This window comes from Carassius auratus, unplaced genomic scaffold, assembly GCF_003368295.1.
Source record: "Carassius auratus strain Wakin unplaced genomic scaffold, ASM336829v1 scaf_tig00003633, whole genome shotgun sequence".
NCBI classification, from domain to species: Eukaryota; Metazoa; Chordata; class Actinopteri; order Cypriniformes; family Cyprinidae; genus Carassius; species Carassius auratus.
Genome location: NW_020523535.1, coordinates 810,756 through 1,044,044, shown reverse-complemented (window position 1 = coordinate 1,044,044; position 233,289 = coordinate 810,756). Strand labels below are relative to the sequence as shown.

Sequence of the window (233,289 nt, the reverse complement as noted above, 5' to 3'; positions counted from 1 at the left end):
AAGACGCAAACACTCGCTCATTAGGTCACTCCTCCCCCATCTCTCCATTTCTCAGTTCCTCTATCCATCCCTCCCTTTCTCGCCTGACCAACTCCTCTAATTTAGATTTTCATTTCTTCTCTCACCTCTACTCATCCCCCCTCCTTCCTCTCTCTCCCAAGAACTCCGAGAAACACCCAGGAACGTTCAAAGATGACCTAGTGTACAACAAAAGGGGAGAATTATGCACACTACCAATTTTTTTTATTATTATTCTTTTCGAAAGATGTCAAAATAATGGTTTTCTATTGAAATATATTTAAGATTAAATTATTTCCTGTGATGTAAAGCTGAATTTTCTGCAGTCTTCAGTGTCACATGATCTTCAGAAATCATTCTGATATGATGAATTACTGCTGAAGTTGTGCTGCTATATGTTTGTTTTTGTTTGTTTAGTGGGAAAATTTACTGTTTTGTGTCCTGTGAATTAATTAATAAAAAATAAAAAAAATCAGTTTCTATGATCCTCTTTTTTTAATTTTTATGATCATCCTAATATATATATATATGAAGAAGTTACAAGGAACTGAGAGCAACACTTGAGGAGAAAAGAGAATCTCACCCCATCATATATATATATATATATATATATATATATATATATATATATATATATATATATTTCACAAGGGAGCAAGAAAGTAGAGAAAGAGAAAGAATGCTGAGAGGGAGAAGCAAATAGAAATCCCAATCAATAAAGTCTATGAGCAGTCAGCTCAGACACAGAGAAAGTGGGTCAAACAATGGCAGAAGAACAGGAGAGCGAGGGAGGAACTGAGAGGAAGAGAGGAGGTTGTGACCCTGCTTGACTACCTATCCAAGACCCACAACCCCTGATGGCTTTATCTGAGACTTTTGGGAGATTCCAGGCAATGCATTGTGGGATGCATCCTGCCTCTATTCAGCTCAGTGACTGGAAGACGCAGTGTGTTCATGTCTTAATGGCTTAGGCGAGCACAACTGTTCTAACACACTGCGAAACTGAGTCAAAACTGGATTTCGTGTGAGCAGAAGATGTTTAGCGTAATTTAGTTATGTAAACACAGATTTACCTCCCACTTGGCTAATGTGAGATTGATAATGTTGTGTTTTGCATGCGTGCGTGTGTGTGTGTGTGTGTGCTTTCGATACTGTTTAAGCATCTTTTCCAACAGCAATGCAGAAAATATAATGATGCCATTTTCAGAGGAAAAATGAGTGGTGCGTTCCATTGGCTAAATAAATTGAGGTTTCTTGATAACATTAAAATCATTATTTTTTTGTTTATTTATTATCATATTTTTTATTAATATTTTTTAAATAACAAAACCACCCTAAGGTTGCTCGGGATTCCTCTTTTAGGGTCAGTCCTAATTCGTTTTTTAGAGGGTATCTAGATAAGTCAGAACATTGAGACTTATCTTAAGATTAAAATGATTTAATATGATTCAAGTTTATGACTCTGGGTCCTATTTTGTCCCAAATAATATTTGAAGGTACTTCCAGTCTCATATTTACCTCTGTTTTTGGTTGTAAATATTATTTTCAGCATCACTCCTCCAGTCTTCAGTGTCACATGATCGTTCAGAAATCATCTTGATATTCTGACTCGCTGCACAAAGAACATTTATTATTATTGTATAATGTTGAAAACAGGTATGCTGCTTAATATCTTTGTGGAGACTGCAACATGTTTTTTCATCATTATTTGATTAATATAATGTTCAAAAGAATAGCTTTTAGATTAATTGAAATAACATTATTTGATTATAATTTTTGTAACATTAAAATGTTTTTTACTGTAACATTTGATTAATAAAATGCATCCTTGCTGAATAAAAGTAGTGATTTCTTAAAAAAATATTCCTGACCTCACACTTTTTCAAAAGTATGTGAACATGTCAAGGATTCAATGGTTAAATATTGAATGAAATGACTTCAGATTCAGAGTTTTGTCAATGTAAATCTTGACCAGGAAATGTTACAGTTCATAGAAACAAACAGGCATTCAGAAAAAGTGTTTTTGTTTCTATTCAGATACTGAGAAAGTAAAATTAAATGGGTCTTTTTTTTTTTTTTCTGAGGGCCTTTTAAACCTGCTGTGCCCTAAACACACGCAACAAAAATCAGTTTTACACAAGAGTTGCCTGCATGTATTTGATTCATGAGCACCTCACATTCTGGCTGTTCATGACCGACAGAAACACCTTCTCACACAAAACACTCTTTCTCTCATCAGAGAGAAGGATGTGAAATCAGACAAGGCCTGTCATGAAGAGGCACCCATGACCTAAAAATCCTTTAGAGACGCCTTCTGCATTCATGTGAAAGCGTGCAGAGAGGTAAGATGAAACGAGTTGGTGGAAAGAGCTTCTAAATCAGAGAACAAAAGACTCATTGGCCAGCTCTTCCCCTCGACCTGGGTTTGTGGAGCTCAGAGAAGTGAAGAAAGAGAAGTAGAAATGTTGGTCACTGTTATATACACACAAGCGCGAGAGCAAACATGCATGATCTGTCAAACGTGTCTATCCAGATGGTGTTTAACCTTCCACACACACACACACACACACACATGATCATCTTTCTCTTAAGCCAAAGTATACACTTCAGGAACAGACCTCTTATCCAAATATCTTTTAACCCTAAACACACTGTGATGAGCTGCAAAGACCTAACCTTTCATCAACACACACACACACACACACACACAAACACACACACACACACAGAGAAATATAGACGCTCATGTGGGGCTCTTCCCCCTGAGTATAAAGCCTATTGTTAAACACCGGTGGGATGAACTCAAAGAGGATCTACACATGTTCTTCATATCCTCTACAGTCTGTAGGTCCACCTGACACAATATTATTATTCATGAATAAATAATTGGTTAGATAATTGGCATACCGCATGCACCTTGTCTTAGGTGTCTTATGATTTATTTAAAAGTGAACAACAGTTTTACAGACACAAAAAGGATGTACACCCCAGTCATATCCGACTATTATAAATGATTTGATCACATAACCAAAGTCAAATAAAACTTATTTTATATCTGTGACATTTTCTTCTTTATTTATGCATGCATTAGCATAATGCAGTTGTTCTCTTTTCTGAGGGTCTGACGCCCTGATAAACGCGCCCTTGTAACTCCATTAAGCTAGTAAAAGTCCACACGATCACTTTTGTTAAGCCTTCTGAATTCACTCTATTTCTGATTGTGGAAAATAGAGCTTAACTTCAGTATTCACTTCAAATCTTGTCCTCCACCATTCAACCCTGGCACGGTTAAGGCTAGATACAGCTGTGGCATGCATACATCAATACAGCTAACTTTTTATCAATAACAATTACTTTTACAATTACAAAAACCGGAAACTAACAATAAATAAAAATTAATTAAAAAATGTCAACACCTACCCCCTACGAGAATGAAAACATAGTTATTATTGTTGTACAGTGTGACAAAACATATGCTGCATTGATGTGTGCATGCCCATAAAGCCATAACCTCATGACTGGTCTAGTCTAGTGTTTTATAAAAAGCTAATTAAACTAACCAAAGACTATGTCATAACTCTATTCTAACTTTATTTATTTTATGGTAATTTACTTCATTTAGTATCACCAAATGTCTACAAAAGGACGTTTTGTTCATATTTAGCTTAGCTTAGCACATATGCTACTGTGAATCCCGTGTGGGAGTTTCTGATAAGCTTTTATTGCAACAAAACTGCTGAAAGTGCATGCATTTTCTTAAAAGTTGAATACACCTTTTTTGGGCACATCCTCAAAATAAAGCTGGTTGATGAATGACACATGAATGTGTTGATTCAGAGCGTGTTGACTGGTTAGCAGGAGTTGGTCTCATCACACATGGACGATGGTCCCTCTAGTGGTGCAGACACACACACAGCAGAACAGATGTGCCACATGTGCTCCAAGCTTCTGCTTTCTTTATGTTATCTGCAAACCGTTACCTGAGTTTACAGATTATAAAACCTTCTGAAGACCTAAGCAAACTACTCCGATCAGTGTTACATGCACGATCCCACATAACACGCTCTATACTTAAACTCAACATTCAGATTATTATTTGTCCACTATTTGCATTGACTAGACACTTTCTCTTCCATAATTTTGTCCCATAATCTGTTGCTCTCAGTATCTCTACACATCCATCAGATGTGCAAAACAGCTTAATCTTTGATGCTAATAATGGTTGATACTAGGGGAAATGTGCATAAAACTATAGCATTAAGCATTGTTTTAAACACTCAGAAAGCTCCTTTACTTAAGCTTGTTTAAGGGGACATGTGTGTAGTGGACTGCTGTTTCACCGCTCCGGTCTTTTGTTGAAGGTTGAAATCCTTTGACCCAGTGACCCAGTCTAAGTGACTTTCTCTTTTCTTTATCAGATTGTCACACCGATCGCTGTTAAGACTGTGTGGCATTAAATCACGAATAAGGATTTGAGCAGAAACATTACAGATGAGGGGTATTTGAGATACTTAACACACTGTATCAAATAAATTATGTGAATGTATTTATGGTATAGTATATGTAAGAGCTTATGTCTTATTAACACATTTTAGCCAAGATGTAAGAAAGGGAGACCAGGGTTGGTGGATTAGAAATTTTTTGGTTCGTACATACAAAAACATTAAAAGATCAAAATCTGGCGATGGCAACTATGGAGAACAACAAAAATCAATTCTAGTAAATCAATTAAAAATAGAAAAAAAGTATATAAAGTCATTAAAAATAAATGAACCAGTATAAAAGATGTTTTTTGGTAACAAAATAATTCTAGCAGACTGAGATCATTATTGAAAAAAAAGTGTAAGCGAGGAAAATCGGCACATTGGTTTTGGTGTCGGTTGGCAACTGTATAATAATTGATCATAACACACACACACACACACACACACACACACACACAGGACCACAGCCACTGTAGACATTGAGAGGGAAACGCCAGTATTCAGAATAGCGGTCGACCAATATGTTTTTATTATTAATTTATTTATTTTAAATGGATGATGCTTAAAATATTACATTTGGACCTTCAAAATGATTAAAACGTGAAATTAAAGCAATTCAAATATCAATCACAAAAATGATAGCATCAAACATATGCGTATTTATCTTCAAAAAAAAATCCTTTTAACACTGTGCCGACCAATGCTCAGACATTCACACAACATAACTGTGGTCATAAATCAATACATTTAATAAAGATTTGATGACAGTTCATTCATATCTTTTTCCCCAGTGACCTTCATTTGCACGAAGTTGGGCTTTGAACAGATTTATTTATTCATTGCTTTTTTGAGATCCAAAAATAAACCCATCTCTAAATCAAGTGTAATATATAAGTATCCAACATCTACTGAATTTGTAAAATTGCAGGTTATTATTAAATAGTTTTGATGAAGTCGTAGTATTGAATAGTCTTTTAACTCGATAAATAAATAACATCTGAAGATCTAACACTAACGATAGATGCAAGACAGTGATTTTGCTTTCACTCCGGCTATAATGAGATGCGGCATTCAGGTGGTCTGGAGGACCACTGGTTCCTCCGCGGGGGTTTCTGCGAGACAGTTTTTCATGGGCTGACGAACCTGAGATTGACCAAAACTCAAGCATTCTCAGGTTGGACAGTCCTCGAAAGCACTGCTCATTCAGGATGGTCAGATCATGCTGACCACAGATTACTTGCATCATCTCCATTGGGGGGGAAAAAGAAATAAATAAGGAAAAATTACCAGCAAAATGTAGACCTGCCAAAGAAAAAAAAAAAAAAAATGTGTATCAATTTCATACACAGTAAATGATGGGATGAAACTAATTGCACATTTTCTTTCTCGAATCCCGGAAAAGCATCGTCAACCATATGAAAATATAGAATGCTAAATGAAATAGATGATTTAAAATCAAACTTGTGTAAAGCTATCAAATAACTCCTACAGTTTCCATTTGACCAGTGTGTAAAAATGAACCCAAACCCATGTGGAATACCGAAAGTATAATATTTGAACACTCAACATCAGATTTACAAAAAATCATAATCTCATCACAATAGAAATCACGGTTTACAGTCCTGTTCCTCATGTACATACTATGTACTTATTATAGTAATTACAATAACTATGTAATAACAAGGTACTAACCCTGAACCTACCCCTAAACCTAACATGTATTACCAGAACTCTCTGAGATAAATACACTGTAAGTACACTATAAGTACATGTATGTACACGTACTGTAAAATAAAGTGCAACCGAAATCTCATAGAAATGCCCTACATTAACAAACAAATAGACCCAGTAAATCATTTGACACTCATCATTGACGAGATTTCCCTCTGTGACTACCCTTACAGTATCTCTCACGCTGTACTGTATGCTATATAGTGTCACGATGTGCCAACTTTGGCGCCTTTTCCAGCTGGAAAACCTTTACCTTGCAACATCCATAACATCTAAATAGCTGCATACATAAAATATGAGTTGTTCATTACGCTCAAGCAAAAACAAAGAGTTCGGTCCGATGCAATTATCACATTACAGCCACTTAGAGACAATTAGCTGAGCACCGTCTGACTGTAACGGCCTCGTGGCTTTATAAAACAGCACCGTCCCACGGCTTTAACCCTCATCCCTCAAAGATCTGTCTAAACCAGAAAAAAACACACAAAAAAAAACACAAACAACAAGTAGTCTGATGTGACTGCATTTTTGTACATCAAAATCATGAAAACTTATGAATTAATTCATGGATGCATTGGTTGCCAAATAAAGCATAAACTTAAATATGCATGCACAAACATCTTGTATTTAATCAGATGTCTCCAAAATGTCCTATGCACTGTACATTTAATTAATTTGGCATTCATTGTGGGCTGGTAGCCTACACACGCAGCTATGCAAAACCCTCACCTCTGCCTTACCTACACAGATGTTCAATTGTCTCCTCATCACTCCACACTGAGAACCGCTTTTTGGGCTTTTAGGATATGCGCTGAAGTCTCAGTTGAACCTGTAGAGGCTGATGCTCACACACTCGCTCCCTCCAGCGCTGTGACCTGCACGGCCCTCGCGAGCTGCTGGAGATGCTCTAGAGCTGCCACACACCAGCTAAGCGCCTCCTTCCTGTTTGTCACTATGAACAAGCTTGTGGTAAACTTTCCATGACATCTCAATATTGAGGGCCACTATAGAGCACGTTTCATTCATCTCAACCGCTCCTTTTTAGAAATGTCTTGCGTGACGTGGTGATTGTTTTATGACGGACGAAGAGCAAAATTATTATTTTTCTGAGTTGAACATTTGCAGCTCGTTTTAAACAATGCTTCGTTTTAACTTTTGTCTCCGCTTGTTCATTTGAACCAGATTACTAGAATGAGTCATATTAACCAAAAGCTGATTAGTCACTTACACTGATAGATTAAAATAAGACAGTTTGTAGAAGCAGAACTTCACAGAAGCTCATTTAAACACTGATTACATGCTGCATGTTGATTTGAAAGGCCAGCCGATCTTTTAGTGTAGACTACACGGAGAGGAGTAGATATTTGAGATTATAGTGCTGACTAGCATAGTTATAGAGTTAATTATGGAAACTGATGAAAGATTGCTAGGTTAGTTTCCATATCAAGAGGACAACCACAGCATCCTTCCTGTGTGTTTGAGACATGAATGAGTTTCAATCCCGCTGTCGGTATTACAAAAACGAGGCTAAAATCACACAAAATACAAGAAAACGAGGCTAAATGCACACAAAATACAAGAAAACGAGGCTAAATGCGCACAAAATACAAGAAAAACCAGGCTAAATGCGCACAAAATACAAGAAAACGAGGCTAAAATCACACAAAATACAAGAAAAACGAGGCTAAATGCACACAAAATACAAGAAAACGAGGCTAAATGCACACAAAATACAAGAAAACGAGGCTAAATGCACACAAAATACAAGAAAAACGAGGCTAAATGCACACAAAATACAAGAAAACGAGGCTAAATGCACACAAAAAACAAGAAAACGAGGCTAAATGCACACAAAATACAAGAAAAACGAGGCTAAATGCACACAAAATACAAGAAAAACGAGGCTAAATGCACACAAAATACAAGAAAACGAGGCTAAATGCACACAAAAAACAAGAAAACGAGGCTAAATGCACACAAAATACAAGAAAAACTAGGCTAAATGCACACAAAATACAAGAAAAACTAGGCTAAATGCACACAAAATACAAGAAAAACGAGGCTTAATGCACACAAAATACAAGAAAACGAGGCTAAATGCACACAAAAAACAAGAAAACGAGGCTAAATGCACACAAAATACAAGAAAAACGAGGCTAAATGCACACAAAATACAAGAAAAACGAGGCTAAATGCACACAAAATACAAGAAAAACGAGGCTAAATGCACACAAAATACAAGAAAAACGAGGCTAAATGCATTCAAAACCCAAGAAAAGTGGTATAAAACAGTCTAATTCTAGTGCATTAGTACATCTTTCAAATCTCTGGACAGTTGTTGATTGGAAAATTAACTGATGGTGGAATTCTCAGACATCAGATTTAATTTGTCATTAAAAGACAAACCATGCACACAGAAGATCAGCTGGCTATTGCAGTTAAAGCGGAAAACAAATGCTGCATCACCGTACGAAAGTCTAGGGTCGGTGAGATTTTGAAAGAACGATTATTTGATTGATTTTATGTGATTTTCATTATTCTAACCAGATTCTAATTTATTTTAATTTTTTTTGCGTTCAAATTGAATTCAACTGTCTACTGATCTTACTCACTCCAGACTTTTAAACAAGGGTGTGTGTGTGTAATATAGTTAGTTTACAATATTTTAAAAGGAATATTAAATATTTTATCTGAGCCTCCTGTGTGAACGAAGAACGATTATTTGATTGATTTTAATCTCACTTTGATCATTTTTTCATTGCTGAACAAAAGTACTAATAAAAAAAAAAAAAAAAAAAAACACTATCCCCAAACTTTTAAACAGTACTGTATGTATGTGTACATTTATATTTACACACAACGCTAACAGTGATCATTACATAAAGCTCATCCCATTTATTACACTGCCCATTCAGTTCAATTCAGTTCAATCAGATAGATCAATAAACGAGCATCAAACACTGACTTGAGTTGAAATGAATTTATTATGCGAGGTGAGACAGACTGTGGGTATGAAAGACTGTCATCTAGAACAACAGCCAATTACACAGTGTAGCAGTCATTACACAAAAAATGTCAGACTGACCAATCAGAATGAAGTATTCCAGAATGTGTGCAATGACAAGGCAATAAAATAAATAGCTCGGCCCAAATCACAGACTTTTATTCCTGTTGTGGAGCAAAAGTCACAGCAGGTACATTCACTAGGCCTTGCCTTTATCAACGCAGATCTCAGTGCTCTCACATTAATACAATATTGTTTTTTTTTTATTCTTTCTTTTTTGTTTGTTTAACTATAAATATACATTTAAAGTCAGTAGAAATCAAATAAACGACACACATACCACTATACTTCTAAGATGAACTCATTTGTTTAGGCTAGGTACTTTTCTCAGTGGGGGAAAATGATAAAACAAAGATATCTCAATGCGTCATCCATAATAAGAGCAAGCATAACGCTCATTTGGCTGAATTTCAGGTCAAACACCAACACTTCCTGTGGGCTAGTTTTGTTCTTGTAATGATCTTGATGTGACAGCAAACATCAAGCAGATGTCAGCCATATATGGTGAAGGCAGCTATAGACTCGCTGGACAGATGGAAGACATTGCACTTATGCGTGTCAAAAAAAAAAAAACTGAACAAAACATGTGATCAAACTCATCGCAGAACACAAGCTTTTCACAAAGATCCAAAACAAAACTTGAAATGTCCTTTGATTAGAGATGATCTACAACAGAGAGCATTTTTACATTTAACATGCTGTCAGCTGTGGATTTGAGAAAAATGTTCCAATGTTTAGGCTTCTGTACAGAACGCAGTGCTCTGTTGTGAAAGTGTAATTGTTAAGAGCCTGTGGTTTGGTCAGCAGCCGTCTGCAGGTAAAGCGAGAAAGCAACGCCCACACATATTTTCCGAAGAAGTGGTCCTTCAAAGAAATTCACTTTCTTAGTGCAGCAAGGCGGCACTTTGAGTGCTCGACTGCTGCATGAAACAGAGCACAATAATAAAAGTGACATGTACGCCGAACATACTGTGTTCACATGCCAGAAATACTACTACAGCAGATTACAAAAGTGGTAGCAAACGCATAAGGCAATGAATCAACTGCATGTGATTTAGATGATTAATTAAATAGCTCACAGAATAATTAAATATAAATAAAAACCTTCACAGAAAATTCTTCAGCTTGGGAGTGTCAAAAAGTATAAAAATCTCTAAGAATGTACAAATATGGGGCGTGATTATCGTGAGACGCATCAGCAGCTGGGCTCGTCCATGTCATCATCACTCCAGTCGGGGGGTGCATCCGTGCCAAAATAACGATCCCCAAAATTTCCTGAAAAAAAAATAATAATAAAATAAATAAATAAATAATAATAATCTAAATTTTCAATGAATAGATGTTTAGGTATTTCTAACATTTTTTTGCTTATGATAATTCTTATGAACATTAAAAGTTTGCTGAAAAAGTGCTCAACTACTGTAATGTGTCTGGATGTTTTAGAGTTGTGATTTTCATTATTCTAACCAGATTCTCATTTATTTTAATTTTTTTTTTTGCATTCAAATTGAATTCAAATCTACTGATCTTACTCACTCCAGACTTTTAAACAAGGGTGTGTGTTTGTAATATAATTAGTTTACAATATTTTAAAAGGAATATTAAATATTTTATCTGAGCCTCCTGTGTGAGTTGTTCAAGTTTGCCACACTGCATTGGTAATAACTCTGCTGTATGACTGATGTATCGATTTTATTTCCTTTTTATTAAAAATAATTTACAAACTGGTAAAAGTAATTCAAATTTGAATGCCATATCAGCATCTGATGCTGTTTTCATAGCAAAAACAGAGTTACAAAATACATGAAGTACAGAAATAAAATAAAAAGAAAGATACAATATTTTAAGATGTTGTACATTTACATAATTTTTTTTTAACCAGATTGTAAAATATCTGTTAATCCGTTTCTCAAATACATGTAAGTAACTAAATCCTTTTAAACACATTTGCAGTATTAGTTGATGTTAGTTTAGACTGCATTGCTGAGAATCAGAGTCTGCTGGGTTTAAAACACGTAAACTAACTCAGCTCCCCTCAAGAGTAATCTTCCATAGTATGTTTAGTATTAGTATATTTAAATGCCAAACCTAAAATAAACATCATGTGTATGAAAATACTGAACAGTTGTGATAGACGACAGGCGCTGAGCGAGTCTCTCTCTGGTTCAGTGTCACTCAAAGCGGGAAAGCAGATTTGAATTTCAGTTGATCATGTGACACACTGAACACTGGCGGGACCATCCAGGTCAAAGGGGTTAATATACAACAATGCATGAATTTATAACCATGAAAACAAATGTCACAATGCTAAAAACCTTAACAGGTCCTTCACTTTCCTTTAAGCAATGTATACATTTTTCACATTTAGCTTCTTGTGATTTGGGGTGAAATATGACCCAGACTTGCTCTTGATGGTTTTGTGAGAATGGCCCCTTTGTGTATAACTATTACGACAAAAGGCCGCAGTCAAGCTGTCGATGAAGTAAAGCTGGGGTTCAGAGTCTCACCTATGCCAGGGATGATGTGGAACAGGTCGTTGACCTTCTTGTCGACGGCGGTGGTGATGATTTTGACCTGAGGGAAGGCGTAGGCCACAGAATGGACACCCATCTCAGCCATCAGCAGCGACACCAGCAGAATCTTATCCTCCTGAGCGTCATGATCCTACACACACACACACACACACATACACACCTCATGAAGAGAACAGTCCCGTTCCTCCACTCGTTGTCTGTACTTCCTAGTGCTTCTCCACTTTCCAATCTCAAGCAAAAAGCCAATAAACAAAAAGTTAGTGTACTTGTTTATCAAGAAGGCAACAGTGTGCCATTTACTTCCAAAAATTTGATACATCATTTCAGATGTGGAGTGTTTTTTTTAGATCATGCATGTTCATCATTCGTAGATTAATTCCATTTAAAATAAACTCATGAAAGTAGTGTGTTCTCTACAAGTTTATTTTGTTATGTCCAGCAGTGCAAAAAAATGGCCTTAGAAACGGATAAATACGGCTCAGCCTCAGCACAACTGCAGAATTAATCTGTGAGAATGTGTAAAGTTATGTCATGCTGCATGGCCACTGTCAGCTAGTGAGGTTTCTCTGATACGCCTACACGGACAGACAAACAAACCGGGCCGCTCTACATGTGGTGCCTGAGTGGGCGTGTGTGCCTGTGCCGCTGCACACTATCAGTTCCATTAGACGGCAAAGGTGTTGCAGTTGTGTGCACGAGAAAAGGTTCGAATGCAGACTTACAAGCAAAACTCTGATGGCCATCATGGCTGCCGCTCCGGTGGACACGGTGCAGTCCATCAGAATCACATGATCCTCGCTGATGTCTTTGGGCAGACGCAAATAGTGCAGCTGGACGGGAACATAAAAGACAGCTTCAATGTGCAGCAACAAAGTGTCTAAATTAATTAATCCATCAAATTACAATAAAAATGAGCAAGTGAGTTTATGCCATTATTTAAATATTCAATGCAATTTCTTTAAAAAATGTAATAATTGAATGTGCAAAATGGCTGAAGGCAGAACACCTGCTTTAGTATTTGTCACGGAGATAAGAGAGATACTCAAACACACACACACACACTGACAAGCTGCATCATGTTGTGAAGTACAGTGCACATATTCCACTGCATCAACCACACAAATCTGATTTTGTTTGTTTTTTCCTAGAATAGAAACTGAACATTAACTATTAATAAATTAAGATTAATCATAATTTGAATTTATTGACCGACAATGAAAAATTACACTAAAATAAAAAATGAAATAAAAGAAAATTTGTAAAATAATAATAATTAATTAATTAAAAATTGCACTAATGACACAAAATACCGTAAGACTGAAATGTCTCGCTCAGAAAACATTTTGTATAGATAATGGGATATTAACAAAAATATTTAAAATAAAACCATTTAAATAAATAAACAAAATGGCAACCCTTTAGTTTGGAGACCAACTCTCACTATTAACTTTTACTTTTGCCGCAAACTCCTAATTTGCTGCTTATTAATAGTTAGTAGGGTAGTTGTTAATTTTAGGTATGGGGTGGATTAAGGGATCTAAATATGTTTATACAGAATAAGCTATTAATTTAGCTTTATTACTACTAATAAACAGCCAATATGTAAATAATAGGCATGCTAATAAGCAACTTGTTTATAGTGAGAATTAGTCCATAAACTCAAGTTTTACCAAATAAATGTTATCTGATTATCTGCTGTGTGTAAATTTTAGGGGGTAGTAAGAGCAGAAAGGGGCGTTACCTCCGGCTCTCCTGTGTCCTGATTGGTCTGGATGAGGATTTTGCCGATGCGGACGTCTTTGCACACGGCCCTAAGCGCGGGCTCCATGGTCTCTCCCGCCCTGAGAATCGACACACCCGTAATCTGTTTAAAACGAAGAAGAGGGAGGATCTTCAGATTTCCTTTTTAGGGCCTAAACTTCTCTACAGAACTGAGAACAAAGACAGTTCTACAGTATATGACGGAGAAAACCCTGAAACAAGCAGACTGATCAGGCTGAACTACCAAGAATGTCAGAAAAAATAGTGGCACATTAAATTCTTACCCTCTTCCCATGAAAGGTTCGGCCTTCGTAATCTTCTCCCTGTGGGGTCTGAACAATGTGAACCTGCAGCAGATAACAGACAATTGTAACATCAAGTTGTTTTTGTCCAAGCATATATGTAGCTAACCTGATCTTTCTCTCTGATTAAAAGCCACAGTAAAATGTCAGCAGCAACATCATGAAGCTCACTGCACTTCTCCTGTGAGCATTTTAAGTGTAAAGGTCGCTGTGTTGCTGCTGTGTGTTGCTAAGCCGATTTCTATCACATTGATCTTGTTAGTCTGAGTTTCCACTGCGGTGGACAAGTGAGACAAGTTTCCATGTTCAAGACGAGACCTCCATACCCACACGCTCAAATCTATTTGTGTGCTGTTATTAGGTCGATCTAAAGATTTCCCAGCAATCCCTCCATTTTCTCACCTGTGATGGAAGAAAGGACCGCGCTCTCTCGATGAGGAGCCGCATTAACCTCTTGGAGTAGAAGATGAACTCGTCTCGACTGGTCTCTTTATTTCTGCAACACGAGCATGAATGACAAAACACAGTCCTGTGTTTGTTTGTGTTCAAAACATTCAAATTAACATGGAAGATTGTTTTTTATTACCGTGTAAAATAAGATTTTATAAAATATACATACTTTTACTGGTAAACCTAACATTCATCAGAAATTTCAGACTATAAAACAAATGGACCAACTTCATTTTCCTAACAGCCATTTAGGCAGGAAATATAGTAGTTATTGGCTTTTTTTAGTATGCAATAGCCGTTTGCGTTATAGCCTGGCATAACCGCGCACAGCCTGTGACATGGACGAAAGCAAAGAAAAAAAAAAAAACTTTCAAAATGAGTACATTTCAGCCACTGTGTTCTGCTTCTTGACATTGGTAGTTGGTCACAGGTAGCATGAGGAGGAGGGACTATTTCCACCCAATAATGGGTCACTTATTTGTTCTGAGAGGGTGGGAGAAAGCTAAATTTCAAATAAATAAACCAAAAATAAAAATCTATATTTTTTTAAATATACACAAACAAGCAAAACCAAAACAAAAAATAACTAACATAAAACATAAAAAATAAATAAATAAAAAAAATTCAAAAGCAAAAAACGAACAAATTAAAATCAAAAACAAAACTAAGATTAAAGCTGCAGTCCGTCAGTTTTTCCTCTTTGTCGCCATCTGTTTGAAAACCTGCAATTGCAGCCGTTTGCAGAATTATCTTCCTTGTGTGGGTTGTGCTCCGGTGTGGCTCCAGTGTGGATGAATCTAATGTTTTGAGGAGTATGGTATGGTGGAGTATCCACCGGTGTGAATATTTACTGTACTGTGCTATCACAGATTCTAACCTACGTCTTAGAATATATGACCCAAATATGTATTTTTACTGTATACAGTTGCTTCTCAAAAAATCTGAATGTCGAGGAAAATTTAATTTCAGTAATTCAACTCAAATTGTGAAACTCATGTATTAAATAATTTCAATGAACACAGCCTGAAGGAGTCTAAGTCTTTGGTTCTTTTAATTGTGATGACTTTGGCTCACTTTTAACAAAAAACAACCAATTCACTATCTCAACAAATTAGAATATGATGACAATCAGCTAATCAACTCAAAACACCTGCAAAGGTTTCCTGAGCCTTCAAAATGGTCTCTGACAATCATTGACACAATTCACAAGAAGTGTAAGTCACAAAAATTAATTGCCAATAAGCTGGCTGTTCACAGAGTGCTGTATCCGAGCATGTTAAAAGAAAGTTGAGTGGAACAAACAAAGTGTGGAACAAAAAGATGCACAACCAACCAAGAGAACCACAGCCTTATGAGGATTGTCAGGCAAAGTGGATTCAAGAACTTGAGTGAACTTCACAAGGAATGCACTGAGGCTGGCATCAAGGCATCAAGGGCCACCACACACAGACGTGTCAAGGAATTTGGCTACAGTTGTTATATTCCTCTTGTTAAGCCACTCCTGAACCACAGACAATGTCAGAGGCATCTTACCTGGGCTAAGGAGAAGAAGAACTGGATTGTTGCCCAGTGGTCCAAAGTCTTCTTTTCAGATGAGAGCAAGTTTTGTATTTCATTTGGAAACCAAGCTCCTAGAGTCTGGAGGAAGGCTGGAGAAGCTCATAGCCCAAGTTGCTTTAAGTCCAGTGTTGAGTTTCCACAGTCTGTGATGATTTGGGGTGCAATGTCATCTACTGGTGTTGGTCCATTGTGTTTCTTGAAAACCAAAGTCACTGCACCCGTTTACCAAGGAATTTTGGAGCACTTCATGCTTCCTTCTGCTGACCAGCTTTTTGAAGATGCTGATTTCATTTTCCAGCAGGATTTGGCACCTGCCCACTCTGCCAAAAGCACCAAAAGTTGGTTAAATGTCCATGCTGTTGGTGTGCGTGACTGGACAGCGAACTCACCAGACCTGAACCCCAGAGAGAATCTATGGGTGTATTGAGGGGTGTATTGGGAGTATTGAGTGCATGTACAGTAAATGAACATACTTTCCAGAAGGCCAACGATTGACTATATTTTTTTTTGTTTAATTGGTTTTATGAAGTATTTTTTTTTTTGTTGTGAAGTGTGTCAATGATTGTCAGAGACCATTTTGAAGGCTCAGGAAACCTTTGCAGGTGTTTTCAGTTGATTAGCTGATTGGCATGTCATTTTATTCTAATTTGTTGAGATAGTGAATTGGTGGGTTTTTGTTAAAAGTGAGCCAAAATCATCACAATTAAAAGTACCAAAGATTTAAACTACTTCAGTCTGTGTGCATTTAATTTATTTAATACATGAGTTTCACAATTTGAGTTGAATTACTGAAATAAATGAACTTTTCTTCAACATTCTGATTTATTGAGAAGCAACTGTTTTGTAATCTGAACAAGTAACACGTTTGTTCTGACTTTGGCTTTGAAAAGAAAAGACCTGTAAGCAATTTCTAAGTTTCGGTTAATACAAACGGTTCTGGTGCGACATCTGACCAAGCGGCATGAGCAGCCTGGCATTTCCCATAAAGGAGGTCACAAACCAAATAACATCAACGCCCCCCAGACTCTTTAATTACTCAACACATTGTTTCCTATGATGTGCACTCCACAGACACATCTCGTCTTAACTGACGAACACATTGTTTCCCATGACTGTACACGCACTCGCGCCTTTGATAAACTGTACATGTACCGACAACACACAGCACCAACCATGACTAAATTACATTATATCTGTCCCATACTGTAATTGGACCACTAAATAAACAGATTACTATTGTTAAGTATGAGGGTTAGATTATTTGGTGTACAGGTGGAAACATGTGGAAACCACTCACACCATCTCCTGACTGCATTATTATTTGTAAAATAGGGGCTTTATGGAGTGTGTATACATGGTTATAAGTATAACACTTTATATTTCATTAATTTAGGGAAATTAACAAGTGTCTTAAACCTCAAGGGACTATTTGGCCAACCAGCTTATTCCTGCTTGAAAAGCAAAACATTACTGATTGTGTAAAAAAATTATCTGCTCATTGATGGACTAGCATTACTCAACATTACTTACCACCTTCCAGCAACACTACATTCAGTGAAGGTAAAATAGTAAAAAACATAATAATAGTTCATTTAAATGGAACCAGAATCCGAACCTGAATATATGTATACTGTACTATGTTGAATTTTGACATTGTCATCCTTTAAATTACACTGAACTTACTGCCAAGTTCTCTGAAACGCCTTTGGAGACAGCTTATGGTAGAGAAATGAACATTCAATTCACGGGCAACAGCTCTTGTGGACATTCCTGCAGTCAGGATGCAAATTGCACACCCCCTCAAAACTTGCAACATCTGTGGCATTGTGCTGTGTGATAAAACTGCATGTTTTAGAGTGACCTTTTATTGTGACCAGCCTAAGGCACAGCTGTGCAATAATCATGCTGTCTAATCAGCATCTGGATATGCCACACCTGTGAGGTGGATGGGTTCTCTCGGCGAAGGAGAAGTGCTCACTAACACAGATTTACTCCAGTTGCACATCATAGGATATGATGTCACAGTCTGCTGCTGTTTGCATTCACAAAACTGAATTTTCTCTTTATATATCATGTAAAAAAAAAAAAAAAAAAAAAAAAAAAAGGTATATTGTTAGACTTTTGTCCACTTTTGCACAATACATATTTTAGTACTCTATTGGGCTGGGTGTTAAATATAAATTATGGGTTTTGAAGCGAGACCAGTAGAGAAGTAGCCCTAGCCTACAGATGACATTAAATACAAATATTTAACTAAAAGCATTAAAAGCATCCTTCCATGTTATTTGACAGCTGAACATTCATACGGGATGCTGTATGGTTAGTCTGGATACTTTAAGTGTGTGTGTGTGTGTCTGACCTGATGATGGTGTGCATGCCGCGGACCTGCGGTGTACTCTCCAGAACACTGAGGGTCTGTGGAAGGGGCTGGGCCTGATGGGCAGACGCCAGCGCCGCCCTGTTAGCATCATCACCGGGCGAGAGACAGAAACAGACAGGAAGTCGTCAACGCAGTGGATTAAAACGGTACGTTCATTCCAACACTACATTTGCGGACAGAGACACATGCTCACACAATGACTACTAGTGTCATACAAACACTATCATTCAAAAGTTAGAGCCGTGTGCAAAGCGAGGATTTAGAAGCATAGAGAAATGATTTATATGACCAAAGGATAATCCCCAAATGATAAACTGACCCATTTATGAATTAGTGTTTAGTTATATATATCTATGGTGGCCTCAAAAAGTATGTAGACACTTTTTGCCATTGTATTTGTTTTACATTTTACGTTACTTGTGAAATGTTTTGTACATAAATGTGACCCTGGACCACAAAACCAGTCAAAAGAGTGCATTTTTCGAAATAAATAAGCTTTCCATTGATGTATGGTTTATTAGGATCGGACGATATTTGGTCGAGATGCAACTATTTGAAAATCTAAATATTGAGAAAATCGCCTTTAAAGTTGCCCAAATGCAGTCCTTAGCAATGCATATTATAACCAAAAGTTAACTTTTGATATATTTACAGTAGGAAATTTACAAAACATCTTAAATGGAACATAATCTTTACTTAATATCCTAATGATTTTTGGCATACAAGAAAAATCTATATTTTCTAATATCCTATAATCCCAATGTATTTTTGGCTATTGCTACAAATATACCCATAAGATTTAAGACTGGTTTTGGGGTCCAGACTGTTGATTTTGGTTCGATACACTGCTATTCAAAAGTTTGGGGTCAGTAGTTATTTTTTTTTATTTTTTTTAATTATACATTGATTCAGCAAGCATGCATTAAACTGATCAATTGACAGTAAAGACCTATACATTTCAATAAATATCTCAGTTTTAAATAAACGCTGTTCTTTTTAACTTTATATTCATCAGAGAATCCTGAAACATATGTATAATTTCAAAAAAAAAAAAAAAAAAAAACATTTATAATTAATTTTTATATTTCACAATATTGCCATTTTTACTGTATTTTGATTAAACAAATAATAAGAATTAGATTAAACAAATAAGAGACTTCTTTCAACAATTAAACCGAGCCCAAACACTAATGCATTAAGTGTTCAAATATTTTTGAAGCCACTGTTCACTCCATCTTACAAACTACTGGTTAATCACAGCTTTATGAGCTCTGAGTAGGTCAGGCTTTTTTGGGGAGTATCCCATGATTCAATTTCACAAGAAGTCTGGTCAAAGACTGCATCCTGTCAACAAACAAAACAATGCCTTCAATGTAAACTCTGACAAACTCATCGGATTACTGCTTCATTAAAACCTAGAAATGACAATATGCAGTCTTTGGAAAGCACACCAAGATCCCTGCTGTTCTACTTCTGGCTTGTAATACAACAGCAGAAACAGAAAAACAAAATTAAATCATAAGCAAATCTCCTCACATATCCCAGCGGAGCTTTCTCTGTGGGTGAAGTGACAAACAACAGAAAAACAGACGACGACAACAGAAAGAGAGGGAAAAGAAGAGAGACGTCACACACTATCAGGTGAAGGAGGACGAGGTGGTCACAAGAGTGTGACCGCTGTGAACGGCAAATCATCCAGCACTGATTAGGACTCATTTTAAAGGTGCAGTTCACCCCAAAATGTAGTCATCACGGAATACAAAAGGAGCAAAGTAACCCAGCTGCTTAAATAAAATACAAATAAAAAAACCTAGAAATGTTGCGTGATACAAGCCTTCTGAAGCCTTACGGTATGTGGGGAAATTTCAGTCTTTCATGCATGTTCAAATATGGCGAGTCGTGTTAGTTTAGATGCCAATGATGATTAGTAATGGAACAAATGAAGTCTGATGTCACTGACCTTGTCTTAAAGGGACAGTGCACCCACAAACTTTGGTCATAATTTACTCACCCTCATGCATGTTAATTGAGTTTCCATTCAATATATTTGATATGTCTGTGCAATGATCAATGTTTACAAGAGAATAAAAGCCTAACTTAAATGTGTTCATCATATGAACATATTAAACCGTTTGATTTAAATGAAATGCTTTTAATGTTTATATGAATTTTTTTTAATTATCAACATTTTGGTGGAACAGACTTTTAATTAAGGGACGGATATCTCTTAATTTTCATTAAAAAAAACCTACATTTGTGTTTGAAAGACTAGCCATAGTACAGAAAAAGAAAAGTGAAGGGACTCTCAGTCAAACTCTCAGTTTCAATCACAATTCATGTATCATATTGTCATGCATCACTACACATATCATCTCTTGTGAAGTAGTTATGTGATACCAAGCCCCACAAAAATCAGTCATATGAGTTTAAAACTGCATGAAAGTGAATAAATGACTAATTCATATTTTTGTTTAAGTGTACTATTCCTTTAAGCTGTGACAGTAGCATGCAAATGCATCTTTGGTTGTTGGGTTTCTTGAGAAAATGTCCTGTTGTAGCTGTCATCCTCTCATTCACACTCACTTACACAAAGGTCTGCTACATCCTGTGTCGGGGGCTGTACTTCCTCATGTTTCTCTCTCTCTCTCTCTCTCTTCCTCTCCTTTCTGTCTTTTCTCTCTCTCTCTCTCTCACACACACTCTCATGAGCTGTCGTTTCTAGCCCATCGGAAAAATGAAACTCTTTGTAGTAGACATAGGAAACTTGAGTGCGTGCAAAACGCCGTGTTCAACAATAGCTACAGAGACAACCATGAGAGAGAGAAAACAAGAGGGGAAAGATAGAGAGAGCAAGAGAAAGTAAGAGAAAGAGAGGTCAAGGGGAGGAAGAGTGGAGTATTTTTAGACGCAGCATGCAGGGAGGGTTTCTGAAGGATGGAAAAACAGAAGGTATCTGCCTCCCTCCTGACTGCAGCACTGAGCATCTATCCTCCCGTATTAGATCAGGTCATGAGACGCCCATCCCATGATGCTCTGCTGCTCAAACATCATAGCTGTCAATATATCCGTGTGGGTCTGCATGTAAGAAGAAAGCTTGGCTCTTTTATTGTTTTTTTGACAATGCCATATGTTCTCATGTTAATGAAAAATAAGAAGGATCTTGAAAAATGAGGTCACACTTATGGGTCACATTTTACCCCCAAAACAAATATATATATATATATATATATATATATATATATATATATATATATATATATATATATATATATATATATATATACACACACCATTTAAAAATTACATTAACAATACAATCAAATAATCTAAAAAAATATATAAAAAATAAAAATCAACTAAACTGAGTAAAATAATAAAAAATATCAATATTGTTACGGTTAACTAAACCTAAAGCTAAAACTCATTTTTAGTAATTAAAATAAAGCCGCAATAAATAATAAATATTGCATGAAAAAAACTTGATAAAACTGAAATAAATTTAAGCACTTAAATGACTAGAACTAAAAACAAATAATATCTAAAATAAATAATAAATTAAATTAGATTTATACATTAAATATTTGTATTTGAGATTGAATATTATCCATTTTAAATTAATATTTAAATATTTTAAATTATTATTATTAAATATTGAATATAAACCGATGTACAAAAAGCACTAAAACTACATTTGAAACTGAAATAAAAGTTAATATATACAGAACTACTTTTAAAACAATAATAAACTGACAAATAGGCCTAAAGAAATTGCTAAGACTGAAACTAGAATTACAAAGAAAATTTAAAATATAAAAATAGAAGCGAATTCAAAATATATATATATAAAAAAATACAATATTAGTCTATAAATAATACAGAAATAACACTGGATTAAATTAAAATCAGCTAAAAACAGAATGATGTTGGGGTGAAATATGTCAGATGTGTCTTCATGACATTCAAATGTAAAGAACTGAACCAGACCGATGCTGAACGCTTATAAGGAGCCGTCAACATAAAGAGACGCTGCCCTCGTTTGTTCAGGACAGGAAGTGCAGCAGGGCTCAGGAGGAGGAAGATTCCTTCAGAGGATGGTAGAAGTTACCCCGTGGACTGATCTGAGGCCAGTCTTCTCTCTCCTGCATTTGAGACTGCTGTGAATATCATTCTCAGTTCTGAGCCCAGATCAGTGCTGAGGGGACACTTCTGTGAAGCGCGGCTGTGCAGCCAGTGACAGGAAGTGAGGAGATGATGAGCAGTGCTACTCTACCTGACGCTGAGTTCACGCTGTGCCACCGCGAGGGGAGGAAGAGAAGATGAGAAAACAATCCAGTGCGGTGAGGAAGCACGGCCAAACAAAACCAGTCACCAGTATTACAGAAAATGAACAGGCCCACACTGAATCTGCTTCAAAGGGACTCTTCTGAGCTGATTTTAGGAGGAAATCTCTGATGTCAGGGAGCTGAGAGTATTACATTCGTACTAATAACTGGAAATATCATCAAACGGATCCAAATATTCAACACACACACACACAAAGGCCAAAGGCCAGGAACATAAAGATTTCTGAAGGACGGGTGTTTGGATTTTGATGAAATATGTACGTGCAGATTCCCTGTGGGCCTGGAAATGAGTATTATCATTTGCTTTTCAATATTACGGTCAGTGATACAAACCACCACATGACAAATATTAGTCCACTGCAAAGCATTCCCAATCCAGAACCATAAGCATTATTAAAACTACTTCTCATGAGCTGCACACTGATTACTGCTCGAATAAACCACAGGAAAACAACAATCGAGATGAATGTAAGATTCATAATCAGCAGAACTGTGAAAGAATGTGATCTTCTGAAAAGGATGATTTCCCCTTGAAATTGATTGCAATATTGCCAACTTGACTTAAATTAATATATTTTGATATAATATTATTATAAACACATTAAAATCTAAATTAATTAAAATCATAAATAATTTTTCTTTATTTCCTCAATTTGTTAATTTACCTATGTAGACACTTCAAAAAAAATAAAAATAAAATAATAATAATAATTAATTAATTATATATATATATATATATATATATATATATATATATATATATATATATATAAAACTGTTAATTATTTGTAATTTGTAAATTTTATACCAATTTGTTTACAAATGTCGATACTTTTTTTGTTTTATAAATTTCATAATAATGGCATTTACAATTAATTATCATAGTCAATTATATATATGTTATAGTTAAAATGATATTAAATAGGCATCCTAGAATATTGTGTTGCCAGTGTGGAGCTTGATTTAGTAAAAGTTGAGAAGCACTGCTTTACAGTGAGTTTGTAAGTAAAATATTTGACCCAGAAGGGGGCGATGTTACACACATGAAGTTCTTCATGACGAAGTGATGAAGTGATGCATTAGAAAGGGAAGCTCATATAAATGTTCTCAGCATGTCTGTGGATCTTACCTCCTCCAGCTGACTGTGTACATGCTGCACTATAAGATCAATGGCCACCATGTTACCGCCACCTACAGGAAATGAAGAACAGGAATTCAAGCTAAGCATTCCTAAATCCTACTAGCACTACTGCTACAGTATGCAATACGTGCACTGTGAAACCGCACAAAAGTGCAGTAGAGATCAGGAGACTGTCTCCTATAATGCAATGTGCTTGACATGTGTCAGAGCGAACTGACCCCGAGGCACCACGATATCTGCCAGTCTCATGGTGGGCTCGATGTACTGCTCGAAGGCTGGCTTCACAAACTTGTTGTACTGTTTGATCACTCCCTCGATGTCCCGGCCGCGCTCGGTGATGTCCCTCCTGAGCCTCCGTACCAGCCGGATGTCGGAATCGGTGTCCACGAAGATCTTCATGTCCAGCAGCTGAAACACAGACACAGACGGCGCTCCAGATCAGCTCCAGCTGGAGAAATGACCACATCATGACAGATCTGATCAGCTTTACCTTCAGCAGCTCTTTATCTGCAAAGGACATGATGCCCTCAAATATGATGACGCTCGCCCCATACACCGTTTTCTGCAAGCAGATAAACATGCATTAAAAACGGCTCGAAAAATAGTTATTCTTTATAGAATTGTTTTGTGTGCTTGAAATTTTTTTAGCAGAGAAAGCAAACTTTATTTCAACACAGGCTTTACATAAATATTGATGAAGGCTTGTGTGCTGACATGATAAGATTAAATCATGTAATATTATAGTTCATGGAAAAGCTAATGCAGTGTTCATTAGCTTATGATAGCTAAGTTCGTTTTTTTTTTTTTTTGCTTTTATATAACAGGGCTTACTGAAGTTTTTTGACCTTTGACCTAAAATATTTACTTCAAGTACTCCTGATTTTAATAAATGAACAACATTTGCATGTTCATGGCTGTCTGGTTTTGGTTAATGGTCACATGACATGCAAGTAAACTGCAGGTAAGGCATGCCGTTTTTTAAAGCAAGCTTTTTTTTAGATTTCTTTTAGTTTTTAAAATGGTTTATTTTATTTTTATGTTTATGATTTAGTTATATTTAGGTATTATTTAAAATAATTTATTTTCAGTTAAATTTTTTTTAAATGTATTTTAATATTTATTTTAATTTAACAATTTAATGATTTTATTCCGTTTAACAATTATTTTACATTTTAAATTTTTGTGATTTATTTTTCTTTTTTTATGTAATTATATTTAACATGTTTTATTTAATAAAAAAATATTTTTTTTATTTTTATGATTTAAATATATATTTTGAATTATTTTAATTTTATATTTTGTGATTTAATTATACTTATTAAAAAAAAATATATATATATATATATATATATATATGATTTCTTTTTAGTTATTAGCTTTTTCATGAACCCATAGCCCAGTTTGGGAATCTCTCCGTGTGTGTGTGTGTTTCACTCACTCACCCATTCTTTCTGCCGTCCGTGTGTGTTGAAGTCGTACACCGGGATCTTCACGCTCTTGCCCTGCTTGAGTTTGCGGAGAGTGTGCACCAGCAGACTGAAATCAAAGGCGTCTGGATGGTCAAAGTTGTAATCGTTATTAGCAGCGAGCAGCTGCTGTTCGGCCGTCAGAACCTGCAGGAAACACGTCACAGCAGACGCACCGAGGTTACACCGAGGACTTCAGATCAAATATCTGCCAGCGGTGTGGCCTGCTGCTTAGAGATCAAGGCTGGCAACAAAGGATGTAGGTTCAAAACAGACAAGGGCTGACCTATGAACTCCCTAACCCTAACTGTCCTTGAGCAACACACACAACACCAGTTTCCTCCACACAGTTGCCATTGCAAATCATGCAGTTAGTAAACGTCATCAGCCAGGAGGGTGATGGTGATGCAAAGGGGTGAACTATGATAAAAATCACTGTAACACACAGCCATGAGATGTTAAATACCTCAATAAAAACAACAGCAAAAGCAATCTGATAAGAAATGGGGAAAATAAAAGTTAATTATTATTATTATTATTATTATTGCACATATATCATTATCTACCATGCAAAAGTTTGGTGTCAGACAGCAGGACTTTTCTTAGGTTTAAATTAATGCTTTAATTAATACTCATTAATATTCAAGGCTAAATTTACTGATCAAAAGTGACAAAAGATTTCTATTTCAAATAAATGCTGTTCTTTTGAACTTCCTATCATTTAAAGAATCTTGAGAAGAAAAAAAACACTTTATGTAAGAAATATGAAGCAGCACAACGGTTTTCAATATAAATAACTACAAGAAATGTTAATCGAGCAGTAAATAGATATTAAGCAGCATATTATAATGGTTTCTGAAGGATCTGAAGACTTGAGTCAAATTTAGCTTTGAATCACAGGAATAAATTGCATTTAAAAATATATCCAAAAAGAAAGCAGTTATTTTTTGTTTTAATAATACTTGACACTATGACTTTTTTTACTGTTAGGGTTAGGGATATTTTATCAAATAAATGTAGTTTAAAAGCATTAAAGCATAAAAGACAAAACACACAATTTTTTTAAATCATTATAAATAAATAAATAAATAAACCATACAACCCCAAATTTTTGAGTGCTTGTGCGTTGTATTAGAGATAATTCAGATGTGCAGATATGTTGGGCAAACAGAGACACAGACTGCTCTCACACCTTTTGTTTTTTAAACTTAAGCATTTTTAGAGGTGTATTAGTTTACACAATTAAAAAAACATTATACATACACACACACACACACACACACACAAAGGAGAACATCTTATAACATAGAGGGATATGTTTTGGGTCTTTACAGTAGGTTGAAGGTTTTTGCCACTCTGTATGCAGACACAGTGCCAGTCCACTGAGCAGATGACGTGTGTGTGTGGTATTATTACCCCCTGTCCTCCTGCTGGGCACATGGCTTAGGTCAGCTGAACTAAATTTAGGAGGAACATTAACACACAGGTACATGTACACAAACACACTCATGGATTTACTTCTTTGGCTGTGTGATTCTGCCATTTCCACCTCATACAAATGTAATGATTCCTCTTCAGCTATGCACCAACAGCTGGTGAACTGTTTAAACCAATGCCTAACTAGTCTAGAATATCTGCCTCAAGGATTTAATGCATTATATAACTCGAAGTACACTAATGGCTCCTGTTCACACACACTCTCTCTCTCTCTCTCTCTCTCTCTCATACATGAACAGATGCATTAATGTTTTTATATTCTCACATCTGGATTTCCACACTGATTTACACAAATTGCGAAAATATATGACACCCTGCCAAATTTTTAGACCTACCTTTCTGAAACTGTGAAGAAGCTCAGATATACTGTAAGATAGTTTTGATTCAATCCAAGTAAACAAGTCAAATAAGATTTCAAAACAACAAGTACCTAAGTATTTTTTTCTTCTTCTTAATTTCTACCTTAGAATATTTTGTATTCCCCAAAACTTTACCTGGAAACAAAGCCATCATGTTTACAACTGTGACACTGATTGCTGATCAGGATCGACTAAACTCATAGACTCGGTGTCCTTGTTGTAGTAAACCTGCACAAAGTTCTTGACTGAATTATTGTGTGGTTGTATGCTGTTCTGTTATTGCAGGGACCTCGTCCTCACATTTACATTCCCCCAAACATGACGCTGAACAAAAGCCTCTCGGGCGACCATTGACCAATGACAGCTGTGATGGTGTTCAGGCTCGATTAGTTCCTGTATCGAATGAAGGCCCGCCTTCTGTATTATGAGAAGTGCTGTGATTGGCTAGCTGGGCCAGTGTGTGATTGACAGCACTCGGCACCTGGTCGGGAAATGTCATGCCCCTTACCATAGTCACCAGCTGTGAGCTTCAGTGTAAATACTGAGTCAAAATCAAATCAATTTGAGCGCGGTTTAAACCCAAATGATTGTAAGCAGTCTAAGCTCGTCTGTCTTGGGAACACTAGCGTGTCTCTGCCATAGGGATAACACTCATTGTCTTCTCTAGTGCAGCAACATTACAGACTAACTAAAGTTGAAAAAGTGGAAAAACCACTTGTACTACTTCAAATTATCTAAATTTTGTGAATGCGGCCACTGGAACCTAACAAACCACAAGGTTTTGGGTCAGTTTTTCATGTACCGTATAACTTCAGTCTTGCCAAGGAATTGTAACAGAAGAACAAATTCATCTATCTGAACCATTATGCTCTTTTCAGCCGTTTCGCTTACTTCAAAACCACAAGCCCTGTCTCCAAAACTGTGTCTCACAAAAGACAAACAGATGCAAAATAACGAGTGGTTTCCAATGAGATTTTACAATGTTACCTTGTAAAATGAATCCATTGACAGAAGAACGACCCAAGGAACATCCAAGGCCTCGATGATTTTACGAGCAACTGTAGTTTTGCCTGAGGCACTGCCTCCACAGAGCCCTGTGGGTAAAAACAGACATGAGACGATGGTCAACAAAGATTGTGGTGGTGTATGATCCAGCACTGATTTTTTAATACACTGACCGATAACAAAAGCTTCCTTGGACTGGGTGCCGTGTTCATTGTACCAGGGTGGGCGTCCGGCGGTGTAGATGGTCCTCTTACTGGTGCGCAGCAGCGGAGGCTCTGATTTGCACTGGCTGGTGGTCCGCTTGCGTGGAGACAGGCTGGTGCTGATGGATGGGAGCAGCCTGTCCAGAGAGCCTTCCCCACCGCCACTATATATAAACAAATAAAAGAGGATATGAGATACAGTGAACAAGACAAGTCATGTCCGGCTATTTCCCGTGTCAATTCTGACTTCCTGTTCACAAACTGTACAAAGTTATCAAGTGACTCAGCGACTGTCATGGCAAAGTCTCCATGCAGCTATAAGTACCTTTAACCATGTAGATAACAGACAGTTCAGCTTCATCTATCTCAATGAGGAAAGATCTGATAGCAGTGGTATTATAACTGTTGTAGTATATTGTAGCCTCTGGCACAAACAACAGCTGCCCCATACTACACTGAACCTGTAAATGTGGTACAACATGTTCAGTGCAACAGAGACAATTGAAATATCGGTGTTGTCATGTCGGTTATAAATTGTTAATGACAGTTCTGCTTGAGCAAAGCAACTGACTTCAGTTTGAACTACTGTTTTAGCTCTAAACAAGCAATTCATCCCTTGTTATTAATAATGAAAACATACGTATGGCCAGTGGAAGCATAGCATGATAAAGATAACTCTCAGGCCCTGAGGTTCGTTCTCATGTGCAAAGCAAGTATAGTTGAGCTTTCATTTATCATATTGTTGTTCTCTATGCACGTCTGGTGATCAACGTTTGTATGCAAATAAAAGCCAAAATAAATCGGTTCCTCATAAGTAAGTGACCATGTCTCTTCAGAGCCTTGGATTTCAATGGAGGGACTTGACACCCTCAAGTGGGGAGTAGGTGATTACAGAATTTTCATTTTTGGGTGAACTATCCCTTTAATTCATTTAAAAATAAAGCATGCATCTTTAATCATATCACAACTAGAAATAATTCCACTTTTGGGACCAAATATAGACATAAAAGGTACTAGCAAGAAATCTGGAGAATAACTGTCTACTTAAAGCCCAATATTAATCCCAAACTTTACATTGTCCATATATATATATATATATATATATATATATATATATATATATATATGTAAATACTCAAATAATAAGTATATATTTACAGTACGTGTATATGCTGATAAGTTTTATTATCTGTTACATACATGTGTAAATAGACTGTGAAGTGACCACTTACACGTGTGATTAATATTTACCTGTAGTAATATGAACTAATGGTGCATTTGGTTGTTGAAAACAAGCTCTGGTTTCTGATTGCTGGAATGGTTTCTAAGTGCATTTCTGGACTAATTTTGTTGTGGATCAATGAAAGAGATCCAAGACAAACCTGGTGGATGCCTCAGAGACACTCATTGCAGTGTGCGTCGAACCTTAGGAACTTAGCAGAGTTCAGAAGCAGCAAGAAACTGAAAGCTTTCAAGAGAAATACTTACTGAAGCACACGGGAAAGCCAAATGTCCACAGAAGATGCATGTATGTACCGGTCCATTAAGTAGAAGAAATAAAACACGCAGCCTTCTCTCAACTAATCATCTATAGGTTTAAAAACCAGTCAGATCGTGTGATGCATGACTGCGTAATCCCTAAACATGATTACATACCTGACCCACGATGCCCCGACCTTGAACCTGTACAAACTAAGGTACAACTAAAACTAGAATAAAGCAAGTTTATCAGGCAGAAAATATGTCTTGTGTGGCAAGTGTGCCTTTGAATTTCTGTTTGTGTGAACAGAGATCACCTTGGCTTTCTAGTTTATCTGCGTGATACCAGATAAGATGACAAACGATGGACCCTGCCCTAACATCTTCAGAAAAAAAGAAACAGAAAAAAAAAACTTGTAAAGTACAATTCATAAAAGTCTCTCTTAAAGGAACAGTTCCACCAAAATGACAGTCTGTCTTCATTTACTGTGTCTGTCTTTCTTCTGTGGAAATCAAAAGGAGAATTTACAGCAGATTATCCAAGCTGCGCTACACACTTAAATATCTACAGAATGAAGATGTATGGTGACCACAACTTTAAAAGGCAGGATTTTCAGTAAATAATGTAACAATACTCTGTTCCTCACATAGAGCTATCGTACGACTTGGAGACTTTGAATATAGTGCACCAGCCAAATAGATTCATTTGATCAGGGTTTCTGGGCAGTTTTTATTGGTAAATTTAAGACCAAGTAGCCTAAAGAGAATTTAAGGAATATACCAAAAAGGGAACACAACGCATCAATATGGTCTCTTGGTGTAAATGTCTTGAAAATTCAATTTCCTTCAGATCTCCATTACTTTTTCATTTCTTTCATAAACAAAATAGCTTAAGCTTGAATAGCTCTTAAAATTGGTTTTACGGTGAAAATCTTAAATGACAGGTAAACTATATATATACTTTATCACCAACAGTAACATCGAATGATGCAAACTAAAAAAAACTTGTCAAATTTAACCATTTTGAGTTGACAATATAGGCTATAATTTACAAGATTCATATAATTTTTAACAGATTGCAATGAGGCAAGAAATTAAAAGGTATTTTCAGCTTCACGTGATGTTTTTATCAGCTGTTTGGACACTCATTCTGACGGCACCCATTCACTGCAGAGGATCCACTGGTGAACAAGTGATGATGAAGAAACAAACTCATCTACATCTTGAATGGCCTGAGGTTGAGTAAATGTTCAGAAAATTGTAATTTTTGGGTGAGCAATTTAACTTCTTGAATTTCAGATTGGTCAGTATTTTCAGGTTTCCATTCAGATGTTTGTATTTGATATGTATTCGCTTACACCAAATATTCAAAGATGTCATAGCCTATTTTTGTTTCACAGTGTTTACACTAAAACATGCCAACCCTGAAACTATACCTAGACATTGGTTGAATATGTTCTGATTCTTTATTACTGTTGTCTTATAGCTGTGCTCTTTTGTACTTTAATCTGTTTGAAAAATATAGGTTTACTTGCTGCGTCTTGTTTTATTATTTAACTTTTAGCAATGCTTGTAAATCAAAATCAACCTGATTTTGTAGAGTAATTCAATGCTGTTACAATACCAGCAAATAAAGGTTTAAAAAATTACCAAGAATTTCATAATGGAAAAGAACAGTATGAGCATTCTTCAAAACCTCTCCTTTCATGTTTCACAGAAGTCAGTCATGCATATGGGTCTAGAACAACACGAGGATGAATAACGTGACAGATTTTTCTTTTTTGGGTGGACTATCACTTAAATACTTAAACGTAAGCACATTAGCAACTTCTGGTTTGCATCATGAGTTCACTCAAGGACAGTATGAGAAAACACCATTGTGCAGATGTGCCAATCATAAACTCAGGATCTCTGCAAATACATAAATCAGATGCAAATGAGCTAAGCAAGCAAACATAGAAAGCAGAGTCCTGTTTACCATACAAGTATGTGCGCAGACTGCTCAACAAAACAACTCAATAGCATCCAACACACCTGAGGATAAACACAAAGATGCTCCGCAAATGACTTCAAGTTACCAGACTTACCTTCCATCTGCCCGAAGAGCCCAGCAGCCTGAGATCCTGGCTCCCGAGTACGCTGGGAGTGTGTTCATGATGGACGTGCAGACAGACAGACGAGAGCTCCAGAGAAAGATCAGCGCTAATATAACCGCTGGGACGCACGCATGCACAGACACTCAGAGAGCCTGCCCTCTGGCAAGCCGAGGAGAGCGACAGAACAGGAAGAAAACGAAAGTCAAGCAGAGGGGAGGAAAACAAAACTGTGCTTTCTACGTCGGATTGGTTTTGATTTCACTGTCTCAAGAGTTTAGTGAGCTGGGACCATTCAAAACAAACTGTTCGGTCTTTCTTTCTCCCTTACGTGCTACTATAGACCCTGCCAACAAACGTAAGAGGATAACCTATCCTGCAGATTATGTTTGGGGGGTGGTATTAATAGCAGCAGGTTGGAAACACGCAGAGCACACGCCCCCTCCGCTGGCCTCTTACGGGGCAGCTGGTCTGTCTGAGACACTGTGACTGGAGAGATCGAGAGGAGAGGAACATAAACAAATCAGGCTGTGACTCTGTGACGCTGGGTGTGTCATGAGCTCGGTGCGCTCTCTACATTACACCCAAGGGCTCTGCCATCACCTTATCAACCAGCCTGTCCTGTGGGGCGTGTATCTCCACCTGCCCTCCTCACGGGACACCCCTCACAAACACCATGATGAAACTCCGTCTCCCAGCCAGTACTGAATGTAATGTCACAGCACATGCACATCCACAAACATATATAAAACTCTGAGTCATAGATGTTTTACTATTGTAGTAATACTAGTATAGCTATTAAATAATAGTTAATAATTAATAATAGTATTAAGAACTGATTATGATAACATTATTTGTACACAAAACTTACTAAGAGAATCAGCCAAAAAAAAATGACAATAATATAGTTGTCATACACAAATAATGGTAGCAAATTCATAGAAAATATGAATTTTTTATTTATATTTTATCAAGGTTTCCACAAAATTAACAAGTTAACTCTAAAAATAAGCAGATAAACTGTATATATATATTCAGTTCTCCCAAAAAACCTTATACTACTGGTTCATCTATTAAAATAGTTCAGTTTTGTATGTAATGGAAAAGTGAGAGTGGAAGCTAAAGTGCGTTCTGCAGAACATGGAGACGCAAGCGTGATCACTTGCATTTTTTTCTAACAGTGGAAGCAACCTATATCAATATCAACTTATAACCAATATCAACAAAATGTTGTGCTTTTATAAAATAAAGCACTTTCTGCAGTCTTGAGCAGGAGTGCGTCACAATAATGAATCTAAACTCAGTGAATTGCCTCACAAGCAAGATAAAATGTATAGAAAGCTACTTTAAAATGAAATAATTCAAATCGAAAATAGAAACTATTTCATTATGTAATCTGTAAAGATGCATTTCTCTGTAAAGGCACGTTCAATGAGGAGAGTATACAGGCCAGACTATAATTTGGGTTTTATAATTCTCCACAATTCAAAAAATAAATCACTAATTACAATGGCATATATGTAAAACTTTGTCCTATAACTGTATAGTTGTTTATATTTTCTGAATTGTATGCAGCTCTGTTCTAAATACCTTAATATTAAAAGGGATTTGATGCAAGGCAATTTTGTCTGATATGTAAATTATTTATTATCCTATTTTTTTAATCCATGAAGCAATGCTTTAAAAAGGCTTTAAAAAATTACTTTATTGCATTACAGATGCTTTTAAAGTACTTTTCACTATACATTTCCCGGGTAGCTTGAATGTAAACAATTGTGATGAATAAGTTGTATTACCAATTATAAAACCTACAAGAGCCTACAAATTAATTGTTGTTGACTATCCCAATCTCATGAAAGAGCATATAACCCGATTTTCAGCTTTTTGGCATAACATTTATATGTCATGATCCTGCCCTCGTGTCCTTGATTTTTCCTAGTCTTGAGGCAGGATCATGACAGACCCTTGTTTTGTGTACAAGCGCATGGCCTTGTCTTTGGGCCATGTGCTTGTGTTGTCTCGTTCCCTTGCCCCGCCCCCCTTGTTAACCTAGTCGTGTCTTGATTGTCCTATCTGTAACACCTGTCGTGTCTTGATTGTTCCCCCTATTTAGATCTCCTAGTGTGCTCTGTCTTGCGTCGGTTCATTGTCATTGTGATTGTACCTCAACTGTGTCCTACAATTGTGATTGTGTGTGAGATTGTGCTGTACCCGCTGAAGTCCTTGTATTACCGTGAGTGTTTATAGTTAGTATTTAGAGTCCTTGTTTATCTTGTCAGTCCAGTCCTGTTTTAGTTATTTAGTCTTTACCTTGCTCCGTGTTTTCCCCCTCGTGGGTTTTGTTTTCCCCTTTTTGTAATAAACCCTTTGTTTGAGTTCCTCCCTTACCAATACCTGACAGAATATGCAGAAATTGACTTGGGCATGATAAAGTAAAGTTAATAATAAAGTTTTACAAGGGCCAAATAGTGATATGGCTAGATGACTGGGTCAAAACATCTCCAAATCTGCAGCTCTTGTGGGGTGTTCACAGTCTCTGCAGTGTTCAGTATCTATCAAAAGTGCTCCAAGGAAGGAACAGTGGTGACCCAGCGAAAGGGTCATGGGCGGCCAAGGCTCACTGATGCACGTGGGTCAGATTCAACAGAAAACACACAGTGCATCACAGTTTCTTGTGTATGGGGCTGCAGAGCCGCCTCATACCAGTCAGGGTGCCCACGCTGACCCCTGTCCAACGCCGAAAGCACCAAGCACGTGAGCATCAGAACTGGAAAACTGAGCAATGGAAGAAGGTGGCCTGGTCTAATGAATCACGTTTTATTTTACATCACACGGATGGCCGGGAGCGTGTGCATTGCTTACCTGCGGAACACATGGCACCGGGATGCACTATGGGAAGAAGGCAAGCTGGCGGAGGCTGTGTGATGTTTTGGGAGACATGTACTACATACCTAAGCATTGTAGCAGACCATGTACACCTTTTCATGGAAACGGTATTCCCTGGTGCCTATGGCCTCTTTCAGTCGGATAATGCACCCTGCCGCAAAGCACAAATGGTTCAGAAATGTGTTGAGGAGCACAGCAACAAGTTTGAGGTGTTAACTTGGCCTCCAAATTCCCCAGATCTCAATCCAATCGAACATCTGTGTGATGTCCAATCCATGGAGGCCTTAAAGGTCTGCTGCTAGCATCTTGGTGCCAGAAACCACGGCACACCTTCAGTGGTCTAGTGGAGTCCATGTCTGGACAGGTCAGAGCTGTTTTGGCAGCAAAAGGGGGACCAACAATATTAGGAAGGTGGTCATAATGTTATGCCTGATCGGTGTATATTTATGCATTCATATATAGAATACAATTCAAAAGTACGAATATTTTTTAATTTAAAAGAACTGTTTTCTATGTTAATATACTTTTTGTAATTTGTTCCCATGATCAAAGCTGAATTTTCAGCATCATTACTGCAGTCTTCTGTGTCACATGATCCTTCAGAAATCATTCTTGTATGCTGATTTGATCATTTCTAGTTTGCTGCTCAAGAAAAATCTCTGATTATTATACTCAATGTTTTAAACATTTGTGTTACTTAATTATTTTTTTTGGACTGTTCAATTCATTTTTTTTTTCAGAATTTGTTTGATGAATAGAATGTTTCAAATAACATAATTCATCATTCAAACAGAAATCTTTTGTAACATCATAAATACCCTTAATATGAGTTTAGATCAATACAGTAATATAATAATAAATTAAAGTAATAATTTATTTTTAAAAAGCTTACGGAGCCCAATTTTGAACAGTACAGTACAGTATATATAGCAACCTAAAAGAAGTAGATCAAAAAGCCCAGAAGAGCTGATCCAAAATCATATAGATGCAATGCTATATGTGCCGTATAATTCTTAGTGTGATAAAAAATAACCAAGATGTCCTCTTTCCACCCTTAATCTCATGCATGTCAGCTCACACACATGGAGATCATCACCAACAGCAGCTGGCTCTGCGTGACTGTGTACAGCACCAGGAGCCCTGCTCGTCATAAGTCACATGAGCGCGCCCTCTGGCGGCGGACCGCGGCGCCGCGCATCGACGCAAACACACAGGACAGGACGAGAAATATGAACTATACTCTAGAATCTATTTATAGCAAACTATTCTGTAGTTTAATAACTTATTCTATGTCTTAGTTCAAAACACCAGACTATACATGACCAACCGAACATGTGTAATGAAAAAATAATTAGGTGAAATAACGGTGATGATATTGCATATAAGTCATAACAGACACTACATAGTGCCAGATCATGGCACCATGTGCTTCATGTCATATACCACTATGCTTCTCAAGAAAATACATTTTAAACATATTTAAAGACCGTAGTTTTGTGGACTGATCCACAACATAATACTAATAGACTAAAAAAGACAAATAAACATGGCCATGCATTTATAATAATGTCTAAACAAGTATCTACACTTGTTGTTATTTTAGAAGACGCTTATGAATATAACTAGATGCCTATGATTAACGTATGCATCTGTAAAGTCTTTTAGACACGCGCGAGACAGGTCACGCTTCATTATCATCATGATAAAATGCTAACTATGTATAGAGACAAATAAACAGGAGTCCTGATAACTGCCGCTAAGGAACTTGAAGCGTACCTCGAGCGAAGCACAGATGATTTCTCTCCGCACTCCATCGCTGAGAGCCTTCCGTCTGCGCACACAGCTGACATTGTTAGTTTCCTATTTGACAATCAGCTGTTACGACGTAGACTCAACGGATGCTGCTGGGAAATGTAGTTCCATAATCCATAAGGTCGTGCGTGTCTTCAGTCAAAGGGAACTACAAATCCCAGAATGTAAAGTGTTAAGAATATTGTATGTACAGGTTTAGGGATACCTCATGGTAGAGTTTTCTGTTCTGAATTAAACTTGAGCTAATTTACTAAAAATAATATCCCAATGAGAAAAAATCTTGTAGCCTACACTTACTATTCCTATATATGTATATAACAATTAATACGTTATGTATATGCATTTTGATATGATTTTTAAATTATTTTAGACAAACTACCGTTATATAGTATATAAAAACGCATTATTAAAAAAACAACAACAATATAGTTTATACACATTAAGTTACAAATCTTAAAAAAACAACAACTCAGCAATAAGGTATGTATTGTATTTATATAGGCCTACTTTTTTATTTATTTATATATATATATATGAATTGATATATAGGCTATTTCATAAATACTGTTCAAAAGTTTGGGCCAGTATAATTTGAAAGAAATTAATACTTTTAAATTAAATAAACATTAATATTATATATTATTAATGTTTATTTAATTTTATGAATTAGATTCTAAAATATTTATATTTGTCCTCTACTGATTTTGAGGTGATATTTGACATTTAATACATACAAACACAAGAAAACAAGTCAGTCAGTCAAATCTTTGTCAACATTTTATTAATTATTTGAGGGGTATTAATGCACAGTTAATACACCAGGGTAAAAAGAGACAGAATAATAGTTTAGATTCAGAACTCTTGCCAACCTATGTAAAAACTTTAAAGGAATAAAAAATCATTTTGTCCACTACTGACATAATTATATAAGTATTCATAGATTTAACCGTTTCTAGAGCATCTGAATAAAATCTATGTTTTTGGATCATCCTGTTGTACCTCAGACCAGGGCCTGCTGAGATTCAATTCAAATCAAACACAAGGACTTCTATTTGTAAACTTCTTTGAGGATGTTCTCCGTCAGAATTCTGATGGGTCAAATTGTAACATCAGAAATCCTAATTTCACACAAAAGCTGAAGTAATGAAAAGAATGATTTTTAAAAACTGGTAGGCGGTTCCACTTTCTACAGACCCCCTTAAGTACAAAATTCCACAGCACACAATCAAATTCACCAAAATCTCTAGCAACACTCCATATTCAAGCCTATTTCATGGGATTACAAGTGCACTAAATACAGAAATACACACCTACACAAATCCATGCTCGCATACACTCACACACACCAACACGCACACACTGCGTATAGCTTTTTGGACAAAATGACATTTTCAACATGTACTTTGACCTGTATAGAAAAGCGCACGATCATATTCAAATAGTTTAAAGCAACTATATCACAAAGAAAGAAGCAAAGAAGCAAAAGTACGCGAATACAGTTCGCACCAAGCTTTGGAAACCGTTGCAGTAGTGCGTTTGACTGCAAGCTATTGCTGTAATTTTGAAATAAATCTGTTGCAGTGTCATGATCGTACAACGTCTGCATGTGTACACCACATAATCTAGGAAGACGGGTAATTGAAGCCACGCACTATATTCCTAGCGTAAACTACACGCCACCTTTCGTGTCATGAGATGGCAAATCAACACAGTGTGACAACTAAACTTCCATTGAGAAAGATACATTCTACTGGGACAAACTCACAGCAGATTGCTTGTGACCCGAGAAGAATATGTGCCTTTGAAGGGTGAGTCTCACAAACCTTTGAAGAACATGTTAATGTTGCATTTTACTACAAAATCAAATGACGGCGTAAAAAAGTGTAATGAAGTAAATTTTGATTTTAATTTACTATACTATATATTTCCGTGAGGGGGTGAGGATGAAATATGATGTAAGAAATGTGGAGAACATGTAAGGGTTGTATTATAAAACAAAATATTTTTCTTAAAGAAAATTAGACTTTTAGAGAAATTCAATACATTGAAACATGATATATTCAATTAATATATTCATTATTAAAAGTAAATAATAATTAATTATTTAATTATAAATTAATGCATTATTTCACTGCAACACATCAATTTCTTTAAGTGACACGCACACTACATTTTGCTTAAAGAAAATGATGCTTATGCATCTAGACATTTAGCAATTCAGTAACATTTAGTATAAAATTTCATGTTCAAAAATGGTTAATTATTCATTTTTGTTTTTGCATTGATAATTTGTACTTTTAAATATTTCTTTCAATGACAATTCACATTTTTTGCCAGATTTTGGGATGAAATAAGATACATGTTCTTAAAGGTTTTTGTGAGATTCACCATTAATGTTTTATCAGACTAAGTACAGTGCAATGGGGTGGGGGTTTCAGTGTGACCGAAGCCACAGAAGATTTTTATTTGCCATTTAATGCTTGATGCTTTAAATAATATCTGCTACAGTATTTCATGTCAGAAACGTGGGACTCGATGGCAAGGTAGACAAACTGCTTCACAATTTTATGCGCAACATTCTATAAGATAGATAAGCTACTAGCACCTTTAGTCTAAACCCACGACATAGCGACCCTAGATTTCTTAAGCAACTATGAGATTAAAATCACATCAGTATTAGTATAAAATAAACGTATGCAACTTTGAATTTATTCTTTTTTTTTCATTAGATAAATATATATATTTTTATAATTTATCCTTTTTTTTAAACCTTGCTAATAATCTTATGGCAATTATTCATGATTTCAAGTACCTCAGTTAGAATTATTAGGGTTTTGGAATACATAACTAATTTATTTTTTTCAATCTTTTATACAAACTGAGGAAGAATAAACAGACACACTGGTTCCATAAGTCACCTTTAAGGGGACTGTTATGGCTTGAAACATAATTTCCATTTCCTATTTGACATAGATTTGCTTTCTTAATTCCCTTGCACGTATCACAGTGATCACATGGCAGGCGTTCGAGGTGGCCCGTCTGTGATCATCTTCTCTCGTGTGGTGGATTTACAGTATGTAAAGGAAACTGATCTTAGATCTCACAACACAGAGCCACTCATTTAAGGTTGGAGAATGGAAGCCTAACAGTGCCTGCAAAGTGCAAGATAAGGAGGGAGGGGGAGGAGGGGTTAAAGTGCAATACCAACGTTTTTCTCAAACAGGCTTTAATCAGAAGCATGGGAATCATTATGTGCAGGACCATTCAGACGTCACGTTTGTTTTTGGACAGATGCACTCTCATTCAGAAACGTTAGCATAAAGCCTGCAGTGACCATTCTGATTGTGCTCTTCAATGCTTCACACCACGTGCTTGTGCACCCAAAACACTCTCACTATTGCATACAGTAACTGAGGTCTTTAAGTGCATTCCACACACATTGCTTGTACCCCTATCAAAAGTAGACTAAATGGGTGAATCTCGCAAAAACATGGACAAATTTCACCCTAAAATAAAAAAAAAAAATACAAATAATAATAATAATAATATTTTTGCATAAACAAAAGTAATAATAAACATCGTTAAAATCGCAGTGTAACATTATCTTCCTGACTATAAAGCACATTTGCCTACCAATTTCTTTTCACCAAAAGCGAAAAAAAAGAAAAAAAAAATCATTACCGCAATACATCTTTGTGTACTGCTTAAATAAATAATGAAAATTATATATATATATATATATATATTTATATATATTTATATATATATATATATATATATATATATATATATATATATATATATATATATATATAATTTTCATTATTTATTTAAGCAGTACACAAAAATACTACCATAATGTACAAAAACTAAACATTTCAAATAATATTAAATATTATTATTATTTATTTATTTTTACAAAACAAAAATCCTGTTTCCACCATGGAATTTGTTTTGGGGAAAAGTGATTGAGACTCTCTATCTCAAAATTCTGACCTTTTTATCTTACTTCAGAGTTTATATCTCATAGTCTCACAGTTCTTGGGGAAAAGAATCGCAAGATATAAAAACACAGAAATGCAAGACATTAACTTGCTATTCTGGAAAAAAATTAGGTCAGAATTTGCAAGATATAAACATTTTTCTTTTTGTGAGTTTATATCTCATAATTCTGACTTTTCACAATTGTGAGAAAAAAGTCAGAATTGCGACATAAAACATTTTTTTATTTTTTATTCTGTGGCAGAAACAGGCACCCATAGAACTGGGAAGAAAAACGTGATTAACTGTCATAAAAATGGTGTTTCACAGCACATAAAAATTTGTAATCCTAAAAGGGCTTTATTTACGTTTAGAAAAAAATATTTTTTATTTGCTATTATTTTGATGTGAAATTATTCAGATTTTTGTGAGATTCACCCTAATTTCCTTTTTTTTTCAGTTTGAGTCTTCAAACAGGACACATTTTTGCGTTTGCACTGGTTTCTATGTAAACATGCTCTAGATGGACATGTGTGTCATGCTTCTTGAACGACATAGTAATTAAAAGTTCAACTAAAAAAAAAAGAAAAAAATCTCTAAAACTTGTTTTTCATTCCTCTGCCTCTTGTCTTGCATTTTTTAACACAAAAACTTTTTTTTGTGAATGACCCCTTAAGTTTAAGCAAGGCCTGATGACATCACATAAGTCAAAGGGCATTACTATGCTTTGAAGGATTAGATTTTTCCTGCCAACACACTTGTAGTCATTTATTATCATTGATTTGAATTTATCTAATCGTCTGCACTGTATACTCCTTCTACGTTAAGCACTACAAGCTCTTATTCCAATAAAAAACAACCAGACAAAATGAAAGCACATTGCACAACCAAATTTCAAAGCAGTTAAAGGTTTTAACAAAGAACTCCGGGTGAACTGCAGCAAACTACAAACTACTGCTAACAGCCCATTGGGATGTAGGATAGGGAATTACGCAAGGCTACGGGCTAAGACCTCTGACGATTCTGAGCAAGAGACAGAAACCACAAAAAAAAACACAAAAGCAAACTATTGCACAGTAGCACACTGTTACAACAGCCGTCAATCTAAATCCATCCCTCTGTTCAGCTGCCACTGACAAAACAATCCCAAACACCTAAACGATGACCAACATTTTTTGATGCACCTTGTTTGGAACTGATGGACGAAAGTGAATTGCTTTGAATATATTGATACATGGATATAGATATTATATGTACACAGCAGAGTATAACCTTGATAAAATGTTAGCAGTAAATTAGCTCACATGCTAATTGAATGAGTTCAATATTCTTTAAGAAAAAAAAAATCATTCAAACACATCATGAAATCACTCGACATATTGATACTACCCCAAAATAATTCTGCTCTAAAAAAAGCCTCCATAAAGTCCTATGTGTGTGCGTGTGTGTGTGTGTGTTTATATATATATATATATATATATATATATACATATACATATACATACATACATACATACACACTATATAGCAACTGGGAGCTTAAATATTATTGACCCCTTTAGAGTGAACAACTCATTAAAATTAACTATAAAAATGGAATGAAAAACAACAGGAGTAATATATATATATATATATCAGTATACACAAGAACCCACATCATGTATATACTCAGCTTAAAAAACACAAAGATCAGTGTGAAATCAATACAAGAGCAAATCATTGTTTTCTGCTGTTTTTCATCCCCTTGTTCTGCCGTTCATGTTTCTGAGCTTGTTCTTCTGTGCTGTTCATCATTTCCATGACCGAATTGACTAAAGTTTTATCCGGAGAACTTCGGAAAGCATCCCTTCTGGTGTTGACAAAGTAAAAGCCATGTTACTCTGTGACTGACGCTTTCTTAGTTTTGCTTCTTTTCTTTCTAGGGGGCTGTGTGTCTCTGGCTTGGGCTGGATTCCCACTGTCCACTGGGGCAGGGGGTGTGGTTGTGGTGTTGGTAATGGGGTTAGGCGTGGGGGTTTGGCTTTCTGGGGCGGGGCTTACAGTCCGTGGTGGAAACGGAGCTGGAGCTGGGCTGAAGCTCTGAGTCTCTGCTGGAAAGGGGGTTGTCACCAGGTGGTGCTCTTTGGGCTTTCGTCCCCTCCTCTTCCCAGGCACTTTGTTTTTCATGTCCTTCTGTAAGCCATTGCTCTCTGGCTCTTTTTTCTTGTTGTTAGTCACCTCGTTGGTAGATGCCCGAAACCAGTTCTGTGCACATAAGGCCACATCAAGTTCAAAGAGGAACCGATAACAAGGACTATTAGTGAATTTGCATGAATTTTCAGCCTTAGAACATTTTAGAAGGAAATTATTCATCTAGAAACCCCTCAAAACAAAAATTCAAGTAAGCAAGGTTTTTGTGATGATACAAACTTGTGTAGAGTGCAGGATTTATATTGTCAATATAGCTGTAATAAAATAATTTCTATATGCTGGCAGAGATGTTGTGACCTTTGTTAAAACAATAAATCAAACCTGCACATGCAGATTTATAAGTGGGTTAACCTAAGTATTCAAATGATTTTTTTTTTTGTGCAAAATATTTAATATATTTAATATCTATTCAAAAATATAAAAGTTAATTTCAAATGTCTTGGTTATTTTAGATCATTATAAATTCAGAAAATAAATTCTGAAAATGTTGTGAAAATCAGATTACAAGCCTATAATAACGTCTCGGTTACATATGGTAACCCTTGTTCCCTGAAGGAGGGAACGGAGACACCCCTTCCAGTGCCCTGTGCGAGCCGCCTGCGCCCCTATTAGGTGTAGGCCGGGGCTCAGAACAAGTAGTTCCACTCACCATTGTCAAAGCACTACCTCACTGGGTGAGATTGAATAACACTGGGAAAACGTACCCGGTCCGCTTGGAGCCGGGACGCTGTGGAAGCCCCATCCTTCCCGAAGGAGGTCTCGGAGGCAAATACACATATAGCATCCGTTTAGGTGTATATGGAGAAATACTTGCGAAGGTCACGCGGCCAGCTGTGTGTCAGTGCGTCCGTGCAGAAAGTTCCCTCGGTCAGGGAGTAGAAAACCTGGCAGTGAGAGGTCTCTGGAGCAGCAAACAGGTCTACCTGAGCGGCTCTGAACCGCCTCCAAATCAGCTGGACCGTCAGGGGATGTAGTCACCATTCTCCCGGGAGCATTGCTTGAGACAGCTCGTCGGCTGTATGACTGAGCAGGCCTGGAATGTGAATGGCACGAAGTGACCACAGAACCTTCTGACTCCAAAGGAGGAGGTGGCGGGTGAGTTGCGACGAGAGCACAGACCACCCTGTCGGTTGATGTACGCAACAGTCACAGTGTTGTCCACTCGGACCAGCACATGCTTGCCTTGTAAGAGACCTTTGAGACGGTTCAAGGCAAGGTGCGTTGCTAACAACTCTAGGCAATTGATGTGCCACTGCAGCTGCGGGCCTGTCCAAACCCCTGAGACTGCATGCCCGTTGTACGTGGCCCCCCAGCCGGTGGTGGAGGCATCCGTGTAAACCACAGCATGCCTGGATATCTGCTCTAGGGGCACCCCTGCCAAGAGAAATGCAAGATCTGACCACGGAGTGAGGGTTTGGCGACAGGCCGGTGTAACTTGGACCCGGTGAATGCCGCGCTTCCACGCCCACCTCGGGACTCGGCCATAAAGCCAGTGCTGGAGCGGTCTCATATGTAATAGGCCGAGCGGTGTAAGTGCCGCTGTGGCCGCCATATGCCCCAGGAGCCTCTGAAAGAGTTTCAGTGGGACTGCTGTACTGCTCTTGAACGTATTCAAGCAGGCTAGCACCGACCGCGCACGTTCCTCTGTGAGGCATGCTGTCTGTTTGACCGAATCCAACTCCATACCGAGAAAAGAGATCCTCTGCCACGGCGAGAGTTTGCTCTTTTCCCAGCTGACCTGAAGGCCCAACAGGCTCAGGTGCCCGGAGCACCACATCCCTGTGCTCGCACAACTGATCTTGAGACTGTGCTAGTATCAGCCAATCGTCTAAGTAGTTGAGAATGCGAACATTCTGCTCTCTGAGAGGAACAAGAGCTGCCTCCATGGGACGGAGAGGTGCCTACACCATCCCCCAGAAAGCAGCTACCTTTCTCTGGGTCACCCATCCCGGGGCCTCTTGCTCTTCTGCTCACCGCCAGGTTTGACGGGGGCCAGGACGGGAGGGGCAGCCTGCCTGCGCCCAGCTCCACGGCACCACTTGGAGGCTGTTGCAGATGCGATGCGTGAGCGGGGGCGGATTCAGGGGGCTGCCCTCGGCGACGAGCAGGCTGGGGCACTGCGGCCGGCGGGTGGGTGGAGGCAGCAGCTGCCCGCCGGGGCAGGATGTGTCGGATTGCCTCAGTCTGCTTCTGGGCAGCCGAGACTTGCTGGGCAAAGTTCTCGACTGCGTCGCCGAATAGGCCGGTCTGGGACACAGGGGCATTGAGGAACCGGACCTTGTCGGAGTCCCTCATGTCTGCCAGACACAGCCAGATATGGCCTTAGCACTGAAGGAAGCACCGGGTCTCCACGCCAGGAGGAGGCGGACTTAGGACACAATTGCATCGCTACCGCCCGCTCTACTGATGGGATTCCCGAATACCCCTTCGCTGCACTGCCATCAAGGGTGGTGAGGGAGGAGGAGCCCACCGGCCGGTTTCTGGCAGTAAAAGGTGCCGTCCACGACTTGGTGAGCTAATCATGCACTTCCAGGAAGAAAGGTACTGGGGTGGGGCACTGACAACCAGCGCGCGCCAGCCCGAGAAACCAATCATCCAGCCGGGAGGGTTCGGGATGCGGTGGGGGAATCCACTCGAGCCCTACCCTCTCGGCGGCCCGGTGAAAGCATAGCTGCCACTTTGGGATCTGACTCAGGCTTTGTCACCGTCCCAGAGGGCGGTAGCGCAGCCGAATCGTCGTCTAGCCAACACACAAAGCTTCCGAGAGTGTGCTGAACTCGTAGTTCACAGCAGACACAGTTGAGCAGAGCGATACTAACGCTCGGCTCCGAAGCAAAAAGCTGGTATGCATTGCACCTGCTGCCCTCTTATACTCAGTGATCAGCGGCAGCTGGATGCAATAATTGCATGACAATGTGCATTGGCTTGATTAGTTTACACTCGAAGTAGATTGGTCTATCGAAGATAGATTGGTCTATCTATATTCGTCGGTCACCGACGTGGCGTCGAGAGTGACCGACTGAAAGGGAACTAAAACTACAATATATAAAAATCAAAACAGTGTCTATAAAATAAAAACTAAGCTAAAATGTAATGTAAACTGTAAACATATGTACACTTATGAACTAATGAAAATATTATTCAAACAAATTAAGAGGATTCTGAAGATAATAAAATTTTACATTATAGTGTTTTTTGTTTTGCTTTTTGTTCAAACTTGTCTTGTTCATTCATATTGAACTTGTTGTGAACAGAAGTGTGTATTGAACTATTGTGTTCAACAGAAGAAAACAGGGTAATAATTTTCCTTATGGGTGGACTATTCCTTTAACAGTCAGCATTTCTTGATTAGTGGTTGACCAATATATCGCTAATATATATCGGTCGATATTAGTTATTTCATTAAATATCGGCATCGGCAAATAAGTTTTTCTGCTTGGCATGTTTTCAAGGCGGGACTTTTATTTTGATGTCGCTGAGAGTGTACAGCTCTGTCTTGTTTACTGTCTTCGTTAACAGTTCTGTCTAATATGGATAGACGTCTGTCTAATAATCGGTTCAACAAAGGAATTAATTTATACAAAAATAATTATAACGATTGCTTTTATATTATTAGTAATGGAATGGCAAACATTATAATACTTTCTTGTTTGCCATCAGCATTAAGCAAAGATGCATTTATCTCATTTAAATAAATCTTTGGATGGCTAATGAACATTTAATTTCACAAACCTAGCAAACTTAGTCGAATCCAGCTGTATGATCTTGTGAAGTGTGTATCCTGCATGATCGTGTATTCTCTGTGTGATGGTCAGTCCGTGTAAATGTTTTCAATTTTAAACTTGTGATTTCAAATTATGCTGCATTTTATGCATTTGCCCACTGTCATATTCATGTCGTTTTCACTGTGTGCTGTATGTAATATGAGTGTTACCATTGCTTTATTTGAAAAATATGATTCCCAATACATACAAACTTCCCAGAATACTGAGTGCCCTGTTGGTTACAGTGTTCACTCCCCTTTTAATTATATATTATTAAATATTTATGTATTTGTGAAAAATATATAAGTGAAAATATAATTATAAATAAAATGGGCAGTATATTGTATGACCAAAAATTATTGAGGTCAAGAACACACATTGCGCGACAAGTTGATATATTGATTATTGCGACAGGCCTATATGAAGGGCAAATGTTCCGCTTATTTTGTTAAGCATTCAGAATACAGGTTTTGTGAGTGTTTGTTTTACCTGAGAGTGTGTCTTGCTGATATGGTACTTCACGCCGCTCTCAGAGTTAAACTCCTTCTTACAGAGCAAACAAGTGTACTTCCCTACGTCGCCCCCTCCCTGTGTGGAGAACAATAACGACAGTGAAGCTGATACAGTATCAGCAATATCTAAGATCAAACGTACACTGTATACAGCTCATACAGTTGTTTACATTATTTATAATTAATTAACAACTACAGCAAAGCACACAGGGGACTTGTTATACTGTACCTTGTTACAGCTTGCCAAGTGTGCTTTAAGTCCAGATACACTTGAGTAGATAGCCTCACAGGTCTGTTATGAAATAAAGAGAATAATTTTCAAGAGCGTTTCAGTTTCTCCAGCAAATCTAAATTATTTCAGTAATGAAGTTGATTTGAAAGGTGTATCTTGTCGTGTTTGCTCTTGAATGAACTGATCATTAAAAGTACTAAATTGAAGGAAGATAACAATGCTGTGTTTCAGTGATTGATTGTTCTCAGTATATATTATGATTATCTTATGTTTTAAAACAATGATTTTGTGGATGAAATTTGTGTAATTGTGATGAAAGCATGAGATGAGGTTTTGAAAGAATGACTAGTGATGCTACAAGTGTGGATCAGTATGAATTTTTGTGCTAAGAGTTTTGAAAATATACACCTTGCTTGTGAAAATAAAACCAAAGCAGTAAAAAAACTGTAAGGTCAGAATCTGTCTTTGAGCACTAGAAGCTGTTAAAGTCAGTGTTCAGTCAGAAAAACAAGACGAATTCTTACACAATTGGGGCAGCAGATAAATCCTTTTTCCTTCACCTCATTCTTCCAGCTGTTCACAGTTTCTGGGCTAAAGTTGGGAAGGCCTGGTCGTGTATAGTTGAGCTATAAAAAAGAAAGTGTGTACACAGCTATTAATTTTTTTTTTTAATGTGCATACGAGTAGTAACTACTTAAAATTCAGAAAGAAACTAGATTTTTAAGCAGCATGATAATAGTTTGGCAAAAAGTAGCAGAACGATAATGTAATTATTTAAAATTACATTCTTCTGTTTATCAATATAATTTTTCTAGGACTGTCAAATTAGTAAAATTCGAAGCACATCTATTTTAATCATTATTGTGTTAGAAAGAGTAAAGCATTAAATAGACAAAAAAATGTTTTATGAATACTGAAACTTGAAATTATGTTTTTAATTAAATGAGTCATAAGCATTATTCGGACGGGACTAGTTTTCTAAACTACATTTGAGTTTCGATTCTTACCAACTGACGTCTGTGATTTTCATGTACCAATTCGGACGGGACTAGTATCTCCGTGTTTATTACAGAGGTGGGAGGGTCTGATTTGTGCATCTGGGCGTCACAGAGATGACGCGCTCTGTATGTGTGCATTGCATTCATTCAGAATGACTGCTTTAGTATTATTACACAATAAATACTAAATGGCTAGTATAGTAAAACCATGGTTCCTTTAGTTTAACTTGTTTTCTTTTTTTTAGTTAAATGTAACCGAGTACATAAATGAACGTGAGTAATCTTACCTGATGCTGATATTACAATAGACTACTAGAGAAAACTAGAAACTAGGGACATAGAAACTAGTCCCGTCCGAATAGGGCTATAGTTTCACTGAGTGAGTCATTCATTCATTCAAACGATTCATTTTTTTTCCATAATTAATCACATTAAATTGACACATTAAATCAACAGCCCTAATATTTTCATATAGTCCTATAAATACTGCTAAAAACAAATATCACATATTTTGATAATTATATAATTTTCACAAATGTATAGTTTTAGCTTCAACACTGCTGTACCCTCTTGATGTCTGGTACAAGGTCATCTTTGATGCGTCGTTTGGTGCCCCAGTCTTTGGCCAGCTCGTCCTCTGCGATCTCCTGCAGGTGGAACACTGCCACCTGAGCAGAGCGCCGGCGCACCCTGCCACTGGGCGTCCTCTCCAAATCGAGCAGTTCCTCCATCTCTGTTTTCTCCTCCTTCCTCTCCTCCATCTTCTCCACTGGCTCGTCTACTCTCTCCTTTGACTTCTCTATGCCCTTCTTCTGCACAGGGTCTTCCTGTTCCTCTTTTTCCTCCTCCTCCTCCTCGTCCTCCTCCAGCACATCCTCCTCATCTTTACTGTCTTCCTGTTTCCAGTACTCAGCTGTGAGCTAAATGGGGTGATAAAACAGACATTTAAATACATCTGGATTAATTACTTATCAATAACATGACACTGCTTTTGACATTTTCCACATGACATCAGATCACTAGACATGTAGTGTGGCTGTGTAAACTCACTGAGTGTGTGGACAGGGCAGTTACTCGGTGCTCGGTGCGCAGGTGGTAGTCACGGCCAGCTTTTGAGCGATAGGTCTTACCACAGTGCTGGCACAGGAAGACAGGCTTATGTCTGTCTGGCAGCTCTCTGCCACAGCGTTTCCGATGATACTGATAACTCATCAGACTGGAAAAATGAGCTGAACAGCCCTGTTTGACAGAGAATCAAACATACTTCATTAATTCACTCATTGATCTGTGGGCTGACAGTCTGTGTACAGTGTTCATTTGAAGGGGCCTGTTTGTTAACACGAACTACATTTACATACTTGGTGACAAATATGTTTCTATACACATAGTAATTGGAACCAAGACACAAAGAAAGACAGACAGACAGAGTCAGACAGACAGATAGATACCGTCAGATAGATACAGACAAACAAATACAGATAGACACATACATATAGACATAGATAGATAGATAGATAGATAGACAGACAGACAGACAGACAGACAGACAGACAGACAGACAGACAGACAGACAGACAGACAGACAGACAGACAGACAGACAGACAGACAGATAGATAGATAGATAGATAGATAGATAGATAGATAGATAGATAGATAGATAGATAGATAGATAGTAGGGTTGTAACGATATGCTTATTCATATTGAACCGTTCGGTACGAGGCTTTTGGTTTGGTACGCGGTACGCATTACGTACCGAATGGTTCGTTGGACTAATTAATTATATATATAAAAAAAAAAGAAAAGAAATATAATGATATGCATTCAACAAGGTAGCCCAATAACCCAAACAACGTAACAGGCAACCACCCTGACAACCCCGAAGAAGAAAAAAGCACCAACTTATATGTTTATGTTAGGCTACTCAGTCAGGCGCTCGCTCACTCAGTACGCGAGTGGCAAATGCGTTTAACAGACCAGAAATAGAAGATCCTCCAATAACCAACAGGTCTGGTGTTTGGGTGCACTTTGGATTCCCTGTAAGCCATGGTGATGGCAAGAGAGTGGTGGATAAAAAAACAACGGTATGTCACATCTACATGACAATACGGTACACCAGCGGGAATAATAAAAATAAAAAAAACACCAGCGGGAATACTTGAAACATGTCAACTCATTTACGCCGACATCACCTTAGTGCGTCAGTATCTGAGAAAAGACGAAAAAAAGGAGAAACATACACGCAACAAACTATCCCCGCAGCATTTAGGCAAACATTTCCAACGGATTCAAACAGGGCAAAAGACATCACCACAGCGATTGGTAGGCTACATTTACGTTACATTTACATTATAGCCGCGGATATGAGACCTTACTATATACCATTCATTCTATCATGACCATTATAGCTTACAGGGAATCCAAAGTGCACCCAAACACCAGACCTGTTGGTTACTGGAGGATCTTCTTCTTCTGGTCTGTTAAACACATTAGCCATTTTGCAACGAGCCTTCAACGCGTACTGAGTGAGCGAGTGCCTATAGTGGAGAACGCAGGTTTTAAGAACATGCTTAATGTAATTGAGCCCCGTTACAATATTCCTTCACGAGCCCATTTCAGCCAGACCGTAATTCCCGCTTTGTTCCAAAAAACATAAGCCCTATAGAGAACCAATTGAGCAAAAACACCCTCAATATAAAGAGTTATAGAGTTCCATGTAAAAAGTTACATCTTTGTATTTGTTCATAACTACTACAACAATATAACATTTTCATTTTTTTTTTATAAGGAGCTGTTTTTGTTTTATACAATATCCTGCTAAGAAAACACCATAGAAGATGGGTAAAGAATAGCTCCATCATTGATCAATGTAAAAAAAAAAAAAAAAAAACATACTTTGTTAGTTTTAATAAATAAAAAAAAATTTAAACATCAAAGAAATTTATCTGCCAATTTTTTTCATTTTGCTGTATCTAAAACGTACCGAACCGTACCGAACCGAACCGTGACACCAGTGCATCGTATCGAACCGAACCGTTAATTTTGTGAATCGTTACACCCCTAATAGATAGATAGATAGATAGAAAAACAGAATGAGAGATAGCCCAAGATAGACAGACAGACAGGCAGACAGACAGATACATACATACACACACACACAGATAGACAGACAGATACATACAGACAGACAGACAGATACTTACAGACAGATACATAAAAGACAGACAAAGACAGACAGATACAGACTGACAGATACAGACAGATACATACAGACAGACAGATACAGACAGATACATACAGACAGACAGATACTTACAGACAGATACATACAGACAGACAGATACAGACTGACAGATACAGACAGACAGATACAGACAGATACATACAGACAGACAGATACAGACTGACAGATACAGACAGACAGATACAGACAGATACATACAGACAGACAAAGACAGACAGATACAGACAGACAGACAGATACAGACAGTCAGACAGACAGACATACAAATAGATACAGACAGACAGATACATACATACACACACACAGATAGACAGACATATACATACACAGACAGATACAGACAGACAGATACATACAGACAGATACAGACTGACAGATACAGACAGACAGATACATTCAGACAGATACATACAGACAGACAGACAGATACAGACAGACAGATACAGACTGACAGATACAGACAGACAGATACAGACAGATACATACAGACAGACAGATACAGACAGATACATACAGACAGACAGATACAGACAGACAGATACTTACAGACAGATACGTACAGACAGACAAAGACAGACAGATACAGACAGACAGACAGATACAGACAGATACAGACAGTCAGACATACAAATAGATACTGTCAGACAGATAGATACAGACAGACAGATAGATACAGTCAGACAGACAGATACAGATAGACAGATACTGTCAGACAGATAGATACAGACAGACAGATAGATACAGTCAGACAGACAGATACAGATAGACAGATACAGACAGACAGATAGATACAGTCAGACAGACAGATACAGATAGACAGATACAGACAGACAGATAGATACAGTCAGACAGATACATACAGAGATTCAGACAGACAGACAGACAGACAGACAGACAGACAAATAGATACAGACAGACAGATAGACAGATAGACAGATAGATAGATAGATAGATAGATAGATAGATAGATAGATAGATAGATAGATAGATAGATAGATAGATAGATAGATAGATAGATACAGACAGCCAGTGTCATCTAGGGATACAGACAGACGGTAGGCAGGCACCAGTGACAAATTCCTACCTCACTGGTACATTTGATTTGGCCCATCTGTTTGAGGATGCAGCGTAGCCTCTCTCTCTCCTCCTGCTCCTCCTCAGACACATTTTCACTCACCGATGGCTTACAAATGGGAAACAAATACAATGCAACACATTAGTGTCTTTTCAGAAACTCTTCCTCATGCCTTTACAACAGTGCATTTCCAATCACTGCTTTCTGAAAGCCAGATCCCTGGCACTCTTCAAAATCTTTATAGAGGAGCATTTCCTCAAGGCGTCTTAGCAGCATATTTTACAACACTGTATTTGGCCTGTTAAAGACATCAGCAGGGAAAATGAGACATAAGAGACCAAATTAAACAGGATGCTAGACACCTCAACACAACATCTGGGGGAGAACGCTAAGACTGTTAAACCAAAATATGTCAGTGCTAACAACCAGAGGCACTTAAAACACAGATTTACTAAGGGGGCGTTATTGGCCTACTTGTAATCAAATTAAAGTTAAATACACAAATACTTGTTTTTCTGAATAAATCAAGCAGTATAGATAAAATCATAAAAATCATAAAATCATGTGTATGTTTTGATTCAAAAGTCAGAATCTGTAGCTTACATGAATAAAAATCACAAACATGACACTTGTAAATTAAATGATTTAACATATAACGATTTATTCATTAATATATACTTTTTTTTTTCAAATGGATTATGAAAACTTAAATACAAGTAATTATTTTTTTTGCTTTAGACCATCTTTTAATGTTAAATCCACAAATAAAATGTTTCTTTGAGTCTGAAAAAACAACAACAAAAGAGAGATTGATTTTATCATAGTTATTTTCAAGGCTTTCAAGTACTAACCAAAACGAAAAAAAAAAAAAAAAAAAAAAAAAAAAAATATTTATATATATATATATATATATATATATATATTATTTTGGCACAGGAGAGACTTGGTGTTGTTTGAAGACAAATATATACCGGTATCGGCTATCAGCCAAAATGATTTGAAAAACACTGGCATATCCGATTATGCCAAAAATCTTATGCCGTGCATCTCTATTGTTTTGTTTCTATTTTCAGGCCAAGTGTACTCTAACTTTTACTTCAGTCAAGAATGTTCATTTTGGCGAATCACAATTTTTTTGGAGTATTTTCTTTTCAACTACCTCAAAAAACCTGTATCACATTATACACTTGTCATTCTCTTCCTGACAAAGTGGGCGGATCTTGGCAAGATTAAGCTGCAATGTGGCCCAGACCTTATGCTGATTCTCAAATGTTTGGCTCAGTGACACTCAGCACCTGGCTCAAATACCAAATCACAAACCTAAATGCACATCTTCATTAATGTTTTATACTGTTTCTGAGACATTTGGTCGTGCATAATTTAACACATTTCATTGGAAATATTGTTTGCAGCTAATGCTTGAGCCTGGCAGATGGAGCTTACATCCTCATGGCCCTCTTTAACCACCATTTCTCTCTCATGTTTTTACACTAAACCTCAAAAGGGTCACAAGGGACACCATCATCATTATGGGATGTGCCATTCCTATTTAGACATTGGCTGAATTGGACTGAAAAAAAAAAAAAAACTGATGAAATTTACTCCTAATGCAGATTACCATGATTTACCATGGAGAAGATTACTGGACGGAAAAATGTTAATAGTTTAGGAATATTGAGGAAATTATTACTGTACAGAAATAAGGCTGGGTGAACGATAGGCAATCATTACAGTTGAAAGACTGATTGAAGACTGTTTTAAAAGGCATTACTAGACACGAGCTAGACCTTTTCCCATATGTGCAGTTAATGGTTAGAACCTGATGGATGCTTTAGGTCTTAAAGTGATGCTGGAGTATAGAGATGGTGTCAGATATAATAGAGATTAGAGGCCGATGTGGATGCAGGGCAGCTGCTGGTCCCAGAAGAGGACACTGTATGTAACATTAAACACTCTTCTGCTGCATATACTGTACACATACAACTCCACTAGTTTATTAATGATATTAAAGTGCTATAGTTACAGTTTTGTTTTTCAACCAGGTGCCTTTTTTTCTCCTGTGGAGTCACCTGGTAAGATGAAGTGATCTTAATTTGATTAAATGTACTCCCACACAACTTAAAAGTATATTTTAAAATATGTACTGGCTGGTAACATCATTTTAATTAAATAAAAGGCCACTTAAGTGAGTTTTGATGTTTTGACTAAAATACTAAGGCACAATTTTTACTGTAGTGTGTTTTTTCATTAAAAACAAACAAACTACAATTTCAACATGCAATTACAAAAATATTTTAATAAATGACATACAAGTTTAGAAATAAATTACATAAAAGTTTACTTTAGTTTACCACAAATGCTTGTCAGAAAATTTGGCAGTACACTGTAACCATATTTCAAAGACAAGTACACAATTTAATATGAAATTTCATGTGAAGACGTACTTAAAAAGAGATAATTGCATTTAATATAAATTTAAATAATGTACATTTTAATTGAATTGTAAATAAAATGCAATTAGGTTTATTAAAACATAACATTTGGTCCACACGTTCCCTTAAAATATATTTTTTTCCACAATAATTAGTACTCTTTATGCTAAAGTGTAATGGCTCAGATTGAAGAGAAAGAACAACACTTTTTAAGACTCTGAACTTTTAATTTATATTCAGAAAAGCTGGTCTTAAAGGTTATGCAATTTTAATTGTTTAAATGATTTATACATTGTATTTCAAATCATATTTTCATCATTTTTGACATCTAGGAGATCAGCCCTGCTATAGATCTGCAGTTAATTTGTATTTTAAAAAAATAAGTAAATGTGTCCTGGCTCCGCCGCTCACCTTAATGTGGTCAGCCATGCTGTGGTAATTGAGTCCAGCTTTTGATCGGAACTGTTTCTGACACTGCTGACATTTGAGAGCGTCCCGCAGCTACAAGAAAAAGACCAGACTTTATGAGATCCACCTCAAATATCATGAGAACATGCTTATAAATGTGACATTTTATATTCGATATACCAGTTACAATGATGTAAACGGTTTCCTAATAATGTACAAATAAAGCATTTGTAGGATTATTCCACTGAAAAGCATACAAACACTCCCTAGCAGCTCCACATAACAACTGTGAGAGCTTACAATAGGGTGAATGTAAATGATTTGAACAAATTCAAGGCCTATTCACAAAATTTTACCACAAAGCAACTGTCTTCATTCAGCAACAAAGAAACCTTTTTTTTCTTCTTTTTTTTTGTGAAAATTAACTTGCTGATCGTCTATGAGGCCCAAAGAATGGTCTGAAGCATGAGTGATCAATAAGATACAAGATCTGGGTTTTCAGGCAGACGTGAAGCATGCAGTCCTATCGACCTATTGGCAGAGACAAAATTCATTTGACGACAATTATTGGCACTGAAGCGAGTGAATATATGATGCAGGATTCACTTTCCAGGTATGTGAAAATTGTACAGTGTCAAGTAAAAATTAGCTTTTGTTCCATGAACACTTTGGGGCAAAAATCAGAGGACAATTTCTGTCCACAATTATCTTTTTTGAGTTTTTGAAAAAAAAAAAAAAAAAAAGTATCTTAAGCTCACAAATCTGCATTTATTAAATACAGAAACTGATATTTTTTTTAAAATTTAAAATAATAGTTTTCTATTTGAATATATTTTAAAATGTGACTTATTCCTGTGATGACATGATCTTTCAAAAATCATTCTTATATGATGATATGCAGCTCAAGAAACCTTTCTTATTATTATCAATGTTGAAAAGAGTTATGCTGCTTCTTTTGTAAAATTATAAATGTTATTACTGGCACTTGATCAATTTAATGCATCCTTGCAGAATAAAATGATTTATTTCTGCATTGACATTAACAAAAACACAAATGAGAAAATAAGGTCAATAATTATAATTTTAATGAATTTTTTCCTTTGCCATAAAATGCCTTCTCTCTTAATGGCCATCACAGCCATCATTGATTTCCCACAGGGCCGAGGAAGAGGCCTAGGAATCTACAACTACTTGTGACCCCACCATAATGCAGCTGATCGATTTCCCCTTTAATAGACATGTCATCATTTTTATAGAGTTATGCTATACACTTGGCTGGCAGTATAATACTCAACTCCAAATGCACACAAAGCAGGGCCACTCACAGACGCCCAATCAATAAAGTGGCCTTAATGGCTCCCTCTGGCCCCATGCACCAGGTCCTAAGAGAGAGGTGTCTAATTGCACGCCTGAAACATTCTCCTCTCCGCTTTCACTGCCATTTGGTTGTATAAATAACAGAGAGAGAGTTTGATTCCCTCGCTTTCATTCTGTCATTCTTTGGGCCTCATTCACAAAATGCAAGCAGAACAAATTTCTGTGAATATCACTCATAAATCCGTTCTTACATAAACCACCCCCAATGAACTTTGTATGACAATTTATGTATGAATGTTTTTACATATGATTTACAGCGCTGTTGTAAGAAGAGTCCTAATGGGACGTTTGGGTTATCCTACAAGACCTTAGAATGAGGGAATTGCGGTCAACATCCTAAGAAAGGTAAACAAGTTTCTCAAACAGGGACCGATGTGTTTGATTAAAGAATAAAGTAAGTAATTCTGTGTCACTGGCACCTACAAAATAATGACTGTTTTCAAATAGGTTTCCTGAACACTTTGCTTGTTTGCTAACTGATAAACAAACAGATCTCAATGTAAACTCCATTGGCTGGGCTTGTTATTGGTATGCCCAAAACAACCTTATCTTCAACCTTATCTTCACAAATCTGTCCATTGAGAATGCTGAGAGTAATTTATAAAATAACGTGTTACTCTAAGACTACGCTAGTGCTGTGATAATGACAATAGTGCATTTCAGGGTGACTTCTGACCTTCTGACAGATCTCCATGTGCTTCTTGAGTCCATGGACAGTCTTGCGAGTGACGACAGAGCAGGTGGGACAGACCACTTCCCCTCTCTCAGAGATAGTGTTCTGCCACTGGGCTTCAGCAGGGGGAACTGAGACAGAAAGATTAAGACAATACACATTGAATGAAAATTACATTAAAGGAAGTTACACCAATGTTTAAAAGTTTGGGGTCGACAAGGTTTTTTAAAGGGGTCATATGATGCGATTTCTCTTTGGAGTGTTACAAGCTCTTGGTGCATGAAGAAGATCTGTAAAGTTGCAAAGACTAAAGTTTCAAATCCAGAGAGATATTCTTCATCAAAGTTAAGACTCAGCCACACCCCCCTAAAACACCTCGTTTAAACACGCCCCCACATGTCTACGTCACTATGTGGAAATATTTGCGTAATGTCGCCCAAATGTTCACGCAAAGAAAGAAGGCGTGGTTTCAGTAACCGCAGTTAGTGTTGAAACTGTCATGTCAGGGAGATGCTGTGTGTATCTAGGAGAAAGCAAAAGCACTTTATTTGTTCTTCTGAAAGTAGATGCGTTTAGACATCTTTAAGATTACTTTCAACAGAACAGCAACGCATTTTATGGACACACGACTCTGTTCCTCTTTCAGGCTTGTACTGATGGTTAAACTAAGGACATTTATTAACTGTCTTAACATTTATTTTGAAAGATGAAGCTCGCGATTATGAAAAAGGGGTGTTACATTTCATACGAGTGCTTGCGGTGTTTGGCCAATCACAATGCACTGGGTCAGTTGGCCAATCAGAGAAGATTGCACTTGTCAGAAGGAGGGACTTTGCAGAAAACAACGATTTTAGGAGAGACAGGACATAAAGGACCTACAATAATGCACAGTATTTGAAAAATAATTTGTTTTTTTAACATTAAAGCATGTCAACATATTCTGTTACACCAAATACACAAAATAATGATCTTTTAAAAAAGCATCATATAATCCCTTTAATGTTTTTTAAAGACGTCTCTTATGCTCACATAACTACACTTATTCTATAAAAAAACTTTTCACTTTCAAATGAATAATACAAATCGTTATATTGTTACTACTGTTTTCATGAATGTATTTTAAAATGCTATTTATTGTTTATTCTATAATTTTCAGCATCATTACTCCAGTCATCAGAGTCGCATGATCCTGTTATTATCAATACTGAAAACAGTTTTTTGCTGCTTAATATTTTTGTGGAAACCATGATAAAAAAAATAATAAAATATCAGGATTTTCTGATCAATAGAAAGTTAGGGGGGGGGGAAATAGAAAGAAAAGCATATTTTGTAATTTTACAATTGAATTTACTGACAATTTTAATTAATTTACATATTTTTTACTTTAACATTACTAGAGTGCCATTAGGTTGAATATCATATGCATTAGTGCTATTTAATTGACTTGTACTTTTATTATACTATTTTGTACCATTTTGCTTTATTTGAGCTATTTTGCACTGCTTTATCATGCACACATGCAGGCAGAGCCGAGAGAGAGACCTGAACTGATAGCAGCAGTTTCTTTTCTGGAGGGAGCTTGACCTGACTGTTTCTTCTGGGACTCCTCAGTGAACAGAGCCCCTTCCGCCCTCTTCATCCGACCTGCTTTCAACTTCTCCTCCACCTTATTCATTCCTGTACAACACATAACAAATTACATTCAGGGAAAGCAGAGACCTCACAAGTCACAAAAATAAAAGTATGACAAAAAACAACAACAACAACAAACAAAAGAGAAATGAAGAAATGAGACTCTCAAACTCTCTTGGTGGTCAAAGGAGCTTGTTGTGGTGCAGTGTTTCTTGAACGTGTCTTCAACAGGAAATGAAACACTTCTATAATAGACCTCATAGATCCCCTATTAACACCAAGAAGGGTAATTACCATTAGAGTATACGGTTGCTAATTATAAACATACTGGGGCAGAAATACCACTGAAATCTCAAGAAGTGTTTATTGAAAGGAGGCCAGGACTAAATTCTGAAAGTCAAAGTCACTTCTGATATAACACCGACAACAAACCACTGTAAGGCAGTCAGTCATGAAAAGAAACGGTCATGGCAATGACTGTAATAAAAATGCCACTGAAAGTGATAAAAATTAAAGAGAAATTTAAATGATATGAGTAAAGAATGTCTCTGAAATAAATTCTGCTGTCATTTAAATTCTCAGAATTTGTAATGCTGGTAACACTTTACAATAAGGCTCCGTTTGTTAATATTATTTAACTACATTAATTAACATTAACTAACAATGAACAATATCTTCTAAGGTGTCAAACTCTTGTCAAATTCCTGGAGGGCCGGAGCCCTGCAGAGTTTTATTCAACCCTGCTCCAACACACATACCGTCTAGTTTTCAAATAAGCCTTTACTAATACAGTCTTAAAAACAAGTTGTATCTTTTGATATTAGTTAATGGACCTAAGCTAACATAACAATGAACAACTGTATTTTTATTACGATTACGATACATTTATTACGATATTGTTGATTTTGTAACAAATGTTTTACTCATTGTTAATTGCATTAACTAATGTTCACTAACAGAACATTTTTGAGATGCAAGATGAACTGGTGTAATACCAAAAACCTTAAATATTGAGAAATTTTGAAGACTCTCTTTAAGGCATGTCATAAAGCATGAAGCAAGGTCTGATGTAAACATTTAGTTTGTGATAGTTCCGTCCCATTGGGACATTTGGTGCAGCTGCGCTTCTGGGCTTAGCTTCTGGGACCAGAAACGCACCCACGTTAAATCTTCTACATGAGGTAGACAGAACCCATTTATTTTCTCATGTAGAAACACAGTCCAACATGTCAAAAATAATAATAAAAAGAATCCTTGTATAAAAATATAAAACTATTGCATATATCATGTGAACAATCTATTTGGAACAAATTGTGGATACCAGTGGCATATCTACGAGAGGACCTAGGGGGTCTAGGGCCCCTCATTTACATGCAACCCCCCCCCCCAGGATTTCTGATTGCTTTAAGTGAAAAAATGAAGGAATTGCTGATTTATAACTCTGAGAGACTGACGAATTAAAATGCTGCATGGTAAATGCAGTGGCTGTTTTTAAACTAATTGTTGTGATAATGTCACGTGCTGTTCATAACCTAAACTCTTGTCATCTTTTTGCGTGTGAGTTCAACAGTCACACAAAGTTCAATATTACAATTTATCAAGAAATCACGCGAAGCGAGAAAGAGTAAGTTTGCCATCTACGTCTGTACCATCACAAACATTTTATCAGTGAAGAGTTTGCCAGAATTTTTTTTTGCTTTTCTCCAAAATGGTACAATGAATTCACATGGCTTGAACATAGTTTGACAAATATTGCTATGTGGAGGACACACAATATAGCCTGCACGTATCAAACGGATAACATAATCTGAGAATATTTGTTTTCTGTTTGAACTGGTTCATTATTAAAGCATTTCTATAGAGATATTTCTCATGTCTGTGAAGCACGTCGGTTCATTTCTGACGCGCTCAAGTTCACAGGGATCGAGACAGCAGAAATAGTATCCTGTTTGGTTTCATTATTTTACAGCGCACAACATTTTGTTGTTATTGTGAGTGTACACGAACAAATGTAGACCCTTAACAGTTTCGAATGATGTAATTATTCTTGTCTGTTTGACCAAAAAGTATTTTCCCCCCGGCGCCTCCAAGTTAACTGTCATGCGGTACAAGCACACAGCCATCCAGCCTCCACGCTCTGCACAAACACTTGAAAATGCACACATTTAATATAAAGCGGTTCCCTCATTTTCTGATGGGCACCCCCTAAAATTCAAATTCTGTGCCTGTCACCAAATTCGACCCGCTCCCAAATATTAGTGGCTCACCCGTCAGGTACCCATCTGCATGCAGGACTCTGCTTTGTGGTACAACTCCAGCTCAAGGCTCAGTGGGTTGCATTTCTGTGCTCTGTGTGTCCCAGCAGTATGTGTACTATTTAGTCATTTACCAATGCTGTTATTAAATATTTACAGATTTTTCTATTTGATGTTGATTGATGTGCCATACAACTTCACTGTCTGATTCAGTTTTATACATGTGGACGGCACACTGTGTTTATTTTTATGGCTACAAATATATAAATCCCCCTCAAAATTAAATCCAGAGGGCAAATATTGGCCCTTAATAAAAAATGCTGTTTACTGGCTGGAAGAACAGATGAGAGGATAGGAAGAGTGATTTTACCAACTCACTGTCTGGATTAAAATTATAACAGCTTTAAAAAGGAACATAATAATCCATCTCACATAAAAATGCAAAAAGTAAAGGTTCGAAATAAGTCTTTAGCAATAATAATTCCCTTAATTACTAATTAAAATGAATTCAGACTTTGAGAACAACAGAAGTCATGATAAGTCTCCATCATTTTATAAAACGGTGTATGAGCGTGTGTGTTTGGGGTACCTTTCAAACCGAATGTTCCTGAAATAGACGGCTGCTCCCCGGTGAACTTCTTTGGAGTTTTCTGCTTCCTCCCTGGCTCAAATGAGAAGAACAACATCAAGAGGTCAAACATCTCAATAACACGGCAAAGAGCTGCATTCACGGTTGCTCTATGACAACATGAAGTCCTAAACATCAACGCTCATGAGCTTCAGCTCTAATGAAGCTCAAACTTCAGCACAGCGGAGGTGAATAAGCACCTGCTGCGGTTCCTCCGGTGGAGAAACTGACACAGCTTCATGAACCAGTCACGGGAGCAGAGAGCAGATATGTAACGTGTCTCTGTTTGCATGTGTATATGTGTTTGCATGGTCTTTGATTGTCAGCTTATGTCACACAAACACAGCTGCTCTAGCGCATTTTTCCTGATATTTCAGACATGGACACACACACACACACACTGTCCTCAGCCCTGGATCTGGCGTGGAACAACAAACGATGGGATCGTGTACACAAACAAAGACATTAAATAGTGGACTCACAGCATGAGCCACGCCGACATCTCGACAGACTGCGTCTCTGCCAGGCACAGACAGAGACAGCAGCCACCACCAGCTACCAGAGAGAGTTAATGAGCAGCAGCCTTCAGACGGATCTAACACAGAGAACTTACAGACTGCTGCTTAAAGAGCCAGGCCACCATTTCCTACTAAAATCAATGAGGGCATTCTGGGACGTCTTAATGAGAACTGTTATAGCAATTTTGAGACCGAACCCTGGAAATTATATTACAGAAAGTATAGAGTACTGTGCACTTCATCTTTTTGAGGTGGAATTACTTTTCTCTGTTTATGCATTATTTACATGATAGTTTGCAGAATGTTTCATCACTTAGAGTGAAAATGTGAAACATTCTATTTTTCTAACATTCAATTCAATCAAACAAACTATTTGAGATTCGACCAGCAGTTCATATTTCTCCCATTGTCCCACAAATTATCTGACTTTATTTTGACTATATGACTATATTTTCAGTGCAAACAACACCAAAATAAAAATAAATGAATAAATAAATAGCATTTAATTGCAAATGTTTTATTTTTAAATTAATTATTTGAAATAAATTATAAAAAAAAACATTCATTATTTATTATACATTTTTACACAGTAAAGTATGTTAAATTACTATTTACTATTTAACTGAATTAAAATTTATAATTTTATTTTTACATGTTAAATGTTAAAAGTGTTATTTTTATATTTATCATTTAATTCCAAAAGATTAAAAAATATGATTTTATTATAATTGTTTTGTAAGAGATAAAATAAAACTATAGGATGCAGGTTTTTGCCCACATTTTCAATGGAAACAACACAAATAGAAATAAAAAAAAGAATTTAAATTGTAAATGTATTTTAAATCTAAATCATATATTTTAATGCATCACGTATTAATTCTGCTATGTATTAATTATTATTTTAAAATATTTATTATACATTTTAACATGTGCACAGTATATACAGTAGTTACTTTTTGTAAAGAAATTTAAAGAACATACATTTTGATGAACAAAAAAATATTTAAACTTTACAAAGATTTCTAATAATAGTTATAAATTATAGATTATATAGGAAAATTCAAGGCAACAGTAAAATTGTAAACACCTGGTGGAAAATGATGGCGTACATAGACCTAAAACATTGGCGATCTTCTATCACTTGTTTTTAAATATGCTATCACAAGTCATCCTGTCTATAACTGTCACTTTATGTAGCTGAAAAGTAAAAAAAAAAACTAAAACTGACAAGCAGAATTCACATTCCAATGTCACAGAAAACCAAATGTTATAAAAATGCTTGTACTTGATGTTACTGGCCACAAAGTCTCCCACACTGGCCCCTGGCCAGTGGGCCAAACTTATTGTACTGTAGTAGTACCATGGTACTGATTGATTAGAATATCCATGCATTACGGTATTACATATGGTACTATTGTAATATTATGGTATTACCATGGCCACGTGTTTCAGAGCTGATATGCGCAGCATCAATCTCAGTGTGTAGCATTCTTACTGTGCTTCATTCTCTCAGGGTCCTCCTCAGGGAAGGGTGGGGGTAAACTGCCCCCCTCGCTCTCACTGCCCCCAGTGTCTACAGACGTCCCCTGCTGCTGTCTCCTGTCCAGCCTCAGGGGGGCGCACTCCCCATTCTGTGAGGGCCGAGACACCTCCTGGGTCTTCTTCACCTTGAAAATGGTGGGTGATGGAGGGCTGTTCTCCATGGGCCTGAGAGGGAGCACAGGGAACACAGGCTATTTAATTCAATCCACAGAGGACTGGTGCTATAGTAACACAAGAGGACTTCATCTGGAATCTGATGATGGCAGTGTGGAAAACAAGTCATGTCCTGAAGCGATTTTTGTTGTGTGTGACTAAAGTCAAAACTGCCGCAGAAATTCATCATGCTAAAAAAGATTCCAATAAGTGACAAGGCGGTCAGTGAAAGGACACTGAGCTTTCACACCTTTTTTTGGCATTTCCCTTCGCAGGGCTTTTCTGTTGTTTGGGTTCGGAATTGGGATCAGATTTGGTGTCCGAGGTGACCCCGGACTTGTTCTCCATGGGGACCCTTTCTGGGTGGTTCCACAGCTTGTGCTTCTGAAGACGCACCTTGGTGGCAAACACAGCCTCACAGTACGGGCATCTGTGACTCAGCTTCTCTGCGATGGTCGCCTGAACGCCACACACACACACACACACACACACACACACAAATCCAGGTCAGGTTCCACATTATATTATGTTATGTTATGTTATATCGTATCGTATCATATTATATTATATTTTTCTTCAGTGGTAATTGGAATGGTAATATTAGAAACATTTTAGAATGATTTCTGAAGGATCACGTGATACTGAAGACTGCAGTAATGATGCTGAAAATTCAGTTTTGACATCACTGAAAATAATTACATTTTAAAATATATTTAAATAGAAAAAAGTTATATTCAATTGTAATAAAATTTCACAATATCAATTTTTTTTACTGTATTTTTTTAACCAAATACATGCAGCCTTGGACATAAGAGACATTCCTTTAAAAACATTATTTATGATAAACAATATATTTATAAAAAATATATATTTATAATATATTTGTAAAAGGGAATCATTTAGGATAGACTTTTTAAATTGTTGTGCTTTGCACAGAAGTTGTCTATAAATCAATTCTCTGTAATAGACACCAAAAACAAAAAACAACTTACATTTCCTGTCAAAAAAATAAATCAACTGTTAGACCTCAATTTATCTGGCAGACGTGATCCTAAACCAGGCTTAATTTTATAGGGCTGCTCAAGACTCATATAACCCACAGACTATCTGATTTTAAATTAATGTAGTTCTGTACATCCATATCAATAAATGAGTGTTGGTTGCATTCATGATTGTGTATTGAAAGACTGTGGAGTTTTTACCCCTTGGCATCGCTGATAGTGATATTTAAGTCCGTAAATACTGGGGAATTCCAACCAGCAGCCTGAGCATGGACATTTCACCCTGGAACGACTCTTAAATTCCTCTTTCCACTGAACCATCATATGTGCCTAGGGCAAAGAAACACACACACACACACACACAAACAAACACAAGAGCTATTAGAAACTATTACAATCAATTCACTTATACACAGGCCTCTGTGAGATGTTCTTTCTCCAAATACAACAGTTGAAAGTAGTTTGGAAAGTCCCTTTACTCCTTTCACAACTGGCATAAAAAATCACCCAAAATCCCAATCTGGTGTAGCCCTCCATCACGGTCCAAAATGGATATTTAAAGCTTTACTCACGGGAATAATGCGCAGCTCCTGCACCTCCACGCGAGGGCGTCCTTTCTTCTTACCCTCGGATTTCTCATTATAGGAGGAACCTGATGAACATGAACATTTCCAACCCATGTTAATAATGTAAATAATTAATAATGTGATGTTTTCCATTACATATCGTACACTTTTATTTTTATAAATAAATTGTAGTAAAGCAAAATAATAATTAAAAAAACACAACATAATTTCATTCATACCCATTTTTCTAACATTTATTATTATTTGCTGTTGACTTTATTACATTAACATTGCCCATCATTGAATTACTTTTGGCAAGATTTTTGAAATACTGCATTATCTACAACAGTTATCTAATACAATTCTTATATACAGTATAATATAAACATGTCTTGGCAGTTTACAACAAAAAGGTAAAAGCAGGTGACATTTATTTGAAAGAAATATTGCACAGGCACTTTTAAAGCAAGATGTTTCACAAAATAAAAAATTTATATATATATATATTTCATATATATAATATGTGATTACTTTGCTAGGGAACCTGTTTTCTGAGTTGTGACTTTAGTGTCCAGAAGTGTCCAAAAACCATAGGTTATAATGGAAAGAAAACTTTTGTTTTGAAAAGAGTTTTTTACATTTTGAAAATCATAAACCTGTTATTCATTGAAAAAAATGGGGCCATTCTGATTTCATGGTGGCTTTTGTGGAATTCCAATCTAATCCTGACCTCTTTAATACACATTGATTCTATCAAAGACGAACCATTAACCTTATTTTTGATTAATGATTTGCTAAGAAACTCCCCTTAACACCTCACATCACCTCATATGTTCAAGACATACCCGTGGTGACTTTAGTGGGGCTGAAAGAACATTTAGAGACACAGTCAATTGCAGATGCTTTCTGCGTACAAATTCTGCATAGTGGTGTAGTGGTATTGCTTATTTCATGCAAGTCCCAGAAGAATGAAAAATGATAGCATGTGATGGTTTTCTGGTTAGCGGAGGTCACGGAAGGTTGCTGCAAATCTATACAAATGCTGGCAAGGTCAAAACATTGAGCAAATGGCAGATAATTACACACTAATACTCCACAGAGGCCCGCTGGCTTATGGCTGCTAAGCAACTACATAACAAGGACACTTACAAAGTGGCTTCAGACAAATTGTCGGCAGTGTGTGTATGTGTGTGCGTGTAAATGAGAGTGATAAAGGCCGTTTACAGACTAGAGTAAATGAACCATTAATCAGCATGTCTTTGACGTTAACACTAGGAAGATACACTCCTTGAGTTAAAGGAATAGAGTAGTGCATGAGTCAAGACTCCATATTCCATGTGTTCTGAAGACATAGGCTTGTGTGATGAATATACTGAAATTTAATAATCATCTTAAATCATATATATAGCTGTTTTAATTGAATTAGCTACACCCCACAAGATGTTGCAATGGAATTTAAATTGGAATGACGGGAAGACTGAATTGCAACTCAAAAATGTTTTTTTCAAAAAACATTTGGTCTCCTCAGCTAACCCATATTGTTATTCATTATACAGTGTCTCAAATGTTTCCCCTCTTACTCTTCTTCCTTTTTTTACCTTGTCATTTGAACTAGAACTTTCCCATCTTATTTACAAATCAAATTCTTCTACGTTTACCTGATCCCATACCAACTCATCTGGCAAAAGCCTGTCTTCATTCTCTTTCTCCTCTTATAATAAACCATATTATTCACACCTCCCTTAGCTCCAGCATTGTTCCATCACCTTTTAAAGTAGCTGCTATAACCCCAATTCTTAAGAAACCTGATGCATACCCTAACAATCTAAATAACTTCTGTCCCATTTCAAATGTTCCCTTTTATTTCCAAAATTCTCAAAAATAGTTGTAGCACAGGTCCATGCTCACCTTAGAAATAATAATTTGAGTGTTTTCAGTTAGGATTTCAATCTAAGCATGGCACGGAAACCACCCATGTGAGGGTAACTAATGATCTGTTAATGGCTGCTGATGGTGGGTCCTTTTCTATTCCTGTTCTGCTTGATTTGAGTGCAGCTTTTGATACCATCTCACACAATATTTTGTTGAACTGTTTATCCGCTATTGGTATCTGTGGTATTTCTCTTGCCTGTTTCACTTCATATTTTTCCAAATACACAGCTTGTACAACTAAAAACTTTTCAATCCCAACATTTTTATGTTAGCTGTGGTGTCCCCCAAGGTTCTGTCCTTGGTCCTCTATTGTTCCTAATTTATCTTTTCCCACTTGGTACTAGCTTTTCTAAATTTGGTATTAAATTCCACTGTTATGCTGATGATGCACAACTTTATGTATCTACAAAGCCTGGCTCAACTCTTCCACCTGTAAGTCTTACTGTCTTTATGAAATAAAATAAAAGTCTTTGCCAATTTTCTTCAAATTAATGGCAGTAAGACTGAAGTACTCGTTATAGGCACTAACTCTATTCTTTATAGAACTTTCAGCTTTTTATTATCCATTGACGGTTCCCTTCGTTTTTCTTTCCCGCCAGGTTAGGAACTTGGGGGTCATCTTAGACAGAACTCTTTCATTTGAAGTCTACATCAATAGTGGTCTTGATACTTTCATCTTCGTAATATTGCTCGCCTCTTTACCAAACGAGCTTCTCCATAAACTCCAGGTGATTCAGAATACAGCTGCTCGTATCAGCTGTCTCGTAGTCCAGCTATACAATACATTACCCTATCTCTTCAACAGCTTCACTGGCTTTCCATCAAATTCTGTACTGAATTAAAAATTCTTCTCCTTGTTTATAAAACTTCATAACTTTGCTCCACCTTATCTTTCAGATCTCATACAGCCTCACACCCCTTCTCGAACTCTCTGGTCTTCTTTTTTGGGTCTCCTTCTTACACCACCAGCTCGTTTAAACATCATGTTATAGAGCCTTTAGCCGCGCTGCCCCTCGCCTTTGGAATTTTCTCCTAGCTAAAATCTGTAATTCAGACTCATCATCTCAAATAAAAAAATTTAACTCAAAACTCACTTATTCAGAATAGCTTATACAACATGATTACTACCTGTTCTCAGGTCTAGCATTTTTTATTTCATTTTAATTTTATTGTCAGGTTTGTAACTACTGCTTCTCTTTTTCATGGTCCATTGACATTTTTATTTACTGTTATTGATTGTCATTTTATTTATTTCTCCTGATATATGATAACCTTGAGTAATCTGAAAGGCACCTTAAACAAAAAAGGAAATGGAGTGTAGCAATAGATCTGGAAGATCACGTTAGTCAAGCTAGCATCAGCTGACACTCATACACTGATTACACTCTGTATTTCTGTATTTGTATTTGTGGTAAATACTCTCTCTCTCTGGGTATGGACGGGCAGACTCCTTCACTGGAACACTACTCTTGTTCACAATTAATCAGGTCCTCCATCTCAGCAGCCCTGGGACTCTCCACAGAAGTATGTGGGAGGGGGATAAAATGCTGCAAAGTGAAGAGGAGGGGGAGGAAGGGCGGGTCTGAGACCAGACAATGTGCTAATTACATGTCACCAGGTCCTGCAATCAGCCCTTATTCACACCCGAGCTGCAGTAGCGCCTACCTTTGCGTTTTTCTCTTCTTCCCACCGATGACCTCATTAAACAGAATGCCTACAGAGGGGCTGAGGATGCTGACCGAGGCCAGACCCTTTTTTGCATTAAGAGCTAAATGAAATAAAATTTGACCTACTGTTAATAAATGTCCCTGATCTTGCATTAAAATTATCAAATGTGACAGTAAAGACATTTACATTATTACAAAAGATTTCTGTTTCTAAATGCAGTTCTTTTAAACTTTCTAAGAATCTTGAGAATTAAAAGTATAAAGGTTTTCCACATAAAAATATTAAGCAGCACAACCATTTTCAACACTGATAATAATAATGAATGTTTCTTGAGCAGTAAATCAGCATATTAGAATGATTTCTGAAGGATCATGTGAAAATACAGCTTTGATCACAGGAATAAATTACATTTTAAAATATACTAAAACTGAAAACAGTCGTTTTAAACTCTAATTATATTTTACAATATTGCTGTATTTTTGATTAAATAAATGCAGCAGAAAAGAGTTCTTTATAAAACATCTTATAGACCATAAACTATATATACTATTTCATTTTAAATTTCAAACCAATGTTATGTAATAGCTTATTTAAAAAAAAGGTAACAATTTATTTTAAAGTGTCCTTGTTACGTTACATGTACTAATTATAGAAATAACAATAAATTCTGCATAATTACATGCAACTAACTAAACAAACCATCATCCTAACCCCTAAAAATATAAGTGCATGCAATAAATAAACATTACTCAGTACTTAAATGTATAATCAGATGTTCACATATGTGGTCCGCAGGTCCGCATGCGCGACCAAAATAAAAAATGCGTAATATAAATATGTTCTGACAGCGCATTTCCATACCAACATGGTTGACAGCTGTTAATGCACAATTACAATTTTAGATCACAAACTGTACTATATAAGTTTTATTTTCAACCTGAAACCATAAATGTAGGCTATGCCATGCCCTTTTCAAAGTACAATACAAAACTGTGACATTCATCCACTGACAATCTTTAATCAGCAGTGCTAAATCCGGAAGCGCGTATACTTGCCGGCAACCCGCCAAAATAAAAGCTTGCTGATTTTAAGTTTGAATAAGATGAAAAAGCTTTTGTTTATTTATTTTCAGATGCTTTTTTCCAAAGCGACTTAAAATTGGGGAACACATAAAGCGATTCTTCTTAAAGAAGCAAACAAACAAAGTAGTAGTAAATATTAGCATTTTATTTTTAAGTTCATTTACTATAAAATAAATGCATTTGTATTTAAGACTGCTTTTTATCACGCACTTTTATTTAGTTTATTTACTGTTATTTAATTAAATAAATAAAGTGTAATAATATTATAACTATGTAATAATATTATCTCCATATACATCGGGAAGGAGGAGGCGGGAACCGGCGCACAATCAAAACATCATTTTAATATTCAAAATAAACACAAAACAGCGCACCAGCCCCTCGCAGACGACTGGTGCACGCAAATAAAAACCAAAACATAAAATAATGGCCCAGGCCTGGTCCTCTCTCATCCTTCACTATCGGCGCTCCAGTTTTATATCCTTCCATCTCCTACGTGGGACTCGAGACCGGCGCTGGGGCGCAGGTGTAGCTCATCTCCAATCACTACACCTGGCCTCACTCCTCGTTCCCACGCCTCTCGGCCCTGCCCCACTCGCCACAAACTATTATTAATACATTTTTTATAGTTGCATTTAATTGGTCACGCTATACACAGTGTGAGGACCAAACCAAATCTCCAGGTTCTCTTATGAGAACCAGGCTAAAAAAATGATGTGCACCCCTGTGTATAATAACACTATGAGTCAAGTCAAGTCGTCACCTTTATTTATATAACACTTTAAACAAAACGATTTCCTCAAAGCAACTGAACAACATTCATTAGGAAAACAGCGTCAATAATGCAGATTGAAAGTTAAAGGCAGTTCATCATTGAATTCAGTTATGTCATCTCTGTTCAGTTGAAATAGTGTCTGTGCATTTATTTGCAATCAAGTCAACGATATCACTGTAGATGAAGTGACCCCAACTAAGCAAGCCAGAGGCGACAGCGGCAAGGAACCGAAAATCCATCGGTGACAGAATGTAGAAAAAAATATAATAAGTAATAATAAGTATAAGTGATAAAATAAAGTATATCAAAGCACTAATACCCTTAAATAATTAAACTGGGTAATAATGTTAAAGTGTTAAACTGTTTGGTGAAGTCATCATCTCTTTCTTTTGTTTACGTTTGGTTCTGAAAAGACTGAAGGTGTTTTAAAGAGATTAAGTAAATTAGATTCTTACTATTATTTGACCCAGAAAGCTCATGTTTGTGGAGGGATCTTTTCTTCATCAATACAAAAACATTCCTGGGGCTTTTTTGTGGAGGTATCCCTGTTGGTTTTGTGGTTTTAGTCCTGTTGGATAAGGGATTAAACATAATCTTTGATCTCAGCTGAAGGAGGGCCAAAAAAGTCCATAACAAAAATATATGCTGTTTAAAGGAATGTTTGGGAAGCTTAAAGGAAGAGCCACGCTCGGGCTAGAGGCTATTGTGGGTGGATTTGAAAGCACACTATTTATGATAATGAGATTTACAGAGATCTGTTTGGGGCTAAATTAGGCTAAAGCACAGAAAGTTGCCTTCTTAATAGACATTGTATCAAGTGTGTGTATATATATGTGTGTGTGTGTGTGTGTGTGTGTGTGAGTGAACATTACAGTACTTAAGACATTTCAATGCAAACTTTTTTATTACTGGTGTTTCCTAAGGCAGGCGCAAAATCCAGAACTCTTAATACTTCCTCCTGCACGGTTTGGCGCTATGGACATGAATGATATTTGTGTAGCTTGTTGAAATATTACTTTTCTAAGTGAATATACTTACAAATTTCACCTGGTGAAAGGTAATGAAAAAAAAAAAAAGATATGAAAACCGTCCTTAGACTTGCATTGAAGGAGGATAGTGAATAGAGTGGATAGAGTGATGACTTATTTTTGTAGGCCAACCCATAAGTTAGCATTACTCCGATTCCCTTGGGAAAAAGCCAAATGGGTTTTTCCACTGCTTTTGGATTACTGCAGAAGAAAAGCTCTGTGACCAGCACAAGTTTATGATTCTCATGATTTATTCATCATGGTCATTTTCACAAATGAACACATACTTTATGATTTTTAAAGACTAGATACAATTGCAAGAAGTAAAAACCTAAAAGTATGCTATAAATGAACTTACACAACTTCAACATCATCACTAAAGTTTAGACAACTCTTTAGTCTTTATTTATAATCTAAAACTTGGGAAGTTTGAGTTAGAATAGCAATTATAAACATAATGAGGCAGTGAAAGTGGACTAGTGAGTAGATAAGTTTATCTGTTTGGTGTGATGAATCTCTATAGGTCGACCAATAAACAATAATTCACCAATAAACGTATTTGCTTTGGGACACTGGAAGCAGAAGTGCAAAGAACTCAATTGTTTCAGAGTTTTATGACTGCAGTGCCACATTTCAAAGACTTTCAAGTGGGCTCATTTGAATCCAACCATCAAGTAAAATAAACTAGCAACTATCTAGTGCCCTGGTAACAATCCAGAACACCATAGTAATCTCATAGTTATGTATACACAGATTTTAAATTTGACTGCTCCAGACGCATCTTGGAACGGTCAATGCGTCGTCACTCACAGCAAAAAGCAATGAGTTTTCCAAGATGCTACACCATTGCACAACCTCTGGTTGTCACAACCACCAAGATTTAATTTCTGAAGAAATGGGATAAAACAAAACAACAACCCCCATCCCCACATTTCATTGTCAATTGTGATGTTTCACTTTAGCCATGGCAATTTGGTAGACATCGCACAACCCTAGCGGAGGGCTGTCCATGAGGGACAAACTCCTTTGAACTTCATCCAACACAGAAATGGCCTCATATGAAGCTGCCACAAGGGCAGCACAGAAGGCCTGAGGCCAATCCTTCAACCTGAGCCCAAGAGATCAAAGGTGAAGAAGTCGTCTCTTTAACGACTCACCAACTCCCTGGAATGATAGTTATTCTGAATGGATCCATGTACTGTCGTAGATACATAGTACATATAGTTAATATAATATCAGATATAAGTATTAGCCGATATGAGCTTATTGCATTTAAATCGGCATGAAACATGAGAAACAGAGTCTCATGCTTCACTCATGTTATGAGTGTTGCATAGTTTGCCCACCAGAGGTTGCTCCGCATTTGCAGAGAGCCTGCAACTCCACTATAGAAGAAAGCGATCAGCCAAGCCACGGAGATGTACTGTTTTGACGCTTTTTTCTTTTTTTTTTTTTTTTTTTTTTTTTTTACAGATTGTTTCAAAGCAGCTTTACAGACATAACAGGAGAATGTTGAAATAATATGGTTAAATATAAGTAGGTAATAGGTCATACCTATTGCTTGACAAATACAATATATATATATATATATATATATATATATATTTCTCATTTTTGCCTACGTAGGAGATCCCTGTTTATTATAATTCTAATTCTAATGATGACATGAGTAATGATACATGGTGATATTATTAATACACATGCTTATTCTTTCTCTGTCTCTCTTTCTGCCCTACAGATACCTGAAAAAGGTGAATGCTGTAGCAGTAAAGTGTGGGACTACTTCTGCAAATACTTTAACTTTAGTATTATAATTTATTTACAGTACACACACAGACTGTTAAAACCAGTTTCAACTGGAAGAAAGTTAAAGTGTTAAATGTTTAAAATCAGACTGTTTTTTGATCATTAAAAAATATATACTTTTGATGTTCAATTGTTTAGTCATTGAGACCGTAATCTAAGACTTTTTTTAAAAACATAAATCCCTTTTGGAAAATGATTTATACAGCCCACATACATAGAACAGGCAGATATTTTGCTATTGAATGTTGTGTAAGTGCAGTTTATAGGAAATGGGTCTAATATCCAGTTTTTTTTTTCAAAATCAAAATATCGGCTTATAAATCGGCTCTTTTCGAGTTAATATCGGCATTGGCCCCCAAAAATCCATATCGGTCGGGCTCTAATAAATATATATTTTTCTTTCTTTCATATGTGCTTATATGGGCTTCTTATATCATTTGGTGCTTTGGCGTCCTTTTTTGTAAATATATCTACATTTATCTTGAAAAAAAAGCTTGCAGAATATACAGATTGAGAAAAACCCTTCAATCTTTTTCAGAAAAAGGGTGTAATCCGATAAATAATTTTAATCTATTGACAGCCCTAATTTTTATATATATGCATTTATATACCCCTAGAAATGTAAGATGTTGGGGCAAAAAAAAAATCGCCCTCTACAAGATTTTTCTAATAATGTCATAAGATAAGCAATATCAATATCAAATCAGACGAGTGTTGTTTTTGTCCTTAATAGCTTGAGTGCAAATGTGATTTTATATAAAAGTTCAGTAAGGTATTTTGAAGATTTTGGTTAACAGTGACTTTCACTGTATGAACAAAAATACTCATTTCTATCTATTATATAATTATCTTTATCTTCCATAATTTATGTTAGGCTATTTTAGCCTAAACTATTAGGTGTAATACATTTTATGTTTAGTCAAATAAAATATTTCTTTCAAAAGCTACTTTTGGGGGGTGTTTAATTAATTGGAGTAATTAATCGCCACATCATGTAATTAAAACAATTAAAATTTTTATCATCTGACAGCCCTAACATATATAGATACATGTTAGAAAGATAAATAACAACCACCCAGAACACCCTACTTACTACACAGCTATTGTGTAAAGACAACCCACAACACCCTGGCATCTTGTCCAATTATTAATAACTGTTCCAAATCACTTTCAGAGTGTTTTTTTTTCCAGCTAATGAACGATAAAAACATTTACAGCCAATGAGAATCTAACGACTTTAAAGAGCTCAAGTATTTAAAGGGACAGGCGACAAAACTGCAGCGCATGCTTATTACAAACAGAACATAATTGTTTTGCTCAAATAAACCACTCTATGTTCTCCAGCAACACCCGCTTAAAAAAGCCTAACACACACACATTCCCCAAGATACAAGAACAACTATTGCGCAAAGACGTCGTACATAATTATAAAATGGTAAAATATGCTCATGACCGCACACACCACACACACAGATGGGTATGCTGTCATTTTTGAGAGAGTGAGACCCTCCCAGCTGTCTTTGGCTGCAGCTGCACACTGCTTGATTTCATCCTCACTGGAGCAGGAGAGAGAGAGACAGAGACAGAAGAGAAACTCAGAGAGAAAGAGAGAGAGAGAGAGAGGGAGGCAGAGTAGAGTCAGTAGAGTGCTGCCAACTGCATAATGATCTCAAATAACCTGGCCACTCTTTGCTTTGCCTACAACTACTTCCTCACACACACACACACACACACACACACACACACATTGTTAGGGCTCCTTTCACGGGTCTTTCTGTGTACAATAATTAATCTGTATATAAAAAGCATCAATATTTACAAATCAAAGCCATCTCTGGAGCTAGTTGCCGTTATCATGTATTAAACACATAAGTGATATGATCACAGGGAATGCTGTAAAAGGCTAGATTTCTGCAGCTGTATTTAGTTCAAACACTGTTCTTTGAACAGACTCTAAACACACTTTCTGCACTTCATTGATTGTTCATTTGGATTTATCAAATGAAATTTTGGTATTGTGACAACTGTGTTACGTACATAAATACTTTTACATTTACTTTGTAAAAAAGAGCTAATGCAATGCACTACTTTTCTGTGACAAATTAATTCCATTATGTTCAATCTACTTGAATATGTAAAAGTTACCTTAATTATTTAAATTGACCTCATTAACTGGGCAGTGGATCTGAAGTTAATAGCATGCATTATGAGAGTAAATACTACAATTCAGAGTTTTTACACGTTTTGATAAAAACTAGTATTATAAAACTATAAACCTTCACATTTAATTTTTTAAGAAAGGTGATGAGGCAAAATTATAAATGATTATAAAACACTTATTTTACTCTTGTTGCACCGACCTAGCCTTTACAAACACATTAGAAAGTTTTCATTAATTTAATTAAGTTCATTGAACAAACAATTTTCTGAGTTTAGAAACATAATTTACCTCAGAATTGTGTTGCTTTTTGTGTTCAGTATGGCATGTGGCTCTAATTAGCAATTAGCTTAAAGCCGTCCTGACACCTTTGTCCAGACTGTGGCTTGGCAGTAGCACTGCAAAACTGTGAAGAAGATGGAGGAAAATCAATTTCCCTGAACAACTGAAGACAACACCCTTCTATGTGAATGTTTCTCTGACAGCTACTCAGCCAAGACATCGTATTTCCACTCCAGAATCAACGCTTAAAACCCACAGGAACTGTTCTCCAGCTTCTCGTCAGTTCTCCATCTTTATTCTCCACTTTGTTCTTCACCTCCTTCACTATCCACATTCAACACACGACTCCTCAAGATATCTTCTCTGTTCTCCTGGCTCATTTTCTGCAACCTTTTCGAGTGGTTTTGTTCCATCAGAATCCATCAGCAATTTTTTGGCCAAAATATTAAGTATTTTCTAAACATATCTTGGATACAGCGATATAAAAAATCGTTGTATCCAAGACTATAACAATAGAAGACCTGAAATATTTCAGTTGGTGTGCAATGAATCTAAAATATATGAAAGTTTAATTTTTATCATTACATTATGGAAAATAATGAACATTTATCACAATATGCTAATTTTTTGAGAAGGGCCTGTATAACAAAAGATTTCTATTTCAAATACCGTATTTGTCGCACCTGAGTAGAAGTCGCATCAGTCCAAAAATACGTCATGATAGGGAAAAAACATATATAAGTCGCACTGGACTATAAGTCGCATTTATTTAGAACCAAGAGAAAACATTACCGTGTACAGCCGCGAGAGGGCGCTCTATGTCTTCAGTGTAGACTACAGGAGCCCTGAGCAGCATAGAGAGCCCTCTCGTGGCTGGAGACAGTAATGTTTTCTCTTGGTTCACTCTCTTAGTTCATTTCTCTCGGTTCGTCAAATTAATTTTGATAAATAAGTCGCAGGACCAGCCAAACTATGAAAAAAAGTGTGACTTATAGTCCGGAAAATACGGACGTGCTTTTCTTCTGAACTTCACTTTCATCAGAGAATCCTGGTTACACTTCAGATTAGGTAACATTAGTGGTCGACGATATTGGTTTTTTGAGAGCCGATACCGATATCTTAGGGAGCAGAGTGGCTGATGACCGAAATAGATATACAGTACCATGGTCTGTCAGGTATGTATTAAAACCACTTAATGCACAGGTAGATCCAAGTCAGTTTAATCACCGTTCCATATTAATGAACTGCTTTAATTGATTCACACTAGTGTTGTCAAAAAGATCGATATTTCAATAGATATCGATACTAAAATATCTGAATGGTACCAATACTAATTTCTCTAAGTATTGATCCACCGTTGACAAACACCACACGTGACCGCAGTGCCTGTCTCATCTCATTCACTCTGGTTAAACAGCTAAAGTGAATAGAAATGCGGCACCCCAGTGACCAGTTTTGGTTGATAAAGGACAAAGCAGTTCTCAATGAACGTGCAGTTCACCTGTGTTTAACGTACCGTGAGCTCTGGTGTAAAGGCGCACGACCCACCGTCGCTTTCTCTCAAACGCGCAAAGTGTGTGAGAGAGAGAGAGCGAGCGAGCGAGTCTTACATACATGCAGAACTGACGCGCTACATGTACGTGCTAAATAATATTCTGTGTTGTATTTTCCTGTTTGTTGTATTTTGATTTTGAGCAGCAATAGGCATACAAGAATGATTAAAGAAAATAGAAAAAAGTTATTATAAACTGTAATAATATTTCACAATATAACTGTTTTACTGTATTTTGAGTAAAAATAAATCAATCCTGCTCCTGAAGGGCCTCTGTCCTGACAATTCTTTTTGTGCATATCTGATTGGAATCTGATCATATTTAGCATGCCTGAACAGAAAAAAATCTATATCATGAAATATGATTTTTACAAACCCATTTTAATATGCAATGAAATTGCATTTCTTGAAATGCGTTTCAGTTTGACCTCTCAGATCGGATTTTGCATAGCTTTTTTTGTCTATGTTCCTTTCTCGTGTCACGTAAAACATAAACACGTCAGATATTGATTGTTCATAGAAGACATGTTGCATGTCTTTGCAGAAACAAGCTTGTGTTGTTTTGAAGTTCTTTGAAGTTGTTTAGACACAGCAACAATCTGAAGTGTGTGATGGACCAAACTCATGTGACTGAGAACCCCGTTCCAGAGAGCAGCGCTGTGGAACAGAAAATCACTGAGGACACCAAATCCTTTGTTTTAATCCCAAACGAGAAGTTAGACTCAAAAACCACACACTAATACAGTACAGTGTTTGAGCACATGTGTGTTGGTGCACACAGAAATCAGAAGCTATAGAGGGTCTGCTAAAGCCATCAAGTCTGTGCAGTATTATTATCAACAGCTGAACTCACTGACCCCCCTCTCCATTTCCCACTTTCTCTCATTGTTCAACACTCATTGTTCATTTCCTCATGCTTTTTCCAGATGAGAGCATGGGTCAGAGCAGCATAAAAACATAACCCCCTTTTACTCTCAGAGAAATACATTTCACATTTCTCAGAATTTGTTTTCCATCGAGAGCTGGGTAAATGTACAGTAATAATTACTCTCTGAATCATTAGTAATTTCTCCACACATATACAGTAAATATATATACGGTCATGTGGTGGAAAAGATTACAGTGTCTTATTACATATAATAAATAATGTGGAAACACAGGAAAAAGCAATGCTGTATGAATTGACATGATTGTAGAAAGCCAGTAAATCTACTGTTTATAGCTCATGTCTAAATGTCTAAAGTGGACGTAAACTAATGGGAAAAACAGCAGAAAACTTCTCAGAGGGACATTGTTTACAGTTACATAATGATTTATGAACTTCTAAGCATATTTGTTTCAAGCATGCTCTTTCAGATGTTACAACAAAATAAAATATACATAAACCTGATCATACATTTTAGGAGTTACCAATGATAGATATCACATGAAAATTGATTTTGTATTGCTCTTTTATGCATTACAGTTCTTAGAATTAAATTAGTTCAAGTTCAAGTTCAATTTATTTGTATAGCGCATTTACAACAGCCTCCTGGCTGACCAAAGTGCTTTACATAAGAGCAAGAATATTACACATACATAAAAAAAATAGACCAGACAAAAATTTAAAACCACCCATTTCAAAATGTAGCATAACACAGTAGTCAGTACACTAAGGAAAATAAAAAAGTTTTTAGCAAGGATTTAAAAATAGACAAGGAAGGGGCCAGTCTGATCTCTAAAGGCAGGGTATTCCAGAGTCGTGGCCCAGCCACTGCAAATGCACGCTCCCCTCTACGCTTTAGCCTAACGCGAGGGACCACCAACAGAGCCTGGTCATAGGAACGTAGGTTTCTTGATGGAGTATAAGGTTGAAGTAGTTCAGATAAATAGACAGGAGCTTTGTTATGAAGGGATTTATAAATGAAGAGGAGAATTTTAAAGTCTATTCTATGAGAAATAGGTAACCAGTGAAGGGATCTGAGAATTGGGGTTATGTGTTCATGTTTACGACAGTTTAAAAGAAGTCTGGCTGCAGCATTTTGGACAAGCTGAAGTCGTGCAATTTGAGATTTAGATATAGCGCAATATAAAGAATTGCAGTAATCTAGACGCGATGAAACAAATGCATGAACAGCCATTTCTAGAGTTTTTGGAGTGAGAAAGTTTTTAATTTTAGACAGTAAACGAAGCTGATAGAAACTGGATACAATAACAGAAGAGATATGTCTATATCAATATTTTAAGTGTTGGTCAATAGCAGTGTTGGGTATAGTTACTTTGGAAAGTAGTTAGTTAGGTTACAACGTTACCGTCAATTAAAAGTAATCAGTTATGATACAGCGTTACCTATTCATAAAAGTAACGCGTTAGAGTACTCATGCGTTACCAAAAATTAAAAGCCGTTTGCAGCGGCTCACACATGACAGACACAGCCCCCGGCCCCTTTAAATGCACCTAGAAGTCGTGACTCCCGACAATGAATAACGTCAGCCATCCGACTAAATTAACACTGCAGGATAACAATAACAGGAAAGACAGTCAGCAATCGGCTATTCCACATGGCGTTTTATTTATTTATTATCACAGAACATATTATTAATCAAAATTTGCACCTACCCAGCCCGGGTAGCCTAGGCTACTGTATATTATGAGCACCCCAAGATAACTCCTGATTTTTCTTTAACTTTAAATAATGCAGTTATCAAAGTACAATTAATACTTACTTGTAAACACAACCATAAACAGGCTTGCAGATTTAAATCCATTTAGAAATTATGAACAATCAGCCAGCCAACGATCTAACAGAAATTAACAGCTGCCTGTCAAACAAAAATGATAACAAACCGAATTAAATCCTTCACTGCCACACAGGCAAATGACAAATCGCTTAATAGCCGAACTAATTATTATTAAAGTGTCACTCACAGTCACAAGCCTAAATTCGCTTTAACACAGTTCTCTTACATTTACTCTTCAAAGCAGTGATTAAAACGTAGCGTTAAATTTGAGGTAGAATTTTTGGCGGTCGACAGAAGCTTTTCACCAACGCAGAGTGTGCATTTTACCGTTATGTTCTTTTCTTTTTCGTTGACAAATTGAAAATAATGTGCGTACTTCCATAAACCAAACGCTGTCCTCTCTGCTATCTTGCCGGGAGTTCGAAAAAAAAAAAAAAAACACACACACACAGGGTCAGGCGCAGGGAACAGACGTATCACAGCCATTGACTTTACGATCACAGAGCTTCGGCTCCGCTGATACATCCGCAGGTGGCACAGTAGACCTAGGACTACTGTCTGACAAAAAGCAGGCTGCAGTCGGGATTTTCCTTTCCTTAAAATAATGGATTACTTTTTTTAAAAAATAACGAAGTTACTGATTACTTACGCACGAAACTAACGCGTTAAGTTACACATTTCAGGAAAAAAGTAATTAGAGTACTCTAACGCGTTACTTTGTAACGCGTTACCCACAACACTGGTCAATAGTAATACCTAGGTTCTTCACCCGTGAGGATCTAAAAACGGATAAACTTTCTAGCTCAGGGCTTATACACTGAGAGTTCTCATTAGGACCGAAAACAATTACCTCGGTCTTGTCCTTGTTTAAGAAGAGGAAATTTTGGGCAAGCCATAATTTCACCTCCTCTAAACATTGGAGAAGAGAAGTGATCGCAGTGGAGTTATTTTTCTTAACTGGAAGATAGATTTGAGTGTCATCTGCGTAGAAATGAAAAGACACACCATGTTTTCTTAGAATAGAACCCAGAGGCAGCATGTACAGAGAGAATAGAGAGGGAGCTAAAATAGAGCCTTGAGGAATGCCACAGGTCAGAGGAGCAGGGGAAGAGAAAAAAATTCCCAGTTTCACTAAAAACTTTCTGTCAGATAGGTATGACTGAAACCATTTCAGAGCGTTTGCTTTTAGACCTACCCAAGACTCTAATCTAGATAATAGTATGGAGTGGTCTATGGTATCAAAAGCGGCTGATAAATCTAAAAGAATAAGAACCACAGAGTCCCCGGAATCAGTGGAGAGGTAAATATCATTTAACACCCTCAAAAGGGCGGACTCAGTGCTGTGAGCAGATTTAAAACCAGATTGAAAAACCTCATAAATAGAATTACTGGTCAAAAAGTGTTGAAGTTGATTCAGCACAATTTTCTCTAAAACTTTTGAAATAAAAGGCAAAACAGAAATTGGCCGAAATTTTTTTAGAACAGTGTGGTCCAGTGAAGGCTTCTTGAGAAGAGGAGTGACTGTAGCAACTTTAAAGTCGGCAGGAACGGAGCCAGTTTGGAGACACTTATTAATAAGAGACAGCAGACCTGGCCCAATCGAATCAATAATTAATTTTAAAAATTTGGGGTGAATGATATCGCTAGAACAGAATGAGGGCTTAAGATTGTCAATCACCTCCTTCAATTCCTGGAGACTGATGGGTTCAAAAGCATCCAAAAATGCAGATGAAGATGACATGATAGGAGAGATGGTTAAAGTTAGAGTGGGGCAGACACCAAGTCTTAAGTTAGTAATTTTTGCCGTGTTTCCACCGAAATTACCCGGAACATTTTTACCAGGAACTTTTTTCCCCAGGAACTTTTTTCCCCCCAGACCTGTTGCTTTATGTGTTTCCACCGCGTTGTAAAGTACCGGGAAGATTAGGCAAATGACTGGTGACGTAGGTCCGCGCGCGTTTCTCAATACAAAGTACGCTGATTTAAAAAAAATTAAAAAAAGTACGCAGATTTTGGACGTGCATCATCGGTAGTTAGTTCAGACTTTGTGCATTCGACTGGGGAGTGTGATGTCCGCAACGACGCAAGTCCGGTAAATCTATAAACAGCAGCGTATAACTTCAGTCAGCTTGTCTTGACTACTGCAATTTTCTTTACTGTGTATTTACAATAAAACGAAATAGGATATCAAATACCACCACCTCCTTTGGTTTTCATTTAAGCATAATAACAGCTGCAGAAATGTACTTAGTTCAGGGATATGCAGCCATTACAATGAAACGAAATATTATATAAATTTGCCTTTTTTATTTTCATTTTAACATATGGATAAATTGAATACAGACCAAAGAAAACCTGTTAGATTTACCCCGCAGCTGAATTATGTTATGTTTAACCACTAAAGAGTCATCAGATCCAGCGGCACATATCAGAAGATCTATCCGAGATGAGGCTGCTCTCTGTGGATACATGAGGACTGAGCTCCCGCTGATCGAGTGGAGCTACCGTCTCAGAGATCGGCGAAACACATTTTTAAATAGGCGCTGTCTTTATAAATAAACATCAGACTTGAGTTTTAAACAACTACATTCTCGCCTGGAATACTTTTAAAATTAAATTTCATGACACAATAACAGTAATATTTTGAAAATGTTGATCCAAATAAATGGTGGTTGAACTCAACCAATGCTGCGTGAACTCAACCAATCAGAATGTTTAGCGCCAAAGTCCCGCCCCCGAAAGTTCCGGAACTTTGAAAAAGTACCACCTCGCCAGCAGGGACTTTCTGAGGGGCATTTTTTTACCCGGAACTTTATTTAGTTCCTGGTTCCTGCCAAGTACCAGGCCAAAGTCCCTAGTTCCTGGGTAAAGTTCCTGTGGTGGAAACGCGGCTTTTGTCACTAAAATATCTCAAGAAGCTTTCACAGAGAGCATCAGAGGCAACAGGCAAGGTGTTAACAGAAGGATTGGTAACAGATTGAAAAATTGAAAACAAAACCTTAGGTTTAGAGTGATTAGTTTCAATTATGTTGGAAAAGTATGCAGCTTTTGCAGACTTAGCTGCAGACTGGTATGAAGTAAGAGAGTCTCTGAACATTTGAAGAGAGATATGCAGCCTGTCTTTTTTCCATTTACGTTCTGCCTTTCTACAGTTTTGTCTTAGGAGATGGGTATCAGAGTTTTGCCACAATATAGATTTTGTTTTTTGCTTGTGAGGCTTAAGGGGGGCAGTTGCATTTGCTGCCTTAAGCCAGGCAGAGTTCAAGAGGCTAAGATGTTGATCAGCATCCAAGTCAGATAACGGTTGATCTAAGTGCAACTGTGAGCAACAATCAGCAAAACACAAGTTGAAATGTGTGCTAAACTGTGGAAAGTAGAAGCGAGAAAGATTTACAGTAGTATTTGAAAAGTAAGAGAGCTCTGGAAGAGACAGTGTGAATAATATAGGCTTATGGTCAGAGATCATAAAATCAGAGAGCACAACATCAGTCACATCAAGCCCATATGAGAGTACAAGATCCAACGTATGACCCTGAATATGAGTAGCGTCACTGATCCACTGGAATAGATTAAAAGCATCGATAATATTAAGAAACTCATGTGATAAGGGGTTAGACGGACAGCAGACATGGATATTAAAGTCGCCCACCAATAGAAAGCGATCGTAATTTGTGGCAATATTGCCGATCAGTTCAGTGAAATTCTGTATAAAATCCTTAGTGCAGTGCGGAGGACGGTAAATCACCACTAGACATACAGGACCATTCCAGTCCAAGTGAAGAAACTGAGCTTCAAAGCTGGAAAAGGCCGTTCCAGGGACCAATCGACAGCGTGCAGAGAGAGAGTTCTTTCAAATTGTTACTATGCCACCCCCGCGTCCACTCGGACGAGGAGAGTTAAAAAATGTGCAGTCATCAGGGATCAGATCAGAAAACGGAGTTAGATCACCAACCTTTATCCAGGATTCCGTGATAAACATAAAATCCAAGTTGTGAGCTGAGTAAAAGTCGTTTAGTAAGAAGGTCTTATTCACCAAGGAACGGGCATTTAATAATGCCATCTTTGGTGGAGAGATAATAACAGGAGATGAGGACGCTCTTTCCAGCGCGCGTAGATTTATGTGAGTTACTCCCCGACGTCGGGAGCCGAGGCCGATTCGGTGGAGACAGGAACGAGAAACAGGGCTCGGGTGCAGGGGAGAACATGCCGAAGCCACCGGTATGCCACGTCCAGTGGGCGCCAGGTAGTAGAGCCACCGTAAAATGATTCGTGAGAAGGATCCGAGAGAAAGCCAGCCCGCAGATGAGCTTTCAGCTTCACGAAGTATCCTCCTCGGTTTCCTCGTTTCCTTTTTCCGCGGGATGTTGAGGGGCCACCGGCGGATATGTCCCGGGATAGCCGATGTGAACGGCTCATCGGTTTTATTAAAGGAGCAGTGCACATCTAAAGTGTTTGTGAAAGAGGTCGCAACCGAGTTGTACGAATATCCAAAAGTGCTTGAAGGTCGTAGATTAAGAGCGTGTACCAGTTTAAAATAGAGCAGACAACCAGACAAGCAACCACAAGAGCGACAGGCGGCTGGCCCAGTACACAGGCGCCATCTTGTTCCTCATATTTAAATTAGTGAATTTGGTGAATTTATGTGGTGGGAAAAGACAAAGTTCTAAAGCACATAATTTAGGGATAAGGAAATTAAGAAATTTTTTACTAATAAAGTATCAAAACATGATCATCGCTCACCTTTAATGTGGAATGCAGCTCATTAGTGTCAACAGGACAACAGATTGTTGCCCATAAATATAAACACATTTTCTACAAATAATGCCACATAAATGCTTAAAGGGGACATCGGATGCCCATTTTCCACAAGTTGGTATAACTCTTTAGGGTCTTCGTGAAATGTCTGTAACACACTCTGAAAAAAATATTAAATTGCGGGTGATATTTTTGCTGAGATTACCACTGGAGACTATCAATGTACGGTACGACATAAAAATTGCATGCAATGCCTTTATCCTGCTTGTTTTGCGATCACAACTTTTGTTATGCTGACATTATAAACAGAGACAATGTGCATCAATGTTTTAGTTGAAAAATATGTTCAAACAGTCCTCTCTGTCTGTGCGGACCTATAAGAAACTATCAGTTTTAAATATCTGGCAAATTCCTAATGAAATTGAAACAATAAATACAGTTTTAACGCAGCATGAGCGATCGCTTTAGCACCTCAGTTCAAGCAGCATGTGAACCCATCTTATCTTTCTCTTTACTGTAGTATGAAATAAACATGAATGGACATCAAAAGGTATATTTTAAGATACAGTACAGCTTTTTTTCTATATAATATAAACGTTGCTGGTCCGCACAGACAGAGAGGACTGTTTGAACATATTTTTCAACTAAAACATTGATGCACAATGTCTCTGTTTATTATGTCAGCATAACAAAAATTGTGATCGCAAAACGAGCAGGAAAAAGGAGCCTTTTTTCTAGAGCCTTTTAATAATGTCTACACGTAGAAAGGGATCACACACACTGCTATTGTCCTGTTATTTGACATTACAGACGTCTAGAGTAATAATAATTTTACTAACATGCTCTGAACATTAATCTGTCCGAACTGATCTTAAAGGAATAGTTCACCCTTCTAATGAGAACAGAATTTTCATTTTTTGGGTGAACTATTCTTTTAATATAACTAATGTAAACTCAGGTTTACTATATATTATTCTCCCGCTCTTTTGCTCACAGATGGCATCACAGCTTACAGCTAATTTTAGACAAATCCAAAATAGAAAAGAGCATTCATCTACAAGCCACTGTTTTCCACCTGATGAACAGATCACACAGCACAATGTCTGTTCAAACATTAAACTTGCACAATTCATCCTTATTTACAATCCTGAAGGCCAAAAATTAACCAACAATCAACATTAACATTCACCAACTGCCAAATGCAAGAGTAGATATTGGCTTTAGTGAGTACATACATATGATTAATAACATTGTTTGAACAATTTACAGAATTTTAACAATAGTTCAAATCTTAACCAAAAAGATCAAAAGTTTTCAAATGATTTAAAGGAAATGAATGTAATATAATGTCTAATATAATGTTTTGTAAAATCTGCACTACAGGAAATTATATTATTGAAGTAGAACCCTAAAGTTCAAATTCATATTCTAGTCTTACTCTGATTCAGTACAGTGTGTCTACCATATGATTTATGGTTTAGCCTTTCTGGTCAGAATTCTTATTAAATAGCAGGGTTACATTATTCCTGTGTGTGTGAGTGTGTGTGTGTGTGTTATGTGATGTCTGTAAATATAAAGACAAGGTCTGGCTACTTCTAAACAGCAACCTTTGGTAACTTCCAGGGAATCATCCATTGTCGAAACAAAGAAACAAAGAACTACAGAGAGTCAGCAATGGAAAGTAAGAGTTTATGCCAAAACAAAATTCAAAACACAAAGGCAGATATGACACTACGGAGCCCCATGCATGACATACTGAAAAAATATAGACATATTGTGGCCATGACCACTACATAAATGTATTCCCTCGTTTTAGTTAAATCATGGTCATAAATTAAGAATTTGTTTTTATTTTAGCAAATCATGGCCAAGTTGTTCTAATTCATTCACTCGTTTGTGGCCTTATTTTCAATAAAACAAAGCTAAGTAACAAATTAATGCAATGTGGCTATGATTTACTAATAAATTATTAAGTCATTGGAATGAATTCTTAACTTGTTGCTATAATTTAACTAAAATCAATTAATGAATTAATAAAATGTGGGAACATAATTCTTAATTCAGTGCCAACATAATATCATGTACAGGGCACTGTATGATACTTGCCTGCTGATTTTTTTTTCACTTTGTGGAAAACTCGTATTATTATCCTGAAGAAAAACTGACATAGAGCCACTCTGCAAATAGTTTGTAATTTTACTTTTAACTACAGATTCAGATTAAAGGGCCATATATATATATATATATATATATATATATATATATATATATATATATATATATATATATATATATATATATTGAATTAAAACTGACCAAAATTAAGGAATTATGGCATTATGAGTGCATGTTTAGTCTTTGTTTCAGTTTAATTTCCTTGGACTTTTAATTTGTTTTCCAGTGTCTTATTTCTGTTTACTTCTGTTTTAGTTACTAGTTTATTTCCATAGTTATTCATTGGTTTTTACGGATTATGTTTGCCTCCCCCTTGTTTAGTTTCTCATCCACTTGTGTGACTATATGCTCTCAGTAATACGTACAAGTATCGCCGATTGTTGGTCATCTTTGTTTTTGGTTGTAAATAAAGGTGTGATTGCTTCCTCACTATCACAGATGCAATATTAACAACATCTGATAAAATTTTTTATTGCAAGTGGTCTTTAAAGGGGATGTAACACACACAGTTTCGCCAATCTCATGTTAATCTTGAGTACCTATAGAGTAATACTGCATCCTTCATATCTCTGAAAAGTCTTAGTTTGATCAGATTTATAAAAGAAAGATTCAGCTTTAGGATTCTCTCTGAAAACAGCAGAGCTCCTGGAGGCATGCCATGGGCGGAGCTAAAGAGTACGTTCGTGTTGTTTTCTTTATATGTACTGTATTACCAAACAACCAAAAACCAAAAATACACTTCTTTGAAGACATTCTTCTGGAGCAAGTCCTGTGCAGTGCTGCCGACGACTTCCATAAGCCGAAATGAAGCACGCTGATGGGCTGCTCTTTCCTTCGATCTGGTTGATATGTGCACGCTCTACTGGGACAAGGAATCCCACCTTTCATGATGTCATACAGCTCGAAAAAAATAACTTTCAGAAAATTATACGAGCCCTGAAGGATTGTTTTTGGCGCAGAAATAATCTGTCATACATCCAAATACTTTTTTACAATTTTGGCCATGTTAAGCATGAGAATCCAAACTTTAACAGTGTAAATAACTGAGAATGCATGACATAGCATTAGACCCCCCCCCCCCATTTATTTCTGGGCAAACAAAATCAAAACCTATTATTTAACCACACTAACTTCCCTGTGGGACATTTGTTTTGCTTCATAAAACAGCTATTTCTTTTTTTTTTTATCAAAAAATATTCATTGTGAGTAAACATCTGTTATATAATTTATTAAGTATAACATTGCTGTTAAATGAATTATAAAAGAGCCCAGCAGGTGGTATTTTACAAAGCTGCAAGCCAAACCCAAATGACTCACATCATATTGAGCCAGTGTAAAAAAGCAGAGCGAACTGAATTTCTGAATGGATTCAGATTTCTGCAGCGATAGTGAGACTGGCTGAGTGGAGATGAGTGAAGTGTGTGTGTGTGTGTTTGTGTGTGTGCAAATTTTTAACTACTCTCCATAAAGCTATGGCACATCATTGGCCTTGCAGAGCTTGTACTAGGCCTAATCTCCAGCTATCATCTGCTGACACCGGGCCAAGAGTCTGCAGTAGTCCCAACATCCCATAATTCACTGCTGCTGATAATGCTCCAGGAAAACGTTGCCCTTGTACACTAATCTAAGAGCAGACTGAATCATCAGCCTCAGCAGCTGCTAAAACTATTTCAGAACGGCCTTTTCAACTGATAACATACAAATTTAGGTTCCTCTTTAAATTAAAAATTAAATCTGCCAAACATTTCTTTCATCAAGTAGGCTGTTGATCAGGGATGATGGGTTATCAGTAAAAAAAGAAATAAAAGAAAGAGGACTATCAAATCTGTCATCAAGATACAATGTCAACAGTCTGACACTGACTCAATACTGGACAAACGGGACTATTCATTTTAATGGCAAAAAAGAAAAGGGAAAACATAAATATCTACACTTACTGCGTGCACTTGTACAATACATAGGGCTAACATCTTATGAACCTCAGATATGAGCCATTTTTATCCCTCGATGAAGCAACACTTGACACTAGTACGTTTGAAATTGGTGCAGCACCAATTTTGTGCCATTAACCCTAAAATGCAATACCAAGGTATACTGTGCTATAAGCCTACTTGTTAAGCTTAAATAAGAGAGAGCATGGACAGATGCCAGGCTGAAAATGACACACTCAAACTTTGTTTCTGCATGTGATGTGGTTTGTGTTCACACCTAGCAGCTCTCTTCAGTGACGGTGTGGAAGGGGCGGCGCTCAAGCAGTGAACAGATGGACACAATGCAGTGGGTCAGAAATTAGCTGTGTTGTCTCCGGCAACCTGCCACCTGACAGCATCAGCACCACAGCAACACCGCCGTCCAATAAAAGAACGGCCGCTGAATTTCTGAATTAGGCGACGAGAGTCTAATATACAAAATATATGGACGTTATCCAATGCCGTTCGACAACTATATATATATATATATATATATATATATATATACACACACACACACACACATGCATACATACATATATAAATTGTGAATTTTAGATCCTGAAAATTGCATTATGGTTTAAATAAAATTATTAAGCAGCACAACTGGTTTCATCATTGATAATAATAACAAATGTTTCTTGAGCAATAAATCAACATTTGAGAATGGTTTCTGAAGGATCATGTGACACTGAAGACTGGAGTAATGATGCTGAAAATACAGCTTTACATCACTGGAAAAAAATATATTTTACAATATATTCAAATAGCAAACAATTCTTTTAAATTGTACAAATATTTCACAGTATTACTGTTTTACTGTGTTTTTTGCTCAAATAATTGCAGCCTTGGTGAGGATAAAATAATTATTTTAAAAACATTAAAAAATATTACTGACCCCAAACTGTTCAATGGTACTGTATAAGCTAGACTTATTTCTAAGTTGTTAAAATGCTTGAAAAGAGTGCTTTTGCATCTTTACAAAGTGTAGTTTGGGATATTTTAATGTAATTGATACATCTTATGTCTGAAATACTTCTTGTGGCTGCTGTGAAATGAAAATATCTGAAAGTTTCAAGACTTCTGTAACTATTTGAATGTAAGCTAACTATTATATATTAAGCATTGTATAAAGTAGTCATAGTGTTACCAAAGGAATTTCAGACGGATATGTTTTCAATTTGCCTTTTCATGCTAAATAAACACAGTCATATTTAACTGTGACTTAACCTTGAGCCAAAAAACCAAACTATACTTTCGTACGCTGTTTGTAATAGTTTTCCAGACTCTCTGACAGGAAAGAGGCCAATTATAAAGAGGCATATGTTACACTCGCACAAAAAGGTCTTGAGACACACAGTCAAAAAGTGTGTTTGCTCCGCACTGACTACAATTACAGCAGTCAGTAAGAATGACCTTATTTGTTCCTACTGCCTCTTTCAGCTGCACTGGCCAACTGCACACAGCTGTTGACAAAGGCTTTCCAAGCAAGCACTGCGATCATTCAGCTTCCCACAGTAGAGAGAGAGACGGATAAATAGTTTCAGAGATAGAGAAGAAGAAAGGGAGGGAAACTCTGACAGGGATTTTATTAATGGGCAGTACAGTTCACACATACTGCAAAAAGTGAACACACTGTAAAACATATTTTCATAAAAAAAAATTACCACATCAGTTTTTTTTCTTCTCGTTTTAAGCATGAATCTAATCATAAATGCTAGCTAAGATAAAAAGCTATTTTTTATCTTAAGAATGTTTAAATATTTATTTTTTTGGAAAAGACAAAAATACTGATTAAGAATTTTTGAATCTTAAAACTAGTTCTTTTTGTTTGACTCTTTTTGTGTTTTTCTTTTATCTAGTTTCTATTTCCAGTTGAAGCTCAGTGTTTTATTTTTTCCCAAGTATTATGGGATCACTCTAAATGAGAGCCAAGTATATAATGAAAAGAAGACAGCATATTTTCAGTGTTCTCTACAATCCCCATCTGTTTGCTTTAACTGACAGTTTGCTACAATTGATACAGTATCTCACACTGTCAACAAAACAGAATGGTTGGAATTACCCAAAATGTTTTTACGCCTACCTGTGATATCAAGAACTCCAACAGTGAATGTAGAAAAAGAATAATCGCTCCAATTTCCCCAAAAATAAGAATAACTTAGATAATAAAATGTTGATGAAGAAGTATATAAGCAACTAACATGACTAAACCCCTCTTACATTTTTTTTTTTATTAAAATTAATCCAATATAAACCATCAGATCTTTTCCACCTTTAATGCAATACTGAAACCAACTAAATTCAAGAAACAAACTAATTATTATTATAAACTTTCCATTTTAACAGGAGTGTGTAGACAGTCATATCACTAATAACACAGCTTTTCACCGCATAAATCATGAAGACATAACATGTTATTTGAGAAGAAAGGGTTTCAAAATCATACTTGTTTATTATCTTACATCCATTACAGTGTACAAAACAGTCATTCTGGCAAAAAGACAAACACTTCATATTACCACAGGTCTACTTTTATTACAGAAATTTACAGTAAATACTGCCAAAATCAATTGTCAGTTCACCTTTTAGTGCTTAATCCAGTCCTGCACACACACAGTCATTTACAGGAGTGATAACTTTATTCTACAACTGAATTAACACCCAAAAAAACACAGGTAATGACAACCACATTTTACAAAAATTAAATGCAATGTGTGCAAAACTGAATTGAACAACTTCAAGAAGTTACAGGGTAGATTAGATTAGATTCCACACACAAAACACACAAAATGAAAACTTAGAGGGTTCACTCCAGCATTAAAATGTGGCTGAGACTCAGTACAGCCAATAACTGAGATGATATTAGTTGTATTTGAATGAAACTAGAGAAAGCGTGGCAGTGTATTATGAGAGATGTGAAAGAAATCCCGACCTCAAAAAACGTTGCTAATGACAAAGTTTATTATTGGAGAATAACAAACCTCTGAATGTTGCGACTGACCAATCAGAGTCAAGTGTTCCAGTAATAAAAGACTGGGAATCTTTCTGACCAACATTGTTTACATATAATCAAACTTTTCCATTGATTATCAGTTAATAAATATCGGGTTTACAGATAAATGGCTCCAACTGGATGTTCTCTAACCAGCAACACTATTAGCTATTAAACCGTTGCAATTTCAACAGTGTCACAGGTAAAGTGACTTAACAATTGACTTTTATCTTTCTATTAATATTCAATGCAATCAGGCTCATACTGTATTACACATACTCATACTTAGCCTAAACTAATATTGGTTCCTCCATAATTACAAATGGACTTCAGGGGGATAAAAAATTAAATGCTACAAAACTTGTTGAACACATCCCTTTTAAAGTAAGATAAAGCCATTCCAGATATTACAAACTAAACAGCTGCAACTGTGCAATTCAGCTGCCTACATCAAACTAAGACAAGACAAGTGTCTCGCAACCTTGGCAGAAGAAACCATGCACTGTCACAAACACACACACACACACACACTTTCACACACAAATGACAATTTGTGTAAACCCACATCCCAGAGAGGCTGGCCGGCATGCTTTGTGTCCGGCTGACGGTGGCAGTGTGACATCACAACCGCAGCTAGGAAACATAATTCTTCATGTCTGAATTCCTTCCAGACACATTGTTACAAGTCAAAAGCAGTAGCCACAACCACAGGCCACATAGGAACCCAAAAAGAATATGTAAATACACAGAAAATCTCCTTCTTTTACCATTATGTAAATCATTCTGCTAAATCTCAATGCACAGAAAAAAAACACACACACTCTCTTTGGTTTTCCCATTAATAAAAACATAAGATAAGAATATAACGTGTTCCTAAGCCACTTCATCAATTCCCTGTGTCACTTACGCTCAGGCGCATGTAGGGGCTACAAACTCAGTGAAATATATTCTCCAGCAGAGAAAGTCTGTCTGACGCTGTGAAAGCAATGAAATGCTCTTCACAATCTGCAGTAAAATTCAAACAGCACGGCCCGGCACAAATATCATTCTCCCAGCTCATTTGGGAGTCAGCGCCAAGTTTGTTTTCCACCGGACCTCTGCCAGGCTGCTTTTTCACTTCAACTCTGAGCAAAGAATTATGGGATTTTTAGGTTCAAAGCAGTAGCTACATCAATTTTAGCTCAGATTTTGCTTAGCAACCAAAACTGTGCTACAGTTGGCACATTTTATGTTTACGAGATCACAAAATGAATGAAACAGCTGAATTACATAATTGTAGTACAACAAGCCTCTCCATTTAGCAAAAAAAAAAATCCATTATCATTAAATCCTATCAAATTATGGGTACCAGAGAGATGCCATGAAAACCCAATAGTGACAAGAAAAAAATCATGAATATGGAACTTCCTCTTGTTCCCTTTCAAAGCATTTGATTGCTAAAAAACGCAAACGAGCAGTGGCAGAGGAATGAATGCACCAGTACACAAACGAGCGGACTGAACGCTGAACACTGAAACATTGCTCAGTTTCTCACTTGAGCTTGTTAAACAGCAATATATACACATACTCAATCATGACATTTCTGTTCATCAGATTGCTGGTCTGGATGTGAGTTAGAGTTGCTTCATATCAGAATATCTCTCGCTATAGAACTGGGGTGTAACACTTGTTACAACTGGGTGAAATGAATAGTCAACATTGAAACTTTGCAGACGCAGCTCCAGACACACTCTTAAGAACATGTTAGAGCCAATAATGGTGCATTTTAAGTCTGGCTTAATGCAAAATAATGATATTTCACCCTGTTAACGTATTTGCAAAATTTGTTATGATACTTACATTGCATTACAAGCCATTAAAATAATCACATTTGGAAGTTTTTTTTATTTTTTATGAAAAGCTAAAAGGTTAAAAATTAACAAGAAACAATTATTGAGTACAATGATTAATAAAAATAATCTGAATTTTAAAACTGTCCTTGCCTTACCCTGATTTGCAATGGAAAGCTTATAATAATGATTTATAATTTGATGGGAAAGTTTTACATTATTTGTCTTTGTATGTCATGCAATGCTGTTACATAAACTTTTACATGCGATGTATTTAGGTGAAATCTAAACAAACTTTACAACACACACATTAAGGCTAGATAAGTGCTGTTTACAAAAAAAAAAAAATCAACATACATGAATGAATTGTTCAGGATCTATAACATGTATTTAGAAAACAGAGGAATTAGAATTTGTAGATTTTTTATTTAATTTCCGATTTGTTGTATGTAGCATGTACGTTTCCAGAAACTGGTGTAAAAATAGAAATAGAAATAGAGAGTGAGTCAGTTCTGTATGGTAAGAGTAGCCAGTCATTTCGATGCCATGAAATGGCTCTGTAGTTTCAGAATGACAGAGCAATTTGTTTCAGTCTTTCCTGAAGCACATCTTTTTTCAGTAAATGTGTTCCCATCAAGGTTCATGCAGCTTAAGTGTTTCTGTATAGTTTTTATGCATATTTTGAGAATCTGAAATGAATGATGATGTTTCTATCCAGCATTTTTATGCAATATCCTCAAATCTACATAAAAATACGTTGATAGAAACTTAGCTAATAATATATTTAGCTTAACTTTAGCTTCCTAGATTCAGGTTGGGCTGCAGTCAAATAATATTATATTTCGGTTAATTGTATATTTGAATTTTATGTTTTAAGAAAATTTGGTGAGATCCAAAAATTAGCTGCCACCAAACACCTAGCAGTTAAAAACCACTTTTCTAACTCTAATGTTAAGCTGAATAATCAATCAGCAGAAACTGATTGATTTCTGCTTTTTTGGATGCATTTTGCATTTCATTTTTTAATAATCATTCAAATAATTGTTGATTTAGACATAGTTTGTTGCAGCCCTACTAACACTGATCCAGATTGATGTCTATCTTATCAATTACAATGAGACTGTAGCAACTGTTATCAGTGCAAAGCTGCTTAATTTCTCCCTTTAACTACTTCTTTCCATTCCACTTGTCCATTTACACAGTTTTGTTCAGTGCTCTGCTTTAGGAATGTAGAGAAAATGACACAAAGTTCAGTTTTACTCCAGCACTGAGCGTTTTGTATAGGACTAAATTTCATCCATGCAGGGAGATGGTACATATTTCACTGACATTAAAAACAACCGTACTGTCAGTAGAAGGACTTCATCTGTCAAAACACCTTTCACCATAATAAGGCAGCCATCATTTCCTCTCTTAAGCACACAAGTGTGAAAACGCTTGTCAAAACCTCAGAGACGCCAAACAGGTTGAAACAAGTGTGCAGTTGAAAATAAAAAGTGTAAATGTATTCCACAGGCTTGAATAAAGTTGTTCATTCATTTTTATTATGCCTGCCATGAAAAACAACAATGTTTGGTAAATGCCACCTGCATAAACCAATGATTTGTCAACATTTGACATGCCCTGTGCAGATCTTGACTGTATTTTTAAAACCCCGAGCAGCTTGCGTTCTTACCGTGATTGTTGTTTTCAGTGCTGCACATTCGGGCCGTCTCTGCGGGGTGGGCCTGTTTGGCAGTGCGCCCCTTTGACAAGCCCGAGGAAGGCTTCACCACCCGGGCACCGCTGGAGGTGTCCATGCCTGTTTAGGACACAAATAGATCATGCCACAGGAAATTGCATTATCTGCAAGGAAACAACATAAACACAAAGAGGCTCTATCTATCTGCCTTTGTATCTATCTGTCTATCCATACATCCATTCCTCATGATTACTTGTATTTATTTATATATTTCAATATGCATCTGAAAAAAGGAATTAATCAAGTTAAAACTCTGCTGAATGCATCAATCCAGAAGGGGAACGGGTGGATTATTGCAATGAATGCAGCCTGATAATGACTAATTAAAATAAACAGCGCTGATTAGAATGTGATCATACTTTCTTATTAACTCCAAATCAATGTCATTTCAGTTCTTCATCAGGTTTGGCCTAATGGGTCACTAATCTGTGTCTTTTTATACCGCCATTAATTCACTGTTCTATTATTTGCTGAAAAGTGGCCGGGCATACGGCTAATGTATGATTTATCACGTGTCAAAGGAGATTTTATGAACTCCACTGATAAATGTTTCATCTAATGCACACCGTGGGAATGTCTCGCTGTCAGAGGCGCTATAGTACATTTCCGGTGAGTGCTAATTGAGAGGGTTCACTTCAGGCAATAAAGCGTGATGATGACAAACATTCATAAGACTAAGAGTTGAAAAGCTACTGTACATCTACGGACACACACACATACAGCACGTCTGAAAGAGATGTGAAATCAAGCTGTTACCCCTTTAACCATCACAGCATACTGCATGTGACAGGACGTGACAACCATTCCCTTTTAAAATGGCAACCAAAACAACAGGTACTGCTCACAGCTGTGCTATTAAACCACAAAACAGGCCCGCGGTATGCATCAGCAGATCACAGAATGGCCCTCACATCACCTGACACACAGAGAAGAGCCATAGAGCTTCAAGTGCTGAAGATCATTACACCAAAATGATTTATGGCCCATAGACTGAAGCTCATTTGTGAGCCAAAAGTTTATTTCAAAAAGGAAAAGAGCAATAAGGTAATAGTAAAAGCAGCTGGTAGGACTAAGTGCTATGGTATGTGGGGAATTTATCACACACACTTTAGAAAGGCCTTCAATGGAAGTGTGCCTACACAATCAGAGAATCACACAAGGCTCATTCCTGCTATGCAGCACCTATCAAACTGTAACTTCTGCAGAATAAATGTGCTCGAGTTGTAATTTAAGCAAGTACTTCTATTTAAAGAAAGAAAAAACATATTATTGCAGACTTTCAGAATCAAGAACTTCAACATTATGAATTATAATGTCATTCTTTACACAATAAACGCAAAAGAAACAGAATGGTTACTTAAAAGGATGACAATCAAGAGCTGACAATCAAGAGCTTGCAATATGATGCCAAATTGAAGTTCACTTTTATACACTCACCTAAAGGATTATTAGGAACACCTGTTCAATTTCTCATTAATGCAATTGTCTAATCAACCAATCACATGGCAGATGCTTCAATGCATTAAGGGGTGTGGTCCTGGTCAAGACAATATCCTGAACTCCAAACTGAATGTCAGAATGGGAAAGAAAGATGATTTAAGCAACTTTGAGCGTGGCATGGTTGTTGGTGCCAGATGGGCCGATCTGAGTATTTCACAATCTGCTCAGTTACTGGGATTTTCACGCACAACTATTTCTAGGGTTTACAAAAAATGGTGTGAAAAGGGAAATACATCCAGTATATGGCAGTCCTGTGGGAGAAAATGTCTTGTTGATGCTAGAGGTCAGAGGAGAATGGGCGACTGATTCAAGCTGATCGAAGAGCAACTTTGACTGAAATAACCACTCGTTACAACTGAGGTATGCAGCAAAAGCATTTGTGAAGCCACAACACGCACAACCTTGAGGTGGATGGGCTACAACAGCAGAAGACCCCAACGTGTACTACTCCTCTCCACTACAAATAGGAAAAAGAGGCTACAATTTGCTCACCAAACTTGGACCGTTGAAGACTAGAAAAATGTTGCCTGGTCTGAAGAGTCTGGATTTCTGTTGAGACCTTCAGATGGTAGAGTCAGAATTTGGCGTGAACAGAATGAGAACATGGATCCATCATGCCTTGTTACCACTGTGCAGGGTGCTGGTGGTGGTGTAATGGTGTGGGGGATGTTTTCTTGACACACTTTAGGGCCCTTAGTGCCAACTGGGCATCGTTTAAATGCCACGGCCTACCTTTGCATTGTTTCTGAGCATATACATCCCTTTATGACCACCATGTGCCCATCCTCTGATGGCTACTTCCAGCAGGATAATGCACCATATCACAAAGCTCAAATCATTTCAAATTGGTTTCTTGAACATGACAATGAGTTCACTGTACTAAAATAGCCCCACACTCACCAGATCTCAACCCAATAGAGCATCTTTGGGATGTGGTGGAATTGATTTTTATTTATTTTTTCAGACAGCGTTGCATGTTTTAGAGTGGCACAAACCAGTTAATGCCACAGAACTTTACGAAGTTCACTGCTAGTATTTTTTAAATGTTAGTTTTGGGGGGGGGGTTTTCCCCCATAAAAAAAAATAATAATGATGTCACTTCCTAGAAGATGATGTCATAAGGACACAGCTTTTTTAAGTTTAAGATTTTGCCAGAGACTAACATGATGGAAAGTCACAATGATGGTACATGAAGAATCTATATTGATGGTTAATCAGAACATTATTCCCAAGATTGCAACAACACAAAAATTAAGATGAAACTCCTGTAATGTTTCTTAAATTGCCATTTGTTCATCTTCATCCCACAACAACATTCAAAATTTCAACAAACTTTTAATAACCCAATATACTAATACATGACAGGGACATGCAAATGTAGGCCTATACTGCATTGTAAGGATGACCCACATAAGACTTTGTAAGTGCTCCCAACATTGTGTGAGTGTTTGTATGATATCTGACAGTTTACCCATAAACACCACAACACACCACATCCTCCTATACTTGATTACCAAAAAAGCTTTAACACCTCGTAACGCGTTAAACCAAGCTTGTTGCCTTTATTGGCAGTATTGACAGATAATGGACTTCTCGAAGACCACACCTACCTGGAAAGCCACCCAACACTGACGGGTGAGCGGGTGAGCGGGTCACCCACGTGGGGTCAGGCTGTAGCCTTTGCTCTCGCGTCGCGCCGCTTGACTTTACATGGCAAACGCACCTGACGCGCGGGGGGTCGCGGACAGACGGGCGTCACGGTCGGTAGCCACACTCACGGCCCCCGCTGCGCGTGTCCGCGGAGGAGGATGATGAAGAAGAAGGAGGAGGAAGAAAGACAGAGCAAGCTGATGCAAATGCCCTCAAGCCGAGCACTTTCACCGTGTTTCCAGACTGCACCCGGAGCCCCTCTTCATTAATAGCTATGTAATCCACGAGCTCTCGCATTAAAAATCCAACTCAAAAGCACGCGCACAAATACGCAGAAACGACGCCAAAAATATGAAAATACAAGAAGCTTTCATAGGCAGTGAAGCAAAATGGCGACTTTAATACGAAGGAGGAGTAAAAAAAAAAAAAAAAAAAAAAAAAACCCTTCTCGCTGTTGCTAAAGGAGGCACGGGGATATGTTTAGTGCAGTAATCGAGGCTGGAAGACGTGAACGCGACGGAAAGCGGAGGGGAAGGCACAGCGTCGCGCGATTCCGGTCCTTACCTCGGGATTATGCCGTGTATTTGTATGATAGGGATATTATCTCCGCGAGCGTGTACAGTAACAGTATGGGTGCTGGGTCGCGCGCGTATATCCGCCGCTGCCTTTGACAGTTGTGACTACAGTCGGCAGGCAACTTGCAAACTCTCGCGTTATTATTTATGATCGCTCATTTTGTTATCAGGCCAATCATTTAGGTATTTCTGCATAATAAAGCTCCTGCCTGAATGGAAGCGTTTGATGCGGCTCCACGTCATGCCGCTCGCTTATGACGAAAAGGCTTCGGCCACAATGTATCTTTCTAGCGGACACATAATATTACACAGCATTATTGTGAGTCTGTGCGATTCTAGTTTTGTAGAAAGGATGACTTAGTTTTTAGGGCAAGTTAATAATCTTAATATATATTCACGTTATTATGACGTCGTCTACTTTTTGATAATATATAAATATATTATTTCATATGGATTTGCACATAAAATGTATTATTGTAAACAGTAATTGATGGATTTTTGCTGTCCAGAATAAGTCTTATCGCTGTATAATATTCAGTTTTGTTTTTGTTTGTTTCTGTATTCTACTTGCCAAAGTTATACATATCTTTCGTTTCTGTATACACAGTGATTAAATTAAACTTTTAATATACAATAAACTAAATATTATAATTCGATTTATCACCGTCCTATGCAGTAACATAAAACGATTTTTCCCCCTCAAATTCTGTCTCACATCTCCGCCAAAAATGCAACTGCAGTGCAAATTATTCATATTTATATTTTCTAAATAATTGTGAACAGGTGCCACTGTTTCCACACCTACGTCATGGGGCTTAATAGAGACTTTGACCCATTATTATTATTTTCCCCCTTCAAATTATGACGTAATGTAAGCACCATCACTGCGTTCACCATGAGGGGGAGGCAAATGACCGCTTTTCTGAGGATGTGGAAAAAGTGAAACCCCGAAACGAATTTGATTTTTACACTGGCTAGATGGCATATTTGTTAAAAAACAGCCTAAAGAAAGAAAAGAAAATCAGGATTCATCACACGAACGCCCTACTTTTAGAAGACAAGCTCTTGAATGATCATGATTTGTTTACTTATCCCATCTGTTTTAGAGCATTAGTTTATTAATTCTAGTAATCATTCACTATCTAATTTACCAAAAGGGTTTCTCCATCATAAAGCTTTCTTCTCTCATAAAAGTGTCCACTAGTCAGCAGTATAGTGTGAGATTATTTGACAGTAGGATGAGTTTATGTCGGATGGTAACAGGTGATGAGCACTTGCCTGTCCCACAAACCATCGTTCACATGACTTTAATAATGCACATGAAATCTAAATCCTTTGGGCTTTTTCCTGTTATGTTATTAAAGTGTCAGTCATTTCCAGCACTATTCTCCACAGCAGTCTTGGGACAGTCAGCACATGAACCTGGGACAGAGTTATGAAGTACTCTTTACATAATGGGTAGTTCATGTCATCTGGACACATTCCCATAGCCCTGTAGTAACAGGTTAATGCTCCAGCTGTATTTAAGGCCATGAAATGAAGTAAAACAAGCTGTGTGAAGAACTGCTGCAGCTCTGAGTGAGTCCTCGCTGTTGAAATCCAAGAATAACTGAAGACATGGAGAGAAATGTGTTTTTGCTGCTGCGATTGGCAGTGTGTGTGTTATTTTTGTTTGATCAAGAGCTGCTAGTTCAGATGGAGAGCAGTTTCCTTTATGATCCATTTTGCATTTAGAGAGAATGTGATTTATCTATCAATACACTTTCCAGCGGTCCATTATTTGTGGTTTGATCACAAGCTACTTTTTGAGGAAAAGAAAATGTAAGTATGCAGTAAACAAAAAATACAATATTAAGCTCAGGTTACCATTAGCCTAAATTTGATCAAGGCCAAAATCCTTCCCACATTAAAAAGCATCTATGTATTAAAATGTAAATGCACAGCAACTAATATTATGATCATATTTGAAACCTTTTATTTATTTTTATCAATGATAAAAATAAATAAATGGTTTCAAATATTACTTTTTACAGGAATGATGATTGTTTTAATGACAAATATAATGAAATATAATAATTATTATGCAAATGCTTTAATATGGTTCTCCAAGCATGTTATAGGCCAGAGTTAAAGTAAAGCATTCAATTTTATACAGCACAATGTGATTAACTAGTAACTGATTTAGACAATTTAGCTATTTTCCTCATATTAATTTATAGAATTATTGTTAATTTGATTTAATTTAATATTAATTTCAATATTATATTGATTATTTTATTCAAATAATATTCTAAATAAATTGTATACATCATATTAATACTTGAAATACTCTTAGTAGTCTTTAATATTTTGAATACAATTTTATTTTTATACTTTAATTTTATTTGAAGTTTTAGTAATTCCGCTGTTTTTTGTCATAATATATATATATAGAGAGAGAGAGAGAGAGAGAGAGATAGATATAGATAGATATTATTATTATTATTTCGTATAGTTTTTTTTAAGTTTAGTTTATTTTAGTTTTAGTTTTTTTAGTACTGTCTCTTTCTCTTTATTTCCATTTTTCCATCATATAATGCTGCTGAAATGAATGGTTATGGTTGAATACGCATAAGCAGAGCATAAATCTGCCTCCAGCGTTGCTGATAAAGCAGAATGGTGTGATAGATCTTGAACACCATTAAGCCGATTTCTCAGCACTTGCTGGTCAGTTTCATCAGGTGTTCACTTACCTCGAGTCACGGCCCAGTGCCTGCAGCGGAGAGAACAAATCAACGAGAAGAGTTGAATTATAAATTAGATGACATGAGAGAATAGGCCATACATGGGTTTGTGTCTGTTACAGTGATGATCAATCACACAGATCTTTCATCTTCAATAGATGGAGTGTGTAACATGTGTTTTGTGGAGCACAACATGAACAGAACCCAGAGGGAAAGTGCAGTCATATATCACAATAGAAGAGCAGTTCAGGGATCTCAAATAAATGCTGCTGTCACCAGCTCACTGACAGAGATGCATGCATCCACGCTGCGCCTGACTAGTCCTGTATTTGCCCCGTCACAGACAGTGTTGTGAATAATGAAAGACAACATACCAGGAAAGCCTTGCTATAATAGCACTGAACGTTTGTACATAGACCCTACTGGGGGAAAATTCAGCTTGTTTGTTAGTTTTATAGAGGTATTGACCAGCTAATCCAGATTAAATCTGACTTGGCCAGTTTGGGGGACCATTGATTTTTTTTCTTTTTTTTTTCACTTTCTGATGAAAAACAGGAATTTTTAGAACTTCAGTTGTTGCTTTATTTAATTATTTATTATTATTTAATTTTTGATTTAATCATTCTTGTGTTCCCACAAAGAATGATATGAAAAGTAGTTACAAATGACCGAAAACTATAAGCTTCTGCCATCATTTTCTCAGAAAACAAAAGGCTCAAAGGAAAGTGGGCATGGCATGGCACAAATATAAATTATGAATTTAAATTTAAATGTAAATTATAAATTTACATTTAATTTAAAATTTAAATGTAAATGTAAATTATTAATTTACATTTTTTTTCAAATGTAAATTATGAATGTACTCAAAAATACACTGAAAATGCAATTTGTTATACAACTGACCTGAAATCAAAATATAAAGAATATAAGACAAATAAAATAAAGGAAAGCCCTTAATAATTTTTATTTATGTCACTATCATTTTTTTTTAAAGTGCTATTTTAACAAAACTGTTTCGTTTAATAAAAATCACTGATTATTAATATTTGACAATATTTGATATTTTTCGCCAAAGAAATCATCTTTTACAGTAATTTATCATTTCAAAGCAACTTCATGTCAATCATGCTTTAGTGCTTTACCATAGAGCAAGAGTTTGACATGGGGGTAATGACATAAAATGATGACAGAAGGGATCCTCTTGATCTTAGATTAGATTAGATTGACACTTTTCTTGAAAATGGAAAAAAGTTCAGCATGAAAACAAAGAGTACATGGTACACAGGTTTTAATTAAACTATGTTCACGCACACTCACGTGCAATCATTGAGACATGAAACGAATATTTCTGGATTTCTGATGCTGGATGTTTTCAGGTGGCAGATTTGCTGCTGATTCCAGGAAAAAGACAAACTAGTCTCTGGACTGTGTCCCACAGCTCTGACTGCCCTCCGCACTGCCAGCTTCTGATTGGTTAAGCCATGTGGCGGCCAATGAGGCATAACCCCTGAGCTCCAGCGCTGTCAGATACTGTCACGTAACGTCACGGGCTGCTTATAATGCACGCATTTGTGTGTGTCTGTGTTCAAACACACAGATCATTATGCGGCTGCAATCCTCCGTGTCGTGTGGTAATTGCCTCTCAAGGTGGTGGTGGAGATCGACCGCTCTTTAATGATCTGTTTGTGTGACAGCTGCTTCCACAAGTGACACTCAGAGACACAAAAGTGTGGTTCACGCCAGACGCACGGCTCTGATCTCTGTGCACAGTCACTCAGGACTCTGGGCCGACAGTCTTCCCTGCAGGGAATAAAGGAACAGGTGGTGAAAGAGAGTTAAAGAGCCTGTTTGTGTTGATGGTGTTTGTGTTCATTTGTTGAGAAATGACCTAAAGAGGGGTTTATATTAGAGTATGAAAGAAAATGAAGGCAAACCTGAGAATTCAATGTCCTCTGATACCATAAAACAGCTTTCCAGTTTAGCTCATTCAATTCTGATGTTTATGATTCACACAAGAAGTTCTTTGGATTCATAGACCTCTAGGGGGAGAAGAAATCCATCTTTGCACCAAGTATGTAGGTTTGAAGTGAAGACTGAAAGCTATCTGGCTGTAAAATGAGCAGATAGATGAACAGTTATAGCTATAATGAATGACGACTTCAGAAATCACTTGAGTGCATTGGGCAGGCTGTAATATAAAGTAATAATGAATAAGTATATGCCCTAAGAAAAGAATCTGTAGAACAATGGGTAATATACTGGCAGAAAATAATACAGGGCAACAAGCCGAATCAGTTACTGCTTCTGATTTCATGAATGAAACGGTCATTCGGAATCAAGAAATTTTACTTTTAAAATACTTTTTACAACAAAAATTTTACTTAAAAATTACTTTTTACAACAAAATATTAATCTTGAACATTTAATATTTGATTTTGTGCATTCATATGAATATAAAATGGAATTTACCAAAACATTTATTGAAAGGAAAAATATGCAAATAATATGCAATATGCAAAAAGTCTGAATTTGTGAGAAGTTAACTTAGAATTTCAAGAAAAATATCAGAATTGTGAGATATAAATTTGCAATTTTTAGAAAACGTTAGACTCAGAATTCTGAAAAAAGTTACACTTGTGTGATATAAACTCACAATTTATAGAAAAAGATTCAGAATTGTTTTATGAATTAAGTCTAAACTGTAAGATATAAACTTGGAAAATGTGAAATTGTGAGATATATCATCTAAACAGCTTTTTTCTTTGTGGCAGAAATGGTGTTCCATACAACATGGAAGGCTAATTCTGTAAAAGGATTAAAAACTGCAAACAAATTGCTACATAAGGATTACAACGACTGTCCAATTCATCGAGCACATAAACTCCTGTTCTTACGTCAGCAACAAAACTCACGTTTGAAATATGAATATGTCTCATTTATTCTAAAACCCACTGAAAACTCAGGAGAGAATCCATGGCTCGTAAATGCTAATTCGGTCATGGGTTTTAGGATACAAAGCATACAGCACTATTGAGAACTGAATGCTTTCGAGAGGCTTTAGAAGCAATTTCAAATCCTGAAAATGAGAAGGAGAGAAATAATGGATGCGGGGCAGATGCACACAGCGGGAAATGAACGGGTGATTACAGGAATGTGGAGGAGTTTGAGAAAAATCATAAAGATTGGCTTTCTTTTAAATCCTAACTGAACAGTGTTTTTGACATCTTAACTATGCATCAGTCCTGTCTGAAAATTTTAAGCTAGTAAGCTAAGCAGTCATATGCATAAAGCCATACATAATTAAAAATACAAGGGAAAGGAAGGGATTTTCATATGTTTGTAACCCACTGTATTCAGTCAGGATAAATAATACACTTGAGTTGGTTAAACCCAACAGGTAATTTAACCAATTACATACGTTTTACCTGATAACACATTTTGTAGGCACTTGTTTTTGAAAAGGTGAAAAAGGCTGGCATCAGGAGAAGCTTGAGGTGTCCAGATACACGGGTCCTTCATGAAAAAAACAGCACGGTGTGTGTGTGTGTGTTAGAGAACGAGAGAGACAATGGTGCTCTGGACGGATAGATTCTCTGATGGTGGAAGAACTCAAATATTTTCTGTTCTGGTGTATCACACAGTATGAGAGCAGGCTGCTTTAAAGCGTTAATCTAAACAGCCAATAACATTATATGGAGCATAGTGTTTCATCTGTTTACGAATCAGTGTTTTTGAACACAATGATTTGATCAAATTACTTTCACTTGCACGCACTGAATATTTATCATTCGTTGCAACAACTCCATTTTGAAGCAGATGATGAATGAACAAACCAAAGAAATTAACAAAAAACTGACGTTTTGTTCCTGAAAAAGGACTTGGGTGAATAATTCAATGACTAACATAAAACAAGGGAATCACCTGCTGGAGTAACATTGTAACCTGAAAAACAGTCACTGAGCAAATCTTTAAACAATTACCAAAATCTGTTTGGAAAACAAATTCAAACGATTTGAGTTAGAAGACATTATATCTGAATATAAGTTAAAGCATAACAAGCACGTTACAGTATATGTACATTACCATTCAAAGGTTTGGGGTCAGTGAGATCATTTTAAAGAAATGAGTCATTTTATTCAGCAAAGGATTCAAAAGGATTCATAACCTTACAAAAGATTTTCTATTTCAAAATAAATGCTACTCTTTTGAACTTTATATTCATAAGAGAATCTTGATAGTCAAATTTATGACAATTTCCACAAAAATATTAAGCAGTTTTCAACATTGATAATAATAGTAAATGTTTCTTGAGCATTAAATCGGCATATTATTATGATTTCTGAAGGATCATGTGACACTGAAGAATGATGCTGAAAAGGAATAACAGGAATACAATATGTTACAATAAAACAGTTATTAATATTTCACTGTTTTCACTGTATTTTAAGAAAAAGCAGCATAAGAGACTTCTTTTCTAAAACATTAAAATATCTCAATTGCCCTTAAAATTTATACAATTATCATTGACATATTTAAGAATTATGTTTAGATTAACATTTAGATGTATATTTAATATATTTGTTTAATCTACAAAACACAGTAAAAGATTAGTTTTTCCAGAATGCTTGTTTACTGTAGGTCAATCATTTGCTTTTACTGTAGGTCACATTTTTAATAAATGTTCTTTACTTTGCATTTATTACAATAGTGAAAGAGAAACTTCACATATGAGAAATCTGTATTTTTTAAACTTTATTCCAAAACACACGCATACAGCTGTTTTTGCCACACCGTGTCTTGTATAATCACGTTGGTAGCAGGTCATTACATAACCAATGTTCATTTCCCTCACTTTTTTGCATAACAAGATTTAAAAGAAGCCCATTGCATGTCAGGAGAAAAAAAAAAATGCTAGTGTGTCAAAATACATGACGCAGCAAAACGCTCTGGAAATGCACCAATCATTACGTCACATGAAGTTCAGTCTCATATAAACCCTTTCAACCTGGATGGACTGAACTGGTATGTGTCATGGGGCCAGATGTCCATCAGCTTAGACTACACTGTGTAAAAGCCTTGAACAATAACTGGTGTCATGAGCATCCGACAATCACGCTGAGACTTAACGAGATTTCACAGTAACTCAGAATACAAACAAACATTTAAGCTTCCTTAAACATGCCACTGCATCACAGTGTAGTTGTAGTTGTTAGAGCATTCAAGATTCATCAGCACTAATAAAGACAAAATCTCAAAACGGAAAGAATTAAATTATCTCTGCAAGATCTCCTTAATCATACTAGAGGAAATAAACTGTCTCTCTGAAGTACACACTTAACATGCCGTCTTGTGTTCTTGGAGATAACAAACCTCATTACTCAAAAGCCTCGTTGACACAGCCAGCAACATTTCAAACATTCATAGTTAGCTTTTGAATTTATGATGTTGGGAAACACAATTGCCATGTTCAGACGGAGCCAACACGGTTAAACACACTGATCCAATGAAACCCAACTATCTACGTAGTATTCTCTCAATCTCCAGCTCAAAATAGCTGACCTAAAAGAGAAAACTGACGGTGCTTGAGGGTCTAGATCTAGAATCTAGAAGCGTTTGCTTGCATGGAGTATGTTGCAGACCTAAAATTTGTGATTGTAACGTAACCGATTTAAAAACATTCTCTAACAGGTCTAGCCATGCAGACATGTGGCACCGCTTTACATTATTGCTTTGTACTTCTACGAGTGACAGTGATCTAGACACATACTCTAGAGTAAAGGTATATTTATACTCTGATATATTCTTTGTGTATTAGGAGAAAACCTGCTATATCTGTGCAAGATTTCAAAATGACAATGAAATCAAGAATATATATCTTAAAAGTGTTTATGAAGGTAACAGCAGGAACATTATACGAAGCTCTTGAACGTCCTGAGAAGAAAAGCAAAATGATGGTTGGTTTTTCCATGTGCACGTCTGATATTGCCAACATTCAGTGTTCGTTTTCAAACAAATTGTCCATAATATCCAGTTTCAGATCATGTAGTCTTGGTTTTTATCATTGTGAACATCCCTTTAACGTGAAGTCAGGAGTGGAAAGATACTGGATAATCAAACATCATGCCCTATTCTATATCTAATCCTCAGCAAATTAAATGATGTAATCTATCATGAGAGGTAGGAGGAGGAACTGTCTGCTTCCACACTTGTAGAAACAGGATTTCTTCAGCATTGCATTGATGTCCATGTTAAGTGAGTGATACTGGGTTAAAAAGCGGGTCTGTCAATGTCCAAACACTTGGGGAATCAAGGCTGCTGATATGAATCACCTTTTAACATGATCTGAGATCAATGATCATCTTTCGATTTGGATCTGAGACAACATTTCCATCAACGTCTTGAAAATCAGCATCTTGATCCAATCTGTATCCTCATTATTGTCTGACAGAGCACTGGTTGGTCTCTAGGTTTTGAGACTTGAATCTTATCGCTATATTAGGGTTTAGAGTTTGACTTTGTCCATTTGAGTCTTTGAAACCCCATTCAAATGCAGATGTATATGATTCTTTCTATACGGATCCAGATCTGCATAAAAAGACGGTCCAGTCTGTAAATTTGGTGTTGAGTTAACAGTCCACAGCTCCACCTCCAGGCAGATTCTCTCGCTCTCTTTCTGTCTGTAGCAGTTTGGAACAAGGCCTCCCGTGTCTGCCAGGAAGTCGAGAGAGCTGCCAAAAGGATAGACGAGCTAAGAAATGTTGCCGAAGGAAGCTGTAAAGAGAGAAAAGAGACAAGAGAATGAAAAAAGGCATAAATTATTCATGTGATTGCAGGAAATACATGTGGAGAAGGGATGTGCATCACAGAACCTCTCTGGTTTCGACATTTACTCACTATCCATGGATTTGGCTTCTTATCTATTAGATCTCTTTGTACCGTCATGTTCTCCCCTCTAATGTTTGCCATATGAGAGAGAAATTCAGAGCTTTAAAAACACTCAGAAATGTGTATCATGTGCACACTTCAGATGCAAATTCTGTTCCCAAAGGAAGCAGCAACATTACAGATTAACATTATAGTTACATCTTTACAGAGGCCTTTCTTTACACCAAAGTCCCTTTAAGGCAATTCATGTCATTCGGCAGCCATCTTTGAAACGACTCTTGGGCAAGTGAGTGCAGCTCCAATTTCTTTGAATGAGAAACAATAAATTCTCCAAAACTGTTAGCCAAGCTTATGATTACGCTTCATAAATGTTTGCTCCAATAGCATAAAAAAAGCTTATTTTCCTGACTAGACCAGCCAGTGCGCACGCTGATGGTTTTATAGCAATTGGGACAATATAACGACAGCTGCAGTGACGTGCCGACTTTACCAATTAGCAATTGGCTCTTATATATATATATATATATATATATATATATATATATATATATATATATATATATATATATATATATATATATATATATATATATATATATTGAAATATTATGTAAAATAAATATAATTAACATGACCTAAATGCGTTATTTACTATCGGCCACCCTGCTCTCTGGCATCGGCCATCAAAAAACACTTTATCAGACTGGCAAAGTCACATGATTGAGGAAATATCCGGTATATCAGGCTTGACAGCATATTGGTTGACCACTGGTTGACAAATATAAATTCTACCTTTGGGGGTACAACAGCTTGTCAGGGGGCAGTACCCTTAAAATGTTGTACCTTATCTACTCCTAAAAGGTTCATATTGGCACCTTTGAGTAGTAATATGCACCCTTAAGTTACTATTATGCAAGTTTTAGGGATAAATAAGGTACAAAAGGGTACATTTGAGGGAACTGCCCCACTGACAAGCTGTCAAAACCTTAAAATAAAATGTGCATTTTTAGCTGATTTTTTCCTTCAGCAATACCTTGCCTGTTACACATAGCAGTTTCTTCTATTCATAATTTTAGAACTAATGCATTTTGTTATCGCTGTCTATGGGATTTCAAAACAGTCAGTCGATTAGCATGCTACATTAGAAGACAGATAGGCATTAATTTCAGTAGGTTATGAAAAATAGTCAAAAACTGGTTTGGATTTGCACAAATATTGTTCAAATTTAATTTGACTAGGGTATACTGAGAAAAATCCTTTAGAAACAAGTAATTCTTAAGATTCATATGTGCAGCAGCCATCATTCATATGGGAAGTGCTGTGGCGACAGACCGCCCAGATGTTGTTTGAGAGTTTGTGTGGAGCTTGTCTTGCGGTAGCAATTAACATAACTCTCCAGAACATCATGGTGAGCTATATTTCTTATCCGTCACCACCAGCAGAGATTGATATCAGAGAAAAATTCAGGAAGGATCTTTTCATCAAGGGCAGAAACAAAAAGGACTAAACAAATGTGATCATACCAGAATACATCAAACTGTAGAAGCTGACTGTCTACTAGAAACACTGCATGATTTCTTTTTTTTTTTTACGCAATCAGTTTGTAGAGATTGTAAAAAAAAAAATGTTGATTGCAATTTAGAGACATGTTTCTTCTGGCCTGGGGAATCAGTGATAGTAGAAAGAACATATATGAAAATGAAAGTAAAAAAAGATAAGCGTATAATGGAAAGAACAATTCAAATCGCTGGATAATGGACAATCAGAGACAAACGCATTTTAGCAAAGGAACAGGTGCTGCCATGACATCAAATGACAAAGTGCCAAAGCTGGTGAAAGTCAGAATGATTGGTGAATGGTTCATCTGCTGCACAGCTTCTGATGAAGACACCTGATGAAGGTGAAGGTAAAGATGTCCATTTATGAAAAAAAAAAACAGGACCGTTTCAAAAATACCAGTAAAATAGTTCTGGTAATTTACCAGTTTGAGAAACTTTAATATTACCAGTAAATTGTGCTCTGTGTAAATGTAAAACAAGATTGAGATATGAGTTCAGAACTTGCTGAAGTAAGACTCCGGGCCAGTCATAACATTCTGACGCAGATGACACGTTTACTCCACGCTGTTTACGAAAATCAAAGAAATGTCCAAATCTGTCTAATACGATGTCTTTACGCAAAAAAAAAAAAAACAGCTACATAAATGTCAACATTTGACACAAAAATCAAAACATCAACAAGAACACAGATTGCATTTACTCCTCCATGTTTACAAACACAACACTGAACGTGCAACTGTTTAGAGGTCATTTCAGGATAATGATATCACAGAACCGGTATATCACTGATATCACTTACCAGTATTTTGAAACTGATGTGTTAACGGTGCTTTACTGGAAAAAAGACGGAAAGTCGTTGCCTGTGTGAACAGTGCATTTTTGTATTTATCAGTAAAGTCGTTCCGACAATTTCACAGCAATATACTGGTATTACTGTGTGAAAGGGATATGAATCCCCAGAGATGAGGAACCATCCTAATTCCAAACAACCCAATTTCAGTAGAGAACAGTGTTCAAAATATACTAAAGCTTCAATTAAGGTCCACTATTAGGAAGACAAAAGGTCTCAAAAGGTGTTTCCCAATGTAACCCTTGTGCTGTGCTGAAAATCATTTACCTAATTTGGTGTTCTCGATCAAAAATGACCGGCCTTTTAAAAAATAGCTTACATAATTCTATATTATCACAAAAACTTGGATTCACTCTTTTTTTTTCAGTTAGCACAGGATTTTCTTCTCTTTTTGGAACTGATTGATTGTATGCTTCATTGATCTGAGCTTATGCACCTCAGTTTTTGAAAAAAAAAAAAAAGTGTTTGTGGATCATTTTGACAGTTCACTCAAAAACTGAGGTGCATAAGCTCAGATCAATGAAGCCTGCAATCAATCACTTCCCACAAGAAATAAAAAACCTGTGCTAGTTTAAAGAAAAGAAGCTGACAAAAAGATTTAATCCAATATTTTGTAATAATATAGTATAATGAGAAATTTATAAGCAGTGATGCAATGACGTTACCATTTTGGGGGAAAAGAACATTCTCTCTGGGTTAAAATGACTGTAACTATAAATTCAATTTACCAGCACAACATTCTAAAATGATGTTGGAGTATTATTTTTGTGTGAACATTTCCTTTATATATAAAAAGAAAGAAAAAATAAGGGAGAAAGAAACATGATGAAAAACATGCATTGAGTAGCTTGTTGTGGCAGATGTTTGGAAGAGCCTCAGGATGCTCTACTGATGGAAACAGGCATATGGAGGAGACGAGCTGATTACGCTAGCGGATGTCTGAGGGAGTCTGTGTGGCTCCGTCGGGTTCACAGCGTTAGCTACATTAACATTTCATTGGTTTGTTGAAGACTTACCATTTCTCAGAGTATTACAAATCTGTCTCATTTAACAAAAAATAATTTTACATTTGATATTTGGTTGGATATGTGATCATAGTAGTGATGACTTTTCCCAGATCTTCATATTGTGGAATCAAACATTGAAGCCTTTCAATTTTACAACACTTCTAAATACCGCACAAGCAAAGTGCATTACAAAACACGTAAAAAATTCATGGAAACATCATGCATTCATTTGTACGAATCCTTTTCATGAAAAACATCTATGCAACGTTAGTGTTTAAATACACACGAGGAGACTGAATGACGAGCTACTGACGTCCAAAACAAGACAATAAGACTAAAAAAAAGATGTTTTCCTGCAACTGACTCGTTTTGTTAACTGTGCTATGATGAAGCAGTGGATCACAGGTTTTTCTTTTCTATTTGTGTGAGATGTTTAAGTCTATTACAGTCAGACGATTGGGTGGTCATTTGGAGAGAAGGCAGGTTAGGCGTTTCAATAGAAACAGCAATTATAGTGTTGGTAGAGTCTGCCTTGCTCTTGGGTAAATTGCTTCGGTGTGAGGAAGGAGGAGGGTTCGGCGAGGGATGAAGAGGGCAGAATTACTTAGCCTTACTGGGAACCAAAAGAACAAAGCAATTTGGAAGAGTACAGAGGAAACATTACAGTGGATAAATACCAGATAGCAATTGGACTTAAAGGTCAATCTACACCTCCGAATCACTCATGTGAGCGTTATGAGCTTTAACAGAGACCGGCAAAAGAGCAGAAGTGCAGTCCAGTAATCCTCTGATGGGTATCAAGCTGATTGTTAATAGACAATGCTAAATTATTGGGAAGGGGTCAGAAAGCTATTACCATATATATATGTACAGTACAGACCAAAAGCTTGGACACACCTTCTCATTCAAAGAGTTTTCTTTATTTTCATGACTTTGAAAATTGTAGATTCACACTGAAGGCATCAAAACTATGAATTAACACATGTGGAATTATATATGGAATTATATACATAACAAAAAAGTGTGAAACAACTGTAAATATGTCATATTCTAGGTTCTTCAAAGTAGCCACCTTTTGCTTTGATTACTGCTTTGCACACTCTTGACATTCTCTTGATGAGCTTCAAGAGCTAGTCACCTGAAATGGTCTTCAACAGTCTTGAAGGAGTTCTCCGAGAGATGCTTAGCACTTGTTGGTCCTTTTGCCTTCTGTCTGCGGTCCAGCTCACCCCTAAACCATCTGGATTGGGTTCAGGTCCGGTGACTGTGGCGCAGCACCCCATCACTCTCCTTCTTGCTCAAATAGCCCTTGATGCCTTCAGTGTGAATCTACAATTTACATAGTCATGAAAATAAAGAAAACTCTTTGAATGAGAAGGTGTTTCCAAACCTTTGGTCTGTACTGTATATACACTTTGTACTGACGAATGAAACCACATATGTTGGAGCACTAGTACGTGAGTTGCACTAAACATTAAAGGAGCTGTTCTGCTAACACAGACATGGATTCATCCGGTGAAAACAGCAGGGTTTTGTCCTGAACCCATTCCCCCATCTCTCGCTCCATCTCTCCCTCCACTTTCCTTTTAAATCTCCATTGTACTGGTAAAGGAAAAAGGCTCCTAAATAAATAAAAAATGATTAATAGATAATTTAAGAGTATATGATGTCATACACCATTCATGTTTTAAGGACAGTAAGATTTTTTTTTTTGTAAGAAATTAATAAATTTTTATTAGTAACGCAAGGATGCATTACATTGTCAAAAGTAATAGTAAAGACAGTAAAAAATTATTTATATGAAAAAAAAACCAAATTGAACTATTTTCAATTGATAATAATATGAATGTTTCTTGAGCATTAAATCTGCATATTAAAATGATTTCTGAAGGATCATGTGACACTGAAGACTGGAGTAATGATGCTGAAAATTCAGCTTTGCATCACAGGAATAAATTATATTTTTACATGGAAAAAATGCAAAAATGGTAATGATTTTTAAATATTTTACTGATTTACTGCATTTTGATCTAACAAAGATAGGCTTGGTGAGCATAAGAGACTTCTTAAAAAATAAAAAAAATAAAAAAAACATTTCCTGCAATTGAATGCAATAGTCACAAAAAGTTTATTTTTCTGTTTAACAACCAAACTTTAGCCAAAATTCTGATCAAGACCCTTTCTTGGTCAGTCTGGTTTTCTCATTTTTCATTCAATCAATATTTCATATTTTTATTCACACCAACTGAATCAAATATGACAGGTGGCTAAAGATGGCCTCTGTTTGGATGTCTAATGGAGACCCTGCTGGCTGAGAGACGCAGCTAAGAATAAACTCAGATAAGCTGTGTCCTCCAGCCGTGCCTAACGGTCCCCAGGAGCCAGACTTAACACGCTCTGACAGGTGATGACAACTATCACAATCAAACTAATCAGCACTGACAGCACTTTTATTTGACCGTCCTTCGCTCTCTCGAACACCCTTCACCTGTTTGAACCCTAAACCTGATCCTCTGCTTGAACCTCAGGTGAGAATTTTTCCACTGGGTGGTTCAATTAGATTCCTTTATCATAGCACAGAGACCAGGACTTGGTGAACTGTTAAATTAAATTTGTCCCCTAGGCTGTTGGTAGAATTCCCTGACACAGCATTTAAGTGGTCTCTAATTCCCTTTACTTGTTAATATGGGGTACTGTACATTGGGCTTCGACACTTGCTGAGGCGGGAGTTCAGAGGACATGTCTGCTCCGAGAAAGATCCTCACACTTTGTGTCTCCAGGCTGCCCTTTGAAACTTTGAAAGTTGTATTTAAAGGCACAATCTGTCGTTTTATATTATATTATTCTGACACACATAGCTGGACAAAACAATTCACTGAAATACAATTATATACAAATGTATAGAATTATATTACATTACATGATTACATGAAAATACCAAAAACATTGTTCAGTCCACCTGATAATATCTGCACAGAATAAAATATGGATCTGTTTTATCATACAATAGTGATTTATTGTCCTCAAATTCAATTGACTGATATTATATTATATTATTATATTATTGTCACAGATCTGCCAGGCTCTCTCATTTCCACTACCCAGAGTTTTAACCTCCTATATCTGAAAGCTTGGATTTGTGCCCAGTGACCTGTTTCGGTGTTGTTTTTAAGGTTTGTTTTTGGATTACTGTCCTGTTGGAAGATCCAAACATGGCCCATTATAAGATTTCTAACAGTGTCAGTCACTTTTTGATTTTTTTATCTGTTGGTTTTTGATTGAATCAATGATGCCATGTGTCTAAACAAGATGTCCAAGACCTCCAGCACAAATCTAGGCCCACAAAATTAAAAATACAGCAATATATTTTATTTTGCACATGGAGTACTTTTTATCCCTGTTTTCACCGAACCCATTTTGAGCATTTGCCACTAAATAGCAACATTTTTAGTTACATCTGACCATAGAAGCCAGTCCCATTTGAAGTTCCAGTCGTGTCTGACAACTGAATATGCTGGAGATTGTTTTTTGGTGAAATATTTTTCTTTTCTTGATTTCTTTTCTTGAGGCCCTCCCAAACAACATGTGGTTGATAATTTGTTTTAAGGTTTTCTGGCCTTTTCCTTGAAGAGTCTTTGGCCACTCAAACTCTCCTTCTCACCGTGCATTAAGATGATATAGACACGTCCTCTTCCAGGCATATTCATTACATTTTCTGTTGATTGAAACTTCTTAATTATTGCCCTGATGGTGGAAATGGGAATTTTCACTGCTTCAGCTCGTTATTAAAGCCACTTTCTAATTTGTGAAGCTCAATTGTATTTTGCTGCACATCAGAAATATATATTTTTTGTTTTTTCTCATTGAGATGGGTGATTAATTTGGAATTTGGCCTTTGTTTCCCTCCTATTTAAATTTCTGTGAAACAAGAAGTCATGTCTGGATATTTTCATGTTCATAATCACCTTGCTGTGCTCAAAATTGTGATTATGAATGGAAATATATTTCATATATATTTTATTTTACTTATAAGAATATCTAGGGGTACAGTTATTGTGTTCAACATGTATTTGAGAAAAAAACATTTCATAACAATATTTCCCCCCATTTTAAATTCTTATTCTCCAATGAATCGTTCGATATTTGTGATTGTTTTAAATAAAAGATCAAAAGGATTAACAATGCAGATTTATTTTCAAAGTCTTCTTTGATTATATTTACCTAGGGTACCAACAATTCTGACCATGTGTATAACATCAACCTGAATTATTCTGGGCTACAGGATATGTTCTGTGATAGGGACCAACCTGTTACCCTGCCTGTTTCCCATGGCTTCTGTAACCATCATACAATTCACCATTGATTATTCCTGTGAACACAACTTCCACTGGGAGTTCAGTGGATAAGCAATACATGGATATCCCTGCCTGTTATGCCCCATACACAGGTGCCCAAAATAAGCATCCAAGTTACCACCACACCAACAATGGGACTGTGCCATCAATCTGACATCGAAGGTCAGTCAGTACCCCTTGGATGTGTATCCATACCTGAAAAGAAGGCCATGGAGGAGTTCATAGTCGAGGCTCTCAAGCAAGGTTACATCCATCCCTTCACTTCTTGTGCTGCTTCCAGTTTCTTCTTTGTGGCAAAAAAGGATGACGGCTTGCAGCCTTGCATTGACTTTTTTTTGGCACTCAATAAAATAATCGTCCCAGCTTTGGAGCAACTTTGCCAAGCCTCCATCTTCACCAGGTTGGACCTCTGAAGCACCTACAACCTCATCCACATATGTGAGGGGGACAAATGGAGGACCTTCTTCATTATCCCATCTGGACATTATGTTTACCTTGTTATGCCGTGTGTCCTGGTAAATGCCCCCTATGTATTTCATGGTTTCATGAATGAGGTGCTCCGGGGCTTCCTGGACCATTTTGTGATCCGGTAAATAGCCAACATCATTATCTATTCCCAGAGCCTGATTGAACATCACCAGCATGTTTCGAAGGTCCTCCAGAGGCTCTGCAAGTACAACCTATTTCTTAAGGCAGAGAAATGCAGCTTTTAAAAGAGTACCATTAACTTCCTCGACTTCATCATAAGCAAGAACACTGTCAATATGTGTCACTTATACCACAGTGAAAGAGCTTCAGAGATTCATCAGAGAACAGATCTCTGAGATCTCCAACAGTGAATCTGCTCTGATGGGGTGCCGTCCAGATCTCAGCTACATTCCAAGAAATCACTGAATTCCTCTCATTGAGTGGGCTCATTCATCTGTGGGGACTGGCCAACCAGGAACCAAACAAACCCTCTTGCTCCTATGACATTTTTACTGGTGGCCTGGCAAGACTAATGACAACAAGTGTTTTTTCCAAGGATGTCAACAATATGCAATCTCCAACGTTCCACGCCATCTACCATCTGGCAAACTTCTTCCTCTGCCCATCCCTCGAGCCAGTGGTCACAGCTAGGGCTGGATTTCATCACCAACTTACCTGCTTCTGAAGGAAATACCTGCATCCTGGTTATCATTGAAATAAGCCAATTCTCAAATAACTACTATGATGACTCCTTTTCTACCTGCTTAAATGATAAGTTTCTGTTCTCTGTCTCTGTTCCCCAAATAGTGGGGTCAAAATATAAATTGAATTTAGGATCTAGAAAAAAATCTTATGATTAATCCAGAAAAAATTAAAATAAATGAACAAAAAACATTTTGTAAGTTTGGGCTCATAAACATTAGATCACTCACACAAAAGCAGTTATTGTAAATGAAATGATCACAGCCACCAAAGACAGATTTGCAAATAATATGCCTGATTTATTGCTATGTGTACCCAAAAATACACATGAACTAGACGAAATAGGCAACATGGGCACTATTTTCTCTAATGTATTAGAAGCTGTTGCCCCCATGTTAGAGAAAAATGTACTGAAAGAAACTCGTAGTCCTGAGCGCAAATGGAGAAAAATTAACTTGGAAGTTTTTAGAATTGCATGGAAAACTGTATGTCCAGCTATAGACAGGCTCTAAAACTGACAGGGCCGAGCATATTCACAAACTCATTGAAAATAACCAAAACAATCCAAAGTTTTTATTTAGCACAGTGGCTAGATTAACAAATAACCAGACGCAACTCGATTCAAATATTCCATCAATGTTTAATAGTAATGACTTTATGAATTTCTTCACTGATAAAATAGATAACATCAGATATACAATAACAAATGTACATTCTACAGCATCTAACACTTCAGTTTCATCTATAGGACAGGAAGAGCTAAATAAACTTATCACTGTATTTAAAGGGTTAAACCAACAACATGTTTATTAGACCCTGTACCCACTAAATTACTGAAATAGTTGTTACCTGTAGCCAAAGAACCGATTCTCAATATTATTAACTCATCGTTATCTTTAGGTCACGTCCCAAAACTATTCAAGCTGGTGGTTATTAAGCCTCTTATTAAGAAACCACAACTAGATCCTAGTGAACTGGCAAATTATAGGCTCATTTCAAATCTTCCATTTATCTCTAAAATTTTAAACAAAGTTGTGTCTGCTCAATTGTGCTCTGCTCAAAAATGATCTGTATGAAGAATTCATGAAAGTTTCAGGCCCCACAATAGCACAGAAACTGCACTTGTTAACATTACAAATGACTTGCTTCTTGCATCAGATCAAGGCTGCATCTCATTGCTAGTTTTACTTATTCTTAGTGCTGCATTCGACACCATAGATCATGACAAACTCATAGATGGATTACAAAACTATACAGGTGTTCAAGGGCAGGCTTTAATATGGTTTAGATCCTACCTGTCCAATTGCCAACATTTTGTTTATTTAAATGGGGAGTCATCTCTTTTATCACCAGTAAAATATGGAGTGCCACAAGGACCTGTCCTAGGTACTCTGCTATTTTCAATATAAATGTTGCCCCTCGGTAATATTATTAGAAAAATATGGGAATAGTTTCCACTGGTATGCTGATGAAGTGAAGTGAAGTGACATTCAGCCAAGTATGGTGACCCATACTCAGAATTTGTGCTCTGCATTTAACCCATCCGAAATGCACACACACAGAGCAGTGAATACACACACACACACACTGTGAGCACACACCCGGAGCAGTGGGCAGCCATTTATGCTGCGGCGCCCGGGGAGCAGTTGGGGGTTCGATGCCTTGCTCAAGGGCACCTAAGTCGTGGTATTGAAGGTGGAGAGAGAACTGTTGATACTCAACTATATTTCTAAAAGAGACCAGATGAAACTTCTAAATTGCCTAAGCTAACAGAGTGTGTTAAAAATGTAAAAGTTTGGATGACCAATAATTTTCTCCTTTTAAATTTGGATAAGACAGAGATATTACTTATTGGGCCAGTACACAGAATCTCATAGATTACAATCTGCAACTAGACGGAAGTACTGCTATTTCCTCTACAGTCAAAAATCTGGGTGTTATATTAGATGGCAAACTGTCTTTTGAAAACCATATTTCCCATGTTACAAAAACAGCATTCTTCCATATAAGAAAAAATGCCAAGCTATGAAACGTTACCTCTTTCTGATGCAGAAAAGCTAGATCACGCATTCATGACCTCTAGACTGGACTATTGGAATGCACTGTTAGCTGATAGCCCTGCATCTTCAATAAACACTCACCACACACACCAAAATTCAGTCCAAAAATCAAAAATTCCAAAATTCAGTTGCTAGAGTCCTTACCAGGTCAAGAAAATATGATCATATTACCCCAATTTTACAGTCTCTGCACTGGCAACTTATTAAGTACTGTATCATTTACAAATTATCATTACTTACATATGGCCCTAAACGGTTTAGCTCCTTCATACCTAACTAGCCTTATACCCCACTACAATCCATAATGCTCCCTAAGGTCACAAAATGCTGGACTTTTGGTAGTTCCTACAACTTCCTAGGATGGCAAATTCCACTAAAGGAGGTAGAGCTTTTTCACATTTGGCTCCCTAATTCTGGAATTGCCTTCCTGATAATGTTTGAGGTTCAGACACACTCTCTATATTTAAATCTAGATTAAAAACGCATCTCTTTCATCAAGCATTCAAAAAAATGCATCTCACAATTTGTGACTGCAGTTGTATCTGATCTAATGCGTATTATTATTCTTTAGCTTGGGTTAAACCTATTAATTTTACTAGGTTGGAACAGCAGCTACACTATGTCTCTATTTGTTTCTCTGTTTTACCATGGGATTTAAATCCCGTGGTACCTAGGATTTACACAAGCTCCAGTCTGGATCCAGAACACCTGAGAAGAGATGATGCTGACCCTCAGAGGACCTCAGATGATGCTAACCCTGAAACAACATACAGAACTGCCAAATATTGCTACAAGTGTGATGGCACCAGATAATAATTGCTGGTAATAGTTTTCATTGTCTGGCTGACAACGTCTTGTATTAATTTTTTCTGAAAATTTCCACTTATAAGCTACTACTAAATATTGTAGAAACAAAATTTTCTGTTAAGTTGCTTTGCAGTGATTTGTATCGTAAAAAGCGATATACAGATAAACTTGAATTGAATATTCTCCAAACCATGCATATCGATTCCTCTGAAAGGACTCCCTATAGCCATAGAGACTGCCAAGGCCCTGTTTAATTTCACAATTTTGGAATTCCTCAGGACATTGTTTCCGACCATGGTCCGTAGTTTATTTCACATGTGTGGAAAGCTTTCTTCTCTTCTCTGTGACTTTCAGCCTGACATCCGAGTACCACAATCCAATGGACAGATTGAGAGAAAAGTGCAAGAGATCGGCTGCTTCCTTAGAACCTTCTGCCAGCACCACCAGAACTCCTGCAACTGGTTCCTCACCTGGGCTGGGCCCAAAATGACCTGCAACAACCATCAATGGGCCTCACCCCATTCTACAATAGTGCATACTCGGCTTTCAGCCACCACTATTGCCCTGGTCAGACGAGCCCTCAGAGGTATTCCATCCATCAACCACTGATTCCACAAGAGCGGGAGGGTGTGGGATGAGGCTCATCACCATCTTTGCCTGCTCAGTGCACAAACAAAAAATCTTTGCTGATACTCTGAGAAGGAATGCCCCAGTATACCAATCGGGACAACTTGTGTGGCCTTCCCTGAGAGGTATCCATCTGTGCAGCCCTGACGTAAACTAAGGCCCAAATACATCAGTCCATTCCCGGTCATAAGACAGTTACACCCAGTCACACATGAGCTCAAGCTCCCCACACAGTACAGAATTCTTCTTCTGTGTTTGTTCCTTCCACAGAGCCTGGCACCAGTGATGAGCGCCTTGTACCTCAGATCATTGATGACCCCATTTACTCATCAAGGAAATATTGGTTATATCCGGAAGACTGGCAAGATCACAGCCCAGAGGAAAGATCCTGGGTACTTTGAGATGATAGACCCTGCTGTTTTCAGTAAGTTACATCAATAATATCCACATTGTGCTCCTTAAGCCTGTGGTAGGCCACTGCAACATTGGGGTCCTCAGTCCACAGAACCAGACCATGGAGAGGAGGGTAATGTCACAGATCTGCCAGGCTATCTCACTTCCAGAACCCAGTGCTTCCAGTCAACCAAGTATTAACCATCTGCACCCGTCGGTAATTACTCTGTCATCAACACATGGAGCAATATTGAATAACTTCACAGCAGATGAGGTTGTGTGTGCTTCAGGTGTTGACCTCTCACCTCTGCTGAGCAGCTGTAGGTTACGCACTTCCTCTCTGACCTGTAGCTGTAGGACCTGCTGCAGGACTTCCTGTCTCAGAGTCTCTTGGATTATACCCATCCTCTCCAGCTTCTCTCCGTTCAACCGCAACAGGGCACGACCTGAAAAAGTGCGTGAGGGACAGGATGAATGACAGTTTAAAATGTCAATGCCAGCTTTGTAAAATAAAAATAAAAAAAGAGACAGAACAGAAAAGGAATTTATCCAGAAAAAGAATGTGATCAGTAGTGTGGAACTGGTTTACATTTGTTTATATCCCCACAGTAGTCATTAAATTAATGTCACAAGTATTGCCAACAGGTCAAGCCTACCCAAGAAAAAGTCTTGCAGATGTCCTGTTACTTTCTGAATATGAAACCAGTAACCAGAGATGTAATAAGACTTCCCCTTTTTACAGTACAATTTTAGCTTTGCTGCTTTCCAAGACACCTTGTTTTGGTCAGTATATCCTTTGTTAGGTAATACATTGTCAAAAGTTCAGTAAAAAAAAAAAAAAAAAAAGGTGTATCCCCCAAGGTTGCATACACGAAAAAAGAGAATGTCGACTATATAAAAAAATTAACAAATTATAAACAAAATAATATATTATACAATTTATAATAATTTATTGTGCAATTTATAACAAATAAAAAGTTATAAAAGTGTATCGCAGGTAAGAATAATACTAAAAAAAATACAGGAAATTAACAAAATACATAAGACAAAGAACAACAGCAAAAAGTAATAAAAGGGAAAAAAGAATAAAATAAAATTATATTTACAAAACAATATTGTAAAAATAAAAAATAAAAAAAATAAAAAAATAATAAACAAAAAAAGGATATACACTGGCCAAAATAACAAACTGTTAATAAAAAATAAAAAAATGTTCAAATCTAAAAGCATAACTGTACAGTATGTATATTTTCTGGATACGACAATTCCAAAATAGATTATTGTAAGCTTTATGGAGAAAAAAGTCGGCAGATGTACTGGAGAGAAATGTCAAGAATACAAAAATAAACAAATATAAATAAAATGTAAATAATACAATTTATTTTTTATGTTGCTTTTCAAACATAAAGTGTCACAGGTCAGAATAATTTACCCTAGTAGCCTAAATAAGCACAAACTAGTTTTAAAACAAACTAGTTTATCAGTTTATTTACCTCATCAGTCAGATAGACAGACGGCACAAAGCCTACACCTGTACCCCTGTCCTTCAAAAAACATCACAAAACAGGGTAATTTACTGTCATTTGCCCCGTATGCGCTCACTCTAATTAGAAGCATAAATCATCTCATTCTCTCTTACAATATGATCATCCATCCTCATTCTCACCTGGCTGAATACAATGAAAACACAGACACCCCCCTCACAAGAACGCCACACATACAGTTACATAACAGAGTCTATTTTAGGCCATATTAATAAATGTGTTCAATTTCTGCACATATTGCTTTGTGTAATGATTACTAATGAAGTCGGGTTATGTAAGGCCCATTGTGTGACCTTGGATGAGTGTATTGATTTGTGTGGTGTGTGTCCAGAAACATCAGAGCTGGACAGCTATTCCCCTCCGTAAATGAAACATAATGACCTTAATAACAGCTGGCTGTGGCTATTTCTCTGATGATGTAGTGGAATTGGAGAGATGAGTGCAATGTGGTTTGGGGTTTCAGGGATTGGATGGTGATGATTACAGTTTTACAGATCATTTACAGAACTTCATGAGCTGTCCCCTGACAGAAACCACTACCTGGCATTTAATTACTTTCTCATAAGTGAGATTTGGTTACAGAAACTTCTATATGTTCAGACATGGTGAACAAAATGACTCATCTCAGTTAGTGTTTAGAGGCAAAAAAAAAGTAAGACTGCTAGAAATAGAATGACATCCAGTTATATTTTCATTGTTGACATTTTCAATACTGTATATATGTGGCCAACCTAAATATTTGCACACAAAAAATACAATACAATAAATACAATTCACTGCAGTTTTCATCTGCAATGAACACTAGTGGCAGTAAAACACCAACAACTTATTCCTTTTCTCACAAATTATGATTACAGGGTCAGATTATCAATTAATAAATGGTTATTTTCATGCAGTTCCTTGCACAGTACTATGCCATGACCTCAAAACACCTTCATGATAAAAGAGCTTGAAAACATGTAAAAGCAAGCTAAAATGCAATGGAAGCTTCTGCAAGTGTGATTTAATCTCACATTTCCTTTTATCAACACTGTAGGTTAGGTTTAGGGTTGAGTTTAGTGTAGATGCTGTTATTTTCAAACACATTTTTAAATAGTAGACATTTAACTTCTGAACTGCTGAGATACATATAACTACAAGCATAATAAAACATTTTCAGATTCTGTTTCATCTCTCTTTAAATAGAACAGAACATACTTTTAGCATCAGTACCTGGACAATTTACTTTGGTAGAGTTGAGAAATGAACTATCATTTTTCAGATATGTCATCACAGGCATATTTTTCCAATGAGTTATGGTTATATTCAGGTCTGCCAGGCTCCAGACCAGCAGGGGGTGGTGATGAGCTGCAGAAACAATGCATATTAGCTTGGACTGTTGCCATAATAATCAAGGATGATTATCTACACAGCAAGTGCACAATGACGCAACAATTGCGAGGCAGAGAGACTTGTTGATTATACCATTATAATGTCCTCGTGTGGGGTTCCTTCACAACACACAGCACACTTCTGGTGTACAGATGGTGTGAAACATCTGTGTCCAGGTGCTCAGGGCAAGCAAATGTCATTATCCGTCCTTGGTCGGGACATAATGAATAGCTGGTCCCTTTCACGTCACAGATACAAGATGAATAGAATAGGTGAAGTCTGTGTGCGTGCACCATGACTTGCTACTTGCTACTGCTGATGGTATTAATAATTTAGAAGGGCAAATTCTCATTCTACACTGCATTTTACTAGACAAATAAAAATTGACATACCCCTGAGTGTAAGATCAGTCATTCATATTTTGGTTTGTTTTCCCAAAACTTTATTTGACTCCTAACTTTTATGAGAACACTTACATACAGATGACCTCAAAGCTAACAGACACAGGCTAAAAGCTTTCTTGACTAAAAGCAATTCAAATTTTATGTGCTCTTCAATGTGCTTTGCTGTACAGCGGAAGAGATCAGCTGCAAAACTGAAGCTATTTTACAAAAATATCTATGGCTAAAGAGATAAAGGAGCACGCTGAATGAGACGACAACTGTGTATGGATGTGTTCGTGTGTGTGTGTTTGAGAAATAAAGAATAAAGCCCTTAATTGGGATTACAAGATTAATCCCAAATAGAGAGAGAGAACAAAAAGAGGCCTGAAGTACCACACTGAAAGGGCCCATCCTCAGCATATTACAGTAAATCATAGCAATTCACCAGGCAACAGTTTATTAAGCCATGTCTCTTGTTTTTTTATTTATAATATACAGTAAGAATCCCTGCTGTATCACATCTAGAGAAGTTCAATGGGAAGTGCCTTTTTCATTTTTGAAGGGTGAATTATTTCTGTAAGATTGTTAAACATATTTGCATACTATTATATTGCATTGGCTGTGAATGAATGTGTTGGGATATTCTGAACTTGTGACTGCAGCAGTGCTGCTTTCCTCCTTTATGTTAAATATACAGATGTTTAATGCTTGAAGAATCGTGTAACACATGAAGAAACAACTAATTATAAATGTTAAATGAGAGAAGCATTTGTCAAATTGGCTCAAAAATCAATGTTACAACTTTTGGAAGGCATCAAACTGTTTTTATTAGAATGTGATTATTCTAGGGTTGGGACCACTAATACATAGTTTTAGTTTTGTCACCATAACCTAACATAACATAACATAACATAACATAAATGTTAAGAAATATTTAAGAAATAATTAATATAACTATATTTTTATATTTATCTATTTATTCATAGTAAATAGATATTGTCAAACAAAAAACTTTGCAGTAAAAACTGTAAATTGGTTAACTGTAAGTTACCTCAAAAGTTCAGTGCATTATCATATTCATTATATGATTCTGTTGTTCTTGTTTGCCAAAATCAAATCATTTAATTCTGAACAAATTTAGGACAAATTCATATTCTTCTAGCTAATGTAACAATCTTTCCGAACCGCACTCTCCATAAATCCATCTTCATGCTAAAAAGCATCAGTCACTGAAGTATTTCCTTTTAAGTCTGATGTATAGGTTGTTAAATAGTATAGTATAGTATAGTAGTATAGTTCACCCAAAAATCAAATTATGTCATTAATAAATCACCCTCATGTCGTTCCAAACCAGTAAGACCTCCATTTATCTTCGGAACACAGTTTAAGATATTTTAGATTTAGTCCGAGAGCTCTCAGTCCCTCCATTGAAGCTGTGTGTACGGTCTACTGTCCATGTCCAGAAAGGTAAGAAAAACATCATCAAAGTAGTCCATGTGACATCAGAGGGTCAGTTAAGGCTGGTTGACACGGCAGGATAATCAGGCCGATTTTAGCCCCGATTCACCCCTTCCGACAATCTTAGGATGCTCCGATTATCGTAAAATAATCTGATCAAATATTCCTGCCTTGTGTGGTGTGTTAAGACTACTCTCCTCTGCTCAGAAGAATGTCGGGACCACTCCGATCTCAAATCGGGGATATCCAACATGTTGGATTTATTTGGCCCGATTTCTTCTCGTGTGTGGTGTCCCCCGAGGACAAAGCCAATCAGAAAGCGAGGTGACGAGGTGGTGAGGAAGTGCCGGGAAACAAAATCAAAACAGCCGGTGTATATAATATAACAAATACAAATAAAGTCGATGGGCATAACTACATCCACAACTGCAGTCCACCAGAGTACATGGAAACGAATATATGAAAGTTTATTTCAACGGTTATTAATCTGTGTAGTACGTAACAACATTTCTATGAGATAAAACAACAACTTATCTCCATATTATGATATAGCAAGTATAGTCCATGCTCGCGTTGTCTCCGCCTCTCTGAACATCGCCTTTTCTTGTTTTTCTTATGTTTTTTTTCCGTTAAAAACAAAGCACAAACTATGGCCACTGCATCTTCTTCGTCCACCATGATTGTTTACTCTAAAGTCACGTTTGATCTCGAGGGATTTCGCGAGATTTCCCGTCTGACCTGGGAATGCTCGGGAGTCAAATCGGTTCGTGTGTGATGTGTTGATATTGCCGTGTGGCTGCACACCACACACGGAACGACCAAAACTGTTAGACCCCTGATTTTTTTTATCGCCGTGTGTGGGGTCTCTCAGGTTTGGAAAATCGGTCGACAATTTTAAAATCGTCCCGTGTGAACCAGGCCTTAGAGTTTTTTGAAGCATCGAAAATACATTTTGGTCCAAAAATAGCAAAAACTACAACTTTATTCAGCATTGTCTTCAATTCTTTGTCTGTTGTGTGATAGTTTAAAACAAAGCAGTTTGTCTTATCTGGTTCACAAACAAATCATTCGATGTAACCGGATCCTTTAGAACCAGTTCATCAAATCAAACTGAATTGTTTTATCCGGTTCGCGTCTCCAATACGCATTAATCCACAAATGACTTACGCTGTTAACTTTTTTAATGTGGCTGAAACTCCCTCTGAGTTCAAACAAACCAATATCCCGGAAATTTTTTTTTTTAGATTTTTGGGTGAACTATCCCTTTAAACCAGTTGCTAGTGTATTTAACTACTAGGGGCTCATGGGGGATTATTGGACAGAGATGCTCCACTGACCCAGTGTGTTTTGATGGAGCAACCTCCAGTTGCCCCTGGGGCTTTAGAGGACAGTCATGGGCCAACACTGACCCACTTTCTAGCTCCAGGAATTCACACATAGCTGTGGAGATTGCATTCGCTTCCCAGTCACTCACAACAGGCTGGGATGAACAATTAGAGCATTAGAGCAATGATAACAACACTTCTGTTTTCTCAGAAGAGACTGTGTTTATCTAATAAAAGTTTTATAATGCTTTTATCTGTTTACATTTATTTTGGAACTAATATTGCTGTTTTTAGGCTTATATACATAGATACATAAATGACCTTGACGCTGACTAGAAGCTACAAAATCGTATGACCTCTTTAAAATGTAATTTTAAGGTGCTGCACTTACTAGCAATTCACATGAACGCAGTCCAAATCAATTCACACTTGCAGCTGTTAGCTGACTTTAAAAAACAAAACCTATGTTACAGCAGAATCAGTCCCTGAAGCAAGCAACGGTCTTGTGTGACATGAGTCAGTGTCTTACACTGTTTTACAGCAGTGTGTGTAACAGTGCTTCAAGCCACAGTGCCAATGACCCAGGAAAAATGACTCACTCAGACACCCACTCACACACCATCTGAGAATAAGGCTTGATAAAAGAACCAATAAATAATAGCGCAGATAATAGAATAAAGCCTCTAGCCAGTGTTGGCTCCTGGATGAATTACTTAAAGGAGCATTTGGAAGAGGCAGACATTTATCACTCCACCTTAAATAAATGTAATGATGCTAAAATGAGTGCTTGTGTTCAACCATCACTGTCTGAAGGACAGAAGGATCCATGGCATGCATACAGTACACATAACCCTAAAATATAAGAATGTTCGAAGTAAAGAACTGGAACTGCACCAAAAAACAAAAAAACAAAACAAAAAAAAACCTACATAACGATTGATTTCTGTTGTTAGAACAGAAAAGGGGCAGAACTCTGATTATTTGTTTGAGCTGCTCCTGTAAACACTTATTATTCATATACACATATAGCGAGTATTCTTGAATTTTGAATGCTTAAAATCAAGAAATGTCAATGGGTCAAAAAAAAAATGCATTAAAATAAAATGTATACATGCTGTGACTTTGACTGATTTTTTTTTTTTACTTTTTTTTTGTATGCCAAACACTTATAAATATAAGCTTGATCCAGCTGTACATTTGTTCCATATAATGAAGAAAAAGTCTAACAACCAACATGTGCAACCAGCATGCAAAAACATGTAAAAGATTATCTGAAATGAATTCTGCAGAACCTTATGACTGTCAAGTTCAGTAAGTCTCTTAAAAAAAGATTTTTAATAACTAGTCAATGTTAGTTAGGGTTGTAAAATGGCAAACATCAATTAATAATTCATGGCATTTGAAAAAAGTGTGTGTGTGTGTGGTGAACAGCAGCCGAGATGGCATTCCAGTGACCGTTGTAATAATAATATCAATTCCTTACATTTATATAGCGCTTTTCTAGCCACTCAAAGCGCTTTACATTTGTCAGGGTGTAGCTCCTCGTCCACCACCAGTAGGTAGCATCCACCTGGATGATGCGACAGCAGCCATAGTGCGCCAGATCGTCCCCCTCACTACACTGGGGCACTAGGACCCACACAGACCACGGGGTGAGCACCCCCTGCTAGCCTCACTAGCATCTCTTCCAGCAGCAACCTAGTTTTCCCAGGAGGTCTCCTGACCAGGTACTGACCAGGCTCAGCCCTGCTTTGCTTCAGTGGGCAACTGGTCTTGGGCTCCAGGGTGATATGGCTGCCGGCGAGGGAGATGTGCCACACTGTGACAAATGCTCAGAAACATCAGATAAGATTCAAAGACAACTCCCAGACACTTCTAGACGGACAAGAAGGGAGACCTCCAGGACCCACCACCACCTAAGAGAGAACGACTTACTGGACTACAGGTTGGCTCTAACCACCAAACTGGATCCTAAGGTTTAGGAAAGAAGTGCCATGAAAATTCCCTAGGATTTCTGGATGAAGCAGCAGTGGCCAAAACAAAGAAAGGCCACAAAGATTAATCAAAATCCATTCTTACCTATGTTTGGAATCCTTAAATGGATGTTAACTGCAACACATTCACTTCACCCCCAGAAAAAGGAGCAGGCACATATTATAGAATGAATAAACAAGAGCTCAATCATGTTTGGACTCTATTTGCTCCCCATGATGATGGCAATAATTTGAAAGAGGTTTGGTAGGTTGTACGTTCAGTGAGACACTCATATACTCAAAAAGGTTCTGTTTCCCAAAATCGACGAGGAAGGAGACATTATCAGACACCCCTGTCTAAGTTTCAAACCTAATGAGAAATCAAGACAGTTAAGATTCAGATCAGCTCTTGAGTAAACCTTCTATATTGCATTCGGCTGCCCTTCATTTCAATTCAATTCAATTCATGACTCTTGCAGCTCTGAAAGCGACAGAATCCGCCAAGGACCTCCGCACTGGTAGACACTGCCTGAAACACACAGCTCCTCAGCAACACAGCCAGACTACAAAAGGACTCTATGAAGACCCATCTGACCCAGTCCATGCTCTAAGGACCCATTTGGCACAACAGAAGGTCAGCATCGTCCAGGCCAGCATACAGGAACAAAACTCTGTGCCCTTCCCACTGCACGCAATCTGCATGACCAGTGAAAGACGACCTAACTGCCAGACTGATCACCTGACAGTGTGGAACATAAATATAAACTTACCAAACCTTTTCCCTGGACACCTTGGCTTAGTTTAAACCTGCAGCCTATGTTTAGATTACATTCACCTGGGGTCAGTGTTATAAATAATAACTGCATTATTCGTTAAAAAATAAGATAAGCAATTATTTATCATCAGTTTTACCAGAGCCATTAAGCGGTTTTCCATAAGAAGGATTACCATTCTCTTCTATTGCTACATTCAGCTCAACAGAATTGCATTTATCCATCTGTGCTAATTCCATTGATTTTTTTTCTACCATCTTATTCATTCTTATTCATTCTTATGCATTCTCATATTGCCAAATTATCAGTCCTTGACTGGTGCTCTGACTGAGAGAGGCGGGAATTGGTGGGAACATCTCCCTTAAGCCTCATCTCTTTCCTGACTGGCTAAGAGATGTCATATGACTAACATGGCTTGACACTCATATGACATTGAATGGGGCATCTTTGATTCAAACACTATAAAATTATATTTAAAAAAGCAACTTACAGTGCATTCAGGCTATCAATTTTTGCCTATCATGTGTTCCCGGGGAATCGAGCCCCCAACCTTGAACTTGATAGGGAAATGCTCTACCAATTGAGCTACAGGAACACTATACTCATAACATTACCATCCTCTGTCTGCCAGATATTGTGGTTAAAGCGTTTGACTCCTAACCTTAAGGTTGTGGGTTCCAGTCTTGGGCCGGCAATACCACAACTGAGGTGCCCTTGAATGGGTTAAATGCAGAGCACAAATTTTGAGTATGGGTCACCAAACTTGGCTTTATGTCATGTCTTTTAAAAAAAAAAAATTCCAGGAACAAAAGCACAAATGGCTGTGTAAAATGATTTTATTACTTGGAAGCGCCACTCCAGTGACCCCTAGAATGCAAGGCCTTGTGGAAATGACTGTGATGTGACAAATGGCTCAACATTAGGGTGTATAATTGTCCATTAGTAAGAGAACTCTGGGAGTTGAATGAGAGTATGTTAGTCAGGGGATGTGATCTGCCAAAGCTATTCCTCTGACAGACCACAGTAAGGCTTGGCGGATCTATATGATTATCCTAAACAACTGCATAATCACATTTAAAAATCATTTTGGTGCATATAAAACTAAACCCATAAAAATCACACATTTACATTACCAATAATATAGACATATAAAGAAAGAATAAAAATGGCAACACTCACACCAAAATTAATAAAACAAACTAAAATGAACATGAAAGTAGAAAATAAAAAAATTCAATCCAATTCAAAATATCAACAAAAACTCTCAGTGATACTAAAATTCAATGGTACTGAAACTTTATGTATCAATAATAACAAAATAACACTGATTTTGATTCACTAATGAATCATTCAGGCAGATTTGTAAACTGGCACGAGCATTTGAAGGAAAAAAAAACTGACTGAAAAAAATGATTGTCTTAAAAATTAGGCATGAAGTTTTACTCATCACATGAACAATTTCAAGTCTAGACCAGTTTTATTGACGTTTCAAAGCCTGTAAAACACAATTCTGTATTTCCAGTGTGCTGTGTGATAGAGAGACCTGTGCTGTACCTGTGATGGCGTGGTGAGAGAAGGCCTCCACGTATGTCAGGTAGTTGTGAGGACAGTTTTTCTTCAGCCACTTGCACACATCCTGCTGGGTCCAAAGCACCACTGGTTTGCATAAGCTGGAGAGCGTGGGGCTGGTGTGGTACACAGTGAATGCCTCTCCTGGCTGGATCTGTGGAGCAGGAAACATCCATATTGTCACCATCTCAACAGAAACCAGTCTAACACCAGGGTTAATTTCATTAACGAAGACGATGTCGAAAGATATTCATTACTGACTAAAACGAATTAAAAATAATATCTGATGACGAAATTGATGTAATTTATTCCGCGTCTTCGTTAACTAGACGAGAGGACTGGTATTTGAGGAATACCAGACATTCAAAATGCTCCCTATAGGCAATTGTTCTTCAAAATCTGCGTCCCTGTCATTGGATTGCGATTGGATAAGGGCCATTTGCATATGTAGTCAGTATGGCAGCCACAGTGGATGGATAGACTAATAAAACGTGAACTAGCGATCTGAAACAATAGCCTCAGCACCCGAAGGGGTAGGGATAAGGTGACCAGATGTCCCGTTTTTCCCGGGAGTCACAATTCGTTGTCGATTAACTTAAAGTTAGTGAAGGCAGGATGGCAAGCGCGATTTCACCAAGAACAACATGTTCCTGGATCAACATCCTTGTTGATCCTGGAACAGTATTCCAAACAACCAATCAGAATTGAGGGATAACTTTTCAGAAAATATCTGTTTTAGGCTTACAACTAGAGTTAGGTGCTTCTACACCCTTGTTAATCAGCTATCATTTCCCACTGATTTTAGGAATAAATTATGGGTAGGGTCAGATTTAGGGTTAGGGATTGGGTTACGTGTATATTTTTGGACAATAATGTTTATCCAGGATCAACAAAAGATGTTGATCCAGGAACATGTCTTACTTGGCAAAATCACGGCGACAAATGCGGGATAGGTGGAATCACACTGATAGAAGTGTTCTCTCCACTTTCTCAGTTCTCATATAGGCAAGGCAAGGCAAGTTTATTTATATAGCACATTTCATACACAATGGTAATTCAAAGTGCTTTACATAAAATAAAGTAAAATAATCATGAAGAAAAATAATAACAAAAATAAAACAAGCAATTTTAAAACTTTTAAAATGATTAAAACATTTAAAAACAGTTAGAAAATGATTTTACATAAAAAAAATAAAATAAAATAAAACAGTGAAAATATAGTGCAATCAGTTCGGACATTGCACAGTGTTCATTCAATAAATGCACAGCTAAAAAGATGCGTTTTGAGTCTAGATTTAAATGTGACTAGTGTTTTGGCACATCTGATCTCTTCTGGAAGCTGATTCCAACTACGGGCGGCATAGTAACTAAAGGCTTGCCCATCACCTCTGCTCCCCTAACCAACATATCCATTAAAATTTGCTCCTATTACCACTCTCTCACCCGTGGCCAAACTCTCCATCACCTCATCGAATTCATTCCAGAATCTCTCTTTCTCCTTAACAACATTCAATCTAACAACATTCAACATCACCCCTTCAATCTCTAACTTCAGACTCATCACTCTGTCTGACACTCTCTTCACCTCCAGGACATTCCTCACAGACTCCTCCTTCAGGACCACACCTACCCCATTTCTCTTACTATCCACACCATAATAAAACAGCTTGAATCCTGCTCCTATACTACGAGCCATGCTACCCTTCCACCTGGTCTCCTGTACACACAGTATATCCACCTTCCTTCTCTCCATCATATCAGCCAGCTCTGTACCTTTCCCTTTCATAATACCAACATTCAGAGTTCCTATTCTCAGTCCTACACTTTTACCTTTCCTCTTAAAGAGAGAAGAATGAATGATTATTTAAATTTGAAAACTACATATAAAATAGCTACCAAAATAAATTTTGGTAACTACAGTTTGGCTAAAACTATTGTCTAAAAGTTGACAAAAATGCAATGACTTTTTGTCGACTAAAATTAGACTAAAACTTTGAAAAACTCAAATGACTAAAATGTGACTAAGACTATTAATCATTTTTGTCTCAAGACTAAAGCACCTTTCCCCATGCGATTCCGGAAAATCCCGGCAATTGTTCCCGGGTCGCTAGATTTTGCACTTTATCCGTATGTTTGTCCGTAAAGAGACGTGACATCAGGGTGTGACGTGTAATTTACGAGTCAAAAACGCTGGGCACGTTAATTTTCACCTAAGCTGGCGAAATAGTGAGGAACTAACTGTTCTCTGCTTCATTACAACTTGCACATATTTTTCATTGCTTTCATTCGTTGATCTTCCTTCAAAACACCTGGTAATTAGTTCTGGCTTTTGTTCACATAGCGCTCATTCTGGGACTGAACCTGGCAATGTTACTAGGTCCCCGACCCGGGATCAATCCCGGAATCAATCCCGGGACGTGTTTGCTTTAACATAAAAGGCGACCCAGCAATGTTCCGGCAATTTTACGGGTCCAACATGCAGTGTGAAAGGGGCTTAAGACTAAATCAAAATGCCTTCCAAAATTAACAGTTTTACACTGAAGCAAAAATATACAGTTTGTGGCCCATATGTTCACCAGACAACATTCCCACCAGGTTTAAAATTGAAAAAATGTAAATCTATCATACTAAAAAACACAACAGATGGATTGGATATGAAAAAACTGTGTGCTTTCATATCTTCAGGGTGCTCTTACAGGGTACTTTTTTCTTTGAAAGTGCTAGCGCTGCATGCTTCTGTGTAAACAATGCTCTTCTAATTACTCGCACACTTTGTTCTGACTGCCGCAACGAGCAGAAAGATTCATCAAAACACACTTTTATTGCTCTCTGCTGCAGAGAACTGTAATAAAACCCTTTACTAGGGTATATTATGCTTGTGTGAGAGCATGATGAAATGCAAAGCTAGCTTGTGTAAACTATGAGAGTAAACACTCACATGCCTGATTTATTTAATCGTGACTACTAGACACCTTAAAAATGTACACTGTGAGACAAATCTTGGAATACATGTGCAAACAAAACATCTTTATGTCTTATTTCTAAAAGCTTCTACCGTCTTAATTAATCTAGAAATTAATATTTATAAATCAGGAAACAAAGATGGTAGACATGTATCCAAGTGCAGGAGTTAAAAAAAAATACCAAAACCCAAAATATATATAGTTCTCACACACACACACACACAAATACAATAACATTTAATTTTGTCATCATTAAGACCATCATGTTATGTATAGCTGCTGCATCTCTAGAACATGAATACCAAAATACCAAAGTCTACTGTTTATGGAAGGTCGTGGAAATGAGAATAAGGAAAGCAAAGAGGATCTGGTGTGTGCTGCTTGTCGCCCTCATCGTCACCATCAGCGCCTCCTCCTCCCTCTCCTCCATCCTCTGCTCTCTCTTTCCTAGTCATCTATCAGCCTCTATCTCTCCCAAGCCAGCTTCTGGGCATTAAACAGCCACCCTTGAACCCATGAGACCTGATTCTGTCCATCCTGAAACATACAGTCATTAATAATACACAGGGGATTGAACCTGTAAGGAGAGGGGAGGCCCGATGCGGACGGCTATTTTGTAAGATGCATCAATGGGATGTCTGAATACATCCCATTGATGCATGTTTAGAGGAACAGCCATGTCCTCCTCAGCTACTGGAGGTGTGAGCTCATTATACACACTACCGTTCAAAAGTTTGGGCTGAGTATGATTTTAATACAGAAAATAATCTCTCTCTCTCTCTCTCTTCCGTTATTGTCTATTTCCTTCTGCCTCACTCTTTGTGTCTGTCTGTGTGTCTCTGGTGATATATCTCTGAACTTTAAGGCACAGGCGGGTGACATACATCTCTTTAATATTCTGCCTGCTCCCTCTGAGATCGTTTTGCTCTTACAGCCTCAGATACAATCAGAGATCAAAATGAGTTAGTGAACTCAATCTGAAGCACACAGCAAGTAAACCATGTAAATAGGTGATGTCACACTGACCTTGTTGTGCTGATCATTTCTCACGCACTTAAACACCAGATTCTGCTTGTGTTTTCAAGTAAATCCGCTGATTTCTGCCTAATGCTCTCCTGCCTGTCTCCAGTTCAATTCAGTTTTGTTCAGTTTATTTTAGTTCACTATATGTTTCATTTAGTTCAGTTCAGTTTTGGTTAGCTCAGTTTGTTTCTTTTAAAGGCACAATTTAACTTAATTCAATTTAGTTCAATTAATCTCTATTCAGGTGAGTAGAGGTCAGGTCAGATCATAAGTAAGTTCAGTTTATTTTAGTTCCATTCAGTACAATTTAGTTTACTGTACTTCAGTGCAGTTAAACTAATTTCTACTCAGCTGAGTTCAAAATAATTTAGTTCAGTTCAATTCATTTTAATTCAGGTCTTGTCATTCTATTCTATTCTATTCTATTCAGTTCAGTTCAAATCAATTCAGTTAAATAGTTAATTCAAAGCAACTAGTTCAATTAGTTCTTTTAATTTCTGTTCATTTCAGTCCAGTGTAATTAAGCTTAAAGGTACAGGTTATAGGACCTGCCACTAGAGGGCGCACTACCAAAACAGTAACAATCGCGTGGTTTGATGACGCTAAGAAGGAGCGTGGAATGATGGGATTTGTTTTCTTCTACCCAACCGCTGACTTCATCAATCAGATGATATGAAAACGATTACCACTTGTTCCACAAATATATACAGTACAGACCAAAAGTTTGGACACACCTTCTCATTCAGTTTGGAGAAAGCCTCACCAAACCTGACCAGCCAGCGTTTGCGATCACGAGAACTTGTGTAAATGCTGATGGGTAACATGAATGCAGATGACTCCAGATCGGCGATGTGGTATTTGCTTTCCCAACAAGATCCATCGCCCAACACTAAATTAATTTGCTGAATGCATAAACTGTATTTTCCTGCGCTCAAATCTGCCAATCTAAAGGAAATGCTGTGTTTGGGGTAATTTGTTAATTAGCATAGACTTTTATTACACTTTTTTAACTACAGTTATTACACTTAAAATACAAAACTTTGTTTTATGCTTGCTATAGAGTTTGTGACGTCACGTGCACTACCGCCGGTGGCAGTAGGTAACTGCAGTAGCAACTGACCACTGTGGCGACACGGTTGTGACGGCAACCATCACAACCCTAGACGAAATGCCCCACGTTTGCCGTGTATGCCCCATAATACTAATCTTGTTGATCGTTATAATAGCATACGTTTTCTGTAAAGATATGAATCAAAACAACTCACCCGTCGAGAAAAACACAAGCGAGATCGGCATCTCTTTCTAGTTGAAGTTTGTCGCGAAGCTCTCTCTATCTAGAAAATGCAACACCGATATTGATCCTCGCTCTTTCTCTCCTCTTGTCCCTTCTTGGGTCGGTTGGTTGGCCCATACGCTTACGTTTACGGGAGCTGTCCTTGTCGACAGAACCAGCGGCAGACAGTAAACAGTAATTATGTTCCTTAAATAAGTAACACAATCCACCATAAAACGTGCAAGAAGAAGTAAATAAGGAACAAGCTAGTGGTTTACTGGACGCTAGACACTACTTCCGCATTTGTCCACGACACTGTTGTCATGTGGTTTCTACATCAGTACAGGCGGTAACCAAGGGTAACTAATATCATTGACACTGCCCCGTGTCACTATTTAGAATGGAAATATTCTCATGATTTACAAGTAGTTGAAAACCTTAGAGGTATTGTTAGTAAAGCTGGACAAAATATATAACACTAGCCTAGTAGTTTTTGGATATTTTACTGCAAATATCTTCCAAATTGTACCTTTAATGCAGTTAAGTTCAATTTATTTCTATTCAAGCCAAGTCAGTTCAGTATAATTTATTTCAATTTATTTCACTTCAGTTCATTTATATTCAGCTCAGTACAGTTCAGGCTATAAGTAAGTTCAGTTAATTTCAATATAGTTTAGTATAATTTAGTTGTGTATAGTAGTTCAGTGAAGTTAAGTTAATTTCTATTCTGCCGTGTTTCGAATAATTTAGCAAAGTTTATTTCTATTGAGGCCTATTCAGTTAAATTTAATCTAGTTATAAATAAGTATACTTCAGTTCAATTAGTTCTGTTCATTTCAGTTTGGTTCATTTTAGTTTAGTTCAATGTAATTTAATTTAATTTACTGTAGTTCAGTTTTGTTTAGTTTAATCAAATGAATAAATTAATTCCTAATCAGGTCAAGTAAGGTCTGTTCAGTTCAGTTTTTTTGACTGAATTGAATTGATCAGTTCAATGCAAATCAATTCAGTTAAGTAGTCAATAAAGTAGTAGATTTATTTATTACCCTTTCAAACCATTAAAACAGTGGTTTACATTAAATACTTCAAATGAATCATCTAATTGAAATAAATTTGGGAAATGATGGTTGTTAATTATATATTAATTAGTCTAATGACTATTTAATAGCTGTATTTAATAGCTATTATAAACTATAATGTATCCTATATAATAGCTGTAAATAATACAGCTACAGGTTACTACAGTCTCTAGCGCAGACACACTAAACCCATATCTAGGTGTATATTGGAGAATTTACAGTATAAATAATTATAATTATAAGAAATACATTTAAAATAAAAGATCAAAACATTTACTATTTACATTTTATTTTGACCCTGCATTGTACACATTTGGACAGTTCATTTTTGCTCCAAACTCCAGATAATATCTGACCCTAATGTAAGCTTTCAGCAAGTAAACTATCACTCTAGTCAAAATTTTATATACTGTTTATATATTTTTTACATCTTTTCAATCAGTGCTGTTCTTCTGTTCATCCTTCTGTCTGGTCATCTCATTCTTCAACACAAGCACGAGCATTCATACAGTGAACAGGTGTAGTCCTCCTGCTTGTCTCACCATCTCTAATTTATTTTGCAGACTGCCTCCAATCCCACAGTTCTTTGCGCCAGGACATTTTACATGCTTAAGAACTCAATGATCCCTCTCAGACTGGTGACAACTGACTGATATGAGACTTCAGACACGGGTCTGCATTCATTATGAGGTTCCAAACTGTCACCACAACATCTGTTCAGAAACACAGGGCAAGAAAAGCAACTCACAATAATCTTTTTCAATTTTACTGGAATTTGTTTCATCCGAGATTAACTGAGAACTGTATGCTGATGTGAAAAAGATTGAGCCATTCGGTCTAATTAAGATAGGCTGGCTAAGTTCACTGACTTTTGGTAATCCGTGTTCTTTTCTAAATTGTTCTGTGCTGCTGATGGGGTCGGTAACCTTCGCCGTAATGAGGGAACTAAACAAATCTGGAGGCCAATCTCCTCTGGCTGTCAACCTCAGGTAGCCTCATCACAGCTCTGTTTTAATGGACTGAACCCACTGCATGCTAAACAACATTTGTATGTGCACTGTTCCCGTGAAGGAATCAGAAAGTTTACTTGTTTTCCTCTGTCCATTAACCCCGTATTTAGTCTTCCTCATTGTATTGTCCTTTTCTTTAGTAATTTTATGTGCAAATAAGACTTTACACAGAAAGTCAACTGTGCTGCAAAGTCACATATTCAACCAGCAACAGCAGACAGTGTGTATGGATACGATGTGATAAGTTTGGGCGATTGATGTATCCATGCAATTTTCCTCTAAATCCATCCAGATGGCTCTAAAAAAACCAAATCATTACTATATATATATATTAGGGGTGTAACGATACACGTATTCGTATTGAACCGTACGGTACGAGGCTTTCGGTTTGGTACGCGGTACTCATTATGTACCGAACGGTTCATTGGACTAATTAATTATATTTGGAAAATAAAAAAAGTGTGTGAAATTGAAATATAATGTTATGCGTTCAACAAGGTAGCGCAATAACCCACACGATGTAACAGGCAATGCCCCTGACACCCCCGAAGAAAAAAAACAACTTATATGTTTATGTTAGGCTACTCAGCAGGCGCTCGCTCACTCAGTACGCGCTGAAGGCTCGTTGCAAAATAGCCAATGCGTTTAACAGACTAGAAATGAGAAGATCCTCCAATAACCAACAGGTCTGGTGTTTGGGTACACTTTGGATTCCCTGTAAACTATAATGGTGATGGCAAGAGAGTGGTGGATAAAAAAACAACGGTCGCATCTGCTACATGACAATAAGGTCAATACAAAAAAACAAAACAAAAAACACCAGCGGGAATACTTGAAACATGTCAACTCATTTACGCCTACATCACCTTAGTGTGTCAGTATCTGGGAAAAGACGAAAAAAAGGAGAAACATACATGCAACAAACTATCCCCGCAGCATTTAGGCAAACATTTCCAATGGATTCAAACAGGGCAAAAGACATCACCGTGGCGATTGGTACATTTACGTTACATTTACGTTATAGCCGCAGATATGAGACCTTACTATTTACCATTCATTCTATCATCACCATTATAGCTTACAGGGAATCCAAAGTGCACCCAAACACCAGACCTGTTGGTTATTGGAGGATCTTCTATTTCTGGTCTGTTAAACGCATTAGCCATTTTGCAACGAGCCTTCAGCGAATACTGAGTGAGCGAGCGCATTACTCTGTAGTGGAAAACGCAGGTTTTAAGAACATGCAATTGAGCCCCGTTACAATATTTCTTCACGAGCCCATTTCAGCCAGACCGTAATTCCTGCTTTGTTCCAAAAAACATAAGCCCTATAGAGAACCAATTGAGTAAAAACACAATCAATATAAAGAGTTATAGAGTTCCATATAAAAAGTTACATCTTTGTATTTGTTCATAACTACTACAACAATATAACATTTTCATTTATTTATTTTTTTTAATAAGGAGCTGTTTTTGTTTTATACAGTATGCTGCTAAGAAAACACCATAGAAGATGGGTAAAGAATAGCTCCATCAGTTCAAAGTAAAAAAAAAAAAAAAAAACATAGTAAGTTTTAATAAATAAAACATTTAAAAAAAACAAGGAAATTTACCGAAATTTACCGAACCGTACCGAACCGAACCTTGACACCAGTGTATCGTATTGAACCGAACCGTGAATTTTGTGAACCGTTACACCCCTAATATATATATATGTGACCAATCACGGAAAATAGGGACACAAGTCGGTTCTGGGGCATTTTGAGTTATTGAAAGTGTAGTCTCCAAGCTTTCCAACGATGTGTAACACATGGAAATCTGATAATATTTGGAGAAGTTGTGGCCATTTGAAGGTAGGCACTCAAAAAAGCTCAAAAAGCAGAAAATAGCCTTTAAAGATTGTGCAGTTCTCACTGCTGCGAGTGACAATGGGGCTCATTTACATCTCATTTAGATTAGCCATACCCCCTGCATAGCAATGATAGACACAACGGGAAAAATCAGACCGCATACTATTAATAATACTATTAATAATCAAGGAGAATGTGCATTGTAAATGTCAGTAATTTATCTTTTTTGACTTTTATAAAAATGATTTTTTTTTATAAAAATCATTTATAAAAATGATTTTCAATCATCTAATTGAAATAAATTTGGGAAATGATGGTTGTTAATTATATATTAATTAGTCTAATGACTATTTAATAGCTGTATTTAATAGCTATTATAAACTATAATGTATCCTATATAATAGCTGTAAATAATACAGCTACAGGTTACTACAGTCTCTAGCGCAGACACACTAAACCCATATCTAGGTGTATATTGGAGAATTTACAGTATAAATAATTATAATTATAAGAAATACATTTAAAATAAAAGATCAAAACATTTACTATTTACATTTTATTTTGACCCTGCATTGTACACATTTGGACAGTTCATTTTTGCTCCAAACTCCAGATAATATCTGACCCTAATGTAAGCTTTCAGCAAGTAAACTATCACTCTAGTCAAAATTTTATATACTGTTTATATATTTTTTACATCTTTTCAATCAGTGCTGTTCTTCTGTTCATCCTTCTGTCTGGTCATCTCATTCTTCAACACAAGCACGAGCATTCATACAGTGAACAGGTGTAGTCCTCCTGCTTGTCTCACCATCTCTAATTTATTTTGCAGACTGCCTCCAATCCCACAGTTCTTTGCGCCAGGACATTTTACATGCTTAAGAACTCAATGATCCCTCTCAGACTGGTGACAACTGACTGATATGAGACTTCAGACACGGGTCTGCATTCATTATGAGGTTCCAAACTGTCACCACAACATCTGTTCAGAAACACAGGGCAAGAAAAGCAACTCACAATAATCTTTTTCAATTTTACTGGAATTTGTTTCATCCGAGATTAACTGAGAACTGTATGCTGATGTGAAAAAGATTGAGCCATTCGGTCTAATTAAGATAGGCTGGCTAAGTTCACTGACTTTTGGTAATCCGTGTTCTTTTCTAAATTGTTCTGTGCTGCTGATGGGGTCGGTAACCTTCGCCGTAATGAGGGAACTAAACAAATCTGGAGGCCAATCTCCTCTGGCTGTCAACCTCAGGTAGCCTCATCACAGCTCTGTTTTAATGGACTGAACCCACTGCATGCTAAACAACATTTGTATGTGCACTGTTCCCGTGAAGGAATCAGAAAGTTTACTTGTTTTCCTCTGTCCATTAACCCCGTATTTAGTCTTCCTCATTGTATTGTCCTTTTCTTTAGTAATTTTATGTGCAAATAAGACTTTACACAGAAAGTCAACTGTGCTGCAAAGTCACATATTCAACCAGCAACAGCAGACAGTGTGTATGGATACGATGTGATAAGTTTGGGCGATTGATGTATCCATGCAATTTTCCTCTAAATCCATCCAGATGGCTCTAAAAAAACCAAATCATTACTATATATATATATTAGGGGTGTAACGATACACGTATTCGTATTGAACCGTACGGTACGAGGCTTTCGGTTTGGTACGCGGTACTCATTATGTACCGAACGGTTCATTGGACTAATTAATTATATTTGGAAAATAAAAAAAGTGTGTGAAATTGAAATATAATGTTATGCGTTCAACAAGGTAGCGCAATAACCCACACGATGTAACAGGCAATGCCCCTGACACCCCCGAAGAAAAAAAACAACTTATATGTTTATGTTAGGCTACTCAGCAGGCGCTCGCTCACTCAGTACGCGCTGAAGGCTCGTTGCAAAATAGCCAATGCGTTTAACAGACTAGAAATGAGAAGATCCTCCAATAACCAACAGGTCTGGTGTTTGGGTACACTTTGGATTCCCTGTAAACTATAATGGTGATGGCAAGAGAGTGGTGGATAAAAAAACAACGGTCGCATCTGCTACATGACAATAAGGTCAATACAAAAAAACAAAACAAAAAACACCAGCGGGAATACTTGAAACATGTCAACTCATTTACGCCTACATCACCTTAGTGTGTCAGTATCTGGGAAAAGACGAAAAAAAGGAGAAACATACATGCAACAAACTATCCCCGCAGCATTTAGGCAAACATTTCCAATGGATTCAAACAGGGCAAAAGACATCACCGTGGCGATTGGTACATTTACGTTACATTTACGTTATAGCCGCAGATATGAGACCTTACTATTTACCATTCATTCTATCATCACCATTATAGCTTACAGGGAATCCAAAGTGCACCCAAACACCAGACCTGTTGGTTATTGGAGGATCTTCTATTTCTGGTCTGTTAAACGCATTAGCCATTTTGCAACGAGCCTTCAGCGAATACTGAGTGAGCGAGCGCATTACTCTGTAGTGGAAAACGCAGGTTTTAAGAACATGCAATTGAGCCCCGTTACAATATTTCTTCACGAGCCCATTTCAGCCAGACCGTAATTCCTGCTTTGTTCCAAAAAACATAAGCCCTATAGAGAACCAATTGAGTAAAAACACAATCAATATAAAGAGTTATAGAGTTCCATATAAAAAGTTACATCTTTGTATTTGTTCATAACTACTACAACAATATAACATTTTCATTTATTTATTTTTTTTAATAAGGAGCTGTTTTTGTTTTATACAGTATGCTGCTAAGAAAACACCATAGAAGATGGGTAAAGAATAGCTCCATCAGTTCAAAGTAAAAAAAAAAAAAAAAAAACATAGTAAGTTTTAATAAATAAAACATTTAAAAAAAACAAGGAAATTTACCGAAATTTACCGAACCGTACCGAACCGAACCTTGACACCAGTGTATCGTATTGAACCGAACCGTGAATTTTGTGAACCGTTACACCCCTAATATATATATATGTGACCAATCACGGAAAATAGGGACACAAGTCGGTTCTGGGGCATTTTGAGTTATTGAAAGTGTAGTCTCCAAGCTTTCCAACGATGTGTAACACATGGAAATCTGATAATATTTGGAGAAGTTGTGGCCATTTGAAGGTAGGCACTCAAAAAAGCTCAAAAAGCAGAAAATAGCCTTTAAAGATTGTGCAGTTCTCACTGCTGCGAGTGACAATGGGGCTCATTTACATCTCATTTAGATTAGCCATACCCCCTGCATAGCAATGATAGACACAACGGGAAAAATCAGACCGCATACTATTAATAATACTATTAATAATCAAGGAGAATGTGCATTGTAAATGTCAGTAATTTATCTTTTTTGACTTTTATAAAAATGATTTAGAGGCTGAAATATGTGAGTTTTATCTTTTTATAAAAAATCTTTAATCTTTAAAATGTGGCCATTATTTTTAATGTTATTATTTTAATGTTTATGTAAACAAAAAGTACATATTGATGCTAATTTTATTTGTTATTTGCTGGTGTTATTTGCTGGTTTTCTACATAAACTTGGTGAATTGATTTCATTGTGTAGCATTAGGACTTTTTTAACAGGGTTCTGTGATAACCGATGAGCTAGCTAATAACAATAGGTAGATATGGGAAGGTCTAAACATCGACTAAACATTAGATAACGTGTACATGTTCTTAGGATGAACACAAAATGAAAAACTTTGATGTTTATGAAAACTCACCCTATAAGAAACAGAAAAGTATTCTTGCAGATCCGAAGTTTGCACGGTGCGTCTGTTTGTCTCTAAATGTTACAGATTTTCCCCATTTCTCTGTCTTTATCCCCATCAAATGTTACTATCGATATAGCCTCTGATATCTTACGGTCCAACTCGTCTGACGCCAGTCCAATACATTCTTCCTCGTCGTCATCTTCGCTCAGTTGTTGATTAGGGATATTATACAGTCTTATTATGCCGCTTTCATCGTCACTCAGATCGTCTTCAGAATCAGTGAGCGCTTGTTCATTAACAACACAAATGATTTATCTGAATTTACAATCAACTTTTCCAAACGTGTACATTGCATTAAGACTTTTTCTAATACTGCCAGTTACGAGTTGCGAGGGAGAGCACTCATTGTCTAAAATGTCTTGAGTTGAAAAATAAACTGAGAACAAGAATGTGCCAAGAACATTTAACCTCTGTCGCTAATGGCCATTCAATCCAAACTCAGGGGGCCTACAGATATGAAAATGTTCAATTTAAAACAATTTTCATACGCCTCAATTTGAAGCATTGATAGGCTATTCGTTGTAGCTTAGACGAGAGAAAAATATCTGAAAAGTTTATAACTCCTACACTGTAAACCCTATTGATTCTGTAAACCCTGTACAATGTGCTTTTTTAGCACAGGGGTATTGCATGCATTTGACGTGGAGTGATAACGGTTTGAATATTCATGATTTTAACTTCCACTTTCAATTACTGTGAATGCGTAGCTAAGGGAAAGAAAGGTAAAAAAAATGGTATGGTGTCATGGGGGGCCTTGGAGATAAATGGCCCCGGGGCCTTTCCAAGACATAATCCATCCCTGAGGATAAGGTGTGTGATTAAAGATAGATTGTAATAATATAAAATATAATACAAAACAGTTCATTTTGTTCTTTGTTATAAACACAGTTTACAAAATATCAATAGGAACTCCATCTACTGTAGCTTAAGTTTTTACTGCGATCACACAGGTGTTTTGTCTTCAGTGAAAATTAACCACATACAGTATAAATGCATACTCTATAAAATGATCGTGTTGCCATATTCATTTGATCAAATTTTCCAGTGCATGTGGCAAAGAGGTTTGCATACTTGAGCTAAGGAAAGAGGTCTAAAAATACAAATAGTAGCGTGTACAATAAACAGGTGTGTACACTGTTAAAAATCGCTGTAAAAAAACGGCCAAATTTCGACAGTAAAATACTGTTTTTCATTTAAACAGTGCATTCTGGGTAATATTCATCGTTTTCGAGAAGTAGCCTGCTGCTATATATCGTAAAATAACAACGTTCAAATTCGACACTCAGCGGCTGTGTTTCAAATCACACCCTACACCCTCATTCACTATTCCCTACATGAGTTTACTAATATAGTCCACCTGACAGAGAGAATGAACACTAATGAGTGAATTCAGACAATAATCAACAGCTGCTGTTAATGAGTAGAATCACTGAAGAAAAAAAAACATAACAAGACAAACACATGAAATACAACTGACTTCAGCCACAGCCTTAGATGAAATCAACTGAAGATTTAAACGATCAACAAACAGCTTCACCAACTTCACACATTACTAACCAGACTGACTTTATTTCTGTCAGATCAGAGAACAGAGATCAAAAGATCTTATTGAGAATTAAAGAGATTTAGATGATAATGTTACTGTTTCGTTTAGCGTCACCATTGTGGAGATTAGTGTTTGCTTTAGTTGGGCTCCTGACCATTGACTTTTACACTTTACATTTTGTTTTATTGCTGTATTTGTATCTTTATGATGCATCTGTTACAGCAGTATTAATTTTGATAGTCAAGTGATTATGGTTGTTTCTAACAGGCATGATCTACTAGACTGACTTAAAGTGTTGCTATAATAATCAAATATTAATTTGGTGTTGAAATATTTGAGTGAATGACACTTCAATTTAGTAAGATTGAAAAGTAGTGTGATAACCAGTATTTATGGATTTAACGACTAGTTTTAGTTAAAAAGTATTTCGGGCAGCAGTCCCCACAACACTCAAAGAGAGAAATCAACAATCAGCATATGAATCTCAACAATGGTGACAATCAAAAGGTTCATGATGCAATGCATGCTGGGTACCAGCACAGGATAAAACTCATCCATGATTCCCAGCATGCATTGCGGCATGAATAAATTATGCCCCTGAATTGTTCACTTATTTTCTTGAATTCTTATGTGCTTATAATTTTGCATTTGTTTTAAGTTTTAGTAGCATGTGTTGTGATGTTCAGAACTGATCTGTTCATTTATTTTGTGGATTGTCACCATTGTTGTGATTCATAGGCTGATTCTTGATATTTCTGTCTAAATTTCAGCAAAGGTTTTTTTTTTTATTTATTATGAGTGACATTTTCTTAACAGTCTTTCATAACTTATGGCTCAGCAGTGTTCCTTCTCATGCTGTAGTATCAATATTCAATAAGAGAAGAGATACGGGATTAGATCAGAAATAATAGTATTTGTTCTTGTCAATCTATAAACAACAATATCAGATTTTTTTTCTTCTGTGTACTTTTGTTTTGCTATAACAGGTTCCAAAGGCGCATTGTTACAGCATGAAAAAAAAAAACCTTAGTTGTTGAAAAGTCACGTTCAAGAGCCCAACTAAAGTAAACACTGATCTCAATCATGGTAGTGAAAAAAACACCTAAACCTATTTAACTCTCCATAAGTTCTTCTGTAGACATCTGACAGAAATAAAGTCAGTCTGGTTAGTAATGTGAATCTGGTGAAGCCGTTTTAGTAGTTGTTTAATCAGATCTTGAGAGATTTGATGTATTCTTTTATTCAGTTGATTTCATCTAAGGCTGTGGCTGAAGTCATTTGTAGTTCTCGTGTTTCTCTTTCCTTCAGTGATTCTGCAGGTGTTTATCACTAATGCTCAATCATCAATTAATTACGGAATTATCTCATTAACTTCACTGATTCAGTGTTACTCTAACACTCTGTAGTGTGCACACATTATAAGTGTTCATTTAAAACTGAGGATTTTCTTGTGGGGTTTAAAGGGTTAAAGATTTAAGATGAAGAAAAAACAGAATGAAACATAATTTAACAGTAATAAACTGTAATTAATTTACAGGAAACAAACTGTAGAAAAACAGTTATTTACTGGCACCCCTGCTGCCAGTAAATAACTGTTTTTCTACTGTTTCTTGCCGTAAATTAATGGTTGCCAGCAAAAAAAAGTGTTTTTCTACAGTTTTTTGCCGTCAAGTCAAGGAAAAACAGTAATATACTGTAAAATGTAAACGTCAGATTTACCAAATGAAAAATAAGTTAATTTAACTAAAATATTTGTGAACATCCATAGAAAAAAAATTAGGCAAAGTCATACACTGATAATGAGAGTAAATACTGAACTCGACTGTATTAATGTGTGTTTGCACAAGAGAGATCGTTTAGTTTAATGTAGTTTTGTTGTTCACCATTGTGCTGGAGAGTAGAGCCTGTGCTTCACTCAATGATGAGCCACAAATTCTGATCTTCTGCTGCTTTATATAAAGGCAGTAAATGTGGAGTCGCTGATACAGTGGTGATCTCTGTGTTAAGTACTTCAGCACATACATGTGTAATACAGCTGACAATGAGCTGCAGTGATTTGAGTAAAAGTCATGTATTTAGTTACTTTATTACTGCACATTAAGTGTAAGAAATATTCCTTCTCAGTGGACTCAAATGAAATAAGTTCATAGTACTAACATCGTAGGAATGCTAGTTTAAAAACTCGAACTGTTTGAAGCAGTGGGAGTGGAGTTAATTTCCATGGTAGAATTTACGGTAAAATACTGTTAAAAAATAAGAGTGGTAAATTAATGGTTAAGAGCTGTAAATTAACAGTACTTTACTGGCGCCCCTGCTGCCAGAAAATTACTGTTATTTAACAGCAATTTTTTTTACAGTGTATGTGTGTGTGTGTGTGTGTGTGTGTGTGTGTGAGAGAGAGAGAGAGATCATGAAGACTTGTATTTGGCATATATGTTAATCCTATCTATGCAATACAGTGGAATATTGGACTTTTTGGTATATACATTTAGCTATACAGGTTCATCTCAATAAATTAGAATGTTGTGGAAAAGTTTATTAAATTAAATTCAGTGCACACAGACTGAAGTAGTTTAAGTCTTTGGTTCTTTTAATTGTGATGATTTTGGCTCACTTTTAACAGTAACCCACCAATTCAAATCTCAACAAATTAGAATATGGTGACATGCCAATAGCTAATCAACTCAAAACACCTGCAAAGGTATCCTGAGCCTTCAAAATGATCCTTCATTTTGGTTCACTGGGCTACACAATCATGGGGAAGAATGCTGATCTGACAGTTGTCCAGAAGACAATCATTGACACTCTTCACATGGAGGGTAAGCCACAAACATTCATTGCCAAAGAAGCTGGCTGTTCACAGAGTGCTGTATCCAAGCATGTTAACAGAAAGTTGAGTGGAAGGGAAAAGTGTGGTTGCACAACCAACCAAGAGAACTGCAGCCTTATGAGGCTTGTCAAGCAAGGCTGTGATCAAGGTATACAGACTTGTCTACAGTTGGCTACAGTTGTTATATTCCTCTTGTTAAGCCGCTCCTGAACAACAAACAATGTCAGAGGCATCTTTCCTGGGCTAAGGAGAAGAAGAACTGGATTGTTGCCCAGTGGTCCAAAGTCTTCTTTTCAGATGAGAGCAAGTTTTGTATTTCATTTGGAAACCAAGCTCCTAGAGTCTGGAGGAAGGGTGGAGAAGCTCATAGCCCAAGTTGCTTGAGGTCCAGTGTTGAGTTTCCACAGTCTGTGATGATTTGGGGTGCAATGTCATCTGCTGGTGTTGGTCCATGGTGTTTCTTGAAAACCAAAGTCACTGCACCCATTTACCAAGAAATCTTGGAGCACTTCATGCTTCCTTCTGCTGACCAGCTTTTTGAAGATGCTGATTTAATTTTCCAGCAGGATTTGGCACCTGCCCACACTGCCAAAAGCACCAAAAGTTGGTTAAATGACCATGGTGTTGGTGTGCGTGACTGGCCAGCAAACTCACCAGACCTGAACCCCATGGAGAATCTATAAGGTATTGTCAAGAGGAAGATTAGAAACAACAGACCAAACAGGCCACAGTCAAAGAAACCTGGGCATCCAGCCCACCTCAGCAGTGCCACAAAATGATCACCTCCATGCCACACCGAATTGAGGCAGTAATTAAAGCATAACGAGTCCCTACCAAGTATTGAGTACATGTACAGTAAATGAAAATACTTTCCAGAAGGCCAACAAATCACTAAAAAGGTTTTTTTTTTTTTTTTTTTTTTTTTTTGTATTGGTCTTATGAAGTATTCTAATTTGTTGAGATAATGAATTGGTGGGGTTTTAATAAATGTGAGCCAAAATCATCTCAATTAAAAGAACCAAATACTAAAACTACTTCAGTCCGTGTGCATTTTATTTAATACACAAGTTTTAAAATTTTAGATGAATTACTGAAATAAATTAACTTTTCCACGACATTCTAATTTATTGAGATACACCTGTATATATTATACCCTCATTGGGAGCTAAATCCCCCTAAAATGAAAATCCTAGAATCGCCCCTGGGATAGCCGATATAGATCAGCTTTTGACAAAAAAAGCTAGGTTATTTCAACCCAACTTTGGGTCAAATATAGACTAACTCAACTGTTGGGTTAAATGTTTTAATTACATTTTTAACCCAAAGGTTGAGTTAGTCTATATTTTACACAAAGCTGACACAGCATTTTTTAGAGCGTTGTTAAGATACAGTACTCTTTTTACTAAATCCTCAGTCTTCTTCTTACAAGCCACCCTGCAATACATTTTGGAATAACTTTTGAAGAATGTGTTGTACACCTTAATGAAATGCAAAATGAATAAACATAAACATATTGTGGGTAAATGAATAAACTGCTTGTGAAACCATTCTCGTACATAGTTCATTAGTCATGGTCATGGTCGTCCTAATTATTTCCATCCTTGACAATCTTGCCAAAAGCAATCTGACACTTTTGCTCACCTTGAAATGACAAACGTTTATCTCTAATCATACCCTCGCCAATCTCCAGCCAAAAGCAGTAAATTAATGTTATCTTTAACACAAATCCCATCGGCAAAACAAATTTTCATGCCAGGACTGGCCCCATAAGATAACCCTTGTTAGAATAAGCCACAACATGACATCTCGCAAAGGACATCGTTTTGTCGCTCTAACTGGACTCTACCCACAACCTCTGCCAAGTGCAATCATGTGTAATGGAAGTTTAATCTCAAAATATGATCTAGTAATGATAGATTCATAACCACCTAATCATTTATTCGACTGTGTTGTGATTTCATTCACCTTTAACCATTCTGTGAAGACACAATCTGAAAGACTCCCACAATTTGTAATTCAAGCGCTGAGAACCCAGTTTAAAGTTTGCTCTTTATTCTAGTTGCCATAACCTTGAATTTCAACAGCTGGCTATGACCTTGTGTGTTTGAATACACTCCAGTGATCTTCTTCCATTCACACACACACACATATTCAGCATCCCTCATGCAATACCAAGCTCATCTGAGCCAATCCTGAGAAAGGCTTAAAATCTGTTCTATTTAAAGTGATCCTCACAAAACCATAGCGGCTGCATTTACATACGCGAACATCTCCTTCAGTTCACTGTCAAGCAGAACAAAGATGTTCAACATATAAAAATAAATAAATCACACGCTACTGACAGCCACTCTGCTAAACCTTTGTTTTAGGGTGACACATTACAAAAGGATATTTTTTCAATTCAAACCATTGAAATCAATTATTCAGAACAAAACAGATAGAGTGTAAAGAACACGCTAATTAAACCTGGTAGTTAAATATTTTATTATAAAGTAATTATGGCCTTCAAGGTTGATGCATACAAAGAGGGAATAATTAATTTGATCTACGCCTCTCATTTGAGTCTACTAACAGAAAAAAACATGCGTATTATGAGAGACTTCAGCTTGAGCTTAGCCTGAGTCTGGTAATAGCTCAAATAATGGGACGCTGTAACATCCAGACATCAGAGGGGCTTTTTCCTCATCACGACAGGTGGATTATGAGCCTGTTATGACAGTTTGAGTGTGCAGTGATAAAGGAAGACAAAGGTAGCACTGACGGATAGCTCAGAGGAGAAGTTTACCAAGTGCTGCTGAACACATGAAATATCACAGAGCCAATGTTGTAAACAAGTAAACCTCTACATGACCTTCAGAGCTGGGAAGGAAAGGCATAAATATTTTATGATGGATGAAAAAGAAATCCTGGATAATATTAAACACATGTGCTTATGAAAATCAAGGTCTGCTCACACCAGTCAAACTGCAAAAACAATTTTGCGCAGTGACTATTAACACTCTCGCAGCTCTCACATAACCATTCATTTCCTGAATGGTTGTCATTTTATAATTGTATAATTTAGAAAATTATTTTAATTTTATATTATATAATAATAATAATGAATTCACACTTTGGCAAACAAAGACCTCAACAAAACAACATTTTTAGCAATTTTCTAAATCAGTTCGGTTACTGAATAATAATAACAATTATTATTATTATTATAACTACACTACTACTAATAATAATAATCATAAAAATAATAAATTTTACAGAATTATTGTTGTTTTAATTATATAAATGTTGTTATTGTAATCTTCTATTATATACAGTAATAATAATTAATTCATACTTTGGCAAAAAGAGTCCACTGGTAAATGTTAGCAATTTTCTGAATGGTTGTCAGTTTAGTTACTGAATAACAATAATGATAATAACAATAATATTATTATTGAGTAATAATGTATTATTATTGAGTATAATGTCTTCTTTTGTGATCTGAAAAAAATAAGTCTAATGTGGCTTTAGAACAGCAACTGGCTTATTGTGGGGAAGTCTTGGCCTAGTGGTTAAAGAGTTTGACTCCTAACCCTAAGGTTGTGGGTTCGAGTCTCGGGCTGACAATACCACGACTGAGGTGCCCTTGAGCAAGGCACTGAACCCCCAACTGCTCCCTGGGCTCCGCAGAATAAATATCTGCCCACTGCTCCTTGTGTGTGTTCACTGCTGTGTGTGTGCACTGCTGTGTGTGTGCACTTTGGATGGGTTAAATGCAGAGCATGAATTCTGAGTATGGGTCACCGTACTTAGCTGAATGTCATGTCACTATTAACTGTGAGTGAGCAAAATTAGGATTATGCATCATGCTTAGTTATTGTTTTGGGGCCCCATACCTGAAATATGGTCAGGGCCCACATATCACCAAGTCCGCCCCTGCCTATGGTTATTGTGATTGTGTACCTGTATATCTTCTGTGCCGGGCTGCTGCAGCAGTTTGACGGTCCTCCTCGTCACCCTCTGGCCGCGTCCTTCATGCCAGGTCAGGTTGCCCCCGGCCCTGCGTGGCAGCTGATAGTTGAGCTCCTCTGCTGAGACCGTGTGCTCCAGCGCAGCCCGACAGAAGCTGAAGCTGGACGCAGCTGTGGAGGACAGACAAACAGAGATGTTGAGACTATAGTGTCTACATCACAGCATGTTACACAGGATCATTGTCATTGTTTCAATTTTTTTTTTTTTTTTTTTTTTTTTGCATTCTATAATTTAAGGTTTAATATCAAATAATGACACTGGAAATAGAAGGTCAAATATACTGCTTATATTAGCAAATATAGCAATGTATAAGCAAAAAGTGTAAAAATATGTTCAAAATTGTAAATTAAACAGATTCAAAATTTCATGTTTATTTCAATGTGTAACTTTGTAATTATTTGTGAAATTTACTTGCAATTTGTGAGTAAAAATGGAATCTAAAACCCTTTTTTTTTTTTTTTAATAAACATTATTTTATAAACCGCTTATGAAAGCTGCTTTTCAAAGTGCCAAACACTTTGCACACTATTTTATTTACTAAGCCAATTTAATTTATTGTAAAACAAATAAAAATGCATTGTGAAAAAATGTGCTTTCTTGTCATCAAAATAATGTGACAATGCAAAAATTGTAAATTTGTGATGAAGAATAAGTAGTGATGGGTATTGTTTTCCATATTGTGACACTTTGATTAAATATTGAGCTAAAAAGAAAAATACTGAACACATATACATAGATGAATAATTAACTATAAGATCTATTATGCCTACATGTATTTACAAAATAAATAGTGTGAATGGTCATTTCATGCTGACTTTAATGGTCCTAAACATAATCTTTAATTACTTAACAGAAATGTTATTCTATTATAAAGCTTAAATCTCGAACATAGTCCAATCTCTCACTCTTACCTTTCTACCGTTTGCAGTCCTCCGCTGCTTTAACTAAACACCCAAATGCAAATAAAAAAAACTACAGATGTGCTTATAAAAGGACATTGGTCTTTCTTTTCCTTTCTCTAACCTTCTCCTACCCCTGGCTATCCCTCTCTTTCTGTGTATCTACCTCTCCCAGCTGGCTTTCTTATGTAAGGCCTTTTTCCAGCATGACTAATGTGATTAGTGCTACGGAGAGCACTCGGCAACTACAAAATATTTAATGAAGGGTAAAAGATGATACCAGCACATATCAGAATGCAAGAGATTAAAAAAACAAGACTGCAAGTCAGTGAGAAAGAGAAAGAGGGATTGAGAGTGAGAGATCAAAAGTAAGGAAAGACTGTAAATAATGCATTAATGGGCATTCAAAAAAAAAAAAAAAAGCACTGAGATAGCCCTACATGGCTTGAAAAAAGTTTTGTTAGACTGGTTAAGCGGGTCTCAAAGCTCTTTGTATAGAGTCTCATTGTGTGAAGAGCTAGAATCCATTGTGTTCCAAACTGTTCTGCAGTCGCCGCTAGCTTTATGTTAACTGAAGTATTATGAAAGCGACTGTGGGAAAATGGAAACTGTGGGAAAACCGGCTTGGAGATGCTGACTGCTAAAACAAAAGTGTTTCCACCTATCAAAACTATTCCAAAGGGCAGGTCAAGTTCATAGTGTAATCATGGGGTGATGGGAAAAGTGTGGATCATGGAGCAGTTTGTCAGGGTTCAGTGATGCGTTTCCTGTGTCTGGTTTCCTGACTGTTCTTTCTCTTCTGGGCGGACAGGAAACGAAAGCTGCAGGCTTATTACTGCCAATCAAATCCATGGGGAGGCAAAAATTAGAGCTCTCGACACACTGAGATGGATACGAAACACATCCCATCACTCAAAGAAAGGGGTGTGGTTAAAGTCTGTACAGCAATCTGTCAGTCATCCACAGGGGGATGCGGCTCAGAATGATATTTTCTCTGGATATCCTGCTGGATCTACCCATCTGTCCAAATTACTATGTGTCAGCATTTCAGTCAGATTCAGAGAACACACATTTCCACTTCACATCAAGGAGACATTGGCTGTGTCTGTATATGCCTACTTCCCTACTAGCATGCCAAAAACCAATGACCTACTATTTCTGACTAATTATATTTCCAAATTGATGCATCGAATACAAATGAATGAATTCGTTAAAATAATGATTCAATGACTCAATCATGAACAAACACTGGATAATGTGGATATCTAACCCCTCTATATCCTTGATCAATATCCCTTACTTTAGTCCACTAAAACAGTCCACTGAACAAGTAAATGAAAATGAGTGAATGAATTCAGAAACTGAGGGCAAGACATGGAAATTCAATTGGTGCATCATTCACAGTGTATGTTTTCTTTAGTGGCTAGTTGTTGAGTTGACTCTGAGGTGCATTATGGGATAGATTGAGTGCACTTTATAATGTACACTATGGTTTCAGGCACCACTACAAACAGCTGAAACAGCAATTAAATAGTGCACAGGGGGTGATTTCAGACACAAGCGCTAAAATTCTGAAATATTTAATAGCATACTCCTCTTACCATTTTTAATATTTCTTTCTATGGTGGAAATAGTAATAACGTGCTAGTGTGCCATTCAGAATTTAGTTTCAACCCCAAATGATGATACATTCCTGTTTTTGAATGTACTGCTTTCAGTGATTGATTCACTGACTCATACCGACTCACTTGTCGCCACCTACTGGCATACTGATGTCACTGAAAAATCCTAAACAATAATAAACTCTTCACCATTCACATTTGATGACCAGAATAATAAACGTAAATTAGGGCTGTCATTTTACCATGTTAATTTAGCAAATAAATCATGGAAAAATAGCAAATGGAAAATATTTTAACACAATTAACGTCCAGCCTTAGACCTGTATGTCATCTTACATTTCATAGAGTTGACTGTTGACAAACATGATGCAGGGCAACCACTCACTGCATAATGTAACATATAAAATGCTGTTATTTACCCTTAAAATGTAAGATATTGGTGCAAAAACTGCCCCTGTCTGACTTTTTGTCTCATATTTATATCATATGATAAGCGACATCACAAAAGCAGCACTATCACACAAGTGTTGTTTTTATCCCAAATAGCATGAGCGTAAATTTGATCTTATACAACTGTTCTGTAAATAAGAAGCTAATATTGTGCTATATTTACTATATATACAGCAGAAACATTTACCGCCACCTACTGTCAGTTTTAGTTTCTTCTTTAAAGTTTAATATCATAAAAATAAAAATAAATAAATAAATAATAATAATAATTAAATTAGGTAATCATTCACCCAAAAGGAATAATTCTGTCATCATTTACTCACTCTGATGTCATTTCTAACCTGTATCATTTTCTTCCTTTTATGGAACATGAAAGAAAATAAAGAAGAATGTTAGTAACTAGAAGAAAGAAGAATGTTGCTAAACAAGCTAAAATTCGGAGATGTTTTCCAAAATACTTCTTCAATGTACCATAATTTATGTTAGGCTGTTATAGCTTAAAGGTTTATGTGTAATACATTTTATGTTGAATCAAATATTATTATTTTTTTCTAAAGCATCTAAAGCTTGATATTTTTCTCATTTAACAGAATAATTGCTTTAAATTATCTTTTGGGGGTATTTTCACAGCCAATTTTAATTTGCGATGAATTAATCGCCACATCATGTAAGTGGATAAAAAAATTTAATCAACTGACAGCCCTAAAGTAAATATATTATAAATATATAAATATCAGAACATTTTGGCTCGATACAAAGACTATATTGTTGATTTTGGCAAATGGTGATCAAAAAAAGAAAGTCAGATGAGGCACTCTCTGAGCAACTGTTGATTTTAATACCATAATGCTGTGCCTTTTTGTCTTTAAATGACAGTTTAGATAATGGTACACTGGTGAAGACAGTCAGGTGTAATATTGGCTAGTGAGATGACTTCTGACCCTCACTGGGCTTCAGAATGTGACCTTGGCCAGAATTATCTTCAGTCCCTCGTTGTGAAGACAAAGGGCAGTCTCAACACCACCATCAGGAGAGGGGAGGAGGCAGACAGCAGAGGTCAAATGTGGACAAAAGTCTGAATATTTCCATTACATATTCTGGGATAGAGATGTACAAAGCTCTTTGAGTGCTGATGCAAGCAATAAACTGCTTAGATACATGTAACAGAAGACAAAGAGAGGGAAAGGCAAGGGCAGCTAAGTTAATGCAAAGAGAGAGAGATCCAATGACAAATGCTATCAACCCTGAAGAAAGAGTCACTCTCCTGCCTGATGTGATTGATGGAATGGCTTAGATCTTCTCCTGCCACAGCAGAAAAAGATTAATCATGAAAGTTTCCAAACTTCTTTGACATTTTCTTGTTTTTTGTTAACAGTCATTAGCAAGTATTTACCCTGCGGTTTGATATGGCTTGTGGGAAGGTCATACCAAGTTAAAGCCCATGGTAGATTACTGCAGCACTTTTGGAAAAACTCATTCCTTCCTAAAGAAAGTACTACACTACTAAACTTTCCCAGAGGCTCCAAGACTCATTCACCTGTCAACCAAGTTGGCATCTAAAGCACTTGCACTACCTTCCCCATTTGTAAATGCCACTTACTTCCTGAAGTACCAAGCAGAAAACTAAAACAAACACATGCGTGGAATAAAAATATATGAAAACATTATAAATCACACAAGCATAATCATATTTTCTGCATAAACACTACCAGTTAAAAGCCTGTACACACCTACTCTTTCTATTACTATTTTACATGATCATTGGGAGTATAAATTAATACTTTATTATTACTATTTAACATTTTATAATAATAATACAGTCATTAAAGCTATGAAATATACAAGTGGTATGAAAAAAAACCTAGGAATTATGAAATTTGGAAGAAAAAAAAATTAGTACTGCTTGTTATATTACAAATACATAAAACGTACACTACCTTTTAGAAGTTTGGGGTGTGTAGTATTTGTAAATGTTTGAATATACATTTATTAAAAATATATGGAATAATGTTTGAATATTTTGTCATTTATTTTTATAATGTGTATATATATATATATATATATATATATATATATATATATATATATATATATATATACATATATATATAATTAAAAATGTTTCACTGTCACGAGTAGGTTGTGCATAACATAGTGCATGAAGGAGTATAATCAAAGACATAGACACAATCAAACACAAATCCAAATGATAGCAGACAAAGGAACATAAGGGAACACAGACTTAAGTAATATAAACTTAATTGGGAGAACTGAAACAGGTGTGGAGCTAATTAAATAAATAAAAAAACATGGAAACAAACAAGGCAGGAGAACAGTAACACAGAAAACTAAACCAAAACAGATCATACATGTGACAGATCACCCACTCCCGGAACAGACAAAAAATTGTCCAACAGAGGAGGGAGGGTGGGGGTTCAGGAGGCAAGGGGCAGGCAATGTGAAATTGTTCATAGTTCATAGGGCGGAGTAGATGGAGGGAGGAACCAGGAGCAGTAGGAAATCCATAGGCCAGCCAGGTTGGCAGCCCATTGTCGAGTCGATGGCTGGAGGAAACATGGTGGAGATGGGCCTAATAATAGCAGGGGATCGACTGACGGAGATGACTCTGGTGAAGTAGGAGCTGATGGGGAGCCGTGAGGATGGAGCAGACGTAAAGCCAGGGTGACACCGAGGATCCGGAGGGCCAAGGCGGAGCAGTAGGCAGGGGCGACCAAAGCAGCGGCGGGGCTCCAGAAGACTGTGGCGGTGCCGGAGTGACTGAGGATGGAGGTGGAGCCGGAGGGTAGGAGGAGCCAGACAGAGTCAGAGGGATGGAGTGACAAGGTGAAGCCAGAGGAGTGGAGTCCCGAAGCAGCAGATGGTCAACGACTGACCTAGGCAGAGCCAAAGGGACAGGGACAGAATCAGCGGAGACACAGGAGATTCAGAGCTGGACGGAATCAGCTGAGACACAGGAGATTCAGAGCTGGACGGAATCAGCGGAGACACAGGAGATTCAGAGCTGGACGGAATCAGCGGAGACACAGGAGATTCAGAGCTGGGCGGAATCAGCGGAGACACAGGAGATTCAGAGCTGGGCGGAATCAGCGGAGACACATGAGATTCAGGGCTGGACGAAACCAGCAGAGACACATGAGATTCAGGGCTGGACGGAATCAGCGGAGACACATGAGATTCAGAGCTGGATGGAATCAGCGGAGACACAGGAAATTCAGGGCTAGACAGAACCAGTGGAGACACAGGAGATTCAGAGCTGGACGGAATCAGTGGACACACATGAGATTCAGGGCTGGACGAAACCAGCAGAGACACATGAGATACAGGGCTGAACTGAATCACAGGAGACACAGGAGATTCAGAGCTGGACGGAATCAGCGGAGACACAGGAGATTCAGAGCTGGACGGAATCAGCTGAGACACAGGAGATTCAGAGCTGGACGGAATCAGCGGAGACACAGGAGATTCAGAGCTGGACGGAATCAGTGGAGACACAGGAGATTCAGAGCTGGGCGGAATCAGCGGAGACACAGGAGATTCAGAGCTGGGCGGAATCAGCGGAGACACAGGAGATTCAGAGCCGGGCGGAATCAGCGGAGACACAGGAGATTCAGAGCTGGACGGAATCAGCGGAGACACAGGAGATTCAGAGCTGGACCGAATCAGCGGAGACACAGGAGATTCAGAGCTGGGCGGAATCTGCTGAGACACAGGAGATTCAGAGATGGACGGAATCAGCGGACACACATGAGATTCAGGGCTGGACGAAACCAGCAGAGACACATGAGATTCAGGGCTGGACGGAATCAGCGGAGACACATGAGATTCAGAGCTGGATGGAATCAGCGGAGACACAGGAAATTCAGGGCTAGACAGAACCAGTGGAGACACAGGAGATTCAGAGCTGGACGGAATCAGTGGACACACATGAGATTCAGGGCTGGACGAAACCAGCAGAGACACATGAGATTCAGGGCTGAACTGAATCACAGGAGACACAGGAGATTCAGAGCTGGACGGAATCAGCGGAGACACAGGAGATTCAGAGCTGGGCGGAATCTGCTGAGACACAGGAGATTCAGAGCTGGACGGAATCAGCGGAGACACATGAGATTCAGAGCTGGACGGAATCAGTGGAGACACATGAGATTCAGAGCTGGACGGAATCAGCGGAGACACTGGAGATTCAGAGCTGGAGGGAACCAGCGGAGACACAGGAGATTCAGAGCTGGACAGAATCAGCGGAGACACAAGAGATTCAGAGCTGGACAGAATCAGCGGAGACACATGAGATTCAGAGCTGGACAGAATCAGCGGAGACACTGGAGATTCAGAGCTGGAGGGAACCAGCGGAGACACAGGAGATTCAGGGCTGGACGGAATCAGCGGAGACACAAGAGATTCAGAGCTGGACGGAATCAGCGGAGACACAGGAGATTCAGAGCTGGACGGAATCAGCGGAGACACAGGAGATTCAGAGCTGGGCGGAATCAGCGGAGACACAGGAGATTCAGAGCTGGGCGGAATCAGCGGAGACACAGGAGATTCAGAGCTGGACCGAATCAGCGGAGACACAGGAGATTCAGAGCTGGGCGGAATCTGCTGAGACACAGGAGATTCAGAGATGGACGGAATCAGCGGACACACATGAGATTCAGGGCTGGACGAAACAAGCAGAGACACATGAGATTCAGGGCTGGACGGAATCAGCGGAGACACATGAGATTCAGAGCTGGATGGAATCAGCGGAGACACAGGAAATTCAGGGCTAGACAGAACCAGTGGAGACACAGGAGATTCAGAGCTGGACGGAATCAGTGGACACACATGAGATTCAGGGCTGGACGAAACCAGCAGAGACACATGAGATACAGGGCTGAACTGAATCACAGGAGACACAGGAGATTCAGAGCTGGACGGAATCAGCGGAGACACAGGAGATTCAGAGCTGGGCGGAATCTGCTGAGACACAGGAGATTCAGAGCTGGACGGAATCAGTGGAGACACATGAGATTCAGAGCTGGACGGAATCAGCGGAGACACTGGAGATTCAGAGCTGGAGGGAACCAGCGGAGACACAGGAGATTCAGGGCTGGACGGAATCAGCGGAGACACAAGAGATTCAGAGCTGGACAGAATCAGCGGAGACACAAGAGATTCAGAGCTGGATAGAATCAGCGGAGACACAAGATATTCAGAGCTGGACCGAATCAGCGGAGACACAAGAGATTCAGAGCTGGATAGAATCAGCGGAGACACATGAGATTCAGAGCTGGACGGAATCAGCAGAGACACTGGAGATTCAGAGCTGGAGGGAACCAGCGGAGACACAGGAGATTCAGGGCTGGACGGAATCAGCGGAGACACAAGAGATTCAGAGCTGGACGGAATCAGCGGAGACACAGGAGATTCAGAGCTGGACGGAACCAGCGGAGACACAGGAGATTCAGAGCTGGACGGAATCAGCGGAGACACAAGAGATTCAGAGCTGGACGGAATCAGCGGAGACACAAGAGATTCAGAGCTGGACGGAACCAGCGGAGACACAGGAGATTCAGAGCTGGACGGAATCAGCGGAGACACATGAGATACAGGGCTCATGTTCATATTTCAGTAGGGCAGACAGTAAATTGTGATCTGTTAATCTCCAGCACCCACTACGCAAAAGCGGCAAAATCCTCCTTGGGGCCGTTCGTTGGCAGGTGGGCCTTACACTGCTCGCTCAGGCTGGTGATGAAGAATATGCTTAGCCAGCGGTCCGGGAAGTGTGTAAGGCACACCAAATCTATAAAGTCCCTGGTATGGTCCTTCAGCGAATGGTCCCGTTGCTCTAGGCAAATGGCTGGGATATCCGAGGATGAGAGGAAAAAGAATAAAAAACTAAAAGATAAATGCAGCCAACAATTTACACACTTTGAGGGTCTGCTATTCTGTCACGACTAGGTTGTTCAAAACAAAGAGCACGATGAATGAGTATAATCAAAGAGTTCTTTTAATAATCCTACATTTGAAGTTAAACCGAAGTGCTAGAAGAATTATACATTAAAGTTCAACTCAAACCACACACAGGCCAAACATGACACATACAGTCCACTTGAGGGTTGTTCAGTTTGTCACATTCATGACCGGCATGGCTAAAAAAAGCCACAGATGTCTATTTAGATTTATGAATCTGTCAGATCTATGAAACAGTCAGTCTGCTGCAGATCAGATCGCTTCGACAGCCAGCAAATAAACCCGGAATGGAGGAAGACTGACAGAGGAGAGGCATTGAGAATAACAGATCTCCTGCTGGAAAGACAAGTCTGAGACGGTCTCCGTCAAACAGAAAGAAACCTCGTTAAACGAGGAAAACAAACAACACAGGAAAGGATTATTCACTGCGACATTGATTATCTGACCAAAAACAACATTCCTACAGAAGCTGGTTAATAGCAAGGAAAATAAATATTCCATGCTGAGAAACAGATATTTATTCAGCTAGATGTTAAGGCAAAGAAAAGACATAAAGATATCAGTCTCAACTACATTAATCACAATTAAGGTGAATACACAACTAACTAGAATAATCACTAATTTATATAACTTGACATTATAGTTAAAGTCTTATATTAATGAGCTAAACATTAAAAAGACCCAAAATGTGAATCTTTTTAAAATGTTAATTTACAACAATCATCTGCTGACTCAATGCTACATATGAGAAACAGCACCATTTAAGATGAACCGGTTCACTAGAATGAATCTGAGTTTTCAAAGCTATAAGAAGGGGTAGGGCTGCTCGATTATAGCAAAAATTTTAATCACAATTATTTTGGTCAAAACTGTAATCATGATTATTTAACACGATTATGAGGGGACCATCTGACCAATACTTTATACGAGTGATTTATTTAAAGAAGAAAGTAATGCATTACAATATTGCGTTACTCCCTAAAAAAGTAACTAATTACATTACTTTGTTACTTTTTTATGGAAAGTAATGCGTTACGTTACTTTTGAGTTACTTTTTAAATATGAGAAGGGGTTGATTGTTTTTAATATAAGGAGTTCTAATTATAGCAATTGTAAAAGCCCTTTCACACCAAAAAGTGTAATAAATAAACCTCAGGCTAAAGGGAAAGTAAATTCACGTCTGTACAGCAGAACGCAGGAGAAGAAGGTTCAACACACTTCAGCAATAAAAAATAAAAGTGAAGCAGAACAGTTTTTATTATTATTGCAGGTTTGCATCATAGAGTTTGCATTTCACTGTTTTAATTCATTTCGATGAATACTAAATCTGTTTTTTTTTTTTGCAAGTGGGATGAATTAATGCCTCTATTTCATTTAAACAAATCTTTGAATGACTAATGAACATTTTATATAACAAACCTTGCAAACTTAATAGAATCCAGCTGTGAGATCTTGTGAAGTGTGCATGTGACCTGCATGTTTTCTGTGTGACAGTCGATCCGTGTGAATTAAATGCTTTAAACTCGTGATTTCCAATTATTTTTTTTGATATAATTAACTGTGATTAGATAGGATTAACTGTGTGGATCAGAAGTTTGGACTCTGATTCTGACGGCACCCATTCACTGCAGAGGAGCCACTGGTGAACAAGTGATGCAACGCTACATTTATACAAATCTGTTCTGATGAACAAACTCATAATATATTCTGGATGGCCTGAGAGTGAATACATTTAGAGCAGTATTTTTCCCTTTAATATTAGCTACATTACTAAGTAACAGATGCAGTTGCTCCAAAATAAATTGGACACACAAACACAAGATCCCAACATTGAGAGAGATATGGCATAAATGTCTGTAATCCAAAGTCAAAGAAAGTTTACCCATCAAAGTCTTTAAAGACCCAGTTATCTGAGCTTTACCCAAATTATTTTTATAACTGTCTTACTCTCATTCATATCTATTTTTATTACTCCCTAAAGGAATTCTAGGAGAAATATTTGATATGAAGGACACATGTGAAAAGTACAGTATTATGAAATACAGTACAGACCAAAAGCTTGGACACACCTTCTCATTCAAAGAGTTTGCTTTATTTTCATGACTATGAAAATTGTAGAGTAACACTGAAGGCATCAAAACTATGAATTAACACATGTGGAATTATATATGGAATTATATACATAACAAAAAAGAGTGAAACAACTGAAAATTGTAGGTTCTTCAAAGTAGCCACTTTTGCTTTGATTACTGCTTTGCACACTCTTGGCATTCTCTTGATGAGCTTCAAGAGGTAGTCACCTGAAATGGTCTTCCAACAGTCTTGAAGGAGTTCCCCGAGAGATGCTTAGCACTTGTTGGCCCTTTTACCTTCTGTCTGCGGTCCAGCTCACCCCTAAACCATCTCGATTGGGTTCAGGTCCGGTGACTGTAGAGGCCAGGTCATCTGGCGCAGCACTCCATCACTCTTCTTCTTGCTCAAATAGCCCTTGATGCCTTCAGTGTGACTCTACAATTTACATAGTCATGAAAATAAAGAAAACTCTTTGAATGAGAAGTGTGTCCAAACTTTTGGTCTGTACTGTAATTGACAGCTAAATTAGGACTACTGAGAGAAATAAAATGTTCCTCTGGGACAAACACTACAAAATTCATTATCGTAAACCATCCAACCAATAGTTATTAAGAAAAAGCAGATTTACCCACATATTTGAAAAAAATGCCATTATTATATGTATGCATTAGAGCAGTCAAAGCTATCATGCTAATGTATGTGATTATTTAAATGTTTAATTCTGTTATTTATCTTTCATGTTTAACATATTTATCCAATATGTGACATTGTAACTGTAAAACTGATTATTCAGAGCAGAGAGAGACTGACAACCTTCAGTACATGAATGAACAAAAGGAAGGATGGGAGCACCAAAAAAACTAATGAAGAAAGGATGGAAAGAATGAACCAATAAATGGAAAGAAAGTAAGTAGAATTGAACAAAATGGAGGAATAAAACTAATCAATGATGAAACAAAGACATTAATGAATGTAAGAAAGAAAGAAACAGGGAACCAAAAAAAAACTAAAATAGAAAGAAAGGATAGAATGAACCAATGAAAAGAAAGGAATTAGAGATGAAACAGTATGAACATTTCTTATAATGATTAGTGACCTATGATCACGGTAATCAGTATTATCTCACGGTATATTGTTAAATGTGCTGGAAAGGTTCAAAAAGTACTGACACTTAAATCATTTCACTCATTTTTATATTTAAAATCAATAAAGAACAAATAAAATTAATTACTTTTTTTGTTTGCTTAAACACTAAAGCAGTAACATTCCTACCGATGACTGTTTATCTAATAACGTGTTTGAAATGTTCAAATAAAGCTTTGAAAAGGTTTCATGGTAAACCTCACCTTTCAGCCTTTAAATAAAGGTAAAAATAATAGTTAAGTCAAAATAATAATTGATTAATAAATGATTATATGTATATTATCTGCTCCATAAATACTTGTAGATAACTTATCTGAATTGTTTAAATGTGTAGAATCCACATAAGCTTGTTTTTCACCATCCGGTCAAATTTACAGCAGGATGAATGTAAATGTAACTCTCTGTAAATCCACTCTCTGACACTTGGTGGCGCTGATGGAACAGCAGAATTGGAGCTGTGTCCCGTAACCTCCATGGACAAAGCAGCATTGCTATAAGAACACTACTTTATTAGGTATTACATTGAGTGAAGATGAAAACAAAATGGCCATCAAATGTTTCGAAAACTGTCAGAGGTACATTTATATAATTAATCAATTCATATATTAATAGTCCCTATATATAGTCTTTGGTATAACCCCCTTAGCTTTCTTTTAAAACCTCCCACCCTTCACACTAAACTGCTCTGCTCTCTCTGCACACGTGAGACTAAAACTCTGCTTTATGCTGGACAGTGTTTATTAATCCTCAATTGTTCAAATCATGGTAATCGAATACATTTTTAATGATAATTAAAATGTAAAACGGTGAACAATCAATAATAAAAACTGTGAGGAATTTATTTATTATTGATTGTTTCATCCAGGATTAATGGAAAGAAAGAGAAATGGAATTTAAAGAATGAAGAAAGTAAGAAATGTAGGAAGGATGAAGTAATCAATGATGAACCAAGCAAACAAATGGTTGAATGAAACAAGGGAACAAAAAATGGAAGGGGAAAGGGAAGAAAGAAACATACAGTATGAAGGAAATGCAAGGAAGGAAGGAAGGTTAAAAGAAAGAAAGGATGGGATGGACCAGATAGAGAATGAAGGAAAGAACAGACTGAAGGGAACAGAGGGAAACAAGGAAGAAATGAACAAAAGAAAGAAGTAACAAAAACTTAAAGAAGAAAGAAAGAAAGAAACAATGAAAAAACCAACAAACAACTGAGAGGAGGAGAGAGTCACCTCTGTTCACCAGAGAGAGAGAGAATAGTAATAATGGACAAACAGAAGTGAGGACAGAGAGTGCGAGTAATGAACAGCAGAGTGCAGCGGATCACACACACACTCTGACACAGACAGTGGGGCGTCTCAGTGTATGTTTCCAGCTCAAGTCACAGCTGTGTGTGTGTGTGTGTGTGTTTACTGAACTGCAATCTGCTTACTGATCAGACATCTAGGTGCAAACAGTCCGCCTCAGTTGAGATACTCACAGTAGGTGCTGCTGCACAAATCAGTGTGAGTTTAACTTGTGCACGTGCACACAAACACACACACACACACACACACACGTTTGCAAATACGTACAAAATGCAAACTTTTTCTGTACAGTGGGAGAATTTTTTTCCACCATATTTTCATTATTTATTTTACATATTCAAAGTCATTACCTTGTATAATCAATGATCACAAACCTGACTTGCCTTTAAAAATATTTTCAAATGTAATTTAAACTGCACAAAGTTTGTACACTGTCTAATATCAGTTGGTAAACTATTCCAATTGTTAACAGCTTTTACAGAAAAAGCTGATAGTCCAAAATCAGTTTTTCTAAAATGCGCTTCACAGTCACCTCTTAACGAGGCTCTTGTCTGTCTTATGCTGTCATTGCACAATTAAACAAACATCTTTAAAGGTGGAGGTGCAAGATCATCCACAATTTTACACAATAAACTACAATTGTGAAATATTACAAAGTTTTTAAGAGTTAAGAGATTATGTTTTTGAATTATAAGACGATGATGTCTGTCAGGTTTCTCAAACACTTTTATAGCACGTTTGTATAAACTATGTAAACGTCTGAGAGTAGATTTTCCTGCTTGGGACCATGAAGTGATACAGTAAGAGAAGTGATACATTACAGATACGATACGATACATTACAGACACATTACAGACACAAGCCAAGCCGCGGTTCTCACATTCATTCCTCTCTCTCTTTTAGCTTCTCCTCTCTCCTGCTTTCTTTTCATCTCCTCAAATGTCTCTTAAAATGTGTCTGATGGTTAATATAGGGTTAATATACAATTGCTAATTGGTTATTAGGGCATTGTAAAAGGTTAGTTCACCCAAAAAGAAAATTTGATGTTTTTCTGCTTACCCCCAGGGCATCCAAGATTTAGGTGACTTTGTTTCTTCAGTAGAACACAAACTGAGATTTTTAACTCAAACCATTGCAGTCTATCAGTCTTATAATGTAAGTAGATGGGAATCACGGCTAAAACCAATTAAACCCAGTGGATTACGACGAGACACTGATGTGTAAAGACCCAAAACAATCAGTCTGTGGTGAACAGTATTTATATAGTTTTTTTACCTCTGATTTACACAATGTCCGAACTGTTAGAACTCTCCTGAGCATGTTTTCAGCAGCAGGCACGTGCGGCGTCTTCTTCTTCTTCTTGCTTTACGGCGGAAGAAGACAATGTTTTTAAAGGTTTTTTTTTTTTTTTTTTTATATAGATTTATATAGTCTACAGGCCCCAATTTTTTTTTCAAAATAATGTATCGTCTTTTATGATACACTGATGAAAGTAAGTCATACAGGATTGGAACAACGTGAGAACTAGTAAATGGTGTGAACTCACTCAAGTCCTCAAAGGCGCAAGTGTAATCTCTCTCTCTCTCTGTCTTTCTGATTGTTGCTTTATTCTTCAATCACTGGATTCTCTTGCTTTAATTGCCATGTTATCAGACTCTCCCCAGCTCCCCCCCCCCCCCTCTCTCTCTCCGCATGAAAGCTATGCCATTTACCTGTCTGTGTTTTGTTCTGTCTGGGCATGGGGAACCAACACTGGCCATTTAGACACAGAACAGAAAAGAGAATAAAAGCTGCCGCTCTTTAATGCATTCACATTCTCTCCACAGACTCTTGTGCTGAATGAACACTCTCTCCATCTGTCTGCCAATGCTATTTTTCAAGAAAGGAATCAAAGCTACCACTGGCAAATGTTGTAAACAGATACTATATTTAATCAAAATATTGTGGTATATGCAAAGTAGTCCAATATTTTTAGCATTTATTCCACACTACAGCCAGGCTAGTACCTACATTTTGACTATTAACTATAATACCAGATACTAGTATACGTCTCTGCCAAGGTTTGCCTTTAATGTTTGCTTTTTAGTGTACTTAGGGTAGTTAGGGTTAGGGTTAGGGTTAGGGTTTAGCCCGATTTTACCCTCCTGAGAATCTGAGAAAAAAAAAATATTGTTGAGGACCTCGATCTTTTCCAATGTTCGGCACAGATTATCTGGTAGTGTGAGGTGTTTACAGATCAAATCCCACACCTCCCGATCTGCTTGCACACAAATTGGGGAGTCCCCGATCATATCAAACATGTTTGATATTTAGGATTTTATACAACAATGATTACATCAGCACTTTTAAAAATAGCCAATGTGCAAAACAACTCGTCATACAGGCCGATTTGATAGTGGACATGGAGGAAACTGCTTGTGGAAGTTTTGCACGATAATCTGTGTAACGTGTAACTGTGTAAACGTACCACAACAGTAAGGACAAAGAGAAGCTCTGGGGTAAAACCGCTTCAGTTTTGAGCGTACCGAGTGAGTGTGGAAAGTTGCTATCATGTTAGCTAACAAATGGTAAAATTATGCTGCATCCCAATTTGCAATTTACTTATACTACACTCTTCATGTATTTGTTTAAAGGGGGGTATATAGGTGTTTCATGTATTCAGAGTTGTTCACAGTGTTAAATAGATGGATTCTCATGCTAAACATGGCCAAAGTTATAAAAAGTAATTTAGAAAAATGACAGAAAATTCCTGTGCCGAAAATCTTCCGGGTTGGTACAAGTTTCGGCTGGTTTTTATTGATTGTGGATCTAATGACGTAGACGAGAACGGAATTCCTTTTATATAAGCATTTCTTTCGCTATTCACACATCATTTGCTATTAAAACATGGAGCCGTCCCTGTGATAAAAGACCCCATTCATGTAAGTACAATTGCATCATATTTCTGTATTTTGTCTTGGGTGAAGGGATGGGGGGCTTATTATATTAGACCTCCTAGCCTATAATAAAAGATAATGAATTTCAAACCTTAACTAAACACATTTTTATTCAAATATCAACAGTCTGTCATTTGTCTTTAGTCTGCCACAAAAAACAACATCATTAAAATCATGAACTCAAATGTCATAAAAAAACTAAAAAAACAATGACTGTTGTAACAGTGGGTAAATCAGACCTTTCTGTAATGCTAACGATAATGAGCTTAAACGAAAATAACCAAATAATTGTGTAGCTGAGTATTTTTTATACACAGTGCCACAAACTGTCAATCACTCGTGTACGCGTGCATCACTGTCCTTCTTGCAACTGCAGCAACTTGTGCTATCTTCATCAAGCTTTAAAACTAAAAGGGGACAAAAAGGTTGTATTGAATTTGTGTATATAGATTAATTAGATAAATGAATATCTAAATTCGTGCCTAGCCACCTAGGGTATTTTTTTAGAACTTAGAAAAAAGATGCAGTAGCCAATGAGCAGCCGGCGGGGGCTGGTTGCAGGACGACTCAACCTCCGCAGACAGTTTTTAATGTTTATCAGACAATAACTACTCAAGAATTTGCTTTAGTAAAATTTTCAGGACAATTAGGTCCAGATTCGGGATTCGGGAAAACATTTAGATTTCGGGACTGTCCCAAATTTTTCTGGATGTCTGGTCATCCTGACTGTAGGCAATATTAGCATTAAATTGTGTATGGATCCACAATTCAAAAACATACCTGAAATAGTAGACCATCCGTGGACTTTTGGCATATTCTTATCAACATACTACGTATGCTTTGGGACACTTTTATTTATACATTGGGAAGCAGGGTGAGCTGCTGAAACATCAATTGATGATCTGCTTTGTGAGATCACGTGAAGGGCTCTCTCTGGCATGATAATCTTAATAATATCTTAAAGTGTGTGTAATGCACCACGATTTTCAAATCTTGTGGTGTGTGTATGTTTAGGATTTGAGGGAAGAAAATCTGTGAAGATTCTCCTTATGTGTGTGCTGCAACCAGATTTCATAATCAGTTAGGATTTTAAAAACCTCCTGTAGTCTGAGCCAGGCTTGAGTGCAAAATAAGCATTAATGTGTTATCAGTAATTAATCAGTAATTAATCTTAATTGTATAATTGTAAGTAACTTTATTGTCAGGTCAGTAAATACATGTAAATTCACTTAACGTAGTAATTGCTATTGGCGTGTGAAAAGACTTAAAACCAGCATAACAATTTTTTTTTAAACCAAATCAGATAACGTGCCTTAGAGAAGTTCGTGCCTTAGAGAAAGAGTTTTGCATGTTTACTAATCAATAACCTGATGAAAAACATCTATTTAATCTGCGACAACTTTGTAAACTTTTAAAAAGACGTTATCAATGTTTAAATGCATCATTATGCAAAAGCATGAGGAGAGTTGTCAGCATGAAAGACACCTGACTGGCAGATTAGTGTGCTACTTTTTACTCTTCAATATGATAGGAAGTATTGTTAAGTAAGCATCAAATGTGTAGTTTGTATGTGAGGACATTAACAGTGACAAAAATGATTGACAGGCCACTTTACAATGACAAAGTAGAAGAGTAGACAAACTTGCCAAAACATATTTATGTACTTTTTCTTCACAAAAGATTACATACTTTTAGGGGATATATGTATGTGAAACTGGGATCCAGAAACTGTCTTTATGAATGAGTCATTGAATAATTACTCAGCTGATTCATTCAAACACATGGATTCAATCGGGATCAAAATGAATGGCTGTGTTTCTTAGTGAGTCATTGAATCATTTACTCAGTCAATTTATTCAAACAGAAACAGAAACAAGTGACTCTTTATGAGGGAGACATTTTAATGATTCACTCAACTGATTCATTCAAACACACTAGGAACAAAGAAGTGTATGTATTTACGAGTGAGTGACTGAATCATTTACTCAACGGATTTGTTCAAAAACACTGATTTATTCAGGAACCAAACACCACAACCATGTGTTGCTTGGAGAAGGTTCTAAAGTTGGTTCTGGAACATATTCTATAGAAAAAGATCTAAAAACTAAATATCAAAACATAGTCACATACTTTTTCATTCTTAAAGTAATTTGCATAGTCTGTCAAATTGAATTATAAGGTATATGGACAGATATCTCAAAATGTCAAACAACTCTCCACTGGCCAAAAAAAAAGAAGAAAAAAAACACTGTGCCAGTGCCAGATTCATTTCATGTGATTTTTTCCATTCAAATTTATAAAGGAAGCCACAGATGTTCCCCACAGTTAATATTTCCACATCATATTTCACACAAGAAATATGTATGATAGACTGATTTTGACTGACACACACACTGGAAATTCAAGATGTAATGGTTCAGAGGGTTCAAACCTTTTTGGTTTGCCATCTCAGAAGGAGCCCTGGTTTTTATGTCTTTAATGCATTTAATATTTAACAGTCCTTATTTTAGGTCTGGGAATTATGTAATTCAATAACAGTCTCGAGCCAGCGAGGGGTAAATCCTGAGGGTGACTTTGAAGCTTCAGCTTGAGTTCAAAAACTAAGAGGACTGTTCCTGCTGAGAAGGCCTGCCAGAGTGTATTACCCACTTTCCTCCCTCACTCTCTCTCTCACACACATGCCAGTATACATCAAATCCTTTCTGATCACAGATAAGTTGGTCTGGACTCTTTCAGAGTGGATTACTAGAACAAGACATGTTAAAAGGTCAGTGATACACTAGTACCTCACAAACACACACACACTCAGTTAAGCAGCAGAGAGCATCAGTGTGTCACAGCATAGATATTAGAGTCACAGAGATAATGTGTGACCTCTAGGAAACATTATTGATGCCCAGTGATTATGGGAGTGTACTTTAAGGAGTGGTAGTTTGTCTTATTTAAATATAACTAAAAAAAAATAGAAAGTAAAACTCAGGTAAGAAAGATGGAACCTTATTTTTGTCATAAATAGACATTCATGACATTTTGAAACTCACCCAATATTAAAATGAGTGATAGAGCGATATTTTAGTCAGGCTGATTAACTTGCTAATATATGGTCATTCGGGGTTGACTGAAATATATGTAGTTCACATTTTCAGTTTTCAAAACTTTTAGTTAACTTAAATATATTTTAAAAATGAATTCTGGAATTTTGTGTATGTCTTTATTGCCATTAATAAATTGTATTTTTAAACAGTCACCATGTTCTACAGATATCGACATTGGCACTGACTGGTTGATCACTAGTTAAAATATTTTCTCTGGTTCTTGGTATAATTTCTGTGTGTATGAATGTCCTACCATTTCTCGAACTCTTTGTCAAATCCTGGGATCTCGATTATTTTATTCAGATTTCATTAAATACAATTATTTTCACTATATCTTTGCATATTCACTTGGAAAATACTTATTTTCCTTATTCTTATTGTATTTTAATGACGCTTTTATTTTTTATTTGCACTTTTTTATTTATGCCAGATATTTCGCATTTATTATTTATTGGCTGATAAGTTTTCTTCTGCTTGGCTGATGTGTCAGAATATGACTTTTATTTTGACAACCAAGCGAATCCCAGTGCCTGAGTGCACAGCGCATCCATCATCCATTTTTAATAGTTTATAGCAGAGGCGTAGGTACGGGTGTTAACTTTCAGTAAGGCCCATTCCGAGGTCACCGTAGCCACCAGATCCAGTCTGTATCCAGACCAGAGGGTCTCTGCAGTCCCCCGGATCCAGTACGTATCCAGATCAGATGGTGGATCAGCACCTAGAAAGGACCTCTACTGCCCTGAAAGACAGCGGAGACCAGGACAACTAGAGCCCCAGATACAGATCCCCTGTAAAGACCTTGTCTCAGAGGACCACCAGGACAAGACCACTGGAAACAGATAATTCTTCTGCACAATCTGTCTTTGCTGCAGCCGGGAATTGAACTACTGGTTTCGTCTGGTCAGTACGGAAGTTCTAAGCGGCTATGCATTATATTTTTTTTTTTCCTCTTTGTTTTCTCGTTATAACGACTTAATTTTCTCGTTATCTCGACATAACGAAGTTCGTTTTCTCGTTATAACGACTTATTTTTCTCCTTATCTCGACATAACGAAAGTTTGTTTTCTCATTATAAGGACATGACAGTTTTACTGTTGCTATAGTAATGAACTCAACTTTGACAGGCCTCTGATGGACAGCCATGCAGGCGCTCTTACTGTAGCCTATATTTGAGCAAATTTAGCTTCGCCTAGGTAATAACGTCTACAATACTGTATATAAATAAAGGCTGATCAATCACTGTTGATTTTTCCAGAGACAGTACAAGAACCCTTTGTTTTTGTAATTAACTTTAAATGGCAACACCGTGAAATTAGAGCTGCTTGGATTAAACTCACTTTTCATTTTCCCTTTATTTGAAATAAAATTATATATAATTTGTAATTTGTAGTAGTCATTATATGATGTGGCAGATATCATGTGTGTTACAAGCTTCTGTTTGAAAAGAGCGTCCATGTGTAGGACTACGTGTAGTGTGTGTGTGTGTGTGTGTAGAAAAAAAACGATTACAACATTATAGAACAAAACTGAATTAAATTAGCCTATGGATTTTACATATACATCACATTTCTCCTCAATATGGTTAACAATAAAGATTAGTAATAAGGAAAAGAAGCACATCAGCCTAGATCGTTAAATCCCGTCCTACTGTAGATAAACAGAATACAGTGATGTCAACCTTGGTTTTGATAAGCAGTTATTTTATGACACAGAACGCGTTGGTGAAACTCATGCATCTAGCAGGAACTTAATACACAAAATATTCATATTGATTCAAGCATTTAACATTTATGAATTAATTAAATGTCAGTAATGAAGACTGCACAAATTATAGCGATCACGAGGAAGGTCCGCGTACAGTAAAGTGGATGGTGTACAACACCCCTTCAGTTATATTCAGATCTATAGTGCCACCTGCTGGCGCAGTTTTGTAACTTCTTAGAGAAAATTAATTCGTTATAACGAGAAATCGAACTTCGTTATGTCGAGAAAACGAACTTCGTTATGTCGAGAAAACGAGAAAATGAAGTCGTTATAACGAGAAAACGAACTTCGTTATGTCGAGATAACGAGAAAATTAAGTCGTTATAACGAGAAAACAAGAAGAAAAAATATTATAATGTATGGCCGCTTAGAACTTCCGTAGGTCAGAGGAGAACTGACCCCCAACTGAGTCTGGTTTCTCCCAAGGTTTTTTTCTCCATTCCGTCACCGATGGAGTTTCGGTTCCTTGGTTTTCCTTAGTTGGGGACCATTAAGATCAAGCAATATCATTGACTTGATTGCACAGAGGGACGATACATCACTGAATCAATGATGAACTGACTTTAACTGAAAACTGAGTGTTTACTGTTATCCCTTCGCATTATTACACACTATTTTCCTATTTAATACTGTAAAGATGCTATGATGCAGTATTTGATCAATATGACAGGCTTATTAATCATAATACATGGAAAATACAGCTGCAAACGGACTTTGCTTTTCCATTTGAAATTTGGCAGTCCCTGTGCATTCATGAAAACGGAAACAGTAATTTTTGTTCAGGGTTTTTGAAACAGTGTTTTTGTTCAAGATTTGCAATTGTGTTTGGATTTTGTCACAATTTGTCACATGTGGAAAACGCAATTGAAATTATAATTGCAATTCCTTTTGAAAATTGTCCTTCCATAGACAGGCTCTATAACGGAGTACACTGCTCTCAGGTGTAGATCTTTGCTTCAGAGCTTAAGTGTTTGACAATAATACACCCAAAAATGAAAATTGTCGCTTTTTATTCACCCTGGTCTGAAAGCTCTCGAATATCATCGAAAATATCTTAACTTGTGTTCTGAAGATGAAGGAAGGTCTTACGGGTTTGTAACGACATGAAGTTGAGTAATAAATGACAGAATTTTCATTTTTGAGTGAACTATATGTTGAACTACCCTAAGCAGTGCACATCTACTACCTACATTGGAGTCTTTATATACTTGATATAAATTTAAGGACATCTTTAAATGATTTTACATTTAAATTTAAAGAATGTTAATTGTCAATGTCATTTCACTGTGTATTTAAATAGCTAAAAATGTCAAAATGTAATAGTTAAACAGCTAGACACAGGTCATTCAGAAATAATTTTCTTATTAATTGCAACTGTATTTCTGTGATTTTTATTTTATTTATTTATTTAGCATTTGCTGGAAACAAAAAAAGGGAAAATTCCATGTTGTTTGTCATTGGTACAAATTTTTGAATGTCAGATGGCATTAAAAATATTTTTAACAGTCTAAATAACCTTAATTCTTCATTGTTTATTAATCCATGATTGCTTTGCTAAGCAAAAGTGAAATTATGAGAATAACCCAGCAAGAATTACCCAGAATCATAAAGAAAATCACAAATTTCTCTATAATAAAAACAAAGCCTTTCAAAGTAACAAAGAATGGCAGACATTTAGGCCAAAATGAGCGAAGATGAAACTCTTTGTCATTATTTTATCTGTTATTAAAAACTAAGAACAAAGATACACATTACAAATAAACATAATACGAATAAAACAAACAGTGCTTTATTTTTCAGGCACAGTAGGTGTATCTAGCAGTATTTAATATACAAATATAAAAAGTGAAAACTATATATACATTACATACATCAGTTGTACATTGATTCTTATGAAAGCAACTGTATTAAAGTTCTTCAGTAAAGAGCAGTGAGTGATTTTTCTCTTTGTGTTTTGTTGTTTTATTAATATTAAAATAACAGCACAACCAAAAATGGAAATTCTGTCACCTGTCTGTCAATTCTGTCTAAGTCTTTTATTTTTATACCATCATTTACATTATTATACCATTGTTATATTATTAAATTCAATGAAAACCAGCTACTGTTTGCTTAATCAAAATATCTTATTTTGTGTTTAGGACAATAAATAAAGTACTACAGGTTTGGGACAATGTGTAAGTGAGAAAATAATGACATAATTATAATTTTTGGGTGAACTATCCCTTTAATGACAAGTGGCAGCATGTTTAGTACTGTCCCTTTTACTGTCACTTTAGACATTAGCAACTGTGTTTTTATTTAAACCATGTGTGTTTTTGACAGTATTTGCGCAATCAGATGCAATACATACAGTAACTTAGTTTAGTAATTAGCTATTTGACACGCTTTTAGTGTGTGAGCACTGAGACGTCAGAACCGCAACTACTAATAGCACAATATTACAATAATTCTCCAAAAGCAGTTCGTAGAGACATTTTTATTTTCAAAAATCATCATATCCCACACCCCTAGACCCACCCAATTTTCTCTATTGCTACGCCACTGGTTTAATGGTCTCTGTTTAACAGTTCTGAATCACTTAACTGCATGTTAATTGCAATTAAATTAAAATGTATTATGGTTTGATTCATATTAAATGCAATTATCTGAAGTTGACTTGACCCACTGATGTTTAATTATAATCAAGTATGTTTGGCAACACATCAAAATAAGTGTACTTCTTTAAATCACCGAAAAAGATTTCCTCTATAGAGCAATATTTCCTCTAGAGGCAACAAGACCAGGATTTTCTGTCCTTTATTGCAGTATATATTAAAGAACCATGCTGGTAAAATCGGTGCACAGTACAACAATAAAGGCAAAGCAGAAGATAAAATCGAATAAACTGTGGGGTAAACCTCCAACTTTTTAACTTTTTTTCCACACCTACACCCCTCCCAACTGAGGTCTGTGTTTGTGTGGATGACCAGATGGTCAAAGCAGGTCAGAAAGAGGAAGCTGATGTGAGAGAAAGGAGAAGAGACAGACTTCGAGTCAGAGATATGACCCATGTGTGCTATTTTGAGAGAAAGGGTAAAATGTGTAGAGCTGTTCATCACGCACAGAAGCACACACAAGAATTAAAAAAAGATGCTGCGGTCCACTGAGCCCTCGATTCATAATGCATCCATTAGCTGGAGTAGAGCTGGGCGAGACTGATAATACAGATGTTAAAAATAAGTGTAATTGTGTAATTGCTTTTTGCCAGCAGGAGCTGCATGCTATCTGCATAGTGCCTTCTGCAAGACCACTGACCAATCAGAAAGCTCCATCACACATAATGAATGGTGGCGAACAGTTCACGATTAAAGAATAATCCTCTGAACTCTAGCATCAACAAGGCATTTTCACCCACAGGACTGACGCATGCTGGATGTGTTTTCCTTTTCACACCATTCTTTGTAAACCCTAGAAATGGTTGTGCATGAATATCCCAGTAACTGAGCAGATTGTGAAATACTCAGACCGGCCCGTCTGGCACCAACAACCATGCCACGCCAATTTCATTATTAGAATAGTTCCATGGTTTAATAGCTGGATGATGTAAACATTTTTGTAACCCCCCTTATTTTGTGAAAATGATTTATGATTTGCATTTTCTGCAAGGGGTACGTAAACTTATGATTGTATATATAATTATCTTTAGAGACATCTTTAATTTTAAATATTACTAATATTGGTGTTATTATTTTATAATAAAATTAAGATTTTCTTCACACATTGAAGGGTCCCTAAGAATGAAATCATATTTGACATCAAAAAGTAAAAAAAATAAATAAATAAATAAAATATATTTTCAATTAGCATTTTGATTATATGGTTTTCTTTTTAGCATTTTAAATTAATTTCACGTTTGATTATCTTAACACATTAATATTAATTTATTAATTTAAATATAGGATTAAGTATCCTGCGGCCGCCTGTTTGTGAACCACTGCTTTAACCAAAGCAATTACTAACTAGCATACACGTGACCAACAATTTCCATCAAATTCAAACCAAATGCATTATCGCTAATTAACAAAACCCTCTCAGCACTTTCTAATATCTCTTCTCCATTTCTCTCTCTCTCTGTATCTTTCTTTAACATCCTTCACCTCTTTCGTCCTTTATCTTTCCCAATCATGCATTTCTTTTCTTCGTGGAGCACTAATTAACGGCGAGATATTGGACACGGCCTGTGCTTTTGCTAATACAACAGAATGAGAGGAGCTGACAGACTGGCCGTTTAAAAAAAAGAAAGAAGAGTGACCACAGTACTGAAGAAATTAGATAACGCTGGGGGGAGAACGAATATGAGAACGCTCGGGATGTTGAGGGTGTAAAGCTCTGTCCTCCACAAGAGAAATTATCCGTAGCTCACGGGTCGGCCCTGCCATCAGTCCTCCCAACAAATTAAATGGACCTTTCTTCTCAATTCTTCAGCCATCTCTCTGCCTCTTTCCTACTCTCAGTCCATTTTCACAAAGATGCTTGTTGATTTAAGCCAAATTGATTCCCTCCCGGGTTTCAACGCATGATCAATCTGTTTAAAGTCCACAGGGATTGATGAGTGAGTGTTTATTTGACACATCTAATAAACCCCATCCCCCTCAATCCCACTTTTATTCATAGGGAATCTCAGAAGTGTAGCGCTGACCCATAACGAGGCAGCATGTGGATGAAGCATGTGATATTGTAGGATCTATACAGTCTTACTGATTAGAATGAGAAAGGCATCAGCAAGCTGTAAACTGGATCTTGAGGTTTCACCATAACTGTATCATTTTAAAAAGATCCAACAGAGGTTTCGGCACAGTTAATTTATATTTATAATTGCTGTCTGTTAATGATTATTTATTACATTAGGGATTGGAACAAATTTCCAACTTAAAAGTATTAAATTCGACCTGTTCTGATTGTGCTACTAACATATTTTTGCTTTTTTAAGCAACCAGACTTACAATTTGAGAATGGCAGGAGATGTTTAAAAAACACATTTACATAGAAGATAGAAACGCACTTTAATTTAATAGAGACGTGAAAGGCTCCTTTAACTTGAACCAGTAAGCAACCTCCCATCCCAGCAACTTCCTGCCTGCAATCCCCTAACAACCACTGAACATAGCACCTAAAAACACCCTAGAGCACCACAAGGCAACTCCCAAACAATCACCCAGAACACCCTATCAGCCACGTGGCACTGCATACATTTTTCATATAGTCATTCCTAAAAGATTCCTATTTGACTCCATGAGATTCTGGTTCCAAATTGTTATAGATATTCTGTCAATCCTGTACGCATTCCTTTGTTATTTTTGACTAGAATGGGTGTGAATGCACCTGATGGTGAACTGTCTAACCAGATCAAAGTCAGACACAAAAATATCCATCTACACTGATGCGTGGACAGAACGTCTTTTCATTTAAGAACAGAATCACAACAAGAAAAAAAGCAGGCAAATCTTATTTACTTTCTCTTCCCCTGATGTCAGCACAGATGCTGTGTGAACCACAGTGACAACGTTAGAGGATATTAAGACCAACAACAGGCCAACGGAACGAGACTTGAAATCCAAACATGCATACAACAGCACAAAAACATAATGAAAACTCACACACACAGATCAAAAATCCACAGAAATCCAAACACACACAAAATTCATTTTAGCAAAAACCTTTGTCTGCTTCTAAAAGATAGGATACCAAAGGATTGGGGGATAAAGGGATGGATGGTTTAAGGTGGTTACAAAGCCTGTGAGGACACAAGTGACACAAACCCCCACACTCCACACCATTTGAGGCAGGATCCCATTTCAAAAGCTCTCCAAAGCCAACTTTAGGGCAGGACACCAAATAGCTGTTAAGAGCCCATCCTAAACAAACATGAGAAAAGGCCTTTTCTTCTTTTATTGTTAATGTTAGAATCAGTTCAAAGGGACATAACTTCGGTCATGTGCTCACTGAGTACAAACAAGATCAAAAGGCTTTAGGACAAAAGCCCTTAAAGGAACAGATTTAGGAGCACTGTTAAAGGAATGTTCTGGGTTCAGTTCTAGTTAAGCTCTTTCATCAAGCAACTGTGACATACTGTCGATTAACACAGACAATAATTAGACTTACTTAAACAGAAATTGTGCATTTCACTTACAAGTAAAGTATGGAGCAGGGCCATAATAACTTGACTTAATTCTGAATAAAGAAAAAAAGAAAAAGAAGGAGAGGTAGTTAAATAAAATTTTGGTAACTGTGTAACTGCAATTTTTTAAATTGTGAGATATAAAATCTGAATTAAAAACAAAAATTCTTGTAATTCTGAGTTTATGTCTCACAATTCTGAGTTTCCATTTCGCAGTTCTGGTTCTGTGTGTTTTTTTTTTTTTGTCTCCACTGAGTAAAAAAAAATCAAAAGGTAATTGCAACTTTTTATCTCAAAATTCTCCTAAGAAAAAATATTACATATTACAATTCTGACTTTATATTCTGCAACTCTTTTTTTTTAATTAAAATAAATTTCAAGAAAAAAGTTTAAAAACTGTATAGTAAAAGATTTTGTGAAATGAAAACGTCTAAGGTTACGCATGTAACCCTGGTTCCTCCAAGGAATGAGAGGCTGCGTCGATGATGCTTTGGGAACGCCTCCAGCGTGACATCTCTGAATAACGTGTGTAATCAGTCCAATGGATGGGCGAGATGTCATAGGCAGGTGACATCAGAGACCAGGAAGCATAAAAGCACGAGCGGCATAGCCGGCAGCCAGCCTCAAAGGATGAAGCAAGCGCCAGCCAGAGATGCCGGAAGTTTGGCACTGCAATGCAGCGTCTCATTCCTTCGAGGAACCAGGGTTACATACTTAACCTTAGACGTTCCTCTTCAGGAACTTGAGCTGCGTCGATGACGCTTTGGGGAACGAGAATGCCTACGCCGCCAGACTTTCAAATCTTTGCCTAGTGTGGAAGAGCACAGCTAAAGCAAGAGAACGAGACAGGAGCCTGAGAGTAATCGGGGACAACCCGTCCAATGGCCAACTTCAGAAGGAGTGGGTCTTGACCCGAAGAGAGGGGAGATCAGAGGACTCGAGGCTTAGGATAGCATCCTGATCTACGCTTAGCATAAGCTACTTTTGGCTGGAGGCCTCAGCCTCAGTGCACCATGGAGGAAACATGTAATCAGAAGGTTTCTGCCCACTGACTGCCCAATGAGAGGGGCGCGGTAGGCCACCATGGTCACCATGAAGACCTTCAAGGTGGAGTGGGTCAACCCTGCAGAGAGCCTGCAAGAACTCCAGCACTGTACCAACCGGGCAGCTAACTGGGTCGAGTTGACGGTCTCCACACCAAGAAGTGTCTAGCTTCCACTTCAAGGCATACAGTTTCCTCATTGAGGGAGTTCTGGATTGGAGAATGATCTCAACAACTTCTGTTGAAAGACCGGAAGCTAAGAGTTGTGCCTCCTCAGAGACCACACCTACAGCGTCTAAGCTCCATGCGGGGGGCACCCTCTGCCTGCGAGAGGAGATCTATCCTGAAAGGAACCTACCATGGAGTGCCATCAAAAAGAGAAATCAGGCCCAGGAACCATACCCGGCTCGGCCATAACGGGCTACTAACAGCAGCCGCACTTCGTCCCAACGCACCCTCTCCCAGGAGCAGAGCAATTGGGGGAAAAACGTACGGATGAAGCCTTGGCCATATCTGTACTATGACGTCCAGCCCCAGTGGAGCTGGATGAGTCACAGGAAGCCAGAGGGGACAGTGCAATGTCTCTCCAGTCGCAAACAGATCCACCCGAGTCTGGCCAACATCTCCAACTCTGCTTCATCACCTCAGTGTGAAGCCGCCATTTCCCGGGCCTTGGCCCCTGCCTCAACAGGATGTCTGCTCCCTTATTAAGATGCCCAGGAATGTGGCCTGCTCTCCACGAGAGGAGTTTACCCTGGGACCACATAAGGCTCTGGTACGCTAGTTTGTATAGATGGCGTGAGCGCAGAACTCCTTGGGGGTTGATGTAAGAGACCACTGCTGTGTTGTCGGTGCGCAGCAACACATGGTGACCTCTTAGGTCTGGGAGAAAGTAATGTAGCGCTCAAAGCCAGCCAGGATCCTAGGGCAGATGATATGCCATGTCGCATGGCGGCCACTCCCCAGAGCGCGGGTAGGGTGGCCACTCATGACTGCACCCCAGCCGGTGAGGGATGCATCTGTTTTTAGAATACCTGGGGACAAGGAGCTCCCAGCACCGGGCCCTGAGACAAGAACCAAGGTTTTCTCCACGTTTAAGGCATATAGGCACCGGCGCATGACCTTTAGCATGCGGAGTGGGTTTCCCCTTGGGGAGAACCCCTTGGTCTTGAGCCACCACCGTAGGGGTCTCATGTACAGCAGGCCAATAGCATTCCCGTTGGATGCAGCTGCCATCAGACCCAGCAATTTCCGAGACTGCTTGACAGTGAGTGACCGGCCTTCTCTCACTCTCATGACTGCAGTGAGAATCGACTCTATCCAAGCAGGTGCATTCAGCTAATATCAAACAATCATCAATGTGGTTGAGTCGTGAAAGTGTGGGGTGAGAGTGCAAGGCCAGAGGAAGATCCGTATTGGTAGGCTTTTGCCCCCAAAAGCAAATCTCAGGAACTTCCGATGAAGAAGGATGGAGATAAGTGCATCCTTTTGATAGATCGTGTCACACCAGTCCTCAGACTTGGCCTGTGCAAGTGTGCTGAACTTCAGTCCCCTGACTGAGCAGTTCAAAAAGCACAGATCTTAAAAAGGACACAACACCTCATCCTTCCTCGGAACAGTGAAGTACCGGCTGTAGGAACTGATGCTTGTGCAACTGGCGAACTCATCGACACCTTCCACATCAAACTCCTCAGAGAAAGAAAGGCAGTGCGTCGTGCCCTCTCACCGTGGAGAAAGTACCGCAAACGTACGCTTCCGAACCCGCGAGAGCGGGCGCCGGATCTGGTGGTTAAGGAAGAAGATAGAGACTGCTACATTCTAAATTCCTTCCAGCGGATCTGAAAGCGAAACCCGCGAGCACAACCACCACTCCGCCTTGGCGAAAGCGGGGCTGGCACCACAAGAAACACCAATGAAGGCTCCCTCCTCAAAGAGAGCCTTACGAGAGTGAACCAAAACGCTCGCATCGCAGCTGTCAACTCCCTCAAGAGCTGACACTGCACGCTTCACTCTCAAGCAGACAACACTTTTTTTTCTTTTTTCTTTTTGCTGGCAGGGAAAACACATAGCCTGAACACTGCCTGCTCAAACCCAGAACCTCTCTTGATTGAAGCTATGACAATGGAGTTTATCAGTGGACAAACGACACTAAATAAGACTCACAAACAGATAGCGACTGACACACACACAGAGAGCTTGCTGAAAACATAAGGCTGGCTTATATCATTGCTCTTTTTGTTGTTTTTGATTGCTTCCACTGTCTTCATCTGTAGGTCGCTTTGGATAAAAGCATCTGCTAAATGAATAAATGTAAATGTAAGGTAAATATATATATTTTTGAGCCTTTTCTCACAAACCTTCCATTATATATGCATTCAGATGAAGGACCAAGTCAAAAGTATAATAAACCAAATGGGAAAGCTGTTCATCTATCAGCAGTTGAGTTAAAAGAAGAATATAAATGTGAAAGTTATGCTTGCTTTGTTTATTTATTTATTTATTTATTTATTCTTTATTTTTATGGAGTAAAATATACGGCACAATATTTTTTTCCAATAAAAAAGAAGCAAAAATTTCTGCTAAGATGACTGAAGCGAAATGGCCAAATTAATGAAATTCATTTTTGTTAAGACGTGTGTGGTTAGAATCTGTGAGTTGAGCTTATGAGTGTAGCATTTCTAATCCAACTATATGCATGAATGAATGAGTGACACACATGCGTCCATGCACTTAATGCACTGGTGGTCCCTTAGGTACCAAGAAAACAACCCAGTCTTGCTGCTGCATGCTGGGATTGGTTCAGGGTTGTCGGGTGTTAAACAGGGCAAGAGAGGGTTAACCCAACATCTGTGCCTCTCCAGATCTGATAAAGCTTTATATGAGCAGTAGCACAAACATGCTCTATGTGAATCAGGAACCAGTGCTATTCAGTGCTAACCTTGCCAAGGGAATGATATGGCAATATTTGTGCAATAGGACAAATATGTGCAAAGCAAACAATCTTTTCCATCTAAGATGTAGATGAGTTAGAGAAACTTGTTCATCATTGGATGCTCTGCAGTTAAAGGGTGCCATCAGAATGAGAGTCCAAACAGCTGATGAAAACATCACAATAATCCACAACTAATTCACACCACTCCAGTCCATCAAATAAAGATGTGAGAAGCCAATAAATTATTATATAACATAAAAACATTGCTTCTGGTTAAAATACAAATATGCCATCCATAACATTGCCTCCTCCAGTCTCACGTGAATCAGGAAAGAAATATGTTTACAAACGAAAACAGTTCAAAACAAATATGTCAGTGGACTTTTTCACTGGAGGAAGCATTATTATGGATTATGGACTCATTTCTTACAAATACTTACTTCTCAAGACATTAACTGATGGACTGGAGTGGTGTGGGTTACTTGTGGATTATTGTGATGTTTTTATCAGCTGTTTGGACTCTCATTCTGACGGCACCCATTCACTGCAGAAGATCCACTGGTGAACAAGTGATGCAAAGCTTTTTCTCCAAATCTGTTCTGATGAAGAAACGTGTACATCTTGAATGGCCTGAGAATGAGTACATTTTCAGCAAATGTTTGTTTTTATGTCAAATATTCTTTGAAGTTACTGAATCTACACTATCAGACATGATAAATGAGAAAGAATTAGGAAAAGGACAAAAGAAGAAGTCAGGATAAAGTGAGACAAGATGTTGCTGTCCGTTTCAGAACCACACGGAGCACTGCAGATATACTATGATTACATATTATTGCCTGGGCCGCAGGGAAAACATATATTTCTTACGATTACATAAAAGCCCTTGAGATCACTGTAAACATGTGTGTGTGTGTGTTTTCATTTATCATGTAGGATGTCAGGTAGACTTTATGTTTATGTCGAGCTACAAACCCATGAACTCTAGCTGGTGTTCCCTTCAGCAGGTTGAGCACAAAGTCAACATGATGTGCAAAAATATAAATATAAATAGCATCACAGGATACAGCAAAAAAAAAAAAAAAAAAAAAAAAAAAAAATTATAGTAAAATAATGTTCTTATAGAAGTACTGCATAGTATAGGCTATTAGTAAACACTACAGTAAAATAATAGTTTAAAGAATAGTAGCTACACTTTTTAAAATTGTGAACCATTTGTAATATAATTAACGATAAAGAAAAGTTAAAATTCTGGCAAATGGGATAAAATATCCTCAAATTATAAATGTTACTGTATATATTGTACTGTAAATATTGTGTAAACGATGTAATGTAAAGAGTAAATTCATAGTAGAGACAAGTAGGTATTAGTACACCAAAAAAAAAAAAAAACAGCACAGTAAACAGCACAAATCATAAGTATTGTCTGTCTACTGTAACTCATGTCACCGTGGAAATAAACGCGAAATAGTTCGCATGTGGCTGCACTATGAATCACATAATAACTGGTTTAACACGGAGAGCTTACCGTCTACAGCCATAGTCGGTACAAACGCGTATCTCTCCGTGATGGCTTTAGTAGATGTCTACCATTGTCACGGGTGTCCGGTCCGGTAGAAGAGAGAGCCGGTGCTCCTGAAAGACACCTCCGAGCGCACAGATCTGCCGTGGAGCAGGAGAAATCAGCGCACGCGTCCACATATGAACCCGAGAGAGGTATGACAGTCACTCGGCTCTCAAACCCTCGGGCAAGTTTTAACTCCTCCTCCCTCTGCTTTCTCTCCAGTGCTCAACGCTCTCGCTCAGCGCGAGATGAACTGATTACACAAGTGGCCCTGGTGATGAATGACAGTGCTATAAAACACTCCTGTCAATTAAACTACATCTAAACCAGCGTGTGCACGAGGGGAGAGTGGAACATATGGGGCAAACGCAGAAGAGCGCGTGGCAACATAAGAGTTTGTTGACAAACACACCTTTAAGAAGCTGTATTTTGTATTTTAGTACACAAAAAAAAATCCATCTTCCAAACCATCTTAATGCAAATACACTAAATAATATACTTTAAAAAAAAAACGTGTACGTCATTCAACAGCGTGTACAGAAAATACAGAGAAAAGTAGCTCCGGCTCTGAGTAGCGAAGCTTTCAAGGAGAAAAAAGAACAAATTATCTAGATTATAAATGAACAACTTATCCATTAAATATCATGTTTATATCTTAATATAATATTGTAGTTTACTCAAAAATGCAAATTGTCCTAATTTACTCACCTTTGTGTTGTTCTAATGCTATAGATTTCTTTTGTGGAACACAACAAAAAGAATATCATTCTGTACATTTCCTTGTATACTTCAGTTAACATGTTATTAACAACCAATAATGTTTTTTTTTTTTAATTCAACCTCTATTCACAACACATTTTTCTATTAATTGTAATTTATTTTAAATATATCAATTTGAACTGTATTTTTTTAATGTCATATTTTCATTTATGGTTGAGGTTTAAGGGAAACAATACAGGAAAAAAAGTCATTTAAACAGTTTAAAACAATAAGAAGTGCTGACTACACTTAAAGCTTTACAACGGGTCCACGATGAGACTTTCTTCATGGGTCACGGCACACTCTTATGCACTCTGACTCCCCCATTCTTGCAGCTGCACTAGGATAAGAGTCTTTGGGAAAGGAAGAAAAAGCCTGTTAAGTGCTGCTGTCACGCTTCAGGGCAATACTCAGTTGTCATGAAGCTGTGGAGGAGGGAGTATCTGAGGTGAGCGTGTAGTGAAGAACATCAGCACATCAGAGAGCTCTTCAGTGGCCCGTTCTACAAAGACAAGCTCTTGTGTTTCCCTCCTGTTCTGACGATCAACAGAACGATGTCCTAGAGATGCTACTGCACCAAATCCCACAGAACACGTCTGCTTAAATGAGCTGTATTCAGCTGCTGTCATAATTAACATTGATTGCCTTTGAGGTATGCGCAGTACCAGAAGAGAGGAGAAGGTGTTTAGTGAAGTGGGTTTCTGAAGTTTAAAGAGGTGTGGGAGAGAGTCTCTGTAGAGTTAACAACACGCAAATGCGCAGCAATAACAAAGCAGCAGCTCAGCAGTAGAACTGCAGATTCTGTTCACTTCAAAAGACTGCTGTTGATGTTGCACAGACTAACATGAAAAGAAAAAAAGAATTTTCGCAGATTTTACCAAGATCCATTTCTTTTTCAGATGCAAAGCATCTGTGTTGAATTGTTGCAAAACCAAGTTTTTGAATTGTTTTTAGTTGTAGAGTATAGCAAAAAATCACTTTCACTGCTTTATACTTTAACATTAGCCTGTGGATTTTAGAAAAATAACCCTAAATATGACATCATGTGTCTTGGTGTAATATTTTGTAAATTATTACATAAAATGTGTGTGTGTGTTGGAGGGGGAGCAGATTCAATAGGCCTGCACTGAACAGACCAGAATAATGAAAATGTAACTTTATATGTGTAGCAATATCATGATATATAGCTTTCAAATGCTTTATCCCAAAGCTTGTAAATCTGAAGAGATGGTTTGTTGTTCTTCTTTTTTTCATGTGATGGCCTCAAGACCCAAATAGCAATCGTGTCCACTGACCCCTGGCAGAGAGGCTGTGTTTCCAGTGTGCCATTAGTACGTCCATTACTGCGTTTCAGACAGGCTGCAAGCTGAGAGAGAGAAGTTTCCAGATCCTGCCGATCTGATTGAATGTCCATGTTTAGACACATATGGAACGACCTGCAGATGGTGGTTTTGTGTCCAAACAGTGATGGACAGTGCTGGTGTAATTAAACGACTGTAGACCAATGACCCCCTTGTATAGCCACCAGTTTCTCTGAAGCAAGCTGTCAGCGGGCACGGTTCCCGACAAAGCCCAGCCTCAGACAGGAAAACAGAATCGGTCACGGATCTGGTGGTCGGACAGACACACCACAGAGCTCCTTGTCTATTTAACAGAAGAACAGAGTGTGATCAGACTAGCTGCCAATCCCTGTTCAATATCAGGCTGTGGACTGCATCCCATATGAGACAACTAATTAAAGATGTATTCTGCCATGCTCTCTCATATGGTCTTGGTTAGTGTCAGGGCCAGGCGTTGCCTGGGAAATAGGGTACCACAAAAGAATAAAGTTTGTGGGTTGAACATATGGGGCTCTTGATTTTCATAATATAAATGGTGTCATGGTGTTGGCATTTTGAATGGCTGGCATGGAAATGCAATGACACTCCAGGGATGCTCCAAATCCTGAGCTTGTGGCCAAACTCCAAAAGTGCAGAACCTGAAAACATCTTTGCAAAAAGGGCTTGAAACACACGCTGTTGTCTGGCTGCTACACTGGGATTCAATTGGTTTTCTAATGCAAAATGAAGAAAGAAAACATGAAAGACTGTACGTTATAGTGGTTTTAACTGTTAGGAAAAAAATCTGTAATTTTGTAAAATCAATGTAATGTACATAATAAAGTTAATTATTATGAAATTAATGCTGCAAACTGTTGCCAAGCACCATAACAACTTCAGTTTGACTGACAGCTAATAACATGGCTCATTCAGTTTGGGGCCTTATGCAGATCAACACCTACCAGTAAGTTTTACAATGAATAGTTTTTCAGTAAAACATTTACTTGTCTCATAAATTGCAATTTGAATTTGCAAATAAGGAAGTAGATTTAAAATAAAATAAAATTCTAAGTAAAGCAAAGTTGTCTGTCTCATGTAAACCAGACACCGTTGAAGCAGACTTGTGCATTCAGACTAGATTCTCTGTTTATCTGACATGACCATTTTAGAGAAAACTGCAGTCGCAGTTTGGGAAAGTCTCTTATTCTGTCTCTCCCTCCCCCTCTTTTTCCACTCATCTCTCTCTCTGATAATCTCTGTACAGTTGCTCTTTATCTCCTCCGGTCTCTGGGGCACAGATCAAGTGATAAAGGATTCATTCATTTTTACCATAAGGCCACCCTGCCTTTGTTTCCCCCAGGCAAGCTGAAAATACACCCTATGTACTCTCATGACGATTACAGCTCCACAAGAACAGACATCTTGTTGATGGATATCCCCACGCTCCCAGCCGGAGAGAGTGTTGACTCACTTGGAATTATACTTCGTGAGAGGTTGGATTCTAATCTGGAATGCAAACAGAAATAATGCATTTGCCCATGCACTTTCAAACAAGCTTCAAGATATGCAGTGTTTGTCTTTATGAAGTTATTGGGCAGAGTAACTAACACTTAATTAACTTTTTAGAATATATTTGTTTTTATATTATTGTAAAAAAAAACAATAGAGACTGTAAAAAGACTGATTGCATCAAGATGCTGCGACACATTTTTAAATATACATTTTAAATATTATTAACTGAAGCATGTTAAAGGGATAGTTCACTCATTCTGACATCATTTACTCACCTTAATGTAGTTTCACACCTGTATGACTTGCTTCTGTGGAACATAAAAGAAGATAATTTGTGAAATGTGTCAGTATTTCAATTGTCCATACAATGGAAGTCGATGGCAACCAATACAGTTTGAACATTCAGCAATTTATTTATGTTCTGCAAATGAAAGCAGTCAGTCAAACAGGTTTGAAATGACATGACATGAGTGATGACAAGTGATGCCATATTTCATTTCTATGCCTTTAAGGTCTGCCTTTAAAGTGAAAGTGAAAAAGTGATGTGACATACAGCCAAGTACGGTGACCCATACTCAGAATTCGTGCTCTGCATTTAACCCATCCAAAGTGCACACACACAGCAGTGAACACAAACACACCGTTAACACCAAAAAAAAAAAAAAAAATCAGCTGTAAGTAAGCTAAGTTGCAAGTTTCTTCTATTTCAAAGTTACATGGAGAAATACCTTGCTACATTTACAGTTGTGTCATATATCAAAATAACATTATACACAAGGCCACAAAAGATAGTAATATGTACAATTTAGGTATTAAAGGCACAATATGTAATTTTTGCAGCTAGAGTGTGCTTATTCAAAATAAATAAACACCAGGTAGCGTAGTTTGATGACTCCGTGACTGAGTGTAGAATCATGGGAGTTGTAGTATCCACAGCCAATCCATTCCGACAGGACTCAGGCAGAAATCATGTTAATGGATGAGCTGATGATTTATTAACATAGTAGAATGAAGCAGGGTGAGTCTGAAAGATGTCAAAGCAAAACGAGGCCACTGAACAAGAATGACACATGGCTCAAAATCAGCAGAGCTTTAATTATGCCACAGTCGACTGCTTCCGCTCCTTCCAGTTGTGCGTATTTGGGAGAAACAGCAAAAGGTTTTATAATACTAGATAGGCTACGTTTAAATGTTCTGTTAAAATGCTACTCTGTGCGGCCGTCACCAATCTATTAAAATGCACAAAATATTAAAGTGTCTTTGGTATTTCCATGTTTACAACAAAACAAAACAATAGGTTACTTGCGTAACCCTGGTTCTCTGATAGCATTAAGTGAGGTGTCTCACTATGGCATACGCCCCTTCCCCGTATTCCTCAGAAGCCCAATTGGCTGGCAGACATGACATTGCGTCAGGGAGTGTCTCCCTCCTCTCGGTATAAAACGAGCAATGCAACGTCATTACGACATTCAAAACAAGCACACCTCTTCCTCGTTTCCCACAGCAAGGAGGGTGTTCTGGTGAGACACCTCACTTAATGCTATTACGAAAGATCCAACACTCAAAATGGCATGTGTAAACGTTTGAGCTGTAACATTTTCCTGTGACACAAACAGATCCACTGTCGCTCTGCCGAATACACTTCAATTGACCAACCTCTTCTGTATTCTGCTTCCACCCTCCATAAAGGGGATTACCCCTGGACAGCAGATCTGCATCCCGGTTCATGATGCCTTGTACGTGTGTCGCTCTCAGGGACAAAAGACTGGCATTGCTCCACAAAATCAGTTTGCGTGCTAACATGTGTAAAGGGAGTGATCTGAGACTTCCCTGTCTGTTTATGTATGCCACAACTGTAGTGTTGTCCATTCTCACTTGAACATGATATCCTTTCAGAAAAGGAAGAAAATGCTTTAACGTTAGAAAGACTGGCAGCATTTCCAAATAGTTTATGTGACAGTGGCTCAGATGAGGACCCCATCTCCTGTTCACTGTCCTGCCCTCGTGAAGGCCTCCCCGATGCAGAAAGGTCGTTATGACACATATGGACAATGCCCATTGGTTCCCCTTGTACCAGAAAGCATGGGCGCCGCCAGTGACGCACTTTCAATCTAGATGTTTTAGGAGCATGGCTGTGTGATGTCTTCATTTTTGCTCTGATTGAGCTGTCACCAGCCAGTTGTCTATGTAAGCAGCGAGACGAATGCCTTGCTCCCTGAGCGGAGCTAGGGGTGCTTCTGTACATTTCACAAATACTCTCGGACTGAGAGATAGGCTGAAGGGAAGGACTAAATATTCGTACACCATGCCAAGGAATGTAAACCTCAGAAATTTCCTGTGGGGTGCATATATTCGTATGTTAAAATATGCATCCTTCAGGTCGATTGATGTAAACCAATCGCCTGGGTACACCAGTTTCAGAATTGTAGAATGGGTGAGCATTCTGAACTTGTACTTCTGTAGGTATTTGTTCAGTGCGCAAAGATCTAATATGGGGCTGAGAGCTTGAGTCCTTTTTTTCGGGATTAGGAAGCATCTCGAGTAAAAAACAGTGTGACTTTCCATGGATGGAACCACTCGTATAGTCTTTTTGTTCAACAGGTAGGTAATCTTGTACTGAAGAACATGTACTAATGCTCCCCGCACCTGAGAATAAATTATTACTTTGAACTGTAGTAATTTTTTCTGTGCCAGGCGGGTTTCTGCTCTGGTGCACCGCTCTGAACTGTTGTTGCATTCACACATGGTCTCTGTCACCTAGGAGTGCGAAAGCTGGTGGGTGGGCGAGCTGTAGCCTGTGCTAAAGTCTGCCGAGGAGGTGGCGGGGTCGCAGTCTGCGTCTTTCTTGGCAAGCAGAGTCAAGTCAAGTCAAGTCACCTTTATTTATATAGTGCTTTAAACAAAATATATTGCGTCAAATATATTGCATCAACCAACATCCTCTTTAGCCTATGTGCATTTCAAACCCAAAGTCATTAGAAACATTCTTCGCAACCTTGACCCAGCAAAGGCAATGGGACCTGATGAAATACCAAAAAAAAAAGTCCTTAGAGAATGTGCAGCAGAATTGGCCAGCCCCCTTAGTCGTCTCTTTCAACTTCTCTTCTTATATGGCGTGTTCCCCAAACAGTGATACCAATACATAAAAGAGACTCAAAATCAGACCCAACAAATTATTGTCCCATATCCCTCCTTTCAGTCCTAAGCAAAGTGATGGAATCCTCAGTTCATAAACAGCTCCAGGGCTACCTCTTCCGTCATAAACTAATTTCTAATAAACAGTATGGATTTAAACCGAACCACAGCACAGCAGACCTCCTTACAGTTTTGTCGCAGACATGGATCAACATCTTAGACAAAGGAGGTGAGGTGTAAATTTTTGCACTGGACATTAAAGGAGCGTTATGCTAAAGGCATAACTGGGCCATTACATTTTTGGCTACATAACTACCTGGAAGGAAGGTCCATCCAGGTAGTGCTCTCTGGTCAGTCCTCATCACCTTAACCAATCAATGCCTCGGTGCCCCAGGGATCCATTCTCGGCCCGCTATTATTCTCCATCTTCATAGACGATGTTGTAGAACAGTGCGATAATAGCATTTTTCTATATGCGGATGATTACACCATTTACGCCCCAGTACCATCACTTAATGGTCCCAATGTGGCAGCATCCCTAAATAAAGACCTGGAGAATATTCGCAGGTGGGCTGATACCTGGATGGTCCCGTTCGAGCCTAGCAAATGCAAGGCTACGGTTCTGTCGAGAAAGAGGCTTCCATCCTGCCTGGACCTATTTTTGGGGGCAACCAGAATTGACCTTTGTGCGCAGTTGAATATTCTGGGACTATGTATCGATAAGAAGTTGCTATGGACTAATCATCTGTCAAACATCTGCAAGCATGCTGGACAGTGTCTTGGAGCTCTGCATAGGTTGGCCAACAAGCTTGATGTTAAAGGTAGGGCCAATGTCTATAAGGCACAAGTCAGGACTACCATGGAGTACTCATGCCTTGCCTGGATGAACGCATCACAGACCACCCTTGGGCAGCTTGACAACATCCAGAAAAAGGCACTGAAAATCATTGGGGAGGATGAGGACACTGCCCTAAGGAAATATGCAATCAGCCAGCTCAGCCAACGTAAAACTGTTGCAGCAACAACTGTGCTTTTTAAAATGCACACTGAAAACTGTCCAGAGGATCTCAAAGCTCTGCTACCCACACCTGATCTCCTTTGCTGAACCACTCGGAGAGCACGACCAAGTCACGCCCTAAAACTCCCCAAGTCCAACACCAAATGCTTGGGGAGGAGTTTTCTTCATTTGGCTGTAACAACCTGGAACTGCCTCCCCTGTACTGTGGTAGGTGAAATCACCTCAAAGAATGTTGAGCCATTCAAGAAGAGACTAAACAAACGCCTACTCAGCTAAAAAACTGTAATCTCCTAATGCTTAATGTCACTTATCCTATATATCTAGTCCTGAGCAGCTGCAGATCACAATTAGGCTCTCGGAACATGAACTGTTAATGCCTGTATCTGCATAAGCTTAAATAAAAAAATTAAATAAAATAAAAAAAGCAACTGAACAACATTCATTAGGTAAACAGTGTATCAATAATGCAAAATGACAGTTAAAAGCAGTTCATCACTGAATTCAGTAATGTCATCTCTGTTCAGTTTAAATAGTTTCTGTGCATTAATTTGCAATCAAGTCAACGATATCGCTGTAGCTGAAGTGCCCCCAACTAACCAAGCCAGAGGCGACAGCCGCAAGGAACCGAAACTCCATCTGTGACAGAATAGAGAAAAAAAAACTTGGGAGAAACCAGGCTCAGTTGGGGGGGCAGTTCTTCTCTGACCAGACGTAATCAGCAGGTCAATTCCTTTGCTGAAGCAAAGTCAGATTGTGCAGAAGATACATCTGTTTCCTGTGGTCTTGTCCTGGTGGTCAACTGAAACAAGGTCTTTAAAGGGGATCTGTATCTGTATCTGGGGCTCTAGTTGTCCTCGTCTCCGCTGTCTTTCAGTGCTGTAGAGGTCCTTTCTAGGTGCCGATCCACCATCTGGTCTGGATACGTACTGGATCCGGGTGACTGCAGTGACCCTTTCATCTGGATACAGACTGGATCTGGTGGCTACGGTGACCTCGGAATAAGAGATAAACAGACTAATATTAGCGTAGATGCCATTCATCTAATGATGTAGCAAGTACATCGGGTGTTCCCAGTTCCGGTTTACCTTATTACTTATTAATGCTGCCTAAAAATCCTTAACGGATTTGGATATTAGAAGCATATTAGTATGTTATATGTAAGCCAGGTTAAAGAGATGGGTCTTTAATCTAGATTTAAACTGCAAAAGTGTTTCTGCCTCCCGAACAATGTTAGGTAGGTTATTCAAGAGTTTAGGAGCCAAATAGGAAAAGGATCTGTCACCCGCAGTTGATTTTGATATTCTAGGTATTATCAAATTGCCTGAGTTTTGAGAACATAGTGGACGTGGAGGATTGTAATGTAACAGGAGCTCATTCAAATACTGAGGTGCTAAACCATTCATGGCTTTATAAGTAATAAGCAATATTTAAAAATCTATACGATGTTTGATAGGGAGCCAGAGCATTGTTGACAGGACCGGGCTAATATGGTCATACTTCCTGGTTCTAGTAAGAACTCTTGCTGCTGCATTTTGGACTAGCTGTAGTTTGTTTACTAAGCGTGTATAACAACCACCCAATAAAGCATTACAATAATCTAACCTTGAGGTCATAAATGCATGGATTAACATTTCTTCATTTGACTTGAGAGCATAGGCCATAATTTAGATATATTTTTTGAGATGGAAAAATTCAGTTTTACAAATGCTAGAAACGTGGCTTTCTAAGGAAATATTCCTATCAAATAGCACACCTAGGTTCCTAACTGATGACAAAGAATTGACAGAGCAGCCATCGAATATGCATTCCATCGACTATGCATTCCACACCAATTTCAAATTGGTGTGTTTCACCGGGCCGCAAAGAAATATAGAGCTGAGTATCATCAGCATAACAGTGAAAGCTAACACCATGTTTCCTGATGATATCTCCCAAGGGTAACATATAAAGCATGAAGAGTAGCGGCCCTAGTATTGAGCCTTGAGGTACTCCATACTGCACATACATACAGTGTTGTGCTAGTTACTAAGAAATAATAACTAGTTACAGTTACTAGTTACTTAATTCAAAAAGTAACTCAATTACTTTGTTGATTACTTACACCAAAAAGTAATGCATTACTGTTAAAAGTAACTTTTTAGTAACTTTTTTAAAGAACGTTCTTTAATGTTCCCATTAATGCCCTTTTATGGTCTATACAAACACAAAACTGACCTAAACAGAAAGTAATTTTTAAACACTATTTTGATTAAGGCAGACCAGCACAAACTGAATATTGTATATCAAAAGGATTTCTGAAATAAATAACTAAACACCTGAATACTATATTCAGAATCAAAAACTAAAGTTGCTTCTGCATCATAAAAGCTGTTGTGTTGAGCCCCTAAAAATGTTCCTTTCACAGCTTAAGTATGAAAACTATCAACAATGTACAACATAATACAAAACATTTTGAAATAAATGAATGAAAGCAATCTGAACTATTCAGAATCAATTTAGAGAAACTCAGCACCAAAAAAATTATATTATTGACAACCTAGCCAGACAATCTAACTTGGAGTTGTATCCTGCGACCGAGGCTCTTCAAGGTGAAATGCGTGCAGTTCTCACAGAGGTTTTTGAATGTCGAAATGACATTGCATCGCTGGTTTTATACAGAGAGGCGGGAGAAACTCCCTGATGCAACGTCATGTCTGCCAGCCGTAACCCATAGTTAGACACTGAAACGTATGCTTTAAAGAGAATCGGAAAGCGAGGGGTTATGATGTCACTGGCAGGCGACACAATGACACCATGGATGCATCCGAAAACTGAAAAATGCTGCCTTCGGAGGACATATTCCAAGGTAGGAAGGCATCAAGGGCAAGGCACGTCAAAATTCACTGTTAGCTTCAGTTATTGTCTCTTGGCATGCCTTCATTTGGATAATTTTTGAAGGCAGCATGGATGTATCCCACGCTGCCTTTGACATCCCTGTGTTCCATTCTGTGGTAAAAAATAAAGATGGCCTCTGAAAGTTGTGGTTGGTGGTCAGTTTGTGTGTAAATGTATGTTATTGATCAATGTTTTCCACTTTTGATGTCATTTCTAGGGATAACTTAATGTTGCAGTAATTAAATATTCACTTAATTATCACCAAAGGTCTCTATATTTTGCTGTAGATTATTAAACCGTTACACAGCCTCAGAAGCCTGTCCAAAAAGTTTAATGTGGTGCCTCTCTGAATACCATAAAAAATGCAAACAAATAAAAAGATACAGCTTAAACAGAGCGTGACAGATATTTGTAAAATTAGTTTAAACGAGTACAAAGACATTTCATTGCTCACAATAATTTGAGAAAAATAGCGCAGACAGATGAAACTGCTGTGTCTGTGTTCACATGCTGTCAAATTGTTTGAAAAATAGACAACGGCCACATAAACAAGAAAGTTGCACCCACTCAATAGCATCATGCTTTGATTTATTCACAAGATGAACGCAGTGAATCGTTTTCTTCCCGCGAGCTGTTTAAAAGACGCGACTCTCATTTAGCCAATCAACATTGCGAGAGATTTTTTAATATTAATGAGTTCTAAATTTATCTTTGACATCACGCACAGAACTCCATCTCACTTTTATTTAGCTTCTCCTTTTCACAGCACACTCCCAGAGGATTATTAATAAAGAAATCATTAATACATACAATTTGATTATTATGAAGCCCCCCGTCCCCCATCCCCCTACTGGAAGACAACAAGAAGATTTGGAGGAGGTTTTTTTCTTTTGGCACAAGACAAAACTCAGAGAGAGGAAGACTGGAACTGTATTCATCACAAATTTGACCCCTGGGCATTTATATTGATGTATTCTTTTTTTTTCATGTATTATCATGCTCGTTTATTGCTGAGCTTGTGTTAATTTCATCATAACTCATATTCTGTTTAGTTTAATTTGTTACTCTCTGCTGTATTTTTCCTTTTGTCTTTTCTGTGTTTCTCAAGTCATGTTGCAGGTGACTGAGGCTCCATGCAGATTCACTGAAGAAGTGTCATGAAACCTTGAGGAAAGATGAGACCTGTTTCTTCTCTCGAACTGTCTTTTCAGCTCCAGAAATTGTTTATTTGGTTTCCCATAGCTAGTCAACCTCTACAGAAAGGGATTTAATCGCTGTCAGTGCAGTGAGGACCGATGGGCCTCTGGGTTCAGATTGTTTGAAGGAAGTCAAACCCTCCTATCATTTGGTGAGTAGGAAAGGAGAAACAACAATAATATAGATGAATAACTATAGTTATGGAATTTATCATATAAAATTAGAAAAAAACTAAATTAATAAAACAAAATAATACAAATCTGTAATATAAAATAATAAAACAATAATCTAAAATAGCAAACAATGATAATAAAATTAAATATAGTGTAATATAGAGTAAAAATGAATTATAATAGAATATATAAGTTAATGTCAAAAAACTAAAATGATATCTAAAATGATATCAAAAATGATATCAAAAAATCTAAAATATCAAAAACAGTAATAAGAAGACAAACAATTATAATGGAATATAAAATTGTAACGAAGAGGCTGAGGCAGAATGTGAATCCATTTGCATGAGTTTATTAAAGGAAGATCGTACAATCAGAGTCGTGTTACCAGGCAATGTGTCAGTACTGTAAGGGCAGTCCGATCTTTCAACATACACAGGGGTTATCCAATAGGCAGAGACGAGTAGGCAGGCGAACAGGTCAAACACAAACATCAGTCCAATCAAGCAATATGTCCAAAGGGGCAACCCAAGAGACATGAACGAGATAACAGGCAGAATCGTGATCAAACAGGCAGTCAGAATACTCACAAGGAAAACGCTCGGTAAGGCAGGTTAATAGGCAATACTTCACAGTGAAGTGACATGCTAGCACATGTTAAATAGTCCCAAACAGGAAATGACTGTAGAAGCAGATGGAGTGGTGAACCGTCAATACTCCGCTGAGGGCTCCCTCTGCTGGCATGGCGTTACAGAATCCCCCTCCCTAGGAGTGCCTCCTGGCACTCGGCGCGGACGTCCCCGTGGTGGAAGTCCTTCATGAGAGATGGATCCAGAATGTCGCTGGCGGCTACCCGTGACCTCTCCTCAGGTCCATAGCCCTCCCAGTCCACAAAATATTGGAGCTCCTTCTCAAGTCCAGTAATTCCTTGACCATGTAGGCCGGTGCTCCATCATTGTCCAGTGGCGGTGGTGGCTCTTGAGCCTCATGATTGGGATCAGCATCCACGTGGACCGGTTTCAGCAGTGAGACATGGAAGGAGGGAGAGATACGGTAATTAGTAGGAAGCTCTAATTGGTACGTGACTTCATTGATTTTTCTTAGAATTTTAAATGTGCCAACGTACCTTAGGCTGAGCTTCCTGCTTGGTAACCACAACTTGAGATCCAGTGTTGAGAGCCAGACCCGTTGTCCTGGTTGGTAGGATGGATGTGGTCGACGTCGCTTGTTAGACTGAAGTTCCTGTACTCTGACAGCTCGTTGTAGGCGGACGTGAGCACTGTCCCACACCCTCTCACTCTGACGAATCCAGTCATCCACAGCGGGGACTGATGATGGTTCACCAGACCACGGGAACATAGGGGGTTGGTATCCGAGGACACACTGGAAAGGGTTTAGGCCTGTTGATGAATGAATTAGTGAGTTCTGTGTATACTCTGCCCATGGGAGGAATTCTGACCATAGATGCTGTTCTCTGCTACAATAGGACCGTAGGTATCTGCCTAGTTCCTAATTCAAGCGTTCCACCTGACCATTGCCTTAGGGATGATAACCAGAACTGAGAATGACGTTGATATCCAGCTGTTTGCAGAATGCTCTCCATACTTGGGATGTAAACTGGGTACCTCTGTCACTGACTATATCATCCGGGATTCCATAGTTCCTGAACACGTGGTGGAACATAGCCTGTGACGTCTCCATGGTGGTGGGGAGTCCTTTCAAGGGGACTAACCGGCAGGACTTGGAGAATCTGTCAATAATAACAAGGATTGTCGTAAAACCATGGAACAGCGGTAAGTCGGTAAAACAAAGTCTACTGAGAGATGAGACCAGGAACATTGTGGAATGGGCAGAGTTTGCAAGAGTCCAGAGGGTAATTCCTTGGGTGTCTTAAATTGAGCACAAACATGACAAGCTTTGACATGATTAGTGACTTCCTTGGACATTGAAGGCCACCAGAATGAGTTACGTACCAGGTGTAGAGTGCGGGAGATACCTGGGTGGCCAGAGCTGACCGAAAAGTGGACCCACCAAATGACTCTGGGGCACAGACTTTGTGGAACGTAATGGAGGTTAGGAGGGCAGTTGGTAGGAGCTGGATCTTGGATCTGTTCCCGTTGGATCTCCTTCATAATATCCCAAGTAATTGGGGCAATGATCACTGATGGAGGAAGAATGTATTCTGTGGTTTTGTTGTCCATGAAGAGATCATACTGCCTGGATAGAGCATCTGCCTTACTGTTTTTGATTCCTGGGCGATAAGTTACTGAGAATTGGAAGCGTGTGAAGAAGAGGGACCATTGAGCTTGGCAAGGGTTGAGTCGTTTTGCACTTTTAATGTACTCTAGGTTTTTATGATCTGTACACCTGTCACCTGGAAGGTGTCCATGGCGCTGGGGGAGTACGGCTCTAATGCCTGAGTCCGAGGCATCTACTTCCAATATGAATGGTAAGTTGGGGTCAGGGTGCTTGAGGATAGGAGCCGCGGTGAATTTATCTTTTAAGAGGTTGAATGCTTGGGTAGCCTCCTCACTCCACCTGAGTTTGGAAGGTTTACCCTTGAGGAGTGATGTCAGTGGTGCTGCAACCATGCTGTAATTTCTAATGAACCTTCTGTAAAAGTTAGCAAATCCCAGGAATCTCTGAAGTTCCTAGATAGAGGAAGGTTGGGGCCATTCCGTTACTGCCTTGACCTTGGCTTTGTCCATCTTAACACCCTGATGACTAATGTGATAACCCAGGAATAATGTCTGCTTGATGTGAAACTCACATTTCTCTGCCTTGACATACGGGTGATTCTTCAGAAGCCGAGTGAGGACAGTCTTGACGTGGTCAACGTGTTCTGCCTCAGACTTGGAGTATATGAGAATGTCATCAATGTAAGCAATTACGTACTGGTTAAGCAGGTCCCGGAAGATCTCGTTTATGAAGAACTGGAAGACAGCGGGTGCATTGGCAAGTCCATAGGGCATGACCTGATACTCATAGTGCCCTCTAGTAGTGAGGAAGGCAGTCTTCCACTCATCGCCCTCCTTGATGCGAATGAGGTTGTATGCACTTCGTAAGTCTAATATGGTGTAAATCCTTGCTTCACGGAGCTGTTCCAGAGCTGAAGGGTCCAATGGTAAAGGGTAGCGGAATTTTATCATGACGTTGTTTAATCCCCGATAATCAATAAAAGATAATCACAAAGAAGAACCCTGCTGCAGCTGGAGAAGTGGAAGGTCGGATGAGTCCTGAACTCAGGGCCTCCTCAATATAATCCTCCATGGCTTGGGATTCTGTACGAGACAAGGGATAAACAGGACTCTTGGGAGGCATGGCATTGTGGAGTAAATCAATACTACAGTCCCAAGGACGATGAGGTGGTAGCTGTGTTGCCTTAGTTTTGCTAAAGACCTCTGCCAGGTCATCATAACAGGGGGAATTATTTACAGTCTTGGTACTAGAGGGAATTTCAACACTGGTGATACAGCCATGTCAGGGAACTGACAAGAAGCAATGACTTTCACAAAAGGCTGACAACTTGGTCAACTCACCCTGATGCCAGGACAGGACGGGGTCGTGAATGGACAGCCATGGGAATCCTAGGATGACTTCATGCTTAGGTAAATTAACGACATAGAAGGATATGGACTCCTGATAACCCCAATGCAAGGTAAGTGTTTTAGTTTGTTGAGTTATTCCAGTTCCGATTGCTATGTCGTTGATGGCTTTGATCTTGATGGGTGGGTTACATGGTTGGACGGTTAAGTTATACTTCGTGTTGATATCTTAATGAATGAGATTTAATGCAGCTCCGGAATCGATCATTGCTGTTACTGAGATGGACAGCTCTTCAGTTTTCAAGGTAAAGGGAAGTTTGAAGGATTGATTATTAGGTATAGACAAGTGTTCCATATTTACCAGAAAGGGTTTCAGGGCCTTGTGTGGACAACTCTGACAACGATGGCCTGGTTCAATGCAGTAGAAACAGAGACGGCGATGGCATTGCTGTGCCCGTTCACTTTCAGAAAGTTTGGTATAGTTGACTTGCATGGGTTCTTCAGGCGTTATAGTTTTATTTACAGTCGTGGTAACAGGCGGCATTTCCTTCATATACTTTCCTCACGGAGTCTCATCAAATTATTCATCCTAATTGCAAGCGTGACGAATTCAGTAAATGATGAATTTTCTCCTTTACATACAATATCTGCCTGGAGATCTGTGTTGAGGCTTCTCTGGAATACAGCCTACAGGGAAACGTCATTCCACCCACTCTGAGCAGCGAGGGTGCGAAACAAGATGGTGTTCTGTTTCCTTGCGACATTTGCAGAAGTTGTGTTGATATATCCTTGCCCCCTGCGGGATATTCAAACACTTCTTAAAGCTGTTGCAGGAAATAGTCAAAGGATCGTCTGAATCTCATGTCAGTATCCCAAACAGCTGCAGCCCAGTCAATCGCCTCCCCAGACAACAAGGACATCATGACAGCACATTTCTTTCCGTCAGAATTAAACTTGTCCTCCTGATTGCCGAAATAAATCTTTACTTGACGAACAAAGCCTCGACATCGACAACATTATTGGGAGTGACCGCTGATTTTTATATGCAGTTTATGCAAGTTGTCTGTTATACTGTTAAAATCTTTGGTCCTACTTTATATTAGGTGGCCTTAACTACTATGTACTTACATAAAGAAATAAGTACAATGTACTTATTGTGTTCATATTGTATTGTAAAACACTTTTGCTGCTATTGAGGTGAGATAGGGGTAAGGTTAGGGAGGGGGTTGGGGATATGGGTAAGTTTAAGGGTGGGTTAAGGTGTAAAGTATGGGTCAACAGTGTAATTATAAATGTAATTACAGAAATTAAATACAGATATAATTAAATGTAGTTTTTTTAAAATATAAGTACAATGTAAAAACATGTATGTACAGAATAAGTACATTGTACTAAATTATTAATTAAAATGTAAGTACATAGCAGTTAAGGCCACTTAATATAAAGTGGGTCAAAATCTTTAAATATGATACAAGCTATCAGAATTTAAGAATACTTTTTGTCCATATAAAAAGATTTGCAGCATCTGCATGATGCTATCATGTGAATATATAACAAAATTAAAGAATTAAGGCAGTTCTGGAGGCAAAAGGAAGTATATTACCTAATAAACAGAATGATGAGTGCATATGCTAAAATGACAGGCTCTATACATATTATAGTCAGACGTGCTTTCCATGAATTTATCTCTTTGCAATCTTTCTCTTTTCTTTTTTCCTGTTGTCCAGTTGTCTTTAATCTCTGTGTCATTTCCTAGGCCTGGTTACAGCCACTGTTTTAACACATCTGTCAGACACTCCCTGATGAAAGCACAGAACCTCATGGGCTCCATGCATGGCTGAGAAGATCTGTCACTTCAGAAATTACATTCAGAGGCTCCTCAAGGCATTACTCCCTGACAAATGCATTAGTCAATAGACTCATTTGATAGCCTCAGTGTTTCTCACCCATCAAAATTAGACAACAACTTGATAGAAGACACGAAAGGGATCAGAAAAAAAATCAGTTTCAAAAGTTTCAATATTATTCCGAAGTCTGTTACTAGAAATGAAAGAAGCCATTAATCTTTGAATTGATGCATTATGTAACCTATCATTCATTCATTTAGTGAATGCTCAGTGGAAAATGAGTCTAGTGTCACGTCACATTCAAACAATATCTCACCCACACACAAACCTGCAGGGCATGTTTTATTTATTTATTTTATTTTTTTTACCTGTTTTACTCGTACTCTTACTGTCAACCCATCTTTATGATGAACTGTGCTTCCGTACTATTCTGTCATCAGTCTTTTTAGTTTTTGTCTGTGTGCACAAGCGGTTTCAGGATCAGTGCTTGCTCTTGCCCTCTTAAATGTCTCCAGACAATATTATTTTCCCAGGAGTTCGTGCCAGTGATAAAGACAGCTTGTCATTCGGCTGGCACGGTTGTTGGTTGCCCAAGGCCTTGCCATTATTAGAACAATGTCACCAGTATTTACTGTTGCCTTCAGTGCAATCAGCTTTGCCAGACTGACCTCAACACTGTCTTCATAAAATAAAATGTTATTTATAAGCCTTAAAGACGTTATGACCTTTTCCCCATTTGATTTGAAATGATTTGTCTAACTACTTGTGAGAGGCGGTTAACATGAGATTCTTAAAAATGTTGAATTAAAAATTATTTTTTAATGTGTAAAAAAAAATGTAATGTGTAATGTTTAATGTGTGTGTGTGTGTGTGTGTGTGTGTGTGTAGAACTGGAGAAGCCACAATACCAAAAATGCCCTTAAAGAGATCAACCAATCAGAAAAGTTCACTGCCCAACCATGAAGCCATGCAAAAAACAATCATATTATAAATAAAAAAAATGTGTTTCAATATTTTGCAATAAACTTTCATGAAACATTTCATACTTACAATGAATGTTATGAATGTTATGAATAACAGCATTATATATAATATAATTTTTATAGTTTGTATAGCTAAATATTTGCATATTTCTTGAAGCTGGTTGGTTCAAGACAATGAACAGGACATATTTTCAGAGATCAAGGTTGCTGAAAAATGGGCAGTCACTGTTGCAATCTATTGCACTATATCCGGTCTTGGGGAAAAGAAGAAAATAAGAACTTGTCTAGCCAAAGATTTACTCCATGCTAAACTTGCACCCAGCACTAAAATATGGGCCGCTCACAGCAGTGCTACAAGGCTGTCTGCAAGCGTGACATAAGAACACTGTAAATGAAGAAGAGCTGGGAAGATGGCTGCTCCAGATGGAGAAATGTCCTGCAGCTACACATGAAGAGTGGAGGGGAATACTCATTAACCAGACAGAGGACAAAAAGTCCTGCCATATGGAGTGCTGCCACACTGGCGACTGCACAGGTACAGGACCGCCATTCACAGTCATATCAGTCTGATTATTCATGGATGACATCATTTCATAGAGCGCCCAAGTTTCTGTACATCATTTACCACAATGTTTTAATGCAACAAGTATAATGGGATTTACACAAAACTGTAAATGAATGTGTCCGGATACAGTAAAAATATACAGGGGTGGTGGTAAAGTAAAAGTAGATGTATCTAAATAAAAAATGACTCCAGTAAAAGTAGAAAGTCCTCCATTCAAACATCACTTGAGTAAAAGTACAAAAGTATCCGATTTAAAATATACTTAAGTACCGGAAGTAAAAAGTAAATATTCAAATTAACTGTAAATATCAATAATTAAGCTGATCAGTTGTTTTGAGAGTGATATGCAGTGTTTTAATTGAACAAATGATGAGATTAGATACTTAAGAATTTGTTAGATTTACAATCAAAAGAGACAATGAAGAACCTTATCGCAGTATAGGGATTGAACTTTCAATAGACATGTTCCATAACATCATAGCTGCATCAAACAGAAGATGTGCAAGATACAGGGTAAGACTGTTTCAGAATCCATCAACGAGGAATAACCACCTCTTTATATAGTTAGTTAGTTCTCCCAAAAATGAAAATTCTGTCATTCGCATTTTAGGGGCTAAATATCATGTTATTGGTATTGTTGCTTCGACCTGCAGACATGAAAAACAACCACAGACTTTCACTTCGACCCGCGGACATGAAAAACAACCACAGACTTGGCAACACTGGTTGGCATATACTACACAGAGCCGTAATTAAAGTACAGTAAAGTAAAGTACAGATCCCCGAAAAAAATACTTAAAGAGCCAGTAAGATGAAAATTCTAAGCTTCCTATCACTGTTTATAAGTCCTGTACATTAGGTTTAAATCCATCCAAGGTTAAAAAAATATTGTCATTTAGTCAAAATATAATTTTAAAATTACCTCAATTCTCAGAGATCCCCAAACGGTTCGCGCGAAGCTGTTCAAAAGATTCAGTTTCCTTAAACCCCCACCTACTGTGTTCTGATTGGTCAACTAACATAAGTAGTTTGGATTGGTTGTTCCGCACACACCTCCACGGTAAACTATGCGTTAGCATCTGTTTGGGGTGAATTATGTCTTATTCCTCTCACCGCGAAGCAAACACTAAAATAAAAAACTTGAACAGTCTCGCTGCTTTTTCTACTGTGTGGGTGTATTCAAGCCGCGCGCTTCAGTTTGAATCTGAATAGCGCGTTCAGCGCGGGGGCGTGGTCACATTAGAAGGGAGACATGAAAAACAGACATTGCATTGTTTTCATATGGATTACTTTATCACAGAATATCTGTTTTCGGCAGCACTTGTTTAGTTTTAAACGTGTAGTATGGAATTTTTGGCCACCAGGGGTCACTCAATCAAAAGAATTAAAATAAGACGTACTTTGATGACGTCAGGAAAGAGCGTAAGGCTCATGGGAGTTGTTGTTCATTGGAACACGCGCCATGTCGCTCCCGAATAGAAAGCGACAGAAATAGAGGTTTCCTCAGTAACAGCTGTAAACGAAGCAGAGCTGGTACGCTCATACGCTGCTATCAGGCATATAACATGCAAGTCTTCCTTCAGAAATACAGCGATATAAAAACACCTGTGCCTCGCTTTGATATTTAAACATAAATGTAAGGAATCATTATTATTATTAAACGTGCGGTATGCAACGTTACTCAATGAAGTCTTTTTGAAAAAAGATCAGTTTTAAAAGTGTGGCGAGTCTCAAAAAATAAATAAATGTATGGGAAACACATCCTGCAGCACATCCACCAGAGCCCAACTTCAGTCTACTCATCACCTTAACTTTAACTGCGTTTGTAGAAGGCACCGCAGCCAGACCGATATACACGACCGTGCGCCCGATGAAACCGTCTATATGAATTATGAGACCCCTATCAAATCAATATTCCATCTAGCTAGTAGTAATATATGTTAAAAAACACGGCTGCCTTTCATTAATAATTATAATTACGTTATACTATGATATCGAACAAGTTAGAGAACTGCATTTGAAGCTACTTCATTCAGCTAGATATAGAACAAATGTAGATTTACATGAGAGCTAGTCCGTTTGCGTTTTACACAAGACATCATCGTTTCACAAAATATACGGATAGATACAGTTAGCTGAATGGATGCATACCTGTTTATCAGAATGCAAGCGAGTTCGGCATCTCTCTGTAGTTTCAGCTTGTCACGAAGCTCTCTCTATCTTGGAAATGCAACTCCAATATTTACCCGTGTCTTGTTGCTTCTCTTGTCCCAAAACCATCTCGGGTCATTTATTTCACCCGTGCGTTTGCGCTTCACAGAACGTGCAAGGCAAAGCATAATCATGATCCATAACTAAGTTATTGATTGAGGTTTAAATACGAATATAAACAATATAAATATATAATATAATAGTCTCGATAAAGGCTACTACTTTTTCTTCTTCGTCTCGTATTTGTTTCTGTTCACCTTTGTATTTGGCGGTTCCGCAGGAAGTTAGATAAACTAGAGGGGTCAAAGTTTATATGACGTCATAGACGGGCGACAAAACGGAAATAAAGAAACGTGCCGTGTCTTCAGTTAAACTATAATTTTCTCCGGATTTGAAAGTTCGTGGAAACTGTCGGGATGATGTAAGTACACAACTAAAAAATATATATAACATACATATAGTGATTTCTGCTATTTTTAAAGCAGAAAAATTACATATTGCGCCTTTAAAGTAGACATGTCAAGCTTTCTATAGATATCTCTCTCATGTCTCTTCGTTGAGTATTCACGGAGTTATACTTCATTTTAATGACGTGTTTGTACATGACGATCAGCGCAAACAGGCTGCAGACAGCACACATACTAATAAGACGCTCGGGAGAAAACAGACACATAACTTCATAATCATGCTTTGCGTTGTGATTCGATGCTCGTTGTTCTAAATAAAGTTGGTAATGAAGCATCTTTTATGGCCAAATGCTTTGAAAATCCAGCTGTACTCACCGAGATTAGAAAAGCAGTCATCAGTGAAATGTTGTGAACACAACAAAAGGGATTTGTTGTACTGCTCTGGTATTGTGGTGAAAATGAATTTTAGCCATTGGTTCTTCTGATTATCATTCTTTGGCAGTGAAAATCAAACAAACTTGCCTTTACAATTAAAAACACACTGTCTCCTCGACATGATGCTCTCACACCAACCAGAGCGTCTGTGTGGGGGGTGGGTGGGGCAGGTCAGAGTTCCGTTTCTCCCAAGACGGTAGGCGGAGATTATTATGCAAAGTGTTCTAGTGACGTACATAGAGATGGGCAAAAGATTTGAAATCTATAACGACTCGTTTCAGCGATTCAGAGTCGACTCCTTACTTTAGAAGCCAATAACTTTATAAATCGTGTACTTTTTGGTTTAATTACTTTGCACATTGTTTACACAGATGGACAGCTACATCATATACTGTATGTAATACAGGTAATTTTTGATTTCCCATCTGTGTGGCTCTTTAAGTAAAGTAGTAAAGTATTTTTACTTCGTAACTTACCACCAATGAAAAATAATATGGGGGGAAATGTTCTAAAGAAGACCCAAAAATGACAATTTGCTTAAAAACATACCCCCAAGCCATCCAAGATGGAGATGTTTCTTCATCAGAACAGATTTGGACCGATTTAGCATTACTTCAATTATTCACCAGTGGCTCCTCTGTAGTAAATGGGTGCCATCAGAATGAGAGTCCAAACAGCTGATAAAAACATCACAATAATCCACAAGTAACCCACACCACTCCAGTCCATCAATTAATGTCTTGTGAAGTGAAAGCTGCATGTTTGTACAGAAAATGCATTTTTTAACTTTAAACCATCTCTGTTGGCCAAAATATGAGGCTATAATATACAATAAGTGGATTGAAAAAAATCCATCTTTTGTTTTCCTCTCACAAAATATCAAAATATACTACTATAGAAATGTTTTGGACTGTTTTTGTTTGTGAATGGTGCTTGAAATGCATATTTCTCTCCTGATTCAGATGAAACGACTTTTTCAAAATGCAAATATTAATATTATCATTCAATTAATGATTAAAAACTTTATTTTATTTTATTCCCACATCCCCAGGTCTGGTTTGCTCACTACTTCATTCAACTACCTCTTCAGTCGGTTTAAATAAAGAACTGCTCTCTGAGCTTTTTGTTACTTTAAATCAGACTTAATAAGCTCTTTTGCTCTTCAGTCATTTTATCTGCACTGCTGGTTTACTTCACTGGTTTGCACTCTATCTGCCATGTGCCTTGTGCTGCTTTATTTAAAGGGGGGGTGAAATGCTCGTTTTCACTCAATATCCTGTTAATCTTGAGTACATATAGAGTAGTACTGCATCCTTCATAAATCCAAAAAGTCTTTAGTTTTATTATATTCATAAGAGAAAGATAGTCTGTTCCGATTTTTCCCGGAAAAACACGACCGGCTGGAGGCGTGACGTGTGGGCGGAGCTAAAGAATCACGAGAGCCAGTAGGCTTTTGCGTTGAGAGGATGTGGAAGCTGTGACATTACCATGAGGGAAAACCCATCATCCAAAACAAACCATGGCTAACAGTCAGATTCAGCTGTTTATTTATGATCCAGAATCAGATCCTGAGGCTGAAACTGAAGGAGAGCAACAGCAGCAACGACTCGCTCCGAGCGGGGCTCGAACCCGGGTCTCTGGCATGGGAGGGGACGCACTAACAAGGAGGCAGAGATATTTGAAGCAGTTTTACTCACCGCCTGGGGTTCCAACACACGATCGTGACCTTTTTTCCTTGGGATTGCATCATCCTTAAGAAATAAACGATACGCAAATGCGTCGTCAAACTGGGCCTTGTGAACAAGCATCTTCGAAATGCAGAGAACAAACAAAAACACTTGCACAACTCCGTTGATGCTCTGTAAAAATAAACTCCATCCACTGGTCCCTTAATGCTGTTTTTTTTTTTTTGTAATCTGTGCAGGGTTGTCTTGCCCTGGCAACCAAAAACACACTTCTTTTGTGACTTTTCGCGACGCTCTCGCTCTGATCAGTGAATCGCTCTGATCAGTGAATGCCTGTGCTCTCTCAGTGCTCTGCTATACGGGAGCGCGCGCTCTTCCAGCAGAAGTGCCTCAGGACCCATATAAGGAAATTCAGCTCCATCTAACGTCACACAGAGCCATACTCGAAAAAAAACTTTCCGAAACTTGTGACAAACCGGAAAGAGTATTTTGGGAACAAAAATACTCCTTCAAACGTACAACTTAATTTTTGAAACTTTGTCCATGTTTAGCATGGGAATCCAACTCTTTAACAGTGTAAAAAACTCAGTATGCATGAAATAGCATTTCACCCCCCCCCCCCTTAACTTTTTTTTACATGCCCTTATTTGTATAGTTGTATTTTATATTTAATATGTACTTATCTGTATTTTTATGCTCTACTGTTTGTTTTATCTGTATGCACCAAGTGTCTGAGAGTAACACAATTTCTATTCTCTGTATGTATGTACTGTACTGAAAAATTGACAATAAAGCAGGCTTTGAATTGACTTTTTTTTTTTTACTTTGATGTATAAATCTGTCCCTGTTATATTCATAAACAGATAAAGCACATTCCAGCAAACAGGAAACAATTTCCATGATGGTCTTATTGATCGAGTCTTTTTATTTTTAATCAGCTTCCCTTTCTTCTTTGTTCTTATCTGTCATAACAAAGGATTCTCTATCGATTACACTTTCTTCACCTCTCTGATGCACTTCTCAGGTCATCTGGGTCAACTAATTGCTAGTCTGTCCTTATTTGAACCTCTGGATATCAGCCAACATTTTGTAAATCAATGAAACTTCAATTGGCTGTTTGTTACCTGGGAAAGATCTCTGCAGCTGTTTTAATGGAGAAGCTGTAATGGCATTGGCCGCCGTCCCCTGAAAGGACAAAACAAATTTTCTGAGAGTACAACTGCAAATCATTTTGGAAATAACTTTTATGTATTTTTTTTTAATCTAAACTATAATGCATGGTTAAATTTCAATGTCAGTTTGAAGTACAATGTCCTGGCATGTTTCCTGCTCTTTGCATTCTGGTCATGTCAACAGTAAATGGATATCCAAGTAAAGACAATGAACTTTGAGTGAATCGGGAGGCAAATTACAAGGGTCCACATAAGCTTTGAACAAAAGGTTAGGGGTCTAAAAATACATACATTAGGTTTGGGTAACATTAGCTGACTTCCTTTCAATGCATGAGCTGGAATTTAAATTGGAACACACCAAAACTCATCAAAACCAATACTCAAGATCTCCCACTTATGGTTTTATCATACCATGGAAATGTGGATTTCACACAATAAAACTCTCTCAGGTATAATCTGCCTTTGACCCTCGTTCACCCATGTTTTTCCATTGCTGTCCTCCCCTTCTTCCTCCCAGGCGTTCTTTCTCTTTCTCTTCCTGTTTCATTGTTCAAGGTTATGTGTGGAGGAAAACCAAAGCCAAATGCTCCATGGGAACAGATCAAAGAGAATAATTCCATTTCTGTTCCTCTCCCCTTTATCTCCTCCAGAGGTTCAATCCTTGGGCTCTGCACACGTCATAATAGTTTACCAAAAGCCTAAACTGAAAATGAAATGCAATTTGTATCCCAAAGAAATAGTTCGCCCAAAAATTAAGATTTGATGAAAATTTACTTAACTTCAGGCCTTCAAAGATTTAGCTGAAAATGCTTTTTCATCAGAACAGTTTTGATGCATCACCTGCTCAACAATGGCTCCCACCCAGCCTCCCTCTCTCAGATTCAGCCCCTTCCATGGCCCTGCTTCCACTGGCTCCTGTCAGTCCCTCAGCTCATCAACAGTATGCTCCATCCTGTTGTGCAGCTCTGCCTCGGGTCTTCAAGTCCCCAGCTCCACCTGGGCATGAGGATCTCCTGACTCGGCCTCCAGCCTTCAAGTCCCAGACTCCACCTTGGCCCTCTTGCCCATCAGCTCTACCTTGGCTCCTAAAGGCTGATTTATAATTCTCCATCAAACCTACGCCGTAGCCTACGCATAGACGCACATCCTAAACCGTAGCCCACGCCATAGCCTGACGCCATGGCACTCCTCATAAGTGCTGTGATTGGTCTGAAAGAACCCCTCCCTCCTGTATGTACTTGAGTTTTGTGTGTGTTTATGTGCACTTTGATATATTTTTATGTTACACCTTCTTATATAAAATAAAACAAAGCAAAGAACAAGTGTCTTATCATTTATTATACTGCACAGGTATGCATCACTAGTTGACCACGACAAACAGTGTTGATCTGCTCAGGTACAAGTCCTTGTGGAGATGGAAACAATGCCATCTTCTCCTGTTCCGTCTTAATGATGATTTAATGATTTGATATTTATTTGCCGCCATCGCAGCTATAATGCTTCTCTGATGAGCCGCTTAATCTTCAGCTTTTGTTGTGGTACTGTAGGTTATACCAGTAACATGCACGTGGACACTGCAGACTAGCGGTGTGGATGTATAACTGCATGTCGACACATACAACGACGCAGAAGTATAAATGAAAACTGACGCTTAGCCTACGGAGTAGGTCCGAAGCAGAAGTATAAATCAGACTTAACTCCCTCGTCTCCACCCTGGCCTGACATCCCACTGGCTCCACCAGGATCCCTCGTCTCTCCGGCTCCACCTTGGTCAGTCATCAACCTTTCTCCGCCACAGGATGTACAATGCTCTCTTCCATGACTGAGGTGAGATGTTTGAGTAAGGCACCGAACCCCCAGGTGCTGCAGTAATATGGCTGCCCACTGCTCTGTGTGTGTGTGCACTTGGATGGGTTTAAATGCAGAGCACAAATTCTGAGTATGGGACACCATACTTGGCCACACTTCATTCATTTAAGCCCTCAGTTTTAGAGCATATTCACACAGATTTTCGCTTAGCTGTATACGTTAAAGTTATGTATTATATCAACGTTTTGTCCAGATGGATCCAGTGTTTTTGGAGCTTGAAATTGCTGTTTTTTTAAACCGGATCCAAGAGTAGATATAAATGTGAAAATGACACCCTTGCGTTTTCATATGTACAGCCAATCCACATATTTTGTGAAACGATGATGTCATCCACACATCTCAACCCTAGTCAGACATCGCTACGTCATGTAACAGCAGCAACAACAACAACAACAGAGGACTACATGCTTGTGTTGATGCTACTGAGCCCATTAGCTTTACAAAATAAAAATCTAAAATAACTAAAGAAAATTTTTTGTATACAGTGCACAAGAGGTGCGCCCAATTTGTGCACTTATTCACTATTCTATGATGTTTTGCAGTTTAAATAGAGCAAGTAGTGTTCACACTGAAAATTCCTAAAAGAAAAAGTGCAGTTTAAACACCCGGATGATAAACTTAAATAGAAGAAAAACTAAGTGTCGAATATTGGACACTTCATTCACTCAACTGTCACAGTTTAATTACATAACAAAGGCGGAGGGGCTATCAGACTCCTATTATTAATGACATAACCATATACACTACATGGTTGAGTACAGAGTGCATAAGTACATAGTGTATGAGTGCATTGTGTAGTGCATCATTTGGGATGCAGCTAAGGTTTATGTGCATGCTCCAAGTCTTCTTCTCCATTTTTACTGTATCTCTGTGGCAGAATTACAGCACAGCACACTGTTCTGGCATATATTCTACATTGTTCTGAGTTGGTTTCAGTGGTTTCGTGTGTACACAAATATTTTTTGAGATTAAAGAAAAAAAAAGGGGGAAAAAAAGATTGGACAGGGAAAGCTCTGGCTTTGTTTGGATGTGGCCTCGGTCAGTTCTTTGTCTGGTATTGTTTTTTATGTTTCAGTTGTTTTTTCATGATTCCTCCTGATTATTCCCATTGGATATACTAGTTTGTTGACTTCTGAATTGGATATACTAGTTTGTTGACTTCTGAATTTTGTGCTTGTTCCTGCACAACACAACACTAACAGGTTTGTTTTTATTAACGGTTTGGACTCTCATGTTGACGGCACCCATTCAATAAATCAGTGAGCAAATTAAAGTTTTTAAATTAAATTGGGTCATGTGAAGAAGTTCAGTACAGTTATTTAAGTACAGTTTGTGCTAATGGTATAAAAGTCTCCTGACTTTTCTTAAATTTTACGTAAATGGAGACAATGAATCAAGCCAGTTCTTTTGACATTGACTTCATATCAGTATGGGCAAGAATGAAAAAAACTTAAAATTCATATTCAAGTCTGACTGACAAGTCTTAGCCTATATTATTTAGTTAGGCCACTGAAAGCCAGTGATTTCATATTGCATTTGGGTAATTTGAGTGTTAAAAGGAGTTTGGTTCAGCAGGCATTTCTGTTTGAATCTATAAGCTTTCAAGAACTGTCTTTTCAGCCCAGCTGATTTGTCTGATGTTGTAGGCACATTTATTAAATTGACCTGCCAAAAGCCCTTGAGTCTGATGTGACAGTGTCTGCTTTCATTATCATCTCTACAGAGAAATCCATAGCTGGAGCATCGAGGTAGCAGAAAGATAGTTAATAGATCTCAATTGATGAAATATAAACTTTAAATTATCTATTTACTTCCACAAGTACGCACAGAATGATTTTCTTTTTACTTTCATAAGCACAGATTGAACATTACAAATATGAACTGTACTGCTCAATGTATATGACACTCACCGATAATGGATTCTTGAAGCTCCATTTAAAAATCTGTTAAAAACGATAAAAATGCATTAAAAGTCTTTTTACTTGTTCACAAACTTTTAACAACAAAATTTCAGATTTTTACCTTAAACTGTGCAGGACACCGGCCCCCTGACTTTATGCACCACTAGTGTCCCCAAACAAAATTGGTTTCTAAACACTCCCCTTGTCTCCCATTGGTCAGAATGACAGAAATCCCGCCCCAACCTCACACCATTGGTTGAGCCATTGTTGCTAAATTGATTAGTAATGGAGTGCCGCACTATTTATACTTTTTATGGGAATTTGACTGCAAATGGTTTGCTTTTAATTGTCTCGGCATATTGAGCTGAATCACATAATATTTTAGTAGTAAAATACAAGCTGTTTACCTTCAAGTGGTGTTCTGTCCTTAGGTATCTTAGACCACGGGAATCAAGCCTCTGCTGCCCTCTGTAGATGAAACTCACATTGATGAAGCATGATGTATCAAATGACCCAAAGCTTTATGAATATTTATAATTTTAGCCCAAAATATACTTTTTTTTTTTGTTAAAATAACGAATTCAATATTTAAAAGTGTAGTGTAAATGAATTCCATCATAATTTAAAACCAAAGGGATCTTAGTAGCATCAAATAATACTCAACAAATCTAACCATATACATTTCAGTTGTTTGACTCTTAACGTGATTCCTATTCCCATGAATAGTTTTCAAAAGTGATGATTTGATTCTATAAAATACACATGCTTTTAGATAAAAGGGCAGATTTAGGTCCACCAACCTACATCATGTTTTAAGTTTCTTTGCGACTCATATCAGCTTACAATATATATATATATATATATATATATATATATATATATATAATCAAAAACAAAAGCACAAAGAGCAGGTGGATTTAGGTCAGGCTGCTTTACACCGCCCGACCTGTGAGGGCGCTCTAGTGGCACTGATATTGTTTAAAGCAGACTTTTATGTCACAGGAAGCGCGACTGTTGTTGTACCGGAAGTGAAGCGTGTGGTCGGCAGCGCAACGATGGCGAGCGCTACAGCAAAACAACCCGCGAAAAATGCAGGCAAATCCGCGTCCGGAGGGACCGGAGGCACCGCGGGTGGAGCTCCGGCGATACCGCTCGCGTCTCCGCTCATGGGCGGCTTGAATAAGAAGAAGAAGCCGTTCCTCGGCATGTCTGCGCCGCTGGGTTACGTGCCCGGACTGGGACGAGGGTGAGAGACCAAAACACACACTCGCTGCACATGTTATTAATTACAACAACACTGCGGATTTTGAGACTTTATGCTATGTATTGTGATGTTTTGTTGATGTGTAATTTTATGTATTGTGTTGTACTGGGTTATAAGATGTTCTCTGGTAATTTTACACCAATTTTAAACTTTGAAAAATGTCTCTTATGGTCACCAAGGCTGCATTTATTTGATCAAAAATACAGAAGTAATACAGAAATACAGTAATATTGTGAAATATTTTTTAATGCATATCAATATATAATCTATTACTGTGGTACAAACCTGAATTTTCAGCAGCCATTAATTCAGTGTTCAGTTCAAAATGAAAGTATTTTCAAAAATAAGAAGAAATACTCCTTGATTATCAAATCATCATATCAGAATGATTTCTGAAGGATCATTTGACACTGAAGACTGGAGAAATGATGTTGAAAACTCAAAATAATGGAATACATTATATTTTAAAGTATATTGAATTAGAAAACCATTCTTTTAATTCAATTTTTGGTCAAATAATTGCAGCCTTGGTGAAAGGAAGAGACTTATTTAAATGCATTAAGAATCATAGTGTCAGGTGTTGTCATATTCTGAGTTGTGATGTGTTGTGCTCCTCAGTGCTACGGGTTTCACCACACGATCAGATATCGGTCCCGCTCGGGATGCCAATGACCCCGTGGACGATCGGCACGCTCCCCCTGGGAAGAGGACGGTGGGCGATCAGATGAAGAAGAACCAAGAGGAGGATGAAGAGGATCTGAATGACACTAACTATGACGAGGTGTTTATCCTGAGGAGGCTCGTGTCGACCTGGGCCATACGAGATTGCATGCAAAACAGGCAACAGAATATACAAAACTGTGTTCAGTATATCTTAGGATTGATAAATCCTTTCCTCTGTGTGCTCTAGTTCAATGGTTACGCAGGCAGTCTGTTCTCCAGTGGGCCGTATGAGAAAGACGACGAGGAGGCGGACGCTATCTACGCCGCTCTGGATAAACGCATGGATGAGAGACGCAAAGAAAGAAGGTGCGTGGGAACTTTCTTCTCTCATCTGCACTTGTTGGTTGTTCTGTAGTGTCTCTGTGTTTATTTTGTTGATGTATCCTCAGGGAGCTGCGAGAGAAAGAGGAGATCGAGAAATACCGTATGGAGCGGCCCAAAATTCAGCAGCAGTTCTCAGACCTGAAGGTGTGTGTGTGTAAATTAGTGGCCAGTGTCCTGCTGAATTATGATTTTGTTTTATTGCTACTTGTTTCTGTTGGGAACTTGCACAAACTGCATTGCAATGCTATAATTTTCCAAAATGTCATTTATGTGAAACTATGAAGTCTGTTAAGGCCAGGCCAGAGACACACAGAGAAAATACTGTAGCAGGCAGATCTCTCACTAGCTGCTTTTACATGGACCCTTCTAATCAGATCGTAATAGGACTAGAAGCACAATCAGAATAAAAATGTCACATGTAAACACGTCAATCGGATTGAATTGGCTCGATGCAACTAAAATTTTGATCAAATTGTAAGGGGTGGTTTATCCCTTTTGTAATCCGAGCGAGAGGACATGGAAATACTTGATCGGATTGAAAACTGAAACTGGAAGTACTGCGCATGCACAGCGACGTAGAAGTAGCGTAATGACGTATGACGCGCAGAACGAGGAAGTGTCGTAAAAAAGTGTCCTGTCATTATAAATCTCCCCTTTCGCTCAGTGTATGTGAAGTGGAACAGGACCACACAGGGTGCCTGCGCAATAAAATGACTCCTTGCATATTTTCGAACCAGCAGGCCATTCTGGGTCAAGCGAGACCCCACGGAATGAGCGGGCGGATCGGGATATTCAGAAATGCGCTCTCCGCTCACGAGCTCTGATCAGAACAAACCCGAGCCTCAATGTCTGCTGACCTTGCAGAAACATACGAATAGACATAGCCAGACTAGACTATTTTAGTACAAATTATGAGCTTACTGACGATTTTGTTTTATAATTCTTGACAAAAGTATAGTATATAACTTTTTTTTTTTTTTGCCTATAGTTTTGCCTACGTTCCCAATGACGCTACGATGAGCATTTACTGCTTTTTAAAAATGCAGGTCGGGTACAATATTTTATTTAAATTTTTTTGCGGTCCGAGTTGCGGTTGGGTAGTTGAAAACGTCGGTCGGGTGCGGGTTATTAATACATTGACCCGCGCATCACTGATATGGTAACCAAGGAAGCGCCCCCTGCTGTCTGAGAGTGAATCTGCATCTCATTCAGAGTTTGTGCGGTTTGTTTGGTTCAGGCATGTAGTAGAATTTCACAAAGCTTGTTAGAACATTCTGTTTTAGCTTCAGATTGGGTTATTATTCAATCAAATTATTAAAACCTGCAGGACAGCAGACTTTTCAGAAAAAAAACGAATTATGATTACTGCTGTTCCAATTATACTTTGTTGCTTTTTTTCTTTTTCTTTTTTACCCTGAAATTTAAAAATAACACATTTCAGAGCTGTGTCATTTCAGAGGTTATCATGCTGTTTAAATCATACCGGCCCTACTAATAATTGGATTTTTTGTTTGAACTGGAAAAAGAAAATCAACATTTGGGGTTTATAATTTGTTTACTCTCAAATATGCAACAGTTCAAAATTTTGGGCTCCATAATATTTCTTTTTGAAAGAAAATCTGTTTTTATTCAGCAAAGACATGTTCAATTGTTCAATAGTGACAGTATAGACATTTATGATGTTGCAGAATATTTATATTTCAAATAAATGCTTTCCTTTCGAACTTTTCATTTAAGGAATCCTGAAAAAAACAAACACAATTTCCACAAAATTATGAAGCAGCACAACAGTTTTCAGCAAAATAACAAATGTTTCTTGAGCAGTAAATGTCAGAATGATTTCTGAAGGATCATGTGACACTGAAGACTGGAGGAATGATGCTGAAAATACAGCTTTGCATCACAGGAATAAATTACATTTTAAAATAATTTCAAATAGAAAATAGTTATTTTAACTATTGTAATAATATTACACAATATTACAGTTTTTACTGTATTTTTTATCAAAAACATGTAGCCTCTGTGAGCATTAGATACTTCTTTAAAAAACACTTTAAAAACATACCCACCCCTAACTTTTGAGTGGTAGTGTCAACGATAACCCTGTTGTGTTATTTCTCCCCACAGAGGAAGCTGGCTGAGGTCACGGAGGATGAATGGTTGAGTATTCCTGAGGTTGGTGATGCCAGGAACAAACGGCAGAGGAATCCCCGCCATGAGAAGCTCACACCTGTGCCAGACAGCTTCTTTGCCAAGCACCTCAAGACTGGAGAAAACCACACCTCCGTCGACCCTCTGCAGGGGGTGAGTAACATCCCATCACCTTTCACATCATCGTCTTGATTTTTTTTTTTTTTTTATAAAATCAGAGTACAATGCATTGCTTTGCGGGATCCAGTGCACTTTAGGATTTCTTTGCAAAATAGAAAACAATGCAATTTCTAATTGAGCGGTTTCCTTTTCAGCAATTTGCTGGGCTAGAGACACCCTTCCCAGGGGGCTTGAACACACCCTACCCAGGAGGCATGACGCCTGAAGCTGGAGAGCTGGACATGAGGAAGATCGGACAGGCCAGGAACACTCTGATGGACATGAGGCTCAGTCAGGTGATGCACCACAGCATTTAAATGTAAAACTGAATTCATTTAAAGAAAAAAATAATCTGACGGAGTCTTTGTTGGTGTCTCCAGGTGTCTGACTCTGTGAGTGGACAGACAGTAGTTGATCCTAAAGGCTATCTCACTGATCTCAACTCCATGATCCCCACACATGGAGGAGACATCAGGTACCGAGTGTTTTACCCTCATGAGCTTTATATCTGGGCTGTCTGTGTTGCAGTATCTAAAGTGGTTCTGTGTGTGTGCAGTGATATTAAGAAGGCACGTCTCCTCTTGAAGTCCGTGAGAGAAACAAACCCTCATCACCCTCCGGCCTGGATCGCTTCTGCTCGTCTGGAGGAGGTGACCGGGAAGCTGCAGGTGGCCAGAAACCTGATCATGAAAGGCACTGAGATGTGTCCCAAGGTGAGGCATAAAAAGAGGGAGGAAGTGGCCATGTGTAACTAAATTAAGGTTCATTTGTATTTAAGGCAAAGATTCTTTTCACTTAAGGGTGAAATAAGTTTGAAATATCTAAACAGAGGTACACTGTTAGTGGCATCCCTACACACACTGAGTGCGGCGTTCAGATGAATGTGTCAAAATGTGTTGTGTGCTCTCCTCTCAGTGACAAAGTAAGCACAGAACAAAAATAACAGCAGTTAAGAAAACCTCTGATGTGGACATGTTTGCACCAGCTCTGCAGTTCAGCATATTTATAGCAAGCAGCGTCACAGAATTAAACAGGGAAAGAAAAAAAAGTGTTGGTTCAATTAGATTTATGACTTCACGTGAGTGTGTTTATGCTTTTACTCGCGTCTGACTTTGATGGACTGAACAGAAGAAATGAACCAGAGAAGATTCGCATGTCAAAGAAGGCGGAGCCCCAGAGCCACACCTACCTATTACATCATCATCATCATCACAGACCAATGGGAGTTCGAAGGTGTTTACCAGCCAGAGCAAAATCTTCTAGAAAGTTCACTTTGGCCTGAAATGGATCCTGAGCAAACTTAGTTTTGCCTGATTATGTTTGAAATGACATCACGCCAGTTCTTTCTTGTATTTCGTTCACAGTAGCTGCAAGAAAATTTACCTTCAACTTTATTATTAATGGGACTCTGAAAATAAAATGTTTTAAATTAAGGATATGAACCCCTTAAAGAGATGTTTCACCCAGAAATGACTGACTTTCTCCTGGGGAGCATGTTTATTTTGAAGTTGTCTCGAAGAGAGCAAACTGTTTAACAGTTGACTTTTATTTAGACAAAAACAGACATTTCTCGTCTTTGTTTCCTAAAGGATAGAAAGTCAGGTTTGGAGTGAAATAAAGGAGTGAAAATGATGACAGAATTGTAAGTTGTGGTTGAACAGTGTTTAAAGTAAAGGAATAGCTGGACTCTGTCCAGTAGAGGGCAGCCTGTGTATGAAGCATTGAAGTTTTACAGCTGTAGGAGTGTTGACAGGTTGTTATAGCAGTGCCTTCATGACCTGCAAAACCCCATTTGGAAAAGATTGTTCAAGCACAACATAAAGTCATGGTCCATGAATTGAGCCTGGATTATGTCGGCTGTGCCAGTCAGTTTGTCTACTAGTGCTGATTTTGGATTGGAAATGTAAACCGTGTCAGGCTCTTTTTGTTCTCAGTGTTTGCACCGCTTCATTAAGTGTACTTCAGCAGACCTGGCCGTGTCTCGAAGCCTAGTGAGCTGCCCATTTAGACCGAATGTTTGTGTGCGATCGGTCCTCAAACACCCCTGTGGTGAACACACATGTTGTCTTGGCAGCTGATTCTATAAATCATTCAACATTAATTTTTAATAATTCACCAGCCAATTGTCAATTATTCCTTTTATACATTTGAACTATTGAGAAGGGCTCCACGCTAAAATACATGAGAAAGCAAAAATGGTTTACCGTAACTTAAAATCTAGTCAACACAAGCTGTAGTAATGTCTGATTCAAGGAAAAATGAAACCGTTCTTTTTGAGTTGGTCAAAAGATTCACCAGACAGCCTCGTGGACTGATGATTTAGTGTTTCGTATAATTTAGGTTTGTGAGGCTTGAAGAGATATTAAAATAAATGAATCAATTATTTATTTTATTTGGTAGCAATTTTATTAAATGATATTGGCAACTGTTCAACATATAAGAAAATGATTTCATAACTTGATGAACAAGCATTTTTCTAAATCGATTCTGAAACCACATTCTTTTTATTGGTTTCCTTGTGTTTGTTTTTCTACAGCCCTGCTGAAGATGTTATCTGTTCTGCGTAATTTTGTCTGAAGGCAGTGTTTGTGTTATGTTCATAGAGCGAGTGTGTGTGTGTGATCTGTGTGTGTTGTCTGTTCAGAGTGAGGATGTTTGGCTGGAAGCCGCCCGGCTGCAGCCCGGAGACACGGCGAAGGCAGTAGTTGCCCAGGCGGTGCGTCACCTCCCTCAGTCTGTGCGCATCTATATCAGAGCCGCCGAGCTCGAGACGGACATCAGGGCCAAGAAACGAGTGCTCAGGAAAGGTCAGTGCCTCTCTGTCTGTCTCTCTTCCTCCACTCCTCTTTAGGTTTCTCATTCCAGTGCCACCTGCGTTTTTCCGCCTGCATACCTGTGTGACAGAGACAGATGAAGTGTTAGTTATGCATGAATCAGTCTCAGCTTGTTAAAATGTCCTGTATCTCTTTAAATAGGGTGCTGGTTCTGCTTCATCAGTGTCTCCACCTTGATTATAAAGTAATGTGGTGTCAGTTTATTATTCATGAGGTGATTTGCATACAGTGTTGGCACGGCAGTGGTTTTTGTGCTTTCTGGAGAAAGTTTGAGTGCATTCGAGATCTCTGTGTTGTTTCTGTTGAAATCTGAGGAGTGAATGTGCATCTGAAGGGAACTGAGTTTTAATGGCATTTTCTTTTCATTGTACTGCCATATGATACCTTAATTATTAGAGTTTATAACCGGTTTTTGATGCGCTGCTTTGTGTACAGGTGTAACTGTGGACCTGTCCATAAGCGCCACCTACTGTCAGGGAGTGGATTAGCATTTTCATTAAGCTTATTAACATTTTTTTGTAAAAACGTTTATTATTTAAACTCTAACATTAACATTTTTTACAGTTCAGCATGTCACTCTTGACTTCGGTGGTGTTTTAAAACCGCATTGCTTTTTTGTGTTCCACTGTGTAAACATGCACTAGGTGACCGTCTTTCATTACTATTCATCATTTTCATTAGTTCTCTAATAAGCGCAGCTGTCATTTTTATTGTTTCTATTTATTCGTGGGTGGGGGGATGGGAATAAAATGGTTTTGGTGAAAGAGCAAAAACAAAAGGGTTACTATGTCTGGTTTTTATTTAGCGAGAATATTCTAATGAGCCCAAAAACAAGCAGTGTGATGCTTGCTACTTTTTGTTTAATCATTCAATAAGTGTTGTCCGTATACTGCCTTTATCCCAATATCTGCATGTCTTCACAGCGCTGGAGAATGTGTCGAAGTCGGTGCGTTTGTGGAAGATCGCTGTTGAGCTGGAGGAGCCAGAGGACGCAAGGATCATGTTGAGCAGAGCAGTCGAGTGCTGTCCTACCAGTGTAGAGGTACACACACACACACACACACACACACACATAGTCTTAATCTGCCAGGACTCATAAACCTCTTTATGGCCCATAAATCAGACAGCTCTGTTGTGCTTGTCCTCCATAGCTCTGGCTGGCTCTGGCCCGGTTAGAAACCTATGAGAATGCCCGTCGTGTTCTGAACAAGGCCCGTGAAAACATTCCCACCGACCGCCATATCTGGATCACCGCTGCCAAGCTGGAGGAGGCCAACGGAAACACACAGATGGTGGAGAAGATCATCGACAGAGCCATCACCTCCCTCAGGGCCAACGGCGTGGAGATCAACCGCGAGCAGTGGATTCAGGTCTGACATCTCAATCTTTAAGAGCTCTGATGGCTCAGTGTGTTTTTAACTGGTTTCAATTTTCTTTTATTAAATTAGAGTTATTATCAGAGGAAAAACAGTGGAAAAATGCATATATGCAAAGACCGAGATTCCAGTCAGGACAGGCTTAGGTTTCTTAGTAAAGCGGCATTGCCAGATATATGAGAGAAGGAGTTTTATATCCGAATGTGTTAATTCAAAGCTGGTGTCTGTCTCAGGATGCAGAGGAGTGTGATAAGGCTGGCAGCGTGGCCACATGTCAGGCTGTGATCAGAGCCGTGATTGGGATTGGCATTGAAGAGGAGGACTGCAAACACACATGGATGGAGGACGCAGACAGTGTAAACATCCTCTCACCTTCACTCAACCACATCCTGCGTTCATTCAGCACCACCTGACTGTTTACTACTGACATCTCTGATCCTTTAATCGTGAAAATAACACCTTACAGTAGAAGATTTAAAGGGCTAGCTCCACCAAAAATGAAAATGCGTGAATTTCTTTCTTCTGTTAAACACACGCGCAGTATTTTGAAGAATGTTAACAACCAGACAGTTGCTGGTAGCCATTGCCCTCCATAGTATTATTTTTCTTTCATACTATGGAAGTCAATGGCTACCAGCAACTGTTTGCTTCCAAACATTCTTCAAAATATGAGTAAATGATGACAACATTTTCATTTTTGGGTGAACTCTCCCTTTAATGTCATATCTTTTTACCATTAGTTTGGCTATATAACAGCAATAAACTTAAAATATATTGTTTCTATTAATATAATTGACAACCTTAAGGCAATAGTTTTTCCTTTATTTAATTAGGTCTCAAAAAGTAATTGGCTTACTTCATTAAAGCCGTTCTTTGATTTTTCAGATACTTTATTTAGCTTCAAATCAAAGTTTAAGCTCTATTATGGTGATCTGTGATGCTGATTGTTTGTGTGTTGTCGTAGTGTGTGGCTCATGGCGCTCTGGAGTGTGCGCGGGCCATCTACGCTCATGCGCTCCAGGTCTTCCCCAGCAAGAAGAGCGTCTGGCTGAGAGCCGCTTACTTTGAGAAGAACCACGGTACCCGGTGAGAAATACTAGCTGCCTACACACGGCTGAACAGAATTTAAATATAGAAATTCATAGAGGCAGGAAGGCAACAAGGAATATTTGAGGTTCCCCACTTTTAATTAGTTTTAAATCATTAGACTTTCCATTACTGAAGTCTTTCTGAACCCACTTTCTTTTAGAGGCACCTTCATTTAGACTCTGATATATAATCTAATCCCTTGATTATATTCCACAGCTATTGACTTTATTTTAATGTCTCTCTCTCTTTCTCTCAGGGAGTCGTTGGAGGCTCTGTTACAGAGGGCTGTAGCTCACTGTCCGAAGGCTGAGGTGTTATGGCTAATGGGTGCTAAATCGAAATGGTTGGCGGGAGACGTTCCTGCTGCCAGAAGTATCCTGGCTTTGGCTTTCCAGGTGAGTGCTTCTTCCCATCAGCTCTCCAGCTCCCATGACTGCATTATTAGTGACGAGCATAATTATTGATAGCATCGTAGCATTGTAATGGTGAAGCAGCGGCACATGTTACACTTCTTTGTACTAGATTATTACAAAAGTAATTCCAGAAAGACCTGTAAAGTGGTAGTGGTAGGTTTCATATCTAACTCACTCTCTTTTATTTATTTGATTTTAAATGCACTTTTAATGGACAATAAAGAGATCTAGTCTTGTTTAAATGTTTAGTTTTGGTAAGTCTCTTTTGCTCATCAAGGCTGCATTTATTTGATCAAAAATCTGTAAATACTGTAAAATTGTGAAATAATTGTACAATTTAAAATAACTGCTTTCATTTTTAATATAATTTTAAATGTAATTTATTTCTGTGATGCAAAGTTGAATTTCCAGCATCATTCCTCCAGTCTTCAGTGTCACATGATCCTTCAGAAATCTTTTTAATATGCTGATTTGATGCTCAAGAAACATTTGTGATTTATCAGTGTTGAAAACAGTTGTGCTGCTTAATATTTTTGTGGAAACCATACATATATTCAGGATATATTCATATTTATTTGATGAATAGAATGTTCAAAAGAACAGTATTTATTTGAAATTAATATTTAACAATATAAATGCTTTTACTTTCACTTTTGTCAATTTTAAAGCATCATTACTGACTGAAAGTGTTAATTTGAAATATATGTATACAATATCTATATAAATAGATACTATTTAAATTGATTTTGATTCCCTCACACTCATTATGGAAGGCACAACAAAACTACTATAGATTCAGTGTTGACAGAGTCATAACATAACTGAAAAAAAACACCAAGCATGCAAGAATTGTATGCAAAACTTCAAATGAAAGCTGCAGAACAATAATTAAAAAAATCAATCTAAACTGCATATCCATGCTCATTTCCTGAAACGAATCCGCTTTTACTGCATCTAAGTGTTGACTGGGACGATGGCCAGTAAAAGTTCATCCCTCCTCTCTCTGTTTGTCTCTTTGTGTGTTAGGCTAACCCCAACAGCGAGGAGATCTGGCTGGCTGCCGTCAAGCTGGAATCGGAGAATAACGAGTACGAGAGAGCGCGCAGGCTGCTAGCCAAGGCCCGCAGCAGCGCCCCCACCGCCAGGGTGAGTTCAGACAGATGCCGGGGACACAGCTTTCTGCCTGTTAGGATTTCTCTTTAGTTCGGATTGAACTGGTTGAACTAATAATCCTTAAACTTCATCCAAACAGTGGCTTTCAGTTCAGGTGCTAAATTTTGCATGGCATCGCTGTTACAAAATGCTGTCACAGAATTGTGGCCAGGGTTTGTGTCAGATGAACTCTGTTAGTGGATGCAAACCTCCTCACAGCAGATGTGCTTGCTCTGCACACTAGAAAGGAGCATGGGACTTTTGGGAGTAAATGGTGCAGATGGAAGGTGTTCGAATGGCCTCTTGCCTGGGCTTGTTTAACTCTTGGCTCCAGGAAAGAGTGTCAGCATCTAAACAAATATCTCCGGATCAAATGTACCTCAGCACTTGGCAGGATTCCTCATGAGTGGTAATGTTATCAACAAAAAAAAACCACTTATGTTTTTCTGTATCGATGGAATCTAGCCGTGTTCAATTCATACGGGAAATCTCCCTGGCTGTTTCAGTGCACTTATGCATTGCACAAAGTCTTAATAATCATGTTCAAGATGTCAGAGGCTTTAAAGGCTGTTATACGAGCTGCCATAAGTGTTTTCTCTGTGCTGCTCGCAGGTGTTTATGAAGTCGGTGCGGCTGGAGTGGGTGCTGGGGAACATTGACGCGGCACATGAGCTTTGTACCGAGGCCCTGAAGCACTATGAGGATTTCCCCAAGCTCTGGATGATGAGAGGACAGATCGAGGAGCAGTCGGAGAACATCGATAAAGCACGAGAGGCCTACAACCAGGGAGTACGTTTATGGGCTCTGGAGAAGATGCCGTGCTATAATTGAACATTTTACTGTGGATGGATTGTTGGTTGAATTTCTTTTTGTGGAAAATGTAGAACCTCATTCTGTATGATGTTAGGAACAACCATTGTTCGGTGGGAATGCGTGATGATGGTGTTCCTCTAATGGCTTCTCTCTGCTGTGTCCGTTCAGCTGAAGAAGTGTCCTCACTCCATGTCGTTATGGCTGCTCCTGTCTCGGCTGGAAGAGAGAGTCGGGCAGCTCACGCGCGCTCGAGCCATCTTAGAGAAAGCTCGCCTCAAGAATCCACAAACCCCTGAGATCTGGTGAGAAACCATGCCGAATGTTGTGGTCTTAACTGAACTAGCAGAAAAATGGCCGACTTTGCGTTTTAGGCTACATGCAATTACATAATGTCTTAATCGTTTTCATGTCATGACAAAATCTCACCAAAATAACGTGTCATTTTTATTCTCAATTTCTCTGACAGGCTGGAGTCTGTCCGACTTGAATACAGAGCGGGATTGAAAAACATCTCCAACACGCTCATGGCCAAAGCCCTTCAGGAGTGTCCTAACTCTGGTAAGCCACGCTTTCTTCAGCCCTGAATGGATCCGTCAGGAGCCTCGGCACACTTTCACCCCTCAACCTTCGCTTCCTCCTGTCAGGAATCCTGTGGGCTGAAGCCGTGTTCTTGGAGGCCAGGCCTCAGCGCAAGACCAAGAGTGTTGACGCTCTGAAGAAGTGTGAACATGATCCTCATGTGCTTCTGGCTGTGGCCAAGTAAGTCTCCTGACCGGGCTCTTGTCAAACTTCTCCCTGCTGTTAATACCAGTTGACCCATCCACATTCCTCCACCTTTTTATTCCTTGTTTGACAAGAACAGTCTGAACTTTTAAGTCTGTGCCCTGCAGACTGTTCTGGAGCGAGAGGAAGATAACAAAGGCGCGAGAGTGGTTCCTGCGGACGGTGAAGATCGAACCAGACTTGGGCGACACCTGGGCGTTCTTCTACAAGTTTGAGCTTCAGCACGGCACAGAAGTAAGGCGTTTTATTCTCAAGTTAACTAGTTTAGGCATGGACACCTGAGGGCATTTCTAATGAAACACAAAAGAAGATGTTTTGAATGCTCTGCTTGCTGTTTTGCGTCCTCGGGACTCTGGTGTTACTCTGGTGTTGTTCTGTCCCTCAGGAGCAGCAGCAGGAGGTGAAGAAGCGCTGTGAGAACGCAGAGCCGCGGCACGGTGAGCTGTGGTGCGCTGAATCCAAACACGTTCTCAACTGGCAGAAGAACATCGGAGAGATCCTGGTCCTCGTGGCATCAAAGATCAAAAACACCTTCTGAACTGTGGGACTGATAGAAGATTCACAAATCCTTTTTTTTATGGCTTTCTTCCTGGTTTCGTGTTTGCCCTCTGGAACAGAGATGATTCAAGGCTGTTATCATTACACATGCTGTTATGTTCACAGTGGACTAAAGTCTAGTCACACACAGAAACATGAGTCCTTTTTGAAGAGTAATTGCCAGAATTATCTCTTGCTCTGCTTCTCATGAAGCTAATGTGTAAATGTGCTGCTTATCAGAAAATAAATGAAAAAGTCCAGTCTGTTTCAGACGTCAGTGTTCATGTGATCATTACAGTGCTGGGGATTTTGCTATTTCTCAGTCATCCTTGTTTTATGTTGGCTTGATAAATCCTGCGTGCTATTATTGTGTTAATTTATGTTTGTTTATTTTTCTTTTCTTTTTAAATCATCTCTCTCTAACCCATTTCTAACAACGAATTGTCCTTCAGTCTGTTTTTAATATAATTTTTTTTTAGCTGGTTGCATCAGAAATACAGAGCCCCTCATATGGCATTGCAAAGAAAAAAAAACATGATGTTGTGACTAAATTAAAATGAGTCCAAACAACTGATCAAAACATTACTATAATCCACACCACTCCAGTCCGCCAGTTAACGTCCTGTGAAGCCAAAAGAGAAACAAATTCATGAAAAAGTTGTAACTTTTTGGATGAAGGAACTAATTCCTGTAAATCTGGGATGGCCTGAAGTTGAGTACATGTTGAGTTTTGGGTGAACTAAGTTACTCTGATGTAACTGTTCAAACATTTGTACTTCGTGTTCTCTTTAGGTGTGGTGGCATGGGATTTACTTCTGGTTTAAAAACTTTTATATTTAAGAGATCCATGTTTGAAAATGTTCTGTATGTTTTTTTTTATAAGTGACGGTTATGATAGCATTACAGTATTGGCATACTACTGTACATCATGATTAGTCTTGTTTGCATTTATTTGCATACTGAATTGTGATCTATTCTTACATCAGTTCAATCATCTACACATGTCTTTACTCTGTCTTGTTTTCACTTGACAGTAGCATATGCAGTGTAGCTCTGATGTGAAAGCTGATCTATCTAGTAATGGACATGTGATATACGTGCAGGGATAATTAAAAGCAGATGAAGTGAGGACCCGGGATGACCCTGACTAAAACTTCAGCTTACATAAAACCTTACACTTTCTTTCCTCTGCCTTAAAGCACTGGAATTTCTTCTGAAAAATAAAATTAATGTGCGACACATGCGGTATGTAGTGATTTTTATCAGCTGACGGTAAACCACAAGGCCACACTGAACTACTCTACGCAATCTGACTCAAATGTCTGGACAAAAGATGAAAGGATTTGTTTGTCCACACATAAATCAGGGTAAAGGGATTCGTGCAGTCCCTAGCAGTGTGGACCCTTCAGTGCAGCAGGTTTATAAAGTGATCTCCCACCGAAACCGAAACAAAGCGCCAAGTTGATTGATCGCGGAAGTTTTCTCGACTTGATCAGACGCGTTCCGGTGAAAGCCAAGCGCGATGCCAGCAGCCCGTGACGGCTGAGACGCGCGAGACCCTCGCCGATGCTGGAGTGCACGCACCAGCTCAACATACACCTAAAACTAGTGATTAAAGTCCACCATTATTGTTACTATTATTTTTGCGCGGACCGTTTTTGGAGGTTTTCTGTGGGAAACATGTAAGAGGCGTTGGACGCCGCTGGACCATGTCCATCTTCCCAAGCCCTGAGTGCTGCGCGCCCGAGTCCCTCATCACCCCACGGTCGATGGTAAGAGCCCACTGCATCACTGCGCGATATACTGCTTCTGTTCTGTGTCTCTCAGGCAGCAGACAAACTGTTTAATAGCATTACAAACAGAGGAACGTGTCCTTATCAAACTCTAAATTGACCCTTTGAAATCCATTAGTATTAGCAGATAACAGAGAGCACGTGCGTTTAGCTGTTAGAGTGACGCAAACAACATGATTTCATTCAAAATGTGTTGTTTTTTTAAACGCTTGCGTATGTATAAAATTATGTTTTACTCTTCTATCATATAAATGAAAATCCTCGAAAACATAAAATGGTCCAGTAGCTAAATGCGACCAAATTAACCCAATGTTTGCCAGGAAATATTGAGAAAAACAAGGAATGATATGATGTGCATGTTTTTAACTTTACTACTTTTTTTTTTTTTTTTGGTTTACTACTTCAGTACTGCTATTGCCGGTTTCATTTAATGTGACAGTACAGCTTTATATTATCTGTTATATATAGATTATAATTTATTATAAGTGGGACTCAGGGTTGCCCTCTGGTCACAAATGAGACATGTTTAATATGCTGTGATCAGAATAAAATAATCAGACAATAATAACAGAACCATTCGATTTGGTATTTATCAGAATAGGATAGAATAATACAACAATACACAATAATAATAAAGCCTGTATAATTGTTCGTTAATAGAGCCTAATATAGTTTATTTTATTGTAGTTGTAGGCCTAAATGTGTGTAATGATATGTTTTATAAAGTGTTGTCACACATCAGCCCTGGTCATGTGTTTTATAGCAGCCATAAAGCAAATGCACTTTGATTTGTAGCTTACAAGTCTGCCTGAAATGGTCCAAAAACTCTTATATACACAGGTGCTGGTCATATCATTAAAAAGTTTATTTCACTAAATCCGTTCAAAAAGTGAAACTTGTATATTATATTTATTCATTACACACAGACTGATATATTTAAAACGTTTATTTTAATTTTGATGATTATAACTGACAACCAAGGAAAATCCCCAAATCAGTTTCTCAGAAAATTTGAATATCACTTAAGACCAATACAAAGAAAGGATTTTTAGAAATCTTGGCCAACTGAAAAGTATGAACATGGAAAGTATGAGCATGTACAGAACTCAATACTTAGCTGGGGCTCCTTTTGCCAGAATTACTGCAGCAATGCGGCGTGGCATGGAGTCGATCAGTCTGTGGCACTGCTCAGGTGTTATGAGAGCCCAGGTTGTTCTGATAGTGGCCTTCAGCTCTTCTGCATTCTTGGGTCTGGCATATTGCATCTTCCTCTTCACAATACACCATAGATTTTCTCAACAGGTTGCAGGTGCCAAGTCCTGTTGGAAAATGAAATCTGCATCTCCATAAAGTTGGTCAGCAGCAGGAAGCATGAAGTGCTCTAAAACTTCCTGGTATACAGCTGCGTTGACCTTGGACCTCAGAAAACACAATGGACTAACACCAGCAGATGACATGGCACCCCAAACCTTCACTGACTGTGGAAACTTTACACTGGACCTCAAGCAACGTGGACTGTGTGCCTCTCCTCTCTTCCTCCAGACTGTTATCCAAAAGGAAATGCAAAATTTACTTTCATCAGAGAACATAACTGTGGACCACTCAGCAGCAGTCCAGTCCTTTTTGAAGCGAGACTCTTCTGATGCTGTCTGTTGTTCAAGTGTGGCTTGACACAAGGAATGTGAAGCTGAAACCCATGTCTTACATACGTCTGTGTGTAGTGGTTCTTGAAGCACTGACTCCAGCTGCAGTCCACTCTTTGTGAATCTCCCCCAAATTTTTTAATGGGTTTTGTTTCACAATCCTCTCCAGTGTGCGGTTATCCCTATTGCTTGTACACTTTTTTCTACCACATCTTTTCCTTCCCTTCACCTCTCTATTAATGTGCTTGGACACAGAGCTCCGTGAACAGCCAGACATTTTTGCAGTGACCTTTTGTGTTTTGCCTTCCTTGTGCAAGGTGTCAATGGTCGTCTTTTGGACAACTGTCAAGTCAGCAGTCTTCCCCATGATTGTGTAGCCTACAGAACTAGACTGAGAGACAATTTAAAGGCTTTGCAGGTGTTTTGAGTTAATTAGCTGATTAGAAATACTGAATTTGGGATTTACCTTAGTTGTCATTTATAATCATCAAACTTACAAGAAATAAACATTTCAAATATATCAGTCTGTGTGTAA

The 233,289-nt window shown here is 37.8% G+C and overlaps 4 protein-coding genes across 9 annotated transcripts; 1 reads left to right on the top strand and 3 right to left on the bottom strand.

Annotated features, from left to right (window-relative positions):
- Positions 1 to 9,198: 9,198 nt before the first annotated feature.
- LOC113070287 (uridine-cytidine kinase-like 1) lies at positions 9,199 to 36,617 on the bottom strand. Of its 5 annotated transcripts, none has more exons than XM_026243528.1 (15): positions 36,533 to 36,617; positions 28,269 to 28,462; positions 28,078 to 28,184; positions 25,211 to 25,381; positions 24,259 to 24,330; positions 23,987 to 24,176; positions 23,757 to 23,818; positions 22,555 to 22,571; positions 18,264 to 18,362; positions 14,297 to 14,390; positions 13,877 to 13,939; positions 13,573 to 13,695; positions 12,554 to 12,661; positions 11,805 to 11,961; positions 9,199 to 10,572 (listed from the first exon to the last, which is right to left on the bottom strand). In XM_026243528.1, the coding sequence occupies exons 1-15, from the start codon at positions 36,604 to 36,606 to the stop codon at positions 10,493 to 10,495; spliced, it is 1,611 nt and encodes a 536-aa protein (XP_026099313.1). In that variant the 5' UTR covers positions 36,607 to 36,617; the 3' UTR covers positions 9,199 to 10,492. The 5 variants fall into 5 exon arrangements, with proteins under 5 accessions (XP_026099313.1, XP_026099312.1, XP_026099316.1 ...); XM_026243527.1 differs by lacking the exon at positions 22,555 to 22,571 and adding an exon at positions 19,821 to 19,840; XM_026243531.1 differs by lacking the exons at positions 22,555 to 22,571; positions 36,533 to 36,617 and adding exons at positions 19,821 to 19,840; positions 34,822 to 34,844.
- Positions 36,618 to 42,040: 5,423 nt separating this feature from the next.
- LOC113070286 (zinc finger protein 512B-like) lies at positions 42,041 to 100,429 on the bottom strand. Its single transcript, XM_026243526.1, has 17 exons — positions 99,327 to 100,429; positions 96,151 to 96,276; positions 65,755 to 65,834; positions 65,384 to 65,512; positions 64,432 to 64,640; positions 63,982 to 64,193; positions 61,930 to 62,001; positions 58,996 to 59,130; positions 57,457 to 57,584; positions 55,407 to 55,496; positions 52,573 to 52,671; positions 49,296 to 49,484; positions 48,812 to 49,165; positions 47,772 to 47,873; positions 47,245 to 47,307; positions 46,993 to 47,091; positions 42,041 to 42,793 (listed from the first exon to the last, which is right to left on the bottom strand). Exons 2-17 carry the CDS (start codon positions 96,272 to 96,274, stop codon positions 42,425 to 42,427), a joined length of 2,454 nt encoding a protein of 817 aa, XP_026099311.1. The 5' UTR covers positions 96,275 to 96,276; positions 99,327 to 100,429; the 3' UTR covers positions 42,041 to 42,424.
- Positions 100,430 to 107,371: 6,942 nt separating this feature from the next.
- On the bottom strand, positions 107,372 to 187,393 carry LOC113070285 (sterile alpha motif domain-containing protein 10-like). 2 transcript variants are annotated; one of them, XM_026243525.1, is made up of 5 exons: positions 187,058 to 187,391; positions 154,071 to 154,249; positions 132,759 to 132,927; positions 122,683 to 122,823; positions 107,372 to 109,435 (listed from the first exon to the last, which is right to left on the bottom strand). In XM_026243525.1, exons 1-5 carry the CDS (start codon positions 187,068 to 187,070, stop codon positions 109,413 to 109,415), a joined length of 525 nt encoding a protein of 174 aa, XP_026099310.1. In that variant the 5' UTR covers positions 187,071 to 187,391; the 3' UTR covers positions 107,372 to 109,412. The 2 variants fall into 2 exon arrangements, with proteins under 2 accessions (XP_026099310.1, XP_026099309.1); XM_026243524.1 differs by lacking the exon at positions 107,372 to 109,435 and having other exon boundaries at positions 121,495 to 122,823; positions 187,058 to 187,393.
- A 29,312-nt stretch (positions 187,394 to 216,705) lies between these two features.
- On the top strand, positions 216,706 to 229,591 carry LOC113070283 (pre-mRNA-processing factor 6). Its single transcript, XM_026243520.1, has 21 exons — positions 216,706 to 216,946; positions 217,583 to 217,745; positions 217,875 to 217,993; positions 218,077 to 218,155; positions 220,139 to 220,315; positions 220,477 to 220,617; positions 220,702 to 220,796; positions 220,878 to 221,034; positions 222,966 to 223,128; positions 224,079 to 224,197; positions 224,307 to 224,525; positions 224,765 to 224,887; positions 225,496 to 225,617; positions 225,877 to 226,015; positions 227,060 to 227,179; positions 227,798 to 227,974; positions 228,167 to 228,300; positions 228,465 to 228,556; positions 228,643 to 228,757; positions 228,889 to 229,015; positions 229,167 to 229,591. Exons 1-21 carry the CDS (start codon positions 216,756 to 216,758, stop codon positions 229,317 to 229,319), a joined length of 2,925 nt encoding a protein of 974 aa, XP_026099305.1. The 5' UTR covers positions 216,706 to 216,755; the 3' UTR covers positions 229,320 to 229,591.
- The last annotated feature ends 3,698 nt before the right edge of the window (positions 229,592 to 233,289 follow it).

Coding starts and splice junctions, on each gene's coding strand:
- LOC113070283 (XM_026243520.1), top strand. CDS start 216,756: ATGGCGAGCGCTACAGCAAAACAACCCGCGAAAAATGCAGGCAAATCC. Junction 223,129..224,078: donor GAAACGAGTGCTCAGGAAAG/GTCAGTGCCTCT, acceptor ATGTCTTCACAG/CGCTGGAGAATGTGTCGAAG. Junction 224,888..225,495: donor GGATGGAGGACGCAGACAGT/GTAAACATCCTC, acceptor GTGTTGTCGTAG/TGTGTGGCTCATGGCGCTCT.
- LOC113070286 (XM_026243526.1), bottom strand. CDS start 96,274: ATGGACACCTCCAGCGGTGCCCGGGTGGTGAAGCCTTCCTCGGGCTTG. Junction 65,513..65,754: donor AGGAGCTGCGCATTATTCCC/GTGAGTAAAGCT, acceptor TCTTTGCCCTAG/GCACATATGATGGTTCAGTG. Junction 49,485..52,572: donor AAATCAAATGTACCAGTGAG/GTAGGAATTTGT, acceptor TCTGTCAAACAG/GGCTGTTCAGCTCATTTTTC.
- LOC113070287 (XM_026243527.1), bottom strand. CDS start 36,606: ATGTCAGCTGTGTGCGCAGACGGAAGGCTCTCAGCGATGGAGTGCGGA. Junction 28,185..28,268: donor CAAGGAAGCTTTTGTTATCG/GTCAGTGTATTA, acceptor TTTTACCCACAG/GGCTCTGTGGAGGCAGTGCC. Junction 23,819..23,986: donor AGATATCGTGGTGCCTCGGG/GTCAGTTCGCTC, acceptor CATTTCCTGTAG/GTGGCGGTAACATGGTGGCC.
- LOC113070285 (XM_026243524.1), bottom strand. Junction 132,928..154,070: donor CCGGCACAGAAGATATACAG/GTACACAATCAC, acceptor CCTGCTCCACAG/ATCCAGCCAGGAGAGGCATT. Junction 122,824..132,758: donor CTCTCACCACGCCATCACAG/GTACAGCACAGG, acceptor GCACTTTTTCAG/GTCGTGCCCTGTTGCGGTTG.